This window comes from Serinus canaria, chromosome Z (genome assembly GCF_022539315.1).
Source record: "Serinus canaria isolate serCan28SL12 chromosome Z, serCan2020, whole genome shotgun sequence".
Classification (NCBI taxonomy): domain Eukaryota; kingdom Metazoa; phylum Chordata; class Aves; order Passeriformes; family Fringillidae; genus Serinus; species Serinus canaria.
Window position 1 is genome coordinate 33,164,295 of NC_066343.1, and position 288,358 is coordinate 33,452,652.

Genomic DNA, 288,358 nt, shown 5'->3' on the forward strand with positions numbered 1-288,358 from the left:
CTGCTGTCCTCAGCTCCTCTAAATGTAGGGGGATGTGTGGGCAGAGAGATCATGAAGTCACCTTGTCAAATTTCCTGATTTTGTTTCTGATATGAATTAGAAGATGTTTTATGGTTTTGTTTTGTTTTGTTTTGTTTTTAATACCAATGCTACAATTGAGATAATTTTCCTACAGGAAGCATTTCCACCATTTTTGGTAATGAAAATTTCTTTGCTCTTCTAAACTATTCCTACTGTTCAGAAGAGGAGTTAAATTTCATTATCTTTATTTTGGTGAAGGACTTACCTCCACTCCGAAAATTTGTGTCCATTAAGCCCTTTTAAAGGGTATTTTCCATAATTACTTTTTTTCAGTAGTTAATATTTCCATGTGCTCATATGCATTCGTAAATTATGCTACAGCTCTAAACTATTTTCCTTTTTTAGATGCATTCTAAAAGAGGATAATTTTATTATTTTAAAATGTAATTGTCAAGAAGAACCATACAATGTTAATCAGCAATATGAATTATTCTCCACAAGTAGTCTTGGTTATAGCATCTTTTCTATACTCTCTAAAGGCAAAGTTTTGATGATCTCAGAGGTCTTTTTAACCCAAATGAATCTGTGATTCTTAGAAATTAACAATATTTTTTCTTCAAGAGGTGACTTGCAGGTTTGTCCCTTTAAGATGTTCCAAAAAATGAGAACTATTTGTTGATCATTCTGAAGTAGCCTGTTTGCCATAATTGATCAAGTGACATATTTGCTTGTTAGATGATTCAGTTAGGAAATCTGAAGCAGCTCCACTTTGAGGGAAAACTTTAGCTTGTGAAGTTGTGTGGAATTCAGGTTCACACAGAGTGCCTTGCTGTCTTTATAGTGGTTTATCTTGAGAAGAGTACTTTACTACCTTCCATTGTACAGGCTGAGCTTTCTGTCAAAATGTAGACAATTGCCAAGCATCTTTTTTTTTTTTTTTTTTTTAAAGAAATCACTAAATTAAAGGATATAATAAAAGAGCTGTGAAAGTCTATTCTAATTAAGTGGTGACTTGGTGAAGCAAAATAGGGTAAATAGTGTGTTGTCAACATATTTTTAGTTAATACTATCCACAAATTGATCAATACGACTTTGAGAAGTAACTCACAAGGCAACAACTCGGGGCTAAATTTTGCTTCAGTTGAATTTACTAAGTTACACTGAATCACTTAACTTTGGGCTTAACTCTGCCCTTTCAAAGTCGATGCACTTTAAGCAAGTGGAGGTACTAAGCTCACAACAGCTTGACACATATCTTACTCAGCAGGTCATCTGATTGTACTACTGAGTTCAGATGTAACCGTAAGATTTGCTCTGCAGAAAGAGCTGCAAAGAAGTTTTTCGAAGTGTTCCTAAATGCATACCTTTTAAATAAACCTTCATGTTTGTAAATAAAAGTGTAGAATTACAGACTTAATATTCAGAGTTTGTGAGCTAGTGGACAGTGGAATTTGACTGTTTGGTTGAAGAGATAGTGAATACAACATTTTCTAAAAGGGAAAAAACTTCTTTACATTCATGCTTAGGTAGAGAAAATTTGCATCAGTGGTTCACATATATCTTTTGCATCGGAAGATATTTTGTTCAATCTTCTTTGAAACAAGTTTATTTAGACTGAGATAACATTTGCAAATCACCCCAGAAACAGGAAGATGTGAGTTTCTGTTTCTAATCTCAGTGGACATATGATACATGGCCTTACTGTAGTAAGCACCATTCAAAAGCAAACTGATTTCTTCCATCCAACCCGAATATTTTCTTAAGTTGTAAAAATCTGAAACAAATATGCTTAAGGATTTTTAAAAAATCAGTGGTATCATAGTACAATAGTTACATATATAGCTTATGCAAAAATAATTAATAATTATATCCTTGTGAAGAGGATTAAAGGTTTGTGGTTTTTTGGTAACAATTACTGGAGGAAATCTTGCATATAATACAAAGCTGAGGTAATCTTAAAGCCCTTTTTATGCATAAACTTGTATGATCTTTTACAGTTAAATGATTAAGTAAGGAGAAAAAGGGAACCAAGGAAAGTCTCTGACTGGTGGTCGTGTTTATATTGCTAGAAGCTGATATTTTGAATTCTATAGAATGATCTGTCCATACTTACCTTAATCCTCAGAAATAAATCACTCCTAACAAATAGTAAATGAAATAAGGGTCTGGGGGAAACAGGGATTCAGCCCTTGTTTTTGTAAGGTAAGACAGCAACTTCAGCACAGATTTAGATACACCCATGGGAGGAGGGGTGGGAAAGTTGAAGAATCACACTGATGTCTTCAAAGGATGGCTTGAGATGTCTATATTTTGTTATCAGTGATCATGAATGATCTTGACATACTGAAGAAATGGAAAGCCTGCGGTGGGGACTGGTAGAATCCTTGCCCTGACAGTCCTTAAGGCAGTGATGGCAGTTTAAATTTAAATTAACAGTTTTGTAAATTTAACATCAGAGAGGACTAAACAAAAAGAAATTGCCAAAATTATATTGATTTCAGCAAAATTGTGTTGATTTATCCCAGTCAGGAAGGACTGACAAGGACATATTCTTTACTTCCTTTTCTATGATTTTTGGTTTTTCTCATGTTAATGAGATGGTCTGAATAATTGTTGTATTTTACAAATTAACACATGCTTTACATTTGTGATTCTGCACAAATCTTGTGAAATGCCATTAGGCTTTGACCTTTCAAATGGGTGATGTAGTTTTAGGAATTTACTGGGGCAAACAATTTTTCTTTGTATTTTGCTTTGTACCAAGTCTGAAGATACTACTTCTTCCAATTTTACAAATGCATAGTTAATAATGCCTCCTCTACCTCATCTTTGGTAAACTAAAAACTATTTTGCAGAGTTGGAATGCCTTTGTGACTAAGAAAATAGTGTTTTGTAGAGTACACATGGATAGAATATTATTCTTTCTGCAAACTAACTGCATTATGAAATAATTTTTTTGTTCCTTCAATTGTAATTCTCTTAGAGATAGGCTTCCCTGCACTAGTCTCACAGTGACTACAGTTAGCATGTGGTGGGCTACAATATCATCTACCAGCATTAACCTATGACCAGACTCTCTGTTAAAACTAATGAACACCAGTAGGGGCTCATTTTATAGTGCACTTTCCCCAAACTTAAACATAGAGAACTTCCCCCTATATTTTTACTTTAACTATTGAAACAATAAAAACAAAACATAAAATGATCTAAAAAAATTTGTTGCAGCTCCATGTTGATTTTAGCTTGCCCTGTATTCATATGTGGACAATTATTGAAAATGTTATTTTTTCTTTGGCTGGTGATGAAGTCAAACATATTGAAGTCTTTCTCAACTGGCATTTTAAAAAATGTCTCTATCCTTTGCAGTTTGTGTTGAAGAGGCCAAACTCTCCTTACCTTATTGTCAAAACCAGTGTTTTGTGTCTTTTTAGTAAGATTATACATGTGAACGAGAGAAGTAGAATTTTGTCCAAAGGGACCAACAACTTCAGCAGATTGGAAACAGTCACAGCAATTCACAGTTTTAAAGTAAGCACATTCACATGCCACATCTTTTTTACCTTATTCCCCCTTGTTATCCATTTATGTATTTTGTGATGTAACTGTATGCAGTGTAGAGGTCCTCTCTGTGCATTTTTGCATCCTGCCTTTACATTCTTATTTGTTATAACAAAAATAAAACCAGAATTTGTATCTAGTATTTTCACAGGAGCTTATAAACCACATTCTGCAGCACTTCCTGATCAGTTGTAAGGATAGTTGTGGTCATGAAAAGGCTGCAGGATTTGGCCTATTAACTAATTCCACTGTAAATTAGTACATATGTTTTACTTACTTGGAAAACAAAGCTTCCCTTGAAATGCATTTTAAGGTCACCCGATTATCAGGCAAATACCAGTTTGCAGCCCTGAAAAACTCCCCTCTTCCTAATCAATTCATCTTGTTTTCACTGAGTCCCTCTGATTTTGCTCAGTGCTAGTTGGCTCAAATGCAAAAAAAAAAAAAAAAAACAAAAAAAACCAAAAAAAACAAAAAGGCCAGCGTATGATAATCTTTTTCCCCTATAAAATGAAACAACTAATAAAAATACACTATTTGGAGTCAGCTGAGAATACCTGTCCATGCAGCATACGTTTCAAGCAGAGCAGAGACCAAAAGCCAGCTGCATTTGGATTCTGTGGAGTCTAAACGTGGTTTTTATTTGGAGCTGTAACACGTGATTTTTGTTTGTTTGTATGTTTTGCTTTTCATTTTACACAACTAACTTTTAGAAAGAATTCTTGCAACTTCTTAGCTTCCCCTTAACGGCACAGATGGCTTTCCTCACCGCACTGGATTGCTCTGCCTGCCCCTAAGGCACAGCAATCACCTTTGACACCAACAACAGTAGGTAAAGCAGCAGAAGTTATGGCAAAATACGGCTTTTAGAGGGACGTGTTCATGCTGATGCTAGACGTGCAGCTAAAGTTTTTGCTCAGCTCCTTATTTACTCGTTCCTCTGCTGACAAGAGCCGGGGCGGAAAGTGATGGGTTTCCATGGAGAGCTGCGGGGTGGGGGCAAAAGGAGTTTAGAATCAAATTACACAAAACTAGGCAAAGACAGTGTCTGCTGCTCCCTGAATTTAGGCAAAGGCTCCGCTGAGCGCCTTGGTGGCGACAGGGATGAGGGGAACCCTTCCTGCAGCCGGGCGCACCGGTGCGCGCCCCTCACGGACGGGAGGGGCGGGCGGGCTGCGAAGCGCCGTCTCCCGGCACCGCGGCCGGGGCTCGGCGGCTCGTGGACCCGCTCGGGCGCCAGCCCGCGGCCAGGCGGCGGGGTTGTGTTGGGGCGAAGGAAGGGGGGCCGCGGCGGGTGCCCGCCCGGGCGGGGCGGGGCGGGGCCGGACGGGACGGGGCCCGGCGCGTCCCGCCCCGTGGGGGCGAGCGGCGGGCGGGGGCAGCGCGGTCGCTGCCGCCGGGGCGCAGCTGCCCGCCCGCCGCCGGGCGCTGTGTGCGCGCACGGGCCGCGCTCCTGCCTGCCCACGCACACACGGACACGCACACAACACGGACACGCACACACAGGCAGACAGAGACACGCACACACACACACGCCCGGCCGCCGTGCGCTGCGCATCCCGCGCCGCCGCTGCTGCCTGCCCGTCCCGCCGGGACGCGCTACTCGCGCTCTCCCGTGTTTCTCCGCGGGCGCCCAGGTGGCTGCGCCCCACGGCACTCCCGGCTCGGCCCGGCACGACTCGGCACGGCCCTGCGTGTATTCCCAGCCGGCGTCCCGCGGACGCGGAGCCGATGGCGCTGGGAGGAAGGATGCGCCTGAGCCGTGTCTGCTGCGTGTTCTACCAGCTGTGCGTGCTGTCAAGCGGGCTCGGCGCAGGTAAGTGCGCGCCTTTCGCGGGACGGGCCGAGCTCGGGGCGGCCTCCGCGCCCCGCCGGCTGACGGTGGCGGTACCTGGCCATTGTTAACCGCGCCCGCCCCCCGTAAGCGATGGGTGATCAGATAATGCGCGCCTTGGCTTGAGAGTGCACTGCTCAGCGCTGCTCTGTACGAGACCCGATTTCCACAAGCAGCCCTGTCATCTCTCCTGGCTGTGCTGTTCCTAGTGTGCAATGAATGTGTAAATAAAACTGTTTCCTGTCTCAGGCTAGTGGAGGTTGTGTGTACTCAGATCTTTGTAAACATAATGCTGGCATGCTGGACTTTGGTTGTATTGTGATGTAGCGTGTTTGGGATATGCAGACACCAGACGTTAGTGATTCTAATTCAGTTTCATTGTGAGAATGATCATCATACAGCATGTGCATGCAACTGCTACTTGTATGTGCAGCCATGGTGTGTGTGTGTGTATATTTGGCTGAACTTCAGGAGGCATAATGGGTCTTGTACATCATGCTGAGAAGAAGGTTGAAATTTTCAAATTTGTTCAGGTTTTTCCCAGCACTTTTTTTTTAGCTGTATGAAAATGTTGTTGCTTTGTCTAAATGATGAAGGGTTTATGCAACTTTCCTTGCATAGAGGTGGTGGTCAAAAGAAGAACATCCCTGATACTGGTACAAACACAACTTCTGCCCTGCTTGGGGTCCATTTCTCTCTGTGTTCTGCAAAATCTTGGTGTGTTCCAGATGCATCAAGAGAACAGACCCATCTAGCAGCTATTCCCATCTGCGTGTAAGGACAAGATGAAAGGAACAAATGAACCCCACTGTATTTTGTGTGGCATGCATGTTGGTCTAGGAGTCAGAAGGACTATCTTGTGGTGGGCAAAGGGGGAGCAGTTTTTAGCAGCCACTGGATGCTGTTCAGTGCTCCACTCATTTAAAGCATCTGCTGCATTTCCCACAGGTCTCCATGCTTCAGAAGAGACTGAGGAGTGGGAGATTGTCTTCCCTGCACTGTGGAGCCCAGGCCAGCAGGAGCCAACGGGTGGCAGTGGTGGTGGTGGGGGTTGCAACGTTGATCCCAGTAGTGGGAACCGAAGCAGCACTTTCAGTGCCCCAGTCACACCTAGCCCCGTGGCTGGCAGCTCCCGAGAGGTGCGTTCAGTCTCCTCCTCGGTGGATGGGCAGGCACAGGCTGTAGGGGAGGCAGCAGATGAAGAGGACACTGAGGATGAGTATGAGTCTCAAGAGTTTTACCACTGGTCCCCGCTGCCCCAGGGGTCTGGTGCTGCCTCTCAGTTGCCAACACCACCATCCCCCCCGCCACCACCTCCAGCAGAGGATGGAGAGGAAGTGCTGCTGAGGATCCCAGCTTTTGCTCGGGAACTATACCTGCTGCTCAAGAGGGACAGCCGCTTCCTGGCTCCGGGCTTTGCTGTGGAAGAGCGGCTTGGGGGTGAGGGCAAAAGTCCACCCAGTGCCACACAGTCACAGCCTGAGAGAGCTTGTTACTACAGTGGTGCTGTCCTCCGCTACCCGGGCTCCTTCGCCTCCTTCAGTACCTGTGGTGGACTGGTAAGATGACCTTGCATGCACCTGGCCTAGCACCCAGGTCTCCATCCAAGTCCCTGCTTCATCTATTGCTTTTCATTCCCATTCCTTTCGTAAGGTCTTCTTTCTTTTTTGGTAGCATCTTGGGTCCTACCTCTGTACTTAACCTGAAAAAATGTTCCTATCCATACTATTCTCCTAACATTTCTCAAATCCTGATTCTGCCTTTAGCCTGTACAATGGTGATATTATTTACCCTGTTTCCAGATACATACCTTTCTGGTTGTGGATCTCCACTTCTTACACCATCCTATCTTAAACTTTTCTCATCTCCATCCATAATTTTATCTTGCCTCCAATGTGTTCTGTAATTAGATACCTCCATGCTCTCTCTCCTTTATTTTTTCTGTCTCATCATCTCTCCTGCAGTCCATCTGTAATCTATTTGTTCTTCATTCTCATCCTGTATTCTGAAGTTATTTCCCTCATTTGAATTATCTTCCTTCTGCAGTTCAGTTTTCAAACTGTTCTGGTTTTTTTTTTTTATTTCTAGTACTATTTTACCAATGTCTCCTTTCTCCTTTTTGTTATTCCTTTGCTTTCACGTCTTTGGCCTTTTTTCTCTACCTCACAGCATCTCACATGTGATACCTGTATTGTACTTGTGGCAGGATCTTAAAAAAACAGTTATTGCTACTATTATTCTCATTTGGGGCCTTTATGTAGCATAATAAATGCACATTCCTGCAGCATTTAACAGAATTTAGAATAGAAAGAGTAATGATGCTGGAAAGGGTTAATATACTCCATAATCCTGGGGTTTGGGTGGAAATCACCATAACTGCATGATAGATTTTTCCTTGTATTTCTTTCTGAATTTGAACATCTAACTTGCTCCATTGCTGATTCATGAAGATGCACCTTTTTATTTGTATGGTCATGAAGGGAAACCAGGTAAAATGTGGAAATTTTGACTGCTTATTCATTTGCCTGTTTGAACTTATTGAAAAATCAACACAAACTGAAAATGGTGGATTGACACCAAATAAAATATTTGCCTGCACTCCTGCAGAGGGAAACCGCCAAGTATCACACAACTCTAAGTGGCTGGAATGTAATTATTGATATTTTGTCAGATTTTCTGAAGCAAGGTAGTAGAATTAATTGTGGAGAAAAATATTGAAAGTCAATTGATGGTGGTTTGAAAAGAATTGGGCACAAGAGTTTTGTGTTCATGAAAAGCATTTGATGTCTGTGCTCCTTCTTATTTTGAGAGTTTTACTTCCTTCTACGTTGTGTTAGGGTAAAATTAGGTGAGAAAATCTTTGTAAAGAAATTGGTGGAGATAATTATCACCTTTTTATTGTGTCTACTCAAAAGCCATGGACATCGTTGCATTTTGTAACACCTCTGATCTATTATATAAATTGATCCACTTTTTGGATAGATCCCAGATTTTAGAGAGCTCCATTAGTAATTTTTTGATTCTGTTAGACTTTACTATGAGTACCAGCTTATGCCAAAGCCTTTGGCCATCTAAGTGTGCATGTGCCCACATCATGTTTTCTATCGAGAAAATTACAGCTGAAACATAAAGTGTTCTGTGTATCTCAAATAAAATTGTCAACTGTTGTTGATGCTGACTAGTTTGTCATGATCCTCAACTGCACTGTTCTGTTCTTCCTGAGAGTGTTGCTGTGTCAGGCATAGTTAAAAAAAATTCACAGTGCTATTATGTCAAAGCTGTCATAACAAATCCTAAGCTATTTGTCATTCTTTATTCAGTCATTGCTTGGGCTCTATTACATAGTAAGTTGCTGAGTTTCCAAGAGTATTGAAAAAACATGCTAACATGAGTTGGATATTCCACCTTGTTTCATCTATGCCTGAATTTGAAAATAGAGCGAAGCCATATTTCAAACTACATTTTCTTTTTTTAACATGTAAAATAACATTGAAACTTGTCCCCAAAAATGTTTCATTGTAGTTACCAGAATTAGAATTTATTTTTTTCATTTTAAATATAAAGACATTTCAGAGAAAATATGAATGTCTTAGATACGCTCTCATTTCAAAGCCTTGCAGAGCTTGGGTTAGGTTTGGTAAGCTGTGTACACTTTGGAAAGTCAAATGTGGACTGATATGCAGCTTAGATTACACCATTCTGCTCTTCAGAAATAGCCTTTTAGTGAGTCTTTTTACTGACTGAAGAAATTAGCTGTAGTCTGACAGACAAGAGTGATTATGCCATTCAGGAGAAAGGGTGAAGGAGTTTGGCTGTCATATGCAGAGGAAGGTCATGCCTGGCAGTAGAGATGTATGGCTGTTGCTGTAGGACTAGTTTTGTCAAAAGATACTGCATCTTCAATAAATTAAAGAGAGGCCTTAGGTGAAATTGTTGTACCATCCACATAGGATGCTGGTATCAGTTCCAGTTCCTCAAGTCACAGAGACCTCATGTGCCAGTGATATTCAGGAAATAGGGGGAAAAAAGGTCTGTGTAGTAATCCACTTATGTACACAGAAAGAAGAACATTGCTGCAGATGTTAATGACCTTACCCTCTGAAGCTGAAATTTAGATGCTTTTTGAATATTTCACTGGTTGCATTTGTGTAAAGCATCAAATGCAACCAGTGAAATATTCAAAAAGCATACAGGACAACATTTAAGCTTCCCTATATTATTTCACAGTTCTTGAGAGCTTCAATAGTGTTTTTTTTCTAAAGCTGCTCATCAAGACCCAGTATGGAGGGGTAATAATAATAGTGCTCCTAATACATCATGAAAGTCATGCCAAAATACAAATGAGAAATGCAAGCTGTATTCACAGATAATTACTAACCAAATTCTGACTGCAAGCATTCAGCAGTGTCTCCATTCAGCCATTTAATCTTGACAATAACTCAGTGGTTATTTTCTAATGAATCTAAAGATTGGAGATACACATGGACTATCTAGAAACTTCATCATGATGACCGTGGTGCGATCTCAGAGCTCACATGATCAGTGGTGACAGTCCTCTCCAGCTCCTTGGTAAAACACTTCTGAATGCTTACATCTCTTTGAAGCTCACTGGGATTTACTCTGAGTACCTTTTGGGATTCTGCGCTGGTGCTCTGGGAAGATGACTAAGGAGAGGTTTCCAAGGATTCTCCCATCTGCATGCTGACTGCCTACTTCTTGTTCATGGCTAGCCAACTAACAGGATGTAAACAGTCCTGCTGATGCCACTGAGACTGTTCTTCTGAAAGCAATGAATTGAAGACCTGGCCCATTAATTATTTAAATGGTTGTTTCTTCTGTTTGCTTGTGTTCTGACATAATATTTGAAATAGGAAAAAATTGTGTCAAAGGTTATTGGACAGTTTTATTTGTGGCTCGAAATACATACATACATACATACACACACACACACATATATATATATATATATATGTTTATACATGGTGAATTTATACCATATAGCATGCAGTAGGAGAAATTTACTGTGGACTTAGAATTCAGAAATCAGACTGCTGGTTCTTTATCTACTGCTAGAATGAAAGTTGAAGTAGTCTCACTGCTTTTACCACAGAGTGCTGTAAATGTGGCAAATATATGCTTTATCCCCGATTAATTTCATTTCAAAAAGAGAGGTATGACTACAGTTTTTTTCTCAGTATTTAATTCCTTTGGTAGTTCTCTATGGCTGTATACTGACAGGCAGGGATTTCCCCGAAGTTTCTTCTTCTTTTCACTGAAGGAGTCTGCAATAAACAGAGAACAGCTATTTCTGTTTAGGCTGAGAAAGGATCTGAATGACTTTTTATTTCTAAAAGCAGTGGAGCCTGTTTAGACTTTCAGGAAGTGCAAATAGGACCAAATGTAGACACAGAGAAGGGACAGAACAATGCAGCTTCTTGCTGCTGTGCTGCTGCTGTTCATCTCAGCTTCTTGCAGGTTGTCTCTGGAGCTCAGCCTAATAAGGCAACATTGACATTTGGGTTAATTTACTGGAGAGAAGTTTTGAAGTTCATGTGATTTTCACTGGATCATAAGAAAGAGAATCAGGCAATAGCATATTTATAGTTCTGATGAATCTGTGTAAAATATAATTTGCAATTAAAAGTAATTTGCATTTTCACAGCGACTTGAGTTGGAACAAGTCTTAGCATATCTCCAGTCCAGGGAAGAGCTCTCCACAGAAGTGTGTGGTGCTGTTATTAGGTCTCATTTCCAGTGAGGTTTTTAAATGTTGGTTATTACAGGTTTTTAAATGTTAGATAGTTATAGTTCTATAGTAGACAAGTATTTCACTTAAACAGCCCTATCCAAAGCAATGCTGCCAGCATCATCAAAAGAATGGATGACAGTTGTTCTGTGCCATGCAGAAATGTGCCAAGTATCATTGGAGGACAGCATTTCAATGAATATTTCTAATTGTAATGTCCTACTTTTGCAACAAAACAAGTAAATAAAGATGTGAAAAATGTATGGGCCTTTGCTGGCCAAGGGAAGAGTTGTGTAGTGCTTCAGTAAGATTTGAAAAAAAACTGAAGCAGCTCTACAGGAAATGCATGGCTGTTTTTACTTCTGACACAAAGTTTGTGAAGATTAGTTTTGAAGATTAGTGTTAATAATTACTAGTAATTGAATGACACATGATGGATTAAAAATATTTAGACTTCTTAGGATATTCTAATTTCCCATGTCCCTTACATATAGGACACTAGAGCTCTAGAAAACTGGAATTATTATTTTTACCTCTTATTGTTATTATTACCTCTCCACTGAAGACAGTCTAACTTTGTAGCTTGTCTCAGAACAAGCAAAATGAAATTGGAATGAACAATAGTAATAAAATCCATTAAGAAGTTTACGTTTTCCTACAATTCTGCACACAATAATTTTTGGGGATAGGATTCAGCCGAAGAAAAAGCTGAATCTGTGTTTTGACATCTTTCTTCCTAGACAGGGATTTTAACCATAATGTTTCAACACTTTTATATGGGAAAAATCCTGGTGAATTTATTGTTACACTTCCTTGTGATTCCTGCAATGAGAGTAGTGCCTGATACGGCAAGTATACTTGAATTTTTGGACAGTTCTAACAGTTTTGGACAGCGGTACTGAGCTTCTTCCTTTTGGTTGCACAGCTTTCAGTGGCAGTGCAATACTTAACCTGCTGGAACTCCTTTCCTGGCATAGGATCTGGTGGGTTGAGGATGAATAGGCTGTTTGCATGTGGTGTGAGTAATGAGTCTGTTTGCTGTGTGGTGGACAGTCAAGCTAAAGTCTTGCTTTTGTGAGTATCCCTGCTTTTGTCCGCCTCTGGAAGCAGGTGGTCAGAACAACCCCTACATTTGGGCTTCATCCATTGCCCTGGGAAGCTGTGCTATTACAGGCTGTGAGCTCCCCCTGTAAGGCTCTGAGACTTAAATAGACTTCTTGCTTCGATCAGGCTGGAATGCAACTACCCCATTACACATCCTGAATCGTACAGTACCCACATGCAAGCTGAAATAGGTTAAATACCCAGTCTTTTGTCAACCAAATGTAGTGCCCCTTCCTCCCCACCTCAGTGACCCTTGCAGTTACACATCCGTATTGAGTAACTTCCACACCAGATGCTCTCCAAAAGAAATTTGAGACAATTACAGCTTCTTTTATGCTGGTGGTAAGCATTAGAAAACAGAGATCACCAACAATTTTTCATAAAAGGGTAAAAAAAAGAGAATGTTAGCAGTCTTTTTGGTCCATATGATACATACATGCTGAAGTTTGACATTGCAGAAGGAGGATTATAAAATTCAATAGGATTATCCTACAGGCTGCCAGGATGAAATTAAGTACAAACTCTCTCCTATTCACCCAGCTTCCTGGGATCCTTAAATGAAGGGAGAACAAATAGAAGCAGTCTGCCTACTGTTTCGTTATGAGTTTGTTAGAGAAAGTAAACTTTACTGAGAAGGACAGAAGTAAATATGTGAATGAGGGTACTCCATGAGTATCCCATACTGAGAATTCACAGATTCAACAAGATTTGCTTTGTTGACTCTAAAATGTGCCTTATTTGTGTTTTAAACATGCTTAAGTGGGTAATATAAAATTTGTGATCAGTGTAAATTGGTGAGCAAGGTGGGGCATGACTGGTAACATTAGAACTGAAAACAGCTTTGCTCTGTTACGAAAGTGTATTGAGTCTTTTTTTCTCTCAGAACAAAAAAAAAAACCAAAACAAACATCCCTGGGAAGATAAAGTGTTGGACAAAAAATTAGTGCTTTCTACCTCCCCATAAAGTTGGAGAACCAATGTGATGCCGTAGTCCTCCTGGATGAATGAAGTCTTTCAGTGTCTGTGTTGAAACTCATCTGGGTTTTTCCTACTGGATTTACATGACAGTGGAAGGTGTGAAAGCGGAGGGCAGCCAGCCCTGTAGGAAGTCTGGTTTCCAACAGGACAAAACAAGTTGTTTACATGAGGTTACTACAGCATGGTTAGGCAGATGCACATCTGCCTCATTTTTGCCTCCAGCTAAAGTTTAGCTGCTGTGTTTGTAATTTCTCTATTTAAATCTCTTTATTAAAATATGACCTTGAAAATCTGATGAAGCCGAGCTCAGCACACAGTAGAAAAGCCTAAGAAAAGTAAAATGGAATAAGTGATTGTGGCCAGTTGAAATAACTAGCATATATGCACAAGAAAAACACTATTAACACTATTAACAAACTTGCTGAACAGGAAGTTAATTGCAAACAGAACTATTAAATCTAGGTTGTGGGGGGGGGAGGGTTGTTTTGTTTTCTTTCTTTCTTTCTTACTTTCTTGCTTTCTTCTTTCTTTCTTCTGGAGATGGTATCCCTTTAAAATTTTATTACTGTCATTAAGTGCCATAAACCAACAAAGATCTGCTTAAAGATAAAGGAATAAGCCCTCTTTGTTTCTGTTTTTCCTCCTGGGTTCTGCTGCTGCAGTCTGTTGCTGTTCTTCTTCATCTTTCTGGATGAAACGTCTTTTGGTTAGATTTTTGTTCTGTGTATCTGAGACTTCATCCCAAATCCTAAGAAGGATAAGTCTTCTAAACATTGGAACAGTATTGTTAATGTAAAGCTGAAAGATTTAGAAAATCAGGTTTGACTTAGGTCAAGACTACCTTTGAACTGTAACAATCTCTGTTTCCTTTAATATTAAACACTGTCACATAGTATGTGAGATTTTGGGCCACCATGTCTCAGACCATGTGGTAATGACTCCTTTCTTCTAAAAGCTTTCCTACAATGATGCAGGTGCTCTATCCTTAGACAGGTTTGATTTGTGATTCCAGTCCTGCTTATAACAGCCTGCTTTCTTCCTAAAGTGCCTGGTTTCAGTACAAATGCTTCCTTTGCAGTATATTTCTGAGGGATAATTAGAAATTAGAAATATGCTATCTCGAGAGTGGCTTCATTTAAAGAAAAAAAAATAGATTGCTGTGCATCACCCAGATCTTTACCTATTGTAATGAACGTATAAAATTATCAAGGTTATTTTTCAAGATAGAGAAGTGAGATGGTAAATCAGAAAATCTGGGTGATTCCGTTAATTAAATTAGTAAATTAATGATATTTTGGCCTCCTAATTTGATGTTAACTGCTTTAAAAAGAAAAGGCAGACCACAGAGTGTCTTCCAGCTACAAATGGTAACGTTAGTGAAACCAACAGTTTTTTCAGAACATGTATCCCTGGCTTATATATCTCATGTATCTGCCAATTGTTTCTTCACTAGCAAATGAACCAGGATTTTTAAAAGAACCAAATGTTCTCCATGTTGCAACCCTTGTAATAGTGTGTTACAAGGACTGTTCTTTGTCTTTCTTTTCAAAATGTTTTCTTGCAGGAGTGGAGATTATTTTGATTGTTAATGTTGGATGTGACAGGGGAAAAAAGAGCAGCATCTATGATCTCCATGCTAAATAAGATAAAAATAGGGGGAGCTGGGAAACAGAGAAAAAAAACCAAGAGGAAGCATTAGGTGTTCAAGCTGTGGTATTGATGGAAGATGAGAATATTCAGGAGGAGTCTGTGAAAAGCAGTGGTCATGTAGAAGTAGTATTCAAATGGTGAACATACCTCTGCTATGTGATGAGGAGAACTCATCACATAGCAAAGAAAGGAGTGAGACAAAGCGATTTGGACTTGTGGCAGAATGAGGCATTTGCAGCTGCTTTTCTGTGGAGTGTGTGCCCCTCCTTGGTTTACTCAGATCTCTCAGCTGACTTCAGGGATATAGCAGGAGGGCTGGTTGGTTTCTCCTTGCAGACAAGTTGAGGAAATAGTGGGAAATACACCAAGCATGAGCATCTGTCTTATATTGCAGATCCAGACAGTAGTTGGTCAAATTTTTATAAACCAATAGCCCAAAACATCTTTATTAATTTTAAGATCAGATGTGCATCTGCAATGCATTAGCAGTTCAGTTAGCCTTTTGTTGTTAACATGTCATTGCCTGGACAATCTTGTCTTCTTCGGTTGTTTTTTCTTAATTGTTTTTAATATGCCATCATAAATGAGCAATAGGTATTATTTGGAAGTGAAAGAATGAAGAATATTTCTAGTGTTAATTTTAGAAGAATTGATTTAGAATGAGAAATCAATCTCCTAACATTAGCTGCTAATAATACATACATCTGCATGTAAGTGAAAAGAGGTGAAATTTTTTTGGAAGCCTGTGCTGTTGAATGTTTTTCTTGGGTCTACCAGCACTTCAGTCAGAATTATTTTCTGAATGAGTTTTGCATCCAAAAATGTAGAAATGTGCCCAAAAGTGACTTGTGAAGTGATTTAGTTTCTGTGTGATTATCTTCCAACAATTGCATATGCTTGTTTTATGATCTCAGCTGTGCTACCTTAAGTTCTCATTAGATGTCAGAAGTTTAACTGGGTCAAGTCAGGGCAAGCTTATTTAGATAGCAGCAAGTTAAGGAAAATACAGATATTTCTGCACATGATGTTAATTCATCTGGGGACAACTTTTCATGCTTCAGTGCAAAGTAGATGTCCTGCTCTGGCCCTCTGTGCTTCAGGGGATGCTGGGTGGAAGAAATGCCCAAGTGATAGCTACAGCCATTATAGTTATGCCATCTTTTATATAAAATGCTAAACTATGCTTCAGATGTGCTTACAATTTGGAGTGCTCTTTTTTTTTCTTTTTTGCTTGTTTGTTTTTGGTTTTGGGTTTGTTTGTTTGTTGTTGGTTGGGTGGGTTTTTTTTGTTTTTTTTTTTTTCCCGATTTGCCTGGCATTTGGATTACAACCCTGAAAACTCAAATGAAGCTCTGATTCAAGGCATGTGTGAAGTACTTTGGTTTTCTTCTGGAACTGGGACACAGGAGATAAAAGGGACATCATGAGGGACTCATATTGTCTTAATATTTAATTGTGGTCTTAATTTTCTTTTGAAAAATGCTCTTGAACATGAAGCTCTCTGTATGTGTTTCTGTTGTAAACTGCGTGTGAAACTCTTCTAATTTGCACAACTTTTGAAACCTGAGAATTGACAGTCTTGAAAGTTAGGAGACAGGAAGTTGCTTAGGTGATTTTGTGTCTAAATAAGAGATTGCCAATCTCTTTTGTCTCTTTGTGACCTCAATGGACCTCACCTCAAATATTTATTTAGAAATACATGAGGGTGGTGAATGAGTTTAAAGTAGAAGAGGATTTATAGTGTAAAATGGATGCAATTAGGCATATAAAAGCTTTGTTTTCCAGTTTCTGACTGATAGTCCTAGCATGTTTCCCTTTTTCTGCCTGGTTATTTGTTTCTTCTATAGTAACCTATCTAAGGAAGCATAATAATAATAACAGCACATTTCCTGGATGTCTCTTTAGGTTGGATTGTTTCATGGTTTGGTTTTTTTTTTTTTTTCCATCTAAATCATTTACATGGGAAATAATGGAAGGAAATAATTCCTTTCCTTTGTATTTCATATAGGGTAATAAATCCTTTGCTTATTTCATATAAGCAACTTTGTTTGGAAGTGACCAGTCAGCCTGATGGTACTTGGTTCAAGATGCTAATGTCAAAACTCCATTCTGATCACCATTTGTGTTCTTACACGCATAAAATCAAGCCCTTTAGCTTAAAAGAAAAACCTTAATCCAAATTTATATTTCTTCTTTCAGTTTAAATAATAATTCTTGAAGAATAATTACATACTGTACCTTCTGTCCTAAGGATAGCAGAGCTTTAGTTTCTTAGTGCAAGAAAAGGTAAATTGATTTTTTTTTCCCCTCAGAAAGGGAGTGTAGGGTCTAGGTTTAAAAGTTAAAAGCAAAAATCCTGCATAGATTCGGAAAAAAAAAAAAGAATTTCAATTAGGAGTCATAGAAGACTATCACTTCTATGTATTTTCAATTTTTTAAAACCATGATGTGGGAGTCTTGTTTATTTCTCTTAAAGCTGTCTGGTTTGGATTAATGTAATTCTAGGCAGAGATATAAAAACCCCATGCATAACTTTATTTTATAGAAGGACTAACTTTATTTGTTGAATTGTAGTTCTATACCTATAAATATATTTTATTTTCCTTTCTTGAATTACTGTTTTCCACAGTTAGTAATTTTGGCAAATTGCATATTTGAGTGAAACTGAGTTTCATGGAGTGTTGCCTTGAATTAAATAATGTTTAATAATAGGAATAATAGGAGCAGTTCAGCCTCTCTGTCAGAAAAAACCCAAGATAATGGAGTCGTGGATGGATATTTCAGTGAGGATTAACAGAGATTCAATTTCTCTATGGACAATCATGGGTGGGTTTTGGAACTGGGCCACATCCTTCTGTGGCTACCGTGAAAGCACATGGGTTTGAACAATGGTAGCTCATTGTTCTGCACTATTTAAGTGTTTTACACGGATGAATCAATTTAAACTTGAATCTTTTGTGCTGGTCATCTTGGTACTAGTCTAGGTGTTTTATCTAATGCAGATTAGAGTTGTTGGTATTTCCTGTTTAACCTCCTGCATGGGACTCGGTGTAGAATGCTTAGTGCTCATCCTTTGAGTATTATTATATTTTTCCTCCATAAAATACCATTTCAGATTCTGATGGGATAAAATCCAGGCTTGCTCTAAAGAAATGGATTTAATGCTGTTTCATTAGCTAAAGGTACAGCACTTTGATTCATACTCCATTGGCATGGTTTTTAGTCTTGCCACAAGAATTGCTGAAGTTACTCATATTACACCAAAATGTTCTAAAGGAACATCTTTATGAGCACTGAGTCTTTAATTGCAAGGATTTTTTCCTTAGGTGATATGTTTCCATCGGTGTTGCTTTTTTCATAACTAGTCATGACTGTTTAGCTGTGCAAACAGTCTTTCTTGGACAGTATTAAAAACTACTCAAATACGGTTGTGGAATAAGTGAGCTTAAATATCACTAAACCAGCTCATTGTACAGAGTTTTTAGTTTAAGTTTTATGGAATAAATTTTTTTAAATCCTGACTCACTTATAGAAGCTCTTGTATTTATTCTGGAAAGAAGTTATGGCTGGGTTTCTGAGTTTTATTTTTTTAACAGTAAGTGAGTGGTTGTGTTCCATTTTATACAGCATAAACTTGGTGAACAAAACCAAATGATTGTTAACATCATGCCTTAGTTAGGACAACATGATAGACAAAATTTACAGGTTAGGTGGCTGTTTTAAAAACGGATTTTTATGTTAGTTCTTCTTTGAATTCTGCAAGTAAAGAGCTATGTCAGGCTTGTTCAAATATAATGGTACTTTGCTTTTCATTTTGATTGTAGTTTATTTTATTGGCCTATATTAGTCATCTGTGGTTGGTTGAACATAATGCTCCAGCATACTTCCTGGAGCAAAATAAAGTAAGGCATTTCAGGCAACAGATCGGAAGCATTTTTATTCATTTGTCAGTTGGTGCATGCACCAACAATGGAGCTGAAGTCATGCAACCACATAAAATATAACACAGGATTGTATAGGGGACAAAATGAGTATCTTTGTCCATAGTATGCAAACATTTAATTTTTTTTTCCTTCAGGTTTAGCAGCCTTGGTAGCTGGTTAATGCTTCCTTTTGTGATGGTGGTTAGTTTTTTTTATTCATGTGGAAACTGTGCTTGAACCACAGTCAGCTCTGATCATTGTGTTTTTAATGAACCAAACTGAAGACATGGCCCTTTTATTACTTCCAGCTTCTTGGAACATATGCCTACATGAAAATGAGAACTGAGAAAAATGAAAAACTAATTCTTTAGCCCTCATAAGGACAGATCAAAATTTGAAACCTGAAAACCAAGATGCTGGGAGACCACTGAAAGAAATTTCTTAAAAAAAAATTATTTCTGTCCATAGATTGTCATTTAGAGCTGTGAGTATAGAAATTTTCTATGTTCTTTTAATAGAACTTTAATTATTTCCGAGTCAGTAATAGTGATTTTTTAATGCAAGTGAAGAGGAATAAGGTAGCCAATTTTTATTTTTGCATAGACGTTGCCTTCTAGTTGTTTTCTCTTTAGTAGCTCTAGCTCTATGCATGAAATATTATTTTAAAATGAATTAATTTTGTAGCATAAAGCTATGGGCAATGGATTTTGCTATGTAGCATAAATTCAGAATCTTAATTATGTAAAATAACTTTATATTATTATCAAACCGCTACCATTAATCTAAATCAGTATGAAATCAGATCTAGTGTTTAGATAGATAGGATAGAATACTGTATCTTGCTTTATTAAGCATATATTGCTCAGAGCTAATTGAGAGTTATCATCGTGGCCGGAACAACAGCTTCATTTGTCTTGCCTTTTAACATTCTATAATTGAGAAGGTCTCTTCTGATCTGATTGTAGGCCTAGAAAAGAGCTTGAAAGGGACTTTTTGCAAGGTCTTGGGGTGCTAGGATAAGGGAAATGCCTTAAAAACCAAATAAAAGTTTAGATTAGAAATTATGACTAAGTTCTTTCCTCGATGCTGAAACAGATTGCCCAGAGAAGTTGTGGATGCCCCATACCTGGCAATGTTCCTGGCTGTCCTAGGGTGACGTTAGGATGCTGTTATCCCCATTCATGTGTGTGTGTAATTTATGCTGGGTATTGTGTTCTGTGCCTTTAAGACTGGCAGAGTGAAAGTTTTGGTTTGGGCCTCTTATCAGCCGCTCAGTGAGACATACAGATAGCACCAGGACTTAGTGCTGCTTTTTTGCTTTTTGCCCTGCTTTTTGTTTTATCTCTTGCTTCTGCTTTGCTTGCTCTTGCTTTTTTCCCCCCCTTCTCATTAGTTAGTTTAGCTAAAGAGTCCAAATTCCTTTCTGGACTGTTCCCACCCCCCCACCCCCCCACCCACCCCATTTGGACCTGCCAAACCCGCTCCGGACTGGGATTTGGAACACCGAGAGTTTGCACCTTGTGGCTGCAGCTGCTGCCCCAGCGCCGGAGGGACTGATAACAGAGCAAACCCCCAGGAGAGACTTTCTGAATTTGTCATCTTTTTCAGAGCGGTGACAGAGTGGTGTCATCCATCCGGTATTGTTCATTGTGTGTGCTGTGGGGTGCTGTGCTTGTCAAATAAACAGGTTCTTTCCACCTCTCTCCGAGGAATTCTTCCCAAACCAGTTGGGGGGAGGGGCCGTGTGGGTTTGTTTTTTGGAGAAGCCCTTTTTGGGGATTCTCTCCCAAATTTGCCCTAAACCAGGACAATGGCCATCTGGGATGGGCTTGGAGCAACCTGGTCTAGTGCAAGGTTTCACTGCCCATGATGTGGGGGATGGAATGAGATGATCTTTAAGGTCCTTCCCAACCCAAACCATCCTATGATTTTAGTAATTCATCTTATGTTACTGAACTAACAGTTAGCCTTTGAAGCTTTCTATCCCTTCCTGTAGTTACTGTTTCTTCTGTAATAGGAAACAAAACTATGTGAGAGAGAGGAAGAATTCCAAGATCGTTCAACCTCCTAAGATAAAGGGTAGAAGCTACTGAGTGAAGGGAGAAATGATCAGAAAGAGATTTACATTAACTTATAACATGGTGGGTTGGTGCATTACATATTGTCTTTTGTGACAAAGCCATGGTTGCCATAAAATCTGCATTGTTTTAGGCATCTAAGGATGAAAGTATTGAATTTACTTTCTTAAGGATTACAGTGTTCCTTGTGTGCAAGTATGGGTATTCTGAACGTTAAATAGCTGCACTGTTGATGAAATCTGTCTTGCCAAAAGCTGTCTCCTTTCTTAATAGCATTAGTCAATCATTGTATGGTTGCCTGTAGCAAATGAATGAAATAGTTTTTCAATTTAAGTTAGTTTAAAAAATCAAGGGTATTTTCAGTATTTCATTAATCCTATGTGTCTTGAAATCAGTTTTTAAATTGACTGTCACATATACTCAATTTAATTTAAACGATACCTTGTAGCACTTGGATCAAAAAATGCTAATTTGGTTTTAAAATTGTTGCGTGCGCTGTTCTTTCTAATTAAGTTACCTGTGCTGGGAGTGGTAGGCTTTCATAAACTTACAGAATGCTGCATAAAAAAAAAAAAAGAAATAAGAACATTCTTGTGTTAAGTCTGCACTTCCTACTTTGTAGTTGGTAAATACAAATCTTCAGTTATTAATAATTTTGGATTTACGATTTTAAAGGTATAATTGTGGAATATTTTCTTGAGTGGACATGAAACTGTTTAGGTGAAGGAAAATGGAAGTTCATGTACTGCAAACTCAAATTTCCAGACCATGTCTATATTCTGTAGTCTCTCTCCCCTTTCCTTTTTCCTTCTCTTTGAAAAGCTGTAGAGCCTAAACACCTGATAGATGGATAGATGTAAAGCTATTCTATAGCTGAGTATCGAGAATCTTGATATCTGCAACTTAGTGAAAAAATATATTTATTTACACAGTAATATTAGCTGTGCAACGTGGTAAAAGGAAAAATGCATTTAGAGTGCTTCTGTCAAATGTTTTTCAAATATTTTTGCATATTACCATGTAACTGCAGTTCTTTGTTTTGTAGATGTTGCAATTGAAAAGTAGGCTTAAAATGGTGATTTCTGTAACATTTTTAAAATATAGCCACTAGTTCTGAATGTCTCAGATTTTCAGTATTCAGCATAAACATGTATAGTGACCAAACTGAATGCTAGTTAAGAATTCATAAGTATCTTGGCAAAATTTAGATTTCAAGTCAATGACAGAACAAGATGAGAATTCAAAACTTATAAAGACAGAATGAAACTAAATAATAGAATTGGACTAGAATTTAGAGATCAGAACAACTGGTAAACAATGGAGTAAAACCTCACAGACAAGTGTGATTCTATGTTGCATACCTACTGCCCTCAAGGACCACCAGGACCATTTTAGAAAACCTTCTGACCATCCATCCATCTATGTAATGTGAAGTCTGTACTAGTGCCAGGTGTGGATCTGTCCCAGGGACTGGAGCTCAGCTTGACATTCATCCTAGATGAATTTCATGATGTTCCTTCTGATAACTCTCCATAAATACATTCTTATACTTTTTTTTTTTTTTTGTGGTGACACTAAAATGAGGTTACATGAATTATTGGTATCTCCATGAGACCCACATTTCTGTCATTCTATGGCTTTAATGAAGATACTGGGATTCTTGCTGGCTTTTGCTGTTTTCTGTGCTTTTACCTGGCTCATAGATGACATTCTTTGTCTGGTCATACCTGTTCAAGCCCCAAAATTATAAATTTTCTGGAGGTTACTGTTACATATCATGTATGTGCCTATCATACATAACAGTATTATATTCCTGTGACACCTTGTGATAAAGTTATTTGCAGCTAGATGCACTTGGTTTGGTTGCCATTTGTTTTTTTAGAAAAGTAGGCTACAAAACACTAATGGTTCATTTAGCTTTAGGAGTTTGTGTTTCATATTTTCTATTTTAAGTATTTGAAAATAGAACTTGCCTTGGGGAAGTAGTTTTCAATGAAGTGTTTTTAAAGATATTTCAGTTACCTCAAACTGGAAAAGATTAGTCTTGTATCTAAGGAGAGAAAGAACAGCACACTCAAATACAATTCATGGGACATTCTGTGTAGGGTAGTAATTGTTTATAAGGTTTCTGTAGCTGTTCCAAAACGAGTCATCATAAGAACTATAGGGTTTCACTCAACATCAGTGTCTATTTATCTTCATTTAGTTTTGTGAAATTCTAGTTATGGTGCCTTAGTGATTTTGAAAATTTTTATGTATGCTTAAACTATTCTGTGCCTTCTCATTGCAAGATTCTAAAGAGTTTGAGATGAATTCTCTGTTTTAAAACATTGAGGACATTCCAGTGTTTTTACACAACTAATTTGACTGAAACAAACTACAGCTAAACTACACTTCAAGATAACTGCTGCCAAAATAATAGTGTACAGTGGAGTACATTTACAATGTGCTATTGAAGCAATAAATCTGTGAAAACAGCAACATATGTTTAGTTTCAGTAAACTTCTTAAAATTTGCCTTGTTTTTCTGTTACGGAAAACCTGTGAAAGCATACATGATATTGTAGTGAACTTGTGGGCACATTACTTAGGTGAAACAATTTTCACAAGCGTATCATTATTCTACTGGCTTTCAGTGGAAGATGTACCTTTGGTATAGCTTCCTATGATTGCTCTGAAGTGCAACTCTCACAAATTCAACTGGCAGAGTGAGAGAAAGAGTTCCAGTAAATTTTTCTTGGTTTTCAGTGTTACTTTTCTTCATATTAATGTGGAAAGATGTTTTCGATGATGAAGAATTTTCAAAGGAAGTAAACCCCTCTATGGCTGAAAGGGTTGGTCCCTTTGAGATGTAGTCATGAAAAACCTGGTTTGGATGCTTTTATATGATCTGGAGGTAAGGTCAGTAACAATCCCTGGGGACTTGGCTCTCCTTTAGTGGCACATTGAGGGCTGGGAGGAACAGGAGAATTAAACAGACCAAAGGCTGTAGCCTGACCAAAAGTAAGTTGCTTCTATTTGTGACTTACTAGCTTTATACATTTATAGATTTATAGATTTACTTTGTAGCCTAGTGAATTAGCTGACAGTGACAGGAGAAAAAAAGATGTATTTGCTGGTTACAGGATTGTTATGAGCCATCAAGCGTATGAAATTGGTGGAGGAGGTTAAGTGAAGATGTAGAAACTTTATTCTCATTTCACAAATTTGAAGTGTAATGATAGCTGAAATGTAGTTGCAGTTGAGTTGCAGTTGTGTTTGCTAATGTTCAGAGAGAAAAATTAATTTGTGGTTACAAGGATAATTACATAATCAGAATATTCCAAGTTGGAAAGGACCCACAAGGATCCAGTTCAACTCTTAATGGCCTATACAGGGATTGACCCCGCAATCCTTGATACTATTAGCACCTGGCTCTAACCAGCTGAGCTAATCTCGGAGTTATGGTAAGCCTCTTTCATCAAGCAATAGTCAAGGGCTGGTGTATTTGTCATCACACACTAGAAACTGCAATACACTATGATTACCTTTTATAAAAACTTCAGAGTGAGTATCAAGGGACCTTGGAAAGCCGGCCTGGAGAGCTGGCCCAGAAGGAAAGCAGTCGACCCTGGATCACATGGATCTGAAATAACAGTCATGAATCAATAAAGTTGTAATATTGGAAAGATTTCCAAATATTAAAAGATAAAAATATGAAACATTTAAAATAAGGATAGGGAAATCATAGAGCAGCAGTTGTATTGAAACTATTTCATTTAACAGTAGCAGTAAGGACATGTGAAAACAAATGTAGTCTGACAAAGAAATTGTGTTATAGGAATAAGTGTAAGATAATCTCTATTTTACGAAATCTCAAAAGCATAGGAGACTGGACTTGATGTGTGGACCTAAGACATTAAAATACAGAGGAAATTTGCATTGTGTCTTATTCATTATTTTCCCAGTACTACAGGACCTAAGCAGTGACAATTAAGGTTGTATAATGAAAAGAATTAAATAATGCATGAAGCATATGACATAAAAGGAAAATTTGTTTTGACTTAGCATGTTGAATTCAGCTGAGTTTGTTTCAATAGTCAAGTGAAATCTGTAAGCAAAGCTGCAACTCATGAGTGATGTATAAATTTGATTTTCCGGCTAGAATAAGATTGAATGGCTTTTTATGACTCTGAGGGAAAGATGAAATTCCATTGTGCTAGGTAAGTTGCTAGAGGAATTAGCCAATTGTTCTCTGAGCTGGTGCTTCCCTCAAGACAGTGTCCTTTGTTCTGAATAATTTGCATATGCTGTGATAATACTGAGTGCTACAATCAGTATTGTAGCACCCAGATGACTGGTAGCAAGTGATCTTTTCTGCTGGGTTTTTATTCTTTTCATAGGTCTTTCAGTCTTTTTCATGTGTTGGGGTGTGCCTTCCTTTGTTACAGATGTTTCTTAAGTTCAGGTGATTTTGATCTTTGAAGCCACAGATTAGTCAACCAGAAAGTGGGCAAGAGCTTCCTGGGCAGGGAATAAAAAAGGGGATGGAGCCCATAATTTCAGCATTTTATGATTGGTTGCCCATTCTACTAAATTCTTCTGATGGTCAAAAGGCAAGTATGCAGTAGTTCAGTAGACTGCGCTGACATTTCTGAAAATAGTGGTACAAGGGAATTTTGTGACAGTATAAGTTCCAGGAGTCTACAATCTCCAGGAGGCTGGCAGTTGTAACAAGTTGTAACAAGTTGTAACAAGTTGTAACAGAGAGAAGCTGGCTTGTAGAAGTAGTGATCGCTTGACCCTGATGACCAGCTTGTTGCATTGATTGCACAGATAGCTCTGGCGCTTGGAGGGACTCCTGTCTGGGTCATGAGTTTCACTCATGATAGCAGTGACTGAATATCTGACTTTAAAACACCACCATGCATTTAGGAAGCACATTTGTGCTTTTACTAAAAAAGACACTTTAAATAATTAGAGCATTTAGAATTGATAAATTTCATGTGTTTTGTTTGCAGTTACATTTTGTGTGTATCATAGAATCAATTAAGTTGGAAAAGACTTTTGAGATCAAGTCCAGTCTATGGCTTAGTGTTGTGAATACCTGTTTAATTGTTAGTAGCATAGGGAGAGCTGCGGAGTAACAACATAAATATTTTCCTGCACCTTTGTGCAACATCAGGTTGTTTTGAAAAAAGTAGCCATTGTCTTAAACATGAGAGCAGCATCCTCTTGTATAGAGAATAATTTTCTTAAGAATGCAGAGCAGTGTGTATCTTAAGCCAGCCTGTATAGGAGTATGGAGGATTTGGAAGGATTTAAGAGCCATGCAAATATTGTTTCAACAGACCTAAAATTCAGGGGCTAGTACCTGAATACATGCTTTGAACTCAGTGATCTCTGTGTAACAGTCTAAACGTTTTTTCCTCTATCAGGGCTGTAAGTTATAGCATGTGCATGTTTGTGTACTTCAGTAAGGCACAGCCCTATGATTAAAAAAGATCCCAGAAAGGATTGGATTGATCACTATGTCGGCAGCTGAAAGCCAGTCAACAGTGATAATACTGACTCTTCCCTCTGTGATGACCCCAGGCAGTAGAGTAGAGTGAGCAGACAGGTAGAGAAAACTTCCAGGAAAAGGGCAGTGTGTATGATGTGCATGGCTGTGAAACACAGTTAATTTAAGGCAGAAATTGCCACACTTTTGTTTCCTCAGCCTTCAGCAATGAAGGTTCCTATAGATGGAAAGTGGTAGTGTGTTTGAATAACAGCTTTTACAAAGTTCTTACGCTATTGTTTATACACGCTTTGAAAAGTTATTTGAGCTTGCTTCATTATTTGCATTAGTAAGAGCTGGAGACTTTTTGTTGTATTTAAGCTCATGTCAGGTTCTGGTAGAATTGTTAGAATCAAGACACTAAATTAAATCTGGATTGTTAAAATCATGGCGAAAAACCTTCAGAGTGGGATACTGATATACAAATAAAAGATTTTGCCTGTTTACTCAGAAATTAATGCTCATTTTTGGGACATTTAACAAATAGCACAAAACCTATCTTGAAATTATGTTTCAAAACAAGTAAATAATGAACTTATAAAGATGATTTGGTTTTTTGCATGGTACAGTGAAGGGAACCTTTCATTTTTATACTGCAAATGGGACATTAAAATTGTGGTGCTGATGTATGCAACATGTGCTAAGTAACATATACATTTTCTGCATCTGACAGGAGTGCATTTTTCCCAGTGATATTTGTCTTGGGCAGTATGTTGGGAGCAGGAAGAAGTAGAGTCTCATACAGCCCATCCTTACTTGCTGTGTGCATTTGCTTCACAAGATAGTGGAGAGTTGGCTGCAGCAGGGAGAGTCTGTAACATGCTGACCACCCCACTGTTCCCTGCCTGACCTGGGCCGCTCAAGGTGCTGGGGAAAGGTGCTGTTTTCATTTGTCTGGGCTTCCCACTATCCATATTTGGCAAAAAGTCAATTTTCTGTAAGTAAAGTTTTATTCACCCATCAGCTGAAGTTTGTCCTATACTTAATGTCTCTCTTTACTTCATAAATAAATAAAGTACAGAAAAAGTACTGAGTTCATCGATAGTTTCAAAATTTGAGGATTTTTTTGCCAAATGAGATTGGGCTGGGCTTGAAATCTACTGAGATATGTGTGCTACATTTAAGGGTTTTTTGGTGTGGTTTTTTTTTTTTTTTTTCTTTTTTTTATGTAAGAAACTTGATAAAGGGGGGGAAAGAATGACATGCTGTTTTACCTTTACATGAAATATGTCCAGCATCCTGGTAGGCTTTTCAATTGCAGCTGTGAGCAGTAGTATTTTTTTCACATGAAAGTGGTGGAAGATGTGTCAGTCAGAGCTCACAGTTCTATCCTAAATGGATATTAGGGTTTTGCTTTTCCATCTTTTTAATCTTTGTTTTGTTGTGCATTTTCATAACATGGAAGTTTTTCCATTTGAACTGTCTAAAGGCTGTAACTGGCCCTGGCATTCAATATCTGAAAATGTGTTGAAACTGAAATGCTTTAATGCATGCTATGACTTCTCTGCTTTCTGTGTTTACTTCATTGAAAGATCTTCTTAATTCCATTTGTAATGATTATGAAAATATAAGAAAATGGTTGACAAAGCTACAGTTTCACCTACCAGTTTCTACCTGTGAAATTATCCAGGAACTGGAGAAATAATATTTGTTTTTTGTTTTGTTTTGTTTTTTTTTCCAAAAGCAGTCAAAATGGCATCAAAGATTATTTGGTTATCCATATTTGTCTGAGAATCATCCATTTGCATATCTATAACTTTACACGACTGTTCAGTTCTTTAACTTCTGACTCAGGAAACAGGCAATAAATTTTGGAATTCTCTACCAATGAATTAAACTTCAGTTTCTGCAAGGAGCTGGAAGAAAACATTAAATGTCAGTCCTCGCACAACTTTTCAGAATGTCTGATGAATGGTGGCAGTCTGAAGAGCATCATCCTAAAGCCCTGGTTTCATTTTGCAACAAAGAGAATGGAGATGGAGGAAATGTGACAAATGTTCTATGATTGGCTCTGTTCAGGGGGGACTAAGGCCTTTCTTTTTTGTTGCTGTACAGGGGATACTTGCTGCACCAATAGTGGGCTGCTATTCCTGTTCTTTATTTAGTTTATCAACATCTTTCGTATACTAAATAATTCTTTAAAAAAGTAAAATAATCTATGACAAGTGAAATTCAGTATTTGACATAAAAATAAAATGAAAAGTGATTTATGCTTTTTGCTAGTATTTGAGAACAACACTTTTAAATAAATTCATTTCATGTAATTTGAAGTTTATATAAGACAAGTTAATTGTTATGGAAAAGTAGCATTTTTAAAGATACACTTTTCAAGAAGAGTTATCTTGTAGGTGTAAAGAAAGTTCTTAGCAATATGTAGCTAGCTATTCTTCTAGTATTTGACATTTAAAGCTCCTGCTGAACTGAACCTAAAAAGTAAGTGAAAAAAAGGAAAAGGAACAGCCAAATCCTCAGATACAGTTGTGTTTGTGTGCAATATTAATGATGACCTTTTGACATCTGTTCAGCATTCCTTAGCTATTGTAACTGAAAAATTAAATGTGTGTATTCACATTTATTTCATGTGATTGTGCAGAAAGATTATTGGATTTTTTCTTTCTGAGATGTTATGTTTGAAATTGTTTTTCCTATCACTCAAAATTTTTGATTTTGTTTTTTTCCTTGGGTCAGAATATTTTTGGGTGGTTTATTCATCTGTCAGACCGGATATCCAATGTGATGATGGCACCTACAGGATTCCAGGAGAAACAAATCTGCTTTCTATGTCTCCACATTGATGCTACATAAAAATATACAGAAGTGCTTTCTGCTTCTCATAGCCAGATATATCACATTGTTTTGTTTCTGTAGCGAAACAGTATAATACATTTTTTAAGTTTAGAGAATGAGGAAATTAACTGTCAGTCTTGCTGATGTGGGGGGAAAAAGCCCCACAAACCTTGCTGTCTCCAGCTTTACCCTTGATAGGAATTTTTGTGTATTGGCAGCTCAACAGTTTGTGCTGAGTTTTATTTGTGTAGTATTTATACAAGTATGTTTTATAGCATTTTTTTTTCACCTTTGGCTATGCCCTTGTAATATTAGATGTGCGTCTGGTGTGTTAACTTTCCATGTATGTTTGTGTGTATAAATATGTTGGGACAAGGGAAAGAGTTAACCAACTAAATGGCTGTATTAAAATATTTTTCTGGTGTAACTGCTGGAAAACAAGAAGGGATTTCTGCCTTTTAAAAACAGTTTTGGGTTCTTTTAGTTTGAAAAAGAGTAAAAACTGTGCCACAAGATTTCTTTTCCTTCCTCACAGTTGTTCAGGATGTATTCATATGCCTTACATTGTTCCTGTTATTTCATTAATTACAGTTATCTAAAAATGTGACGATAATAAATAATAAAACCAGTGTATAGACTATTCTGTACATACTGTACATATATAAATGACCTCCTGGGTCTCACAACGTAAACTTTTAACATTCTGTATTTTTTACAGTGCATATGCTACTGGCATGTAGCCACCACCCACCCAGATTTAGCTGAAATAAATTTATTCTAGTTCATTTAAGTAGAAAACTTGTAAAATACAAAGGTACTCACTTTGCTCATAAGGTTACTAAAACAAAGTGTTTCCTTAAATGGAGTGTTGTGGGGTTTTTTTCTCCTGCAGGACTGTGCGCAACTTAATAACTTCTTACCTTATATGTTCCTTTTATTTTCCTTTGCAGATGGGGTTTATACAGATTAATGAGGACTTCATATTTATTGAGCCACTCAATCGCACTTTGGCTGTGACAGGACATGCACACAGGGTGTACAGACGAAAAAGGTCCGTGGAAGAGAAAATTTCTGAAAAGCCACCTTCTCAGAATCATTACTGTGGTGTTGTTACAGGTAATGTAAAAATCGCGCTGCGAAGCTGAAATGTAGCAAATCTGTCTTCAAGAAAAGTAGATAGTAGTTGCAACAGAACCTTGACAGAAGCAGAACTGATTATTCTTGTAGCAGTACTCTACAGTGGACTTGGAGGTGGCATGTCACTTGTTGGGAGAGGGAGTTGTCCATTAGGAATAGACTCTGCTTCTTAATGTGCATTTGTATTTGAAAGAAGAAATCTTTACGGCATTTCTTAATTTCAACTTAATAATTAAAATCTATTTATTGTCACTCTCTGTCATCAGAGCTGCTTAATCACTCACCATGTGCAATGCTTGTACTTAATTTTCTGTTTTCTGGGATTTTTATAAGTGTTCTTGTTGTGTGAATGACACTTAGATGTGTATGCAACAATCCTAATGCACCTTCCTCAATGGCAGGTAGAACAAGTTGTTGAAGTAGAAGGGTTTCAACAGAAGTTTGGCACATAGTGATGACTTCATCGTTACCAGTGGGGAAGGGAAAAACGGCATTTGTGAAAGATGATGTTTTGTTTTTTCTGCTTCATCACAAGCTGTCATTCTTCAAAGGGTAGAGGACATCTCAGTCCTTTGACCTCAGCATGAGCTGAGGGTGTTTCTAGTGTTGTTGTGAGAAGTTATTTTTCTCCTAGGAAATAAACCAGAATGAGTGCACATTTTTAGGCTTATTTTTCATGGCAAAATGCAAAGAAAATGGCAGAAGTGCATTGAAATGTTTAGGAAGCTGGATTATATGACATTTGGGATGAGGCAGAAGAAACTAAGCTATTTTAAACAGGTAAGGAAAGATAAAGAAAGGATGCAGCTGCAGTTTTCTGGTGCCTAAGGGTCTGCAGAGAGAAGATGAAGCCAGACATTCCTTAGAGGTATGCTGTGACAGACAACAGTTGTAATTTGTGTTCAAGGAAATTTCTATTTCCATAAGGAAAAGAAAATATCTACAAGAATGCTTAGCACTGGAACAGGTTGCCTAGAGAGGCTGTCAAGTCCACATCCTCAGGTATTTATAAAGCATGTCTAGAAACGGCTCTAAGAGAGCTGATCATACTCTGACACTAGGCCTGACTTGAGCAGGAGGTTGGACTAGCTGCCCTCTGGAGATCATTTTCAGCCTAAACTTTTCCATGGCTGTCTGATCCTTTCTGAACATTTATACTGCTCTGTCTATTTTATATAGTTACAGAATAAATGTGAAAGGTTTTGTGGTGTTTTTTTTTTTTTCCATTTTGGAAGTATTGTTTTTATAGTTAGGCATCTGTCCAGAGTTTGAAATCAAAGATAAATTTGCAAAGCAAGGCTCTTTTTGCAGTGGGATGAAATAAATTACATGTAACTTCCTCCAGTTGCCTCTATATTACTGTTCTAGGCTTTGTATTACATTGACACTGCTTATCTAAAATTTAAACTTTCTGTAGTTTTTCACATTAAGTAAAGCTGTTTATTTCTCCCTATTAGAGAAAAGTGAGTTATAGTATGCATGCCTGCATGGGAATGGGAATGAGAAAGAAAAAATGAAAAGTATGCATGGTGTATGCACTGCAAAAAGAGGGGAGGAGTATCTGACAAAGTAGTAAACTGTGATGGGTATGAAAATGAGTAAAGATGCAAACTTGTCCATAAGGACATGATTCTTCTGTGATGTTCATGATCAAATATCCTTTCACTTTCTCTTACCCTCTAAAATGGAATTAATCTTTTGTAATAATCTTACACTGCAAGCTCTGATTTGTTATAAATCTGTCAACAGAGATTCAAATACCGGTTTGAAGGAGGCTTCATTATATCTACCACCAGGTTTAAAATTTCAAAATAGTGCAAGCTGTGCATAACTGAGTAGCATCTTCTGACACAATGTTATTGCCAGGGAGTCTAAATAGCTGCACTTTCCAACCAATGCTGTTCTCTAAGATCAGTCAGTCTCTCACTCTGCTGCTGCAGGTTATTTTACTAAGAGTGACTGCAGTAAGTTATATGCTTAAAAGGTCTGTCTATGCTGAGAGCAATTTGTTGGTGTGACATGAATTTAGTTAATATTACCAAAATACTCATTCTACAGATGGTTGCTACACACATGCATGTTTGCACACATGGTAGAGCCTTAAAGTGAATAAAAGCATCAAAAATAAGCCTTTACATAAATATTTCAGAGTTCTAAGTCAAATAATAAGCTAAGTAGATCAGCTACAACCTTGGTAACACAGCAACTTTTCAGCAATATGGTCCTGTCTTACAACCATATCTCTCACTTCTACAGTGCTTGTGTGTCACGATAGAAACAGGTATTTCTGTTGCTGGTTTTGATCCAAATTGATCTCAAAGGCTGGCTACCTATCAAGCAAATATGTATTGCAGTGATGAATTGTAATTATCAGAAGGAATGAATGTCTGTGCTGGAGGTGTTGAAGGATCACTATTGGGAATAATAGCTTTTCATGGAGAACTAGCAGAGGCAATCAAAGAAGGTATTGTTTGTTGTGCATTCCCATTGAGAGCTGGACTGAAAGTTGCTATGCAGCCAAACTTGTTTGGAGAGAACAAAGAACTTGTTTTTGTGAATGGGGTGGTTTTCTTATTAATTAGGAGAGGGAGAGAATACTACTGACAGAAGCAGTTGCATTCTTGATTGTGGATAGTGTGCACATATATCCTTTTGTTGAAAGTGTGTATGATTTATTTATGTATGTGAGCCAGTTGCACATACACAGCCCTTACACTCCACACCTTTCTTTAGCACTTGGCCCATGAAACCTTTAAAAGGAACCAGTACAGAACTGTGTTACAGAAAAAATGTGAGAGAAGCAGTTGTAATTAAAGAAAAGGGCCATGTTGGGAAGCTAAGGTTTTTTTTTCTTCTACCTGCTCTGAAGCACTTGTTCCAAACGGAAGTTGTTTGTATAGTAAACTGAACTCATGGTGAAGTCATGGGGCATACTGGGGAAAAAAGAAATCTCTTTCCCGGGATACAGTAAATGTGAATTTTGAATCCCTTCTGAATTTGGAGGACTCCTCTCCTACTTCTTAGTTCTGGCAATAAACAATAGTCTGTCCTGAGATACCAGTGTTCTTTTCCTCTTAAAATGATGGAATATTGCAGGAAAAGCCCACTAAGTTTCACTGAATCAAAAGTAGAAGTCTTATTTTATGGCATGTAGACTGGGCAGTCATCTGGGAGAGCTGTGTTGATTCCTGCTCTACAGCCTGTTTATATGTGATAAAATATGCAGTAAAATGTGCAAACAGTCTTGGTCATGAATCTATTAGATTGCATAAGATGGAGACTGGTGCTACTTGAGATATTACTCCCTACTCCTTGGGTCAGAAAAAGTTGTTGCTCTGTAGGAAAGAATTTAAATCCCTATTCAAATTATAGTGGAGGTATAGCTCATGGCTTATTAAGCTCTTGAATATTCCCTGTGCAGGCAGAATACTGCAATTTCCTTATGACTAGGTTACCCCCTGGGGAGTGATGGTGATTCCTCTGTAGTCTGGGCTGCATATGCATTTATGCAGGAAATGCTTTTATGCCTGGGGACTTGAAGTTGTCCAGGAGTCATGTAGTCACAGCCCCTTCTTAATGTTGGCTTAGATACTTTATGTAACCTGTGATAATAGTAGATGGCTCTAAATTTTTTTAAGGTGGGGTTATTGCTTTGTTAACATTTCTGCTTTTTTTTTCTTAATTGCCTCTTTTATGTCAAATTTATTTTCTGCAGTATTTTTAGCCTTCTTGCTGAGGTAATGCAGTATTCCTATGTTTCCTTTCAGTCAACTGATTTTAAGTAGTATAAGGATATGGAATCTTCTTATTCTAAATAGTTGCACAAACGGAAGTCTTATTGCACAGAACTCTCCTGTAGAATTTATTTTTTATTTTGGCAATGCAATTAAATTTTTAAGATGAATTTATGCATCTTTAGTCTGTCTTTTTTCTTGTTAGTACATGAATAATGATGTATCTGGGTTTTTTGCAGCAGTTATCTCTTACATACTTTGCCTTCAATAATGACCAGTTCTTTGTAATTTTTACTGATTTATGAGTATGTAAAGAAACAGGAGTTTTTTCCTAAAGTCTGCTTTGCTTGTTATCTGGCAGCAGTTGTGGCAGTTATTTGAATATCAGTAGTACCAAAATTACTAATTCCATTTATTTAAAGTTCTTAGGAAAGAGCCACAATTTTCAGATAAATTGAGATCTCGTGACAGAATTTCTGCCAGCAATTTGGAAAAGGTTGGCTGGCCAAGAACAGATTGTCCATTGGTTTGTTAATGGGAGAGATATCTGAGGCAGACAAATGATGGGCAGACAGCTTGTCTAGAGAGCTGTGTAGTCTTCTCATTCACTGCAATCCCAAAAGACAAAGGTTTCAACAGCTTATGGGACCACAGTGTTCTTAGTGTTTAGCACAATGATGTATTTTATCGTGGACTCTCAGTTCTGAACAGAAATGCACTACTAGCTATAACTTTTAGAGAGATGCGTTAAGAGAATTCTCTGTACATGCTAAGATTAAATTTGAAGTGTTCAATCACTAGCTGCTGTATTTTACAAATAAGTGAACAGTGATTAAACTGTTGCTGGAAACTGCACTGTGCCTAGGAGGAAGGCAGATTGAGCAGGTGGGTCATAAGAGATATTTTTTAACCCACATGAGTTTACTTTTTAAACTTGGACCTTTAGCTTACCCTTACATTAGATGTTTCTATGTTAAGCCATAGCTGTATGGCTTATAGGAGGTGGTTTTTTTGGCACAAATACTAACACTGAGATTTCATTAGGAATTATTCTCAAAAGAGCGATGAAAACACACATAATATTTTATATACTAAGCTGTAGATCCACAGTTAGAAAACATGAGTTAGGCTACAGTGTAGCAGAAGTTATAAGGCTAACCAAGTGTCTGAAGGATCAAAATAAGAGACTTTAATTTTAGATAGCTTGAATTTATAAGCTGTTTCTACTTCTAGGTCATCAACCACCAAACATTTATTTCTGGAGAATACATACTTATTTTTTTTAGTAAAAGTGTTAGTAAGTCTTACACTGCCACCAGTTGTAGGGGGATTGGTAAAACCTTCTCAGATGTAGTGGGATGGACTAAATCATTCAAATGTATAATCTTTTATGAATGATTCAGAAAGGATAGAAAACTTTTTTAAAGTGTGCATAATTTATACATGTTGCATTGAAAAATACATCTCTGCATTTATAAAATCTATATTACACATATATTTAAATCACAGACCCCTCTTCCACTGGTATTTTATATTTTAAATTAATTTGTGAGTTAATTGGCTTTGTGAGTTCATTTTTAGCACTATCCTGAAGACTAACTTATTTTTTCGAGAGTGGTTGTGTATTATAAAATATACTGCAGGAACTTTCTTGTTAGAGATGAGATTGGTTGAATTGCAAAACATTGTCTCAAAATTTTTCAATATTTGATTGTTTCCAGAACATAATTGTCATCTCAAACATCACTTTTTTCATCACAGAGAGCCTGATATTCCATTGTGCATGCTTCAAGAAACTTCACTTGGTTTCAATGAGATCAATCCCAGAAGATTTACATCCTCTCAAGAGGATCTAACAATATTTGGCTATTACAACAAGGAGTTTAATTTTTCATTTTGTTTTAAACTAGATTATTTAAAATGGCATTGCTAACTCCTGTTTGTAAATCTGACCACCTTCTGGCTTGAACTGTTTCTATGCAATTAGGTGGGGGGTGGGGGGGAGGTTCCTATCTACCATAGTAGTAAGGGGGATTTTGTTGGGTTTTTGGAGGGGAAACTGAAAATTAACACCATTAATAACCTCAACCTTACAATAAACATAACATTTTTTTAATTTTTAGCTTCCTGTAAATTTGGAGGCCTGTTTCTAGGGTTTGGTTTTATTACTTTTCTTCAGCTGCTTATAATGACCGGAGTACAGATTTTGAAGTCATGTCCGTAAAAATTCACTTTTTTATTTCTAACAAACTGATGTCATTCTCTGTCATTAATCTGAAATATTATTTCCTCTTCGTAAATCACAGAATTGTTGCCTGTATTTACTGAATACATGATTTTGTGGCGCAACTGTGTTTGTGGTCTTGTATGCTAAGATATCAAGACATCGAGATATTTTCTCTGTGGTTTATGAAGATGGACAGACAAAAGTTATGCAATGTCAGTGAGACTGTTTTTCCTTCAGACCCAACATGAGTTTTCTCCCACAAACCAAAGTAAGAGACATATATTCTTTTTATAAATATGTTAGTTGAAAGGCTGCAAATAATCTTTCTGACTTCATTTGAAAAGATGGATAAAATTTCTGTTTTCTTGGTATGAGCTAATATTTATTCATAGTAGAGACCTTCAGTATGAGCCTTAGCATTGGCAGTAGCAAATAAGCATAACATATTGAGGTCCATAGCTATTAGCTTCCACATAATGAGAGTTATAATATAACCAAAGGTACCAAATCCTGAAAAGTACTGCAGGGGTAGTTTGAAGGATGAGTTTCTCAAGCACTGTTTTGGTTCACAGATAAAAGAAAATCCAAGACTCAAAAAATGTCTGAAAGTGGAAGAGGAAAGCGATACTCATACAAGTTGCCTCAAGAGTACAACATAGAAACTGTTGTGGTGGCAGATCCAGCTATGGTTTCATATCATGGAACAGATGCTGCCAGAAGATTTATTCTAACCATCTTAAACATGGTAGGAAATTTAAAACTAATTTTGATGTTTTGCCAACAACGCATGTGCCGCAGGCTGATTTCCTTGCCCCTTCTAGTGATTCTGACTGGACACCTGTAAGGCACAGACCAAAACAGGGCCATCAGCAGGCTATACAGACTTAGTCCATATGTTGTGCAGCAGACAACCGTGGTGCTGCAGGCTTGTCTGTACTGTCTGGTCATACACCTCAGGGAATCCTGGAAGTGAGAGAACAAGATGCATTTTTGGTTAGAAGCCCATGCTGTTGTTGGAAAGGTTGGGATATTGGATAGTTTCTGGTGACCTGTGCTTGATATGAAGACATGACATTGTTATGGGAAAGCATTGTGGGGTCAGTGATGGTGGAAAAAAAAAGAAAGAATAATGGATTTGGACAATTACATTCCCTTCCAGTTCTATCTGGAGCTGTAGTGTATTCATTTGGTGCATAAAGCAGTGACAAATAGCTTCTGTAATATACAAGAAAAGATTGTTCTAAAGAATGAGCATAAGCTGAAGAATTAATATGAGCTTTAACTATTCTGAATGATAGGAAGAATTAGAGAGTTAGTTGTTGGCTGAGAGCAAGTGGTCCAAGATCATGGATTTAAATTAATAGAAATTTTCATGTGAACAGTATTAAATGTGTGTGTAAATATTTGGAGAAAAAGGCCACAGTTTATAAAGTGATTGTGGCCATTAAGAGGAAAAGGTCTTTTTTTATGTTCCCAGAATTAATGTTACCTAAGCTCTGTTTTCACTTCAGAAGACCGACACAGTACATTATCTTAATGTTCTGTTCAGATTATAGAAAATGAAAACAGTCACAGTAGAATATGAGAGCTTTTGAGGTTCTTTGGGGTTCTGTTATTTTTAGTGTTTGTGCAACGCAAATTCATATTCTTATTTGTTGGAATTTTCTTTTTTCTCTCTTAGGTTTTTAATCTTTTCCAACACAAGAGTCTAGGATTACAAGTAAATCTTCGGGTGACTAAACTTGTCCTTCTTCATGAGACTCCAGTAGGTATTTATGACATTTGTCTTAGCCTGTAGAGGGTAATGCTACTTAGCTTGTTGCTCCACAAAAGCTTGCAATATTTATGAACTTTAATGGCTAGAAAATTCCCTTGGTTAGCTTTCGTATAGTATGTAGTGATTTCCACTGACAAGCAGTCCCAGTGAAGATTAATCTTCTCCTAATTTATGTGCTGCATATATTGAGACTTATCTGTTCTTGCAATTAAAAGTCAATCAAAGTTTCCATGTGGAAATCAGGTAGACCTTAGCAAAATCTGATTCTGCTCTGCTTTTTGTGCATTCATATATCTCAATAGAAAAATAATCTCCTTGAAATCCATTGGATTGCAGAAGCAGGACTGGTGTTCTTTGTTGTCTAATCCCTAGACAAAAAAAAAGCTGATATAGCACTTAGTTTGTAAGGAAGTGGGATTCCCTTACCAGCAGTTCTAATCTAAAATATTATAATTTTCCAGTGAGTAAGTAATTTATTTCTCCAGTTCCTCTCAGCAGATGGAGTAATCTCATTTAATGTTCACATTCTGCATCTTAACATCATTATACTTTTCCTCACCATGGATAAAGACAAATCAGGAAATAAATAAGACTAGAGTTTGAGGGAACTCTAGTACACATGTACATTCTAAATGCACTGTCTTCATTTGTATCTTTAACATGTAAGGAAGGTGGTCTTGGCACCTGAAGTTTGAGTTGTTTTGCCATGGACATATTATGCCGTAAAAAGCAGAATATTTTTGCTAGCTCAGTCAAAAAAGGTTCCAAATTCTATGTATAGAATCGTAATTTTAATAACATTAATTGGTTTTCATTTCCAGGCAGATATGTATATTGGACATCATGGCGAAAAAATGCTGGAAAGCTTTTGTAAATGGCAACATGAAGAATTTGGCAAGAAGAATGATATACACTTAGAAATGTCGACAAGCTGGGGAGAAGACATGACTTCAGTTGATGCAGCTATATTGATAACAAGGTAAAGTAGTGAAAGATGAGCATTAAAAAGTAGGCAGAAGGCTAGTGTGAACAAAGTAGATGGCCAATATGGTAAGAATTTAGTTTGCAGTGAGGAAGGGAGCATTTTGGAGGCATCTGGATCTCGAAGTTGGTGGTAAAGTGTAACTAAAGGTGGTACAGAAAGCAGTATTTCCCAGATGGTAAATATTTGAAGTGCTGAACAGGTTACTCTTTTGTTTCTCCTTTGGCTATATAGCTAAGGCCTTATCTGTATAGCAAAGGTTGGAATCCTTCATCCGTGTGCCTTCATTTAAAAGAAGCAGCACCCCAGACCTGTAGATGCTTTTAGTCAAAACACAAAAGCATATTTGAACCATTGAGAGCTAGACCAGCATTAGGCGCATTACTGAGGAATTCTTCCTTCTTAACTGATCTGGAACTGGTATGATTCACTCTGTGCTGAAGGTACCTCACAAAATGTGATGTACATAGTGATGTACAGAGGACATCTTCAGTATGTGTCCTGCAGCCACAAGATTCCAGATCTGCAGTTCCTTGTAGCTCTTAAGTGTCAGGCATTTCACACACTGAAAAGGAAATAGGCCTCCAGTTCACCTCTTTCCTTCCAAGCAGGGACTGTCATGGTTTTGTCTGTAAGTGGTGCAAGCGGGGATGCTTGTTGGTGTTCAGCCAGTACACGGGCATGATCCAGAGGAAAGGACAGAATGATGATTCAAGCAGTCTAGGGGTGGACTTAATGCCGTTTTTGAGGTGGAGCTTGGATTGGATAACCTTCAGAGCTCCCTTCCAAAAAATATTCCTGGGGTTGGCTGTAGTGGAATACTGCTGTGTAGGCCTATCCTGGTCAGTGATATGGTATCCTAAAACCATGTGTAATCTTTACACCTACATGGAGTTTTTTGCCATTTATTCAGAACACACTCACTAGGAACCTATATAAAGTTAAAATAATGCATTCTTCTTGAAGTTAGTTTCATTCTGATTACTCTAATATCGATAGTGTATTTCAAGCTTTTGAAGCAGAAAAATGCTTCCCCAAATTTTTGTGTTTTGGAGAGCCAGTTTCTTATGGGAAGCAGGAAATTTAGAAATCCAGACTGCCTGTGGTGAGAGCTTTATTGCTAGTTTTGCTGTTCAATCCCTTTTCTTTTCTGAGAAAAGCCCACACTTCTTACTAGGTGTCATCCTCCTCTATTTGGTGTGTGTATTGGTTTTATGGATTGTTGGGGCTTTGAGGGGGCAGATTATTCTTTGTTGCACATTTATACATGAGCTAAGCTGTAGTTCTTCTCACAAGCTCCTTTCAAGTCTGGTGGAGGACACAAGAAATAATGTTCTCTGCAGTAACTTTTCATGACTTCATCAGGAAACATACTGGGAGTGACAGACTAGAAGTAAATTTTGTAGATTAAGAACCCAAACTGATTTTAATAGTAATGAGTACATTGTGGGGCTGGGGCAGGGTAGGGGGGAAGGTCTGGAAAGAAAGAAAGAAAGAAAGGGGAAGAAAAGAAGCAAGCAGTAGGAAAAAGTAAACTTGGGCCAAGGCATAAATGATGCCTGAGTATCATAGATGGCATTGGGTTAATCAGGTTGGCTCAAGGGGAATAGACTTCCTTACATCTAGCTATTCCTTGTGACTGCTCAAGGATGATGATCAACAGCATTCTGCTTGTTTGCTAGAAGCCTTGGGCTCTCTTATTTGAGAAGCTGAGGCAGCCTGCAGCATCCACAATAGCAGCAGCAGTTTAAGCAAGTATCAAATGCTTCAAGCCTGTATGGGTCAAGAGAGTGAACACAGGGTGTGAACACATTCTTTAGCTTATAAGGTGCATCTCATGAGTAATAAGATGCTATAAAATAAATAAAGCATGTGACACCTTTTTCCTGTCACCGTTTCATCTTCACCTTAATGAGTCTTTATGGGAAGAGGCAGAGGCATTCTGAGCTGATGCAAGTGAGGCATTAGTTAATGCAATGAGAGTCAGTGGTCTGGAAGTGTCTTCAACTGTCAGGGCTTTTGGTCACACAGCTTCTTGGATTTAATGCAGCATTTCTGGAAGTCTTGGTGGATGACAAATTGACCTTGTGGCCAGGAGGACCAAGGGGATTCTGGGGTGTATTGGGAAGAATATGGCCAACAGGTTGGAGAAAGTGATCCTTCCTCTCTCTTTGCCCATATCCGTGGTTGTGTGTTCAGTTCTGGGCTCCTCAGTATAAGAAAGACAAGGAACAACTGCAGAGGGTCCAGGAGAGGCCACGGAGATATTTGTGATCTGGAGCATCTCTCTTATGAGGACAGACTGCAGGAGCTGGGCCTGTTTGGTCCAGAGAATACTTAAAGGGTAACCCATTAGTGAGTATAAGTATCTCAGAGGCAGGTGCCAAGGGGATGGTGCCAGACTCTTTTTAGCGGTGACCAGTGACAGGACAAGGAGCAATGGCCAGAACCAAGACACAAGAATTCCACCTCAACATGAGGAAAAACTTCTTTACATCGAGGATGTCAGAGCACAGGAACAGGCTGCCCAGGGAGGTCATGGAATCTCCCTCTCTGGGGACATTTACGCCCCACTGGGACATTTTCCTGTGTCACCTGCTCCAGGTGGCCCTGGCTTGACAGGAGGATTGGACTGGATGTTCTCCAGAAGTCCCTTCCAACCCTAACAATTCTGGGATTCTGTGATTCTAATGGTAAAAAAGTTTTGCAAAGTTCTGATCATTCATTAAGATGCTTTTCTGCTTTGTAATAATGATATTTTGATTTCATAGAATCATAGAATTGTTTGGGTTGGAATGGACCTTAATGATCATCCAGTTCCAAACCCCTTACTACATGGGCAGGATATTTTGTATTAGAGCAGATTGGACAAAGCCCCATCCAACCTGGCCTCTAGAATTTCCAGGAATGGGGCATTCACAGCTTCTCTGGGTAACCTGGGCCAATGTCTCACACCTTTACAGTAAAGAATTTCTTCCCAATATCTAATATAAATCTTGCCAATTTCAGTTTAATGCCATTCCCCTTCATCCTGATACTACATGCCCCTGTACAAAGTTCCCCTCCAGTCTTCTTGTAGGTCTGCTTTAGGTGCTGGAAGGTTGTAAAAAGAGCTTCTCTCTTCTCCAGGTTTATCAAACCAAACTCTCTTAGCCTGTTTTCATAAGAGAGATGCTCCAGCCCTCTGATGTTTTCATGCCTCTTGTCTGGACTTGGTCCGGGGTTGTCTACAATTTTTTACTTGTCATTTTAAATACCATATTTTGGATTAAGTCTGTGATCAATTTTATGGATTTTGAAGTAGAGAGAAGGGAAGTGATTAGTTAGATGTCAGGTAGTAGGTTAGTGCTGGAGCCAGAAATTAAAGATCTGTTCTTCTGATGGTTTTATTTTTCAGTGGTATTATTGTCTAGACTCTACTGCCTCCCACATGAGAGCTGCTTTAGCTGCTAATTTATTAGCTGCTAATAAATAATACCAGAGAAATTTTCTGACTGGGAATGTTTTGCTAATCCAGGCTATCTCTACACATCATCAGGTTTATGGTATAGCTATCACCATATGTGGCTCTACATGTGTGTTTTGTTAATTTGAAGTCTCATTCTGTTTTGCAAGCAGGGAACAAACTCCTTTGTCACAACTTCCATTTGGACAGCAGGTTTGCTTATTGAGAGAAATGATTTTGTTTATACAGATGAACACCAACTGCTTGGTGTTTTTTGAGTAAATGTGTAGTTTTGGATATCCAACACATTCTGTGGCAGCCCTCCTAAAAGTTGCCACATCTCCTCTTTTGTCTTGCATGATAATAGAACAGCAAGAGTTCTTTGTAAAAGCTTTCCTGTGTGCTTTCACATGCCAGTTTGTGTAGTAACCAAAAGAGTTAGAAATGAAGTATTGAGTGCTCTGCAGAGCAAATTTTTAATGCCTAAGTGCAAAGAGTGTAATGTGGATGTTGTAGAGATTGGTATTCAGCAGCCAAAGGGCCATCATAGCCTTTTCAGTGAAAAGGTACTTTTCAAAACTTATTTTTGCATTTGTTCTCTAAGGAGGAAAGCGAAACCAACTTCTCCCCGCTTTCTCTGCTGCCCAGCTAGACTTTAATGATGCGTATCTGCCACCAATTCATTTCAATTTACTTTGTCCCTCTTTCATGTCAGTTTTCATTTAGTTTCCCTTTAAATTAGCTCATTTTGATGAAATGATATCCTGTTTAAAGTATGGTGCCATGAAGTAGAGGAAAGGCAGAAAGTAATCTATTTATATATTTAGAAAAGATTACTAGGGAGGTTGGATACTTGTGATAATCAAGAGAAAAGGTGTTTTGAAGACTGTCGTGATAAAACCACCTGTTTTATCAGGTAAGTTTTACTGTATTCACAGTTATAAATTAGCACAGTTACTTTATAGATAGACAGTATCAGGACTTTTCTCTGAGGTAAAAATGCAGCATGTTGCATCAACATCTTCCTTGCCTTTTAAGTTACAGGGTCTGAATGTGCAGGGACAAGCCCTGATTTTGGTGCCCCTTGAGATGACGTTACCAGTTCCTATCTGCACAGGTTCCTTGACCTGAATGGTGTAACTGAAAATAAGGCAGGAAAAGGCCTGTGGAATTCCCAGTTGTTCTGTGATGGTGCTTAAGTTTTTATATAGCCTCTATGACAAATTAGGTAATGAGACCTTTGAAGCGTATAAACCTTTGAAGCGTGTGGTTACAAGAATGAGGCAGAATTTACCTTCACTTAAAAATGATGAATTTTGCTGCTTTTCCAGTGCATCGGTCAATCTGTTGTGTCTCAGTGGTTTGTAGAAAAAGTGTGAGAAAAATAATACCGAAAAAGACTAAGTTTTTTATTCTCCTTCTCAGAACTGATATTTTCACGTGTCCTTATGACAGAAAGTAGATCTCTGATTCTCCTCATATTCATCAGGTAGTGTTATTCCATGTTGATAGTGTGCATCAGCCATTTTTTCCTCCTGATCTTCAGTACCTGAGAACTCCTTGCCCTGGATGACACATAATTGAAACAGTGCTGTTAGGCACTTTCACTGTTAGAAAGTGCCTTGTTCTATAAAGTACCTAGTGGCATAAGCAGCACTTTGATACAATAAATATTGTTTCACTTCCAATAGTTTGAACCATCCAGAACTTTCCCCAAAAGTTGGACAAGATTTTTTTAAGTGTTGCGATTACTTTCCAATAAACAGAAGAAATTCAGTTATTTTTCTGACTTTGATTTTTATTACCTTTCTGAACCAAAAATAAATCCTCAAGAAAGTCAGAGGAGGAAGACTGTGAAAGATCCTTGCATAAATGAAACTGATATTACAGGGTCACTCCAAAAGCCTGGACTGTTTGGCAGCCAAAATTGCTGAAACACACTGAGATAGAGATTGGGGATTGCCACTGCAGTCCTTAAACTCCTGGTGAATTTCAGCTTTGGAAAATTGAATTCTTTCAAATGCACGGTGAGAGATGAGATTATTCTTAATTTTGTCTTCATTGCTGTTACTTCAATACTGCCAACTCTCTTGATCATTTTGTACTCAATTTATCAATTCTCTTGATAATTTGGTTTATTTAACACTACCAGCAGGCATCAAGGAAGTTAATGAGAATCTCACATGATTTTTCTGCTAATTATTTAGTTAATTATTTAATTAATAAGATTGCAGATGCAGAAGAAAGGAGGGAAACCTGAAAAGAGCATATTTCCCTTTTTTTTTTGAAGCCAGAATCTCCTGTAACATTGAAGTCCTGTATTTTTACCTTGTGTATTTAAAAAATCCCACTAATTTTAAGTAATTTTATGCCCTTTTGGTTTTTTCATTTTTAAGATGTTTGAGTCTGTGAAGTGATAATGCTTGTAATAATGGGTGTGGGAAAAGTATGCATGAATTTACCTTTTGCTGTCAGCTTACTCTTTCAAGTTCTGATTAATTAGGCTATGTATGTTCCATTCATTAGTACAGGTCCGTTCCATAGGAATACATGGACTTGAGCTGAATTTAAAATCTCTCAGTATCTAGTGCAAGACCCAAACATAAAATTTAGACAGTTATTTTTACATTTTAATTTTCTGGTGATTAAGAAAGCTAGGCAAGTCTTAGACAAAAAATTGAAAGAAAGGAAGATTAACTGTTCAGCAGATGATTATTGGCACAGTTATTTACTTTCTGAATGGACAGTTGGACTTATTTCTATTTTTCTTACTTCAGCTTTCAACCATACCCTGTGTACCCTTTGTTGCTGAAATCTGTTGGAAAACTCCTCCCTGTGAAAATACTGGTAGGCTGTGCTCAAGTCACAACTCTTTGTCTCAGAGTAATTTACAGAGGTTACTCTATGTAATTGTTCTCTCACTTCTTTCCAGACATTTTCTGCTTTACAAAATTATTTTTTTCAAGCATAAACACCAAAACTGGCCACTATATTGTGTGAACAGAGGTAGTGGTGTCATTTTGATATTTTCCTGTATCTTTATCTAAGGATGCTTTTCGTTTCTACTGACTGTTTCCAAATACTCATTTTTTGCTATTGTTTCATCGAATCAAGTTTTGAGGCCACTTTTGGCTACACTAGAAAAAAATTTACTCAAATGAGTTATCTTTAAAATTTGATCTGTCTTGATTCCTATGTCTATCTGTCAGAATTTATTTAATTTTTAAACTTTTCCAGGAATGCTGTTGTATTTTCTTCTGCTTCATTGCTTAATGCTAATGCTAAGTCTGGGTTCTGTTAGACTGCACTCAAAAGCACCTTCCTTGGATTCCTAACTACACTGTATCTGTTTCAATATGTTAATGATACATCAAATTCAGCTGTGTGTTTACTTATGACACTTCCAAACTGTTGTTTTTCAGTGTGACTGAAATGTGAGCTTTATAATATAATAATAATAATATGATTATTTGTGTCACTCTTTTTAATCTCAGTTCAGCTTTACAGAGCCTAAGTGATGTGTTAACCATTTGAAATAATTAAATATATATATTATTTCCTGGTTTTCCTGAAATACACTGACCAGTGCGTACTGATGCCTTTGATATTTGCCCTCAAAATAATAAACAGTTTCTGAAAGACCATTTACACTAGTAGCATTTTCCATTTATTTAAATTCCCAAATAAATGGAAAATAAGTAATTTTTCTTGTGGTTCACTAACATAAAAATAATTTTAAATTTAATTACTGTCATAAAAAGTGCATTTGTTAATTAGTACATGTGTGCTTCGTTTATATGTGAGAGTTATTTCAGAATGTCCTGTTGTGTGAAGAGACAAGAACATCTTCAGTGTTGTAGTTATTCACTTTGCCCAGTGCAAGTGAAGAAATTTGCAATTTGATGATAGTGTCACTTGCCACAAGTACCGTTAATTGCAACAATTCCTTATGAAAATCTTATGATTTGATGAGACTTGCTACTTGAGCAGTAAGCCTCAAAAATGTTGTAAGCCTTGGAATCAGTAACAGCAGAGGGTAGACTGCAGTTTCAAGCAGTCTAACTTCTGCTGTTATTCAAGCTACCTACATTTTTCAAAATTGCAAACATTAGAGAAAGTGGAGTAGAGTGAAACCAGAATGAAGATCTGGTAGTCTGGTAAAATCTGTTACCTGTCCTTTTTCTTCTTTTCTCTGGTCTAGCATATAGAAAGAAATTATTCACTAGCCTGATTCAAAGTAGATCTTTTGAATATTTTGACTTGCCAAAAACAAGTATGAAATTTATTTAAAATGATAATTTACTGGAAATTATCCACAAAAAATAAGTCTGGATTTTAATTTAGTCTTCCTTTACTGTTTCTTTGGTCTTCTGTTGTACATACCACCTACACATCAGGATTTATTTTAACAAAGACAATGTACTGAGATACTTTGTATTTAGAAATTAAGAAGCCTTTGTGCTGTGAAGATCCTTCCTAATGCTATATGTAATGAACTAAAATCTACTAACTAAACATAATTTTCTGAAGCAATGCAGTAGTGGTTATCTGTCCTTGCTTAGAATCCTTTTCTGGGGTTAGCCAGTTCATTCAAGAGCAGAATCCAGGCGTAAATAGCGTGAAAGCTCCTCCTTTCCTTCACTTGAGTAAGGACCTGTTTTATATTCCATGTGTATGAAAGTAACCGTTTAGAATAATGAACATTATGTGCTGGGTACTGCTTGGCGTAGGTGGGCTTTAACCATTTCTTATTTCATTGGCAGACACTCAGTTACTAACTGGTAAAGCTTCTATATGCTATAACAGTAATTTTAATATCTTGGCTTCGCTTTGCTGAGAGAAAGGATGAGAGAGAAGGAGAAGGCAAATAATCTGTCTGAGGACTTAGGAGTGTGCTTTATTTTTGTGAGAATTGCTGGTAGGTTTAGCTAGAACTCTAAATCTTTCCTAAGGAGCCTATGTATGTAATGCATTCATATTCCTGGAAATTAAAGGAGGCATTACATTCCTTCAATGTAAGTCGGGAACCAAGAATGGTTTACTGCTATTTCCCTCTTGCCAAATCATAGCAGTACCATTTCCCTCAAGTCCCATAATGAAACCCTGAATGCACAACATAATCATAGTCAGATTCAGCCAAGAAGTGAAAACAAAAGAAAAACAGCTCAGTAAGTATATGAGAAGAAAGCTATTACATGAGCAGAAACCTCTTGGATATTGGCAGTTTTAAAATGTAACATAGCATTCTTTCACAGTTGAAGGTATGACCTATTTCTTTTCTCTTTTTCTTTTTTTTTTTTAATTTTATTATTACATCAATCAATTTTTATGGTGGTTGTGTGGGTGTGCATGGAAGACAATCAATGTCCTTAGATTGTCTTTACACATGTTCTCTTGCTTCACCTCAAGTCCCATATTTCTAATGATTCTGTCATGTTGCTTAACAAGACAATAAGTCCCTTGTGTCACATAGCACAAAACAAAGAATTGTGTTACAACCCAGTGCATTAATGCAATTTCTTGCAGGTTTGAAAAAATAAAATAACTTTCTTCTGTATCTGATTATAGTTTCTTGTTCACCATCTTTTGCTGAATTTCTAGTGCCCTTTTGAGTGTATTCCCAAACTGTCCTGATCACTTTACTCATAACTTTATCAATTTATAGCACTGCCATTCTTCTTCTCTTCCATGGAATTATCTGCTAGTGGTGACTGGTTAATTAAAAGCTATTTAACCCCTTGCATCTATCTGTGTGGCCCTTAAAAACTGTCAGAAATTTGCCAACCTCTAGAAATTGCTTTTGGTTCTAAATCCCTATGTAGAAATAGTCTGTGGGAAACAAAGAAACAGCTCTTGGAGTAGTTACACTTTGTAAAAAATAAGTGTCAGTATCTTTAATTTCAAGTACCAAACAATTCCTGCATTTTGTTCCTGGAAAATGGGTGTTTCTCTGTATGTATATCTTTATCATTATCAATCTATGTGTCTTATCTGTGTACCTTCACAGACAGAATATAAGAGCTAAATTTCTTTGATTCATACAGTCTCTTCCTAAAAACAGAGATCCTTACTCTGTAGCGCAGCAGAAAACCAGAACTTCTTTGTTTGTGGGGTTGCTGTATCTGAGGTTCTTTTGGGTTTTTTTTTCCACATTGGTTTCCTCCCAGCCTCCCCAATTCATGCATACCTCAGCAGCCCTTTTTTAAAAAAAGTAAAATAACAAATTAACATTACTTATAAATACTTCAGTAAAAAGCAGTTTTCCCTTTACTCTTTTAATAACTTGTTGCATGTCTCTGAGAAGAAATAAAATACATATGAAATCAAAATTAATCCCAAGCAGATGTTTAAGACACAGTTGAAATACTTATTCTCCTTTATGCAATAGAACAGTCTTATTTAGAGACCTACGACTGGACTAAAATATGTGTTGGAGATAGGGTAGTTAATTTTTATAAGTCTTCCATTACTATAAGGAGATGCCCTAGCAGAAATGCTTCTTGTAATATTCTTATAGGTGATTTTAACCATTGACTTGCTAGAATAAAAACTTTCTGACTGATCTGAATGCTGCTTTTGAATCTTATGCAAATCACTGGAAATATCTTCATTTTGAATAATAGTAATGCTAGCTTTAGACTTGTTACTTTACAAGATACTTACAGAAAAAGGAAAAAAAACCCCACAAAACCCAAATGAGCATAGAAATTGGGTGCAATGCAATTTGAATATACAGTACATGTTTTGTCACCTGACTATCCTTAAATGTGATCTGAGAATAAGCAGGAGTTTAAGTGCTCTGTGTAATTCTGGCCTTGGTTTCCCCCTGTTCTTTGTTGAGATAATGGGGTTCTGTATTTTTTCATTGAGCTGTAAAAAATGTTTCTAAATAGGTTACACAGTTGTTAATGACTAACAGCTTGACTTACTTAACATTTTTTTCTTTTACCCCCAATTCTAGGAAGGATTTCTGTGTACATAAGGATGAGCCATGTGATACTGTTGGTAAGTAAATAAACATAAGAGACTGTGTATAAGCTACATAATAAAACTAGTTTTATGAAAGTAGAAATGTGAACCTAAAAGATGACAGCAAAATCAGAAATGGAAATAAGTAACTAGCTAAAACACATCTTAAATGCTAATAATACTGTTAGATTTGTGTATGCTTCTAGCAAAATACTGTGTTTTAGTACAATATTTCTATCTCTTTCATAGATCAAACTTTAAAACTTTTTTCTTTTTAGTCTCACTGACTAATAGAAAATTGTTTTATTATTAAAAATTTTTAATTTTTAATCTGAAGCTAAGAAGTTGTGTTTGTGATTCTTTTTTATGGAATTGATTTATCTTTGGTGTGAATATATTTATTTTTTTTTTTGTGATTATGATTTTTTTTTTCCTATTTCATTTCAGTTGCAAAGGTTTGAGGAGAATTCTTATGTAAACTGTATTTCCTCACTATTTGCTGTTCTTTTTTCTTTTTCTGCTGTGTCCCAAGTGTATGTGAGTTTATCTGTGGGATGGCTACCAAGAAAAAAGCCTTATAAATAAGAATGTAATGTGTTTCACAGCAGTAAATGATTAAGAGTTCATAGTGTTCTTTCACTAATTGGTATATTGGTCTTAGGTGAATTCTGTAGGAGTATTTCTTGTTTGGAGGCATTAATTTTTGACTTACTTGTGCAAAAATGTTTACTTCCAGCTGGAAGAAGAAGCTATGTGACAAGAAGTCTTCATCATTTTATGTTGATTTAAACTGAAGTTTAAATCTGGAGTACTTCCAGGGTAACTAAATCAGGATAGGCTGCTTCCTGAATTTCAGAATTGAAGTGAACATATTCAAGGATTTTTCCTGAACATTGTTTTTTCTTTGGCTGAAGCTTGGAGATAGTAGAAGAGCTATTTGTCTCTGAATTTGTCCATAGAATTTTAAATTGAATGAGATTAAACTAACTGAAGTATCAGTAATTAACAGTTCTGTGGTGAACAAGCTGGGATGAAACTTGAAAATGTGGCAGTCTATTAAGAGCACAGGAAGTAAAGAATTTTAATTTAATATTGTCTTAATATTGATAAGCAAAAGGAAGTAGAGATCTTGACTGAATGATCTGGCATATTGTGGATTGGCTATTGTGGAATTTCCCATTCTCTGTGTTATTGTTTGGAGGTTTCTTCAGGAACTGAACTACAGTTTGTATTTATATTTCTTTCCATATAGGTACAGTTTTGCAGCAAAAGCAAAGATCATTGTTTTCCCTATGTTTCATAATTTATTTTTTTAAATTTCAATCATTATTTCCCCAGATGAATACAGCGCCTTACCCTAAATGTAGGGATTAATTTCTTCCATGAATAGTTATAGTACTCTGGGTCCATGCTCACTGTTTAGAAGGTCTTGTCCACCATCATTCTGGTGCTCCTCTAAGGAAGAGTGTTGAAAAACTTTGCAAATTCCTCTTGAAGAGAATTTTTAAAGTTATCTTACTGTCATGGATATATTATGTCAATTATTTTAGGGCTAGCAGGTCTATAATGCCAAATTGTTGAAAGTACTGTTTCCTTTTGATATGTACTCCCAACTTTTTTTTTAACTTAGGAAAACCAGAAGATTTTAGATTAGATCATGATTAAAAGTTTGTTGAAAGGAACTGAAGGGCAGTTTAATCTTCCTATATTCATGCACCAAGTTTGTACGCAAAAAGAGACAGTACATTCCAGGGATGTATCACATGCTGTAAAATACAGAATTTGCCAAAGATGGTAAACGAGAAATGCTAATTTCCCGATGTCCAGACCTTGACTTACCTTCTGCCCTCTCAAAACGTCCAGAAGAATGCACAGTACAGACTCTTCTCTATCATAAGAAGAGAAATAAAGCAATTTTCTCTGAAATATTAATATAAGTGTACAGAAATGTGAGACAGTCAAAGTGATGTTTGTTGCACATTAGGCAACCCAGAAATGAAAGTTATGAGAAAGGAGCATGTACAGGACAGACCTCATTATTGGAAAGGGTTGTCATGTTGGATAATCTTTGCAGTGATGGATACTAAGCAGACAAATACTGGATTTATTGTTTAGTCATTACATGCCAAGACTCACTCACAGTTTTCAGACTGGACATGAGTATCCTTTTAAGCCAGAGAGAGAAAGCATCAGTATTCTGTTATATAGACAAAGTTCTTATGTATTTAGGTGGCAAATAACACACTTTTCTGTACTTCCAGTCTTGTTCTACAGAAAGCAAAGAACTTATCCACTCTTCAAAAAGTACTTTTTCATTGTTTCCTAAAATAACAGTGATTTAGAGGAAGATTTAATGGTTTAAAGATATAATTAACAGAGAACTCTATTAACCAGAAAAAAATGTTTACTCAAATCCAAAACCATATAACAAACCTCCCTAGAAATACATTGAAATATATTTCATTAATGATTTTGAACAAAATGTGTGGTGATAATCTCCAAAATATTCCTTTATAGAAGCATTTTAGGTGGAAAAGTACAAAATTTTTTTTCTATAGTGATAAAAAACATTATTTGCATTGGTTGTCAAAATATTGCGTTCTCAGGGAAAAAAATCCATCTGTCTTGTAGACCAAGCATCATGGAGAAGAGAAGGCTTTGGGGAGACCTCATTGTGGCCCTCCAGTACCTGAAGGGGACTTACAAAAAGAAGGAAGAAGGGCTTTTTATGCAGGCAGATAGTGTCAGACAAGGGGAAATTGTTTTAAACTGAAAGAAGTCAGGTGTATATTTGGTATACGTAAGAAAATCTGCACTCAGAGGGTGGTGAAGCCCTGGAACAGGTTGTCCAGGGAAGTTGTGGGAGTTCAAGGCCAGGTTGGATGGGCCCCTGAACAACTTAATCTAGTGAAAAGCTTCCCTGATCACGGCAGGGGGTTGGAACTAGATTATGTTTAAGGTCCCGTCCAACCATTTTGTGATTCCAAAACTCATTAATACTTCGTATTTTATAGTTTTGCAAAACAGACAGAAAGAGAGGAATTATTTCAGGAATTTTATTTAATTTCCCCAAAGTGTCTTGAAATTTCTGAAGTAGAATGTATTTATTTTATGCCTTTCAGTATTAAGTATTTCCCTATTGCTAGAAATGTCTGGAAATCTCTGCTGTGGCCAGGAAGTTGAGGGTCTACTTTCTTACTTCGTAGTGTAAATCCAGAGTAACTCAGATAATTGCCTTCCATATCTAATCCCTTGTTTCTGTGTAACATTAAGCTAGACTGTCATGTGGTATCATTCAGCTCAGGTCAATTGATTTCTGCAAAGCTATTCTAATTTCAGCATTGCCAATTGTTGCAGCCACTGTCAAATTAATTCTGTGTGGAGAACCACAAAGCAATTGTTTTAGGCTGAAAATTGACCAGATCCAAGTGTTCTTGGGCTTCCTCTGACTGGTTGGTTGGTTGGTTGGTTGGTTGGTTGGTTGGTTGGTTGGTTGGTTGGTTGGTTGGCTGCAACATTCTTTATTCTTTTTGCCCCTCCTGTTCTGCTCATTTGTATGCTTTCTCTCCCTTATTTCTGCACAGAAGTACTCATATCATACTGCTGCCTTGATTCTCACAGTTTTTCTATTGTTTAAAGAGAGTTTTCAGACCTTATTTTCCATTATTATCATCAGGCACATCCTATGATTACCACAGAGGATTTCTCTGAGGGTGGAAAAATATCAAGATGTTTTTATAAAAATTAAATTAAATTTAGCTAATGAAAAGATTGTGTTAGATATGTAACTGTCCAAGGCTCTTTTCCCCCAGAAAACAACTGGGTTTTGGGAACATAGCATGTTTCTCCTACAAGCAAGTTTTGTTACCTTAGTCAGAGGAAGCTACCTTTTGAGTTTTTGGTGATTTGTAATGTTGTTCTTTTTCTTGGACTGATGACAGGAAAAATTATGAGTGTAGACACCCCAGTGAATTTCTAAAAAATTTAGGAAGCAATTCAGTTGTTGGTTTCCAGAGAAGTACAGTGCAATAGAATCAGCACAAAATGCAAACTGAAGATTGCACATGGTATACTGTTCTTGTGTGTGACTCTTCTGGTATTATCATATTGAAGTAACTGAGATGAGCAATGATTCACAGGGAAAATTGTCATTGGGATATTGCAAAAACTTTTAAGGGAGGAAAATGAACAGATATTTTCTCAACAAGTAGGCTTACAAGTAAACACAGAAAGACTATTTCTTGAAGCAAGTGTATGCACATTTTAATTTCCCTTCCTCTTGTCTACGTTTCCACTTTAACAGTCAAGATTGCGACTCTCTGAGGCGTATTTCTTTTGGATTAGATTTGTTGTTTGCTGCTAGCTAATGTCATCTGTGGAAACACGGTACCAGGGAGTTCTTAGAGTGCAGTGTTACAGGCATGGAAATATTCTAAAATGATGCTTGTCTTGTATTGGCATCAGTTTGGAGCCCTGTTAATCTGCTGAAACTCAGGCAGTGTCTTCTTCTGGTTTTGGTCATTTATTTTTAGATAATATTTTCAATTAAAACAACAGCTATAAAAATGTGATTCTATCTAAACTGTTTGCTAAAAAGCATTTTCCAAAAAAATGCAATCTCTAAACGGAATTCCTCTAAAAACTTGTCAGATTGCTTTTGGGCTTAAATACAGTATATTAAAAATTTCTAAATTTGGTAACACCTAGTGTTGCAGGTACAAAAAAAAAAAAAAAAAGGCAGAAAATTAATTAAGGTGCCATCAGGTTTTTGTACCGGTGCAGAGGAACTCAATGGTGTGGATACAAATCATAACTGATAAGGAATCAGACAAACATCTACACAGTAAAGACCAGAACCCACAATGAAGTGAAAGAAAATATTTTCCATCCAACTTAGAAAAATACCAAAGATAGATTTATTTACTTTTCTTTCCTAATATAAAAGCTATTGATCTTTAATATAAAGAGCTTGGAGTTTTCCTCTAAACTTTTACCCTAGGGAAAAAGGTTTTGACCAGCCCTATTCATTAAGAAATATGATAGAAATAGGGAATTGGGCAGACTATCCATGTCCAGTGAGGGTTAATGCTGGAAATACTGGAGATGAATGCTTAGGGCCAGTTACTAATGAACAAGCAGCCAAAGAATTGCACAGAACACAGGCAGCAGCCCAGCTGAAGTAAAGTGAAGAAGTCTGTTTCCCTGTGCTTCCTCATCTGAATCCATTTATCTGGCTTCCCTCCTCTTATCCAGGCTACTGCTCTGTTATAGTCTGGCACAGCTGCCCTCAGCCTAACTAGCTGGTAACGGTTTGTTGGGAATTGCAGTGAACCTCCTCATGCTGAGCTGTGTGCTGGACTGCCCTGGGCACTCAGTGCTGCTCATTCAAACCTAGTTCAAGTACCTGTGAGACATAAGCCATGCTGGCAGGGTTAGTCTTTGTTAGTCTTTGTTTTTTGCTTGTTACTTCTCTTTTGTTGAGTCAGTTATTGAAGAAACACTCTTGCAGCAGTTCCAAATCAATATTGCGGGTTATTCAGGTGTTGTCACTTTCACGGTATAGGAAGGTTTCTAATCAGTCAAGGCAAACAGGAATCCAAAAATCCCAGAGCCTGCCATTTATGTATGTCCTAAAGTTGATGTGCATTTTTGGAAAGAGGTGTTTCCACAAGACAGGTAAAGCTGAAACTGGGGTGTGGGCCAGGACTACTATGATGTAGGATGGGGATGTAGAGGACCTATGTATAGGTACAGCTCTGTCAATAGCAGAGTACAGTCAGTCTTGCGATAGAAGTGCAGGAAGAATGCTTAGAGGGTGAAATCAGTAAAGGATAGAAAAATGAGTCTTGCAATATTTTTGCAACATCTAGGTTTTTTAACATTTCAGCATTGCTCACAGTCTAGTTGGATATTGGTGAAAGGTGTTATGTTTTAAGTAACTGAATATTGTATGAGTATATATAATTTTAAAATTCTGTTGACTAAGGTTACCTGTACATAGAGAAGTACACCAGAAATTTTTTCAGATCTTCATCACTAGTGTAATTATTTTGCTTGGTTTTGTTATGAATGTTACTGTTCTTGGTGCCATGGGGAATTCAGAGTGGGAGGAGGGCAGTTGAATGAGATTGGATGATGAGAAACAATTACAGCAAGTTTCTCCCAGCAAAGGCATAAGTACAGTCTGTTAAATTTCCTAGGTCTTAAATGTTCTCTGACATATCTCCAAGCTTGATGCTAGACAAAATTTGCAAAAACAGCAAAAACATTTTAAGCTCTGAGTTTTGCTCTTTGAATTGATTTGTCCTACTGAACAATACTCTAAGAATGTATCCTATGTAAAGGAAAGATTTTTTTTTTTCAGTAAGATAGCTGACATTCAGAGAACTGGGCTCACAATTTAATCTGCAGAAGATTTCCTGTAGTGATTTCCAATGTCTAACCTAATCTTAAGTCATTCACATAACCTTTACAATGCATACAATTTTGCATTCATGCAACATTCTCTAAAATCATGATAATAATAGTTCACAGACTTACATAGAGAGGACTACTTCATACAGTGGGAGCAGGACCATCTTATAAGTGATTTTATAGAAAAGCTAGACAAAGAGATCTCACTCAATTTTAATTTCCGGACTTTTGTTTCTTCTAAAAGAAAAGCATGGTAGCTCAGATGTGTAGTCAGTACCTGCACATGCCTCAGTAGCTCCATTATTCACATGTGGCTCCTGAAAACTGGTTTTCTTCTGTAGAAATGCAAAAGTTCCTTAGGAAGCAATATCCCTATGATATTCAGTGTACAAGATTTTTAAAAACTATTTGGAAAAATTGACTAATTTGAAATTTTTTGACTTCTACAGCCTACAGAATAAAATTTGGTTTTGTCGGTGAGTTACATGTCTGTAACTACAGCAAAACAGATCCTCATTAATTCTGAATTCCAATAAATGGGAAAAATCAAAGCAAAATAAGTAAATAGAATTTACCTCATATGTCATAAAACATCAAATGAATTATGCATGCTTGGTGCAGTTTTTCAGGAGTACAGAATGCTGACTACAGTACATGTCCTCAGTCATTACATCCAGACATTGCTGTTACAATCCTCAACTTTATTCTTTTTATATTAAATTCAGTTCTAAAAATTATTAAATAATAAGTTTCCAGCAAAACTCCTAAGATGCAGTCCTGTCTTACCTTGTCTCTTGTCTTACTGAGTTGGAATATGACAAGACTCCAGTGAGACCATAGAGATAAGTTTTCTCATCAAATTTGTTTTCAAGCAATGCTGTAACTTCAGACACAAAATGACTGGGTTACAACACGTCAGTTTGTTTCATTTTCCAGTGCTTTATTTAAAATGTTTAAAGCTTAATTAATCTCAACAGCAGTAGAGTGACAGAGAATGAATCTGTCTGAATGGAGTCTTGATTGCAATTTCATAATCTCTGAGCTTTTAATTAGTGACCCTTACCGTAATTAAAAACCAAGAATTTTCTTCATTAAGCAATTGATCAAGGACTTGATGCAGGCAACTCCTTTGTTTTCTTTCTTTTGTTATTTTACTTTGAAGTAGTTAACCAATGTATTTAGAGAGCTGAAAGTAATGGAAAAAAGATATTTTCTGTTTTATTTTTCAGATTATCCTACAGAGGTCACTTACTGCTTCCTTGCTAAGTATGTGTCAACAGTCTGTGTTAGGAAGCAGTAGGGTCTTTGAGTGTGTTTAGGAGGTTGGGAAGTTAATTTTGATGTCTACATATAGTTTCAGATATTTACAATGAAGTCTATGTAAGTGTTAGAGCTGAGAAAATCTATGACATTCTGTATTAAACTTTCATTAGCCCTGGATGTTCTATTTCAAGGTATGTTTGAGGCTGAAACATGTTGCTTATTTGATGTGCAGGATAATTTTGTGTATTTGTAGATAGTTTTGGTGTGTTTGGTTGTCTTTGGTATTATTTAAAGTATATTAGCTGTTTATTTGTGTAATAGTTCTAAATAAAAAAGAAATGCACTGTTGTTAAGATAGTATTAAAGGTGCAATCATTCCTCAGTTACTAAAGAAATAAGCTTTTTCAGATAGTGCCTATCTTGAAGTATCTCTGAGGTCAGATGGTTTTTTCCTATATTGAAATAATAACTATTAGGTTAGACCTGTATGTAATTCCTGTTGCACATTGCAGTTCAGATTTAGTTGTGCTCTTTCTCATGTAGTTAACATGAGATCATTGTTCTTAACATACGTTTAAATCTGAGTGGATTCAGCTACAAGATGAAGCTCTGAATTTGGCTCATGACTTGAGTAAGAGGTGGTGTAATATGCCTCAGTACTATCCACAGGCCTTTGTAATTTCATATTCTTTCTATGAAAATGTGGTAAAACTTTTTTATTTTCTACAGATTATACTGGTTCATCTCTCGGTATGTCTTTATTTTTATTTTGTTTTCTGTTTAGTTACAAATTTCTGAGGTATTAAAAATCCTTTTTCAAAGAAATTTGAAATATAGAGAGATGTACTATATGTAAGAATTTTAACATTACACTGAAAAGCATGTGAAATATTAATGTCTCAACCTGGAACTTCAGTGCAGAATTTTGTCCATAGACAAAATACCCATGTCCATCAGAAAAAGGCACTCCAAATAAGGACATAGGACTCCAATGTATTATATGGTGTATATTTACTATGTGTTAAAGAAAAGAGAAGGAAATTGCAAGGTAATTATCACAGTGATTTGTGTCTGTCTTGTGAATAGTGTGTACTTTCTAACTTCATGTGGGGATCCTTCACTTAAGTGTGCCAGATGCAGAAGTGAAAAATGAGTGAAGCCTCTGAGCAATACTGCCATGGTACACAGGAGATGCTCATGCCAAGGGGCATGGGCTGTGAGACACAAAGCTGAGGGACAGAAGAGGGTATGGCTTCCTTAGGATTATGCAGAATTTTTTCACCAGGAAAAAATTTACCATTTTTGCTAATCAGATTGCAAAAGATAAAAACATAAGTGATTTAGAGACCTTCTCAATGCATTAAACAGTGAATTATGTTTTATGTCACTCTATTCATTGAAATTCTTGAAAAACTGAATCAGGTCCAAGCAGCTGTGAGCACTTAAAAATATTTTTCACTGCCTCCTGGATTTTACAACTTCACTACTCATCTTTTATGTTTTTTTTTTAAATATGAAAAATATAAAATCATGTGGGTTGGAGCTGATGCACAATCGTGCATCAATAATAAGTTACTCTGCATGCTATAATACCAGTATATACTCTGGATTAGTTTGTATAAAGAATAGTTCTTCACTTAATTTATCATGAATACAATTAAATTTAAAAAATAAAAAATCAAATGTTCTGTCACACGTTACAAATTAAAGGCATTTAAAATATAAGGCTGTAAAATACTTGTTTGCTAGCTAGCATCCATTTTGCTAATGTTAGTCTTGTGTTCGGCTTTTCACAGATATGCTTGTGTATAGTGCCTTTTTCCCCTTAAAAGAAGCATTTGCAAAGTTATGCATAAATAGACAGCTTTATATAGAGTAGTGCACTAGGGAATACCGGTGGTTTTTAGTGGAAATGTTTTCAGAACAATGTTTTCAGCGTGGCAGGTAGCTCCTTGCAACTAATGCATCAGTTTCTGCATCCTGTAACTATATAATGGTGAGGGAAAAAGCAATGTAATAGAATTACACACATCTCTTTGAAGAGTGGGATTGGATGTCAGTGGTACATGAGTCCTTTAACTGAGGAGACAAAAAGAGCTCCATATTTGTGGAGAGAACAGCAGATGATCTATTCAACTTCATCTAACTTGTCAAAACACGAGGAAAAGTGCTCTCTGCAAACGTCAGCAGAATAGAGCAGAGGGACAGGGCCAAGTCTCACTCTTCATTTGAATGTCTTTGGGAAGACTTTCAGTTAGAAACTGTTTCATAGCTTCCTTTTGTGGCATTTAAGTGGCAACAAGGGTTTTTTGGTTTTTTTTTTTGTAGTTTGTTTTGAGTCGATACTGAAATTTTTATGTTCTCAGGGTGGTAGTACCCTACTCTGAATAAAACATCAAGTAAGTCTTTCCTTTACTCTGATTGCTCATACAGGGGCTAATGCTGCATTCTCGTTCTCAATTACCTTGCATCATGCAGACTTTGCAAAGGTTATTTTGGGTTATAAAGAATACCCTGGAAGAAGAAAGACCTGATAGTCTGTTCAGCTTGCTTTAATTGAAATCAAACTTCCTGAGAATCATCCCAACAAACTCCAGGAATTTATGAACTGAAAACAGTTTGCAAGAGCACTGAGACATGTACTTGAAGAAACTCATCAGATTGTGCCATCAGTCAGTAAACACTGACTCTTACTGGGGCTTTCATCATGTGTGATAATACAGCATGAAACAACATAGCCTTACTGGTAGACAAAGTACTGGACGAATATCTGCAGATAACAATAGTAATTTTAAATTTTAAATAAATAATTTTAAATTAATTTAAAATCAATTTAAAATCAAATTATTGTAGCTAAAAAGGGGTATGGTGGAAGACCCTTCTCAAGGTAGCTTTTCTTTTGTTCTCACTTATCAAAAGATACTAACTAAGCTATGCATCCATATCTGGTCCTTGTTTTCTTTATAAAGCAACAATTGGCTATTCAATTCACATTTCCTAGAAAGTGTGCTAGTACTTTATGCTATAAACAGCCACAGCCCTAAGAGCAGTCACTTTCTTATGGTGCATCTCTCTCTTAGTGAAACAAAGTAGTTTCACACAGAATCTTAAATAGCACAAACTGCAAAAGCTTTGGCCATAGAATAGTACCTTATGCTAAAAGTAAAAGAAAAACCAGACTAATACCACTTTCAATCCCATTAGCTGCCCCTTGTCTCACATAAAAGAGAGCACCCCATTAAAAATGGGAACAGACATCCTGAATATTTTCTTTAAGTGTGATCTCAGCAGCAGTAAAATAATCACTTTCATTTTTAAGTTGAGTGTATCCTAAAAACATAAGAAGTGCTTTAGAGGAATCACTCTGGTTGCAGATAATGAGGAAATGTTTTACTGTGCTGAAGCCTGCTGTGTTAAGGAATAATTTTATATTTCTGTAACAAAGGTAATTTTCATAACATTGACATAATAAAATAAGTTGCGAAAGAAAGCAAGACAGTCTTGTTTTCCTCATAGTTTGTTGCAGGAACAAAAACAAGTCTAGTTTGTTGCAGGAACAAAAACAAGTCTAAATAATGTACTATGGAGTGAAAATTATGTGAGAAATTTCACACTAGTCTGTTGCATAAGAAGTGGCACCAGAAAGTAAGTTACAGGAGAATCAGTTAAATAGGGTATCAAGGCTGTAATCCTTTTAAGACCAGGAAAAACATCAGTGATATATTATGAGTAGATCAAGCTGGTATGGGGAATTGATGTTACACAAGCCTGGGGAAAAATTGAGGGAGAAAAAAATTATTTGATGGAATGAGACAGAAGGTGAATTGAAAGGTGTTGCATTATATGTAGATGTACAGAACATGAGGGCAGCTTTAACAGCTGCACACTTTATGAATGTCGAACTGAAATCCAGGAAGGCAAGAAGAGAGACAATCGCCTGGGTGAATATTTTCACTAGTTGGACAGAGTGACATAATTCTTAATTAACTCACTATTAAAATACACACTATTAATTATATTTCAAATAATTCTTATTAATTAAGAATTAATTAATTTAATTAATTATTAAATTTAATTAATTTTACTCTGAGATGCTGATATATTTTGAGCCAAGTGTATTGACTTGTAAACTCATAGTACTCTAAAATATGTTAAAGTGAACTCACACTGCACAGCAGTGGAAGAAGTTCTGAAAACTAATTGTGCTATCTGGTGTTCCAGGACGACATTTAGTCATCACATTTTTATGAGGAGAGTCAAATTTTATCTCAGACAGAATCAGAGACAAGAGAGAGTTGTAAACATGCAGCATTTTCATTAAAATAGGAGTGCAATAAGTATTTTCCCTTTTTTGATTTTTTCTATTTACAAATAACAGAGGACATTAAATTTTGAAATGACATATGCACTCAAGTTTTAAGGCCAGGACAAGTCTTTCAAGGTTACAGAAGTTATGTCAAATGTCAGTTTGGAAAATAAAGGTTGCCTCAGAATTGATCTTGGAAGCCAGGGTAACTTTTAAAGCCCCTGCATAATTCCCTGGAATTCTAAAACTTACATCACCATTTAATCAACATGCTGTTTCTGTGCACAGTGCTTCCTATTTCCTTAAGTGAGGGCCCATGACATCAAATGATAAGGCTTTAAAAAATATTTTAAAAGAAAATGTTGGGGTGTTTTCATGTATTCCAGAAACTTAATATTTTTTTTAATTGACCAAGCCTTTCTGTATGTTATTTTTATGAAAATATGTTTAAATAGTGATTAATTTTTTTAAAAAAGGTAACCTAAAAACTGGCAGCAGCAAAAAAGCATCTGAGAGAAAAGCTGTAACAAATTATTAGAAAGAGTTGTCTTTATCAGATGAAGTCAGTTTCTCTTTCTTAGTAGTAGAAGGTATTTATATTGTGATTTCTTATACTGTGGTATTCTAAGCATACTAAAATTTCACTTGCCTTTTTGGCAAAGGTGTTTTCCTTTGAATTCAGGCTAGAAACTTTTGTTCCTACTTCCGCTTTTACAGTCATACCCAGGGAGAAACTTCAGTTTACAAGCCTCCAAAATATTTTGTACAATTATACTGGGCTAGAAAATGAACTTGTTCTCTCTTTAAGTTAACTCTTTTTAAATACTTGTCCTAGTAAATCTGTACCTCCTATTTTTGAATGGACAAATGCCAGATATAAATTATCCAACATTATTCAGGATGTTTAAGCACGAATGATTTGTTCCCATGTATCAGGTGTTTTATTTCTAAAAATGTGTTCTAGAAGGAAAAATGCAGGTCTCATAATACTTTTTTCCCCTCATAATACTTTTTTCCCCTCATAATACTTTTTTCCTGTTATCTGTTTTTACAACGGGAAATTTATTTTTAAATGATCTGAGGAATAATTTGTCTCTTAAAAAAACTTGAGAGAGAATTTTCACTTTCAAGACCTACTCTATCAAGCTTTTGTGTGGCACTATTAAACACAGATAGCCACTTACATATTCCAGATGTTCACAGTGGTCCCATTTGCTTCCTGATAGTTTCAAGACCTACTACATGCTTTGATAATAAGATTAGTTTCCAGCAACTGCACAGAACTTGGCTCAGGCTGAAAACAGCAAGGAAGAGAATATGTTTTAGGAAAGGCTAGTTCTGTATGGATGCTGTATAGAACAGTATTAGTTATTCTTTTATCTTTGAAAGAATACCCTCTGTGGGTATTCTGAATTCATGAGGGTCCGAATTCTGTGACCAGGTTCTATTCCACACAAGGAGGGTTTAATGTTTAAAACAAAATGTACTTATTTGATGACATTTGATATTACGTGGGATTTTGATTTAGCAGAATTGTATGGCAATATACTGAAATCAGTGCAAGCCATTGTGTAGCCATTTTAATACACTTTGGGATCACAGTACAAATCTCATTCTCACTATTGGCCCTCATATGCTTACTGTCATGATGCTGAGCATCCCCCAGTGCTGGGAAGGAATATGTGTATTAAAGCCTGCTCCAGCCCTTTGCTCCATTCAAATTTCATTTTGTCAGTTATTCAGTTTTTATACTCTCTTTTGAGCTGAGCTACATATGCACTTTCCCCTTGCTGGGCTGGCTAACTCAAGAAGCCATTCACACTCTTTTGATTAACTCAGCCATAAACATTTCCACAAGCAATTAATCCACTGAACTGATATAGGCATTTATCTAAAACTAACTCTCCAGTCCCTCTTGGGTTCAATTTTCTTTGCAGCAGCTGTGATCAGTCATTCCCTACATTCTTTACTCAGCTTCATAAGTACAATGCCCTTGCCACCCCCCCTCTTTGAGGGGCTTCCTGACCAGAAATCAAAAGGTAAGGTTTTTTTTAATAAACAGGTTTATTCAAGAAAAGCAGATTTGAAAAAGAAAAATGAAAGATCAACTAAATAAAGACCAAAAGATAAGAAAAAGAAAAGTGAATATGTGTATGCACTCAGAAGTGTAGAGTCAGTCAAATGAATAAGATACAGCCTTCATAGCACGTGCATCTTGTAGCACGATACAAGTGTAGGTGTCAGTCTGGAGTAGTGGTGCATGCAGTCTAAAAGGTAAAGCAGTAAAAGGGAAGCCTATTCTTTGATTTATGTATTTCCCAGTCATTGTGACAATCCATTTATAGCAATTTTTCCTTAGGGTCTGTGTGGGAAAGCCTGAAAGACTGCCAAGCAACATTGTCACATTGCCCACCTTTAAAGAACATGTAATTGTAGAACAAGTTGTAAAACAGAAAGCAAGTTTGAATTGTTAAAATTACTTCCTGTGGTATACTGCAGTGTTCACTGTAATTTATCTCACCATTTTGTTGAGTAACAAAGGCTTTTGTTGGTGTACATAAACAGTTTTATGGTAGGAATCAGGCCCAAACTCATTATCTGGAGCATGTGATAATGATTCAAAGTAAGCTGTGTACCTGCCATGTCTATCTAATGCATCAGTGAAAAGCATCATATCATCAAGATTAATTTATTTATGCATGTATTTGGTGAGAGCTGTTCTCAAGCTAAGCTTGCAACCTGTTTCTGGCTCTTCAAGTAACAAACTTTCCCTTTATTAGGTGAGCCTCATTCAGTTTTGTTGCCAAATTAAGCAACAAAATCCTTCTAAATCACATCTTGTTTGATTGTATACAGCAGTTCCATGAAAGTTTCATAAGGCACTCATATCATTTACCCAGGTAATTTAGGAACTGAACGTCTTCATTGTGTAAGTCCTAAAAATAGACATTTCTACTTCTGTCCAAATGTTTCATTTATATATTTAGATCAAGATTCCTAATAATTTTCTATGCCATGTAAAACAAACATCTAGAAAAGTTTCTCATGAAAATTATGCCACGAGGAAGTTAAAGTAAACTGTTTCAATTTCTTAGAAGATTGAGTTACTTCTTAGAAAGGTTACATTTGGTTTTTCTTTCGTGTTCGTAGTATGACAAAATATGAAGCAAAGAAAATTTTTATTCCATAGAACTTCATATCCAGTTTTTCATATTTTCTTCTGAATAGAATCATTTAGAACCTCTGTAACACTGATTATATACAATCTATTCAAGTTGGGATTTTTTCTCTTTCTAGATTACAGAGAGAAGGTGAAATGAGGAGAAAAGGAAGTTGTGACTTTCTCAAATTTATGACTTTCCGCTTTTCTTTTAACACTATGCAGTTTTCTTTTCCATCTGTGTCTTTTCCTGTTCATGAATATTTTTATGGACAAGTTTTCCACTTGGTGATGTTGCCTTAAAAAAAAAGGGGGGGGGGGCAATTAAAAGATTTTAAAAGTATACTGACTGTACTCAGTGACCATGTTACAGTGTGTCATGGCGTTAAATATTTTCCTTTACATTTTAAGAAATTTTTATAGGTGGCTTATAAGTTAAAAAAGATTACATGGGAATCATTTGTCAGTTTTTACACTAGAAAAAAGTATCCTTGAGTTCAGAGCTGCCTTACTTCATAAACTATTTGGAATAGTGGTAGCTTGCATATGCTTTCATATGGTTTGGAGCATTCTGGATAGTTCAGTAAAAAACTGACAGAAAGAATTGTTCACAGACATCAATATACTGAAAAGGAATTGAAAAATAAGATGGAAGTATAGACAAGGTAATGCATATTAGGAAAATACTAGTCTTCAGCATATATGTGTGAAGTCATGGCCTTTGCTGTCACTGAGGAAAGAAATCAGAGAATGGTAAGGGCCGGTACTCCAAAAATCCCAGAATTGTTAGGGTTGGAAGTGGCTTCTGGAGTTCATCCATTCCAATCCTGCTGCAAAAGCAGGTTCACCTAGAGCTGGTGAAAAAAGAAACATCCAGGTGTGTTTGAATGTCTTTTGAGACAGAGGCTCCACGACCTCCCTGGGCAGGATACCATTGATCCTCGTGATCAGCTGAGTAAACTGAATGTTTGGACCAAGCAGGAAAGACTAGAAAAACACAGAAAAATCATTATGTTGGTCTTCTATTAACCTATGGTACAATAGTCATTTTGTCTCTAACCACTTTTGTCTGAAAGACTGAAGTAGTACAAGAGTAAGTAGGGTATACAGTGGGACGTAAGATGTCCAATACATGTAAATGGCCTCTGCCAGAGGAGTTCCTAAATTCACTGGCACTTCTCAGTTGATCATTGGAATTGCTGACAGAGGTCTAGGAGGGCATAAATGACTTTGAATAGATGAATAGAGCTTTGCATTTGAGTTAGAACACCCTCTGTGCAGTTTTCATGAAAAGAGAAATATGTACTGTTGTAGGCAACTACCCTCTGTAGTTATTTGCCATGACGTGTTATAGACCCAGGTAGATGCAGGTAAGAAGGAATACCCAAATTCAGAGAATAAGTACTTTGCTGGCTGTTAAAGTTGACTGTACCAATGCAGCCAGCCTTTAGCTCAGGACATCCCTACATCCCTTGTCAGCAAAGGCCAGGAATGGGCAGTGGGGAAAATTTACTTATTGTCTCCTCTGTGTATTCATCTTGGAAGAAATATTTTCCATGTGGGCAGCATTTTAGTGAAAATTGGTATCTTCCAGCACTTTTGCCATCTCATCCCTCTAACAGCATCTTAGAGGCCTGTGGACCCTTAGGATGTTGCAAGAACTAAAAACCTGAAACTGTGTAACACACATTAAAAATTTATTTTTGGCATGCATACGCACTCTCCATTTTTAGTCTTTCTCCCTGCTCTAAGAATTAAAGTGCAGCAGTTTGTTTCAAGGTGTAATAGTAGACTTAATAGTCTATTCTAAAACATAAAATCACACACTTATTAGTACATATAAATTAATAAGGTATTGATGTTCTGCTGAAAGCATGGATTTTCTTAGACATACATAAATCATAAAATAACAAAAGACACTAATAAAATTTAAGTTACATTTGGGAATAATGCAACAGAATTTGATTTTATGAAAAGAAAATGAAAAATCCCATGATTTTTTCTGACGTTTTGCAGTGATGAGTGTTTGTGAAGATACAACACACATTCATATAGTTATTATCCCTCACTGTTATATCTCTCACTTAAAAAGAGAAAAATAAATATTCCTGAGCTTTGCATTTTGTATTTGAGATTTCTGGTTGTTAACTGTCTTGTTTTGATTACTGCCATAGTTAAGAACTGCTGATTCACAGGCAACTGACAAAACTTGTTTTTCCTGGAAGTCATCTGTGACTCTCTTCAGAACAGCTTGTGCTAATTAGACTTTGAAGTGTCTGCTTGGTGGAAAACTTTTTTCTCCTCCTTTTTAAAAAAAGCATCTGGTCTGCTAAAAAAATAATTTATTAGATTAGTAATCAAGTGTAGGTAAATAATTTTTTTAAGCTGACAAGCCCATTGACTCGCCAGTTCATTTAAAATATATTTTTAAAGTACTTTTCACTGTATTTGTGAATTGAAAGCCAGATGTACTTGGGCTTTAAGTTATGCTTCTGTTGTAGTGGCTTGTGAATTTTGTGCACCACTGATAATTCAAATGTAGATCATGCTGTTGGAGGTTCTGAATAAACGCATGGCTAATACCATGATAAAAAATCTTTAATATCCTGTGAAACCAAGGAAGTTCAGAGGAAAAGAAATGTAAGTGGGATGAGTAAGTAATTTGAGTGGCTAAAGTTCCAGAATATTACCTCTATTTTTATAGTGCTCACTCTAAGAGGAAAAGAACCATTTTCTAGCCTTTATGACAGTATTACAGTCATACCTATGTGTTTTATGGGCACTGTAAGGAAGACCATTGTTTGTAAGCTTTGCTGCATGTCTCTTACTGTGATTCTGTTCGAGGTTTGCTTACTGGGGAGCTTTTGTTCCTGGGGACAATGCTGACAATTGCCTTTTTAATGTAGGTAGAGGATTTATGTTACAGGCCATGAATGAATAGGTAAAGCTAACAACTTGATCAGATGCTTTAGCTGGTGAGGTGTTAAGTGTAACATCCCTGTCAGATGAGCTAGCCCTTTTCAACAGAAATGGTGTAGATGTGCATCTAATTTGAAAGAATAAGTAGGTTGGCCATTTGATGAATATGTTCATTAACAAATGAGAAAATTTGTCATTGTCTGTAGAATGAAACACCCACATCTAAGGGTGCACTAATAGCAGGAGTAATAAACTACTGCTGTGACTTGGGGAAAGTTCCACTTTTTTGAAACAGCATTTATTTCATTTGGATATTTACATGTTTGATAAGAAAATGTAGTCCCTTATGCACTTCTTCTCAGGCACAATGCTACAGCTTTCCTCTTCTAATTGATGTGGCATGTATTTTCTTCTGAATTAACTTGAGAAAAAGTTATCCAGAGAGGGAAGTAATTTGAATATATTACATTTGACATGTATTCAATCAAGTTGTTTTTTTTTTTGTTTTAAACCATAGCTTTTTATAGATAAATAGTCAGATCCTTCCTTACATTGTCAGTGAGATAAAGTTACTGATTTCTAGCTAATACTTTTCAGATACTAGGTGTTTTAATTTAAAACAGTGTGTTGAGGCCATGGGTTTCACTAGGAATATCTTAATCATAACAAGGGAGCAATTGTTCTTTGATTTTTTTTGTTTGTTTTTGGTTTTTTTTTTGTTTTGGGGTTGCTTTTTTTTTTTATGTGGATTTAAAGTTGGAGCAGTTCCAGCTATGTTAATAAACCACAGGAAGCTTCACTGAACATAAATATATTTAAAGAAATTCAGTCTCTTACCTAATGCACAGACAACTGAGCAAGAGCAGCTGCTTGCTGAAGTCAGTTTCTTTTTCACTACATGTGAAATTCATAATCAAAAACAAGACATGGCACTAGTTCACAGCTGGTAGTTGGCTGATATACACTCAGTAGTTGCTGTTGAATGTGGGTTGCACATAGGAAGTTGAATTTGGCTAATAGGGGTGAAGTCATAAAGCATTAATTGCTTTTGATGCTTTCAGACATTTCTAGAATCAGCAATTTACTTTAATCTCCATGAAATTTGAATCTTATGTTTTGTCTACCAAACTTAAAAAATTCAAACATAATCAATTTTCTTCAAAGAATTCCAAGTATGAAAACTTTTTTGGTGCTATGTGGGGATATATATGAGCATTACTTTTGTATTATATGAGTATTATATGATCAGTGTATGAGTATTATTAAAAATTCCTAATAATGCTGACTGCTTCTTTTGCAGAATAGGTATTATATGGAAATATTCATAATTCTTTGGGTGTAAATGGGGAGAGGCAATCAGAATAGTGGACAGCAACTGGTAAGACTCATGTTGTTGTATGGAAAACTTGCAATTTTAGAAGTTAGAAGAAGGTTAGGGGACTCCTTTTCCCTTGAGAAAGGTAGAGATTATCATACAGTTTTCTGTTTGTACTGAGCATCATCAGGAAGAGGGAGGTTTGGGAATTCTCTTTCTGTAGATCCCAGCAAGTAAGTTTTATCCAACTGAGAACAGCCATCAGCACTGTCATGAGTGAGCTCCAGATGACAGCTAAACACCACACAGCTGCTTGCTCTCTCCCCACACAGTGAAATGGGAGGAGAGAATTGCAAGGGTAAGAGTGAAAAAAGCAATGGGTTTAGATAAAAATAGTTTCCTAATTGAAATAAACATAACAGTAATAATGATAGCAATAATGAGAAAGAAAATTACAGAGATAAGTAAATGCCAAGCAGGAGAAAATATGCTGCTGAAAACAGTTGCTTGCCACCAACCAACCAAAGGCTGGCCAGTCCCTGAGCATCAGCCCCTTGGCAGCCTCCTGCCTCCTCTTTTTGCTGAGCACAGCTCTACAGCGTGTGGGATATCCTGCTCAGCTCGGCTCATCTGTGCTGCCTGTGCCTCCTGCAGTGTCTTGCCCAGCCCCAGCTCTCTTGGTGGTGGGGTGGTGTGAGGAGGAGAGGCCTTGAATCTGTGGGACGACTGCTCAGCAGCAAGTAGCACCTCCCTGTGTTACCCTCACTCTTCTCACACAACCCCAAAACATAGTTCCTTACCAGCTTCTGTGTAATTAACTCTATCACAGCCAAACCAGCGCAGCAAGAAAAGTACTTCTGAATGTTTTGCATTGTAATAAAGGATCACTCCCAGCAAAATGCAGTAGTGGGTTTTGTCTATGGCAAGAGTGATTTTTCTATTGTGTTGGACCTATTTTTAAGCTCACTGATGATGGCTGAACTCAGGATCCTGACGTTCACTTCTTGTTGTATTGTTACCAGCTGTACTACTTCAAGCTCCAGCATTAAAAGTTTCTCTATCTTTTTCAGTTTGGACATCAAATCTTAAAAGAGGACGCATACAATTGTGGAACTGCAAGGCACAAAATTATTTTAGAAGTATTCTTGGTTATAGTTCAGTCATTGCAACATGACATTTTTGAAATAAAACATTACATTTCAGAGCATTTCTTCTCTGCTTTTTATTCAAGTTAGTATAAGTGATACCTACATTTAGCACAACGTCTCATTTGAAGGAATACTTCTTTTTTTTTTTTCCTTGACCAGATTTTGATTTTTCTTTCATATCCCGGATGGCTGTTCCCTATTTTGGAAACAAGTAGTAAAAGTTGAAATACTCTGCCTTATTCGAATTAAATTTCTCTTTTTTTTTTTTCGGTCCTGGACAGCATTTTTTGTCAAAAGTTCTGTGTCCAAAAGCTTTCAGCTAGTTCTTTTGAGGGCAATACTCAAAAGTTGGCAGAATAGTGATGGGCTTACTACTACTTGTGGGTGAAGTGTTGTGCTCACAGATTGACAGATATTTGGACTGTAAGAAAAATGGCTTATCTTATTAAATTGGAATGATAATTATGACTAAATTTCAAATACTGTCAAACATTTCAAACTTGACCTTTACATGCAAATAATCCAGCAAACATGCTGAACTGGAGGGCACCATTTCATTGAAAGGAAGTTCCTGGGAAGAAGGCCAAATGCTTGAAACAGTGTTTTGATTGCTTACTCCAGATTTTCAAATGAGGAACGACGACAATCGCCCCCATAAATGTGTTTGTGGTCTGAAAAATTTACCATTGACCAAATTAAGCTTCATGTTCCTCAAGTTACAGACACTCTACTGTTAAGAAGCTGAGCTTGAACTCAAAACCGTACCATTAAAGCTTCATTGGGTTTTTTGAAAACTAAGGTATCATGTAGTAAAGGCATTATAGCTTCTACACTAAATATGTTTGACAGGCTGCAGTCTCCTATGAACTCTTCTGGGACATCTGACTCTTCTAAACGTTTTTAAAACCACTAACATGCTTTATGAGTAATTAGTAGTAGGGGCACAACTCTGTGCTTTGCACTCTGTTCTTGTGTCAGAGGAAATACCTCTTCAAACTTGTGTCTTCTTGTTGTAGACACTTATTTTCCTTTACAGCAGTGCTGACATTCATGTGTTCTATCTTATCTCATTAAGGTGCCAAGCAATGCTTTAAAAGAATGCATTTTCTGTACATTGCAGTCCATGCATTCATTACTGTGAGGTAATATTACCTCACTGGTTGCAAGTTGAATAAGTAAACCTTTGCAGATATCTGTTTATATACTTGGATGGCTCTGACCACAGCAAGGTTTCTGTCTTGTTTGAGTCTAATTATGATGTAATATATAAAGTTAGTAATAATAAAAAATAATTGAATATGGTGGTTGTGTTTCCTAGGTATAGCATACCTGAGTGGAATGTGCAGTGAAAAACGAAAATGTATAATTGCAGAGGACAATGGTCTGAATCTGGCTTTTACAATTGCCCATGAAATGGGTCACAAGTAAGTATGTGGATGTTAAAGCCTTTTATTCATTAGCATGTAATACTACTGCTATTTGACTAACTTGATTGTGTACTTCAGTTTTTCGTTTCTTTCTATAAGGAGGGGACTTAAATTAAATGGAAAATCCACAAAATAGTGTTTCTGTTAATAATAATAATAATAATAATAATAATAATAATAATAATAATAATAATAATAATAATAATAATAATAGTTACCAATATATGGTATGTAGCTTAAGAAAATGTTTATGACTTGAAGTAATACAAAAATCTTTATAGCTACAAAATAAATAAATTAACCGGAAAGACTGCCATTGTCTGGGGAAAATCAGGTGCCCCAAGATGTTTGTTCTGTGCTGACTATGGTATTGTGTAACAGATCCAACTCTAACAATTGTTGCCAGCAAACATTTTAATGAGATCATAAGTTGGAAGAGCACTTATTTAATTTGGCTTTCTCAGGATAGAGCCCATTATAGTGTAGAATAGTCATTGGTCATTGCAACATTAATGTTTTTCATCTTAGAAGAAGGATGGCAAAATGAAGTTGAAGCTAACTGTCCTTCACAGTTGGGCTGAATGTTTTTACTCATTCAGTGCCAAAGATTTTAACCCAAAGTGAAAAATTAATATTTTGCAATAATAAAACCTGTTAGTAAGGTTTCAACTTCATTCTTGACATCACTACTTGTAAAAAAAAAAAAAAAAAAAAGAAAATGTCTTATTTTTAACTGAAATAAAAAGGAGGTATGCATTACTCTATCACTTTTTTCTGCAGTGTCTGTGTCAGGTATTTGTGTATTTGTATTATAATGTCAGCTTCAGAGTGACAACAGAGCCCGGATGTTTTGCTAAATGCGTGGTTAGGTATCTTAGGACAAATACTTTGAATTGAAAGTGGCCTGGTTTAAATTTGGTCATAGCTTCCTAAGAATGGAGATCCTAGCCTCTAAAATTGAAAAAAGAAGTTAACTATAAGAAAAAAATGGAAGTTGAAATATTTGCATTGATTTTTTTTCTGGATGCAAAATAATTGAATACAGAGCAATTATTTGAAGATTGGCACAAGTATAAGTTGCTGCATGATTTTATTTTTTTTTTTTTTCATAACTGCAGAAAAAAAACGCCTGGTTAATGTAATCCAGCCTGCTTGCATGATAGTTGCGATAAAGGAAAGACCTAAAAAGAAATACTTTTTTGTAATTTGTAGGTACACTTCATTCTATTTCTATTTTATGCTGTAGTGTTTGCTGGTATTGGAAGAGAGAATGGGTAGAAAATTATTTTCTGTAAACTTATTCCTTTGACAGTAAACCAAGAATGAGGGGAATGAAACAATCACTGATTATGATCTGCAGATAAGTTCGCTGGTAGAGTAAATTAGAAAATTGTTTGATGCAAGTATGATAATAACAGATATACTACTTTATGACCAACACTATAAAAGTGCTTTTAGAATACAGAAGCCTTTGCTGCAAAATTAATGTATTTGAAAAAAGAAACATCTCTATCAACAAGAAATACAACATCTTACGCTCACTGAAAAATGGTGATATGTAATGTTCTTGCGAAGTTATGTGTGGTGTGTTGGTTGTGCAATAGCAAATTTGTGAATGTGGGATACTGATCTTAAAAAGTTTATGTGGCTACATAGTCATAAGGTTTTTGTCTTGCAGAAGACAATCAAACCTATCTTTGACTTCCTAAGATCTTCTAGATGGTAAGCAATACATGAAACAAGGTAGACAGAGAAGCTCTCTGTTGCTGCTAGCAGTTCTTCCAAGACTGCAGCACAGATCAGGCTCTGTAACCTGTGTTACATTTGTTTGTGAACTTGGAATATCTCCATGGCTTTGCATTGCAGTTTGACTGCGAAAGAGAAGAAGTTTGCATGATCTTCCTACAGGAACATAGAACTTATATTGCTGATATAGAAATGCCAGGGGAAAAAAAAATGTTACAAGGCTACGTATGAAATTTCAGAGCTTTCAAATCCTTTAATACTAATTCAAGTGAATTTGGAAAAACAAATCATGATGGTATCCCAGCCATCATATTCTCACAGTAATGGTAGTAATGGCATTTGGATGTCGTTAGAGACATTCTCACAACTCTCTGTGGGTAATGTGATAGATATTTCTTTTAAAAGTTCAAAGAAAGAATAAATCAAATCTTGTGTCAATGTAAAAGACAGGATATTGATTTCACCAGACATTTCTTCAAGAAATCCAAACTAATGAAGGTTTGTAACAGACCAGACCACATACGGTATAGAAGGTAAAAAAAAAGAGCATCTCCCAGTGCCAAAGATGAAGAGGTATAGAGGCATAGATCCCTGTTTCATGATGGAGTCAGAGTCCTTCGCTGTCACAATTTGAAATACAGAGGTCTTCCACCTAGGAGTGTAGGGTGACATTTTAGAGATATTTGTTTTTTTCTGCATGAGTGTTTCTGTTTGCCAGCCAGGCTCTGGCAATTGCAAAGAAGATGCTAGAAGTAGTTGAACCTTTGTGAAGAGATAATATAAAAATGTTTGAAGACAAACATTTGAATGTAGATCCTATTGGAAAGGACTTGAGCAGATTCAAATATATCTAGAGTATCTCTTACAGAGATTGTCTTGCTCATTCTTAACTGTCTCAGAAGCAGAGATTAAATGTTCACCATACATACCAGTCATAAGTAGTTTTTTCAAAACATCATCTTTTCTAAAAAATTTTCACTAACCTTTTTTGAATCTTGTGATTTTACTTTAATGATGACCCTCTATGGGCTATGATTCCTTTTGAAGGATGGAGAAATAAAGAATGGATGTAAATTTCTGCATCTCAAAATACTTTAATTTACAATTCTTAAGTGCTCTAAATATAGTTTAGAAGTTGTATTAGCCACTTAAAAGAGAAACTGGGGTAATTCTTCAGAATTAATTTTATACAAGTCTATATTCATTTTCTGACAAGCATGTTTTGAAATATGAGAAGTAACTGTTACTAAAATTCAGGATATTCTGCCACATAATTTATAGTGATGAACAGGGAGTCTGTGGGATTTCTGAATTAGCTATTTAGTAGTAAATAAGCAAAAAGCATATATTCTTTGTGAATATATTAAAAAGTTGTATGAAATCCTCACTCAGTTGATAAAGGGCCCCACAGTGTCAGTGGAGGCTGTGCTTCTAAGCTGTCCCCAAATAATCTTGCTTCCTTCTCTCTCCCAAACAACCCCATGGGCTATTATGGCATTGGTTAGAAGGTGCAGGGGAAATTCTTGGCTTGGCTTGACTTTATTCCAGCTGCAAAGTCTCTCATTTCCTTCCAATGTTTCTCTCTTAATTTTTTTCTGTGCTTTTTTGGCTAATGATCTAAAGCTGAGTTTCTCAGACCAAGATACAGAGATATGGGTAATTATCTAGGTGTGGGTACTATCAGAGTAGTTGAACTCTGACTGTTTTGGCTGGTTTTCATCACCACTGAGTTTTCTGTTCCAATCAAAATCAACTGAAGTGTAGAGACAGGAGCCTAACTTTGAGTAAAATAGTTTGAAAAGTACAGCTACTGTTTGAATAATTGAGCTTTGTAGTGATTTTTAAAATACGTGCACAACAAATATAGGCAATCATCTTTCCCATGCACAGATTTGTGTCATTACAGATTTACACAGAAATGGTTATAATTCCCTGCTTTTTGTGCATAGCTGCATACAACGTGGACATGCCTGGAGAAGAGAAGGCTCTGGGGGAAGCCTATGGCACCTCTCAGACCTAAAGGAGACCTGCAGTAGGGCCTGGAGAGGGGCCTTTTACAAGGGCACATAGTGGCAGGACAAGGGGGAATGGCTTTAAACTGAATGAAGTTTAGATTAGATATTAGGATTTTTTACTGTGAGGGTAGCGAGGCATTGAACAGGTTGTCCATAGCGATTGTGCACTCCCCATGTTGAGCTGATCAAGACCTGGTCTAGAGGAAGTTTCCCTTTCTCTGGCAGTGGGTTTGGAACTAGATGACCTTAAATGTCCCTTCCAACCCAAACCATTCTATGATTCTATGGTTCTCTTATTTTTATAGTATTTTTGCATTGTCTTACTGTCTGTGACTTTTGTGTCCTCCATGTTTAAAAAATGGAAACTTTACAGGGATGTTTATCTATAAAGCATAGTACTTGTTTATTAAGAAACTATTTTTTCTAAATTCCTCTTAAAAAGAAAGGTAATGTGCTTTCCTTTTCCTTGACAATTTTTTACTTGATAAAAATTAATGGGAGGCTTTAGCTTTGTATTGCATTTCAGCATTTCATATTCTCTATTTCAAACATGATTTGTACAAAACACCCTAGTAGTTTCATCACTTTTTTCCTGATGGGTCAGGAAAAATCTCCATAAAGTAACTGTTCTAAACTCTTGCAGCTAAACCAACCGTGCACTGACTGGTCTTGAAAGGATTTTATTTTTTTTTTTTAACTACTTGAATGAAGTTAAAGTATAGATGCTCAACCATGCAAGTCCTTGAGATTATTTTACATTCATTTTCATGCTTTAGTGGATAAGTTCTTTAAAAATTGATAGTCTCTTTTTTGCCTGCATCCATATCAAATCAAAGTAGACGTCTTTGTTCCACAGTCATATATTTTTCTCACTTAAATCAGGTTAGGATCTTAATAAACACATTGGTACATGGGTGTATAATTCCCAACTTCATTGGCCTGAAAATTGTATGACAAAATACAGTTAAGATTACAGGTGACAGAAAATAATTAAGTCTCTTAACATACTTCACATTTATGTTTACTCATACTCAAAATGTTTCTGGTGTTAAAAACCATGAAAAAAAATTAGTTTTGTTGGTCCAGTTCTAATCACCTTGGTGTATCACCTCACTGTAATACCAGGCAGAAATAAAGCATCACCAAGCTTTTGCTAGTAGCAAGACAGCTGAGGAAACAGCTCAGGAAGAAATGAAGCACTGAGACAGGGAAGAAGCAGTGCATCAGCATTTTAGTAATGTAAAAAGATATGATTTTTTTTTTTTAACCTGAAATTTAGATTAGTCAACTCTTTCTCCGGCAAGGTATTAAGGATTGTGTTTCTGCCAGGCTATACTGTTCCAGGATGGATTTATCTTAAATTTTCTGTAGGATAACATTTGTAAAAGAAACAGTAAGTGAAAAACATTCTAGGGGATGCAAAATCTTAATTGATAGTGTGATACATTTAAAATGTTCTTTGAAAATTGGTAAAATATTATAAACAATGTCAATGTTTTTGTTAATGCAAGAACTGGTTTTTTATCGCGCTTCACTGAGTTTATGATAACTCAACGATGCAGCCTGGGTGTCATATTTGCCAGAAGCCAATACTTCCTCTGTATTATATAATTTCTGTAAAAAACCTTCAGGAAGAGGCAATGTATGCATTTATGTTATGATGCTAAATGTATCTGTCTCAGCAAACATTTAAATTCTTTGTATACTTCAGTCAAAGGACTGTGGCTCATCAGTTTGTCTAGATCCAGCAGCATGAAGCATGGTGGTAGAAGTATTGCTGTTACAGAGAAGAAAGCTGTTCTGCAAAAGCTGCCAAGTCAGCTGGACAGCAGCATCCAGTGTATGTTAATATCCCTATACTAATATGCTTGTTGTACTTTTACAACATGCATATTAGTATTAGGTCTGAAAATGTAATCTGTTGTTGTTTAGGTCTGAAAATGTAATCTGACTTTCCAGCATTGAGGAGAATGAGCAGTGGTTTACAAAAGGGAAATAACAGTTGCATAAAGTTATTTATTTTTACTTTTTCTGATCATATAATATTTAACAAGAAGATAGATATTTCCTTGTTCAGTAGATTTTCCTTTGAAGAGAAATTCTTTCCAAAAGAAATAATGTCTTACCTTTTACCATCATAATTTTTCTGTAGCTGGTCAATTGTCTTTCACTTTTAGCTAAATAATTAATTTACTGGTTGAAATGTGTCTTATCCCATTTATTCAATCATCTGTGAAGCCCTCATATGTTTAAAGGACATATAAAAATCATACAACACTTAATACTTCACTAACTGGGATTTTTAAAAAATCAACAAGCCAACATATAGCAGCTTATAAAATCCTTCTACTAGTCTGGTCTTTTTATATATTTTTTTCTATAAAGATAGCAGTGTGATAAGACATTTTGTTGAAAAAGTGCAATAAAAGTACTAAGAAGGTAGTGTAGCTTCTGTCTCTTTGTCCGTGATAATCACATAAGGGATTTTTATTTTCACTTATCAAATGCATCCTCATGGTACTGCAGAATTTCAGATCAGACACACTGATGTGAAAATCATTGTTATTACATAGAACTGCATATAAGCTTTTAAACCCTGTAATTTTTTGGTCCATAGTTTAAAAAGTTTCGATCATTCTAGTGTACTGTTGCACAAAATGATAAAAAAAAGAGGAAAGGAATGGAAATAATCAGGAAGATAACACTTCATTATTAATAATACTTTTTAAAGTTATTTTTAAGATAATAGAATTTATTATGTTAGTAATTTATTTCACAAAATGGAAAAAAAACCCTAGGATAATAGCTGCAGAGAATTTACAAATACTGTGTAGTAATCACTTATACCAATATGAATTTTTAACAAATCAAATGGAATGTGATCCCATCACACATCACAGGTATAAACTGGCAACTACATACAGAGGTTTAGTTTCTCCTTCATGAGGGGAGAGTTTTCTAGTAATTTTCAGTCTTTTCTGAGCTCATACTAGTAGTTTTGTACTTGATCTGCAGATCAAGTACAAAAAAAATAAACAGATCCTTTAGTGATTGGGAATCTATTTATTATATGAACACTCTGTTTATCATACTGAACACTGCTCGTTCCTTGACCCAGCACTTGTTCTTGCACTTTTCTTAATCTGCCTCTTATTCCTAATCTGTCTCAATGTCAGTGACTGTGAAAATCTGAGTTTTAGTTGTTCTCTTTAATTTTTTTATTCTCTCGGTTTTTGTTTGCAGATAAGCCTAAAGTAATTCTCCACATCTATCTGAATGAACCTATTTCATTGCTTGTATAATAAGTTTTGATACTATTTAATCTTTGTCCCTTCTTTGCCTGTTTCTGGTTTAACAACACCATTCTTGTTCAGGTGCACTGTTTGCATTTTAAGCATGATTGGATGGTGACAACCATCATCTACCATTTTCAAAGCACAGACAAAATAATGAATAAATAATAAAAAGCTTTTACCTGGAAGCATGTGGGGTCACTGAGCAAATGCATATTGTCATGAAAGTAGCACATGCCAATGAATTTTGATGTCCTATGGTGAGAAAAAATATAAGATAGCAATGCAGACCGAATTTTTTCAAGAAGGTGTGTGCATAACCTTATTTAGTTTATTTAAATATAGAATAATGACTGAGGATCCTCTTTTGAGGCTTAAAATAACTTTGTTTTTTTAATACTCCACTATAATTAGGTCAAGTTAGTAGTACTTGGTACTTGTTCAGTATGTTGATACTGGAATGCATTTTTCATGCAAGATTTTAAGATGGTCTCTAAAGTAACAGGAGAGATGCTATTGCCTTTTTTATTCCAGTTGTACACATTAATTGCAGCAGTAGTTAATTGTTGAAGAATTGCCTTTAACTGACTACTTTCAGTGGCCCGAGTTATAAATTCCAAATACAGAGAATTTAATGATGTTGCTTCTTTGTATTATATTAAAGATTTAGCAAAAATGATTCTAATTTTATACATGGTGTCATATTAAAAATCCTTTTAAAAAGTTTTAGAGGGTTTTTAGATAAAACATTTTTTTTCAGTGGACTTAATTTATACTGTTGGTGGAGTTTATTGGACCAAGTCTGTTTGACAAAATATTTTAAAACTGAGATTATTAGAATATAGTGTAATTGCATAGTGTGAATTTAAATGTTGCTAATATTTTATTTAGGGAAGGCATTCCATAGAATACTTCCTACTTGCATATTTTATCTGCTCTATATAGCCTTTAACCAGAATGTGTAGAGTGTTTTTATGCAGCACTGAAAAAATACCATTTTTATTCTTAAAAATATAATTTATTTCTATATATAGACATGAAGTAGTACTTGTTAAAGTACAGTACTGTCTTCTTTGTTAACTGTGTTTTTTCAGGCTATTGCAAAGTTATCTTATAATGCCAAACTCCTGTGTCATCCTCCCACATGCACATGGTGTTGCTTTACTCTTGCACGCTGTTGAATGATCACAGCTGAGGGAAAGAGGAGAGGCAGCACTGTGCTGAGTGCTATCATAATGCACTCATTCTGTAGGAAGAGACAGAGCAGCACCTTACACAGACACAGTGTCTGTGGTGCCTTTGTATCAGTGAAAGGATGTAGTTATGTCTTTGATGTGCAGCAAGGGGGGCTAGAAAATATCATGACCACTACTGCAAGCTCTGAGGAATATTATATCCTTGATTGTTAATGGAGAAGTAGGTATACATGCTTACATTAATTATTCTTGTGTTGAATAAGAAGGTAGCAATGACTGTTCAGCTTCTTTTTTTCACCACACACCATGTGATGTGAGGAATGAAATCAGAAGGCTCTTCTGCTGCACACTGACTTTTATGTGGTCTTGTAATTGATACTAGGTCAGATAAAAATATGCGGCCATGACCATGCTACAGAAGAAATCAAAAACAATCACTGAAGAAAACACTCCTGAGAGTGTTTAAGAGCAGGTTCTGTTGCTTCTTTAGCTTACTTCTCAGATATTGTACGGAAATTTAGTTAATTGATGCTAACTTACAATGTGTATTAGCCTTTTGAATAGGCATTTTTAAATGCCTGTTCATTCAGGTAGGCAAAGGATTCAATACTCACATTTACTGTTTTTTTGGACTTTTTACATGTACTTAATTTGGAGATGGGAGAGAATTGATGAATGAATTCCACTGGATTAGTACAGATATTTTGAACTACAGTTGAATGTCAAAGCAGGATAGGAGAAGTGTTACAAAAGTATGGACAGCTAAAGTACTGGAAGATTATTGGAATTAGGTTTTTTGTTAGTGTTAAATGTAGCTAATTTTCACAGCTGTTACAAGTACAACAGTTTTAACCACTTCATGCTTTAAAATACAATGTTTTCCTCAAAATTCTTGTGCTAATAAACTTTTTAAAATGCTTCTGTGGTAGTAGATTGGAAAAAGGGGGGTACACTGATACATATATGCAATGGTGGCTAGTGTCTTTTGGAATAGTCAAGATCATGGTTCACCTCAGCACAGATTTCTCTGGCTTTACAGAATATTTTGTGATGAAGTCTAGCTTCAAGAATTGTTTTTCAGAGTGAAGGGAATTAATAATTAGAAATTACAATTTTTTTTAACTTTCATCTTAAAAATATTAAAAATAACATATAAAGGTGTTAATTCCACTCTGCATAAATGGAAGCCATGAATTGTATAATACATTTTGTCAAGATTTTGTGTTGTAAATGTTTTAGTAAAAATCCTACAGTGTATGAGATACTAACAAATAAGTATTTTTTAATTACTACTTTTGCACTAAGGAAGCATATAACTCAAAGACCTATGAGGAAAATTTTTTCTTATGTAGTCCACTAGGTTAAATATCCACAGCTTTCCTGTGTCTACCTCCACAGTTCCTATGGGTGTAAAAAACTCTGGAGATAGAGACATCTTGAATTTTGCATGTGATGCATGCAAGAAGAACATAAGGCAAGTGCAGAGGCACTTCTGTGTAGTTGTTTCATGCCATTCAGGCAGGTCAGGAAAAGACAGAGGCTAAGATCAGAGTCAGAGACATTTGCTTGCCTCAGTTATATGGTTTACAGATAGCAAAATTATCCAATTTGTGCAGAAGGCACTGTTCAAGTGCTCCAGAGTGTGGGGGTCTACACATCAGATTAAGAGACAGAGCACTCCTGTAGGCAAAGTAAAGCCCTCCTTGATATTTCCATTGATTTCATTAGTAACCAAGAGGTAAAGCAAATTGCAAAATTTTGTATAATTTGAGTCACAAATGGATTTTGTGACAGAGTGGAGAACAAAAGTGTAGGGAGACAAGCCTTTTTCAGCCGTTTGTCACTGCGGGGTGGTGAAATAAGGAGAACCACCATGTACTCCAGTTTTTGTAGAGGCAGCAAACTTACTCTGTCTTTGCAGTCTGTAAGTGAAAGAATCAATACAAGGCATAGAGTTTTATTAAACCAGATGTTTAATAAATTGTTTAATAAGTTTAACATGTTGCAAAATTCCAGCACTATTTTAAATCCAGTACTCTTGAGAGTAGTCTCACACCCATTTGTAAATCTCCAAAAACAGTTGAGTGAATTTATTTCTTGTACTATCAGTCAAGCATGATCCACTGAGCTAATTCTGAAAATCTTAGTTTTATTTAGGTGCTTCTTCTTCCTCTGTTTGCTAATTCTGAATGAGAGTGACAGTGAGTCTTCCCTGAAAATAGGAGTTTCAAGCAGATATTCAGTAGAATTTTTCATTGCAGTGCATCGAATGTGAGAACTCACTGGAATGCATATGGATGCTAAGTTTTTATAATCAAAAAGTCAATTTAATTTCTTCATCAGTGTTATTTTACCAAGAGATTGAAAACATGTTTAGCTGTTTTTTTCTTTAGAGACAATATTTACACATTAAAGTAGTGATCATTTTAGCAGTCTATAAAATTTCAACCACTCAGGTCCATATAGAATGAAGATGGAATCACTGCCAAAACATTCACTAATCTTAAAAAAATTAGAGTATGTTGTCCATTTACAAGAGAAATAGTATTCATTAAACTTGCAATTGTGCAGTTCTGAAAATTCAAAAAGTTGTTCAAAATATGTATTGAACTGATTAGAATGCAATGTTTCTCATCAAATAAATGCCGTTCCACTTTGTTCTTTAATTATAAAATGTCCTCTACACATGGTTCCATGCACTTGTAGGAAAGATAGTATGGAAAAAAATAATCAAAAGAGGTTTCCTACATGTGACATATATGAACTATTTACAGCCCTTTTCAAGCGTTTTAACTTAGAAAAATTCTGAAAACAACCTGTTATTTTGTTTCACTTTGTTTTATTTTTAATAACTTCAAAATTCAGCATGGGGATAAACCATGACAATGACCACCCATCCTGTGCAGATGGTGTCCATATCATGTCTGGGGAATGGATTAAAGGTCAAAATCTTGGGGATGTTTCATGGTCCCAGTGCAGCAGAGAAGATCTGGAAAGATTTCTCAGGTATATTTTTCAAGAAAAGAACTCTTACTGTATGTCATTTAGAGATGGATGCAATTAATACAATGAAATAATAAGTTTTCAATTTTTTTTACTTCTGTGGGAGATTTGTTTTGCAAAGCCCATCAAAATATTTTAAATCATCACAATCTAATATTAGATTTATTAATATCGGGTTTTGGCAATTACATGGATTTTTATATTTTAATGAGTATATTATTACAATTTTATATACTTATACTAAAATTTTTATGTGTCACTATGTTTACTGTATATTAATATGCTGTGTACTGAAATGTTTGGTCACCAAAACCTTTACCCATTAAGTAAGTTTTATGCTAAAATGTTGTCCAGCACTTTTTTGAAATGCTGATCAATTATATTATCTTTCTGCAAATGTACAATAACAGAACACATTAACTTATAATAAGCAGGTCATATAATTTTAAACATGAGCAGTCCAATACTGATGAATAAGAAAATTATAATTGTCCATGTATTTTGAATATTGTATGCAAGTTTAAGTTAGCATGGCAACCAGACCCTCGGAGTTCTCAGCATGTGAATCTCTGCATATTACCAGGTCAAAGGCCAGTAACTGTCTGGTACAAACGAATCCTCAGAGCCTCAATTCTGTGATTATTCCCTCTAAGCTCCCAGGAATGACGTACACTGCAGATGAGCAGTGTCAGATTCTTTTTGGACCAACTGCTTCCTTTTGCCAAGAAATGCAGGTAAGGCTGTGTCTGTACTTCAGAAAATGCATCTACCATCTAATTTTTGTGTGAGAGTAACTTTTGTATGTGTGTTTGATAGAAAGAGAATATAGTGTCTTTGAAGTAAGAATTTTACACTTGCTTTCCAAAAATTAATATGCACGTATTCATTCGTTTATCTTGTTAGTCTTGAAGCATGTTTTATTGATAATTCCCTTGTACTTCAGAAACTTAAGATGTAATAGTGTTAAGATAGCCTGTTGCAGCCAGTGGAATATTTGCAATTTATTATTTAGGTTCTATTTTATTATGGCTTGGGTACTGAACATCCATTTCTGACACTCAGAAGATTATGCTGTGCCTGTACAAATTGGGAGGAGTAATAGTGATGTTAACTGGGCTCTCTGCATCTCCGAGCCCAGGCAGAGCTGTAGAGTGCCATGACAAGAGGAGTTCCAGTGCTTAAGTCAGCTTGCTGACCTTGCTTCATGCCAGTGTGAAGCAGTGTCACTATATTAGCCTTAAAAAGAGAGGATAGCAAAATTTAACAGGTCTTCATAATTTTATGAGCTAATATGAGTAGACATCTGATTGAAGAAGCATTTTAAGAATTATTTTTACAGAGAAAAAACAATCTTTTTTAGCATCAGCAGGAGAGACTAAACATATTTGATGCCCTTAGGACACTACCCAAGACAGGATGGGAAGACAATATACAAACACGTAAAGAGAATGGAGTATGGATTGATAGAGCAGGCACTAGAGGAACTGTGATATAAAATTTTCTTAGAATCCATGGGCAGATAGCCTGAAAAGGTTAGGAGTACTAAACAGGAAAACATAATTCCTTTCTCCTTTAGTTCTTCAGTTCTCTTCCTGTTTTCAGTTTGGAGGTAGTACTGTTTCTTCAGAAACTTTCACTTAAACTAATCTTTATCTAAAAGGTTCTCAAAGGAAACATTTCAGTACATGTACTACTAAGGCATGCTGAGAGTGGTATAATTGAAGAGAAAAGGAAAAAATAGCCATAGTTTAATGGATTTTTTTCTAGTGGTCTTTTTGAAAATATTTTCACTCTGGATATGAGGATATGAGCAGTAAATCTCAATGTCACAATTCCACAGATATTCTTCATTGCTTCCAAGTGCTTTTCTTATGAATTTCAACCTCTGTCTTCATTTTCAGTACATTGCTTTTGATGGAAGGATGTAATTTCTGTTTTTCTTTCTCTGGAAGCCTATTCTGAACAAGAAAATGCTAGAGTGTTTAGTATTTCTTTTGGATCTTCTTTAAAGGTTAAAGATTCTCAAAAGTAATTGAAGAGAGAGACAAATGTCAAGATTTTCTGTTGCATAATACCTTTATATACTTTTCGTTTGTCTGGATAAATTCCCTTCCAATTACCTATGTGTTTTGTTCTTATTCATATATTTAAATTCAGACAGTCAAGGTGTCCTGTGCCTGTTGTGCTTGTCATAGATTCAGTAAATATTCTTCCTTCAAGATCCTAACTCTGAGGCTTCTTTGCTTTACATTATAATTTTAGAAATATTAGGAAATTAAATTCAGTGGATATTACCAGGGTAGAGTTCAATTGTTTGCACAGAGATTACTTAGGTTCTAGGTGCTCATAGCTAATTGTCCATTTCTAGTCATCTTCAATCATATTCCCCTCTTCTGTCATTCTGCATGTAAGAAACCTTTCAGCTAAAAAAATATTTTCAGCTAAATAATATGTCTGCTTTTTCCTACCTATGGGATTATTGCTTTATATTTATATTAAATATTTATATTTACAGTAAAATCAAGAAAACTTTGACAATTTTACTGTAATATTAAATATTAGTATTCCTATACCATTTAATGTTATTAAATATTAGTATTTAATGAAGCATTGTAATTTAAATCCAAGTATAATCCAAGTTTACTGTGAAAAAAGAATACAGTAATGATGTAAGACAGTACAAAAGGCCTATGTTTTTTCAACTATCCTTTTCTCCTGATAAACTGCAATTTAATTTTAGCTCTCATCATAAAACCAAATGTGTTACCTGATGATGGTCTTAACAGTTAGAAAAAGAGGGCCCAGTAACAACTGTGGAGAAGACAGCAATGGGAAAAACCTGCAGTTTTCCCAAAACTGATAACCCTAAACTAAAAATTGTATAATCAAATGTTGAACCAAGAAATTACTGGAATGAATTTTTAAGAACCTTGGATCTATTAGGACAAAACCTTGGATGTAAACACTAAGGACAAAATTGAGAAAAACATGGTGAGAGTAGCAGAGAATTTTTTCAAAGCTTCATTCCCAACCTCAGTAAAGTCACTTTGTTTGTTTTCTTCTGTGTTCTTCTGTCTGGAAGCAAAACTTACACTCTTAACTTCCTCCCAACAAAAAAAAAGTCCAAGAAACTTGATCCTCAGTTTCTAGACATGAAGAGCTACTGCAGAAAGCTTAGGCACTATATCCAAATCTTCTTCTTTTGTTCCCTACTGTGGGTCTTAAATGTATCTCTTCTGTTAGGGAAGTTTCCTGCAACTCCAGTTAGATATAGAATTTCTAAATAATAGAGAAAACATTTCTATGGTGAAGGGGAAACTCAGAGCAATGGATAGAGTACAGCCCAGAGGATATGAAAGTTGTCCTTCTTCTACATGTTATTTTCATATGTATGAGGAGAAAGGAAAAAAAAAGTTACTGTTGGAATTCAGGTAGAAACAGACTATTTAAACTTTCCAGAAATCTTACATGAGTTCTAGCACATGGACTGTGCAACACCAACATCATCCATGGATGAGGCACAGTTACTTGGTACCTAATTTTGTCATCTTCATAAAAACATGTTAGATACATATTGAATCTAACCTTGCAAATAATTGCAATTTACCTAATATGAAGATGACTCAAATTTCCTGTGTTGATTGTACAAATTATTGTGGCTGCCATTGGAGAAATCAACATTTAGGATACCTTTCTAAGCTGAATGCAGTATTTCATAACATATTACATTGTAACTGCATTAATTTATTACAATAATTATTTAATTATGCATAGGTAATAACTGAATATTCCATGATATCCAGACTACTTCCTTAATCTCTGTATAGTCTGTCCTACTCTGCCAGTAACTGGAAGTTTATTATGGTTATAGTTGTTGTCCGCAAGCCAGGAAATGAGAGAAACACACTCCTCGAAGGTTCATTTAAATGTCAGTAAATCCAACAATTTATAGCCCAGGATTTTTTGGGCATGTTCTACTTGCTGAGCAGTTCGTGCACTTCAGTAAAGCTGTGTAAAAGATAAATTATGAACCATGTCACAATCTTATGTTTTTTGAGACTGGAAGATTATCTAATGAATAGAGGCCCATACAGTCTTCTACATTAAGCAACATACAACAGCTATTTAAATAAGAAAACAATTGAGTAATGATGAAGAATAATCTTTATTCTACAAATATCAGTGGTACAATCAATAGTGCATTTCTGCTGAGATACAATTTTTTACAATTGTTATTGCTAATGAGTACCATAGGGCTGCACTTCACAGTGCAGAGGTTGCATTGCATAGCAACCTCTGAGAAATGCTACTGATGAAAATGATGTTCCTTTGCTATCAAGAATTTCTCTTTATTATTTAATTTAATGAATGAATGAATGAAAAGAAGTGAAGAAGCTACTGTGGTCCTACTCCTGCATTTTCCTAAGCGAGGCCTTACTAATCCCCTCTCATAAATGGTGACTTTATTTTTTCCTTTTCCTCTTCATTTCAAAAACATTTTTTTTCATATCCTAGGTAAAACTTTTAGACCGTAGAAAAGAATGAGTGGATCTCCAGGTTCAAGATTTATACTGTGTCTCCATGCTTACCTTGTAAGGGAGCCAAATTTGCTTTTATGCCCATGATGTTTCATGCAAGAATCAATTAGATCCTAACATTGTTTCACATAACAGATAGTGAGATCATGGCCCAGAAGTAGTTCTTGATGATTACACAGGATTGTAAAACTTGACAATTTAATGCGATTGTTGAACTATTGAATACTGGCTTTTAAGATTAAAGTCCAGGATGTGAATGCTATCTGGTCAGTTCCACTAAAACAGTTCTTGTCATAACACAGCTGTGATCTTTGCAAAGAAGTAGGAGACTGGTTATATTTCATCGTGATTTTTAAGGCATTTCAGGGAAAGATCACAATTAAAGGAGAGAAGTAATGGAAATACTGTAGTCCTGGTGAAATATCTGTCCTCATCTCAACCACCACATTTTAAACAATCTTGACTTTGCACAAATACTGTTCTAAAATTCCCTTTTTGTCTCTGGTCATTCCTTTCAAATTAACTTTGTTTCTGTATGCTTTCATGATTGGAAATGTACTCTTCAGTTTTATATAGACCTGCCTCACTAATTTAATTAAATAGACAGGAACAGACACAAAACCCTCACCAAACTATGAAGCTGGAGTGACCTCTGTAATGCATTGTGACTTCCATGTTCTGTTTTACAAGCTTTTGCTGTTAAAAACTCATGACTAAAACAATCTTTAAAAATAAAAATCTTTGGTGTGTGCTTGGCAATATTTGTTTTCCAGTGTACACACAAAGAAGTATTTTATATATTGTGAATAGGCTAATGTCACAATTATAAGTTTTTAATCTCCAATGTCTGTTTCTTCCCTTGGCTCATCTAGAAAGCTGTGATGGCTATTAAACTATACTTATCATAGATAACTGGTAAACCTTTGTGAACATTAGCTTAGCTATCCCTATTTTGACTGAAGAAAGTTTCTTTTAAGAGGAGTAAAATCGTGGTGTAGAAGTCTGTGCCCTGATTTTGGAGTAACTGTAAAATTCAGTCTCCTCCAGATTTCTGTTTGCTTTCAAATCAGTCTGGATCTGCTTCCTTGCAGGTTGCTAATGAGAAATCCATATTGTGTGTTATGGTCTTTCCCTGGCCTTATACAGAAAATCTTAAATGTCAAAATATAGATGCTGACAGTTATCTGCCTATCTCATATCTCTGCAACAGAAATAGAGTCTGAACAGTAACTCAAGAGTCTATTTGTGATTTGACTGAAATGAAAAGCCCAGGAAAAAAAATCAAAACAAACTTACAAGTAAACTACCAATTTTAATAATTCCATACCTCCTTTTTCTTGTATTTGGGGAAAATTAAAGTCTAATATTGAGTGCTTATTTTAGCAGTTGGTGAAGTGAGTGTTTTTAGAATGCAGTTCACTTAAAGCCCAAAATAGTTTGGGGAAGTTAGATCATGGTTCAAAGGGAGGTGGTATACAAGTGTTTCTAAAAATATGGAGATGTAAAAATGTACATTGGCAAGCAAGGGGTGTTGATTTGATTATCTTGATTTAGTTTACGTGGTTCAAGTATATCTCTGTGTTTAGGTACCCAAAATACCCAAAGCCCTGTAAATCTGACTTAATGCCTCTGGGTTTAGAAGCATTGTTTCTAGATTTGTAAAGAACTGTTTGTTGTAAGCCATTCTGCAATCATATACAAGTGAAATTAGGCATACAATCAAAGTGTTTAGGGAAAAAAAAAAAAGATAATATACTTAAAAATGTGATGTCACAAGAGAAAATATGGCTGTATTTTTGGAAAACTTGGATAAATCTGCATGGATTTGCTACCATGTTATTTACTCATAATGAGGATTTAATGATATGAAAAATAGTTAATTAAGACAATTAAACTAACATATATTTTTGTGGAGTGCTATCAACAGTATGTCTTTCATTTCCTTCTTTGTTGTCGACATCTGATACTGTATCTCATCTACTATTGTCATCATCTGCATAGTTTAAAAACAATGAATAAGAACAGAAATGAGAGTTTGTAACTTGAAAAATGCTTGCTAAAATTACCCAGTAACAGGAGAGAACTTCTTTAGATGTTCTGAGGAGACATACATAGGCTGGTTGTTGTGTTGTTACCTCAGCTTCAGCAAAAAACTGTTGCAGGAAAAATCAGGAGTGAGTCTGACTGTCCTGTCACTTGTTTCCATGCAATGCTTCAGACCTCTTCAATCTTTGACTTTTTTCTTTTTTTTGATAACTGATGTTACAGATATTTTGCATGTAAGACTCCCAATGGAATTGCCCTGTTCCTTGGTTCAAACACAATCTTTTGTTGAATTGTGTTTTGTCTTCTTTTAGTCTTTTTTCAAGGTAGCATAAGATTTATGACAAGTTTTTCATGCATAGTGTAAAAAGGCACAGAGACTCTTACAGGGTGTACCAATATAACAAATCATTTCACTCAGAAAAAGCAGGTCTTCTGGCAGGCCTGGTTTAAAAAACCCAGCTGTTCTTTATCTTTTATCCTGCTTGCATTGCCTCCCCCTCTCCTGATCCTTCTTGTCCCTCTTGGGGCAATGTACATTGTGGAGGATCACTGTGCGTACAGTTCAGCCCCACGTGACCTCTCTTCACTTCTACATGGTTTATTGTTAAGGGGGAACAGACAGCAGGGAGAATGCAGTCCTGACTGAAAACCATGAGAGAAGGAGGACTTTTCAGGGAAAAAATAGGGAAAGCTGCCAGGGAAATTTGGGAAATGTAAGCCAGCATCCTGCAAGGCTTGGCTTTCTTTTGAGTAAAGTAAAAAGTCTTTTGTTCTGATACTTCAGATGGCTTTTCTTTCCATCTCTAAAATTCATTGCTGACTTGCATCCCTGTCATCTCCCTTTTCTTCTTTCCAGCAAAAATATTTCATTTGTCAGGTAACTTTGTGTCTTCTTTGTGGAGATCACGTTTGATGGCTTTTAGAATTTTTTTCTAGAGTAATAAGTGAATTCTAGAGGAACTATGAATTATTGAAGAGCATGACAGCAGCAGTCATTGGGGTAGCACAACCAAGAGGGATCTGGAAGTCCTAGAGAAGCACAATTAATGAGAGTCTAAGCAGACTCTGCCCACTTGGGATTTTATGTTTAATATGTCTTCAAATGTATTTCAGTACCATCAAACTAGTAAATTTAGACCACATTAGTGGACTGCATGCAGAAAGTAATTTTGCATAAGATAGATTTTCTGCTTACTCTTTGTTTGGTTTCCAGCATGTCATTTGCACTGGGTTGTGGTGTAAGGTGGAAAGTGAGAAGGAATGCAAAACTAAACTAGATCCACCAATGGACGGAACAGACTGTGACACTGGAAAGGTATGCATCTGGTGGAAGAGCAATATCAATTATACCAAGCATCTAACATTTAAGGAAACAAGCTGAATAAGTCTTTGCTGTTCTTTAAAGTTCCTACTTACCTCAATTATCATAAAAAGAAGCTATGTACAGTTAAATGTATTATACATGATTTGTTTTATAATATAGAGATGAAAAAATGCATTTCCATAAAACCAGTGAATTAAAAAAAGGTTAGCCATAGAGACAGATTTTTTTAAATATTTATGCTGCTTTATTTCAAATTCTTTTGCATTTTGTGTCATATTAATGAATAGAATGCAATTGTTGCTCTCCCAACTGTAAATAGAAACTTAAGCTTTCAAAGATACAGAGTTCTCAGCTATGATTTAAGATTTAGAAAAAGTCTCTTTGAAGGAATTGATACAGATTGCTGTTAATACACTTCAGGATAAGTTTTGTCAAGAAACATGGTGTAAAAGAGTGTAATCCCATGCAGGTAAAAAAGTGATAAATCCTATTAAAAGCAAGCCATCAGAGGCACATTAAATCAGACTTAGATAAATTGTTCTTCAAGTGCTTTCCAGTTAAAATTATTTGTAATCTTTGTATATATCTGTAAATGAATATAAATAACATCAAACAAAAATCAGTGAAAGAGCATACATATCTCTTGGGATTTTCAAGCTATTGTGCTGACAGCCATTTCCCACAGGAGTGATTTACTCTTTTAGTCATATTACATTCACCAGGACTCTCATCATTCTTCTAAAATCAAATAAATTAATTAATAAAAAATATTCAGATAACATGCTAAAGGAAAACCAGGTTGTAGTTCTGTTCATATCTTTAATATAATGACAATTGCTTCAATATTTTAATTCTGATAAAGTTTGTTGTTGATACTGTCTGAAGTCAATACCTGGAAAGTAAGAAACATGAGTTTTGTTTGATATCACAGTTTTTGCATTGAGACGGGCCTGCCCATGCTATGGAGTAAGAAAACAGAACCTCTTAGGATGATTACACACAATTACTGATTGTAATTAATATGGCTCGTAGAGCCAGGCTAGAGAGATAACTTATTTATGTATAGCAGTAGAACACGAAGCATACATCACCAAAACATCACAGGGGATAAGAAAGAATTATTCATCTTGTTTGCTTTATTATCTGTCAAGGATGAGGTTTAGGTTACATAAATCACTGCCTTTGGGGTTTTTTTATTGGTATTGTGGAGATAAGTATTGTTGTCTTGTGCTCCTCTTAGGATCTTATGAAGTGATAGAAATTTCCTTTACGTAGCTTGTCCTACTTGGTTGGGGTTTAAGTCAAGAATTTTAAAAAATCCCTTAGGCTGCAGAGAGAGCAGATGCTATCTCAATAGAAAAATCTGTCTTTTATCTGAAGCAATAACTTTAAATGTATATGAGCATTTCTGGTTTGAAACATCCAAGGGCATTACAAAATTTATATTTTCTGGTTGTAAATCTAATTTAAAGATGGAGACACTCTACATGAAGACTTTTTAAAAGTTGAATAACTATGCCTTTATTGTAATGTGATGATTAAAGGGAGAAAATTAACATCAGTTGGTCAGTAAAGACCAGTTTCAAACTGTACGTGAAGAGGTTACCAGATAAGGATTCAGCACAAACATTAAAACTTACAGAAGTGTGTTCTAAAAGAAACAGAACTCTCTATTGATTGCATTAGTGGCACCTTTTCTTTTGCTGTATATACCAGTCTTGTTTTTGATGTCTGTTATCCATTGGTAACAGTGATTCGCCAACAGTTAAGATGGTAAAAAGAGATGAGCTACATTTCTGATGTTAATGGCATTAAGTGATCGTTGTCTGCTTGTAATTGCTGAATCATTGAATCATGGAATTTCTAAGGCTGGAAAATACCTCTATTTCCTTATACATGAGACAGATATTAAGTTGGTATAATTTGATAAAGCACTAATTTCTGCAGAGTTTATGATGATTTGTATGAGACATGGACATAGGTTACAAAGCATAACAATAGTGATTAGATAATTTTTTTTAGTGAGAAATTGCAGTTTTCCTAGTAAATGATGTATGCATGCAAGATCATTGAATTTTTTATTACTATTTTAATAAATGCCAGAAATTCTCTGGACTTGTCAACACCAGCTTTTGAAGCTTCCATTTTATATTTGAATAATACAAGTGGTGAACAAAATCTCATTTTCTCTATTACTTGTAATATGTCTTTCTATTGAAATTGTTGCTGGATAATGAGGGACAATGAAGTTCCTGCTGGTGGGAGCTGTCAGGCTGAGCCAAGCAAGTCCTGAGAACAGCCCTGGACACTCTGCTGTGATCATCTGCACAGTTCAGCTGGACAATGACCCCTGTAGTAGGTCTGGGCTGGACCTTTCTTAGGCAGTGCCTGATCTAAAATGAAAGGAGACAGCATAGTATGGATACCTCCAATGAAGGAGGTATCCTTCATTGGAAATGAACTTACTTTTGTGGTTGTGGACAAGAAGTGAACCCGCTCCTTGGCCACTGAAACAGAGAAAAGTCTCTGGCTATTGCATCTACTAGGACAGATAAAAAAGCTTTGGAGAGTGCTAGGCAAAAATATATCTGACTGATATGAAAACAGTGTATTGAACCAAAAGTTTATGTTGTGCGTCCTGTGTGCCCATGGAAAAGTGAATTGTTTTGCATATGCCTTGATTTATTTACCCTAAGAGCTGAATTTTTACCTAGTGGTGTAAGGCTGGAGACTGTATCAATCGGACCTCTTTCACGGAGCACATGGAGGGGGAGTGGAGCGCCTGGAGCACTTGTAGCCGCACTTGCAACACTGGAATCAGCAGTCGACAACGCAAATGCCCTGGGTAAAAACGAGTTCAGGTTTCCATTGCTATTCATCAGAATTTCTGAACAAAATTTACATCAGAACAGGACCCTGTGAAGATACAGTTGGCCTTTATCTAAGCTATTAATACTTCATGAATACTGAAAAACACTTAGAAGAATAGGTATTTCAGATATTTTATTGCATGGCAACACTATTTTTCATCTTTTCTGCTTCTGTCAAGACCCTAGATAATATTAATAGAAGATTAAAACTTTCTTCTTAAGCTTCACCTGTGTGTGTGTAATTCTGGTCATTAAATTTTTCAACTAGAGAAGATTGACTTCTGCTTCTCATCTGGACAATCAAGGAGCTGAAAGTTTGACAAACTGAAAGTTTGAAGAGATCTTTCTACCAGTTTCTCAGGCATTTAGATAGACTATCTAGAAACAGAATTTAGATTCCCTATCTTGTGAAAATGAAAGCCTTCTGCTTTTGGGGATCAAGGCTTTTACTTTTCACTTGAATGAAATTTGTTTCACTAGATCTCAGTGACCAGCTAAAAGGTGTTTTCCTTTTATTTACTCAGTACCAATTTGATTTTTTTTTTGTGTCATTTACACACCGAGTGAAAAAGAAAAGAAAATATACGGATAGGAGTGGGAACAGAGCAGACTAATGAAGGCAAGTATAGGAAAAACTAATCCAGGGTGGATAAGTCAACGGTTTTATAAAAATAATAATGCAAGGGGGGAAATGATGAATTATGGAAGACTATATAGCAGATTTTGGTGTAAAATAGACAGGGGATTAGAAAAAGATACATTTGCATAAAGAATTTTTAGGAAAAATTGTATATGGCTATACAAAAGCATGGGGATTGAACAGAAATTTTGATATGCAGAATTCCTTCATAGTTCATGCCATCTAAATACCACTTTCAGCTGCATACCTTAAAGCTATTTCTAGAATTAATAGATGTCTTAATTTCATGCACATTAATCCTTTTTTTCAAGGCAAGGTTCAAATAATGAGCTCCAGTTTCTGCAGTTCTCTCTTCTTTTAGCATTTGTTCATTAGCACCTGCAAGCACAACTGGAGTGACCAAAGAGAAACAAAGCATTTGTCTGAAGCCTGTAACACCACACTTCTAGAAACAGGAGAGGCAGCAAATCTGCAGGTGTTGCTTCCTTTCAGTAAGCCCTTTGGCTCAGCCCAGATAGAGAAAAATCTCAATTATATAAAAACTGCACCTGAGGCTCTCCTGTCTGAACTCCTACTAGTCCTAGTGCTTTCTTGCAGCTAAGTATCAATTATGGCTTAGCATCCATCACTCCTTATATATAATGTAACCAGTTTGCCTTCTACAAAGAGAAGACAAACACGTTTTGTTCTGTGACTTCAGTTTTTCATGGGTGATTTCTGAGTGCTAAGTGTCAACAAAAAGCCCTGCTATTTTTGATTTGGGTCTAGCATAAGTAAACTATGCCATTAAGTTTGACAAAACATTGCCAACAGTAAAGGGTTGTATTTGTGCCATCTTTTCTAGTTCAGGCCTTGAAGGACAGTGTCACGGGCCCACAATGCAGTATAGGATATGTGAAAATCCTTCTTGTCCTCCTGGTGTGCCTGCCTTTAGGGACTGGCAGTGCCAAGCTTTCAGTGTCAGATCTTCATATCAGAAGCATGTGCACCAGTGGCAAGCTGTCATTGATGATGGTAAGTATAAACCATCTCCCTTGTTCTCATATCTGTTTATATGGCTTATAGCTTGTTGATACTGTTGTTCATCAAGAAAGATGTAGTTAAAGCTAAAGCAAACAAACCTTCAACCCAGTATTTTTGGTTAGTTATTTTAATTTCCTAGACAAGATCTAGCGGTACTTTTGTATGCTCAAGAATATTTTGTCTTTTATTCCTATTGAATTTGTCCTTCTTAATAGGTAATAACTACATTTAAATGAAAATCCAGTCAGCTTTTTCCTTTTTAATCAGAATTGTAGTATGAAGTGACTCAGAAATACAGGTTTCTGGAGTAATGCTCCATCATTAAACATGCCTATATCAGTTATATTTTTTCCCTACAAAGCCAAAGAGAGAATACAGATGTTGTGAGCCTTTGTTTTTGAGGAAATTAAAAATTGGGAGTATTTCACATATCAGTGTTTGATTTGGCAGTAATGTGTAGATAATGTATGCCGTAAACTTTGGTAAGATTTCTATAAATCCTAATACCTATTGCATATGAAGTCCTGGCATACTGTGTGCATGCTTCCGTGCAACAAACTTGCTTACATACTGTATCATTAGGAAAATGCTCAAATGGGAGTATAGTAAGATCAGACTTGCATTATCTGCAACAATAATGCTGGTGTAAAACATCAGTGACTAAGAAAACAAATTCCTCCTTGCTAGAAAAGTGAACAGTAATTTCCACCCCACCGAATTTTTTGTGAATTTTTGTGGTTTTATTTATTTAAATTAGAAGCAAAGAAAAAAAAAAGCATCACAAAAACACATCAGTTGTGAGAAAATTTGACTTGAGAACTTCACAAAATCATAGCAAGCTGTAATAAAGAAAACCTGAGAATGACACAGGAGTACTGTAAGCGTGTGTTACCAAATTTTAAGGAGTTCATTACTCCTTAATGAAGTAATGTTCATTACTCCTACAATTGTTCTTACTCTTGAAACAATTTATCAGAAAACCTTAGAAGGCATCATAGACTGTTTTTGCTATCAACATATTATAATATATGTTGATATAGCATCATTATTATCATTATTGTCTAACTTGAGCAGGTGTTTTTCTTTTCTTCTAAGCCGTTTCTCAAGGTGCCAAAGGAAAACTTTTGATACTATTTTCATTAGGCTGGTATGTTAGCTCATTTCATTGTAAAAAGAACTCTCCCCAACTATTACAAAGGTGCTTTTCAAGTCAGTTTGTTTTGGTTTGTTTTACTTAATTTCGTTTTAGCGCAGGAACATATGATTTATATCCTAAAGGACTGAAATGTTTGTCTGGCTTTGAAGAATATGATTTCATTCACATGAAAAAATCTTGACACTGTCCTGTGCCATGTTAATGAGTACAGATCTAATTGTTTTCTGAGTGATCCTGTTACCTTGAGGTGTCCCTCAGGAGAAACAAAATGGACCAGCCAAAGAATGCCTGTATCCCAGTGTACATTATTCTCAAATTCTCAATTGTTTGCTCTCTTAGTCAACACTAACTGTGCACCATGTCCAAAAGAGTTGCTGTATGTGATCTCCTGTAGTCTGTTGAAGTTGTCTGGTGTTGTTTAATTGCTGTCTCTTTGACTTCAGTGTCTTTAAAATAATGTTTAGGTCATCAATCTTGTGTTCTTTTCAAAAATGCTGATACCTGCTTGAAGCCCCCAGGGAACTTTGAGGTTACTGCTTAAGGAGGATAACTGGAATGCAGAGGGCACAAACTCAGGCTGGTTTTTAGCTGGAGATGGCTTGTGTCTGACTAGCTTCGCATGTTGGCAGAAGAGATCACATCTGTTTGTACCGGTCCTCTAGTGATACCCTGAGGCTCTGTCAATTTTAATAATTTAAATGTGCCCAGACCACTCTCTGTTGTGTAAGTCAGCTGGCACAAAACTCCTCTGTCTGTACTTTTCTGCTCCTTTGCATGCTAAAACTGCTTTTTTGAAAACAGTCCTTTGCAGATGGCAATTTCCAGTCTAGACTGAGCTGGTGCTAGTTAGCACATGCAAAAAAATGTGGCATAGACTGTTTTACAGTTCAGCTGTATAGACAGTAGAATTCCAGTGCCCCTGAATGTTTCCTGGAACTGTTTAATTTACTAATAAAAATGCACTCCAGGAATCTAGAAGTGAGTATGAAGTCAGAGTGGCATAGATTGTGTCCAAGTGAAATCAGTTTCAGGTTCAGGATTGACTTTTATCCTTTTAAAAATCTGCAACAGATTTAGGAAGAAGTTCTGAGTAAGTACATTTGCTAACAAAGATATGAAAAAAATCCTGTCATTTTGTACTCAGTTGACTACTGAGGAGAGATTTTGTTCCTTTTTTTTGCTGTTACTTTCACAGTGGTGAGACAAACTTAATTGTTTATGATGTGGCCATTAGGAATGTGTGTATATATAGGATATTACTACATTCTTTGCTCTTTCATAATTAGAAATTATTTACAGAATGTTTTAGACATTTATTAGAAAATTGCTTGAACTTTGTGAAAATGCTAGGAATTATGTTTCCAGGGCTTTTGTGGGGATTTTTTGGTTTTTTAATGTGAACTTTGTAAATTCATATATTTTTCTTCCTAGGGTGTGTCAGTTATTTCATTTTTTTCTCCTTGACCTGTGCAGTTAGGAAGTCTGGAAAGTGTTAACTTTCTTTTTTAACCAGTATTTATGATCTTCCAAAAATATAGGAGTATGAAAGTATAGATTACAACCAAAATATTCCAACAGCTGTAATGTGTATATTCTTAATTGCAACAATGAGCATGACATGAGTACTGTGTAGGCCAAGTTTATAGCAACAGCATGCTCTAGGAAGAAAAAACTTCAAGTTTTTCAAGCACCTAAGAAATGGATCAAAATCTTTTTTGTTTCACTGTGTCCAAGATAACTTCTTATGTTAATGTAGCTGCATGACACACATAAGCAAGTATCAGTTTTAACAAGAGTGTTGATGATAATTCTGTATTTCCAAAGTTCCCTTTTTGCAATAATGCTCATTTTCCCATCCACTGCTGCTACAGAAAAGCCATGTGCTTTATTCTGTTCACCCTCTGGAAAGGATCAACCTGTTCTTCTAACAGAAAAGGTGATGGATGGGACGTCCTGTGGCCAGCATGGGCTGGATGTCTGTGCAGATGGTAGATGCCAGGTATGAGTTACTTGTTTTGAACTTGGATATACAGGTACACGCCGAGCATACATATATGTTAAGACTTTAGAACATTTTTATTTCATATCAGGCCCACATTTATTAACTTTATTGCTGTTGTCAAGTTACCCTTGATATTAATTCATAGATATGTGTCTAACAGGAAAGTGGAGATGCTCGAGTAAATTTAATTTGTGTTAAACTGAATGTTTTTTACCAACACATGGGTATAATTTATATTTACATATTCTAGACCTGCTTATGCCGTATTCAGAATAAGTCCTTAGGCTGACAATAATGGCACTTTACCATTGTGGGCATAGCAGAGAACCATCCATATTTTGAGCAGAAAGCAGGAGAGGCACATTGCGTTCTCTTAGTGGGAAGGCCTGTGGGGTGTGTGTTAAACGGTGGGTCTGAGATGCCACAGGTCCCACCAGGAGATAAGACTGCAGTTGTTTCTGCAGGTTTCTCTTGGAGAGCAGCTGGTAGAGTTAGCCAACCACATAGGAAGAGTGAATTCAACACTCTAAATGAAGTCACAGGGGAATTTTCTATGGGGCAGATCTCTGTCATGAGACCCAGCAGGGCTGGGTCATGCTGGCTAGGCATCTTGAGGAAGGGTGTGGTACCTGGTACTAAAAGCAACTTTATGAAAAAACATGGCCTGTGTCTCAATAGCTTTTATTTTCTTCTCCCACAGAAATTTGGCTGTGACGGTATATTAGGATCTCTGGCTCGTGAAGATCATTGTGGTATATGCAATGGTAATGGAAAGTCATGCAAAGTTATTAAAGGTGATTTTAACCATACCAGAGGAGCAGGTAATGCCTGTTTGTTTATTTCAAGTTCTAAAGAAATAAGTGGCTTTTTGATCACTTGGAGCATTGGGAAATTAAAAGAGCAACATTTCTTAAAATTATGCAGATCCTCATAAGAACTTTAGGATCTAGCTTTTTAAAGATGATAATACATTGAGGATAAGAGTGCATAAATATTTTAAACTTTGCTGCAAATTTATTTCAAATTATTTCAATTGAAAAATGAAGGAAATACCTTGCATTAAGATACACTCTGTTTCATAGGAGAAACTGATTTTTAAGGGGTATGAGAAATTAGGTTTATATTTTTATCAAATAGAGTGTTGTAAATTCTTTTAGTGTTTAGCTTCATTTAGTGTTCTTCAAAATAAAAATCCAAATTATGATTTTTTTTATCTACAGCAATGTTACCAAACTAAGCCAGGCAGTGAAAAATCATAAAGCCAAATGCATAAAGAAGTCTTATACCTCTTCTTTACTCATTATTTATTCTGATAATATCATATCATAACAAGCCAATAGAGTTTCTAATGCAAAATGAACATCAGGTATAAAAATGCTGCTGTTATCTGTCCTGTGAATGGGAATAGCTTACTGACTCCAGCACAATAATATTGACAGAGTAGAGAATTGAAATCCTAATAATGTGCATCTTGCACCATGTATGCAAGTCTTTCTTTTTGAAATACCATTTGACCAGCTATCATCATTTGTTTGCCATTATACTTTCAGTTTCCTGAGTAGAAAATGTGTAGAATTTAGAGGTGGCAAGTAAATCACATCAAAAATATTGTAATTATAAGCAGACAGCATATCTTTGAAAAATAAAGGGGATTTTACACTGTGAATTTTGCACAGTGGATTTTACACTGAAGTATAGTACTTTAGGCAAGAGGGGAAAGTTAGGCATAGTCTTCAGATGTTTATGTCTGGCCCTCTAAAGCAGAATGTAACGTAAATCAAGGATCCCAAATTACAGGAGGACTACAAGATATAAAAAACAGCAAAGATGGTTCCTGTTAATAAAATCATATTAAATCAGCTCTCTTCAATGGCTAATGTGAACATCCACACACTTCCAAGTTTTTTTTTTGGGACTGTGTCAATCCTCAATATTGTGGTATTGCCATCTTAACACTTGTGTAACTTGTGTAAGTTATTTTGCTTCTCAGGAAGCTGTAAGCAATATTTAGAAAGTGTTATTAACTCTTACAGAAATGAAAGAGGCTGCTTTAATTTTCATGTTTCAGGATTATTGAAAAAATATTGAAAAATCCTAAGTATTTTGTTGTAGAATATCACATAGCTACACATAATAAATGATAAAATATTTTTTCCCTTTTTGAAGTTCACCTGGATAATCTAAAATATGGGATTTTTTATTAATTACATTACATTCCTGTCATGTCAATGGCATGTCAACCAATGTAGTGATTTCCACCTTCGTTGCCTTTTCACTGCGTTTTACTTCAAGCAAAATGTTCAACGTCCTCTCTTAGTCTCACACTAGCAAGAGACAATCTCAATTTGAAGCAAATAAATAGATTTCAAAACCAAAGCCTATCAAAACAGGGTTTGAATATGTTAAATCAAGAAGGAGAGGAGCAAAAGATATGTACAACAAGCTAAAAACCAAGGAGCGGGAGGAGGCTTAGATTTTAGTGTCATACCACTTGTCTTTACATGCTGAGTGAAGTTGGAGTTTTTTTGCAGTCATCTAGTGGTTATGATGACACTGAACTACTTAGCTAGAAATAACTTCACCTGTTCCATCCCCAATCTCCAAGCCTCACTCATTCTTGTTATGTTTTACTGTGCCATACTCTTTTAATTATGTGCCATATGTATATATTACATATAATACACAGTTCCATAGCTTTTCTTCAATTTTGCAAGAATCTTTAAAATATTGCCATATAAATTATAACTTGCTACACTTAAAAAGCAAAATAGGGGAGACAAAATGAGAAAGCATACAAGATGTACTTTTCTATGCTTTTCTGTTTTCCTACTTAACTTGGGACTTCTGGTCTCATGTTTAGGTTATGTGGAAGCTTTGGTGATACCTGCAGGAGCAAGAAGAATCAAAGTTGTGGAAGAAAAACCAGCTCACAGTTATTTAGGTAGATATTATGTATGTTTTAGAGTTAATGTCCTGTTTTGCTCAACACTGAAAAGTGCAAGCTAAACATGCCTTTGTCATTGAATAAAGCTCTGAGTATAAAATTATATCTGTGAAGGACTTATCTAAGGAACTGAACAAACTATTACAGAACCATTTTTCATACAGGTCTTCTTTTGGACTTTTGTCTCATCTTTTTTAGAGAATATTACAAACACTGTATTTAGATTATTTAAAAAATGTGTATACTTGCACAATTTTTCATATGGAAAGAACATTAAAACTACTGAAAATAATTTTGTGCTCAAACATAAAATAATTTGTACTCAGAAAACAAGAAGACACTGGGCATCATATAGCAGTTCACTAACAAAGTCAAAGAGAAGTTCTAAAATTAGACTGGAAAAGCAGAAAAATATTTCTTTCACTATTTTGAATTGTCTGAATCTTCTAATAGACAAAGTTAATCACAGTGATTTTTTTCTTTTACTTTTTCCATTTAAGTGAAATTGTCTTTCATTGATAAAAATGAGTTTATCTTTTAATGCGGTTTAAAGAAGTTGTATAAGAGAATGCACTTTGTTATCATTATTGTTACAGGGTTTAAGCAAAAATATGAAATTTCATAATTGGTATTGTTTTGTGCAATGCTTAAATTTAAACTGAGAGAGACATAGTATGAGAAATAGGACAATAATATGAAAAATTCACTGTTTTGGTCACTGTTCTTAGTTATGTTCATAAGTAATATTTGCATTTTAAGAAGTGTTTGAGTATTCTCAGTACTTCAGTTGAGAGAATGTTGAAGGTAGTGAATCTTAATTATGATAGTTTAGGTTATCAGTGGGTGACTGCTGGTTTTCCTTGAAGCCTGCACCTTCCCAGGAGGTTTAGATATCTGGAATATTTAGTTGTTCCCCAATGAACCACAGACGTGGATATATAAGAGTGTTAAAGAAATAACTGAATTTTGTCTTTCTATTGATGTATGTGGAGAATAGAAATACTATTATTTTCTATTTTTTGAATAATTTAAAAATAAATAAATAAATAAATGCTGGCATTGTGTTTAGGGAAATTTATTCCTTCTTCATGAGTAGCAAACTGATTTAACTCTTACCCCACAAAAGGCAAAAATAATGAAATTTTTTTTATGTCCATGAAATAATGTCAGTCATGATGCTGAATAGCATCTGTGAGTAAGGACCTCCTGGTAAAACTGAAGTGTAAGAAGGGAATACACAGGCAGTGAAACCGAGGACATATATCCTGGGAACTGTGTAGGGATGCTGCTCATATATGTGGGGATACATTCAGAAAAACTAGGGCACAGATAGTGCTGATTTTGGCAAGGAGTGCGGAGATGAATAAGGGTTTCTACAGGTTTTTAGTCAGAAGCGGCGTGGATAGTAAAGAAAATACACACATCCACAATGCACACTGAAAAATAAGACAGGAAAAACTAATGACAATAGGTGTGGAGGAGGCTGCAGTGCTTTGCAGCTTTTTGCTTCAGCTTCAGTGGTAAACACTTTTTTCACATCTTTCAAGTCCCTCACATCAGGGCACGGAATGGTGGAATGAAGTTCCTTCCATCATGGATCAGTTTTAAGACCACCCAAGGAACCGGAACATACACAAATATATGGACCTAATGAGATGCATCCCGTGGTCCTGAGGGAACTTGCTAATGTAGTTATCAAGCCACTCTCAAGTAAAATTTGAAAAATATGTTTGAAAAGTCATGGCAGCCTGCTGAAGTGCCCAGTGGCTGAAGAGCAAGGACTATTGCACCATTTTTGAAGAGGGATACTAAAGAGGACACCGGCAATTAGCAATCAGTCAGCCTTAGCCCTGCTGTTTCCAAAACTTACTTAAATTTAAAGTCTTAATGTTCTTAATATGGATTGACTGGACACCTGATGACCTGAATGGAAGTGAAGCAATTACTTCCTCAACAAAAAATATCAGTGAATGTACTTTCATTTAAAATTGAATTTCAGATATCTCTTACATTTTCTATAGAAAAGTAAGGGTCAGTCAAAATTACATTACTTTGATACTTTTCTGGAAATATGACTCTATTTTGGACAAAGCAGAAAACAAAATTCATTAAGTTAGTACAGTAAAGTGATTTGTCCATATTAAAAAAAAAAAAAAAAGATTAGTAGGAACTGATTTACCAAGCGGAGGTCCAGAACCAGGGCACTGCTGTTCCCCACTGAGAAATGGGAGATGCAATAGCTGAATTGTGATTTGTTGTATCTGTCTGGCTGTGTAGCCTCTCACACCTCATTAAAATTAGATGGGTGTATAGTCCTGGCACAGTAACTAAAAAATACATTGCACTCATCACCATCATTTAAATGCCATTGTTATGATGGCTGTTTTATGCCCTACAGAGATACAGTTGTATCTCTGTATAGAGTTGAAATTAGTCCCCCTTAGTTTAGCACTGAAATTGTGGTTGTGGCTGCAGTTGTAGTAGGCAACTGAGTCCAAGTTTTCTTTGTTTGTCTTTTCAGGTGTAGGTGTATTGCTTGAATTACCTGAGAGAGGATATATTGTGTTCTGAATGTTTTTCCTGTTTTGGGTTACCTTGTGCAGAGTAAACTCCTCTGTCAAAAGTTAAGAAGAATAGGAATACATGTGCAGTATGGAATAAAACTCAGTGAACTTGCTTCCAAAATGGGGTGTGACAGAGTCAGGAACAGAAGCTGCACTGCCTGAATCCAAGTCCACATTTAAGGCTTGAAGACACACTTTCTGACTCTGTCTAAGACCAGTGACTCATATGAGGAATCTGAAAGCAGAAAATGCAAGATCTGGCATATTTCTGTATTCTGAGCTGGGATTCCAGTTTCCTGCACATGTCTGCATGCCATGGCACTCACATTCATTTTAAAGACTAGACAGAAGGATTTCTGTTGCTCTCTGGGGAGAGGATGCTGCTCCATCTGAGCAGCATGACCCGGCTGGACCTTGGCATGTTCGAGTGTATTTTTTTAATTTCTCCACTGAGAAGAGGATTATCCCCAACAGTTTGAACACTAAATAGAACTTAATTACCATTAGCAGTTGAATGCTTAAACCTAAAATACCGTTTTTTAAATCTTGTAGAATCACTGGTTCTTTTTAGTACAAGACTGTTATACAGTGTTAATGGATTTTATAGTCTTAACATCTATTACATAGTGCTGCAGTTGTACAATCAGTGGTGTTTTATTCAATTGGATTCCTGCCAGTCCATAGGCCTGTTGCCATTGTTTCCCATAGAAACAAAACATAACAGTATAAATATGAATAGGAGAGGACATGATTACAGGAATGACTCACATTAACTTACAACTTTAAAAAGGGAAATTTTGGAACATGTGGAGGTTCTCTTACAACAATCTGATGCCAAACATGCAATTTCAATGAAGTCAAATGTGTAAAACTTCTTGTACAGAAGGTGTCTTCAAGTCTACTTCACATGATTATTAAAAACAAATTGGAAATTGGAACAAAATAAAATAAAATAAAACAAAATAAAATTACAAATAATTTACTAAAGAATTTATTCCATGTACTATAGAAAATGTAAATTTTACTAATACAGAATTCTTTGTTCTCAGTGTATGGAATATATCTTATCTGGCTTGATCATATTTTTAAGTATGAATTAGATCAGCATGAGAAATAATTCAGCCAAAATGAACAAGCTTTTCCTATTAATTAGAAGTTTGCAATTACTTGGTGAAAGTGTATAATGTCTTATCAAATTTTAAGGTGCAGAAAAGGCAAGTGTTGTTATTAGAGAAAGAATTTTGAACTAGAATTTTGTTTTTCAAAAAATGTTTTAGCTTAGCAAATCTTGAAGAGTCCCTTGTGAAAATTGTGTTTCACATGCTTTTATGGATTATAGGAATGACCACCCTGGGAACAGAGAATGCCTTAAAGTTAATTTAAGGCCCTCTGCCTTAAAGTAATTCAGTGTTCAAATTTTGAGTTATGCTAGAGCCTGTCAGTCTTCTGAGGCATTAAAATGCTGATATTAACTTCAAGTAATGTTAAATTCACACAGGCATTCCCTCCAGAAGGTGTTTCTGAAGCACATATCAGCTGAAGTTCATGTAAAGTAGGATCCATAAATATCTTTGCAATCAGCCTTAGGTGAATTTCACCTACTTTTTAAATTATCTGAACATAAAGTGAGAGGAGAAGAAAATCACTACTGAGAAGGCACCTTTTATACTGGGCTTTTTTCATGTATTTTGCAGCTCTTAGGGATGCTGGAAAGCAGTCAATCAATAGTGATTGGAAGATAGAACATTCTGGAACATTCAATATCGCCGGTACCACGGTCCATTATGTTCGGAGAGGACTCTGGGAGAAAATATCAGCCAAAGGTCCCACAACATCACCCTTACATTTACTGGTATGACAATTCCGTTTTTTCACTTGATTCCTATGATATAGCATAGTAACTAATATTTTTTCCAGACTCCTCAAGGGAATGAGATCTATGTAAGATATACCTGCTTTAGTGCTTACATATATATCTACAAAAATGGGAAGGAGGGGCTGAGGAGAGAGAGGTCTGTCAGCCTGCTTGTAAAAAAATGCCTTTAAATCCAAGAACAATCTTTATGCTGTTGGGGCAGGATTGAAGGTCTCAGCATTCCGACAAATGTCATAAAAAGCTGATGTGCCAAGTAAGGAGAGAAATTCAGGTTAATTTCAGGTGATTTTCTGAAATTTCTGGCTGACTATAGCGCAGCATCACCATTTCAGAATTGCAATCACCAAGTTCTCTGTGAAAAAGTCAAATTTGGATGCATTTCAGTGTAAGAGAGGAAAAGTTAATAGCCACCATAAAGAAAAAGGGAGAGAAGATGGCAAAGGACTTCACAACTAAAATCCTTTAAATTAAAGGAATTTTCTTAATACAGAAAAATATTTTCTTCCATTGGCTTGATTTGGATACTCTAATTAATTTCTTCTAGCAAATCCATTAGGAGGGCTGAAAGGCAATAGAGCACCAAATCATTCTGTTGTGCTTTTCAAGATCAGCAGTTTGGAGTCTTCCATAGTGTCTGTATATGTTGGAAGCTTTTCCTTCTTTGTATCTTGCAGGTGCTCCTCTTCCACGACCAGAGCTATGGTTTACACTATGAATACACAATCCCATTGGATCCTCTCCCTGAAAATCAGAGCTCCAAAGTACCAGAGCCCCTTTTCATGTGGACACATTCTACCTGGGAAGACTGTGATGCTGTATGTGGAGGAGGTAAAATAAAAGAAAAATGTACTCGCACACACACACACACACATATGGAAAATGAATGTGTGTATACAATATGCATGTATATACACAGTGCAAATGTGTGTATGCAATATGCACCTCTAGTATAAACATTTGTGTTTATATATAATTAGGATTCTGATGGTCGGTGTTGTATAGTTAATGCTTGTATCCTCCCTGTGGTTTGTATGTTTCCATACAATGTAGATGTATGTCAGTCTTATGCTTTCTGATTGCATTAAAATACTGTGATGGCTCTAGGAAAAGATTCAAACTTAATATAAAAAGTAGCAAAAGATGGTAATGAAGAAACAAAATCTAGACTAGCAAGCAAATTCAGGACACAGTTTCCAAGAAGAAATACAAGTGCAAGAGCTAGAACAAGAATAGAAAGTGCATTCCACTCTGTATTTGGAACTACTGAAGATAAATGATCTGTAAGAGAAATTTCAAACCACAGAAAAGCTGAATCCCAGTCTCAGATCAAATAAGTACAGTTAGTAACATGAGTTGAGGATGATCCAGAAACATATGGAACAAATATTGCAACAGCAGATATTAGTATGCTGATGTGATATTTTTCCTGAGTTTATTAAACATGAAAAAGTGATTTTGGAAGAATAAAATATGATTCTGAAAACAAATATTGGAATATGAACAGTACTGATGTAACAAAAGTCTTTCAAACTGTTTTCTAGAAGATGTTATTTAAAATTACACTTACACTTAAAAAATACTTCAGATAGGGTTTTTTAAAAAATAAATGCTGTGTACAGTGATTTGTTCATTCTTTGTGCAGTTAGTCAGTGTGTGAACACTGTATTGATTTTTGATACCTGCCTTCATGCTGACAACTTTGACAGTCGTGGTTGCTCTGATCAACGTTCTGAAAACTGCCGTGCACCTTGTGATTGAATAGGAAAGCCTGGAAATGCTTTTCCTTCTCATAACATCAGCATAAAGAACACAGTGTTCTAGCTCCTTTGACTGTGTGAATAATCCTGGTGTTATGAAAGATTGCTGTAGTTTCCATAAACATGCTTTTTGTGGTTTGGTAGGAAAGCTTCTTCCCTAGAAGGCATTTTGTTCATGATGCTAGTAGCATCCCCTGGTTCTTAATAGTGCATCCCAGTTTACTTGTGAACTCACACTTTTTACAGTTTCCTGATGTATTTTTAAAATAATTTTAATGCTACTACAATCTGTCATTATTGCACCAGATATTTCTAAATATTTCTATCTTCTGCAGAAATCTTAAAATGCAGTATGTCAGTAATTTATTCTATATTAATGCTTAAATAAATATTTAAATGTTTTACTTTAATGTTTATAATTTTTTTTTCTGTTGTAACTGGTCTTCGTTTTATGTTTTTGTCTAAAATAGCTGAGTTATTAACAAAGTTCTCTAGAAGGTAAATATTCTGAAATACTACTGAAAGATTTATCTTACTTTAGACAAAACTATTTTCACTTTTCTTTTACTTTCTGGCTTAAATATCAAGCAGTAATGAAATCAAAATTCTGCAGCTTTTACCCTAACTATTTGTGATTAAAATTTAACATCAATATTTTGATTAATCTGAATAAATAATAATACAATTATCAATAGTTTTGCTTAATTGCTCTAAACTTGTGTCAGGATAAAACTATTGATGAAGCCATATGGTTTTGTGTATGTTTGTGTATGTTACTGGTCTGTGACCTCCTGTGTTGCAGAAAAGCTTTCTTTGCGTGGGAGAGAATATGAATACATAGATGTATATATAAGTGCAGAAAGAATTGTCAAACATTTCCAGTGCTGTGATGTGATAGATTAGTTGCATGTGCTCTCACGTACACAAGCACTGTGTAAAAATGTCAGCAGTGGTCATGCACATAATATGCACTTATAACATAACTGCTCCATCCACAGGCTCATTTTTCACCTCTGGTGAATGTTCATGCTTAAGCCTGCCCTGCTCCTGCACACAGCCCCTTTGCCAGTAAACTTCCAGACAGAGTAAAAGCAACTATAAGAACAAATGGTTCTAGCTGAAATCCTGAATTCAATTGCTAGTTTTCTAAAATTAAGGCTCCAGTCTAATTGGGAGTCTTTCCTGTTTGTGGTCAATAATTGCATTAAATTCTAGTTCCTAATGCTTCCATGTTCAAGAGACATGAGGCTCCAGGCACCATCAGGGCAAGGACTCTGTACAGAGCATGCACTCGATCTCTGCAGCAGTACCCAGTTTCCTAAATGGTTTTCTGACCCTGCAGATCAGATCATCTGGCCTCTTTACTTCATGGGAAAGAGTGCAGGCTCCCTGCTGAAGGATGCATGTGCTGATTCCCTTTATCTGAGTGCCAGCCACATTTTGTCATTTCTTTCCTCATTTTATGTAGTAATTAACAACCATATTTGTAATTTCTGCAATCATTGCTCAGTGATGGAGTTGCAGTGGTTGAGAAAGAAAATTATTCCCTTAAGAGTGAGGGTTTGGCCTATAACTAGTTGCAGGAGTAAAGCAGAAAAACTCTTGATGGTGGTGTGCAAAGACTAGTTTGTTCCCTACAAACTGTAGGATTTCTTTCAGATTCCCTGCTAGCTTTGAATTTCTTACACTGGTTTTTCAGTTCTTTTAGCCAAACTGTATATGAAATAGCTGGATCTGTGTCCTTAACAATTTGCATATTCTTGGTTTCCTCACAAACCTGCTTCTTTTTTTTTCCTAGGTGAAAGAAAGACAACAGTCTCTTGCACAAAGATTATGAACAAGAATATCAGTCTTGTGGACAACAAGAAGTGCAAATATTTAACAAAACCTGAACCACAGATCCGCAAGTGCAATGAACAGCCCTGCCAGACAAGGTAATAGTGATTTGGTTAAATTAAACTATAATATCTAGATGTAAAAGCCATGTAATAGCAGTGAACTGCTTCTTGCAATGAGTGGGCAGTAGTAAATGCATTCATTCAAAACATTATAATGCAAAATGAAGGGAAAACAGAAACGCTGGAAATTGTTTCCCCTGAGTTTTAATGAAAGAGAGTCCGTAAGCACCATGCCTGAATAAATTCTTATCCAGTAAAGCAGTTAATTCCTTTCCTTAGGAAGTATTCTCACAGACTGATCTTTGCTACAAAACTGAAATTTAAATGCCGTTTATATAAAGACATATATGGGATTTAATCCCATATTCTTAATTAATGATATGTTTTAGTGGGTTTGTTTGTTTTTTTTTTTTTGAAGCAAGGCTTGGTGTCTTTAAAGCTCTTGATAAACTCTGGGAACCCTAAATAGTAAATAAGTAAATAAATAAATCCCTGCTAATCACTCTTTTTGCGTTAATGCAACTTGAAGTACAGCGAGTTTGCCCCTCACTCCTCTCTTTCCCCTCACCCCAGGAGAGGAAAGTCCTTGAATGTGGATCCACAAATAGGCTGAACTAGACTCTGGTGGTTGAACATTGCGGGAGGTAGCTCCATGTGCAGCCTGTGCCAAGCAAAGCCCACCCACTGGTGTTCCTGCAGCTGAACTGGCAGCCTGCTCCTAGCACTGGCTGCAGTCAAGCGCAGCGGCCCATTTCAGAGTCGTGCCACTTGGCAGCTAAAAATTCAGAGTTGAGGAGGTCCTCAAGAATTGCATGTACTTTCTTAAAGCAAGTTAGAGCAAGTCCACACCTTTCAAGGGCAGGGAAAGCAAAAAGTAAGAGCTGGCTAGAATCCCCAGGAATAAGCAGTAGGATCAGTCTGCTGCAGTCATCTGGAGGACAGGTAGATGGTATTTTTAAACAAAATTATGCAAAATAAATTAAATGCAAATACTGTTGAAGAAAGTATGTAAAGTGAACAAGAAGACATAGCTTTCTTGGAAAGGATGAATACTGAAATTGATAAAATGTGAAGTATGATACATTTTAAGTAAGACAAAACCACTGACATTTGGTCTTCCCCAAAACAGGGCAATACCTTTGGAGGGATTATTTAAACTTCATTATATGCATACTTTAGAAGACCTTTATTTTGTTTTATTAGCACCACTGTTCACTTAATGGATAGATATGGAATAATCAGATCTTTTTCTGAGGCATTGTCTACCCTAAATTTTCAGTGTTCTGTGTTTTTTTCAGCTTATTAAGTGAAAATTTTAAAACTTTGCTAATTGATACTCAGAGATGCTGTGCTGAGGAATGTAGGAAGATTTAATAATTCAATTTTTTAAACACTTTAAGTGTTGATTACAAAATATTATTAGCTTTCAACAGAAATGTTACCAAAGCATACACTTGCATAAGTACTTATTTGCTATTGGCCTATGAAGAAATATCTTGAAGTCTATTTCATCATCTTGATAGGTCATGATTTGTGAATTATATATATATCTGGACAGATAACAAAAAAAAAAAAAAACCTTAGTTAAGTATTTTATTTTTTTGCTACAAATGCATGACAGAAAGTTGAAAAAATTTTATTAAATCTCCATTTCCTAAATCTCTTCTTACAAACTAGGTCTTCTTGAAAACTCTTGTGTTTTCAGGAGACAGAACATCAGGGGCAGAACTGTTTGATTTTTAAAGGGCACATGGCCATAATCTGGATCTACAGAACATCTGGGGAAAGTTATGGTCTAGAACGATTGCTCTCTAGGTATGTGGTCTGTGCCAAACTGCATCAGCCTTCCTTGCTGCTGTGATTTAAGCCATGCACCTTCTTAGGCCTTACTCTGAAGAGCATGAAGAATTTTGTGGTTTTATCCTTTTTCCAGGGCAATGAGCCTTTCACACTTGAGTGATTCTGTCTTGCAACACAGTGTTTTCGTGGAATGCTGGAGTTTACATGCTTGGCATACACTTGACATAGATAAACATACAGAGAATAATAGGCAGGCTGATCAGGGATCTGTCATCTTTATATATGTATATTTGGAAATTTTCTAATTGGGATTATAATTAGAAGAAAGTAGTTTGAAAACATAGGGGTAGGAACTTATATGTGCATTAATACTATATTAAATGTAATATATGTTAGATTCATAAATACTCTATTAGCAAAATGACAATAAAAGGAGGCTGAAAATATGCAAGTGTGTCATGGGTGTATATACTTAGAATAAGTGAGTAAGATGTGATGGTATTTTTCCCCTCTTGATTTTGTGTTACTACATTGCCTGAGTTTCTTTGCAGATGGATGATGACAGAATGGACACCATGTTCAAGGACGTGTGGAAAAGGAACCCAGAACAGACAAGTAGCCTGCACACAGCAGCTCAGAAACGGGACCCTGATCAGAGCTAGGGAGAGGGATTGTCTGGGGCCAAAGCCTGCATCTGCACAGCGCTGTGAAGGCCAGGACTGCATGACAGTGTGGGAGGCAGGAGTCTGGTCTGAGGTGCTGCATTTATTTGTACTCCATATACTCCAAATACTCCATAGTCATTATTAGTGCTTTGGTATTTTTTGGAAATAAGGTTTTTTTCAGCATCAAGTGGCACAGCTGAGCCTAATGATTTTCACGGTCCTTGTGCAATGTTTTGGCAAAGGGTTCAGGGGCTAGGAGAACCAGCTGTGTAGAGCTACTGCATTTTACCTAGTTAATGTTGTGCAACAGTGTCTTCTGGCCGGTTCTCAAGCACATATAATCAAGTATGTTCTGTCTGTAGTAGTGGGAAACTCGGGGGAAACAGATTTAAGGCACCACTTCTCAGCTACAAGACCTTGGTTTCAGAGTGGAAACATCTGGGATGTACTTTTGTACCAAGGGATGTTGATCAGCAGATGGGTGATGCCATCCTGCTTCAGAGAGGCTTTGAGGGGAGCCTTTGGCAAAAAAAGACATCTTCTTTCCTTCCTCTTTCTTCTCTGCTCTTTTTCCAAAACAACAGCAATAGACAAATGGGCTTGTAAATAACACAATTTCACATATGTTGCATCCTGAAGTATTTCTGTAAAACATAATCATTGTTCCAAAAGCTTTATTAATTTCAGGTCTTTAAATGTGCTTGTCCATTTGGCTTTCTTCATCTTTGATTTCTTCTAAAATTAAGTGGCCATGGAGGAAGAAGAATATTGTTCTCACTGCCATCTGGACAAGATGAAAGGGTTATTTGGAACTTCTCTTTTCATTGAAAGAGTAAAGGCAATTCTGATTGCTCCCATACTAAAAGCTGTGCTATGGATCCCTCTGTGATCAAAATACAAATAGCAGCTTCTGAATGTGCAGTTCCTTCTTTGAATTGCTCTGCTCAGCAGAACTCCTTGATCCCCAAGCAAGAAAGAGCTAACAAATAGGGAATGTTTTCAAAGATGAAAAGCACATGCTAAGGTTGACATAGGAGATATAAATACCAGCAATTTCTGGTGTGGTACACAGTTTTATGATGCGAGAGCTGGTTGTGAGAGGAAAGATCCGTTTACAGAGATGAGTAAAAGAAATTAGAATCACAGATTGTTTAGTCAGTTTATTTTACTTGAGAGATGAGAAATGAGAGAGCATGTTTTTGTTGGCAGCAATAAATATTTTTTGAAGAGCGAGGTATTTCCCGTGCCCATTCCTACTATCACCATTATGTAGGAAGCTAGCCATTACTGCTTCCTGTGGTTATAATCAGCTTGGCAGAGGAGAGTTTTGAACTGCAAGCAGTGGGATGATCAAAAGCAGTGATAATGTTTTGAGAAGGAAATGGCATCATTTTTGGCTGTGTAAGTGGGAATTGTGGAAAAAACCCATAGATTAGGACCTTCTAAGCAACTTGAAAAGCGCTTTCACATGCTGACTATATAGTGACTTTGAATTTTCAAGTTCAGTCTGGATTCTTGCATCGTTTTGGAATATTTGCTTTTCCATTTTACATTTTTTCCTCCTCCCAAAAAAGGCTGTTGGACACAAACAGATCTTTACTTAAGTTCCTTCATATCTTATTCCTATGAACGTTACTTTGATTTTCTTTCATTGTATTTCGTTTCATTGGAAGAAGAAAGATTGCCTAATATTTTTAGTGTAACATTTTACATTCGTTTAATCATGACTTCTTGGATATTTTCTTATTCCAAAGGCTTTGTCCTTAAGCAAGTAATTTTTTATCTAATTTTAGGTAAAAATGAGTCAATAATCATTCAGTCCCCTAAGGAATTTTTGATCAGTTTTTCTCTTTTAACAAATCTAATAATTATGCTTTTGAATGCTGGAAGTTAGGAGATCACTGAAGCTGTGAAATATTTATGCTGACCAGGCAGAAGTCATATAGAAGGGGATGAAATGGGGTAAGTGAATTTTGTAGAAATCTGAAAAACCATTTTTTCCAACAGTGCTCTGTCAAGTGTGGTAAGGGAGTACGGCATCGAACTGTGAGGTGCACCAACCCACGCAAGAAATGTGTTTTGTCCACAAGGCCTAAAGAAGCAGAAGACTGTGAGGACTATTCCAAATGCTATGTCTGGAGAATGGGAGACTGGTCTAAGGTGAGTAATCCTTGATACTGGTGCCTCTCAGCATCACACACTTTGCAAGCTGAGTTCTTAGTAAGAATTGCTCTTATCAAAAGCGTACAGATGTCCCAGCTGAGGGAACAATAAGGCTATAAGCAAAAAAAAAACTAAACTGGTAGTCACAGTGAGCCTAGAGTATAAATAAAAATCAAGAATATAAAGTAAATGTGAGATAAATCTTGAACTTGTCAGTAGGCAGGCAAGCAGCTTCAGAAACTGCAGCCCAGCTCCAACCTTACCATTCACATATTTTTTTAATTTGTGTTTGCAGATTTTATTTGTGGTTCCAGTAACGTACACCCTCCAGTCTTATACAGTAGCACCTTTAGCATATTAAATTTCCACATAAACCATTTAGCATGTGGGAAGCATCTATTACTGGTTTTCTTTTATTTTTTTACTATTATGGACACTCAACATAACTGCTATTACATTATTTCCTTGGCATGTGTGTTCTGAGAGGTGGATAAGCATAGGCCAAACAGTAACAAACAATATTGGTTAGATCTGTGATTGGCCTTCAATATCTGAAACAGTTTTGTAAAACCCAAAACATGCTGAAATTCTGAAAATGAACTTAGTCAAGGTTTTCTCTTGCTGTATCACAGACCACACTTTAGCAGAAAGATTGTAATCTTTTTTTATTTCCTTTGTTTCTCTTCATAATTTTGCACACAACACTTTTACTTTCAGCACCTCACATTATTGCAGCATTTTTTAAACTTGCTTGTATGGAGAAGTATTTAATGTATTTTTAGTTGTCTTTCATGTGATGTAGGAGCTGGAAACAAGGACTAAAGCCAGCAGTGTATGGCTAGCCAGCCTTCCAAGAATTAGCAGCAAGTACTCTGTGAGTAACTAGCTACTTCAAAAGCACATAGTATAACCATTAATTTTTTTAAACAACAGAAGCAACTAAATCTCAGTAGCAGTATTACTTTTACAAGAAGATATGTTTGGCAATAATGTTTAGTATTTCCATTTCTCTACTACATAGCTATGGTTAAAACCTGCCTCATTTAGCTCTAGCACCAGTAGGAAGTAAACCATGGAGAAATCACCATCTGCTTTCTTAATTGAAGCAGTCATTCAAATTGGGGTTGCTGAGGCTGTGTGGGTATGCAGAGACAGTTACACTGTGTTCCCAGTGCCCTCTGGAACGAAAAACTTTATCCTCTCAGTGCCTTTCACAAACAACCTCTGTCACAGATGAGTGTTCAAAAACTTATATCTTCTTGTTTAATATTTACTGTAATTTTGTATTTCTTGCTCTCCTCCTAGAGTCAAAGCTGTAACACTCTCACCTAAACTCACTTTGAACTTCAAAACTAGGACACAAGGAATTATGAAATTGTCAAAATCTTTTGAACAGTTAACATACAGTCTGACTGTGACTTGTGCAGCAGAGATTTTCCAAGATTTATACTAAAAAATAGATACCTTGATTATAGCTTGATTATATAGACACACAAGTTCAATTTAAATATATTTGGATGTCAATTTCTCTGTTAGATGTCAATTTTCTCTGTTACTCTTCTGTTTCATTAAAGGAGTACATAGCAACATGAAGTCATGGCATACGTGTTAGTATGTCTGCCATAGTGAAAACAAATTAAAAAGCTGAGATAAATGTTAGTCTCTGCTCTGTTTACCCAGAGGTTCAATGCAGCCTTCTGTGTTCACAGTTTTTACTCTTTAGAATTGCTCTTGACATTGACAGAAGCCTGTTCCTTTCAGCAGAGCCAAGTTCTCTCTAGCTAATGCCAAGACTTGACTTGAAAACTTAAGATGACGCTTCTCACACATTGAAACAAGAGGCCTAATATCTTTACTCACTTTGCTGTTTCCTTTGAACCCCTAAGACATAATTTTAAATTAAGCTTAAATTGCACTATTACTGAAAAGATAACATGATTAATAATTATGGAGTGCTGCAACAAAGTTAATTTGTTTTATTGGTGTAGTCACATCAAGATCAAATAGTTTTTGAGCTCTGTGTTTTAACAATACCAAGATCAAAGAAAATTTGACCAAAATCTCCAACTCCAATAGATCAATTAAGGAGATAGTGACTCTAAAACAATCTAAAAGAAGTCTGTACAACCTGGCCTGTGTGCAACATTTAACCCTGTTATGATGTTTAAGTCAGTACAGTGGGTCAATATGCTAAAAATTGCTGTTTGTAACTTCCCTCAGGCTCTGTGCCCACCTTTGTGAGGAATATAGGTATGATGAGAAAGGGAAGAATAAAAGCTCAAATGAGCTTCTGGAGCCAGTACCTAGCAACATTACCAATGACATTGTATCTTCCCAGCATATGCCATCCATGACATATCCTGCCTAACAACGTGAGAGTTACCTTCAAATGAGAAATGCTTAGAGAGCATAGCTATTCTAGCGCCAGCTAGGGCAAGGTGTTGTTAGCAACAGTGTCCCTTGCTGAGCTGCCCACTGGCTACCCATTTCAAAGCCATACAAGGACAGGATCATGCTCAGAGGCATTCATCACCTAAGTATAAACAAATAGGCTGAGGAGAGATGAAATTAAATTCATGTGAACTGCATGTTTACACATCTGCGCAGCTTATGAAAGGACACATCATTGTAGAAGTCATTCTCCAAAAAACACCTAAATTTCAGCAGCACAGGGGGCTCAAAGGGCATGTCTATGGTACTTTATGTAGGAAAATGTGGGGGTTTTTTTCTGCTACTATCACACTTTTCAGACCATTGTCAGAATAAATGAAGCATGAGAAGCAGGATTAATTTTGGAACAGAGAATATTTGGAAAGTGGGTATTGAAAATGGTAATTTAAAACTTTGATACAATATTATGTCATTCAGCAAGGAAAAATAGGATCAAAAGTCCAGACAACAAACTAGAATTTAGGAGCAGCAGTTTGTAAGATGAAGAGATACACAGTATGTGTCTATAGGAGATCAGAGAGGATAATGTGTCGTAAGTTGTAATAAAGATTGGTAAAAGGATGCATTCTGCAGAAACTAAAGATGTAGCAGCAGCAGAATTTCTAAATAGTATCTATGTGTTAGACCAGAGATGCTGAGGAGTCAAATATGACATCTGGAGTAGTGGTCCCAACGGCTGGCATGCAGTTCACTTTTTCTATAGCCTAAAGAAGCAAAAACATGAAGCAAAGGTTAATCTCCTACTGTTTTTTTCCACTGAGTCTGGAAGGGCATCTGAGGCAACTGCTTAGTTTTTACACCAATGAATCCCAGAATTCACAGTCTTATTCAAATTATTTATTTCAGAGTACATGCAGTGCTCCCTAGAGAGAGAGAGAGAGAGAGAGAGAGAGAGAGAGAGTGTGTGTGTGTGTGTGTGTGTGTGTGTGTGTGTGTGTGTGTGTGTGTGTGTGTGTGTGTGTGTGTGTGTGTGTGTGTGTGTGTAGTCAGAGGAAGTCAAGTCTCCAGCTGTTACAGGAGACAGATTCACAGAGACATCTACTGAGGGGTACAGAATGCAGATGTCAGTGATAAGGATTGTTTGCCTTCTTCCCCAATCAAAGAACATGCGTAAATGCAGAGAAGTAAATGCCCACAAACTGTTTTACTAACTATTCAAGGGCATGGGAAGTTCAACCTTTATTTTGTGTGCTTAAACATTTAAACTCTAAATTTCCACAGTAAACAAACTCAACTGATCTCTTCCAATTAAAAAAAAAGGATTATATTAATGTTATGTTTCTGCTGAAACAAGGGAATTAGCCTTGTTTTTTTTCCTCGGATCCCCATCCAAAATTGTTAATCTCTTTTAGATTTTTGGAATAGAATAGTGCTGGACATAAGTCAAAATATAACACTAACAGTAGATGTATGGACAAAGCAATTATGCAATATGAAATAATAGAAGTCAAAATAATTATGTAATCAAATCATATTGACTTAAATATAATTAATTTGCACCAAATGATGCATGTCATTGTTTCAGAAATGAAGCATGACCAAATAATATGGAAGATGTCAAAAAAATGAAATTACATCGCAGATTTTATAAGTTTCTGACCAGTCCTGTAATATTAACAATATTAACATCTTTTGTTCCATATAAAGTGTTTTTTAATCAATATACTGCAGAATTTTGGCTGGAATAAATATAATGTCATGTTAGTTGCTTGAAAAACAGAATGAGACCTCCTTTCATAACAGAAGAAACCACTAATAAGACTGGAAAGGGTTTTAAAAGTAGATATCACCTATTTTGCACGCCCAGAAAATCACTCGTAAATGGGAAATTCTAGTATCTGTTTCACACTTAGATCTACTAAGATATCTTTGTTGTTTTTCTGCTTCAAGCATCTTTAGTGTAAGAAGTTTGGGGGAATAAAAATGTAATTGCAAGTTGTTGTTGTTCAAGTTGCATTATCTGTAAGTGTGGTTATATTAGAAAATAATTAAGTTGTCGTACATCTTAATAGTTCCCGTCAGGACTGAACCTTCCTAGGCTCAGAGGAAAACAAAGCACAAATGAACAATAACAAAAGAAGCAAGCACCTCCTGCTGAAAGATGCTTGCTGTCTTACTTGACAAGTGGCATAATAGTGGGACAGCTATATAATCAAATAAATAATGAAAAGAAAAAGAAAGAAAAAAATTTAAATCTGTTCTTCCCTATGTGTCCTAGGAGAGGGTCTGAAGCAGAAGTTACCACCATTATACATTACCTTTCATGTTTTCATCAAGGGTGGACAACTTTGTTCCCAAAATGACCTTAAGCTGGAGTACAGGAGATGGTGTAGTGCAGAAAGAAGGGTGCATGTACAGAAAACCAGCCTTCATAGCTAGAAGATGATGCCTGGAAGATGGCAGCATGTAGTGGAGGCAAGTGCAGCCCCTTGTTTAAATGCGTCCCTACAACCACAGTCTTGCCACACAATGTACAGTGTGCTGCACACTGCCACCTGAAGGAGCAGTGCAGGGAAGGAGGAGGTTCACTTACACAGCCACTGTTGGGAGACACTCTTGTGCCTGCCTGACAGAGGAAGAAAAGTATAACACTGATGCATTCAGCAATTGAACGAAATTGTTTCGGACTCTGATGGTTTTAAAAAGTGGTTTCCAGGGATGGTTTTAAAAAGTAGTTTCCAGGGAAGCAGGTTGAGATGTCTTCTGTAGAGACACAAATCTGTAGTTAAAAGATTGACTTCTAAGTCACCTTCATAAACCTGAACAGTTAGAGGAAGTCTAGGAAATTCCAAAAGAAATGAGATCTGAAATATCCTTGAACAAACTAGGGTTTTTTATTCCCTGGTAACAGAAGTAAAATGATAAAAGTGCTGCTAAAATAGGTCATTGAAAACATTATAAATAAGTTCTGGTTTTGTTTGCTTATGCCCAGCAATATTTCAGAATGAAATGCTGTTGCTATTAGTATGCAGCCATTGACTTTGAATCTCTAGGCAGCTCTATAAATTTTCTGCATCCTGGTTCCCGCTAAATATTCTGTGGTTCTACCAACAGACTGAAACCTCTGCTATAAGCGAAGCAGTGGAGCTGCCGTTTCTTGTGCCAGATGTTAGCACTCTTTGAAATTGATAAGTATGATTGACTGGGTGTAGTGATCCCTCGGAAGGCCAGCTGAAGGAGAAAAGCTGTGTCATGCACCACATGTCATATTCCACAAATGCAGAAGTTATGGAGAGTAGCATTCACAGCTTTCCATCACGTCCTTTACTACTCATGTCTTCCAAGTCATTGTAGTACAGCCTATACCCAAGCCGATACAAATTTCCAAACTTTTCTGCTTTTGAGTTTTACAGTGCTAGACAATGCATTACTGCTGCAGGGGATTTATATATGCACACATAAGTGAAGGAAGCCCTGCTTGGAAATTGCTGAAGAGAAGTAATGTCCTTTATATGCTATGCGCTTTCCCAGAAATGCCTGCCAGTTTTTGTTGAGGACACTGGGATCTTTGAACGGTAGATCTTCTGGAAGGCTGATGTGTAATTTTCAGCAGGTAGATAAATGGTCTGGTGCTCAGACTTGGTGAATCAGACATTCTTTTGCCTGGTGTATCTCCATATCTAAGGTCATCTCTCTCTTTCCAAATTTTTCCTCAGTATCTCTAATTCTGTCATCTGCCAATGCATAACTCTTACAGCTGATTCACTTGGGTTCTGTTAAAATTATGCAATCCAGTTTTCTTGTGGGATCTAACTTATTTTTGTTGGATTTTTTAATTATTTCATGTTTCTGTTATCCTGTATTTCATGCAGCTAAATAACATACTGCTTCATGTGTTTATTCTTGTGATAAACTTGATATTCTTTGAAATTCTTATTTTATCTCAAAATACTTTGTGTTTGATTTTCATTATTTTGGTTTAGTCTATGGGGTCACTTTTTGCTGTTTTCTGATTGTTTATAATAAAGCAAAAGATGAAATACTTTAAAAATGTAAGAGATAACTCAATCTTGAAAATTCTTTTGAAATACTTGTTTCAGAGGCTGTCTTGAGTGCAGCAACCATGAAACAATAGTTTTCAGTTTTCAGAGCAGTTAGGAGAGGGGGCAACAGAACTGCCACCTTGTACTTCCAGAGGGCAGACTTTGGCATGTTTAGAAGACTGATTGACTGAGTCCCTTGACTCAGATGCAATCCTAAATGACAAACGAATCCAGGAAGGCTAGTCACTCCTTAAGAAAGAAATCTTAAAGGTGCAAGAGTTGTCTGTCCCCTTGTGCGGAAAGATGAGCTGACTGTCTTGTTTAAACAGAAAGCTTTGGCTGTAACTTAGGTGGGAAAAAAGAGTTTATGGCCTTTGGAAAAAGGGGCAGAAAATTCAGGAGCTCTACAAGGATGTTGTGAGGTTTTGCAGGAAGAAAATTAGAAGGGTCAAGTCCCAGCTGGAGTTTAGTGCAGGATCAGGCCCAGTCAGCATGTAATAAAAACCAGCATATAGTTTATAAAAGACAGTTCTTGACTAACCTGATCTCCTTCAAAGACAGAGTTATCCTCCTAGTGGATGAAGAAAAAGTAGTGAATGTTGTTTGCCTGGGCCTAAGCATTTTACACTGTCTCCCACAGCATTCTCCTGGAAAAGCTGGCAGCCCATGGCTTGGACAGCTGCTCTCTTTGCTGAGTTAACAACTATTTGTATGGCTTGTACCACAGAGGAGTGGTGGATGGAGTTACAGCCACTTGGCAATTGGCCACTAAGAGGTGCTCCCTGGGGCTTAGTGTAGGGCCAGTTCTCTTTGACATCTTCATTGATGATCTTGACAGGGGGATCAAGTGCACCCTCAGTAAGTTCACAGACAGCACCAGTTTGCATGGGAATGTTGACTTGCTGAAGATAGAAAAGCTGTGCAAAGGGATAAGGACATGCTGAATTTTTGGGCTGAGGCTAGCAGTAAGAGCTTCCACAAGGCCAAGTGGTGGATCATGTACCTGGATGACAACAACTGCAGACAGTGCTCCAGGCTGGGGCAGAGTGTCTGGAAAGCTGTCTGGCTGAAAAGAACCTGGGGGTGCTGGTCAACAGTGACTGAACACAAGCCAGCTGTGCCCAGGTGGCCAAGAAGGCTGATGGCATCCTGTTCTGGCAGCAATAGTGTGGCCAGCAGGGCCAGGGCAGTGATCATCCTCCTGTGCTTGGCACTGGTGAAGCTGTTGAGGTTTGAGCCCTTCACTGGAAGAAAGATATTGAAGTGTTGGAGCATATCTAGAGAAGGGCAACAGAGGTGAAGGGTCTGGAGTACAAGTGAAGGGTGGCTGAGGGAGCTGGGGCTCTTTAGCCTGGAGGAAAGGAGGCACAGCTTTCCTCTCTCTACAACTCCCTCCGAGTTTGTAGTGAGGTAGGTTCAGTCTCCTCTCTCAGGTAACAAGTGAGGGAATGAGAAGAAATGGCCTCAAGAGGAGCCAGCAGAGGCTCAGATTGAATATTAGGGAAAAGTTCCTCAGCAAAAGGGCTATCAAGCATTAGAAGAGACTGCCCAGGCAAATAGTGGAGTTGCCATGTGGTTGTGTTACTTAGGGACATGGTTTAGTAATGGACTTGGCAGTGCTGAGTTAAGGGTCTGCCTCAATCGTCTTAAAGATCTTCTCCAGCCTAACTGATTCTATGATTTTTTCTTGTATTTCAGCTAAATAAAAGTCCTATGGGTTCAGTTTCCTTGTAAACTCATAGGTTTTTTATGTTTTGGTTTTTTAATATCTTTCGTAGCCATTTAGGTGAGTCACGTGCTATTTCAGATCTTCATTATTTAAATTTGATAGATAAAGTGATTGGAAGTCGTTATCAGAAAAGAACTCTCATTTATTCAACCTACTGGAAAAACTTTAAAGTGCCACATAGTGTGATGATATTTAAAGGACAGTGCTTATTTCTATGTTGAACAGAAGAGCTTTTTGACATATGTTTCTTTGATTTCTGAAAAGTAAATAGATAAAATAAAAATTTTTTAAAGAACGGATTTTCTTGGAGGTTTAATTTTCCCTCACTTGAAATTTCCATTGTGTCCTTAGTGTGTTTCTGAGCTGTGTTTTCATTAGAAATACTGTAATCCTTTAATTACTTTGTGGTGTTGAGCTGTGCTTTTCCATGCAAGGTTTTCTACTGGGCATCAGGCTAGCATTGTCATGTATGGTAATATAATCAGATATAGTCAAGGGCTAATATTTCAAATTAATTTTAAGAATTTGTGTGATAGTCCTAATGAACAGACAGTCATCTCCTGCCAAAATACCATGCAATGATATCTCAGAGATGAAAGTTTGAAATGTGGTAATGTCTTGTTCATTGCTAAGCACTAGTGGCAGTAATATATCCATGTGTGAGTCAGCACAGGCAGGCATCTGGGACAACCACAAATCCACAGCAAAAATTTATTTCTGTTTCCTCTTTAACAGGGGATCCCTGCAGCATCACCCAGGTAGAGGTGCACAAACAAGGCTAAAATTTGTTAAGTCTGCCAGTGTTATGATGTCAAATACTGTTTAGCAGTGTGTCTAAAGTCCTAAATAAGAATAGATAACTACTTCAGGTATACTTAAATTGCCTTAAAACTTGAATGTGTTTTTGTATTAAATATAGATTTATAGAAAGTATAAGTACAAAATTTAAAATGGTGTGTGCGTACATCTGGAGCACCTAGAGGAACTCGGCTTACGGTGTTACAGGATTTGTTACAGTGTTACAGGATTTGTCCACGCTTTGATGGAGGTCATTAGTGATGAGAGAAAAATGCTGATATCCTCCTGGATATCAGAGGGAAATGGCAGGCTGTAATAGAGTCTCAGGTTTTTTATGGATTTGGGCTCCAGGTTGTCTCTAACAGAACAAACTTTTGTCGTTGGAATAATCCCAGTTTTTAAACTGTTAAGTGGATGATGGTGTTTCATTAATTCACCCAAAAAAGAAATTGGGCTGTGGAACCTGGGTTTCACATGGAGACAAAGAATTTTCCACTTCCAAGCTGAGTCCAGAGAGCCCATTCAGATTCAAGCCTACCCAACCCCACTATTGATTCAGGGTAGATGGGCAATGAAGAATAGAAACATTTATACTGACCTGGAAAAAATAAATTTCCTTTTGTAATCAGCTCACAGACTTTCAGTTGCTTCTTGTCTTGATACCAAAGGCAGTTTTGCCTCCTCTGCCAAACAATCAAATTGTTCTGCATGGTGCATGGTGCCTTAAAAAGGGTTCAGGGGAGAAAAAAAAAAAAGAGAGAGAGAAAAGGAAGGTTCAAAATGTTGAGATGAGGTGATGAGGATTTCCTCCATGGGAACCCTGTCTCTAGTTTATCAAGGGAACTGGAGCTCTGTCTGTCTTAATTTAAAATCTTATCTATTTTTAAATCTTGTATCTTCTTACCCTAGGAAGAAGAGCTATAAATAAAAAAATAGAGGGGCAGTGGGAAGAAGAAGGTGAAAAAGAAGACTGTAAAATAAAATAAATAGGCACAACTCAAACTTGCTAAACTTAGAAGAGACCAACAGCAGATACTTTTTTAGCTAAACTTAGCACAAGTTCTGAATTTTAAATTTGGCATACTGAGGTGTTGGGTGTGTCAGAAATGAGAGAGGCAGAAAGACCTTCCTGGAAATGATGCATGTGAGAACTCAGACTCCATCTTATGCTTGTATCCGTCAGTCCCTCTTTTTGCTACACTATTCAGAAATGCCTTTATAACCAAAAAAAAAAAAAGGAAAAAAAAAAGTACTTAAATAAACTGCAGATTATTTTCTTGATTTAGGTAATCTTTAAGAATATTGCCAAACTCCGTACGAATCTTTTGCTGAAAAAAAATGCACCACATTATCTACTACTTGCCTTCAAACGCAGGCTTCATAAAAGACAAAACAGAAGAAGATTTTGCAAGCATGTTAGCAAATATGAATCCTGCTGCTAAAGTCTGATTGCTTGCTATTCTTGTTTCACACTCACTTCATGAAAAGGTTGAAGCTGCTTAAAAGCTGGAACTGATGAACCTATACATAAATGATTAGGAATGCTCTGCTAATAATTTCCAGTAAAACTCATCACTGAGTTTCCTTAGAGGCACATCAGCCTGCTTTGAATGCTACTTAGACTTGTAAAACCTTTTATTGAGCAGTCCACTTATTCTCAAAAATAAATTGTCCAAGTCAATTCTGTTAATACTGTCACCGATTGGCTTTTTCATTGTGGATTGTATCAGCCTCTTCAGTGATTGCCTGTTGTCTTGGCAGAAAGACACGTTTTGACCATTACTGTCTGCCAGTGACAATTTTTCCCTTAATTTAGGAATTCCTACTTCTCATGAAGGCCAGCTGGAAGCAGCTAACACATTACAGCAACTTCCTCAGCTGTTGGCTTTGGGAATATGTATTCTCTCCAGAATATATATCTTTGGCAGGGAGCAGAAAGAAGGAATCTTGGGTAGCGGGTGTGCATGCCAAGTGTAAGAATTGTTATATTTAACACCTAGGTTTCTGTCCTTGAAATTATATCTAAAAGAAGTTCAAAAGTTGGACAAGATGCAAACAGGGTGGTAAGATTTTTTTTTTTTTTTTGAGAAAAAAAGAATTTTTTTAAAATAGCTGAATTTTATCTTTATGCAGGAATTTTTTGTAATCTTTAACAAGAATGTTTTACATGTCTTGCTGCTTGAATGGTTTTACAGTACCTTTAGGACTGTGTCCAAGATGCACAGATTAACAGCCACATAAAAAAAACCCTCTGGCTGTGTACTAGAACATTTAGTCTAAACCTACAAATACGGTTGTCCTACAGGAATTTTTTGCTAATCAGCTACATGGCCTTAAAGTGTAGGTCATCTGAATAGTGAGAAGTAAAATGTAATTAACCCCCAGAAAAATAAAGTATTACATGGGCAAGACTGACATGTGGGGAGATAGAGTGGGTGGGAAGAACTATGGAAATGTATTCTTCATTCACTAATAACAAAAGCTGTGGGTTTAAATTAGCCTGAAATCTGCTGAATTAATGAAAATGCTATATACTGGTTGGGAGTGGGCATTTTCTATAAGATATATATATATATATAGATATAGATATAGATATAGATATATATACACCAAAAAATGCAAGCAGTTTTGACAGTTAAATTTATTTCTGGTTATATTCACTGATTAATCTGTAAAAGTGAAAATATTTTTTTATTTCTTTGAAATTAAAAGCTTTGTTAAAGTTTTAAACATGTAAAGTCCAGGAATATACAGAACCTATACAGCTTCAACTACATACCATAAGCACTACCTAAAATGTGACAGATGCATATCCAGTGAAACATAGTTACCTCAGATTAAATATTTGCAGTGAGAGAAATCCAAAGGTGAGGCAAGTTTGGGAGGCAGTTTTGGAAGAGTCTGCTTCAGCTTGAATGTACACATGCATACACAGTAAAATGAGTGTCAAAATGAGGGTCAGAGATGTTGCTCTGAAGTGCATCTAACTGATATGCAGAAGTTGAGGTGTCTCCTAGTGGAGTCAGAACAGGATAAAGAATAAAAATACAAGTTACTTTTATTCTCTAGTGTTCAGTGTCTACTCTCATTCAAACACACAAAAACCAACACAGCAGTTGGCTGATGTGTTTGCAAGACAAACTCGCATTTAAGACATGGACATCATGTGTAGCTAGCAAGTGCACTGCTAAATGCCTGATGCTTTCCCTATTTCATACTATTTTAAATATAAGCTAATATAGCTAATAGCTGATATGAGCTTTTATGGTAAAAAGATTTTTTTTTCTGGCTTCCAGTCAGTAGAATTCTTAATTTCAAAGTGAGATGCCGTCGCCGCTGCTGCTGCTGCTGCTGCTGCTGCTTTGTGAACTTAGAAGAGCACAGCCTGCATATCAGATGCCTCATTGATTTTAAAACCCTAGGTGTTTGGAAAAATCTTGCTTAACTTGCCTGTTGACTAGGTTAAGTTTAAAAGTTTTGTATTGCAAATCACTGGGGTAGCCCTGATTCTTCTCAATGTTCCGCAAGCATCTTACAAGACTTAGTAAGTTCCATTTTTTAATAAATAAGAATAAATGCACTGTTAAAATTTAGTACATTTCTGTGAAAATAAAAGAACATAGATCACAATTTTTTCTATATTCTGCTTTGCCACATATTTCCTATATGAACTGAGACATTTCATTTAATCATCCTTTGATGTCAGTTTCTAAAATTGTGATATTAATAAGTAGGTCAAGCAAGACTAATTGTTTGCAAGATCTCTACATCTTGGGATGGAAAACTACATTGTAATGCTTCATAACACTCTGGAATAACTCACCAGGGCCAGTGCAGGCTCAGTTATTTAAAGGATATTAATTCACTAGTTAGGATTTTAATGCCAAAATTGTGACAGATCCTGCATAGAAATTCAGATCTAAACACTGATTAGCTGAGAGATTTGTCTGTTTGTTGCTTGTTGTGTCAGTTGCAGTCCCAACAAACTTCCAAGCCAGAGCTCATTTGATGTAGAGATGATGTGGCTGCTGCCAGAGTGCTCTTCACAAAGGCACCTGCATACATTAATTTTTTGACATTACCAATTAGCAGATAAGCCATTGGAACTAGTCTTTTGTTAGCAAAAGACTAGTATTTTTCAAATCCCATTCTCCCCTCCAGTATTCCAGGTGGCTGAATTGCACCTACTCACTCTAGGATGACCTCAGGGCAGAGAAATTTTTTTTGGAGATCTTATGTACCAGGTTGACCTGCCCATATCCTCCTTCTCTGCAGCTGACTAAAGGAATACCACACATTTACACATACTCTAACTTTGGTTGATAAACATTCTAAATTTTTGAAGGAAAAAAAAATTAATGCCTCATGTAATATTACTGTAAATTAAGGTCACTGTGATAACATTTAAAGATTATCTTTCCTTATTAGAGATCTTCAACATGTTAGCTTCATCATATCACCTTCATTTTCCTTTTACTCTCACATTTGTTTTCTCTTTGTGCTGTAGTTTTAGTTTTGACCTTTTTTCACCTTTTTTAATTTTTCTTTTCTACTGTCTCAATTTTAACTTGATTAAAATATTCCAAAAATAAACATCTCTGAAACTATGATGAGAAGAATTTAATGAGTGGTCAGAATTTTGGCAAAATTAAAATCTATGTTCCATCTGCTACTGGGGATAAAATTCTTGTCAGTGTATGTGTGATTTTACATGTTGACCATATGCATAATATTAACTGTTATAGGAACTCAGATTATTTTTAGCTGCACAGAGAAAAGGCATATAATTCAAAAAGGGGAGTTCAGCTGGGAGACTTTTCTCATGCAATTTTACAGCAGTATACTAGATTTGATAGCATACTTTGAAAATAAATCAGTACTAACTGATTTCCCTCCTGTAAATCATAGGTTTGTTCATGTGTGATACTGTGGTTGTTACTGAATAGACAACAGTGTATTCATAATTTAATATCTTTACATGCCTTGCCTCACGGATGCTGTATCTGTTTAACTTAGGAAAATACAGCTCTGTATTGGCTCACAGAGAATGGGAGCAAAATCAAGTCCACTTGCTGCCTCTATGAAAAGCCAGTGTTTGATTTCATGTGGTTACAAGTTCAGTCCCTTGTGAAAACATCCAAGTGTATATCCTACTCTTTGGTAGCTCTGTTGGAGTCTTCTGAGTCCAAAAGACAGGAGTCTCCCTTCTCTTGATGCACTTTTTGTTGCATAAACCCTCTATTTCCCATTTAGCACATGTAAATCTTTCTTCTAGGTAAGTGTTTAGATTGTCACTTAAATGCACATAGATAACCAAACCAAATGGTAAAAACTTGTTTAGTGTTTCATATAGTCAAAATTTATTCATCCTTTGAAGAAAACTATACTTCTCCATCTCGAGACAAGATGGCTGGGAAGCATTTTTTGTTATGGCACCTTCTCCTTGTCTTTCTTATTTCTTTTTTTTTTTTTTTCAGCTGCTTCTTAAAGCCTCCCAAGGAAATATAATCTGAATATTTATGTAATAAAATTATTTAGAAAAACATTTTCAGGATTGCAGCCTGAGCTATTACATTATTCATTACAGGAAACTGACCTGTATTTGAAGATGTTCTAGATGGAAAATTTCTATAGAACTTACTTGGTGAAATTTCTGGGTACTTGAGTCAAAATCATTAGGCTAGGATAAAATTCCAATATGTAATTTTTAATAGCATGTGAGTCAAATGGACAGAAAAGTAATTCATGTCCTATGAAATTTTGTTCACAAAAAGTCAGAAAAGGCAAAAGCATATTTTTGTTTGGGTTTTTTGTTTGTTTGTTTGGAATAGGTTTTATAAGCATCTGTGTAGCACTGTCCAAGTTTCCTACTTGGAAACTCTATTATGTTACTGTGATAGAAGTAAAATGTTACCATTGTTACAGTGCTCAATTGTTTATTTTCTTACCTCATTCTCTGTGGCAACAAGATGTCAAGATTAATTAAAGGCCAGGCCTTTAATCATGTCTCACACTGAGTGTTTTATTTATGAGACATATGTGAAAACATGAAGATGTGATACAAAGACAGGAAGCATAAACTATGCTTAGCAGAAAGAGTACTTTTGCTGTTGTTAACTAATGGCTTTATTAAAAATTCTTCTCTCTGCTAGTATTGTGAATGGTTTTACCATCACTTTAACCTCTAATAAGAGTAAATTTGTATATAGATACAAGAGACTAATGTTTGCTTCCTCCAGGCACACTGCATTATTTGAATTTCATCACAGGCTCTACAAAATGGACTTGGACAGCAATAGGATGCTGGAGTGAGTTCTTCAATTAATACTGTTAATTAATTTGTTCTTTTGAAATTGATTTTCATTTAGCTAATGCAATAGAATTCAGAAATCTTGGGATGCTGACATCTGAAGAAGCAGCCACTCACTTCACGTGGACTGGCATTTCATGTTCATGATTACTGGCAAAAATACCTTTCCAATGAATGTGTCTCCTGTGTGTTCCAGTGCTCTGTCACCTGTGGCAAAGGAATGCAGTCTCGAGTCATTCAGTGCATGCACAAGATCACGGGAAGGCATGGCAATGAATGCTTTTCTTCAGAAAAGCCTGCAGCCTACAGACCCTGTCATCTCCATCCCTGCAATGAGAAAATTAATGTTAATACAATAACATCGCCCAGGTTAGGTAAGCAAAGATAATGAATCTCTTTTCAGATCTTTCTCTCCATACAGTAACCATGATCCCAGTTTAGAAACAGAAGTCAGGAGGTATTCAGGAGATTTAAATTCTATGCAGAGACTGATCTTCCTGCCTCAGGTTTTGAGTATGTACATCACAGACTGTAACTAAGAATGGTGAAGGGTTTTGTTATCTGAGGAAGGTCCTTATTATGAGACTGTATGATATTAAGGGAACAAAATGTCACATATGAAAATATATTTATATTAGAGACACTATAAAGTTATATGCTTTTATATATATTCACCCAATTTTATCAAATCTTTCTAAAGTAAGAAAATACCTTCTTTTCTGTTTAAAAATGTTGCAAACTATGTTCTCTTGATATTTGTGAGATCAAGGAGGCCCTTATTTGTTCTTTAAATACAAAGAGCTCTTTCTACTTGCCTTTAATTCAAATCTACATCTATGCCTGGTGTATCAGGATGTGTGAAGGAAAAATAATTTGAATGAAGAGATTTGCTGTACCTGGCAGAACTCAGGTCTCTTCTGTTCTTAATGAAATTAAGTTATTATATAACTACAAAACTGTTAGTTCTGGTGGGTTTTGTTTCCTAGTGCATTGTTGATGATGATTACCTTTAGTTCCCCTAATCATTCATCTGCATCTTGAGCATGACAGGAATATTCAAAGCCTTGCTCTAAAACAACACACCATCTCCAGCTGATTTTCCAGAGCCTTGTTAAGATAAATCCTCCTGTCCAACAGATTATTCCTGCATGGAAAACAAGACTGGCATTTCAGACTGTGTGTAATACTTTTTTTAAGAGAGTGAAGCGTATTTCTCCGAGAGGTTTTGCACCTTTGAACCTTTCTGCACAGTAGTCATTGTTGAAATTTGCTGTTGCTTATGGTCCTCTCCTTGCTATTTCACTGTTTGAAAGTTCCTCCCCTTGGTACTTTATCTTTCTTTGTTCAGTTGGTCTCTCAGAAGCTAGATGCCATCTCCCCATCATTGATTATTTTCCTCTGGTGAGGTTATATAAGCAGCTTTGTGTCACAGAGTCAAGAGAATCAGAGTCACACAAAAAATACAATGTCAGTGAAAATTTGACTTAATGTGAAGTGCAAAAAAAAAGATAGGGCTATGTTTTCTCACAGAATCACAGAATAACTAGGTTGGAAGAGATCTTCAAGATCATCAAGTCCAACCCATGCCCTAAACACCTAAGTAAGCCATGGCACCAAGTGCCATATCCAGTAATTTTTTTAACACAACCAGGGACTGTGACTCCACCACCTATCGGAATGGCAGGCCATTCCAATGTTTTATCACTCTTTCTCTGAAAAACTTCTTCCTAATATCCAATCTGTATTTTCCCTGTCGCAGCTTGAGGCTGTGTCCTCTCGTTCTGACATTTGTTGCCTGGAGAAAGACTGACCCCCACAGCCACCTTTCAGGAAGTTGTAGAGAGTGATAAAGTCACTCCCAAGTCTCATTTTCTCCAGGCTAAACACCCCCAGCTTTCTAAGCCATTCCTCACAGCGCTTGTGTTCCAAGCCGCTCACCAGCCTTGTTGCCCTCCTCTGGAAGCGCTCAGTGTCCTTCCCAAACTGAGGGGCCTAGAGCTGGACACAGCCCTCAAGGTGTGACCTCACCAGTGCTGAGTACAGGGGAAGAATGACCTCCCTGCTCCTGCTGGCACACTGTCCTCATGGCATGAATTATTTAGGACTGATATTAGCAATCTACAAGTGAGTGTCATCCAGCATGGAGTCAGAATCCAATCCAGCAGAAACCTTAACATCTCTGAAATACATAATACAATGCTTCTCTTCAATATACTGATAATTTTTACCTCCAGTTCCATTCATACAATGCAGTAGAGATTTTTTGAATTGAGGGTAGGGCTAGTGAAAGCTGATGGGGATTGTGCCACCAGCTCTTTTACAAATTTCTCTTTTTTTAGCACAGGAGATTAACTCAAATCTGAGATTACTTCTTTTTTTAGTGTTTGTGATGGGGTTTGGACAATATCTTGTTCTTGTGCCCTGTTTTTCACTGGGTTCCCATTTTCATTCCATGTATGTACTACATACTACGTATGCAAGTACTTAGTTATATTTGATATGTATAACTAAATGTGAAGAGTTCCAACTTCAGTAACATGGTGCTTCTATGATAAGCTCTGTAAAGAGGCTTTCATAAGTGAAACATAGCAGAAAGATGAGCTCCTCTTACCCATGAGAAGACAGTTGCATGACATTAAACTAATTAAGATGCACCTTAATCCAATTTGTAAATAAAGCTGGCCTTAAGAATTTTTGATGTTGAATATGCTGTCAACAGGAGGACAAGGGGAATTCCTTCTTTTGTTAAGTATCTACATCTATAACCCTTTCTCTTCCCCAGATACACTTCTTATGTCCTTGTCTCTTTTGGTACGTGATTCTTCACTAGTAAAGGCAACAGTAATGTATACTTGATTTTGCTGTTGATTAATGTATATGTAATGTATATGTTGATTTTGTTGTTTCACAGCTGCTTTGACATTCAAGTGCCTAGGAGACCAGTGGCCTGTGTACTGCAGAGTGATAAGAGAGAAGAACCTCTGTCAAGACATGAGGTGGTATCAGCGATGCTGTGAGACGTGCAGGGACTTTTATGCGCAAAAAATGCAGCAAAAGAGCTGACCTCTGTCAGGCTGGCTGGCTCTCAGTTTGTTGCAATCTTATTATTTATAAACACACACACACACACACACACAGGCTTTTTCAGACCAAATATTATCAGATGACATATAATTTAATCAAATTAATTTATTTTTGCCTGCCAGACATCCTTAATGGTTTTGGTTAACAGCCAACATGTTTTATCTTCTGACATTTTCATAATTAATTTTTATATGAACACTTTTGGATGCATTTATCAGAATTTTTAAAAAATAGTAACTAGTATTTTAAATGTTTATTTTCAGTAAGGTCATCTGTTGCAAAAAAAAAAGTCGTATTATCTTGAATTTATTTTAATTTAGCTGAATAGTTTTGTTGTATATGGAAATAAAGTTCTTTTTAATTTTATTATATTTTTGGCATTTGGAGTCAGAATGAGCTTGTGTTTTTTGCAACAGATGTCAAAGTGAACAAGCTAACATTATTAAACAGGTTATTACAGAATGTATTGTGAAATTAGTTCATTTGATTTAGAAACATACTGAAGGGGATATTCTACTGTAACTTATATTATAAACAAAGAAATTAAAATAGCTAAGTAGAGATTTTGATCATTCTCATGGACACATACTTGAACACAAGTATTAAATCAATGAAACACTGTAGAGATTTACACTGAATCACTGTTGCACTGTTTGAGGTAGTGTAGAAAAATGCAGTCCTAGAACTTGTACCATCCTATGAATCCACGTCTGTAGTGTTTTAACATGTCACTTAATTTTTTAAAGTTTTGAAACAAAAGACCCATGTCCCTCTATACCTTTGTGTGTCCTTTTGCAGATTTACAAATGGAAGGGTCCTTTCTCCTGCCACTTGTATGGATTAATCTGTTAAACATTCTCAGTTCTCTGTTGATAATTTAGAAAATAGCTTTGTAATACTACTTTAGTTTTATCTTTGACTAATGAAAAAGTCTTTATAAAAATTAAATGTTTTACGATTTTGTGAAACATTATGAAACGGCTAAGATTTTCCTTCTGAGAAAATACTGTACATGATTCACATGATTTTTACATTTTCAATAAAAAGTAAAGCTCCTTTTGCTATTTGAATTTTTCTTTTTTTTGTGTGTTTGGGTCTGGTAGATTAATCCATCAAGCCCCGCATTGCATCAGGTACAGCTACAGTATGAGAGCCTTGTGCCTCTTGACTTAGGCACCACTCTGCAGCTGCAGACAGGCATGTCACTCATGAGCCTCAAGATATATGTATGTGGAAAGTTGAGAATAGCAAGGTAACAATCTGTGGAGAGGCAGGTATTTATCTCAGGAGAGTCCTGTAACTGCTGAACTTGGCAAGTGGACAGCAGTAGGTCTTCTGCCCTCAGTTTGTGATGCAAGTGTTTACATATGTTCTTAAAATATGTAGGAGAGCAAATCCTGAAGGCAAGACAGATGGAGAAATAAATCAAAAATATTTTCTACTCAAAGCAAAAAGAGAATGCATCTTTATTTGATTTTTGCTTTTCTTCTCTGCGCAGTCTAGTGTCTAGATGCGATACACTATTTCCACAGATGGATAACCACAGATACCCACAGACAATAAACTGAGGCCCCCAATCAGGACTGTGATTCTGTCCAGGAAGAACACTTAGATGCTGACTTAACTACCATTGAAACCAACATCTGTGTTTCAAATAGCTGTACTATCAAAATCTTTAGTTTGGCGTCTTACTGCTCCACATTTGAAAACTTCAGCTCTAATGAGGTGCTAGTGTATGATTTTAAATAAAATACCTTCTGGTTTTGAAAAGTAAAAAAAGAAAGAAAAATAATGTTGACATCATGGAATGTTATATTTTGTGTAACAAAAAAGTTTCAATGCACAGAAAAATTCAGCTGCTTTGAGGCATAATTCCTTAAAGTCACAGAAGCACATTTGAAAGTCTAATAGAATTACTGTAGTTGGCAGGCAAAAGAAGCAATTATTATTTTAAATTTTCGTCATACTTAGCACCAGATCTTGGTAATACTCCTGCACTCACTTGAATCACAATTGAAAATCAAGCAAAAGAAAAGATGCCTCCAGAATAGGGGCTGGAGGAAAATTTTTATCAGCCAGTGATATCATCTTCACAGTTCTAAATGTTTATGCTTTGCTGATTTTGAATATTTCACTAACAAGAATTTCATCTTAATCACAAAATTTAAGAAGTGTGTTTCAACTCTGGCTGTATCTGTCAAAAACAAATCACTGACTGCTGTTGAAATCATCCTCCCATCACCTCTATAAGAAGATCATAAAAAGGAAGTACTTTTCATTGGGAGACAGAGATGGGAAGTTGTGGTCTAAAATTACTCTTTTTTTTAATGTAATGAGTGAAATTAGGATGTTATAGGATGTAATAGTCTGGTTCTGATTCCTTTAGCATCACAAAACTACTAGTTAAATGTGTGTGAAGCATTTTGAAGCACTTTTGTGTCTAAAGAGCAAATATACATCTGAATTTGAAAACAAGTTCATTTTACTGCTTCAGTATATCCTATCATCATTCAGAGGAGCAGAACAGACTGAAATACCCTTTTGGTCAGAAAATTATAAGAACATTTTGAAAAGGTGCCCAGGCTATGGCTTGAGCCACAGCATGCTGTGGGGAGGGCAGGCATGTCCCAGCCCTGAAAAGTTTTCAATAGACTTGAGTCTATTTGAAAGGGCAGGAGGCAGCCCTTTCCAGCTGTGTCAGGCAAGCCATAGCCTTATAGCCCTATGCAGGCTTAGACAGTCCAGAGTTTATTCTTTTTTTTTATTTTATTTTTTTTATTTATTTGTTCGTTCTTCCTCAAGGACAATCCCTCTGCATTAATATGTTTTCCTTTCAGCCTGATGAATATGTAGCATTTCAACAAATGAGTGTCAAATCAATCAAGTTCAGCTGGCATGTAAAGGTGAAATTCATTCTTGGCTTCTATGGGCTAGAGTAAACCTCTCTGCTAATTAAATACCACTTAGACCCTATTTTGTTGTATTAAGTGGGATTTAAGTGCTAGGCTGGTGCACAGCAGGTTTATTTCCTCCTCCCGCATATGTGCTGGCCAGCTAGAGTAGTGACCAAAGTTACAACAGCTACCACTTCTCATAACTAAGAAATACCTGAATTTAAATAGCACTGTCATTTATTCTGAAGGGAAATTGCTACTTTGTTCTGGAGGAGGTGGGTTACATTTTGGGTTGTTTCGGGCTTTTCCCATTCAGTTTCCATTATCTTTTATAGTGACAGAAAAACAACCATTTGCATATTCAAAAAATACACTAAAAATAGAAAGCTTGCCTGCATCATGAGACCGTAAAACTGAACAGATCAATTATGAAAAGAAAATTAAATGGAGGCCCTAAAACCTAACAGATCAATTATGAAAAGAAAATTAAAAGCACTCAGAAAGAATTAAAAGATGTCTTTAAAAAAGATGCGCAAACTAGAAAGGGGACTTGAAATATGTCCAAACCAGGAAGCCAAAAGGGGAGACGGTAGGACCATCTGATAACACAAGTGTGAAAGGGACACTCAGGAGTGATAAAGCGGTGAAGGAGAAGCTCAGTGAATTACTTGTCTTGGCTTTTCCAGATGAAATGTTGCAGGGTTCCTTAAAGCAGAGATATCAGAGAAGTTGGATCAAGGTAAAGGAAATGTACAGGAAGTAAGACCAAATAAATATGTTCAATGCAAACAGTATCTAGGGTTCCAGGCACCTGAGACTATTGGAAGAACACAACGGGGAAATTGGTATCAGAGCCATGGTGCCATGGTGCCACTTGCCATGGTGCGTGGTGTCGTTGCAAAGAGCCAGTCTGCCAGACTGGCAAACTGCAGTATAATTCCTGCCTGTGGAAAAGGCAACCCCTCCAGCTACAGATTGCCATAATAGCCAATGAAAAAAGTAAGATCCCTGAGCACATGGATAAGCTTGTGCTCTTGGGGGAGTGCCAGCATGGCTTCAGTTGTGAACAGAGCAAAGAGAATCTGTTGGACAAAGAAATCTCTGACAAAGTTCAGTATTACAGGATAGTCAAGGAACTGCTTTCACACAGGACTAAAAGAGCAATCTTTATGGCTTGAAAGGTGATTAAAAGATTGGAGGCAAAATGGTCATCTTTCAGGATGGAGAAAAGTCAGCAGTATGGTTCCCTAAGGAGCTGAGTTTTTTGGCATTTTCATCAGTGGCATGAGGAAGAGTTAAAACTGAGTTCTCCATCTACGCAGGTGCCATAAAGCTCTTGTTAACTCCCGCCTCAGTTGTCAAGAAATGCATAACTGAGTGGTTAGACAAGACATTACCTGAAAAACTTTGACGTAAGTATATGTCAAGTATTATAGCAATAAAAATAGCCTGAGCTGTTCCTATGAGACACTGAATTTGCAACTGGCAGTCACAGAAGTGAAGCTACTTGCCCTGTGAGAGTTACTACTGCTATGAGAATAATGGGAATAGCAGGAAAAAAAGCACCAAAAACTGATGGATGTTTTCAGAAGGCAAGATACAATTTTTCCCATTTTTGGAACTGGTGTAACCACAACATGAGCATTGTATTCATTTCTGGTTGCTGTATTCTTATGAACAGTGTAGTGGAATTACAGTGCAACACATTGAAAATGGAAAATAAATTAGCAAGGAGATAGACTAGGTGGCTTACAAGATGAGATTTAAAATGTTGATAATTCAGATTGAAAAGAAAGAGACTGAAATAACTATAGTTTAAAAAATCCTGGAGGTGATGGATAAGCTGTGTGGGGAGCTCTTCCTAAAACCCTGCAGTATTACAAAGAGGGCATCCTTGGTATGGTTAATATAGAAATTAATTTAAAAGACTTAAAAATAATCAATTTATGCAGATGGTCATGAGGTTCTGAATCTTGCTTCTGGAGGAGGTACTATAAGAAGAATTGAAAACCAGACAACTTTATTGACAATTTATAAACAGATAGAAAAAGGCCTGGAAAAGAGACACTTCGGCACAAAAAAAAATTGTGTGGCTTCTGAGGGAGTAAAAGAATGAACTGCAGAAAGCAGCAGGGCACAGTCTCCCTAAACAGCATTTTGTTCTTGTCCTTTTCAAACAAAGTGATAGATCCTGAGACTGGGAGAGGTCTGACTTAATAAGATACCTTTCATGTTCTTATGTCCAGTGGATTAGTGTTGCTATGTAAATTCACACAGGCATACACAACATCTTATGCTGCAGTAGCATAAGACAAGCCCTGTGTTTCTAGAGATGCTGGAAAGTCTATGTTTTAGAAGTCCTGGTTGCATATACCCATGTATTTTAGAACACAAATTATTACTCTCTTAGTTATAACTGCCCAGGGAAAATGTGAGAAATCCATGTCATGGTAAATCCGGAACAGCAGCTTCATGGTAATCCCTAGGGTACACTGGAAAGGTGTGTTAGTGTTTCAGGGCTTCATTAAACTGGGGAGACATAGTTGTACATGTAGCACCAGGTTTCCCAAAAGCATGCACATCCACTCAGAAATGCAGTCACTACTGTCTATTTTGTGGTTGCTCACAGATACTTATTTGACCATCTACTTCAAAGGTGCCATATTAATAATTTTAAGCAGATATGCTTTAAAATAGTCTCCAATAATTACATGCAAAGAAACATCATGAGCTTTTAAAATAAATAACAGGTTTAACTTATATGTATATCCAACTATTCATTTTTACTTTAGGATTTAAAAAATGTTTTCCTATTTTTATTTTGTTTCTATATTTCAGCTAGTTTCTGTGTGGTAAATAGATTATTTGATTGGGTGGTCTAAGTACAGAGCTAAATTTTTTGTGATTCCCTAATTCTCAGCAAAAATTTCATTCACTAAATGTTTCCCTGGATTTCAAGCAATGACCTTTCAAAAGCTTATCCTCTGTGACAATTTCATCAAAATGAAACATATCCTAGAAAAACATACATATTTTAAGAAAAGGTTAAAATAAGAATGAGGAGGCTACTTTTGCTAGTTATACATAGACGCCATGATGAGAAGGGGTATTTCATTAGCTGAAAGTCAAAAGGACTTAAGACTCATAAAATGATGATGAGAACATCAAATCTCAGAATAAAATAATAAAAGTGATGGGGCTGAGACCATACCATTCAAGTCAGTTACAGTGAATTTTTCCACAGATTTGAATGGGAACAGAATCAATTCCCTGAAAACTTCTGTTATCAATTACTTGAAACAATCTAATATTTCCCAGGGTCAAGAAGAATTTACTGTGAAAGAAATCCCTGACCCTAAAAAAAGTGCATGTCATAGCTGTTGTGGTAAATAGTACCAACCCACACAGCACAATGGAGCCTCTTGGTACTGCTGCAAAAAAGGAAGACTTGCTTTGACGGGAAGCTGCTTCTAATTTTCTCGGGGGAAAAAATGTTACTTTGAAGTATTGTAGGCTTGACATTTTTGGCAGATAACTTGAGGAAGTGCTGGTATGCATTTAAGTGTCTTATGCATCTACTCACTGGTACTCAGTTTTAATGAGCACATGTGTATCTATCAAAATAGACCTTGAACCTGAAAACTTAAGCCAGGCACTTAGAGAAACTTGTCCTGTCTGCTCTGCCACTTCTAAACAATCTTTTATCATTGGTGGATGATATAAGTGAGCCTGATACCAAACAGGGGTCAGATACAGTTTCAGGAAACTGTCGTATCCTTCTTCACATCATTAATAATAGAAAGAGCATGCACAGCCAGGAAGCAGAAGCTGGGGCTGTTTTCATTATTACTCTACAGCACAGAAACATGGACCTCTCCGTTTTGCCAAACAACAACCATCCTGATAAATTCCTCCAACTGGAGGTTAAATCTTTGGTGAAAAACTCTGCCTTTCTACCAGCCAACTGGGCAAAATTCCCAGAAGCCGCTTTACCTGGAGTGCAGCGGTGGCACAACAGGATCTATTTACAGGTAAGATCTAAAAGAGGCTGACATTTCCCTGATTTTTCTGCCTTGTTTTAAGGATCAGGAGAAAAACTACACAATAGTGACAGTTCAGCTGTAGTTTCAGCTTCCTGCATCTCTTAATTGGCATCATTAATATTCCTGTGTATTTTCCCATGGACATCAGCAAGGATAAGGCTCCATGAGAAGAATTACTCTTTTCAGGGGGGTCCACTGACTTTATTTCAGTATATTAGGATTTCTACTGCTCTTTGTAATGTTTTCATTGCATTTTCCAGAAAGTCTACTGAAGTGAAATACCACCTAATGGTACTAAAGGTGTGCGTGGAATATGCTCTCTGGTGAGAAAAGCCCCAGATTTCAAACTGAAAGTGAAGAAATATCCCTTAAACTTGATTAAAAGGCACATTAGAGGGGCATTAAAGATTCTCGCTACAAATGTATATATATCTACATAGCTCACCATAACTTCCTTTTTGTTTTCCTTATTTTTCTTCCCTCATTCAACTTTGGCCTTCCTGGTATACTGAAAGACAACTGTTGAAAGTGTGAAACATGCTGACTGCATTAATCCAGGGTTTTATATAGAGGTAGCAGGAGTTTCTTGGTAAAAATGTAAATGTGCACTGCCTAGCAGAGGCCCTGGAGCTGGCGGAGGAGAAGTTCATGTCTGGATCAGCAGCAGTACAGCTGCATCAGCTCACACCCCTCTGGGCCCCACTTGCTGCTCCACAGTGCTCCTTCTCTGCTGCCCGGGGAGCCCCTCGCCTTTCCCCACCCCTAGCATGAGCAAAAGCTCCAAGGTCTGGTTCTTGTCAAGGGATGGAGACATACATAAGTGGTTGGGGGTGAGGGGAGTGATGGAGAAGGGTCTACATTCTCAGGATCCTTAGTGTGGGGGTCTGATTCCCCAGGGAAATGAGGAGTAAGAGCAAAAAAAGCTTGAATCTGGGGGAAGGGAGGAGAACGATGCTGAAAGTCTCCCACAGCTTCTTCCTATTGCACTTCTCCCTTTTCGGGCATTTCTCCCCATCAACTCTCTAAACCCCTTTGCTCCCTCCTAGAGTCCATTCCAGTCTCTTCCAACTGCAAAAGTCCTCCCCCCGTGCCACCGCTCCCATGCTCCCCCCTTACTTTCCCTAGCTTCTTCCCTGCCCCAGACACCCTTCCCTCTGCCTTCTCCACTGCCTCCAGCCGCTCTGCCCGTGTTGTATAATCTTTGCTGGCGTCTCCCCAAGGAGAGCCGGGGCGGGGAGCACGCGGTCGCCCGAAGTGTCCCATTCAAACGCCCCTAACCAAGGGACGCAGCCTGAAGGATCCCAAACTGTAGGGTATGGTGCAATGCTGGCCTCACCCCCTCCCCCCATCCAAGCCCCTCTTTTATGCAGGAGGGAGGCAGCCACACACAGAGCCTCCTCCGCAGCAGGGATCCTTCTCCCCATTGTTGTCAATCAGGACGCACTGTCACCGAGCCAGGGCTGCAGAGCTGCGGGAGGATTAAAAATGTGTAGGGAGCCCTGTGCTTTTTGACTTGTGCTCTGCTGCTTTTGCCACCAGAGAGAAGGTTTTCCTGGAACTCCGTGTCCCAGCCCGGGATGGCTGTTACCAAGGAAATGTCTGTACTCACCATGACTCTAAAAATGGAGTTTTCGAAGTGGTATATTTTATAAGTGTTAAACCGAGGATACAATCTATACTTTTTAGTGTAGTCATTAGAGAATTCAAGCCGTTCAGATAAAATTCAATATGCCGTTCTCTCTCCCTTAGGAGCTTGCCTTCTTTTTCTCCTTTTGCTGACAATCAAATAAAGGGAAAAGTACTGATGAGTTCCAGACATTAGAAGAAACAAGATGGCACAGTGGAGAACTAATGGTGCAGGAATAACATATTTCACTTCAAGATGAGCGAGATAATGGGGTTAAGGGTTAGTTAATTCAAAAATGGAAAAAGGGGGGATGGGAGGAGGAGAGAGAGAATTAATTTCAGAACATGTGTGCATGATCTAAAGATTCCTAAAGTCATTAAACTTTGAGAGTAGCCTCCATTCCCTCTTTAGCAGTTAATATTCTCTGAAGAAACTAATACTACTCAGATCTCCCTATGCAAAGTGACTGCTCAGTGGTATGTTTGTGGTCTCTTCCAAACTTTTATTATGAGATCACCTAAATTCAAAAGCACTGAAGTGCTTATGTGTTTTCGCCACCTTTAAGTTTTAAAAGTTGTTTCCATTATAAAAAGCAGCTTCATGTAGTGACAAAAAACTGCTGGTCTTTCTCCTCACTTTCCTCTTTGGTATCAGACAAACCGAACAGCTTCTCTGCTAAGCACGTACTTTCATCGTCTACTTTGACTAAAACAAACCATAAAGCAGTCCAGGAATTTTGGCCCTTCCTTGTGAAAAGCAGCATAAAAAGCACAGACTTTCTCCTGCAAATGTATCACTGCTGACAGCATTCTGGTCACCCTGACAATTTCCAGTCCTGCTGGACTCTCTGCACCACAATATGTTTTAATGCCCAGCACACAGCAGATGATTAATCCTCCATATCTGTTTCTCATGCATGTCTCCCTTGTAGTCAACCTGGTAGTTTTCTGCTATTCTCAGACTTCTCTTTCTTGTTTATATTTCCCATTTCCCCCTCCTATTTTTGGAAGACAGCAGAGAGCATTCAGTCTTAGCAGCATGCTACCTCTTGGCATGGTGTTTTTTTGGCCTTACATATGAGTTAATGCCTGTGTCCTGTCCTTGCTTGTTTCTCAGTGTACCAGGACAAGAGGGTATTTTAAAATCTGTAAGTTAGGTGTCGGGTTAGAATCACTTCTTTGTCCCCTGGCTCAAATGTGCATTACATATTTCCACTCTCTCCCTTATTCTTCCCTAGACATCTGCAACTGGCCACGGTAAGACCCAGCTGCAAGGTTTGCAGGAGCTTTGGTCAGAGACTATACAAAAGTTTTTATATAATGCACTCACAGCCCTGTGGAGCTGCATTGCCAATGACAGATAAAGCACCATTTTAAACTAAAAAATTCATTGCAATAAGTAGTCTCAATAATGCGCAATTAAAATAGTACAAATGAATATTCACTTTTGTCTAAATATCCCTGTCATGTGGCTGAAGTGTTTGTAACCATCTACTGCTCTCTTTCCTGCCCATGTCAGGTGGCTTTTCAGTTTTGCTGTACCTGAGGCTGCCTTAATGTCTCTGACAAGGAATCCAGATCCCCTTCATTTCCTTCCTTAAGAAAATTTCATTTTTTAGAATCATAGAAAGGTTTGAGTTGGAAGGGACATTACAGATGATCTGGTGCCATCTCCCCTGCCATAGGCAGAGATGTGTTCTACTTGATCAGTTGTCTTCAAAGCCTTAGTCAGCCTGGCTTTGAACACTGTCAGGGATGGGGCATTCACAACTTCTCTGGGTGATGTGTTAAGGTGTCTCACCATCCTCACAGAGAAGAATGTCATCCTTATAGCTAATCTAAACCCATCCTCTTTCAGTTTTAAGCCATTTCCCTTGTCCCATTTCTGTAAAAATTCACTCTTCAGCTTTCTTGTCAGACATCTGTATGTACTAGAAGGGTGATACAGGGTCTCCCTGTAGCCTTCTCTTCCCCAGGCTGAACAACCCCAGCTCATACAAATAGGAGAGGTGCTTCAACCCTCTGATTGTCCTTGCAGCCTCATCTGGACCTTCTCAGACTTCTCAGGAGCCCTTTATGTGAGCTGTCTGCCTACTGCCTTTCTTATCTCCTTATGCACCTTTGGTTGATCCTTGTCTTCTGGACTGCTTTTCCATTGCATCTCCTATGAGATGTGATTTGTTGAATGAAGCTCTCAAGTGCTAATATTCCTCATAACAAAAGAGCTTTTAATTTTCCAAATGTTTAGCAATACCTATACTGTTGATACACCTACCACAGTTCTTAGCTACACCCTAGAAGTTTGCTTGCCTTCAAGATAGTTCTCTACATCAGATGAACGTCCTTACGAGTGCAGGGGGGTCCTCCACAATCTGTTACAAGGTTTTTGCACAACAGAGGGTTATAGTATTAAACAGATTACTGTCAAATATAATGACCACCATTCTAGTCACATTCATTAGGATTGAGAAGGCTGTTATGAAACAAATCCTGTAGTATTTGGTGGCTGTAAGATTCTGTGGCTGTAGGACTGCCTCAGCTAAAACTTCTAGTTGCAGCTGCCCATCAACAGCATTTCTTACTTTCCCTGAACATCATTGCCAACATCAAGTGGAAACTGGAGCTGGCCATGGAAACAGAGAAACTGGTTCAATCTGGGGGGAAAGGAAAGAAAAGCTTGAGTTCCAGGAAGTATATTTCCTTAATTTTGTATCTGTCTCTTTGTTCTCTTCTTTCAGAGAAAATGGGCTTGAAACCAAGATCTAGCCTTAACTGTTGGTGTCCTGGGTTTGATGGGTGATCAAAAAAAGGCTGAGGAAAATAATGGTTGGGCTCTTGGGTTGTTTCAGTGCTATCAACAACAGAAGCAGGAACAGAAGGATGAAGTCAAGAAAAAATGAGATAAAAATGTTTCCTAGTAATAAAGACTAAATTATAACTTTACTTATATGTATTGTAAGGTACACATAATTTGGATTATAAAATAATCAGCAAGAAAAAAATGGAGTAGGCCCATGTTGACTCAGTAATGGAACTAACATCAACCCTCTACAGATCTCTGGGCTTTTCACAGAATACGAGTACTTGTATGTGGCAGCTCTCTGAGTCTGTCAAAGAGGAACCTACTTTTCTCAATGATGAGTTATGAGTTATTAACCAGTTATAACAATGTTCTTGCTCATGAGCTATATGTAGATCGAACATAGTTATGTGTTTCCAGAGCTGAACACTTTCCATCTTGTTAAATAAGTATTTCACAAATGTGTTTAATCTACAATTTTCGCTGTTCTCCATAACTACTGCTTCTTTGAATATTTGCTGTTCACTCCTTCCATTCAGTGAATACTAACATAAATTGCCTTTGATTTGTTCTGTTCCAGCCTAATTCACACTGTCTTCTTATATGCAGTGCATATAGTATGAATTCTGTAATGGATATTGATACTTAAATTTACAATACTTTTCTCTTTCTTTGAACATTTTCTTCATGAGTCAGAGTCTGTGACAAAGATTGGGATGTGTTTTGAGTCTTAAAGGAAAATGTAAAAAAGTAGATGTTGTAAGAATTAATACTAGCAAGCATATTTTTGTTATCTAATCTTATGTTTCTCTGCTTCTAGAAATGCATATGTTTAATGCAATATTTTTCATATTTATTTGTATGATATCTTAGTCTTAAAATTTTGGGGTTTCATGTGATTTCAGATTCTGTCCTTACCTTTCCCTAACTAGTTTGTAGAACATATCTACCACAGAAATTTTAGACTCAAGCACCTGCTGTCATAAAGTACATTCTCCCAGTTACTTTATCACTTCAATGTCTGTTCTCTAAAATTTCTGCAAACTATATCCTACCCCAAATTCTGGTCCAGCTCTCATAATAAAACCTGGTTGCCCCTCCCAATCTATTCCCTCTCTATATCTGCTCCAAGCCACCACACTCTTCTCATGCCCATGAAAAGTAAGATACTTCAGACAGCAGGGGAAAAAAGTTTTGTTACAAAGCACTGTTTTTATGAACAAATTTATGCATCATGCCATCTATTCCAAGTTTTGGAGAATTTTATGGAAAACAGCTTTAAAAATTACTGTCAAGTCGCATTCTTTTCACAACATTTTAGCCTAGGGAGACCAATCAACCCCTGGTGAGACAGTTCGTGTTCTTCAACAGAATGTTCTCCAAGTTCAGCTATTTAGCAAGCCTGAGGCAAGAGTCATTAAGGTCAATGACAAATCTTAAATAAGAAATAAAGTAAATAAAATAAAATGCAGTCAGAAAGAAAAGGCAGTTAAAAACACCAGCTCAGCTGAAATGTGGCCAGTACAGCCCAGAGGGCTTCAGTGCCAGCTGTAACTGCAATGCAGAGAGTAATATTATCAGGGGATGTGTGGAGACTAAGGAAAGACATGTGGAAATTATGAACTAACAGAAGGATGGGAGGTCACTGAGGATCCACCCGCCTACTAATGGCAATTATTGATGGGAAACATGCTTAGTCACTTCTGCAGGATTTAATGATAGGAATGCCAGCATGATGCTTCCTCCTGGAGTTTCTTAGACAAAGTCTGTTGTTTTCTCTTCTCCACCTTCACTTTCTGAGGGAAATGAGTCCTTATGCTTCGTTCCACACCTGCTTTCCTCAGACTAATGTATACGAATCTATACATGCACACATGACACTGCAGTCATTAAGTAGGTAATGGCACACAGCAGCTGACTTCCACTGAAAATGGATTCACCAGCCCAAAAAGTGGCAGAAAATTACTCAAGCAGAAGAAGCCAACAGTTTGCTATCATCTTAGGGACTTTTATTGACTTGGTGAGGTGTCCAAGCAGTTCCCAAAGCCAGTGTGCAGGAGGTCAGATGCTCTGAGCTCCCACGAGAAAGGTGGAAGAAGAAGCAGGACATGCCCTTAGCCTTTTTGCAGCTGAAGTACAACCAGCCTGGGGCACCTTAACGTCTGGAGATCTCAGTAAAAGTGAAAAATTCAGGGAAAGTTATCCTTACATGGAAGTAAGTTTCTCAGAACCCATCTTCTTCATTGGCTGTTTACTATGTGCACTTTACCTTATGGGCATTGTGCAGCAGGTGCTGCCCACACCTTTGTGATTTCTGAGAGCAGGAGAGAGGTGGGGATTGCCCCCTTCCAGCACACCTGACACAGGACCACTGGGTCAGGCCGAGGCTCCCCTTGACTCAACATAAAGTTCCTAAGGATAAAAGTACTTGGGAGGAGGGATGAATATGCTCTGTGATGGTTCTAAAATCTTAGGAGATGGGAGAGATATCTCTGTCTCTAGGACAAAGGAGACATCTCTAAGACAAAAGCTCTGCAAAAAGCAAATCTCTTAGGTAGCTTAAACACTGTGGTACAACAGATCAGTACCAGGTTAATTGAAAGTCTTGGGGGCAGAAGGTTGGGACAAATCTTGAATAGCTTGGACTAGAGAGTCTGATTGCATTCCTCCAGGCAATTACAGATTGAAAAGTATCATAACTACTATTTTACAGAACCCTAAAGAGGCCCTTATTGCTGTTTTAAGAGGCAGCTTGTGATTTCTCAAAAAATATGATCCCACCGGGGCTATTATTTTTCTTCCTCCCTTGACACCCACATGTTCTAAAAGGTCTTATTTAACAGTTTTTGTTACTGGGAGAGTGCTAAGATATTTTATTACCTCAGTTGAATGAAGAGCCTCTTCATCCTGACACCCTTGATCTAGCATTCAAGAGTGTGAACAGAACTGTGTAGCTCTGTCACACCCCTGCCATTAGAGAAGCATTTCCAGTTGAGGTTTTCACTTATACACTATTGTCCCTGTGGTCATTCTGCTTGTCCTTACATCTTTGCTCCTGCATCACACATCCACGGCTTCCACCAGAATTATAATGTTCTACAGCAGCTCTCCATAGCACTGCTTTACTAGAGCAGAGGCCTTCTTCCAGAAGGCATTATAATGTCAGTTTACATTTGCAAAAGAACTTAATGTTCAGATTGTACCCACCTGCTTTCCCCAGAAGGAAGAAATCTGTCCAGAGTGAGCAGTCAGGCTCCCTTGCTGTAGAAGTTTGCCAGAAGGAGAAAAATGGTTGCATGTTCAGTTTTAAGGTGATTCCGTTACATTACAACTGATAATTCTGGAAGGGGGCTTGTATTGTAAGTACTGCAAATGAAAGCCAGGTTCTGATCTAACTTGTGTCTTACAGAGAGAAAAGAGAACTGTCACTGAGCTGCCAGGCTTAGACTTGAACAGGGTCAGTCAAGAAATAATAGACAAATCACTGGGGAAACACATTACTCCCATCACCCTGAAATCCACAATCAAGAGCAATCCACTGTACAGTGATATCCATGTGGATGATGACTGGGAGGAGAAGAAAAAGAACCCTTCCTGGACTGTGCAAGACTATGACAGACAGTCACTGCACTCCAACTTGGCCAGCCACATAAAGGTAATTGGCTGCTGTGCTGAGTTTAAGCAAGTGAATTGCTGTGAGGTGTGTGGTGTGTGCATAAACCGCTGCGCAGCACTCTTGGGTCTTTAGGTGGGATTACAGAAGTAAATATGGAGGTATTTTCTGGTACAGACATGACACTAAGATGAGTCTGATCAGGAAAGAAGTCTACATATCTTGTGAGATTCCAGGAATTTTAATTTTACAGCGCATGACGCCTGATGAGAGAAGCTCTTAAACCACAACCCTGTACAACTCAGCTTCCCTGTTTACATAGGGAAGAGCTACAAATGTGACACTTAAATACTATTCAGTCACTTTATAACTGTTTGTAGCAAAATTCTGTTATCAAATTACATCTGTTTTTCTCAGCCTCATCCACACTATACGGAATCCTGCCTCCCTGTGGGTTGGCACAAATCATTACTTTTGGTTTGGTTTTGGTTTTCGTTTGGTTTGGGTTTGTTTTCCTGTTCCATTTTTTTGAAAAGGGAGTCAGACCTGTGTTTATACAGCATGACATCTTTTCTTGAAAAGACAACATGGTTTGTTCTGGGTTTTTAAACACATTTCGATGGATGGTGTCCTACTTTTGGTTCCTGGATAAAAAGTGTGGTTTTAATTTTCCCAGTGGAACATTTGCAGCATCTGGAAAGTAGCACAACCTACATTCAAGTGAAAGTGTCTTGCATATGTGTTGTGATATCTCAAATTCATTAATCAGTGTCTGATGATAGCCAAAATACTTCTGGGTGTCTTCTAATGACTGTGTGTAAAAGAGAGAAACTGATTTCCTTTATGATCTTTCTTCTAGGAAAATCCTAATGATCTACAGTTCTGGATGGGGGATATTTATACTCCTGGGTATGATACCTTGTTAAAAAAGAAGGAGAGAGAAAAAAAACATTCAAAATATTGCCGAATCATTCTGCTCACGGTACTAGCCATTTGCATTCTAATTACTGTAATCACACTTAGTATTTTACTCACTTAGCTTAGCCAAATGATGATGAATTTTCTTTTCAATAAATATTTTTATTAAACAATTTCCTTCTCTGGTTTTATTTTAATTTCCTTTTTTTTGGTCACGAACACAATTCATTTGATGTCACTTCTTCAAAATATTCCTGTGTGGCACAAGGAATTGACCCTGAAAAGAGACAATATTCTGTGCATGGCTGAATGTCTCATTACAGGTATAATTTAGAAAGAAAACTATATTTTATCTTTTTTAGTGCCTTCTTTGGTCTAGTGATTTAAGTCAGTATGTGTGGTATGTTACATATAGTGTGTATAGAGAACCAGCTGACTATTTGTTCTAATAAAGACCTAACATCCTTTTTGTCTTTTTATGACAGCTATTTTTAGAATATAGAAAAGGATTAAAAAGTATCATTCAAGATATCCCAAAGAATTATAAAACAAAATTAACACTTTACTTAGTCACTGAGTGCATTGCTGCAATGATGCAGCACATAGTATATGCCAGCCTAAACATATAAATATTTTCTTGCCCTTCTTCAGAGAAGAAAAACAGAAAATAGATCACTGTGTTTCTATCCAAAAAATTCCATAACCTGTGACAAAGTTCTTCCATCACTAGGTCATATTCTTTCAACATATTTCTGTCATCCCAAAACATGGAGTGACAATATTATTTTTCAACAAAATCTGTGGAGCACAAGAGTATAAACTGGAATTAATACACCTTAAAAATATTAAAGCTATGCAACCAGGCTGTGAAAAAGAATCTCTGTAAATTAAAGAAACAAAATGAAATGTTTAGAGCACATAGACTGTTAAGTTAATATATCTCAGAAAAACTCAGGAGAATCAAAACAAGAGATATAATTACAAAATAAAAAGCAAGTGTATAGGGAGACAAGAACTTCCAGTAATTATTTCCTTTCTGAAAAGATACTCTGGGTGCTGCAAACCCTTTATACCTCTGTATTTGGTATTTAAGGAGCTATGAATACTATTGAGATGTTTCCCTTTTGAAAGAGAATCTCACAGATACACATGATCTGGAAAGTTGAGGTTATACCGGATCTGCTTATACATATCTGGTTATACCAGATTTTTTCTTATCCCACAAGAAATGCTTTGGATTAGTCATGAACAGAACTAAGGTAGAAGGCTGGTACTGTCCCTTCTGAATTCTAGAATATGTCCTACCTACAGCAGGTTTACAGTACTTTAACTCATGTCAAGATGAATTCATCTTCAGACAAGTGTACTCATTCCTTCCTTCTCATCTAGTCCATGACTGACTCTTTTGTGTGCTGTAACTTCTTGGGCCCTACTCTAGCTTGTATTACAACCAGTTTGAAGATTCAACCTAAAAAAATTCAAGATAAAAAAGCCTACTGCTTGAATCTGGTGCTCAGACAACAGTAAAAGAGTAGTAGCATTTAAATGCACGTGCATAAAATTAGCATCCCTGTTACAAAATTGAAGATTGCTGTAAATACACAAGGTAACACAGTCTCCTGCTTTGCTGCAGTTTCAGTGCAGATGGGGGCTCTTGTCTGAAAAATCAGGCCCGTTCAGTTTTCGACAGAAAGAACTAAAGAGTATTTTACAAGACTAATAGCTGACATTATGAAGTAACTACAAACATTAAACCAACAATACTTGACTTTTTTCCAGCCCAAGTACATTTGCTCTAAGTGCATTGCGTATAATGCAGAGACATACTTTTGTAAATTATTGAGGCCTGCAGGCTGGAAGCCGAAAAGCAAAGAGCTCCGTAATTTCCAGGAAAACCGCCAATAATGCGAATTTCTCAACTACATTACTCTGTGAGGGCTCAGCTGAAAGGATAAAGCCGGTTTTCCCCGCAAGCTGACTGCGGGCTGTTTTAGTCCGATTCCACTGCTGTCACCTAGCGGAGAGCCAGCAAAGAGGGAAAACGTGTCAGGCGCGAAGATGCCGCTTGGAGCTACTTTTTTTTTTTTTTTTTAATTTTTTTAATAATGTCATGTTTCTCTAGGATGTGGGGGAAGGGCTGCTCTATTTTTTGCGATCCTCGGGCATGGCAGTGGCGATGCGGGTTCCTTTGGTGACCCCTCGCGGCGGAGCGCGGCGGGCGGAGGGACCCCGCGGCTCCAGCGTGCTCCCGGAAAATGCGGAACGTGCCGGCTGGGAAGAGAAGGCCCCTTCCCGCTCCTGCGGGAGCGGCTGCCCCACCGTGAAGGACGGGGCTTGCTGCTGCGCTCTTCGGAGAGCACTCGCAGGGGAAGAGCCCATTGTCCGCTCAAACGAGAGCTGTGCTGCTGGTAGTGGAAAAATAAACAACACTCGAATACTTTGAGAGGAAACAACCAGCTCAACAAACTGAGAGACAAAGACTTTTCTTCAGGGGAGAGTGGCGGAGCCTCGGGATCCTTTATACCATGTGCTAAGCTCCAAAACCAGTAAATTAGACACCCCTCCTTTAACCACTTGGTGCAGTGTTACTTCACCTATCTTGTAGAAAAAAAAAAAAAGTAAAATTTTGGTTGATAGACATTGCGGTGTGTTGTTTCTTTTGTCGTGAGAGTTTTTGCTTTCGTTTGTTTGGTAGTTTGGGGTTCTTTTAGTTCATTAATGACAGAGAGAAAAAGACAAGTCATCACACAACGTTCATAATAAACTAGCATTGGTATAGGTGGTTAGAGAACAGAATGTTTAGTATATTCCAAAAGTGCTTAAAACACTATAAGAAAAGGAGGCTCAGGGTGACCTTGTTGCTGTCAACAACTCCATAACAAGAGGTTGTGGATATGTGGGTGTCAGCCTCTTTTCCCAGGTAGCAAGAGGAAATGACCTCAAGTTGTGCCAGGAAAGGTTGGGAATGGATATTATAAGAAAATTATTCATTGAAATGGTTGTCATGCGCTGGGACAGGTTGCCCAGAGAAATGATGGAGTCACCAACTATGGAAGTGTACAAGAAACGTATGGACATGGTTTGTATGCACGTGGTTTTGTGGTCATTACTGTGGTTATGGTTTAAGAGTTGGCACTGATTATCTTAGAGGTGTTGTCCAATCTTAATGATTATATGATTCCATGAATGAAACAACTCTACTATAAAGTTCCCAGTAAGTAATCTCTGTGATCTACATTAATTGGTCTCTTCCTATCCTGAGAGCATGCTCACATACATAATTTCATACTTTGACAGAATCATAGAATATGCTGAATTGGAAGGGGCCCATCAGGATCATCAAGTCCAACTCCTGGCCCTGCACAGGACACCCCAAGAATCTCACCATGCACTAAGAGGATTGTCCAAATGCTTCATGAACTCTGTCAGGCTTGGTGTGGTGACCAATTCCCTGGGGAGGAATTGGTGTAACTATTCTACATTTCCTGACTATTCCAGGGCACAATCACCCCCTGGGTGAAAAATCTTTTCCTGGCATCCAACCTAAGTTTCATTCAATTTCTTCAAGTCCTGTCAGTGCTCAAAGGAGTGAAGGGATTGGTGCCTTTTCCTCTGTTCAGACCTGTGTGGATGCTGAAGACCTCAGTGAGGTGCCCCCTCAGTCTCCTCCAGGCTGAACAAACCAAATGACCTCAGCCACTCCTCATACCACTTCCCCTCCAGACCCTTCACCATCCCCACAGCCTTCCTTCAGATGCTCTCCAATAGCTCAATATCTTTTTTGTATTGTGGCCTCCAGAATAGCCCCAGCACTCAAGGTGAGACCTCCCCAGTGCAGAGCAAAGTGAGACAATCCCCTTCCTTGCTCTGCTGTGCCTGATGCTCCAAGGACACAGTTGGCCCTCCTGGCTGACAGAGCACTGCTGGCTCATCACTGCTGATCAACTTGCCTTAACAAGGACACCAAGGTCCCTTTCCTGCAGCCCTCCAGAAAACTTGATTTCAATAAGACTTTAAATAGGTGCTTAAAGGTAGGAAAGAAGTCGAGTTTTCATCACAACATAAACAAACCTTGGCCTGATTTGTAATTTTTTATTCCAATAGTAATAACTGAAATAGCAGCAAAGACTCCTATGTAGTCAGTGAAACTTCTTAACATACAAGTTAATACATCAATATCTTACCAGCACCTCTAAAAAAGATGTAGGACAATGATATAATTGTGGTAGAATGCTACCTTTTGCTGGCAAAAGAGGCATTTGCAGTAACATGCAGTAACTGCAGGAACTTGCTCTTATAAACTGCAACGTGGAAGCAAATGAGAGTTCTGCAGAATATGCCCACTTATAATTGCACTGGCAATTACTATATTTCACCAGCGATTTTAGAGAAATTGCCTATTCTCCAGTAAATAAGGATTAGTTTTTTAAACTACCTAATTGAATGAAATTTTTATACTGGCTTTCAGTACAACTACTCTCCCAAATCACTAGAACATATTGGAAGACTGCTGAGGAAATTCTCAGCCTTTCTCTTCCTTTGTTTCATTTTTCTCATCCCAAAAGTGTCCAGAAATATGCAACTGTGTTCTCATTCTATTTGGTAATAGAATGAGAACACATTCTCATTCTATTTACTCTATTCTATTTCTATTTACTTTGCCTGTAAAGTTGCTGAAAACAGAGTCCTGCATGGTTCTGGCAGTTCAACAGGCACAATTTGGGAAAATTACAGCTACCACTCCCCTTCAGTAAAGCACTGACCTGGTCCATGAAAAGATCTCACAGGGCTTGTTGCTTTAGCAGGGTGCATGCTCTCATCTTCCAGCCTAACTTTTTTTTCCTTCCAATGCACCTATTACAGAAGGCAAGGTCTATAACAAAAAAAGGGCAGGGAAAGAGACATTTTTGAGTTTGCCATGAGTAAAATTAGCTGGTCACATCAGGATTTGAAAAAGAAAGAAACGATGTGAGTTGGGAGTTGCAATATTCTATAAATATCTCTGGGTAGGGCAGAAGCTACTCCTTTAACTATGCTAATTTGGACTGTGGATGGTAAATGAACAACAAAGAATCTGTTCAGGTGCTGTGCATCTCTTCTCTTTATCCCTGAAAGATCAGGAAGGTCTACCACAAACTTCCCTATCCAGATCCCAATGATTACTTCAGAGATATTTTGAAGCAGATCTGACTGCCGAAGACACTCCAAGGATCTATTCTGTGTTAGTATGCTTCTGCAAGTTGAGTCATTCGCTGAAATACAAATTTATGAGAGATCTAGTCAGCCATCAGGCTGGCATCCAGCACAACAAATGCAATACTTCTGTCAACTGTTTTCTCTTGTGGTTTTACTGGTTAGAATATTCATCTAGATTTGAAAAGTTAGAGTAGAGTTACCTTCTGTAACAAGCGACAGGTGTAAGATAAAGTGTACCATCTCTTTGTTGCACAAGATAAATTTCAAAAATTTTTAGCATCTAGTATTTTAGGTGGATTACACTTCTTGATTTAACAACAGCACTTCCTCCTCTATAGCTTCCTTCGTGAAAAGTGCCTTTAGAATTACCTACTTTTTAAAAAAAATTATTATTATTTTCCTAATTAGTCTTACTTTGTGGACAAAGAAGCATACAAATTTCTGTGGATTGATAGTTCTGCTTGGGCCATAACCTGCTTATTTGCAAACATGATTATTTGCATTCTGGAGAAGTGCATTACTGAATACAGGGAAGACTCTTCTGTCTGTGAGATCCTGCTTGTGTTGTAAGGCTTTCTCTGTTCCAACTCTTATTTCCCATGATATTGGTTTGGACTCAAGACACTGCTACATTCCTATTCAAGTGCATGGGTACCTACATACATTCATAGGAACATGACATGTGCTGTGGTTCAATTAATTTCTCAGCAACCTGGTGGCACTGCAGAGTTGTAAGTCACGTTTGCCAGGCCTGTGCCCACTTACAATTCATTATCTTAAAGGAGGACAACAGAACAATGGTAGAGAACCATAAATTTCTTCATGCAATATTCATCTCTAAGTCCATGAATCTAAATCTGTATAAGATTTAACTTGCAAGATTTGGGATTTGTGAGAGCATTGCCCCCTCCCCTCCTCTTCAAAATCACCCATATTCTTTGCAGATTTCTGCTGAAGAACAGATGTAGTTCAAGTTTGAGCTGAGGTGAAGTTTGAATGAACATGTGCTTTAGGTAAGCAGCTTTTGACCAGATCACTCTATCCCTCTTGATTTCTTCCTTTTGCAGCTGTTTTTTAGTGAGCTTCTCCCTGGGAGCAGCCAGTCTGGTCAGTGGTGGCAGCGCATCCCGACAGGCAATCCTCTTCCTGACAGACATACTTGGCAGGATTTTCTAATCGTGGAAGCTGACTTTGTGACTTTTTGCAACGGGAAACTTGTTGCAGTGATCCTGAGACATTGAATCCAAAAGTCAGAATATTCTGTTACTGATTACATATTGTTAAGAGTTCTTTTTCCTCAACAGAGCAATTGTAAGTCATCTGGTTGTGGAAAAAATGCTGGACCCTCTCTCCTCTGATATATTACATTCTATTCAGGCAACCCAGGAACAAAAATCCTGTACCCAATCATTTTTTCAATGCATTATTGTAACCAGTTGGCCAGCAATTTTAAAGCTAAGAGAGAAGAATGGTTAATTCATAGCAGCATGACTAGCTATGTCATTTAACGAAAACACGCAGATTCTGAGTTGGTGTGCATTATTTTTTCCATCCATGTATTCAGCTCCACAGACAACCCAGTACATGAACCAGCCTTCCTGAAGAGGGCTTGTTTCTCTCTGGGGTTTCGTCTGTGCTGATTGTGCTCTTTTTGGAATTTCTCCAATAAGCCACTCTCAGCTCAGAAATCAATTTGCTGCAGCTGCTGTAGTAAATTGACTCTTGTAGCTGTAAGTGGGTTCATCTGTGGGAATTCTTCTTGCCTGTGGTAAGGTCAGTCTTCTTGGAGGAAGCATTGTGGAGTTAAGGCAGAAGGCAGAAAATTTTATGGCAGCACAGTTATTGTTCAACCCACAGCACAAATCTACTGAGTGTTAGGCTTATTTGCTTCAAATTCAGCAGACTGCTGTTTTTAATACCTGAGGGTGTGTGTGCCTGTTCAGCCTTTAAAGCTGCTTTTCTCTAGGCACAACTCAATACTGAAAACACACACATAAGCATGCATTCTGAAGCGGGTTTTTTTTTGTTGTTATTGTTCAGCTGTTTGGGTCTCTTTTCTAAATATCTTGATCCTGTCTCAGAAAAGGAAGTGATAAAGATAATGGAAATAGCAGGGGATGGTTTTGTTGTGGGAGGTGCTTGCTTTTGTTCGAAGTCTGATTCCTTTTTCTACACCCACATAGGCATTTTTTATTTTCTGAACTGTAAGAATGATAATGTTTTGAAACTGCTTGGGATATAAAATAATCTGGGTGCAGAAGCCATTAGTAAATAATGCTCTGTATGTGACTAGCCCTGCTGGTGAATTGCTAAAGGAGAGACTGTGTGCCTCATAAAAATAGTTCTTAAGCTAAAATGAGCACAGGGAATTCAATCCTTAAATTTGCATTAGTTCTCTGGCTTTTTTAAGGAGCAATGCCATAAATATTGTGCCAGCTCATTGCGTTGTGAGCTGAACCAAGTGTTAGTACACTGCCATGTGGGTAATTTGCATAGTTGAGGGCCTAAATTTTTATTTTTACTTTCATTTTTTAAATGTCTGTTTCTTAATATTAACTATGCATCTAGTAATAACTAACTAATATTAATTAAGCATCAAGTTTCAGAATAATTTGTAGGGGAAAAATTAAAGTAAGGAATCTGAAAGCTCTGTTTTGTCTGAAATGGTTTGTATTGCTCTAAAGGTTTGACAAGTTATTGCGCCCATAAACACTTCTGAAATGCCTGCAATATTAAGTTACCATAGAGCACAGTTTATAGAGACTGTTTAAAAATAAAATAACGAGAAATGGAATGGAAAACCTCCTAATTTGTTGTGATTAAGCTGAGGATAAAGAGAAAGCTATGACATTAAATCAGGCTTTGTCCCTGATTGAAATGTGACATAGAATAAATCCTTAGGACAAGAATAAATCCTGGGCAAGGCATTTAGAATTGAATGAGCTGATACAACAATATCTCCGACTTTTTGCATTTGGGTTAAAATATTAAATACTAGAAGTAATTCAGTGGGAAGTATAAGTTTATGAAAGCTCAAAGCTAGAGAAAAATGGGTTCTCCCAGCAAATGGAATAGAGATATTGCTTGCAGCCTGGAAGGCACTGTGTTAAATTGGCAAGTTGTCAAGTCCTGAGGCAGTAGAAACAAGTGAGTAAAAAGTTTTTTAGCAGTAATGTTGTGTGGAAATGAATGTTGCAATACACTGCCAACTGCTGAGGAAGAGGAGAATTCACTTAGGGCCTAAATGCATGTCTGACCTTGAAGTGAGAAGTCAGCTTCTCTGGGTGTTTTTTGACAAAAATAAATGTGGGATCTGTATAGTGAAATCTATTGAATTTTACCTTAGTGACTGCATTTAAGAGTATATGTATTGGTCAGATACTTTCCCTAGTGCTGTGTCCATACCCCCATGACAAGACGAGAACAAGTGACCTTGTTTTCAGAAGGCAATTCTACCATCAGAAAATCTGCTTCCATTACAAGTGAGATCTCCTTCCATTATGGTAGATTATTCCCTGCACCCCTGAGTTTGGAGACAACAATTGTGATGATGGCTCAGTCAGATACTGACAAAGAACCTGGCCTTCCCTCTGCATCCTGGCAGCAGGCAGCTACCATTGACCTTTCCATTTGTTTGACACCTGTAACATTTCTTGGACCCTCAGTTGTACACCTCTTGCTCTAGGCATGCTCTTCTGTGTATTTTCAATCTGAATTATGCCTGCATTAATACCTGAATTACGCAGAGGTCTGTAAAGCTGCATTTCTCACACAGCTGTGAGCTGAGGCTGTCAAGGGCACACAGAGGTGTGAGCACCCACCCTGCCTGTCAAACAGGCAGTTCAGACAAGGAGCTGGACACTGAAGCAGCTCAGCGGGCTGCACTGGCTACCTGGGCAGTGGGGCAGCCCTGCAATTGGGGCAAATCAGGCAGGAAGAATTAGTCATCTCTGCTGGCTCCCACTGAAACTTTTTGTGGGATCAGTTCACTCCAGAAGAATTTTTTAGTGAAAAAATTCCTCCCCACTTTCTCCCCTGCAAATGTTTTAACATGTTATGTCTGGGGGCTGAAAGCTTGCTGAAAATAAAACTTCTTTTTGCTGTTATTTTCTTAATCCATTTTAACTTCATTATTCAGCATGGTGATGTGGACCATAAATGTGAGATACAGTGACAGGTCACCAAAACCAAAATTATATAAATTTATGTGAATTAGTGGGAGTTGCTTAGTGTCCAAAATCAGTTTCAAACCTCGTAAGTAAGTAAACTGCTGCTGCATGCTTATGAAGTGTTAAGGAAAAAGCTGTGACTGATGATTACAGCAGAATAAATTGGAGAACTTGTTGATCAATGAGATGATGAAAAAGACATTCATTATAAAGTTCTGCAAACTAAAGGCAACTAAATTCTGTCACTAGTAGCACAGTGGTATGCTTGATTGACAAGCACTAAAGTCCAGGAGACTTTCCCTGCCTGCTCTCTGTTGGAAGATGTGCTTCCAGCTATACCTTTAAAACTTGATAACTATAAGTGGCATGTCTTGACAATTCATTTTAAGGAGTCTGAATAATATCCTCCTCAAAAAAAATGTTCAGTAGCTTAAGATTTTGTAATTTTTTCTTTTCACACATGGCATTCAGCAAGGATGTCAGGATCCCTTGGAAATTGTTCTTTGTAACATCAGGAGTGTCATTAGACGAATCCTCCTTTTACAGTATAGTTATGAGATTCTTCTCAAGTTTCTTTTCTGACACAAAGTTAGCTCCTGCTTATCCATCCTGGTTATATCTTTATATTCCAACATCATATTTGGTTATCTGACACAGTTCAAGTTTATGGAGCCAGCTACACACGCTGCTTGCTTCTAGCCAGTTTCCATTCATGCTGCACATTGACAGTATGCAAGTTTGGCAAGCACATTTAAGCTTCAAAGTAAATCAGTATATATTTGCAGCTCCCTCTGACATACTCTTAAGTGCACCATATTTACACCACAGATGATGCAATATTCTCTGGAGACTGGCTTGTCACACTGAACTGTCTCAGCCATCTGCAGAAAAGCTGCTCCACCACCTATATCAAAGTAATGCTTTGCATTAGGGCCAGTGACCTCAAAAAGTGGCCATTATACATTTAAATAAGCAGACTTCAAAATGCATGGGTGAAGACTGTTGAAAACAGGTAGGTTCTGAAATACGATGCTCTCAGAGGGAGGACAGAGATGACCAGGTGCTGTTAACCAACAGTCCTGGGCTGCTTTAAGAAGTGGGAAGCTGAGAACTCCTGGGAGTTGGTGGCTGTCACTAAACCATCACCCAGTTCCTGGTCACACAGATCCTACTCCTAGGGAACATGGCAGGAGCTGAGAGCTGGCTGGCACAGAGACACTGCCTAAATTATCACCATGCTGCTTCTGACAAAATAGCACTAACTGGTTTCTATTAAAAAAAAAAAAAATTCCTTGCTCTCTGTAAAGAGGTGAATAATTGTGACTCATCTTGCACGTAATTTCTTGAATGTGGCAATATTAAGACACAAAATGAGTTACTATCTATTCCAGAACAAGAAGGTGAGGAAAGTTTTCAGTAAATGCTGCTCATAAACAAGGATTTTGTTCAATTTTAATTATGCTGGGAGAATTTGCCCAAAACCTAGATATTTCTCTTTTTTTTTTTTTTTTTTCCTCAGGAAGTAAAGCAGATGGCTTTGACTTTTAACCTGGTTCTGTCTTCTAAGTAGTCCTGTTTTGGAGTTTCAAATGAAATTAAAAGTAAGGAAAAAAAAACCCAAACAAGAAAAATGTATACAAGTTTGTTTTATAAGGTAAATGACCATAACTACTAAGCAATATAATTGCAGGGTTGGGGTCTAATTTATAAACACTTCTTTTATTCCAGAGAATATTAACACACAAAGCAGTCAATAAGCTCTATGAAAGTACATTTTTAATTATCTAATATATCTACTGCTAGAATGCTCAAATGACAATTTGCATTAAAAAAAAATTAGGTCTTCAGCAAACATCTATTCCCTTGATGAAAATATTGGCATTAAATGAGGGAACATAAGTGTGATTACTGTTGTATTGCCTCATAATGCCTTAAAAATTATTAAATTATGTTTAAAAACTTATGTTTTCCTTCAAAGTTTAATTTTGATGCTTTTTTGGAAGTAGAAATAATTGAAGAAACAAGAAGAAAAATGCATATCTTTAATTTTGGAGGTTGAGCTTTGATATTATCTTTCCTTTATTTTTATTTAAAAAGCACCAAAAAACCCTCAACAAAATCATTTAACTATGTTATTGTGAATTGAACTATGTTTTGGTACTAAATACAACCTGGCAAAACCTACTGCTAATACAAGCTACAGATATAAACCCAATGCTTTTCTCCTAAGACATCATAGCATTGCACACCTGATACGAAATTTTTAAAAATGCCAATTTTTTTGGTGGCTTTCCTTTGAGAGATTGCTGATTGTTAAAATGCATTATTGCAGTCATCATGCTTGTGACCTAGACAGACAATTGGCAGACAAGGAAAAATAACCTTTTGGAAAGAATTCATTGCTGTGAGCAAATGCTTGCTAAGAAACCCCAACTAGGACATTTTATTGCACAGGAGAGTGGAGAGTGGAGTGTACAGTACTGACATGGCAGGAAATCCCATGGTCTGTCAGGGTAACAGAGCCTCCATATGCAAACCTCAGCAAAAATATTTGGAAAAATTCGCCCAAGATCAGGAGAGTACAGAACAACTGTAGAGGTGTCCAGTGGAACTAGAAGGAGAAATTTAAGTCACTTGAACTTAAACAGGGAGCAGATGAGAGCTCCTGATCAGAACAATGGTAGAAGGCTTTTAAAATTCAGACATCAGTAGAGATTCCTAGTTTTCAATGTCAATCTCAGGAACGGACCTGAAAATCTGAAAAGGGCTGAAGAATTGGTACTAAGAATAATATATCCATTTTTCCTGTTCTAGTTTTGAGCTCCATGCTCAAAAATCTAGAATTTTTGTGTGACTAAGCCTGAGTCATCTTCAAGAAATGCTATTTGATTCTGTAAAGCACGTTGAAGCCTCAGGACATGTTTTTGTTCTCAAAAGTGGAGATTGGCCAAGCACAGCCTCCTGGGCTCAGGAAAGCCCCAACTTCATGAGAACTTTTTACTCTCAGCTCTTGTTAGGCTTCTACATAACAGGAGGTTGCTGGATTTGCTTCAAGTTATTCTCTCTGGAAGCCCTAGTTAAGCAAATTATGAGATTTTAAATACTGAAGTTTGAACTTTATACCAGTTTAACACTGATACTGTTTTGTTTGTGTAGAACCTTACCAAATTTGCTATTATGAGATGCAACTTCTGGTTTTACAGCAGCAGCCCAGTTCTCAAAGCATCTAAGACCTCACCTTTGCAATGTCTAATTTCTCTGAGGGTTCTCACTGGTGTCTTCCTGCCCTATCCTATTCTTTTGTCTTTGGTGCTGAGTGTGTTATCAACCAGGTCAAAAATAGCCTCCTCAGCTAAAATTAATGAAAAAATGTAAGTATGATGGCATTTTAAAGGAAAGAAAGATATAATGAGTGCTCACATATCTGCCTTCTGGCCAGCTCAGCATCACTGCTTTTTCCGTACCAACACAAGAAGTTCTTGTTACCTTTGATACCTACTGTTATCTTGCATAATTTTAGTCCCTGGATACTTTATTAAATGTTCAGACTTGTTTTCAGTACCTATTTTTCGTGTTCTGCATACTTCTTTCTTTCATTTAAGGCACTAATAAATGTAAAACTAAGTCAGGTGGGTTCAGTTGTTGCACCCGCTTACCAATGGGTGCACTTTAAATGCACACAATGGGAATTTCTCTTAGCGCTAGCACTGTTTCTTTGAGAAACCAACTTTTTGCTTCCTTTAAAACCCAAGGGATTTTTGCATTATTATTAATGCCTATTTTGTAATGTATCATTCTGCTGAAAGCTGGTGTCAGTGGTGAGCTCTCTTCTAAGAATAAGCCCCCATGCTACCCTCAGCTTCATTGAAAATGAGGCATTGAAAAGGAGACTCTTTTCTTGTGTAGGATCTGTCAGCTACTGTTTAAGCATAAAGCAGCATGCTGAGCACTCTTCAGTGTAAAAAGGCTTTCAAATACAACTCTGAAAACAGAAGAGATGAATCATTGAGTGTATTGAAGGTGAAGATAAAACTTTTTTCCCATGTGCCCGGTTTAAAAGAGTGAAGCTAAATAAGTGGAAGAGATTGGCAAATTTTCAATCTTCAATAAAATCTGTAATTTCCTGCCTGACACTGCAAGAGACAGATAAGGAATATTATGATTCCCCTCTGGTCAGGAAATCACACTTTGGGAAAACGCAAAGATATGAGAAGAGTTGAGGTCTGAGCCTTTCCATCAGAATAGGGAGGTCAATCTGTAGAAAATGTTCTCCAGAAAATAAATTCTGCAGCTTTATGCTCCTGGGGAAATGCTACTTTCAGGGTAGTAGTAGGGATCTTGATGTGTGCTTGACAGAAAAAAATACTTATAAGCAGTGTTTACCAAATAACACTGGTTTAGCATATTAATCACCTTTTGTACCATGGCAGAAGATTAACTCTGCAAATGACAGGGCATGGTTTTATTGGATATGCTCTTATATTGCACTAGCTGCTGAACAGCTGAAATCTGTTTAAAATATTATTGAGAGAAAAGAATTAGTTAGCTGAAAAATATAAGTTCTAGTGTTAAAATTCCTACTGGTGATTACTTGAATAAAAGGAGACAGAGACAAGGATTGGCCACATACACACAGCAAGAACTAAGAAATGGCAATTCCTTGCTTTTTCATTTACAACTACTGGTGAAATAAAGACAAATACAGCTAATAATAGACTTGATCCACCAATTTAATATAAAAATATCTTTAGGTAATGACATCAAATGTTGTTTACTGTCCATGTCACAGGAATAGGGACGAATGGGGTTGTCTTCCCTTCTCAAAAGTTTTTATATTGTGTCGCACAGCTATGCCTTCAAGTCTACCTCCAGCCTTTCAAAGTTTGGTTCAGTTGCTTGCTGACTTCTCCTTTCCTTCCTTCCTGCTTTAAAAGAGATTATAGTGAGAAAAATGACAGAGGGTAGGTTTTGATGGCCACAGCAGTCATTCTTACCAGTCCAGCTGAAAGGAGCAGTGCATGCCATCCTGCTTAGCTCTTTGTGGCCGTTTCCTTTGGGTGATATGATAATATTTCTCCATATCAGTCCTGCTTGTCCTAGCCATGTGGAAAGAACTACACATAATGCAAGTGGTGGAATATACTACCTGAGGAATTCCTAGGTCCTTTGCTTATTAATTAAGAAAAATTGGCAATTTATCCTCCTTGCTTCAGGGGAGCTTTCACATCTTTGTCCAGTGAGCACTCAGGAAATCTTAAGAGCCCCTTCTTCTATGGCTGCCACATATGCCATAGCAGCTGGGAGGCACCAGGCATATAAAATCGTTCCCTAAAATGAATGAAATGAATATTAGGGAACGATTCCCTAATATTACGATTCCCTAATATCCCTAATATTCCCTAATATGAATGAGAATTCATGGGGATCAGCCTGCTGTCATCAATCTTGTATCTCCCATCCTGGAAGGAGGATTCCCACATGGGACAGGAGCCTGACTAACTAGCCTACCTTTAAAATCCAAAGCCTTTTTTACCTTAGCTAGATTTTGCAAAGACACAGTTCTCGGAGACAGCCAAAGTCAGGATAATACGAAAGAGAGTAAGACATATATGCTTATTTTATCATCAGAGAAATTAATCCATATTTGTCTAATGATCATCTGAAATTTCAGAAGCTTACACATGAGAATATTTCTCTTAGAAACTTGTGGCATGAGACTGTAAAACTGCAAATTTTTTTCTTCTTCTTCATTCTTACCTCAAGGCCACAATCTAAATTGATAAGCAATCTTGAGTCCTGGATATTTTCTGCAATTTGTTACATGCTGATGCTCATAAGTATTGTAAGTGCCAGTTCCACAGCAAGCAAACTTTTCCATTGTAAACGTTGCATGAAATACAAGCATCTATGTAAGGGATTTTGCAAAGCAAATTTGCCAGACTTCATGCTTGATGCCATTGCCCTGAGAATGTTAAATTGCTAAATGCATTTGAGCCACAAATTGAATTTCATAGTTTCTCTCTTCACTATAGCAACTTCTAAGACTAAAAATACATTTAAAAAAAAAGTTAAAATGGACTTCATTTCAAGCATTCTATTTCTATAATCACAACAAGCTTAATTCCCACATTAGTGATTTGGGGACAGTGCATTTAAACGCAAACATGTACTTCTACTTTGTAGCATCTCTTAAAATAGAGCCATTCTAAAGCAAAATATTGTGGTGATGTCTTTATTTTATGCACAAAGTTAACCTTTTATAATTTTTGGTTTTGAAACTTCTAGTTTAACTGTCCTAGTTCCATTAGGATAGCTTCCATGCTAAAAAGAATATATTCTGCTGAATTTGGGCCACCATGTAGTAACTGAGTAGAGAAAATATGCCACAAACTGCTCATTTAATAGGTCTAATGACAGAATGGAAACCATGGATTATTCCTTCTTCAACTGTGGGGTTCTCTTCATCCAAGTGTAGGTTTACAACATTACTAATCAAATCTCCTATTTGTATTTTAAGTAAAAAATGCTAGTAAAAATTATGATGTATCTATTTTATATGATGTATTTTCAAAATAGAAAAACTGTGCTCTTGTAGAAATTGTTGAATGGATTTCGTGGTTGACATTTCAAGCACACATTTTTACTCACAGAAATATAATAAATTTTAAATCTAAAAAAAATTTCTTTCAATTGCTTTAATTTTAAAAACATTTTTGAATGCAATCATAGAAAGATTAAAAAAAAATCCAACTTCCTTGGGAAATCCATTATGCCTCTTAAAAGATTTGTTTGTTTGTTTGTAAGTGTTTCCCCCTCAAAATTCTAGATTCTTTGAAAATACTTTATACAATTAGTTATTACTTTTGACAAAGATAGAATTATTTTGGAAAAAATTCTGCTATTAAGAGATATCTACTCTTTGCACAAAGTATTGCAGCTACGTAGGGAAGAAATGAGCGGGTAAAAGATAATTTTCTCAAAACTGTGATAGCATTTTCAGCAAATAAATCAGAAAGCAAGGAGAAAAGTTGCTTCTTTCAAAATATTTTTCCAATAAAAGGTATAAAATAAAACGGTGTAATAACTCGGTACTGAAGACCTTGTGTGAGGGTTTGAATTGTAATGAAATGCTGCCAGAAACCATCTGACTGCAACCACGATGTTGTTTCACAAGGTGGTACAACTACTCTTCCTACTGTACATGTATATTTTCCTCATCCAACACCTAATTAGGCTCCCAGTGTCACTGTTAAAGAACCTACCCATCTGTATTCAAATCAAGAAAGCATAAGAAAAGTCTCAGGCATAAACAAGATTTCAGGCCTATTCCAAGGCTAGTTGAAATCAATAAGCAGCTTTCCAATGTCTTTGATAGGAATTTATTAGTTTATCCACAGTATGTTTAAACTCTCCTGCCAGGCTTTCTAATCCTATGTGTGATTAGCTACAACAGACAACATATTAAAACTTCTCAGGAAAAATAATCTTATAATGTTTAGCTCTCATCTGGCTTTTTAGAAATCTTAATATGAATACTAATACTTTAATCTAGTAATAAGAACAAGAAGCTGACACATTCATAATCCTATCAAATTCAATGGGACAGCTTCTATATATATTCAGAATACTGACAGACTGAAAGAGTGGATTCTAATCAAAATTATTTCTATTTTTCTCTCTTAATATTAAGTATAATTATTTATATCCTTAATTCAGACTTTGGAAATTTAACTCTAGGATCAAGTGGGAAAAGTGACATAATATACAAAAGAATTTTTTTTCTGGCTTTACATAACAACTTCAAAATAATGTTATTGCAATGTTTGAGGAAGACAGTGAGTCTTGTAAATATCAGTATTTGTCCTTCACCCAGGCATTTCAACTTGCAAACTAGAAGGATATTCCATTAGGTGACTTTCATGTCAAATCTGAGTAAAAATTATATTTGAGTAAAATTCCTAATAAACTTAGAAAAAGTGTTGTTTGTTATCAACTTGTTTTTAACCTCTTCAACAGTTCTTGAAAAAGGATTACATAAATGCATGAAGCCAATATGCCTAGAATCAGACTTCTGACCATACAGTTCTCTCCTCCTAGTTTTGCCTTTTTAGATGTCACATGGTTCACCAACACTGGATGTTGGAAGAAGGAATGTGTATGTGTTTATCACTTCTCTTTCGTTGGTTTATAATGAAAGGTAACTATTCAGTTCTTCCTCTGGGAGCTGTTCATGTCTGTAGACATCCTGCTATTATCTTTCTAAAGTTCTCTTCTGGGTGGATTTTTTGGTTTTTTTAATTCAGTTTTAATTCAATTACTTTGCCAGATTTTTCTTTTCAGGTTGCTTGAGCAGCCTTAAAGCAGTGACCTCTACCTTTCCCAAACCACACAACAAAGTATGTCACACAGTTTCCTGGCATGCATTACTGCAGTCCACAGATTAACCAGTAAGGTATTTGGGTATGTAGGATACTGCTATTGCTATTAGAAATTACTCCTCTATTTTATCTTTTCTTGTTTTCAAGGTGGAAAAAGAAAAAAGATTACTTTTGGTAGTAAAACAATTAGAAAAAGCTATTAGAACAAAAACATTTTCAGTCTTATGAACATATTTTACAATTTTGAAAGAAAACACTACACAGTTTATTTTCCTCATGCAGAAATTGCAGGGAAGTTACGTAAAGCAAGAAAGGTTTTTAGTTTCAGTCTTGATTTTCCTCCATACAGGCTGTTCTCAGATGGAGAATGGAGAATGTGTTTGCTGAGGTCTTTAAAAGATAAATTTTCTATAGTGCTCCTTACAGCTGTAGCCACCTCTTTACCAGGGTTGAAGGAGAGTGGATTTCTGTCTGTCCTAAGAATTTGGAAGCACAACATTGCTGACTTTCTTTCACATGGCAACTTGGCTGACTTTTAATTCTTTTGTCTCTTTCATTAATTCTGACTTTTAATTCTTTCATCTTTCACTAGAGTAGCAGGCAGTAATGTGTGATGAAAGTGTTAAGACAAATCTGTTTAAGCCACTTGAGACTATGTCTTCCATTCTAGTCCATGGCTATGGGGGTACCTGAGAAGGAAGAGAGTGAAAACAACTATAAAGTACAGATAAGACCAACAGTTTGAAACAAGAGTAAAATAAAACAGGTTAAACAAATCTGCATATAAATTGCCCATGTAAAGTTTGGTGTAATAATATTTTTCCATAAATAATGGAGAAAATGTTAAATCTAAATGGATTTTCAGAAGTACAGATTTCCCAGCATAGTCTATCATATAATTTAAATTTTGTTTTCATCTAAATTTGACTGTGAAGCCCCACATTTTAATTAAATTGCAGATCATGTAGTTTATTTGTTTTCCTGGAATAAAAGATGGGTTTATTAACAGCTGTTGTGATGTTGTGAAATCATCTTGAATCTAAAATTTTAAGTACTGATGGATTTTCAGAACTGCAAATAATTCTAGATGATACAAAGGTTTTGTTTTTAGTAATACCTGTTGCACTTCACTGATCTTGGTCTGGAACAGGACTGAATATATGAGCATCAGAATTGGCCCTGTGGACAGCAGTGAAGGAGCAAGATATTGCGGTTGGCCTCCTGCTGCACTATGTGTTATTTCTCTGCAAGGAAATTCTGGTAAAACTGTAAATTTGGGGATTAGGATTATTCCTTTTGTTTCTTTCTCTCATGGAATTTTGTCCCATCTGTTGCTAAGAAAAAATAACTACCGATACTTAAGACAAAAAGAGGTGTGGCTGGGAGGAGGAGGAGTGGGAAGGGTGCAGCTCGCTACCCTCTGTACCGGGGTCGGGATCCCTGACCCTCTCTCCCCTTACAGGGATGATTCCTGTAGCACTGGCAGGTGGGAATCACCCCCAGCGCTGCTTCACAAGCAGCAGGAAAAGGTGAGATGTTTAGCCTCAACTGCCCCCTACCAATTTCAGTTTGAAAACCCAGGAAGTTTGACATTCTTTAAAAAATTGCACTGCCTTAAATAAACAGAGGTAGTGAGCTACGCTGATCAAGGGTTTCCACAGATACACGGAGGGCAGGGAGCGGCATGCCAACTAGGATGTCACTTTCCCTGGTTCCACCAAAACCCACTTCCTACCGGGTAGACTGTCAAGAAGGGGGAAAAAGTCAACCAATTTCCTCAGAGGTGCTTTGTTCTTCTGGTTCTTTTTGTCGTCTCTGCCGTTTTTGTTGTTTGTTTGCCTTTTTGCATTTATATATACTAGCAAAGAACTGATATTCCTGTTCCCGTATCTGTCTGAAGACGTATTTATTTCAAAGTTATAGTAATTCAGAGGGAAGGGGGTAATTTTTTTTCCATTCAAAGGGAGGTTCCCGCCTTCCATGGCAGACAGCTGTTTTTCAAACCACGACAGACCGTAAGGACGTAAGCAGCTGATCTCTCTTGAAAGAAAGGGGTATATTCATCTAAGATCTGGCTGTATCCATTGCCCCGTAAAATCAATTGAAAAGGCTTTAACCACATCCAGTCAGATGTCTGTGAGGGTTAATAGATTGGATATATAATTACCTTACAAAATAAAACAGTGCATGGAAATGCAAATGGTTATAGAGCCAGATGTTGCAATAATGCAATCACAATGTAAAAATACCAAACTCAGCCATAAACCCTGAGGAGTTTTGGAACACTATAATAAAGACTAAAGACTATTTATTTGTTAAGATATGATTAATGCATATGGTTACCCAGGTGTATCAATGAATAAATATATGCCTACAAAAATGTTATAGGATGTTTGGCAATTACAACTACTGCTCTGTAAATTATGTCTGTATGCTTCCCTAATAAAACTAAATGCCCAAGGGGAATTTCAAGCTTAGACTTCCTAAGTTTGCTCTACAAAGAAAATTGATATTTCTTTATCTTTTGCAGGTGGCTGTGCTAGCTCTAATATGAGCTATTTTTGTGGGCTGGGCACATTATTTTCCATCACTTAGAAACAAATGCTCTAATTAATTTTAAATCTCACACACCTAAAAGGGAGTTATTTGCTGATTTGTGATGATACTTTAAAGAACAAAAGTGAAAAGGTAGTGAAAAAGGTTTTGTTTTGGATTTGAGTACCGCCACCTGATTGCAAATTTGTCAGATTTGTCTGATTAGTGATAGAAATAGCTCCAGTCCTTTCAATAATTAATATATGACAGTCTTAAATTTCCCCTTTCTTGAAACAAGTCTATCCATTTCTCACCACTTTTGGAGGGTTTTTTTTGTTGTTGTTGTTGTTTTGAAAATGTCATTCAGCCATTATTCTTTCTTAACTTTCTAGCAGAACACCTAAAGGATAGCCAGATTTAGTCAGTGCTTTCCACCTATGGCTGCTATGAATATATATGGCGTTTTAGATGCCCTTTACATGATTTTTAAAGGCATTCTGAACACAGGTACAGGACTGTTATCGTCAACCACTAGATGCCACCATTGCTCCTATAAAAGTAGTCCAGTCTATGTCAGTGTCCATTAATATTCCATAAACTTTCAACAGATTTCTCTGCAGTGTATCAAAACAGTGGAATAGTATTGAACTAAAAATACAAATGCAGGTAGACCCACACCTTATATTTAATGTATTTATAAATTATTTTGATAATACACAACACCTTGAGGTTCATTTTAAACTCAGAAGTGTGTACAGGACTTTATAATTACCTCTCATGGGTTTACCTGCTCTTTTTGTGACAAAAATAAGAGCTGCCAGATGTGAAGGGCTGGTGCACCTGACACTGATTGGAGTGATTTCAGTATTTGCATAAGCAAGGGAAGTGGCTGAGCATCATACATTGTACCTCTGCAACCCCAGAGCAGTAAGATGTCTGAAAATTTAGGACACCGTTCTGATGGGGCTGTGAAGATCTCAAGGAGGTTGGACTGCACATGACTCACCATGGCCCAGTAACTCCCAACTGTTTGCAAGATGGGATGATTGTACTTTAAAATGTAAGGCTCATACAGAAAGCTGAGACTCTCATAACACTGGTAATTCCCAATGCCATTGTAAAACCTTTCTGGAGGACATCCTTCCTCTTAGCTTGTCTGTTAATAGCTTGGGGAAGACAGACTACGGATCTGCTATCTTGTTGCTCACACATCTTAGGTGGTGATTCTAAGTCCAGACACAACACTTGGCTGGTGACAGCTGGACTGAATGCCTAGTGCCTTACTGACTGGTGCTACAAACGGCCAGCCTGTGTGCACATGGGGAGGAAATTAACCATGGTCTGTTTGGAAAGAACATTCAGTCCTGGGAAAGCCATAGGGTATGCTTCCTGAGCCTGATACTTCCATATCTCAAAAACACAAAGAGCACGCAGCCTGCTTACTGCATGTGGTAGTCACATGGAAAAACTGCAAATTACTTCAGTAAGTGACCTCTTCACAGCTAAAGACTATGCAGAGTGGACTTGCTTTGTAAAGCAAGTGGTGGGTAAAGCGGTAAAAGGCTTGAAATTTTTCTCTCACTATTTGCATACTTTTGCTAACATCACAGACCACCAGACTCCATACTCCTCCTCCCACCTTGACATATGTCTAATTGATAAAGTCACAAGAAGTGATAGACAACGCTGCAGATTAGCCACAAGATGGGTGGTTTTGCTGAAAACTATTACATATATGTCACTGGATCTGTTGTATTGATGTATTTCCATGAAAATATGTATGGATATTGGAGACAGACATCTTGCACAATTAAATAAAGGATACATACAAATCTGGAGGATGCACAGGCAACTTCAGAATTAAAACTGTCCCTGTAGCCACAGCGTCCTTAACGTTTTATTGCTGCTGTCAGTCATCCTGGACTGTGGACAGCGCCGTTACCCAGAGGTTACCCAGAGGTCAGGAGGATAAGAAAGCAATGCTTCAGATCCTGGAGCTCATGAGAACCAAAGCAATATTAACAATACCAATAATACTAACATTACTAACACTAATGTTACACTCAGGCCGTGGGAACCCACGCCACAGGAAAAGGCACTTTTAGCTGGGAGTTGTTAACCGTCGAGGGCAGAAGGCAGAGGCCAGAGCGGAGGTAGCGAAGAGGGCATCTCTCCCCCCGACACGACACTCCGAACCTGCCTTCCGCGATCTTCCCTTCACAATCTCTGGAGGACACGACCGGGCGGAACGGTCCCGTCCGGTGCCCCGTGGCCCCCGTCGGATGGTGCCGAGCCGCGGCCGCTGATGAGAACCCGGCCTCGCCTGCTGCTACAACGGGTCCGGGACGTATCGGGGGATGCAGAGCTCAGCCAGGTTGCCGGGGGCAGTCCCACTTCGCCCCACCCTTCCGCACCGCCTGGCGGGCTGCCCCCCCCCTGCCCCCGCCCCAGCGGGCAGGAGGGTCGCCAGCGGACAGCGGGGCTAGTTCGGGTGCCGAGGCCGCGGCGCGGGTGATCCGCGAGAGGCATCTAAAAAAATCGTTTCCTTCCGGAGCGGCGGCGGCGGCCGCCACTTCTCCGGCGCAGCTCGGGCGTCGGCGGCGCCCTCCGGGGTGAGGCGCTCGGCAGCCACGGAGGAAGGCGGCGGGCGCTGCGCGGGGGCCGGGGCGGAGGAGGCTGAGCGGTGGGAGGGGCAGGGAGGGACCAGCCGCGGCGGGGACAAGGTGCCAGCGGAGCGGAGGCGACGCCGCTCGCGCTCCGCCGCCCTCCCTCCCGCCCGCAGAAGTTTGACTCGGGAGCAGCGCAGCCGCCCGGGCCGCCGCGGCGGGGCAGGGACCCGCGGCGGGAGACGCCGCGCTTGAGGCCGCCGCGGGACGGGGGTCGCCTCCAGCGGGACGCCGGCGGCGGTAGCGCTGCTCCGGGAGCCGCCCCTCCCGCGACATGGCAGCGCGATCCCGGAGACCCTGGCTGAGCGTGGTTCTGGGGCTGGTGCTTGGTTTCACCGCCGCCTCCTGGCTCATCGCCCCTAGAGTGGCCGAGCTCAGCGAGAAGAAGCGGCGCGGCGCCAGCCTCTGCTCTTACTACGGCCGCGCGGCGGGGCCGGGGGCGGCCCGGGGCGCGGCGGCGGCCGGCGGGCAGCAGGCGCCGGCGGGGGCAGCGGCGGTGCTGGGCGGCACGAGTTTCAGGAGCAGCCCCTGGGAGCTGCCGCCGGCGGCGGCGGAAGGCACGGTCTCCAGCCCCGCTGCCGGCGGGGAAGGGGAGCCGGAGGAGGAGGACGAAGGCGGCGAGAAGCGGAGCGGCCGGCCTGGCGGCAGCCACAATGGGAGCGGGGACTGGGGAGGCGCCCAGGGCTGCAGCAAGCCCCGCAACTTTCTCTACGTGGGGGTGATGACGGCCCAGAAGTACCTGGGCAGTCGGGCGGTGGCGGCGCAGCGGACGTGGGCGCCCTCGGTGCCGGGCCGCGTGGAGTTCTTCTCCAGTCAGGGCTCCGCCGCGCCCCCCGGGATGCCCCCGCTGCCCGTCGTTGCCCTGCCTGGAGTGGACGACTCTTACCCGCCGCAAAAGAAGTCCTTCATGATGATCAAGTACATGCACGACCACTACCTGGACAAGTACGAGTGGTTCATGCGGGCGGACGACGACGTCTACATAAAAGGTAACTGGGGCGCATCCCACCGGCGGGAGGCGGGGAGGAAGGGGAGCGGTGTGTAGGAGTACATCGAAGTCCCCCCGTGGGTCAGGGGGGATTCAGTTCCCGCCTGGGGCCGGGAGAGTTATGGGGCGCCTCGACCCGCCACCGCCCCGCCGGCGTTTGCTTCCAGCCCCAGTGTGCGGGGTACGGGGAGCCGCCCCATCCCTGAGGGAACCCCGGCGTGCCCGGGCCGAGCTGTCTCTGAGGAGGCCGCGGCTCATTGGAGAGCCAAAACTGCGGGTTGGACCACGCCGGGCTCGGTGAGCGGTCCTTTGGATAGGCGTGTGGTCCCGTTTGTGCCGTCCCCGCGCTCGACTCCGTGGCGATCCTGCGGACGAGCCTACGCCGTGGTCCGGCGGAGAGGGTCTGGTCGGACCGGGCGCGGCGGGCTGCGGGGCACTGCAGGGCTCACTGCAGGGGTGTCTGGCCGTCGTGCCGCGCCCCGGCCCCCGGTGGAGTCGGTGCGGGACTCCTGGGGAGCGCTGCTGTCGCTGATACCAGCTCCCCCTCTGCCTCGACCCTGGGCTGGGCGAGCGCAGCCGCCGCGGTCTCCAAGTGAAGCTGCTGTTCAGTGCAGCGGGCGCCTCCGGGAATTGCCAGCCCTGCTCCCGTGCGAGTTTCGTAGCACCGTTAGAACTGATGTTCTGCAACCTTCTTCCTTTTGGTCTGCGCTTGAGGCTGGCATTGTTTGTGCCGTGTCCAGCGCTTAGGAAAGGGAAGCTGAATTTGAAAGCATAAGCCCAGGTCGTGAGTTACGTTGCTTACACTGTTGTAAGTTCATTGGTAGTCGCTGTGCCCTTCCCTGTTTGTCACTTAATTTTGAATCGTTTAATAGACTTTCTGCTCATCAGCTGTCATTCACCTGTCAAATATTTGCGGACGTACACATGTATATAGGTATATACATTCAGTTGCAGGCTAAAGTTTGTTTTCTTTGAGCCCATTTCGATGATGTACTGAATCTCTCTTTAATTGATTACATGGTACCAAAGCAAACCTATCCAGAAACTTTTACTTTCAAATAAATATTAAAGTTTCCTAAAATAACTAGCTAAGTGATGATAAACATTGTAGCACTGGAACTATTTGAAACTAACAAGAGTTTTACTTTCTTTCCAGGAATTAGTCTGTAATCAAACCTGTTTTTCCAAGTTAATTTAGATTTGCTCTGGTATTTTCAAAAATTAATCTATAAAATCTTACCTTGTGTTTCCCATCCACTCCCTTTCCTCCCCAGCCTGGAACTATATTGTCCAAATTGTCCAACTTTAGGGACGTTTATACTAGCAAGTGCCTTGCATCAGTATTGTTTGAACAGGAAAAGTTCACTGTCGAAAATTAAGTTCTGACCATATTCCAGCTTGGCTGGAAGGAAAATGTCATTGTAATGCTAATTTAAAAAACCTGTTAATTTGTCCAAGGATGTTTTCTGTGAGGTTTAGGATATTGCTTTGGAAGTAATTTCCTCTGACAGTCTCAAGTACCTGTTACACTTTTATAAAAGCTTGAAGTACAGGAAAAGAGATGGCTGGCAGAGTAGTCAGAGAAATAACAGTAATCTTGTCTTTTTTTTTTTTCAGGTGAAAAATTGGAGGAGTTTCTTCGCTCACTGAACAGCAGTAAACCTCTGTATTTGGGGCAGACTGGTCTGGGTAATATTGAAGAACTCGGAAAACTCGGGCTGGAGCCTGGAGAAAATTTCTGCATGGGAGGGCCAGGAATGATCTTCAGCCGGGAAGTTCTCCGGAGGATGGTGCCACATATAGGTGAATGCCTTCGAGAAATGTACACCACTCATGAGGATGTGGAAGTGGGCAGGTGTGTCCGGCGGTTTGGAGGAACTCAGTGCGTTTGGTCCTATGAGGTAAGTGACAGTATAAATTGCAGTGTACTGTTTGTTTACAGAGTTCTTCATTTTGCTAGGTAAGTAGCTGTAGCTGCAATCTCTTTCCACCTTAATTATCTTCCAGTGCTTGCATCAGGAAGTGAACTGCAGACTGTAAGGAAAAAAGAGAGGAAAACATTCACAGCATATTGCTGTAATCATATTTATTTCTACTTGTGTCTTACAGTTTGCATTGGTGACAATTTACTGCAGCCATATTGTAAGTGTTGCTATGCTGTAAGTTGCTAGAGCATTACCTAGAGGGTTTCAAAACAATCCTTGACAGGAAGCTGTTACATTTGATATACATACTGTTCAGGACAGATTTTTTTAAGCAGATCTTTTCAAGTTTAGATAAGCGCGAGGCATATCTACTCTGCATCTCAGTCTCTTAAAATACATTGTAGCATTTGAAGAATGGCCTGTATTTTCTTAGTTACTCAGATGTATCTTATTTGAGTTTGTTATTTTTCGAGTTTGTTATTTACAAAAGCAGAAATAGGTGTGGTTTGGCTGGGCTTGTCTTTTTTTTTTTTTTTTTTTGGTACAGAAGTGAAATTTGTTCTACTGCCTTTCTATGATACAACTTAGTGTTTTTCTTAGCACAGAGGTGTTAACATAGATTAAGAATATGTGCAGTGTAATAAATTTTCCTATGCCAAAGTAATTTTAGGAACAAATTGCTTCATTCAGTAGCAGCATTTTCTTCAGTAAGAAGGGTCTGTTGCAGTATCCAGAAAGTTTATCTGCAATGCCATAATTAAAATTCATGCTGGTTTTTCTGGAATTATTGTGCTTATTTGCAAGACTTTCTTCATAAACAAAAATAGGCTGAGCTTACAACTACAAGAAAGGGTAAAGGGTGAAACCTAATATGATTAATATTATTCCACTTATTTTGACCAGTTTTTTAATATTAATATGTGCTTAGTCTTGTGGCACTCCCTCATTAATCAGGAAAAATCCATTTAAATGGGCCACAGAAATGGGCTATGTGGTATTTACTGTCAAAAAGTCAGATAAAAAAAAAATTTGTGTAATAGCATATTTCTGAATGGCTCAGGGAACAGTAACTATTTGTAAATGTGTTTGCTAGGCTACAGTGTGTGTAAAGAGGTGAACAAAAGAAAGTGCTGCATGATTGGTACTAATTAGGTAGGAATCTTAGAGGGGCAATCTACTTCCCAATAGAAAGATGCTTTTCCAGCCTATTTCATTATGTTTTGTAAATTCTGCTGTGAAATAGTATACCTGTTGCTCTGGCAGAGAAGGGAAGGCATTTGTGGTGTTGATGCAAATCCATGTAGAGCTATATAGGACCGGTGGTTTCTGATCAGACATCCAGATTGTGTGGTGCATCTGCAGCCTAATCGTACACCCTGGTTTGGGCTGTGTCTGTACAAAGCTATTTTCCAGCCCTTATGAGCATGTGATGCTTGCTGATCTGTATCAGGGGGCAGCATTAAGATTCTGTCTTGACAGTTGTATCACAGAAGGGGTTTTGGTTTTGTTTTTATGGCTTGACTTGGGGAGAAATTTGTGGAAGAAAACTGATAATATTGTCACCATGGTTATAATTAATTTTGATGTTAAATGTCAGGAAATGTTGGCTCCAGGCACTGATCTTAAGGGGGATGGAACAGAAAAATATAGTTTTGGAGACTGGTTTATATGACTGTCCAGAAGCTCAGCTTTTCATGGTAGGATTGAGGCCTGAAAACAAACTTTTTGAAAAAAAAACTCATGCTTGTATGGGATCTGGAATAAAATGACACCAGTCTTGGTTGTCAGTTGCTCTTGAAGGACCTAGGTCTATTTAATAAAGAATAGAGGAAAAAATGTGTTGGGTATTGCAATAATCCCTACTAATTTCTGACCAGTATTTCTGTCTGTTCTGAAGAACATTTGACTCTGTTGCCAGTGCAGAAACTGCTTGGGAAAATGCGGATGATTAAGACAAAGCTGCTTAGGATGTTATCCCAGCATTAAACCTATTTAGATGGGAAGGAGTGAAATGAGGTGTCTGGCAAGAGAAGCTACTTTTTTTTTGTGCTTTGGCATAGTTTGTGCTGCAAGAGTATGATACTCCACCTGAGCAGATCTGTGTGTTGCAGATTGCTAGATTATTTGGTGAAAAGAGTGATATTTTTCCCTGGGGCACTGAAACTGTTTCTGTGTGCTTTTTCATTCCTGTGTTAGATCAGAAATACTCTCTATGTGCTAGAAGGGGAATACTCCTTCAGATACACGTGCACAAAATCTAAGATTGGGGCCAGGACTTCCTGTAAAGCCAGTTGCACTTTTGTCCCCTTATTCTATGTAAGTAATAAACTGAATCCTCTTGAACTGCAAGATTATTAAGAACTTAGTTCATTTTAGTAAGATAAATAATTTGTATATATTTATGAAGACCAATCTAAGCTGGAATCTAAGCGATTACATTAAAATTTATAGGAGCTTTTTAGCTCTGGAAGAGTTGAATCACTGATGCCTCATTTTTTACTAGATTTCTTTTCTAAGAACTGGATGAGAAAGTCAAAGAGTCACTGAGAAAACCTGAAATGCTTGATCTTTGCTGGGTGGCCTAGCTGGTGTAGTTGACTGTCTGTCTGTCAGAGTTTGTTCTGCTGCTACTTAGGGCTAGCCAGAAGCATATCATAGTTTATATGCATAATCTGCTTGCTGACAAAAAGAGGGTAACAACTTTGGTGTTTGGGTTTTTTTTAATTTAAATTTTTTGTTGTTGTTGTTGTAAGAATGAATAAGAAAAAAAGATATTTGTGGGCCTGCAGGCCACCCGTATGTTTACAGCTTTCTAGAGTTAAATTCTAGTTCTGCCTGATTTGAAGCTAGGTCTAAAGATTGGGATTCCCACGTACCAAGTGACTCACGACTGAGGTGATGAGCCTCTCTCTGTGTCTGCTGATGAAGCCCCTCCGCTCTAAATAAAGAATTAGTCATTAGATTGCTGAGAAAGGGAGTCTAATGACAGTGTTTTTAGGGTCCTTGTGAAAAATGGAGGACAGAAAGAGGAGGACACTTGAGTTAATGTCTGGTTATGGTTGCTGTCCTGTTCTGCTGGACTTGGGCAGCCCTGTAGTGAGCTGGAACAAGGGAGAATCCACTTTGCTGAGTGTGAGCATCAGGAGAAAAAGAGGTGGTTGTAGACAGGAATAAAGTACTAGCAAAGCATCAAATTCCTATCTTGACAGCAGCTTAGATTCAAATTGTCTGAAAGCAACAGCTGAACTGAAGCCTAAATCTAGTCCATTTCCTTGCTTCATGAGAAGGTATCTACTAGAAGTACATTTTGGATGGATCATTTTCTTTCTACAGAAGATCCACCCTTGTTCTGGTATATTTTTTTAATTATGTTTTAATTTACCCTTGGTTTTGATGATGCTGTAATGATTGAGGTATAATAAACCTGACAAAGTTGTCCAAAGAATCTCTGTAAAAAGTCTGTTCGTTTTTGTAAGGTCATAGCATCTTCTGCTTCCCCAAATCAGAAACTAAAGATTAAAAAGGCCTTTTGATTTGTTTTCAGAATATGTATTTCAAGCTATCACTCTCTTCCACTAGTTTTTAAGCTTTCAAATGTTTTTATTTTAAAGGAATGAAGAAATTAGCTTGATTTTAGTGAGTCATATATTTTCTATTCTTTTAAAACAAAAATATTGCTAAAAGCTGAGATGCTGTGTACTTCCTCGTTTTGCTGTTTAAGAGGGATTTGAGTATAGACGATGATTTGAAATAAAGGTCTGATTGCTTTGTCTTTCTTCCCTTCCCCTTTTCTTCCCCCCCGCCCCCCCCCAAAATATATATTTTGTGTTTCAGAAGACCATTTTGTAATTTAGAACCTGAGATTTGAACAGATCAAATTGTGTAGTTCCATAAAAACGCTGTGCATGAAATAAGTAGCTATAACAATTGAAGAAGACTTTGTCAGGGTGTAAGTACTATCAGAGAATGTGTTTTTTTAGAAAATTAAAAATGTCAAATGCAGCATAAAACATCTAAAGGCAATTCATGGATGTATTTGTAACATATATTAAATGCTTGCAAAGCTTTTCTTTTTGTAGCCTTTTTTCCCTTTCTATGGATGAAAATCATGTAGTATCTTAAGGTAGAAGAGACTCATAAGGATTATCAAATCCAGTTCTTGCTATGTTCACTTAGAGTTAAAAACTACATTCCTCCAAAGCATCCCATACAGTATTGTTCCTTTGGTATTGTGTAGGTTGATGTTGAAAGAAAATATGATACTTTGTACATACAAGTAGTCCACATAGATTATTGTTTTTTCCCCTATGTTTCCAAAGTTCAAGGACAACCATAGACTACAGTCTCATTTAGTAAAAATTCTCTATTACCCTATTTGTTGTTGTTTCCCAGTATTTACAGTAAATATTGCAGTAAATGTCATGGGAAAATGCCTCTTTGGATCAAGCTGTGTACTCAGAAACTTTTCCTTTACAGTGCATTGGTATTTTGACTGTCTGTGGTGGTACTAGAACTTTGTAAACCATTTTATGTCTCTTCTTCTAAACATACTTTATATTTTCTGTTTGAATTTAAGACTTCCTTCCTGTTTTATTTTAATCTGTCATTTGAGGCTTTATCTCTCTCTTTGGTGAAGATCGGTACTGAGCTTTAGTTCAACCCTGCACCGAACAGAAGCATTAGACGTGTGGGTTCCTTTGATGATAGGATGGTATTTTGCTCATTTTGGGTACTGAAATGGTCAGTCTTGAAGCAGCAGTGCCCCACCCCCACTTAAGTTGTTGAACTCGTACAGCGTCATTAGGTAGTTACATAAATGCAGCCAATACTTTAAAAAAACATCCACAATGCCAGAATAAAAATGCGTAGAAGAGTGGACCCTTGCAGTAGGGGTCTCTGACTGTATATGAAGAGAAATCAGATGATCCCAGAGGCCTTAGAACTTCTTGCATAAAGACACTTTCTGATACAGGATTGCTTGTGCGCTTTCTTAACTGTTTGTTACCAACATCTATCTGATTAGTGATGCTAACTGTACATATCAAATTTCTTTACTTTGTGTGATTCTCACCTGGTTAGAAATACCATACTATTGTAGTACAGTGTTTCTGTGTGTTCATGATACAAGTAACTGTGAATCCTTAAATGCATTTCCTTGCTTTAACCATGGTGCCAGCGTGGGTCATTACCCTTGCTCTGTGTGGCTCTGCCTGGTCCTCACTTGAGCTGCCAGCCGTGATTGTGCTGTGCAGATTTCCTGCTTTTTTTTTTTCCTATGGCTTTCTACATAACCTCCTGTCATTCATTTGCTCTTTTATGTGGGGAATTCGGGGAGGACCTGAGGGACCTGCCTACCTTGGGTTCATGAATCCTGGGGGTTCCTTGTCTACTAAGCTCTTCTTGATCCTGTCATGGTTAGCTTGGCTGGGAAGTTGAGGAACCTGGTGGTGAGAAAGCGGAGTCATTCCAGGGTCATAAGTGTTTCCTCAGCACTTACGCAAGAGTTGGAGATGCCTTTTCTGGCGTCCCTATTGTAATGGATAGCATTCCCATAGCTACCTTGGAGAGGTGCAGAAGAACACACAAACCTATGGCAGTGGTCCATTGTATGAGGGCATCTGATGAGTGGAGCCAAGAGCTAGGAGGGAAATTTCTCACCTGGTTGAGTGCTAAGGTCTCTTACATTCCTGTCTTGGTTTCAGGTTTAGTGTCCTGTCCTTCTGCCCTGCCCCAAATGGAAATATTACTTGTGCCATTTTGGAGTTTTACAGCTGTGTAATTGTGACACTCAGTGCTGAGTTACCAAGTTGCTGTAAGACTCTGGGGCATATTTTCATGTCCCTGGTGTGAAGAACGCATGGCTACACCTTTATTCCAATGTGTTTTTATCTAACAGCAGCCCTTTGTTTGGAGGACTGAGTGGCTGGCTAACAGCTTTTGAGTCAGTTTCAAATGTTTGAATATTCTTAAAGCAAGTATTTAAAAGTTTTCCCTCTAAGAATAAGTTCTTGTTTGACTTACCAAAGGATCCCACAGACAAGAAGAAAAAAAGTTCCTAAACTATTAGAAATGTGTCTTTAGTTCTGCATAGGGGTATCCTGACCCCCATGTGTCAGTGTCTCTGAATGTTTAAAGCTTAACCATGTTAGATTTTTCCCCTCAAATTTGCTGTAATTTTGTTGGAAGTATTTTCTCAAGACTTTTGTGCTGTTGTATATATCTAGGTGGCACTTCCACAGATGTCTAGTGCAGAAGTCTAGGTATTCAAGTGTTTAAAAGTGTCATGAGCTGATGCAATTGTGGCACAAGTGTTGTTAGACATATCTTGTTTAAACCCAGGCTTCACAGATCATCAGTCTTTACAGTGCCCTATTACTGTACAAGGAATAAGCTTGATTTTTAAAATGAGAATAACAGATGAATAACTGCATTACTGCCAACTTTAAGTGAATTTGTGAAGCAAAGCAAGATGAAACCCTGATGTTTACTTTTTTTTTCTGAAATAGTTTTCTACTTTACCTTAAAATCAAGTAAACCTAACCACACAGGACACATTCGTTTCTACAGATATTTCCAGAATTACCTATGCTTTCAAAGTTTTGTCTTTCCTGCAAGTTCTAAAATAACTGTGCTTCACATGTACAGATCTCATTGTGGTTATTGGTCATGCTTTGGCTAATTGTTTTGTTAAACTGTCCTACTTCAGCCTTTCTGAAAATAAATGGTTGGTTAAAATGGAATAGTGGAGAGTTACTGAAAGTGTGTTTAGTTTCCTGAGACACAGATAGTCCACAAGTTGCTCACTCCTGACCCCCAGTATTGTTGGATTTTGTTACTTGTTCTGGGCTATTCTTTGTATCTCTTCTCAACCCAACTTAGGAAAATCTCACAGAGATAACTTTTTCCTGACTTTGACTTTCCAGCTTCACATCTTTTGAGATCAAAAAGACATATTTCTACTGAAACAGAAAATACTCACAAAAGAGGGAGGTTGGAAGTTGTAAACAGAGGGAGTTACAAAAATTATTTTAAATAAAAACTTATTAAATGTACTCTTGAAACCTAGTGGAATACTACAGTAGGATATGTCTTTTTTTGGAAAAATATGCTTTCTGGCTGCACTTCCAGTTTATATTTTTCTTGCAAGTTTTCTTCAGGTAGACAGCTAGGCATAAAATGTAGCTGGATCATTTAAAGTCTTCTTGCTTTATTTTACGGTTCTTATTACTAAAGGGCTTGCCAGCTCTTTTCAGTTCTTATGTGAGAAGGCATTTATTAATTCATCATCAGCATATGCTGCTGCACCATATTCTCTGCAACGTGTTTTTATTTAGATACTTCATTTCATGGAATAACACAAAATACTTGAAGAATACCTCATGTATTAAAATTGTAGCAAGAATTGCCAGCTTTGAGGACTTTATTCCATCAGACCAGTGCTAGGTACTGATTTAAGCTCAAAATGAGTGCCAGGTTGGTCACTTTTTGGTACATATTTGGAACTGGGGAGCAAATAAATGTGTAGTTCCACCCCTGCTGCAGTATTTTTAGCTTCTGGGTATTACTCTAAGCAAAGATTTTTTGGCATGCCTGTAAGAAATCTTTTAAAGCAGTCATATACTTTCGAAAATAAAGAACATCTTGAGCTAGAGGTATAATTTTAGGAAATTCTGGAGGAGGATAAGCAGCCTAGTAGCTGATACAGGCTTCTTGAATGCTGTTTTATGTATAATTTAGTCTTAAAATGAACCTAGGAAAGGAGTTAGGTTTTTTTTTGAAATGTAGTAGTGTTGAGTTACATTTGCGTTATCTTTTACGTGGTACTCTTGAGATACAATTTTAACACATTGGTTGAAGTTTTACCTTTAATAAGATGAACACTTTAAAATATTTTTAAAAAGGCTTAAAATAAGTCTTCTGTAGTATGTTGGTTTAACCATACAGTTGAATACTGGAAGCTGAAACCTGAAGTTCTGACTGCACAGATTGTCTGTTTGGTTTTAATTTTTGGTTGGTGAAATTTTATTTAGAAACTTGAAACTGTTCATTTTAATAAGTTTAAAATAGGATAGTAGGCTTCTCGTTTGGTTGGTTTAGGGTTTTTTGTGTGTGTGTGTGTGCTTGTTACTTTGAAGGACTTCATGCTTTCAGGAGTGCTTTCAAGTGCTCTGCCATGCTTTTAAAACATTTCAGTCTCTACACTGTTTTGCTTTTGTTGGTTTTTTTTTTCTTTAATTATTATTATTTTTTACAAACATTTCAGGGGCAAGTTAATGTCTGAAGGACAAAAATCTGATCACCAGGGACACTGCTTCTTTTGGCTCTGCATTTGCTGGTACAAGAGAAGTGCTTGTTCATGGGGTCCTTTCTGAGCACAGCATCTGTGAAGGAGCTCCTCATGGTGTACGAACACATACATTGAAGAAATGCAGCATTTCTTTAGCAGCATATGTGGCTGCAATGCAGTGGAAATATATGTGGGCTTTGCTGCTACATGAGGCATATACACACTCTGCATGCACGGAAATGTGCCTGTGTGCATACACATTTGTTTAAAGCTTGTGCCTAGGGGATAACCAAGCTTCTGGGAGCATCAGTGAAAGTCCTTTGGAGAATAGGCTGTGCTTCTAAGTAGTTACTGCAATCTCTCTACTATAAAGCTAAAGAATTTAGCTTTCAGTTTGTTTTAAATTTATCTTTCCAGTTAGATCTGTGTCCTTCTGTTCTGTATATATATTTATTTTGCCTTCAATTTAACATAGCTTCTTTTAGCCTTCCTTGAAAGCTTTTTCTGTACTGCTGCAGAATGTAGTAGACCTATTATCATAATGACTTCATCATGAAAAGACCCATCCTATGGACAAGCTCTTATCCTGCTAGAATTGCACAAGTTCCTATTGTTGATCATGACAAAACACAATGATTTTTTATGCCATTTTTATCAGTTTGGGGAAGAATTTTCTGAAGTTCTGAAGTGCAATTTTCTGAAGTTCTGAAGTGCAATTGAGTTTCAGAAGTCAGGGAATCTAACTACAAAAAATGCAGCTGATGACTAAGCTTTTAGGAAAGTGCCTAACTCAGCAAACGAAACAGTTTTATGTACTTTTGATGTATTTATTGTTTTTAAATAATCTGTTAGGTATGAATCTGACTTGCAAGATGGAATGAAAGCAGATGCTAGTATTCTGCATCCTTTTCTTCTGTGCTATATTTTTGTGGTTTCCTTTTTCTTCATTTAGTAGGGATAAAAACTGCACCTAACTGAGTGTAGTTGACTGCCATAGAAAATATGGTTAAACAGTACAAATATAATTTGTACTGTTTGTTATATATTTGTAATATTTGTTATATATTTTCAAAATAATTTTGAAAAATATGGTACTGAGGGGTCCAAGAGGGATGTGTAAATGTATATGCATTTCTTTTGTGGGATTTAATGCCTGAGGCTTGCTTAGAGTTATGGAATGTGTCTGTTACATCCTTGCAAGAAATTATTATTTTTACTTTTAAGAAACAATTCTTAAAAGTAAAGTTGTGGAGAGCAATGAGGTCTCCCCTGAGCCTGCTCTTCTCGTGACTAAACAAACCCAGCTCCCTCAGCCATTCCTCATAAGAGATGTTTGCTAGACCTTCCTGAGCCTTGTTGGCTTTAGCTGTACAAGCTCCAGCACCTCAGGGTCCTGGAGGTGTCAGAGGTAGCCAAAACTGGACTCGAGGTGTGGCCTCAGCAATGCCAAGTACAGGAAGATGATCATGTCCCTTGTGCTGCTGGCCACACTGCTCTTGGTTCAGGCCAAGCAAGATGCCACTGGCCTTCTTGGCCACCTGGGCACACAGTGGCTCACACTGAGCGGGCTCTCAACCAGCACCCCCAGGTCCCTTTTTGCCAAGCAGCTCTTAAGCCAATTCTCCCCAGCCTGTAGTGCTACAGGGCTTTGCTGAGACTAAAGGGCAGCACTTGGCCTGACTGAGCCCCATGGAGTGGTCCTTGGCCCACTGACAGAGTCTGTTCAGGTCTCTGTAGAGCCTTCCTACCCACGAAAGGATCAGCACTCTCACCCAGCTTTGCACTGTCTACAAATTTACTGAGGGTGCCCTCAATCTCCATGCCCAGACCATCAATAAAGATGTTAAATAGGACTGGCATCAAAATCAGGCCCAGGCAAGCAGTTCTAGCAATCAGCCACCAAGTGGATTTACCTTCATTCACCACAATGGTCTGGGCCCAGCCATCCAGTGTTTTACCCATTAAACAGTCCACCCATCCAAGACATGGGCAGTCAGTTTTTCTAGGAAGAGTACAGCTAAAATAATAAAGCCACGGCTGTTCAAAACATTTTTCCAGCCATGAGTTAGGAAGTCAGGCTGGGCAAGTTGTTAAGCATACTGCAAAAAGAATCTTAGCTCACTCAATGCTCTCTGCCCCACAAAGACTGTATATCTTTTATATATCACTCCCATGGTAGAGCTGCCACCTTCAAGCATACATGACAGCACCACAGCATGGCTAGGAATTTAAGACCAAAAAGGTGTTTATTCTTGAACTTAGTAGACTAAAAAATTAAGGGTAACAGATTTGGAAGAGGAGACATGAGCACCAGCTTCCTATGGTAAGGATGGAGCAATGCCCAATGCATAGTTTAGGTATGATAAAGACCATTAAATACTTGTCAGTTTGTTACTAACTTTTTCTGGAGACTGTTTTTTACTATAGCAGTTGTTGTGCCTAGAACTGGCTGATAATGTAGGCCCTTCATGTAAGAATGTAAGAACACAGCATTAGAATTTTGTTATGTTAAATATGCCAGTGATTTTCTACAGTATTCCCTTACTGCCTGTGTTTTGCTAGTGTATTGACTGATGTGAAAGCATTTAATCATTCACATTGATCAGAATGGGATTTCCATTAGCTATGTATAGTGTTGATAAAATGCTGATGAAATTTCCTGAGTACAGAAGGCAAAAAGTCTAACTGAGGACCTCAGAACAGTCAGGTCAAATTATGTTCCGGATTGTAGGAGCAATTAAATTTGTCATAGTTCTGAATGCTGGTGGTACCGCCTCTTTTATATGAAAATATGCTTCAGAAGTAGCATTCCTGCAGGGTAAGTCCAGAACTGGAGAAACTTCCTGCTCATCTCAATTTAAAAGAACTTTGCTATTGCTTATTGGAATGTTTAGTTTAGTACTAAACTCATAACTTTAGTAAAAAACTTCGATGTTAATTTTTCATTGCTAAACATAATTTGGGGACCTAATGCTTTTCTTGGAAATGGCCTCCAAAAAGATTTTTTTGAGGTTCTGTCATAAATCCATGATGTGCCCAACAAAAACAAGCAAACTGATATTTTTACTAGTTTTAATAGCCATGTTACCTTTAGTGTAGGTACACTCTGTATTCTTTCTAACTTGAAATAAAGAAAAAAAGTGATGCCCTGCATTGAGGGGAGGAAGGGATTTGTTCTTTTCTTGTTGGGTTTTATTTAGTTATTTCTGTTTGACCTTGATTATATTAGTCAGTTTGGTCCAGCCTTCTCTGCAGAGTAGATATTAGCCTGTACAAATGAAGTAACTTTTTGTCCTTGTCATATCCATAATGACAATGTTGATAGTTAACAAAAATAGTTGCTGCATTAAGTATTTCAATTATATGGTAAAATAAGCTGTAGTGAGCAGTATAGAAATGGAGTTGTAAAGAGTTACTCTCTTTTTATAAACAGTTCAAAGAATTTTTTTATGTTTTGTGGTGTAATTAATACTTTTTGTGCACTGGGGAAAAATTAATAATAATGAGAGATGTTAAATAGAGTTTTTGGCATCTATTAATCAATAAAGATAATAAACCAACAATGCTCTTGTATTTAACAAGTTGAAATTCATTCACGTACTCTGAGGAGGTATACCTTCCACACATCCCACCGTTAATTTATTATAAACACATTGAGCTCTGTCTAAAATATGATTTTCCATTTTACTTGTCCTGTTTCACTAGAATTTGTTATAGAATATTGTATAAATGCTGTTTCCTCAATAAGTATCACTTTAAAATTATTTGAGGCAAATATGCAGCCTTTTTTCTTCTGTGAGCTGTCATTACTTTAAAAAGCTCTTGTTCTTCTCCCTTGTATCTATATTGATAATATAGTATTCAGCTTTTATTTGATGAGGTATAAGGATTCACAGTCCTCTTGTTCCCTTAATCACCCTTCATTTAATTTGCCTCAGTCTCTCTTTTTATTTATTTATTTTTAAATGTATGATCAGGATTATGTATGGTACTATGTGTGGGAAGTTGTGTGTAACTTCTGCTGTGGTGCTCAATGTTCAGCCTTGCTACTGCGGCTCTGGATTCCATTTATCATTTTTAAGGCTTTGTCACTCTGTAAATTCATCACCATTTTTCAGTTGGTAAGTACTGCCAGGTCAGTGTCATCTTTGGCTGTTTTCACCTACTGAACTTCTGACTGGCAGAACGTTCTACTTGTGCTAAAATTTGCTAGTATAGTAGTTGCATTGTTTAATCCTGTTGCTATTGGAAAACTGTGCTATTCTAAACATCATGTTGCAATATCAGCCAGAAAATGGCCTTTTCTTGTGTAAAGGGAATGTTCCTGGCTCCCACTGTGGCCTCCACAGCAAAGGCAGATGGTATGGTAGGATGAGAGGGAATGTGTATTATTGTGTGATCATGTCCCATGTAGAAAATGCAGCTGTTGCTGTGTGTACCTCCTTGGCAGGCAAATGGTCAGTGAATAAGAAGGGTTTCATTTCACAAAGACCAAAGTCACATTATGGTACTTGTTGAGGGCTTTAACTCCACCTAAAGGAAGCAATTCAGTGCATCTTAGAAGGAAGTCACCTTTTGGTTTTTCAACTTCATGCTCTATCATCTGCCATTTTCTTTTCTGATGTTCATGTTAGTTAAATGATTTCAAAAAAATCATGGAGATGATCAGAAACTCCCAGAGGTTTATCTTTGAATACTGGACCTGTTTTTCAAATCTGTTATGTGATCTAAAGCTGAACATCTATGGAAGACAAACATACAGTAGTTTCCCATTTTGCTCTGCACCCTTCACAGCAAGGACAAATAACAAATACTGGAGTCTGCTGGCAGAGCTGATGTTTCTGGTTAAAGCATGTTGACTGTGTAATACAGCTCCTTTTGTGCTACAAATTTGTACCTAATTTAGAAAAAAAAATTCCTCTGTGTACTGTTCATGAATGTTTTAATAAATGAAGAGTTGAAGTGGAAGATTCCAATTAATTGTTTAAGGAAATAAAGGTTGAAGAAGTGTGAATGTAAATATGTATATATATGTGACAAACACTAGAAGACCATGCCACTGCTTTTCAATGTGACAGCTTGAGGCAATTTCCTTGAAATACCTAAGATAATGTACAAAATTTTAAAAGAGGTTTTTGGCTAGGTTGGCAATCATGTTCTTGTGAAAAAATCCATTGCATAAATGTATGGATTTTTTCCAGTGTTGATGCTTCTTCAGAGATTTTAAACTTTAGTAATAAGTAGTAAATATATGTGTGTTAAATCTTATGTGTGCCTGTATTCCTTAGGCAGTTAGGTTCATGTCTGTGTGTTCAGGTTGGCACCAGTCCTGCAACTGATACCAAACAAATGGCTCAGTCATTGCAGTGTAGAAGCAGTCTGCTCCTGCCAGCTCTAGCAGCTTTCTTGGAAGAGAGATGTCAACTTTTGCAGAACTTAGCTTTTCCTAAGTGAATAAATTAATGCAAGTTGTAGACCTAAAACTGCCTTTGGAGTCTGCTTGCAGTGACATGCTGATAAATCCTTTGGTATGGAAAGATATACTTTCAGTGCCTTTCTGCATTCCAAGGATGAGAAGAGCCATAAAACTCTTAAAGAAGCTCTGAGGGCCCTTATTACTTGCAGGCGTTAAAGCTACCGCCCATGAAGGGTGTTCTGAGCCGAGATGAAATCAGTCCACCTTCTCTCTTTGCGCTGATAAAAATCAATATCTTTTTATGCCCTCCATTTACAGCTGTAGCAGGGAACCTGTGGCTAGTAGGAGAGATGTGGCCCTTGGATTTGTCATAGTCTGCAGCAGCTTTTTTGGCGTTCTGCTCTTGGGTGACACAAAACCATGTGGGAACAGGAAACTCACTAAAGTGTTTGGTTTAAGAGGAGTCATTTCTCCCCTAAGGAAAGTTTGTCTCCTTTCCTACCTTGCTGCACTTGCTCTCTGTATACATCTCCTTAGCTTACTTTGTGCAAAGTCTCTTCAATTTAAAGTTCAATTAAATGTATGTCACATACATTAGTGACTTATAGTGACTTATTTTTTGCCATAAAATTGCCTCCTTGTTCATTCCCTTCATCCTCTGTCTCTTTCTGCAGTTTTGCCCTTTGTATTCTGCTGCCACTTGGTCTCATTTACAATAAAATTTTTCTTCTGACTATTGCCTCTGCTTTTGAAGTGATGTGAAGCCTATAAAACCATTCAAAATTGTTCTGTGTTACTGTGGAAGTGAAACTGTTTCAATAAAAGCTGTGATCTGTCCATGAAAAGAAAAAAAAATCTTGCTAATGAAATAGATGTGCAAGGCAAACATATTAAAGGAATGATGTGGGCTGTTAATGTTTCCTTCAGTGGTTTGAACACTCATAGAAAGGGGAGATGTCATTTTCAGTGCATGAAACATTAATCACTTTTGAAGGTTATTAAGGAGGAAGTATGTTTTTTTCTGTAGTTTTTGAGCTTTTTTTCCTACCAAGGTCCCAAAAAAAGTAGCTTTTAAGTAAGCTGCTTGTTTCAATCAAGTAATATCTCCACAGACACTTCTCAGTTATATTCTCTTCCTCAGATCTTTGGATTTTTTAAATAATATATGTATTTTGTTAAGATTACTGCCTCTATAGTCTTATGCTTCCAGAGAAAGTCTTACGATTTTTTAAAAGGTTTTTTAGCTTTGTAGGAAGGCAACAACTGGAAGGTAATTTTAATTCTCTGAGGTTGGATGGAGTATAGGTTACTGCTCTGTCAACCCGTAGTGTGCTCTACCCTGAAATGAAGGGTGTGAGACAGCAGGTTGTTTTTCCTCACAGTGATGATGGCATGGAAGATGGTGCTCTACCGTCTTCCTTCTGTGTTACCCCATAGTGCTGAGCAGCTGAATGCCATTGCCTGAAGTGTTGCTTTGACACCAGATAGATTTTAAGATAAACTCAATTTTCCTGGGGCTTCCTGTACGCCTCTGTGTCTTGAGTATTTTTTATTGTTTTTAATATTATTTATTATTTATCTTCAGTACCTTTTTTTTTCCAGTAGCAAAAGGTCATATAACCTGCTGCAGAATTCATAAGACAACATTTTTTATATATACCCTCTTTGTTCACTCATAATCCATAGCTCTTCAGCTCTTAAATATTAATGACGTAGTATTCTTTATTACAAATTTTCAAAACCTGAACAATGTCATTTTCATGGGACACATCTACAAGGTTTTCCCTAATAAGAGGGTGGTAATAGCTTTTAGAAAGCATTTTTAATGTTTAATAATTTCATACACGTTAATACCATAATGTTCTCCAGATGGTGAAATCACAAAGCAATAAAAATGCTTTCACCCGGGTAATGTGTGTGTCTCCCTGAATGCCTGCAGCCATGTTCTCTGTTCTAAATCTTTCAGATGTAATCAGTTAAATGTGGTTAATTCTCAAAATCAGTTGGATGGGAGACTTAGGGAAGACATTAGCTAATTGAAAGAAATGATCTTGGCAGTACCTGGTGCATTTCTCACTTGCCTTAATCCACACTTGAGGAATGCTTGCAGACCAGCGAAGAGTGGAGCTCTTGGGGTACTGCTTACTCAGGTACTTCCTCTAGCAGAGATATCAATTTTGGTTCTGGCAACTAGTGACCAAAAGAAATCCCACAATCCTCATCTAACTTTTTTTTGTTTTATGATCAGCCTACATAAATCTCTGAAAATTGTTACAGTATTGCCAAGCATTATTAACCAGCTCAACAAAGTTAATTTTTTTAGCTAGACGGATTCTTGCCCTGTTTGAGAGCTGAACACTCAAACTTCTGAACAAGTGATTAGAAAATATTCCAAACGGTTTATGATTTTCATCAAAGTGACCTTTTACTATGTGTGTGCATTGTAAGTAATTGGTGGTATGCAAAGCTGAATTGGTTGTTTGGATTGTGAACTGCAAGTGCATGCTGTTGCCTTGGCTGCAGAGTTTCTGTACCAGGATTGTGAAGTGTTTCTGAAATGTAGGTACAGAAAAAAGTACATTCTTTAAGAGGGTGTATGCTCTCAAGGCCAGGTGCTAGCAAAGCCCTGAAGTGCTGAAGAGTTCGAGGGGCTGGGAGCATCACATGCATAGCTTGGACATCTGCACAATCATCACTGAAGATGGAAGGCAAGACTGAGAGACGTTTTTGTTAGGCAAAATGAGGATACCTGAACAGATCCTCAATTGAAAAGTTTTCTATAAGCTCTGAAGAGACAAAAAACTAGAACAATGCGCAACAGTCTCACCATTGTGTCCTGTGTAGGGGGAGATGGATGTGACTAAGTGAGAGTGAAATAGGAAAGTGGAGAGAAAGGACAAAATATGCTCATTTAGGAAGGGGAAAAACCAAATATCTCCAGTCTGGGGTAACATGTATAGCCTTGTAACAGGGCCTTGAAGCTGAGGACTTTGAATCAAGTGCTGTTAGAGCTGCGAACAGAGGGAAGCTTTCTGAGGTCATGAATGATTTATTTCCAGCTAAGGTGATTTGTTTGGGGCTCTTGTAGGTGAATGAAGAAAGGATAAACTGGAAGAACTACTAAATGCTAATAATGTCAAAATGTAGTGGTAGTGGTGATGGGATGTTCCAAGCAAAATTAAAGTTGTGCTAGTTAAGATGTGATATATATTTGATGGAAGAAGCTAGTGTGCTCTCAGTCCTTAAAAGAGCCAGTTCATTTAGGGTTCATACTTAACATAAAGGACACTTGAATCAATTGCAGTTTTAATAACAAAAAGTCCTCTCCTTGAGCAGCCTTAAAAAATGCCTTTTTTTTTTTCTTTTTTATGGCTCTCCTGGTTTGGTTTCCTTTATTAATTTTATAAATAATTTTTAATATAGCCTGTGTCATAGGCACCCAGATCAACAAAAAATTAATAAAGATTAAAAAAAAAAGCAATGATTAATACATGCAAGAGTGAGGGTAAATTTAAATGTATGATGCTATATTTTATAGGGATTTGCTACTATTGCTGTTTTTATTGTTGGTTTTGCTGGGGCTATTTTTCTTGTTTGTTTGAATTTTTGTTTCCTTTTATTGGGGTATTTTTGAGTTGTTTTTTCTTTCCCCAGTTTCATGGTTTAGTGACAGAGCTCAGGCATTCTTGGTCTGTTATTTCTTGGAACAATAAATCTGCAGCCTTTTGCTATTATCTACACTACCAACAAGAAGTCACATCAGAGTCTGTGCAGTAGGCTGATGATGTTGTTCATCACCTTCACCTTTCACAATGTGCACATGTATCTTGCTTCCTAGTTGAGTGCTGGACTGAAATACCCAATTCTAACACCTGGCTGCCTCACGAGCTAAGTCAGATAGCTAGGTCTGCTAGGTCTACACCTGGTTAGGTTAATTTTCTGTAAAAAGTTTTGGTATGGGTCCAGTCTAAGTGGACAGCAGGGGAAAAAACCATATAAAGTTTCAGGTTTTGTGACTCCCTAACAACTTGCAGTAATCATTTATAAGTGGAAATTAGCCCATGTTAAATATTTGTCAGGATTATGTTTTCCTTCAGGTGTTGCTTTTCAGGCACTGGATAAAACTGGATGTCTTCTTCCAATGTCTAAATGCATAGTCCAAGTCAAGGCCACCTCTGTGCAGAGGCTCTGGTACCTACCATTTCAAACAGGCTTTTCAGATCATGGGGAGCAATATGGTGTTTGAAAGCAGGATTTTTAAATTCATAGGATTTTTTTTTATTCTTTACTTATTGAATGCTTCCCATCTTACATGCAATATCTTTTGTTTTCAGTCAGTCTATTCTCTTCCTATGAAGAATATCAATAGAAAAAAATAAAAGGACTGGAAAATTTGTTTCTGTTTATTTTGTTAGATTTACTGTTTTGCCCCCTTGGCAGTCTCATCATCAAATTTCAGTCACCTTTTGATTCTACGTGGGGATTTTTTTGACAGATCTTATTTTTAAACCCATGTATAGTTATGCTGCATACTGTTGTTTCCTACAGGCTTTCACCTGAAAATTGTCCTTAATTTCTATCAATAGTTATCTTCAGTAAACTTACTGGAAAACAGCTCAGTTTTTAATATGCTACATTCTAGAGCAAGTTCTGCAAACGTAAGCTAAAGGTAAAATTCTGATGCTTGGCAGATGTGGTTTTTGCAGACTATGGTGTCTGAACAAAACAAAAGGAAAGCAAACCTGTTGCAGTGTGTGTTTGACCACCGGTGATCTCTCTGGCCCAGTCAGCAGCAGAGCGGCTGGAGACGGGCCGGCAGCAACACCGCGAGGGATCTGCGGAGCTCACGGGAAAGCCTCGGGTCTTGGGAGCTCAGCGATGGTGTGGTCACATGGCACAGCAACACGGAAACAACGGGTGCAACTGAAGTGCCAAAACTGTAGGTATTAAATAAATAAAAGGGCACAAACAAGGGTGCAAAACAAAACATAAAGAGGGTGCTTCAGAAGACCCCAAAGTGGGGCTGACTTACATATGTATAGTCTCTCACAGAATGTTCTAGAAGCCTTCTGGCCAATCACAGGCTCCTGATCTGCATGGCCATTCCCATTTGGTCCCAGACTCCTTTGCAAATCCCTTGCTCCTCACCATAAGCTGCCTGAGTGTCATTAGTTGTGGCTTTTAATTTCTTTAGGCGTGATGTTGGTTTTCTGTTGCGGTGGCTGTGTACCCAGTCTCCAGGCCGTCCTCTCCAGGACAAGCTCCTGCACAAGCTGACTTCAGAGCAGCTGCTGCTTTGAAGTTTGTAGTTTACAGACTTAGAGGGTTGTTAGTAGCTTACCTAAAGGTGGTAGAGCTTTAAATAATACAGCAATTGTGTGGTGATTTATTATAATCAATTTTAGTAATTTTTCTTTGCTTACAGTTAATAAATAATAAATGGTATATACAGTTAATAAATAATAAATGCTGGACAGATGATGTTCATTTGTCTGTTTTTCATCCCACAATTTCGAGAGCGTTATAATGGAGATAGCAATCCAACATGAAAGCAAATGATAATCTCATTTAAAAAAAAGCCTATAAAGCCAAGTGGAGACAAATGAATTGTGAATGTTCTGATTTTTCCTTACTGTCATAGTCCACAACTCTTCAATTATGCCTGTTATCTATTGTGAAAAGCTCTTTGGTAGGAAGCACTGCGAGGAAACTCTCCATCAGCACATCTTAGTTTTAGGAAGTGTTAGGATACATCAGCTGAGGAATGCAAAGGAAAAGGCAGGAGCCTTCCTTTTGGCAGCCCGAGAGGGACTGGAAGGTGTTTTGCCTTTCTAGGTGCAACCAGCCATGGACTGCTGTATGGTAGTTTTTCCTCCTTTCAGCCCACATGTTGGCATCTTCCAAGACTCTCTTTAGTCACAGGAGAGCCCTTACAATCTGAGCAGTCCTGCACTTGCTGTAACACAGGAGGAAAATCTTGTGTTTCTTTGTGAAGGAGCTGGGGAGGACCACAAAACAGAGGCTTTTCTGAATGCATTTTTCTTTACTCTCTGACATTGCAACTCCCAGGCTTTGTCCCATTAAAAAAAAAAAAAAAAGCAGGTATGATTTGCCATAAAAATTGTCAGCTCCATAAGTATTAGGTTTTTATTTTTTGACTCAAAATTATAATATCTGAATATTTTAAAGTATCTAGGGTACATATGACACAAAGTGGCATTTCTGTCCCTGACTGACTTTCAATAGAATATTTTTGCAGACATTCATCATGCCATTTTGTCACACAAAGTGTAGGAGAATCAGGATATTATTTAAGGGCACAGCATACATATTTCCTTTTCCTAGGGTTGATTTGTGTAAATCTGCCTGAGAGGCACAGGAAGAGAAAAGCTCCCACAATTATTTGGTCAATTGTAAATTGTGATTGCACACATAATACACTGAGAACTTTTTTGCTTCATGATTACTTTCTCAAAACTGATTAATTCAAGGTTTTATGTCCACCTTTTATTTATAGTCTGTACTAATGGTAACCCTGTGTTATCAGCATACTTCCTCTGACATGCAAGCCGATGTAATTTAAAAGATGCAAGATTTCTCTGTCATGTAGTAACAGCTATTTTGTTCTGTCCAGGTGCAAGAGGAACATATATGTGTATATAATGAACTTGCTATTTATAGAAAAGTACTTCTGTGACTGTGTGTAAATACCTGCTGTGTCATTTCTTCATCCAACTTTTTGTTCCAAAATTCTTTTCCATAGATTTTATATTTCTCATGACATTTTCTATAGATTTTATATTTCTCATGACTTTATAGACTAAGCTTTTATTATGTGGCTATGTGCCACTTTTTCAAAGAGGAACCCTTTTTTATTAAAAGCTAAACCATAATATGCTTTATTCAAAGACAAGGAGCGTGTGTAAATTTCCTAACTCAAACCTGTAGCATTCATGAGCTGTATTATTACTGTGGACAATTTAGCTTATGATTTGCATACTATCTTTTACTATTTCTTCTGATCCCTGGGATAAAGTATTGAAATTTTTCTCATCTTGCTGTGTTTCTTTTGGTTCTTAAATTATAAATGTTCTTCCACTGTGCCTAACACTTTTTGTAGTTCTCCAGTAGTTTCCCAGGACCTTTAAATATTTGATACAGAATCAGTTAATGTAACAAGAATTAAACAGGAATTAATTTATCAGGTTTCTCTCCATGATTTATCAGGTTTCCCTTTTTGCTAGGTGTATTCTGAGGCTTTATCAAGTTTTTTTTCAGGGGTTGGTTTGCTTTTTTTTTTAACTTGGTCAAAGGTTTTGTTAAGTGTATGATTAAAATGAAAATACAGATTGTTTGGCTAAAAGCAGTATTTAGGTATTACAGAGTTGAAGGATACATGGCTTCACTTTAGCTTTGTGGGAAAGAGCCTATATAGTTTTAAGTTTTCATATTGTCTCTTGATAAACCTTCTGTTTTGGCTGGTATGTAAGAGATAGAGAAATAGTAAACTCCATTGAACAGTTAGCAGAGATGGATAGACATTTTCTTTGATGATACATCTTCAGTGATGGTGTCTTCTAGTTTCTAATAGACTTCCATAAATGATCAGATTAATTCACTGGCAGTGATTTAGCTATTATAATTAGATTAGTTTGGTTTTGGTGGACTCAGTTCATAATTAGTAAGTATTGTGTACTTCTTTTCTTGTGCCATCTCTGAAAGAGTTGACATTATGATGTTATTCTCTAAGAAGGTTGCTAAAATGGCTATTCTTATACTACTTTGTCTTACAGAATCCAATGCAACTGAACTTAAAAAGACTAACTTTAAGAAACACTTTCTGTATCATTCTATCTTTTCTCAGCTTTTCACCTTCTGATACTTTGCTTACTTGCATTTTAAGTTTGCTTTCTGTGTCCATGCTTATGTTCTTATGTTGTAAGAGCTCTGCTGCTTCTTCTTAGTTTTGTTATGTTTCAGTGTGTAAAGAAACTTGCTTTTTAATGCTTTTTAAAGTAGAGGAGTATATAAATCTGATATATATTCTTGGTTTGTTACATTGTTGCTGGAGGAGATGGAAATACTTTATAGCAATTTCAAAAGTGTTTAAAAAATTGGAATTTTTTCCTGTAAAGACTGAAGGTGATCTTTATGTCAATATTCTTTGTGTTCAGAAAGTAATTACAAGTGCAAATAATTTGCTTTGTCTACATGGGAAAAAAGGGAAGATCCAAGATTGAGAGATGCCCTTTTTTCTTCCCAAAAAAACAGTTAATGTTTAAATTGGTTTCAAGGCATGTTATTTACAGTGTCTTCTTAGCTCTTGGCTATAATGGCTATGTTTTTGTTGCTTTAATTTGCATACACAAAGAGAGTTTTATTTCAGTCCATTAGTATGGCATAAGGGTAGGATATATTGGAAAAAACCGCACTTCAGATATTTGGTTTCAAGGGAGAGTTCTTGTTTATTGCAGGAAATACAGTAAAGCTACATGACAAAAACAATAGCAAGGATAATGTGTTTATTATATGTTTTCTCTCAGTGATTAAATAGTTTCAGGCAATCCTAATTGCAAAAGCTGCTTTTCAGTGTTGAGTTTTGAAAAAAGACATTTAAAAAAGTTTCTTCTATAATTTTAATAATTTTTCCATTTACAAATTTGTTTTTCTCAGTATTTTGTCAGTATTTATTTGTGCTAAGAAATATTTCTAATAAACCGCTTCTTAATTCTGCATTTCTCTCAATATTAAAATATTATTTGTTAATATCAGTTTGAAATTAAACTTCAGGCTCATAATAGATGTGGAAATATGACAACAGAATATAAACTGTTAATGATCATTTTTAGGTTCTAAGAAATTTCTAATTTTTATTTTGTTATTATTCAAGCTTACTTTAAAAATTACTCTTGTCAGTGCTTGACAAAATTTACATGTTTGATATTTTCTCCAAGGTCTCAACTGCCTAATTAATTGTATTTTTAGAATATGTTTTTGTGGTATTGTTATGCTGGATTTGTACTTCATTAGCTGTCATGCTACAGCCAATTATATAGTTCTCATGGAGTCATGATGGTAATTAATAGTTTATAGTCCTGGAATAAGAATTGTAATGTTTGTATTTGATAAAGATAATGCAGTGCCATTTGTTTTACATTTCCATGTAGCATATTTCTTCTGACATCTCTTTTAAAAATTGGCTTTATAGTGTAATGCAAATTTCCAGTTTCCAGCACATACCTAAAGGAAGATGGATTTATTTGTCCAGTGGGTTTCAGTTTAAATTTTTATACAGAAGGCAATTAGTCCAATGCACTCTCTGTTAATTTCCTTGACCACAAAATCACAGTAAAATACTGCTGTAGTTAGTCAGAGGACTGTGGCTTGTTGAGAGCTCTGCAGGTCTGGTTGGTTGACAGAGGTAAAATGTTGCAAAGGGAAAAATAAGTGTTATGCCTATCAGCTTGTATAAGTAGTGATATGGGTGTAGGGAGTAAATTAATCTGGTTAAAAGTGGTTTTACCTGTATCTGACAGCAGGCTTGCTTCATCTGCCTGTGGAATACTCAGGATTAAGGAACAGGTAGAAAAAGTGGATAAAAAATAGGTGCTTTTTTTCTCCTTACCAGAAAATACATAGTAATCAGTAGTAATTATTTTTTCAGTTACAAGTGCAGGCCTGTTATTTACTGTTTAACAAGAAAAGGAAATGAAAATATTTTATATTTTCAGTTGTAGCAATTTGACAGTGATCCTATTTAGTAGTGTAAATTCTTTAATAAGAAGTATTTCGCAAATTGCACACTGTAAAAATGTCATGTTGGTTTTCAGTTCTAAAATTAGTTGGGTTATGGTGACTGGACAGGAGTTAGTACGTAGGAAGTAATTTTGATTTGTGCACAAAAAACACTAAGATGTTGAACTGTCAGTGACTAATCAATAATGCTGCCTAAATCTAGGGAGATCTGTACAAATTATGCCTTGTTTGAGTGAAATATCATGACACAAGTTCTATATTTTCAAGTTTAGATGACTCTGCTGTAAAATGTACCATTGATATATTTTTATAATGTACAAATATTTGTATTATTTTTATAATGTACAAATATTTGTACATTAACAGGCTTTTCTTATTAAAGTACATTTACCCTTGCTAAAAATAGCTATGAAGCAACACAGGAATTAAAGAACAAAAAGTAGTCAAAAATGTGTTGTCTTCATAATTTCAAATATTCATAGCACTAAAGTGATGGCATTAGAATTTCCCAAGATATTTTATAAAATTGAAGTTTCAGCAGTCTTAAACCATAAGCAGAGAGAAAAATGTGACTTCAGCTTGAGAAAGGTGGAATGATAAAAATCAGTAGCTTAAATACCGTTTTTAATCAGAGTTGAGTCTTGTAAAAACACACGAAAATGTCTAATTTTCTGTAATGATTTTACATGACACACATTATTTAGTTGTATTGATTAGCTATTTCATTATAGTTTTCATAAATTTCATTCAAGTGTAAGACAGGATTATAGTATTTTTCCAGTGCTCTTATGCCTGACAGACTCACTGCTTCATATTTTTATCTCAAATTTTGCTAATGTTCTCTAATTAAAAAGTATCTGTTGTATAAGCTCTTTGATTTGGCACCTTTTAATGGTATCAAATTGCAGCAATATTTTGTCTTTAAGGAGTTGGTCAGACTGCTCTTTGTCAGACTGGACATAGATCATAGACTCAGGGCTACTTGTCTTTCCCTTTTGTAGGCTTTTATTTCCCACTGTTGAGGAAATACTTAATTCACAAGACTATTAGGATGTACAGCTAGCAAAAATCATTGTCACTATATGCAGCAAACTCAAGTGTTTTAAAACAGGCAATGCACAGTTGTCATCAGAATGAAAGACTTCCTATCAGATCCAAATGCTTCCTGTCAGTAACATATATTGACAATTAATGGTCTTACAGTATGGTTGAGCAACATTGATGATCAGAAATCAGATCTGTGACTGTTCTTCCTGTTTTGAAGGCATGCGAGCTTTTCTTGCCTGCTGGTTACCCTGCAGTTGTGGTTAGGCAAAGGAAGGGGCCCAGAGGACTGGGCTGCATTTGATACAAGAAAAAAAACCAAAACCAACCCTCAGTTTGATTATGTTAGGAAAACCAACAGAAATTCCTCCCTTCCTCCCTTCCTCCCTTCCTCCCTTCCTCCTTTCCTTCCTTCCTCCCTTCCTCCCTCCCTCCCTCCTTGAGTCCAAATGAAGCACATATGCCATGTGCCTCTGTCAAAACTTCACACCTTCTTACTCAGAAATTATAGTTGTTTATAGAAATGATAAAAAGATTTAATAAAGATGCCTGTGTATTTATAATCATATCTAGTGAGTACAATGAAAAAAAAATGTGTGAACTGGACAGTTCATAAAAACATTTTTCTTGTTACAGAAACATAATCTCCAAGCCTCAAATAATGTATGTACTTTGATTTATGATATATGCAGAAAAACCTCACTTGACTAGAGTGGTGCTCCAAAGGTAGTTCTTTTTCCTCTCTGAAGGAGAAGAAAAAAATCTGCTACACTACCAGGAAACAAATTTTCAGGCATAATTTACCAAGTGACGTAGTGCACAGGCTGAAATCTGTTACAGATTGATTTCAGAGGCTTACAAGCCTGGTGAAGAGGGAGTGAGCAAGAAAGCTGACTCCGTAGATGAGTCAGATTGCCTCTTTATGGAAATTTTTGTGTTACTTAAATTTATGTATGCGTTTTACAAATTAGTCTGAGGAAGTGAAGACTAAGAAGGGCTTTAAATACAGAAAACAGCAATTTTGCTCAAATTATGAGTTGTGTGCATTTAATATGTTTCTAGAAAGTATTAATTAGTTGAAATTGAGTTACACAAAAGCTTATGTTTGAAGCTCTTTCAGTGAGCACATCAAGTGAGGTTGAAGTGGGGGTTTAAGTGGGGTTTTAACCCCCCACATTTAAGTGGGGTTCAGCTCTTTTTCAGAGCTGAACCCCTCTTAAATTGTTCAAAAGGGCTTATCTGTTGTTGATATCAATATATGTCCCAGGTGGATATTGTAAATGCCAACTGTTGAATTTTTAAGTACAGATGGCTGATCCAACTGCATCATTTCTGAATGCTTTGAGTAAGAAATACTCTAGTTGTTTTTTTCCACGTTGTCCTCTGTTGTCTTTTGGTGGCTGGTTAGCTGTTAGAGACAGCAAATGTCTGGATATGTATTGATGTCTGGATATGTATTGATTATGAATTACTGTGTGTATGAAACTTACAGTAAGTAATCTTGCTTAATGGTATACATACACAGAAGCAGGAATGTGATTCTTGTACTAAGTGCTGCCATGTATTTCAGACTAACATTTTAAATCGCACAAATGTTGAACGCACGAATGTTATAAGAGCTGACTCTACTGAAGCTGACTCTACTTTACTTAATATGGTTTTTTTAAGCTTTTTGCAATTTGGAAGTTATTTGAACGTTACTAAAACGTGTTCTATCCAGTTTATCACTTTCTGATAAGAAAATAAAAAATATATTAAAATAATAGTATTTTAATTTGTTTTAAAAAGGATGGAGTGATCTGTTAAAAATCCTCTGATGATTAAATATAGCCTAGTTACTGACAATTACTTGGGTTAATTCCATTTTTGTTAGATCTGCTGTATAACAGGGATATAGGTCATCTCTTGAAACAAAGCTGAAGCTACAACAGCTGTATGAATTACTGTAGCTGGAGCAGCAGCCTCCCTCTAGAGTGTGTTGAGACAGAAGAGTGAATGGAGACACTGCTGTGCAACAATACAATTCTGAGATCAATAGTAAACTGAGGAGATTTATCTCCCTTTTTAAAGATTGCTTCTCCTTGTATATAACTCAGTTAAAATAATCCTGCAGCATTTAAAGATCATTTAATTAAATGTGGTCAGGTAATATGGCTTATAATAAATGTTTGATGTTAAAACATAAAGGAAATGTAAAATGTTTCAAAACTAAATGGAGCTGATTATTGCTTTTGCGTGTTATATAATAAAATCTGGAACCTTTTTAGGAAAGTTGTGTTCTCAAGTATGCTTTTTTAAAAAGCTGCCATTTGCTGTTAAGCAGCCTATGTACTTTTATAGGCCTGGAAAAGTAATAGAGTGATGTGACTGGAAAGGTCATTAAGAGACTGTGCAATATGTTATTATAGGAATTCATAATTAAATTTGTGATGCATCTTACTACCATATCCTGCTCAAGGCTAGATATTTACATCACCTGCTGCTCAGTCTAGAGATTGCTTCCAATATGGGGTGTTGCTCCCTAGTGGCAATCTTTGGTGTCTACCAAATTCTGGAACAAATTAGCTTGACAAGGCTCGTGTTGTGCTCTGGGCATTTTTAAGCCCTGAACTAGATTCAGTTATCATGGTGTGCTACTAAATTACTGTCAGTAGGGCAAGAGGAAGCAACTTAGTGTACTTAATTAGAAATCCTTCTCAAACTGCTCTTTGAAACTTGATTCTGGAAGCTGCTGAATTAGTTTGCTTTCTAAAATGATTCTTCATTTGGCAGTGGATTAAAAGCACATATACAAAGCAAATGAAACCTATCTATTAAAAACAATTATGGTTGCTTTGTCAAGCACTTAAAAATTGAAGCACCAGGATGTAATTTCAATGCATATTCCTTGTGCTGAAATAGAATTTCTAATTAAAGACTTGCATGTAGGTGTTATTTCAGTGAAAAAATGAAAAATTTGGCTTTAAAGGGTATTCATAAAATCATCACAAGCTGGTGGAGCATTCATTGCTGAACAGTAACAGTATATAGTGACCTTGGTAAGGCAGCAGATCATGATTTCTTTTGTCTCTGTAAGACATTTATCCGAAATGACAACAGTCTTGTAAATGGGGTAATATAATGAATAATCAATTCTTCTTTCTTAAGCATATTTCTATTCCTTAATAACGTGTTAGGTAAACTATAAAAAAAGCCTTTAGTAACATGCCTTCAAATAGGTTTAGGTAACTTAAAAATTAATTCACTAATTGTCTAGCATTTAATGATGTTTGAAATAAAGAAATTTAGACCTATCAGCTGTGGTTTGTGGACCATTGGTTGTGTTGTTGTCAGCTGCATCTTTGAATAAAACAGAGAATTTGTGTAGCATCATCTGAATTTGTTCTCTTAATTGCCTCTTCACGTATCATGTGATGAATCATTACATATTTCTTGGCTTTGAACTTTTGAACACAATTTAGCTTTGACAGCTCATAAATGTGAAATTACTTCTACAGAAGTATAACAGGCACTCTTTGTTGACAGTGTAAAACTGAAGTGCTGCAGGTCTCTGCATCTCAAAGATAATCTGCTTTGTCACTTCAGTTTGCTTTCAATTCTACTGAGTTGCCCTTCAGATAATGCTTTACAAGTTAGAGGAAATTGAGTATTGGTTATAACAGTAGAGTATTCCCAAATGGCTGGAAATATTCCTCCATAAAATAGTATCTTCAGACATGTATAAATTTATTTTGTTTCATTTCATGGCTTTGTCCAACCTGAAGTGGAAAACAATAAAATTTTGGGGTGTTGTTATAAGAGAAATGTTAAATGGGTTGAAAATACATTCTCCTGTTTCTTTGCATGGGAGGTAAATTTGAAAATAGTTGGCCAAATTAGGGGTTTACTTTTGCCCTGCTTTTAAGAAATAATCCCAGCAACCTTTAAAAACATACAGTCTAAAGGGAAAATTGTTCTTTTTCACACTGTTCTGTGGAGGACTGTGCAACAGCTTTTCCAGCTGGATGATGTGACATGCGTTGCACTGTTAGAACAAGTTTGAACTGAGAGCCAGTGAATAAGAAATTTTTGAGGAGTTAACAATTTCTGTGTTAATGGATTAAAGTTTAGGTATGGATGTTTCATTTAAGTAGGTGTCATGTTCAGTGTAGCTGAATTACTTGCTTTTGGCTTCATTAGTAAAAATGAGTTACGAAGGTATTACAGACTAACACTGCTGCTGAACAAGTGAAAAGGCATGTATATTTTTTACAGTTTTATAGTTTTCAATGTATAACTTATACCTTTAAAAAAATCTATATGCTGAACTGGAATCAATGCATTTTAAAGCTGTTTGTTTTAGCAGTATTTAAGACATTCATCTCCGTGTCTAGGCATCAAAATTTAGTATTACAGTCCCCTAATCTTTTGCTTGCTAAACCTGTAAGCAGTAATCACCTTGGGAATACTTCCATGTTCTTATGAGAAGGTTGTGTGTCCATTTTATTCACATAATCATTTTTTTTCATGATCTTACAGTGATGCCGCTTTTTAAAGGATTATTTTGGCTACAGTTAAGAATTTAATTTTTCTAAGACTTGCACAGATGCAAACTACTTTATTATAGAATCACAGAATACTTTGCTTTGAAAGGGATCTTTAGAGGCCATCTACTCCAACTTCCCTTCAATGACAAGGAACATCTTCAGCTAGGTGAGGAGGCTGATCCAGACTGACCTGGAATGTTTCCAAGGAGGGGGCATCTACCACCTCTGTAGACAACATCCTCCAGTATTTCACCACCCTTATTGTGGCAAACATCTTCCCTACATGTAGCCTAAGTTCACCTTCTTCTAGTTTAAAACCATAACTCTTTGTAGTGGTTTTAAACCACTCTCAACAAGCCCTGCTTAAAAAGTCTGTGCCCATCTTCCTTTTAAACCCCTTTTAGGTACTGGAAGGCCACAGTGAGGTCATCCCAGAGCCCTCTCTTCAGGTTGAGCATCCCCAACTTTCTCAGCCTTTAGTCATTGAAAAGATGTTCCCTCTGGTTGTTTCTTTGTCTCTCCTCCGGAGTCCAGCAGTTCCATGTCCTCCCTGTGCTGGGACCCCAGAGTTGGATGCAGGGTTCCAGGTGGGCTCTGACCAGAGCAGAGCAGAGGGGCAGAATCCCCTCCCTGGCCCTGCTGCCCACGCTGCTCTGGATGCAGCCCAGGACACGTTTGGCTTTCTGGGCTGGGAGTGCCCATGGCTGTGTCATATCCACCCACCAGTTGTTCAGGCAGGACTTGCCCTTGGTGAAGCCATGCTGGCTGTCTCAAATCACCTTCCTGTCCTCCATGTGCCTTAACATAGGTCCTAGAAGGATCATCCCAGACGCAGAGGAGGCTGACAGGTTGGTACTTCCCAGGATTGTCCTTGCTGCCTTTTCTAAAAACAGGTGCAGTTCTTTTCTGGTGTTGTTCACCAGAGTCTTCACCTGACTGCCATGGCTTTTCAGATATCATGGAGAGGGGCTTGGCAACTGTGAGGAATCATAGAGTTGTTTAGGTTGGAAAAGACCAGTGAGATCATGGAGTCCAACCATAAACCCGGCACTGCAGAGTTCACCATCCTTACGTAATTGGACACCTTCCCCATGCTCTTCCTTTAAAACCTGTTCCTGATTTCACCATGTCTGAATTTGCTTTGTGCCTTTTAGTTTGATGAGCTGGCCTGTGCTCATCCATGCTGGCCTCTGGTCTTGTTTGCCTGATTTCTTGCTCTTGGGGTTGTGCTCTTTAGAGATCTGCCAGGCCTGCTCTGCTTCCTGGTCCCTGAGGGCAGATTCCCTGGGGCCCTATTAACTAGCTCCTTTAGGCAATGGAAATATGCTTTCATGTGGTTCAAGGCTTTCTTTCCTCTTTACCTCACCCTCAGGTCTGCAAACTCCAGGCTTGTCTCCAATCTTGGTGTTTCCAAATGGCTCACTTGCCATTTACCACCTGGTGACCACCAGGTCCAGCATTCATGCCCTCTTAGAGGTAGGCATGTCTTATGAAGTTATCCTCCATGCGTTCCAGGAGCCTCCTGGGTTGCTCACCATGCATCCTCTACAGCAGATGTCAGGGTGGTCAAATCACCCCAGCAGGATGAGAGCCTGCATGCCTTTGACCTAGATTTATTTCCACACTAGTTATTGATTTTTTTAAAAAATTAGATTGCAATCTTCAAGTAATGTGTTGATTTATTACTAGCATAATATTACTAATAAAGACCACAAGCCTGGATTTTTTTGCCATTTGGAGTTACTGATTATGCCTTATGCTCAGCTCTACCTTTTCATTTTCTCTGTTACTTGATTTCTGTCTTGAGTATTCAAATGAAACAATTCTTTAATAAAAAAACCAAAAACTGTTAGGGAACTTGCAGATTTTAGTGATTTATCATCTGTTAAAAGCATGACTAAAATTTATTTAATTGTGCTGTCTTGACAAAACAATCCAGATATTTTTGTGGCAGTACATGTGTGGTTTTTTTGGGGAATCTGAATGTTGAAAACATGAGGCAACCATTCTTAAAGTATTTAGCACACGCTTACCACCATTTTGAAATGAAGGAATCAAGGAAACAGATTGTGTAATCTGGAGGATAAAGTAGATTTAAACCAAGCAGTTTTGACAGGAACATTCAAGAAAGTAAGTGCCTAATTCCTATGACCAAAGTATTTAACTGTCTTAGATACCTAATCTATCTAATCTATCTATCTATCTATCTATCTATCTATCTATCTATCTATCTATCTATCTATCTATCTATCTGTATGTATGTGCTGTGGCTCTTATCACAAATAAACGATTTTACACTAGAGGTCCTAAGAGCTTCTGCTATAAAGAAATATAGCAACAAAATATATTTTTAATACATTTTAATATATATAAAATATATTTTATATATATTACTATTTTAATATTTAAATATATATTTTAATATTTCTCCTAATCTGAAAATAGATACTCTAATATTGGTTCCTAATTTTTCTATAATTTTGTGGAGAAGAATATATTTTTAAATCGTGATTAGGAGTACTTTGGTATCTAAAGACAGGGATAATGTCTTCTGCATGTCTAATATCTGTTGATGCCTAATGCTACTATACATTTTCCCCTAGGTCAGTATTTCTTAGCTTCACTGAAATCAAGATAACCATAGTATTTTTCTCAATTTTTCTTAGGGAATTTCTTTGAAGTAAGTCACAAAAAAAATACCCCAACCTAAAAACCAAAAACAAATGCAAACAAAATATCCTCCCCAAAACACAACAACAAAAAACCAAATAAATCCACCAAACAAAACCCCCAGAAAGCTCCCAAAAAGCAACAACAACAACAAAAACCCTAAAAAATTAAATTCCAGCTTCTGTTCTGCAGAAAATAAGAGATTCTTTTTCTCTGAGGCAAATCTCCTCCAAGATTTCTTTGTGTCACCTTGTTGTTTCAGAAAGCTGACAACAATGCATTACAATGATTGGATTCTCCTGCTGGCACATTCTGACTCAGCTGCATTTTTGGCAAGACAAATATCATTATATAAATTGGAAGAATGATACCTGATATCCCATTTGCAAAACTTCTTGCATATCTGTCCTGTTTGAAAATGTTATGTCTTGGTATGAGCACTGTGGAATTCTTTCCATTCTTTCCACAAATTCTGCTTGCATTGAAATTTTCTGGGTGTCTCATTGTTTTACACAATATTTTTAGAAGAATTATGGAAGATGAATATTTGTGTCAAATTCAGTGCAAGTTAGTAACATGCTGGCATTTTATACTGTCTGTTGAAAAGTTTGTTCAGATACACTTTTATTAATAGAGTATTAATTATAGTATTATAGTATATATAGTATATAGTATAGAGTATTATAGTATTAATAGAGGGCAAAAACCTTCACATCTGGATATTCCTTGAGCAGAAATGAGTCCCAACCAGTTTATTTTGGATGATGGCTGAACAGTTCAGCAAATTTGGCAATTATTTCCTGGACTGTGGAGATAACTAAACTGTCTGTAGTATCTAGTTTAAGCAATCTCAGCAGTCTTAGGGCTTTTATGATGCACAAATCCTTTTTTGTGTGTGCATAATTGCCATCGGTGATTTTAAGAATTATGTGGCAACAATACAACAGTGTTCTCAGAACTGTAGTTCTGTTGGCTTCCATGCTGGGTATCCTGAAGTTATTCATCATCAGTAAAGATCATACTTCAGCTTTTTTTTTGTGTTCATCCAAGGCAAACATGGTGACAGTTTTGGTGAGACATCTACATTGAGAAGTAGACTTCCCGAGGAAGACAGACTATTTCCCAAACAGTGAAAATTGGTATTTATAACAACGGGCCTTTTTTCACTGTCTTCCTCCTTAATCAAATCAGGCTTCCATTTGTGTTGTGAGAAGTGTGAAACATATTGGTCTTTCAGTCAATACAAGTAACCCATCACTGCATTTGAAGATAGCTGTGTCAGGCGCAGAGGGCAAAACCTGGTCATACGTGGAAACACAGCCATCATTTTCCCCTTTCTCCTCACCTTTTAAGAACTGATTTCTATGGCAAGTTCTAAATAAGTCCCACTTGTGTATTTGTAATTAATTACAAACATGCCACAGGGGGAGCATGGGGGTGGATGTTCATCTCCAAGAAAAACTGGGAGAAGCCCCAAGATGTCTGGGGGCCCATCTCCCAGACAGAAGTGCTAGCAGAGGAGTGCAGTGTGGCCCTGATGTTAATGATGAGTGTCCTCTGTGCTAGCAGGGTGCAGTGTGGCCCTGATGATAGTGATGAGTGTCCTCTGTGCTAGCAGAGGAGTGCAGTGTGGCCCTGATGTTAGTGATGAGTGTCCAGGTCAGGCTCTTGAGGCACCAGCAAGTCTCTGTGAAAGGTGCAGGCTGAGGCCAGGCTCACCAGGGGCTGAGTCACAGGAGCCTGTGTGGTGCTGGACAGGCTGAAGAAGAAACAGAGGAAGGCTTTTGTAACCAGTCCCTGATGGTTGATGGTACTCTGAGTAACGTGCCACAGATCCTGGTGACCCACAAGAGCAGAACCCTGTGAAACTCTCCCCTCTCCTGCATAGAAACCAGGATGAGATGAGAGTAAAAGCAGCGTGGCTAGCCAGTCAAGGGAGGTGATTCTTTCTGGTAAGACCCCAGCTGGAGCCCTGCATCCAGCTCTGGCATCCCAGCACAGAAAGGACACAGACCTGTTGGAGTGAGTCCAGAGGAGGCCACCAAGATGATTAGAAGGACAGAGAACCTTTACTACACAGAAAAGCTGTAAGAATTGGGATTGTTCAGCCTGGAGAAGAGAAGGTTTCAGGGGATAGACTTTGAGTACATCAAGGGAGTCTACAAGAAAGATGGAAAGATTTGCAAGAGCAGGTAGTAGTAACAGGACAAAGGGGAACAGTTTTAGACTGAAAGAGAGGGCAGTTTAGACTGGATATTAAGAATTCTTTACTGTAGGGGTGGTGAGGCACTGGCCCAGGTTGCTCAGAGAAGTTGAAGTCCCATCCCTGGCAATACTCAAAGCTCGGCTGGATGGCGCTTTGAGCAGTCTGGTCTAGTGGAAGGTATTCCTGACTGTGACAGGGGGATTGGAATTTGATGGTCTTCAAGGTGCCTTCCAACCCAAAACATTCTCTGATTCTAGGATATCTTAACACTTAAAGACACCAATGAGCCAGCTCTGGAGGGAGAAACCATACCCACAGCACACATTAGAAACCACAAAAAGAAATGATGCATGCTCATTATGAGTATCTATCTGCAAAGGAGTACTGACCCATTTGTCAGCCTGACAGGGATTCACCTGAAGTTTGCTTCTTTCCAGGTGCTGTGGCCTGGGATGTCACAGATACCACAACCTAGGAGAAACAGGGATTGTTATTGTTCTCTCATGTAGGTATGAATGACACAGCAAACCAGGACTTGGGCAGAATCAAACAAGATGGCAAAGTTCTGGGTGTGCAATTGAAAGGGATTAATGCTCAGGTTACCTGATCCTCTCTTTACCAGTAACAGGAGTGTAGGCAGGAGATACTGGAGTAGCAGCCGGACCATCTGGGCACTTAACTGTGCTTGCTGTGGTTGGCTACCAGGAAGCACTTTTCCGGGCTTGATTTTGTCCCCCAAGACAGACTTTGTAGAGCAAGCCAAAGGTCCTCTTGGAGCCTGCATGTGATGGAACCACGAGCAAACTGCATTGGGCAGAGGCTTTGGCTGCTGGGACACCACTTGTTTCTTGTCTCCATTTCTATCTTGAGCCATTGACTACAGGAATTTCTCTTTGGCTGCTGCTGTCCAGTCAATTCCTTGTCCTTGGAATAGTTACTTCATACAGAAAATCCGTATCTCTCCAGTTTATTGGCAAGGATGTTGTGTGTAACTAAATCAAAGGTCTGCAGAAGTCTAGGGAGATACTGATGCTCTTGCCTCATCCAGCGTCACAAGTCACCCTCTTGCAGATGGCAACCAGATTAGTCTGGCACAGTTTTCCACTGGTGAAGCCAAGTTGGCTGACTCTTATCACCTCCCTGTCTACCATATGCCTTGGCACAGCTTCCAAGAGGATGTTTTCCATGATCTTACTGGGCTTAAGATGTTTTTGAGGACCTCCATTTTACCCCTTTTAAAAATGAGTGCAATGTTTCTCTCTTATTCAGTCACTGGGCTGCCAGGGCTGCTCAGATATGCTTGAGAATGGCTAGGCAACTACATCAGCTATTTCCTTCATGAACCTCAGGTGCATCCTGTTGGATTCTGTAGTCTTCTGTATGTTTGAGTTCCTCCAATCACCTTACAATGGCGTGAAAGGAATTAACTCTCCCAATCCCTGCCTTAAGTTTCAGGGACTTGAGAGTGTGGGAAGAGTACCTGTCTAAGAGAGCAGAGGCTCTTGCTCTGTATTTGCAGCATCCTGTTTTCTCTTTCCCCTTCTTCCTCCTCCCTACTCTACTTGGTTAGCATGTGGTAATCTGGATTGATTCAGGACACAAATCCTTTAAATTTTTTTTTTTCTGTTTCTCTCCATTCCACTACTTCCCTTGCTCCCTATTAAATTTTGTGAGCTAGCCTTATCCTTTAACTTTTTTTCAGATCGGCTTGGTTACAAACTGCTTTTAATCCTGGATTTGAGATAAGTAAATCCTGGATTTAACTAACATTACATCATGCTGCTGAACACCTCAGTGATGCACAGTCTTTGCAGTAGTGCTGCCAGCTTTTGAAGCCTGGTTTGGTGGAATGTTGCAAAAATGTTACAAAGATGTTAACCTTAACACATTTTTGATGTGATATTCAGTAACAGATTGGAGATAGAAGTTCTTAGTGCATTAGAATGTCAAAAATAAATTTTTCCTCCTCCCAGTTTTAGAGTCTTGTTCATTTCTGTGATTCATAGTGGAATATTTTCTGCAGTGTATCAGTACTGTTGCCATTACTACAGTCCTGTATATTTTCAGAAACAAATCTTCATGCTGTAAGTGTATCCATCATTTTTTCAATGCTGCTGATAATAACTAAATAAGATATTAACTCACTCTTGAAAGAGTTTGTCCTCAGTTTATAAACTGATGTCATTTTATGATGCTTGCTTTCTTCCACCTGATACCACTTTTCAGTTGATGTAAAATCGTTCTATTTATTAGGACAAGCCAGATGTGTCTGGAGTTCCTTAGCGAAAAGATGTGTGTTGGTTTTGCATCGTGGAAGTAATGTTCTAGGAGAGGTGTCCCAAAAAGTGTCAAAAAGACAGAATTACAGTAGAGAACTTTAAGCCTTTATCTGCATATCTTTAATGGGCTTGTGATTTTTGTGGAGTGGCTCTTAATCATACCCTAGACAGTGGGTGAATGTATAAAGGATAATACAAAGACACACTGTCCAGACAGCTGTTTTTATCCCTAAGCATTGCACCTTTTCACTGACAGGCCTTAATTAAGCAGAAAGTTTAGATTTTGCTATGATAAAGGCCTGAAGGGTCACAACCAAAATTATCATTTGTATTTGGAATCCTTTTGTCTGTAGTGAAGTAATTTATCTCAAAATATTTGTTATAGGCTTCTGATAGATGAAAAGCAGCAAATAAGAGTTCAAGGTGAATAAAACCTGACAAAAGGAGAGATGCCTCTTAATATGAAATCCTGCCCAAGCTGTAAGTGATGCTGAAAGGCTGTTAAAAATTGCCTCTGTGAGTTTTACTGTGTTTTAAAGGCATGCAGTTCAGGATATAATTGCACATTTTATAAAGATGTGTCAGTGAGTGTGCTGTGTCTGGTTAAGCACATCATTTGTGAGAAATTTTCTATTTGGTACTTGCCATAGCTATATATTTAAACTTGGTTATGCTGCATGCTTTTAGAAGGAAATGGGTATATTTTTAATGAATGGAAATAATTTTAATGATTTTTAATTTATCCTTTTTTAAAGGATAAATAATTTAAAAGCTAAATTAAGTAGTAATAATCTGAAATTTCAAGGAGCAATGTATTAAAGGTAGTGTTTTCTTTGCATGAGGGGGTACTGACTGATAGGATCATCTCACTCTGCAAATCTCTTGGAAGGCTCAAGACTTTAGGTGGCACAGCATGAGGAGGTTTGGTGGAAAGTTTAAAGCAGAGACAAAGATTGCTTGTTACTGCTTGGAAGCCCTAAAATATATACTTATTAAGATCTTATATGATCATTCTGTACCTCTTGATGTGTTTGAGTAGGCTCAATGTGGGAGTAACAGTTTACCTTTATGATATGAAATGTCTTTCCCAAGTGTCTTTTTCACTAAATTCTATGATTCTCTGAAATACTATAGATATGATATACAGTAGGCTGAGGAGTTATGAATGAATTACTTTAAATTTTAGGCAAACAAGTTATGTTGCAAAGACAAATGAAACAGCAGTGTGGTCTGCTGGAGGAATGCAATCCCTGTGAGTTGGATTGTATTATGTTATAACAGAAGTTTAGGAACTCACTAAAATGTGGGTGGTATCATGCCTTTGAGCTTGAAACAACATTTGCTGATGTTCTTTTTAAATCTGCTCATGCATTAGGGGAAAAAAAGGGAAAAGTAAATAAAAAAGGGGTCTTAAAAGATAGGACACTCCTTCCTCTCCTTCCTTTATTTGTTAAAATGAAATGTGGGGTGGATAGAAGAACCCTGGATCCATCTTCATTTCCACATTGTAAATCAGTAGTAATTGTAAACCAGTAATAATAACATAATAATTTATATTGCCTAAAAAAAGAAGAAATAGTGTGCTGGAAGAAAAGAAATACTGAAGATACCCTGAAGTAAAATTCTCTTTTAAAAAAATCTTCTTTTATTTTAATCTGTGGAGCATCATGGGTCTTTGTGTACGATCAGACATGTTTTTTCTCTTTGGCAGTTATCCTAAAGTTCTGCAGAACAAATATCACTCAAAACTTGTAGTTGTAAATATGAATACATAGTCACATATGTATTCTGCTGAATACTGTTGTGACCATGTTTTACTTTTGGTTTGCACATGACTCTGCTAGAATTACTGTTTTTCTTCTTTGAATCAGGACACAGAGGTGATGGGGTACAGCTTGGGGACTAGATTCACCAGCAGCAACACTCTCAGTAATGGAGAAGCTCTGTTTGCCTGAAAGGATGAAGAATGTGGCCTGGAAACCTAGTGGAAAACTCTGAAAGCAATGTCAGGTTTGAAAAATGGGAACCTGATTTTAAGGGCCTTTGCTGGAAGAAATAAATTTTTGACACAACAGATTTGAGAGAATTTAATAAATGCTGCTGAGTGAAGATCATTTTACTTTCCATGATAATTCCTGAGATGGATAGTGCCTATCTTGGCTCTCAGCCTAGACTAAATTTGCAATACTTCGAGCTAGGAAAGCTTTTGGTCTACCACCTGGGTAGCTTTTGCATGGAATCTGTGAGAAAAGATATAGTGAACATCCAAATGCTTTTTCTGAGTCACATCACTCAAGCACCAAATCAAAGCACCAAATGCTTTTGAGTCACACTTAATGGTAATTTCTTTCTGAGGCATGTGTCTCTAAAGGATTGTGAGTTAAAGTCATTTCTTCATATAATCATTATAATCCTGATCCCCATGGTCTTCAGTTGGAAAATTCAATAGCAGGTTTAAGGGATTACATCTGAAATACTGCAAAAATTGTTTCAGTGAGGTAAATTTTGTAATGTTTGAGGATTCAGTTCTTGTGTGTTGCTCATTCATACCCATGGATAGAAAGGAAAAAAAACATCAAGTGATCTCTTTACAACTGAGGAATGAATACCTACATGGGGAGTATAACTGGTGAAAACAATGAAACACAGCATTGAATCAGAGATGCAATCTGAAAACAGCTGTATAAACTCAGATTCAAAATAAGTTCTAATGTCATGCTTAGAATGAGGAAACCCAAAGCATTTTAACCACTTGCAGCTAAGATGTAGGCCACAGAGAGGCTTACAGTGCTCAAGTAGACATTGTCATTTTCCAGCTTTGGGCTCCTGCCAAGGTTTTTCCTCTCTTTTAGTTTTGGAAGTTCTGACTCTTGAATGGATGAAGTTTCTTAACAGAAAAAATTATGAGAAAAATCCCCCCCTGCCCGCTGGGAAGTAGAATATAGTGTTGGGAAGGCTTTTTTTTGTTTTCCAACAAGTACTGCAATTGTAATATTTTGAACCAGTATGTGTGTATTTTAAGCAAGTTTCAATTTGGTCTACTGGAAATGTGTGTGGGGAATTGAAAGTAGCATACTTCTGTCAGCTAGAGTCACGGTGACTGTTGGCTGACTAGACAGTGCTTTTTCCAGCAACTTTGATCAAGGGTATTTCCTTAGCACTTGGTGGGGAGAGTTTTCATATTTTATATTAAATCATAGTGATGGGACTTAAAGCAAAGTCTTGTTTTCAGTACAATAGTGGGTCTTTGGGAGGCTTGTGTTTTACACTCATGAAGAAAAATCGGACTGTAGGAACTGATCAACTTGGATCATTATGATCTAGAAACTTCAGTAGGTCTTTCCTGTCATGTTTAAAAGGAGTGCACAGCATACTCTGAAGAACTGAAAAGTACTTAAATATATTTAGTGGGCCAGAACAGGGCATGTGTTGTGTTTTTTTCCAGTCGAGTAGCTTAGCCACAGGTATTCAGACTCTGGTATATAGTGTGTGGATTTTCTCTTTTAGGTGAGTTCACATCATTTTCACTAAGTTAATTGAGCTAGTGGTAGAGGCATCTTCTGCTCCAAAATCAGAAAGCTGTGACATTTTTGTTTCTTGAGTTCCCAAATGAATTAGCATTTGGAAACTTAATTTCAGTTTTATGTAAAAATATGCCCTGTGCCAAAAAAAGCTTTCAGTCGAACAAGGTATATCATTCAGTCTGAAATTAAATACGGCCATGGTCTGCATTTGACTTTTTCCTGTGGGGAAAATGAAAAGAAAGCCCTCACCTCAGACCCTGGAAAGTTGATGGAATGGCTTTCACCATGGATGGCTCATCCTGCAGGCCATCTCTGAGCATGTGGAAGAAAAGAAGGTGATCAGGAGTGGTCAGCATGGAATTGTTAAAGCAACCTGATTGCCTTCTGTGGTAGGAAAACCGATAGATGGATGGGGGAGAGCAATGGTTGTTGCCTTCCTAGACTTCAGCAAGGCTTTTGGCACTGTCTTCCATGACGCCCTCATAAGCAAACTCAGGAAGTTGCAGCTGGACCAGTGAACAGTGGGTTGATAAATCACTGAATGGCAGAGCTCAGAAAGTAACAATCAGTGGCACAGAGTCTAGTTGGAGGCATGTCACTAGTGGCGTCCATCAAAGGTTGAAGCTCAGTCCAATATTGTGACATCTTTCAAGAGGATGTAGCAGTGTTGGATGACAGAGGATCTGGTTATTTTAATTGAGGTGGCAGGAAATTATTCTATTTTTGTGCATGAAAATAAGATAGATTAAAACAGTTACATTTGTAAGATTTTGAACAACTATTGTAATTTTATGTAGCCATTTATGTGTAAAATTTTGTAAATTGTCTTTAATCTCTAGGCTACTTGCTTTGATGAGGAGACATACATTATGGAAGCAATAATAATTGGATATTTAAAAATCCAGCTGCTGTAACATACTGTGAAACACTGCAAGTGTTTGTGATACTAGAATTCTGTTCTGACAGCCTTGAGGTGATAATAGTAATTTTTGGAAAACTGAGCAACTGCATGTGCAGTGCCTAACTTTACTCTTATTCAACAAAAAAAGTGTTTTGCTTCTTTAGAGAACTGAGTTTTATGGTTACTTCTATGAAGCAACTCCACGTTCTGATAACTGGCTCTGCTTTGGCAGGAAGAGAAAGAGCAATTGCCACAGACAGGATTAGTAAAATCTCAGGATTATACAAATAGAGATGGAAGCAGGTACGTTGTAGAATCTTTAGCTTGATTTTAGTACGATTAGGTTTCAAGCTTACTTTCAGCTCTCAAAACTTGTGGGCTTTCCCCAGTTAGCCACAGCCTCTCCTGCTCTTATCTGGAATGATCTGTGCTTGCTGGTCCCTAAATCAGTTGAAAATCCATTGTAATCTGGGAAGTAGAATTATCTTGTCACTTAAGCAATTTGGATATATTCAGAAAAGGCATCAAGGAAAGATCTTTAATTCTTCATGGATCTTTGAGCAGTGCAGTCTTAACTGTGTGAATCATCTATAGAGCACTTTTAAATGCAGACCTAGTATAAAAATTGGATACTGAAAGACAACTTTAAAAATTACTGCTTCACCATCAGTCTTTTGGGAACCATATCCTACTATTTTCTGTTCACTATTTTGTGAAGTTATTCTGTAGTTTCCTGACAATATGCACCTTAAAAACACAAGGTTGGTCAAATTATATGGAAAATTGGAAGTCACTCTAATGCAAAAGTTTGAGGTAGCATATGCTCTTCCCTCCTGTTCAAGCCATGTCACAGGTCACTGTGTACTGCAAAAAGAACATGGAGTATAGCAATCAGAACACAACTTGAATATATTAACTGCAGTATTTAGCTTTGACATTGTGACATGAGTTAATAATAGGGCAGTATTTTGAAACACTTCTGATGTGATTAAAGCAAATCTATGACCTAAAGTATGGGGGAAAAAATAGTGAGGAGATCATGTGATTGTTGGTGTCTTGTCAAACCACAACAGCTCTTCAAGTATAATTTCAGAATATTTGTATTTGTTTATTTATTTCATAGTTTTGAATTTTATGCTTTACTTGTTTATATGCAGCATAAAACTGCAGTATATTCTTCTTTGTTACAATACAGCTTTTTATAGAAACATCCAGAATCTCTACACATATTGTAGAGACTTTTTTTTGGCGATCTCTGCCCAGGAGAAAAAAACCCCAGTGTTTTTATTTTTAAATCTGGGGCCTCCTACAGTTACTCAAGGCTTGCCTGACAGCAGATACTTCACAGCTGTTGGTGTCTTTCTCAGACACCTCAATGCTAAACATCAACTCTCTGATGTTCAGCACATAAAAGCAAGGTCCATATCCTCTGTGGGATCAACTTAAATGCTGAAGGCTGAGATGTGAATTCTCACCCATGCTTCTAGGTCAGCAAAATACCCTAATCATCTGATGTCAAGTGCTTTCTTTATTACTGTTCATGTCTGAAGGCATTTACATTGGCAGATCTTAGGAGCTGTCATTAATTTTTGAGGCTGTTTAGATTTAATTGTGTGTTTTAATGCTGCAAATTTTTCATTATTTCTAATGCCAAACCTCTCACAGTATGATTTCATATCACTCTCTTAAGTTTTTTTTCTGGCTGACTTAGCATACTGAGGCAGGGAGAGAGCAGGAAAATTTAAATGGGATTCTGAAAGTGTTTCTCTGGAAACTTTGGGACTAAAGCCTGATGTGAAAACAATAACTTTTAGTACAGCCCTTGTCTTTCTTGAATATGCTATTAGCTGGCATGGACCTCTAAACAGTTATGGTGTCCAAGGGTAAGTAGTCACCAAGATCAAAGGTGACAGCTTTTGGCATTGGAATGCAAGTCCTAAAGTACCAAAAAGAGGAAGAAGGAAGGTAGGAAACAGAGTAACAGTCTTCTGCAAGGTATGAGGTATGAGAAAACTTTTGAGAAGTTTTTCCAGTAGGGTAAGGTATAGAAGAAAGTATTTGAAATAAGAGGATGACTGTGCGAGTTCAGCATGACATATGGATTTTTAAACCTGACCTTTGATACCTGTTATCAAGAGTTGCAAAAGTGACATTTTTTCATAATGTTCTTGTTTTTTTTGCAAAACTAAATTTTGTTGCTCTTCTAGCAGTGTGTTTCTCTGTTGCTTATTACCTAGGTTATATTTATTAATATTTTAAAAACTTTTTGAATCTGAAACTTCTCTGAAGAGTGTGAAACACACAACCTTAGGTTTTCTATATTTACAGCTACTCCTGTTGCTATTTAAGCAATTACTCCTGTGTTTTGTTGGGAAGACTTGTATTTCTCATTTGAATCTCTTCCATGGTGAATTTTATAAAGTTCTTAATAACTGGCTTTATCAAGCAGTTACAGCTTTATAGATAAGCAGATTATAAATCAATGACTTTTTCAGTGGCAGCCTTACAGCTGTGTCTTCTGACACATGTGTCTGTTAATTGCTGTGGTGATTCTAGAAAAGTGCTATGTGTATATCAGAAGTGCAGGAAGAACTGGTGAAAAAAAAAGAGAAAGAACACTGAATTTCATTCATTATGCATGAAAGCAATAATTGAATAACAGCGAGTGAAAAGTAGCAAATTTAAGTTGTTCTGAAATTGTTAGTGTAAAAACACTAACTCAGGGGAAAAGGAGATCAAATAAAAGCAGTTTTCTCTAGGTAAATAGCAATTTCCTGGATGTGATTTCTTGATGTTACTCTGAAATATTTAAAAAATATTTTATTAAATGAGAGAAAAACCCCTTTGTACTCAAATGAGTTTTGAAGTGCTGTGTGATTTTTTTGACCTTGAAACATCATGCTTGTGGAGGAGCAATCTCTTGTTAACACGGCTTGCACTTTCACTTACTGGGTGACATTGGATACCCCTAAATAGTCCAGAGCTTTTGCCAGGAAAAGACCATGAAGTTTGCATTTTTGCATAAAACCCAGGAAATTCACATAGGCCAAAATTATTCTGATCCTGAAAATGAAGGCAGATTTAATTGGAGGAGACACTTCAAATTGGAAAATAATATATTTTGCCTTTTGCTGAGTAACATTTGCCTTAATGTTAAAGTAAAAATATTTCCAATGTGATTCTATAGTCACAGTAAGTGCAACACAGTGCATAGCTACTACTAATAATTTAATTTGATCAGATTTTTCTGTTTCACCATGGAATGGAATTTAGAAATGTGGCTCTTTCTATCATTTTTAATTTTAGTACATGTCAGAGAGTGAGATATTAAAGCACACAAATTTTAAATCCAGCCAAGGACATTGGCAAATTGCTATATTGTAAAAGCAGATGGAAAATTATTCTTTCATGCAACTCAATAAAATAAAAAGTTAAACCTTAATTGTAATCTTTCCAGCTGCTGCTTTTGTATCAAAAATTATGCTACAGCTACGCCCATGGCATTTTTCATGGAGCACTCAGTCAGTGACTTCTATCCAATGACAAATTGTCCTTACTTCATTCTTATAGAGATACTACTCTAGAAATAAAGATGTTAATTTTTATTAGGCATTTTCTTGCTTGGAAGAATTTCCCTTTTATTGTAATTAGTCATTACATTCATTGAGGGATTGCTTTGAATTATAACAAGTTTAAGTATCATTTGTAACAAATTTTATTACTAAAAGTTTTGGGAATTACTTGGGAGTTATTTATTTATTATAAATGTGGAAAATTGCATCATTTTTATAAAGCATAAACCATGTTACTTATAGGCTCCATTATTTGATTTGATTTATTTATATGAAAAATATCTTTAGAGTGGTCAATTTTTTTAAACTAGATATAAGCTTATATAGAATTTCTGCCACTGAAAAGGAAAAATGGAAGTTGATGGGACTGGAGACTAATCAAAATTAATTCATTTCCAGAACCTTAATGTTGCCAGTTGGCCACTGAATTTTGATTTTCTGTTGTCCCATGGATTAAATGGTTCTGCAGAAAAGTAGTCTTTTCTTAAAGAGCCATAAGACTTTTTTTCCATTATTTTAATTAAATTTTCTTAAAATGTCTCTCATTTGTCAGCCTTTACTCCCTTTTTTTATCCCATGGATTGACCCAGCACCTGGTGTGCCTGATTTGACTCTCTGAAATTAGGTGAGATGTGTTCTGGGCCTGGGCCACGTGAATAGTATTCACGCTGACCTCATTAGATGCATACATGGTGTTTCTTTTGTGCCTCCATTGAGTCTATTTGGTACAGATCTTTGGGCTTTGCAAACTCTGACAGTTTCATTTTTGGGAATCTTACATACATCTGCTGTCATTCATCTGAGATGTGAGCATCTTTTGCTGCTGCAAGAATGGTATTTTCCTTTCCCTGTAATCCTTCTGTGTTTGTTAAGTGCAGTCCTTGTGTCTTCAAAGTTATTCCACTTTAAATGATTTCAAGGTAACCTGGTGTCTAAGATCACTACGGACATGGATGTTGTATAATTAGTATAGGAGCTATTATATGTTGTTTCTCAGTCGGGGTTTTCCTTTTTTTCTTTTTATTATGGTATGATTTTTTTATTTTGAATGCTCCCTGCCTACATTAAAGTATCTGATTATTTTAGCTGAATTAGAAAATAATTTAATCTTAATGATATTTCATAATTTTCAAATACTGCTTCTTGAATATTAGTGCCTTAATTCCTATTTGTCTAACTCCTCAGTAAGGAGAAGATTTTGCAGAAAAAGATGTGAAAACATTGTTTAGTATAACTCAGTAATCCTCTTATCTAATCTTGCTGCAGCTTAACTATGAGGTAGTGTTCCCTTCTGACACAGTTGTATAATTGCTCATTTTTGACCAATACTTTCTGAGGATTTCAGTCAGTGCAAAACTGTGTTTCTTGCAGAGCAATAAAATATATGTGTCAAAATTATAACGACATTCCAATTCCATTCAAATACCTTGGTATATGAGTTCCTCTGTAGTGCAAACTTCAGGATAGTAGAAAGCTCCATGAAGAAGCTAGGATAACAGAGCTGCAGGAAGTATGACAGTGTGGAGTTTGTGTGCAGTAATGTAGCCTGCATCACATGAGTTTTGGTAAGTTATTGGAAGGTATCACATAGAGCACTGAAATTGTTATGTTTGGGGCTGGTACAGTATAAAACCAGAATTGTAGTAGAGCAGTTGGGAAATATAGAACAACCATTTACATTCTATATTTCTGTAATGTGTACTAATTAACTAAAAGTTGTATTAACTTTTTAACAATAAAAGTTGTAATCTGTCATCTTCTTTCACAATCAATTTCAGCACAGGGAGAAGGATCTGAGATCCTGCTTCTTTCCCCTTTGTTGGCAGCACTAGTGAAAGCTGTAGGAGACATCTTTACAAGCAGTTGTGCCTATAATTATGCTGGTCCATCTGTAATGAAGGCGTAAAAATGTGTTTGCATCTGGCTTAATAGCAGTCCTGGTAAATCTTATGAACTATCAAGTGTTCCCCTCAAATCTTCTTTTTGCTTCAGGACATGCAGCTGCAGTTTCAGACACATCCACACCCATGTCTCTACAACTGTGTTAGATCCAGGGCAAGATTAGACTTCATTAGCTTACTACAAGGAGCTAGAAGTTTTAATCTTGGTAACTAGTTCCTGAGGTTTAATTTTATTGTTCAGAATACAAGCATAATGTTTAAGTTTGTCTTTAATCACTTAAGTCCTTTTGTCCTCTAGATGATGCTGATACTGGTGGCCTCTAAACTGTGCTAAACTTTTTTCTGAAAAGCATCATGTTGGAAGGGGGGTATTGCATCATTCAAACATTTTCTTTTCCTTTAAGACTGGCCAGAGTGAAGGATGTTTTAGTAGCACTTTATGTTTCCTTTTTTCTTGTATGATTTTAAAAAGGTTTTTACCTCAGTGAGCTTAGTAATTTCCTAAAGCCTCAGTTGAATGTCATGTTTTTAGAAGCTGAAGACTTCAGAGATACTTTACTGTTGTTAACTGACATTCTGATCTGTTTCTTCTTCCTCTTAAAAATGCATATCAGGGACTGGAGCTTCTGTGTGTGAAACTGATTATTAGATCCATCAGCTCTGTAATTGCTGAAAAGGTGAAGTTTAAAACTGCAGGCTGTGAGTGTCTTCTTCAGTGCATTTTACTGACTGCCTGGAATTTAGTCATTTTAAGTATGTACTCTCAGTACAGCCCAACAGTATCTTCTGTTTAGATTCTGTAACAATTGTCTCTTGGAGCGTTAGTCATGGTTGCATAAACAATATAATATTAAACATAACCAACTGGAAGTTTCAGATTGGTATCACAGAAGATCAGTTTTTCTATGTTACATTTCTCTGCTGATCATCTAAGATGTCTGTGTTTATTCCATGTGTTGCACTCGGAAGAGAAAAACATTTAGCATTACTCTGCCCACTTTCAGGTCTAAGTCCCAATATAAAGAAAATAAAGAATATCTTCCTTGAGGATAAATATAAACTTTCTGAAAACATCCTAACTTTTTATTGCTGTTACCTTTACAATTATTTTATGGTAGTCAGTCTCACTTTCCATCCAATCACCCATGTTGTGAAGTTTTCCCTGAGACCACACAGTCTGTTCACAGACCTGTTTAGAGTGGGAATCATGTGCCTTTTCAAGTAACAGTGTTTTTGGGCTGTGTTCTCATCACAAATATATCTTAATTAGCAATAGCAGTTCTGTGGTAGTAGAAGGAGATCTGCTGCTACAGGCACCCATCTGCTCTAATGACCAACAACTCACTGACACATTTGACTTATTCAGGGAGTTTCACTGTGCAGTCAAGAGCCAGTTACGAGTCCTGAAAACAACAAGTACAAAACCAGGCTCCTGAAGTGAACTGAGCTCCAGGTCTGAAGAGAAAAAAAAGAACAAATTTGTGGCTTTGAAGGTGTATTTGAGGAGAGAGGAATTGATGGGAAAAGAGATGGGAAAAGGCAGCTAGGTAGCATACCACATGAAAACCAAGACCAGAAAAGGCTTTTAGTGATGCATAAAACTGTGAACAATATTGTTTAGCCTTTTCAAGCAAGTTTTTTAATGTATTTCTACTTGGTCATATAAATTCATAGACTTTGGAGGTTGAATAGAAAGTAAATGAAATAGTTTCTTGTTTTGTTCTGTCTTTCTCTAATTCACTATGTGAAAAAATATATATGTGGATACATTCATGTACAAGGCAAATGTGAAGTATATGCTGGTGTTGTATTCTTCAATTAGATTTGATATCCTTTATATCCTTCATGAGATGAATTGTAGTCTATAAGATGCTAATTTACTATTTGAGAGCAGTGGTAGTGAAAGTCATAATTTTTCCCCTGAAGCCAAAGGGTTGGTTTTTTAATATGACAAATTTAGGGAATTTTGTTCTGTTTGGTGCATTACCTTGATGAAAATTTTATTGTTCAAATTACTTTAAAATTGTTTGCCTGTGTAGGTGCTTTTTTAGCAAACAGCTTTTGGAGCCAGTAAATTATCGTGTGTCTGCAGACTTACTATGAAATGCAGCTCATAACAGCTGTGTGAGTGCACTCTTTTTAGCAATCTCCTACAGACTATTTAGTGGTCAGGGGAAGGAAAACCAGTTTGCAGAAGCATTTGAAGGCGACTGTTTCACAGTTTTAAATGTGCAGTACTTCATAGTATTCTCATGTTTGACAGAGATGCTTGGCATTAGGGACATTTTTAGTATTTTTAGTGTACCCGTTCTGACACAAAATTTGTTTTGTGGAAAAGGATTGGAAAATAAATGTATTTTTATAGCGGCTCTTACTGAAAAGGCTAAAGAGCCATTAATTTTATAATTTCTTTATTAATGTGTATTACTAAAAAAGTTGTAATTTCATTCTAGAGAAACTGTTGGCAAAGTTAAGGATAAAATTCATCTGGACAAAATCTGGATAAAAAACATCCTCACAGTAAGGAATATCTTCCTAATATCTAATCTAAATGTCTCCCCTTTTAGTTTAAAACCATTCCCTCTTATCACTCCCTGTCTGCGTAAAAAGTTGCTCTCTCTTTTTCTTTATAAAGAAAGGGGAATACTTTAAGTACTGGAAGGACCTTGAAGTAAGGTCTCCCCTGAGCTTTCTCTTCACCACGCTGAACCACCACAGCTGTCTCAGCCTATGTTTGTAGGAGAGGTGCTCCAGCCCTGTGTCATATTCACAGCCTCCTCCGGACCCCCTCCAAGAGGTTCATGTCTTTCTTGTGCTGGAGGACCCTGTGCTAAACACAGCAGTCCAGCTGAGGTCCACAAGGGCAGAGCAGAGGGGAAGGATCACCTTGCTAGGCTGGAAGTTCATACTATTGGCTTATCTCCAGGTTTTCATCCAGAATAACCTCAAGTCCTTCTCCACAGGACTGCTCTCAGTTGTACTTCCAGTCCGTACTCATGTCTCTGATTGCCCTGAACCAGATGGAGAGCCTTGAACTTGGATTTGTTGAACTTCATGAGGTTGTCATGGGCCCGTTTCTCAATGCGCCAGATCCCTCTGGATGACGTTCCATCATTCTGTCAACAGCATGACTCATCTTCGTGTCATCTGCAAACCTGCTGAGTGTGCACTCCATCCTACTGTCTGTTTCATTGCTGAAGGTATTGAAGGGCACCCATCCCAACTGAGAGCCCGAGGAGCATCACTTCCACTGGCCTGCATCTGGACATAGAGCCTTATGCCACAGCTGTCTGGCTGTGTCCATCCAGCTAATTCCTTGTTCCCCAAATAGTCTACCCTTCAAATGTATGTCAAGAGATTTAAAGGAATCTAGGTAGATTATGTTAGTCAGTCTTCCCTTTGTTGGCTGTTGCAGTCCCTCAGTCACTGAAGGCCCCCACATCAGACGCTGGTCAGGCAAAATTTGGACTTAGTAAAACCTTTTTGGCTGTCTTGGATCACTTCCTTATGTTGTATGTACCTTAACAGGCTTCTGTGAGAATCTACCCCATGATCTTCCCAGGCTCAGAGATAAGGCTCACCAGTCTTTAGCCCCTGTGCCTCCCTTTATGTTTTTTTAAGTAGAAATGATGCTTTCCTTTTTCCTGCCACAGTGGACTTTGTCTGACTGCTATGACCTTTCAGATATGATTGAGAGTGTTGCAGGCTTGGCAACAACCTTAGCTAGGACCCTGGGATGCATCTCATCAGGCCTGATAGACTTGTGGCTGTTCAGTGTCATCACGTGGTCCCAAACCTCCTCTTTGTTTACAGTGGGAGGTTTCATTCCCCCAACACCCACTTAGAGGTTTGTGGACTGGAGAGAAGTGAGAAGCCCGATGTACTTTAAGTGAAGCCAGTGAAGGCTGAGGCAAACCCCAGCCTTCTCCACATCTATTGTCACCAGTTTTACCTTCATATTTACTGGGGTTGCATATTCTCCTCGGGCTTTCTTTTATGACCGATACACTTAGAGAATGAATCCCCACTTAGTGTTCTGCACATCTCTTGCTAAGTCCCTTTATACCTGTGCCTTAGCTTTTGTTGTCCCATCCCTACACATCTGAACCATATCCCTCTGCCTTTCCAGGCCATATGTACCTGCTTCTACTGGCTGTGTATTTCTTTCTTGTTCCTCAGTTTGAGGAGCAGACCTTGCTCTTCAAACCTTACAGGTCTACAGTTTACCTTGCATGATTTCCTAAATCAGGATGGAGGGTTCTTGTGCTATAAGAAAAGTGTCCTTAAAGAGTTGCCAGCTCTTATCAGCTGCTCTGTCCCTAAGGATAATTTGTCAGGGGATCTCGCCCACTAATTCTTTAAGTAGCTGGAATCTTACTCTTCCAAAATTTGGGGTCTTGACTTTGCTCTTTGATCTTTGCTGGGCCTGAGATCCTCAGGATCACAAGCTCAGCAAGGGTGTGGTAACTACAGCCCAAAATACTCCAGCCTTAAGCCCTCTAATGAGCTCATAATGTCTGAAGAATTGAAGAAAAGTGAAAATGAAAAGCTAGGATTTCTACTAGGTGCTCATATTTCAGGGTGCAATTTCTAAATTTAATATTAAATTCTTTGTAAAACTTAGAAAAATATTGCTGCATGACTGAGATAAATGAAAAAATCATAACTATAAATTCATGAAAATTATTTGAATGAAATAGTTCTCTGTAATTTTTTTAAAACCTAGGTTTGTGCATAAATTTAATTTGGTCAAAAAACGGAATATTTCTAGTGCCTCGGTATTGTCTAGACGTAGCATCTTCTATATAGTTGGTTGCTGTAAAAATGCATACTCTCATATCACAGATTCTGCCATTACAAATACCCAGTCATTTTTTAGTATTTTAGGCAAAAATGGGATTTTCTTGGTGTGAAAAGACCAGCCTGTCTTTCAACATTATGTCTTAACTACACAATCTATTTATCTGAACCAAAAATAACTGAAGTGCAAAGTCAACTAAATTCGAGTATGTTGGTTGTGACTACTGAATTTGAAATTGCTTTAGCATTAGCACAGTGATTTCTATATTTATTCATTTAATCATTTGTAAATTAAGTCCACATTTCTCAAACTAGGCATTCAGAGCTAGTGCATCCTTAGGATCTTAATCTGTTTTTATTCCTTCACTTGTTAAAGTGGAAACATTTATGGGTCTGCTGTGAGAGGCAGAAAGGTGTAAAGGTGTGTGAGATGTTCTTTTAGCTATAATAATTGCAGAAGAGCACAGGAAAATAATAATAATAATTGTTAGTTCAGAACATAAGTTATGGGGTACGCAGTAAAATGTATGGATGAAAAAATAGGTAGGGAGTATTTTTTCATCATATTTTTCCAGCCACCACAGTACATTTTATGCCTCCATTAAAGTGTCAGCCCTTTTTAGAGAAATGTATACCCAAGATTGTATTCTGTGAATACCTGTGACCCAAATTAAGGAACCTGTATACTGTTATTTCTGAGTAATCTTATGAAATGTTGGGCTTTGTAACTGCAGTCCTTAAAATGTTGTATGAAAGGTTTTGTCTTTCAAGAGGTCTGTTTTGCACAGTAATTTTTCCTAGAGGATAGTAGAAAGCAACATCCCTTTCACTAAGTTTTTGCCAGATTTAAAGTATCTGTTTTCTGCTTTCAGCTTTTCTAAAACAGTTCTCAAGCCTTTTGATATGATCAAGCAGTGGTTTGTTTAGTTGGCATGACCTTTCCATTGTCTGGCTTTCCTCCTTCTATAGAAAATGACATTTATTCTGAGGTAGATATTAACAATTTCCATGCTGAAACCCAAGGATTAAGAGTTTGCTAAAGTTATATTCAAAGGGAGGAAGGGGTGAGCTAAGGGTTCCTTATTAGTGTTTTATGATAATACACACCACTGTGCAAGTGGCATGACAGCAGCCAGGTGGCTGTATTGGCCTTTTATCCACAGCAAAACAGCATCAGTCCCAATGTGCAAATCACAGATATTTCTGAAGTATTGTGTGGCCTAAGCATGCAGACAACATCCACGGCACATATTTTTGTACACTTTTCTTTTCAGGCTTTTCTATCCAGTTAATAAGATGTTGGAAATGGAAGTGGTCAGTACACAAGATAAAATCAAGTTTATTTGTGTGATTCTTTACTTAGGATTAGGCACTCTTTTTATAAGCAAAGAGCAGAGGAAGATAGTATATCAGCATATAATATTTAAGATGATAAACATAATGTTATCTATAAAGTAGTTGGTTTATATTTTCTTCCTATCAGTAGAGCACGTAATAAGTGATATATTTAGTAGCTGCTACACTGAGATATCTTATTTTCACTTGGTTTCCTGAACATTGCTATTAATATGACATTTTTCTTTACATTCTATATTGAAGAAATAACAGTGAAATTCTAGCATTTTTAATTAATGGTTTTGCAGTGAATTATACTGTAAATATTTAAATGAGTATGCTTCCTTAAAATCTTAAAAATTTAAACATAATCTATAATCATCAGCTTTCCTGTCAGGGATTGATGTGTTTTCAAGCCGCTTCTTTTACCTCAGATCTTAGTTGGATTGCTTAAATGTGTAGGATCAAAGCAACCACCATATTAATGGTAAGTGATGTAGAAGTACTTAAGACATGTTGCAAAGCCTGTTGCAAGAAACCTGGCAATTCAGCCTCTCCTCCATCCGCCTCACTGTCTGCTTATGCAGCCCATCAGCTTTTTTCTGAGGATCTTTTATGAGACAGTGCCAAAAGCTTTTCTAAGGTCAAGACAGACAATATCAATGGCACTATCAGTGGTAGCTGATGTCTGGCACTATCAGTGGTAGCTGCTTCCTGGCTGAAGATGAAGTTTGTAATAGAAGTTCTGTCAGTATTTTTTTTAAATAATTCAAAGTAAGAAATGATAGAGTATGAGTCACTGTCATGGCGGGCTGTTTAGAGAACTGGTAGACTATAGCTACCAGATAGGCTTTTTTTCCTGGGAAATAAAAACTGTAATGTAAGAAGCTCAGTCTGGTAAAAAGGAACAGATCAGTGAAGACTGAATAAATAAATACTTAAAAGGAACTTTGAGAAAAATTGCCTCTAAGATTGTTAGTGTGCTTTATGAGTGACTTGTTTCTCAGCCAGGTGGCACAGAGGAGTGAGCTGGACTCAGAATCTCAGAAAGGCTGATGCATCTGATGCAACCATGCTGTTTAAATAGGAGATGTATTTTCCTGGGACCACAATGAGATTGTTTTGTAGATCTTCAAGGCTGAAGACTCTACCACCTCCTTGGGTACCTTGCTCAGGTGCTCAGTCACTCTCACAGCAGAGTGTTTTCCAAAGTTCATACAGCATCTTCAGTATATCAGTTTGGACCCACTTTGGTCCTGAGACTGGGCACCAGTGAAAAGACATGGTCATATTTTTTATTACCCCTTCATTTAGGGTTCATTTTATTACCCCTTTACCACCATCATCCCTTCAGGTATTTAGACTAAAAATGGCTTTATGCCATTTTGCAAATGTGCAACTACATACTGTAGTTGCACATTTGCATAGTTACTGTAGTAGGACAGCAGTCCCATCCTGTCCTGGTCCAGCTTATGTTCCTCTGATTCAGAATCTACATCTGCTCCCTGGAAGCATCAAGGTAATGGCATTGAAACATTAGTATTATGAAATGGCATAATGGAGCTCAGGTGGCTTACCTTCTGCTTGGAAAGACATCAGAATTAGGTGAAAGTAAGCAGTGGGTGCACAGTCAGAGGTGAGTGAGTTGTGGAGGGGAAAGGAGAGAAAGAGCCTTTGTGTTTGATGGTAGAAAAGTATTAATTCAGTTAAGCAGGACAGAAAAATTACTCTGTGATAAATGATTCTGAACAGTGACAGAATCAAAACTGTTAAATTTAGGAAGAAGAAGAGTATGTAACGATCAGAGAACAAAAGTTTTAAAATGAGGAAGCTAATTAGAGTGTCAGTTTATTGGATATCTTGTGATTCATGTTGTAATAAAATATAGGGCAATTATGTAGGTTTAAATGTTTCGGGTACATTACAGTTTTGCTGGTAAGTCTGTAATTTTAACAGTGTTTCAATATTAATGAGATATATTACAACAGCATAATTTGCTACTGAATGAAAATTAAATTAACTTTTTTTTGTTTACCTTAAGACATTTTTCAGGATTTCTGCTTTAAAAGCAGCTTGTTGTCCACTGTATACATAGTGCAATGTAAATTTTTGACACATTCTGGATGGGCAAATCTTCATGGCTGTTCCTAGATTTACATCAGAGTTAGATTTACATCAGAAGTAGCGGCTCTCTTGCAAGTATTCTGATTTTGTAATGAGGCCTTGGCTCATTTTGTTGTAATTCAGCTCTACAGAACCATACTTTGTTCATTCAGCAGTTTAGTCTCTTGCCTGCCAAGAAGATCCTGATGAGTTCCAGTTTTTCTTTTGAAGAACAGAAGCACTTGAATACTGCAAAACAAATGTGCTTTCAAATTGATTATCACTAACTGCTGCCAGGGTGCCTGTTTTCCTTTGTCTGCTTCATGGTAAAATAGAGTGTATTTGTGCAGAAGGTTTTCTCTGGTTACTTACTTAGATACAGGTAATGGTTAAGAAATGGCTTCTCCATTCCACCACACCTGTGAGACTCTGTTGTGAAGAGGAGTGATTATTTCTATCCAAGCATTGTCACTTCAGACAATATTTCAGGCAAGTTTTGGATCTCATGGAGCACCTCTAAAACCCCAAGAAACATGGGTTCTGTCAATCCAAAATCATTGTATTGGTTGGTAGTCATGCAGATTTCATACTTTTGTGTTTTGTAGTGTTGCTGGGGAGAACTTTGTAAATCAGTGAGTTTGGTAGCTAAATCTACTGTGAAACTTGAAGTTTGGCGATTTTTATGCAACATAGCATTTTAATCCTGCTTAATCACATAGTGAACTTATATATTAATGACTAGCAAAACCAGACCTTTGTATTAGTAAAGTAAATCCAAGCCTTGGGTGAATATATAGAAGTCAGTGTGAATGAACAATAATTTAAATGAACCTTTTCTTCCAGTCCTTTAGGTTATCTGAGCAAGTGCATTTACTTCCTAAGTCGTGCATTATTCAGTAATGTTTTATTTATAAATTATTTTAATGCTTCAGTTATACTAGATACACTTGGATTCTTTTGTGCATACTGTCAAAAGGAACTGGCAGTAGATAAGGAAGTAAGCAGAACAGCTAAAATTATTAAAACAATGGTGTGCTTTTTTCCCCTGTTTCTCTGAACCAAAACCGTTGGGAGTTTTTAACATCAGGCTATGGTGACTTGCTTGATCCATGCTTCCAGCTGTTCCATTAGAAAGGAATTGTGAACCACTTTAGTCTCAAGTACAGTAATCACTAACACAGGGAGCTCTTTCTCCATAATATCACAAAAAGGAATATGGCTTTATTTCCAGAAGCAGCATTTTGTTTTGAAAATAAGATACTATTCCTTCCCTTGGAGAAAAATGCATTTGTTTATTAAATAATTATGGCAATTATATTGATATTCATTTTCAGTATCAAGTTTCTTGGTAATGCTGTTTTTCATACCATTTCTAGAAGTATATATTATGCCTTAGATTTCATCACTATGTGATGACATTTCCACAAAGGAAAAAACTCCAAATCTTTTAATAAAAGTAATTTCTATTGCGGTTTTTTTTCTTACAAGTGGTGCTTAAGAATAACCATATTTTTAAGACTAGAATACAGAATCATATTTTTAAGAATAGAAATGTGATAGCTTTGCAGTTTCATAATTCTGAGATTATAGGTAGTATATGATCAGATGTATTTAAAATGGTAGGTGATCTGATTTAACTGATAATGCTTTCTCTTTTGAAGCCGTGCTAAGGCTCTGGCATTTTGCATGCTATTTATTTCTGTCTGGTAATTGATTACATTTCTGCTCAAGAGAGGGGCTCTTAACTCTTATTTCTATAGAATATGTGGTGTCTTTATCCATTCTCCTATAAATGCAGGGCATTTCTCATATCTAGTAACATTTTCAAATCCTTTCCTTTTTTGTCTCTGTTCATCTGCAGTATAATACTGCAGTATAATACTTCCTGTCTACACTGACTTCCAATACTGTTCTTTGCTTTAACATACTGGAAAGTCTTTAAGTCCTCCATGTATCCTCCTTTATGTTCTAATTTTGTGGAGTGCTTTGGGACTTCATACCCCTCCCTGTTTTTGCTCTCAGTCTGGTTAATCAAGTCATACTTCCTATCCAAGTCTAAAATATCCTTGTTGTTTACTTTATTGGTTTTTTGGGACTTGGTTGTTTTTATTTGTTCTCTGCTTTCCCCTATGTAAAATGAACAACTTTTTTTTTTTTAATCCTGGACCTTGTTCTTTTGAAGATGATTCTTTATTGCAGTGTGAAGTACTTCAAGTGCATTTGGTGTTGGAATTGTCACACTATATTTCTTTTATCAGAGACTGATGTCTGGGAAGTGCTTTATAAAGTATGTTTTCAACTTCCCTTTCTCCATTCATTTTCATGTTTAAACTGGGTATTCCTTCCCCTGTTACTTTGTGTTTATTCTGGTCTTTCACTATCATATTTTCTATGATTTTGTTTTACTTATTCTTGCATATTTCTGCCAGTCTTTAGGACCTTGTCAGTATTCAGTGTCTTCTGATTTCTCCTCTCCTCTTCCTCTTGTAGTTTGGCATATTTTCTTTTTAGCTTTTTTTTAAAAAATAGCCAGTTTATATTATGTTACTGTTTCTCCTGATCTGCATCAACTTACATTATTTTCATTTCAACTTACATTATTTTCAATCTGTCAGTCTTCTTTGATGCTGTTCATATGTACACTGGCAATTCTGAACAGCGTAACAAAAATTAAAAAAAGATCTTTCAGTCAACAATCTTCTTCCTATCTTTTTTTCCTCCCATTTCATATAGGAGGCGGAAGTTTCCTCTAGGTATTAAACAGTTTCTCATTCTCTATGCTGACTTCACCTATATTCTTAGGCTGGTTTTGGTTTAATATTTGCCTAAATTCCATGTACTTAACAATCTCCTTTCATTTAATTTCATATTATTTGTCAGGATCTATTCTAATTGTGGCTTTTTTTCCCTTTATCAAATTCTTTATTTCTACCTTCACTTATCATTGAAGAAAAGGAAGACATTAAAGGCTTTTCTGGAATCAGGAATATCTGATCTTCCCTCTGTAATGTCCTGAAAAGTATTAATTTCCTTTTGAGAACTGTTTTTTAGTAAGTGTACTCAAGTGTTTTTTGAGTTACTACCTTTAGGAAGACCGAAGATTTTTTTTTAATGTCTGTTTTGTTGTTGTTATTGTTTGGGGGATTTAGTTGGGTTTTTTGCAGTTGTTTCCTGGAAGAATAACATTTTAGCTAAATCTGCTTCTGTGGTTTTTCCACTCTACTAAAACTCCTCCAATCAGGAAGTGATTATAGATTTTCCACACATCTTTTGTGCATCTCTGACACTTTATGTGTTATGTCACACTGAGGTTTGATAATGTGTTGAACCTAAATTCTAGTTACTGGTTGTTTATTCATCTGCTTGTTTTGACAGGAACTGGAATTTCAGCAAGGGTCTAAAGTAGGTTGTTGCAGGGCTGCTTCTTTGGGGGGTTGATTTATTTTTTGTATTTATTTTTTGACCAATCACATACACAATAATACATTTGGAAAAAGTGTTAAATGTTTTCATTTGTGCTGCCTCCCTTGTAGTGATTATCATTGTAGGTTGCAAACACTGTATTATAATCTCTTAAATGTTTATTTGCTGTAAAGTGTAAATTACAGTGAAATGGTATTTCTACCATTTTGATGGTAGAAGTACTTCTACAATATATTTTGATTTTAAAAAAATCCTGCAGATCACACTAGTAGCTATTCAGGTGGTTTCAGTTAGTTAATTTTTTTTTTTAATCCTAGCTTTGACTCATCAAAAAATATTTTCTGGCTTGTTGTTTCTTTGAAAATGTAAGTATGAGAGTATTCACAGTGCAGGCCTATGTGGGAGACAGAGAGGGATTTGTTTTTTGGCTGCCTCATTAAGCATTTCATTCCACCCCTTCTTCTGAGTTGTCCCTTTAATCAGCTCTAGCACACTATTACTTATTAGAACAGAAGCACGAGAATATTGGTGTTTTTTCTTCCAATGGCTTAATCAGGAGCACGTTCTTCCAACTAGAAACAAGTAAAAAATAATAAATATCAGACTCAAAGCTGATTTTACAGATACTAACTGAAAAGGACCATTCCTGAGGATTTTAAAGGAGCACTGAAGAACTTTGTAATTGACTCTGCACGCAATGTCTCAACACAGTCTTCTGTCATACCTGATCTAGTTTATTATCATGTGCAAGATAACAAAGTCTGTGACTAAGCCAGAGAAAACTAAAAAGTATAGAAGTATGCAAACTGAATGCATTGCTAATGATATCTGGTTTATTGAGAACTGTAGCAAATCAGAAATGCTTAAAATTTTGTGGATGTAAGCAGAAAGCAAAAATCTCCTACTGTTTTGTCTCCTATTCTCTCTAGGACATTTGGATTGCTGAAATATTTTGATACTTAATGCACAATACAGTATTATATTGCTTAGATACTGTTTAGAAAAAAATTTTTGGAATTTGAAAAATGTACTTGAAATCTCTTTAATTAGAAATGAATGTATAAAAATGTGCATATTCCACTGTAGTTGATGTCCTGACTGGGCTGGGCACTGTTTTTCTGTCTCAGCTGCCTTGCAGAAAACTCAGGATATCAGCAACTCACCACTTTTTTCCTGGATTTTCTTGAAATATTAAAAGAATATAACTCCTTTTTTAGAAAGGAAAGTCCTGAGTAATTGATGTTAATGCTTATTCCCCAGCAAAATATTCATTCTTGCAGTGAGATAAGGAAAGAAATGGTCAGCAAATACGCTATAATAAAATAATTTGTACTCTTAGCTCTTTTGAAGTACACAGATTCGTTTATACAGTTGAGCCCCATACACAAAATAACATTGAGAAGGTAAGTTATTTGTCCCATAAGCCAAATGAGAAACAAAAAAGTTGCCTATATTAAATAATTCCAGGGTGCCCTTGTAGATGCACAGGAGCATTCAGGTACATTAGTTCACAGTTTTAGCAATGTGTGGAGTAAATGCTTTTTTAAGGGGTGAGCTGTTGGGTTTTAAGAATTTTGGTTTTTTAGCAGTTTTAATTAAAGGTGTTTCAATATTAATAGCTGTTATTTTTATTCAAACCTAACTTTATTTTTAAGAATGCATTTTTTCAACTTAATCGTGTCTGGTCACACTTTTCTCTCTCACAACTAGCTAAATGTGGGGTCTGAATGGAGTCTCCTTAAAAAATATTCACAGTTCTGTGGAAGTGAATTGAGGAGTCAAAGAAAATTTCAGAAAAACAAAAAGAAGCAAAACATTAAGATATGACAGAAAAATAAAAGGTAAAAGAAAAAGGCACACTCAAAGCCAATGTTCTGCTAAAGAGAATTGTAGTAACTTGAGTATCAACTACAAATACTAGCAACAGATTATTTTTTCATAGTTGCTTTGACGGAAACAAATATAGTTATTTTTTCTTAGTGTTAAGGCAAATAATACCTTTCATATTAGGATTTTTCATTTCAGTTTGATTGACTTCAATAACCCAGGTACCTCAGGATAACAGAAAATCTGCACTTCTTTTATTTGTCCAAGTACTGATGTTATTTTCCAGTCCCTATGTTGAGACCTCCTAGAAAAATTGAATTTAATCATAATTTATTCTACAGAACCTTTAAAAACTCAGTTATTATAAAATTCAAATTGAGGGTTTTTTATAAACACTATTTGTAATCATAGATTTTTAAAGACACTTGGCAGATATTTCTGGTTTAATGCTGAAATAAAGAATCTGATTCTGAGTTTTCTTATGGCCAATGACAACCAATCCAGCAATAAAGGTGTTATAATAATGATAAGAGTCACAGGAAGATCAAGTATAACAATACAGTAGAAGTGTCTCCACACTCAATAACTTTGTATTTTAATCTACCTCTCTTTACAATTTTGATTTGGAGATCAAGTAGCTTGTTGATCAAGTAGCTTGTTGTGAACTAGCAGCTTTGACAGAATCCTTCTTTTATTTTCAAGCTTAGAAATTTACTATCTTCTTGTTTTTGAGGAATCCTGTTGAATACTTGCCAATAGGGGTGTGTTTTTTAAAAAGACTTTACAATAGCTGTGAGAAAAAAATAAAGACTTCCAGTGTGTTTGGACAGTGCCCAGTTCTCTGCAGTCCCAAACTTGCAGATCTCTAGATGTTACCAAAATTATGCAGTCACAGGTCTAGTTTCAAAGGATATGGGGCTGCTTTGCAGAACTGCTGGCTGCCAGTGGCTGCAGAGCAGCATTTGTTAGCCTGCATACATTTTAAAAAGTGCAGCCCTTCAGTAGTGATAAGAAAATCCAAGGAACAGAGATTTTATAACCTTATTTTGGAAATTCTGGTTAGCTGCAAAATGAGCAAAACTCCTATGTCCTAACTGTCAACAGCCAGGCAGGGAAATAGAGCTTTCAATTGTATTCTTTGTTGTAGGATTGATCAAAGATGGAAAGAGTCTTGGTATGAGAATTATTAGGATCAGATGTTTAAGAAGCCAAGGGGCATCCTAAAGTTCAAGAAGAGCGGTCTGTCAGGCAAGGGCAGCATCCACATTTAGATGTGACACTAAGTCAGAATAATAAAGTTGCAGGATCTAACAGTCAAACCTGAAAGTTTTGGTTATGCCGTGTCGTGTTGTATTGTTAGTGTTCATTCAACAGACTAGCAATTTCAGCATAAAATATTTTCAGTCCTAACTTTTTTTTCATGACTGTCCATGTGCATTATATTGACCTCAGCCATTCATATTATCAGCAGGTAAAGATTTTACTATCCTTTCATCTCCCTGAAGTTAGTGTTTGTTTCCTCCTGCTTTTTAGGAATGGTATTGTTAATTAACATTTAAAATTCTTTAATTTTTTTATTTGTGGTAGAAGTTTTAGTTTTATTTTTATCAATAAGCTGATTCAGTAAACAACTGTAAGGTCTGTATGTATGTACTGTGCATGTATGTGTGTATAAATAAATGTACTAGTTTGCCAATTCCTAGGATAAAGTTGGTTATTGGTGTGCCACACAGCAGTTTAGTACAGAAAATGGAAAAAACCCCTTTACTCTTAAAAGGGAAAGGCTGTTTTATGCTACAGCATGTGTTGATTTGTCTTGGAGTTGGGACTGGGTACTGATTTTGCTAGATTTAAAAGGGAGAGGGCATAAAAGGAATGAATCTGCCTTTTAATTAAATCTGCTGTCTAGCTGGGTTAGATGCACTGTAAATGCACAGATACCAATGTGGAAATTGAATGTTGGAATGTTGGAATTCAATCTAAGCATAATCTCAAATGATGCTTACTGCTGGTACAGCTTAGCCAGGCTTTAGTGGCATACTTGATCCTTAATTCCTCACTTTGGTAACTGTTTCTAGAAGATATATGATTTTTCAGCATTTTCCTCCTGCAGCCAATTTTGTCACATGAACATTGCCTGAATGGTACCTGAGGATGAGAAGAAATTGTTACACTGTGGATACATCTATGTACTTATCATCTCACTAAAAATGCTTTGAAAAGAAGATTTTCAATATTCATTTTCAGGTTCACAACTAATAAGTAAGAGAAGAGTAGAAAAGTGGACTTCCCTAAAGAACTATTGCAAATACTGTATGTGTATCTCTATGTATATAGGTATACATATTATTAATTAAAATTAACTTTTTATACCATGTCTAAGACAATTATGCACCTCAAAACTGACTCTTTAATTTCTTGCTGAATACTTGCTTCAAAAAATCAAATATGCAGTTATTACCTTTTCTTATTGTTTCCACATGAAGATATGATGCTTAGGGATGATATATTTAGCACTGAAATGACAAGCATTTGCTGATCTGAAAAAAGCATAAGGAGCAATTCATTAGGGATGCAAGAGCCTGTGTTCAATGAAGCTAAATCTTAGGCTAAAGCTAAATCTCATAATTTCTGAAAGGAAAAACTGAAGTAGTTGCTTCTCTGTCAAACTTGTACCCAAGATGTATCAATGGTAAAGAACCATTAGAATAGAGAATTCAGCTGTGAGGTTATTGTTTCTAGGGTAGGTGGAGCATTCTTGCAGGCAGTCCTGTTACACTGTGAGAGGTGACTGTGAGACTGATATTGTAGGTCTGGTGAGCAGGATAGTGAGGAATTTCCATGAAGCTCAAAGGTTCAAGGAAGACAACAGCAGCATTCTTGTTCATAGTTTCTGTTGAGCCATTTTGTAGAAATTCAAAGTGTAGAAGCTTTCATTAAATACGATTTGTATTTTCAGAACTGTGTGGAAATCCTGCAGTTTCCTATTAAATTAAATATGAATATTCTGTAAGGAAAAGCAGTTTGCGTAAAATCTAAGGTGAAGTTGACTGTGCATCACAGAGAAAAACCTGCTAGATCTTTCCTTTGAGGGCCAGTGCACAGGGCTGTGAGTGTGTCAAATCGGCACTGCTTGGTTGTTATGTTAGCTTGTGATAAAAGTACCTGTGAATCTGCTGTAAAATACTGAAGTGGTTGCTGCTTTTATGGCCTTCTGAAGAGCTGTGATTGGTCTCTGCTGTTTTTCCAGAAAAATAAGCGCCTTTCTGTGTCCTTCACAGTGGTTAATGCCCTGTAAATTGCTCCCCATGAGATGCAGGTCTGGGTTGGGGCTGCTGGCTGATCAGCAGTTACAAGGGAGTTACAGAAACTCTGCCACGAGAGCTAAGGCAGGAGAATACTCTGCCTCTAGCTTCAAGTCATGGCGCCGAAGCAAGCTCAAAAGCACCTACTTCAGATAAGTGGTAGCATCTCTTCTGTCAGCTGAATCCCACATTTTTTTTATTAAATAGGACCCATTTCAGCAATCATGCTGCGTAAGCCCCTCTGATGCTTTGTTGTTTTGGGCGGAGTGCATTGCCCCAGAGATGACGGAAAAAACCTGTCTGCTGTCCTAGGCATCATGTTGCAATAGCTGTCCTGGGTGAGTTGCTGATTCTGCGGGTCACCCTTGAAATGCTGAAATGTGGAGTGTCTGGGGTCCTAACAGAGTTACTAAGGGATTTCAGTATAAAATATATTTCAAATAAAAAATTCCTGGGTATTTTCTGCATGGAGAGCTGTGAAATAATAGAGTGTGTCTGAGTTTTGAGACTGAAGAAACCAGTCTTTAAATCTAGTCAAATCTTGGTCACGGGTCAGTTCCAAAGTCAGTGTTAAGCCCACGTGTTGTGACTGAGCTAAACTGAAATGTTGATTTTAGTTCATTATTTTTTCTGAATCACTTTTTATGAGTGCACTTTATGAGGTTGCATAGCTCTGACTTCTGAGTTACATTTATTTTTATCTTCAAAATAGCCTGCATATTCTCAGCAGAGGTGAAGGTATTTGTTGATATATCAGGAGGATTAGAATTCATTTCATGGTGACCGTCAAGCCTTTGAAATTTGATTTTGTTCTGCAAATACAGGTAAAATACTCTAACATCAAAAGAATGTTTCTGTAAAAATTGTTTAGAGGTTTGACTGTATCTGTATTGCATCCAGTAAGTAGTGCCTATTTTACTGGCCAGTACCTGTAATTTTTTTTCTACTGTTACTGTGGATGTATGATTAAACTTTTTTGGAGGGTTTCCCTACCCATGACTATGTACACCAAAGAGTAGAAGAGAGGGAATGTAAGATCTTAGTTAAATGTGACTGGTAATTTGAGCTAGGCAACATAAGAATTTGTGGTATTAATTCTGCTTTTAGATTCTTTACATAGTCATTTTTCAATTGTATTATAGTATTATAGTGTTTTATATATATATATAGTATATAATGTATATTATATTCATGTATAATATAGATATATAATTGTATTATATTACCATTATGTTTTAAATTTATGTTTAAATATTAATACATACATAAAACTTTCTCCACTTACATCAAGTATATACATTCATCGCAGAGTAAGGGATGCCTCCGATGTTGAAGTGGCCAGAGGAGGAGTAACTTGCTCAGCTGCTGATGGAAGGGGAATTGGATACAGGTGGGCAAGCTAAAACATGCTGGACTCAAGTCAGCCTAAAAGGCAATGTCACTGCAACCTGCAGAGTGTTCCCAGTGGGTAATGCATTTACACAGACTCCTTGACTGTTTCACCGATTTTATCACTCTTGAGAGTTTTCACTTTTCAGTTTGTAGTTATCATATGGAGTTACCACTGTAGCTAAATTAGCTGTGAATTGGTCAAAATGCTTAGGGGAGCTTGTTGGTTTTGTTTGGTTTTGATGCAGATCATCCAGGATTTACTGTTCAGTTAGACCTAAGTAAAGATCATTTATTCAAGCCATGTCCTGTTGATTCAGCCAGGCTCTTATTCAGTGGGTGTTACATGCTCAGGCCGTTGAAATACAAATTTAAATTTCCACATGAAACAGGTTTGTCCTAAGCTATACTGATTAGCTGAATTTCTAACTTTCTTTAACAGAACTTCATGAACTGTCAGATGTTTGAATATTTTAAATGCAGTTTCCTATTCATGAAACAAGGATTATTTATAACCTTTTCATTTTACAGTAGGAAGGGACTGTAACTTTTGTCTGAACCTATGGTAAGTTAGGTACTGTAATGCCTATTCACATACTGAATCATAATATTATCACAGCACCTTTCTCAAACTACTGCATGTGTCTCTTACAAAAAACAAAGCACTGGCCTTTCATCTGAATTTAATCAAGAATCTTGTAGGACATCTTAAGAAGAATGAAAGTAAACCAATGGAAGTTCCAGGCAGAGTCAATTTAAAATGAAAGAATTAGAGTATCCAGGGGTTTGCTAAGTCTTCATGTTTCTCTAGTCATCTACAAAATCCTTCTCATAAAATGAAATTAGAAATACTGCCTTGCATGAAGTCTTGGCCAGTAATTGTAGAATTATAGAAGGTCAGGTTCATATTCTTTTCATTTATTCAAGCTTATACAATTCTGAAAGGCAGAGACTGAACTGAGAATAAATGAAAAGTATAAACTTCTTCCAATTTTATCTCTGCCTTTTAAGTCTGCATCTCAGTTAGATCAGGGGTTCCTGCCCCACTCAGTTAAAATGCTCCTCACTACAAAGAATTTTTATAATGTATAAGTAACAGCAGTTTTTTCATGGCAAGCTGAAAAGAGTTTTTCTCTAAATGTGGCTGAACTGCATAGAGGGTGTCTACTATGTTGCATCATAATTTCATTCTATAGTAAAATGATTGGTGAGCTCCATATTAACGTGCTGGCTGCATTAAAATTGTATTTTGGTATTTGCAATTGCAGAACTGTGTAAAACTCCTTAAATGCTCCTCAAATAGGAACAGTTTTCTGCATGCTGTTACAGAACAGTTTAAAAAAAAAATAGTGAATGTGTGTTTTCTCAAGCTAAACTGCATTTGTTGTCAGGTTATTGCAAGTCTTTGCAATAAATTTAGGAGATTTCAGGATAATTGCTTTTGCAGCTTTCCTGATTGGATAGATTTATGTATCCAATTTCCTGAATTGGATAGATTCTTGCTTTTTAAATTTATGTGCCAAAAAAGTAGTCTCACAGAATTGTGTTCAGTTTGACTTCAAGAATCAGTTATGAGAAGATGCTTTCCTGCTACAATTTCATAATTTTAGGAAAGTGTAACAGAAACTAAAAAGATACTTGCTACACTGTATATAATATTGTTAATGCTTTTAGTGACACTTGTGCCATATTTCAACTCCTATTCGATATTTATTTCTTTGGAGGGAATATTTGTCTCTTTCAGTAGTTTGCTTTAACAATAATCAGTGATAGATCAAAACTAATTAACTGATGTTCCTGTAAGTGTTTCTTTATACAGTGTCTAGATTTTTTGGGAGTTTTTTTTGTTTTTTTTTTTTTTTGTATATTGCATATCGTGCATGGAAATTCTAGATGAAAAATGAATGTTCACAGAAAAAGAAAATATGCAACATGGCAATGAATTTTTTGAATGTTTACAACTCTTGTAAAATCAGTTATACTATCTAAATACATACCTAAATAATAATTCTGTATACTACATGGAAAAAGAGAAAGGGAAAATGAGGCTGGATGCTTTAGGAAATATACAGACAAACAGTATTCTAGTTTAGAATATGTGCAGTTGGAAGCTTTTCTATTATAGATAACAAATAGAGTTCAACATCCTAGAGGCAAACACGTACTGGCAATCACAATTTGAATAATTATCTTCGTATCTTCACATCACACTTAACACTTCACACTTCATTGTTTTAATGTAGAATGTGGTTTGTTGGTTTGGTGGGGTTTTCTTGTTTTGTTTTTTGGCTTTTTTGGTTGTGGGTTGTTTTTTTGGGGTTTTTTTTGGTTTTGGTTTTTTTTTTTTTTTTTTAATTTAATCAGAGCCTAAAATTCTTATCTGAAATTGCAGGAATGGAATTCTGGTCAAGCTGTGGAGCTGGGAGCAAAATAGCTCCTTCCAATGCAGGCTTTAATTGTAAATGCCAAAGACATGCGCTCATCAGGCTTTTAAAACACTCTTGGGCATAACCATATGAACAGTGCTGGCAGGTCTGGACGCTTCAATTAGTTGAAGGCTTTGATTTTTTTAGAAAGAGAGAAAGGAGGTTATAGAGGCTTAACATTTTAGAAGTATTTTGGTGTCAACTGCTATTGTGTATTCAATAGTAATCATGAATATTAAGTACAGTACAGATTGCAATATTTCCTATTTTTTTGGTCCTTTTTTTTTCCTTTAGTTAGTCAGTGTATGTAAAATTTTTCTTCATCGAAACACACCAAATAATTTAATTATTTTCCCCTAAAACTTAACCACTGCCACATATTTGTGAAGTACCATTGCTGTGGTCAGACTAATAAAGAAGAGGAAACAGGCCCTTGGACAAAATTTACACCGTATTACTCCATTCCCCACCTCTTCTTAAGTGGGAACCAGTCTAAAATTCCAGTGAATTAAGCCAAAAGCTCTCATTATAATTAATCTTTGCTTCCTACCCAAAAAAAAAAAAAAAAAAGCTAAGAAATATCAGTGTGGAGGTGCAAAAGGCAGTGAAATAGAATCAGAGTAGTGTAGCCTACACTTGAATGTGATAGAAGCCATACAAAACTGTTCCATTTCATTTCTTCAGTTGTTGCTTTTCAGCCTAATTAATCAGTCTCTGGTTAATAGAGGACTTGTGAGAGTCAGTATTCCTCAGTATAATATCTCTTCATTAAGTGTATTTCTTGACATGTTAATCAGTTCATGAAAGGAACTTTGCCCATGTGGCTTGGCAGTTTTGCAGTCTTGAGTATTAACAGTTGAAATTATCCTGTTAAAAGTGCACTTTTTTTTTTTTTTTTTTTTTTTGAGGTTAAGACTGGAACATGAGATATTTTGAAATGAGGAGGCTATGGTATTAAGATAAGTGCCCGAGGGTAGCTGTTCCTTTATTCATGACCCATCAAAAGAGGTGAACTGCGTTATGTCTGGGCTGCAGCTGGATTGAAGTTACTTTGTTCTACTCTAAATCTAAAAGACCCAAATAGTAATTTAGTTCAGAGTTATCTTGCAATAGATCAAAAGTTTTCTTTTGAAAACTTTTTTTCAGGCTTTTCAAGACCTTACTGATCAATATCTTTGTGCCAAGATGTCTTGAAAATCATGGGCTTTTGTTTCATTTCTGAGCACATCCTATATTCACAGCAGTGAATACAGTTCATTGACCCAGAAAGCCTTTGATGACAGCTACTGGGTACTTGAAGCAAACTTCCACCAATCAAAGCTGTGCCCCATGAAAGATGAGGGAGAAAAAGATGACAGTATGTTGTTCATGCAAAGATAAAGGATAAAAGATGGTAGTGTGTTGCTTTCTGTGCCAAAAGCTTCTTTCCTGCCTCTTTTTCCACAGCTGTTTTTACTTATGTGTTCTTTTATTTAGCATAATAAAAACAAGAGCTTTTCTAAGGCACTACTTGATGAATGTGAATGTTTTGACAGTAGACATTGGTGCTTTTAAAGCCACACAGGCTGATAGGTATCTGCACTTAATAACTTTCTAAATCATTAAATAACCATGCAGCAACAAAATACACATCACAGAAAAGCGTATTTGTGATCTTTTTCCTTTTATGTGGAAATTACTTTTACTGTATTAGGACTAGAAGCCTGAGCTACCCTTTTGTGGAAACCTCATCTTTCAGGCACTTATATCATATCATTTATTGTACTGTATGCTAATTATTTACTATCCAGTGCTTGATTGAGCTATGTGCACTCTGTGGAAAAGCATTCTCTCCAATAAGTTGATCTGAACTGAGCACAAGTTTGTGGAATGCAGTTCCATTTTTTACTTTTATTTCAGCTTATTAATGTCTTCTTATCTTACTTACAATACTTATGTTTTTAATAAGGAATTAAGTACCCACAATTGTTTGAAATATAAAAAAAAATTATGACATCGCAGAGGCTTTACAGGGCTGTCCCACATTTTCACCCCATGTCTGCATGGTAGCACTTTTGTAGTTCTTATACATTTCCATGTTCATCTGGTGCAGCTCATTTGAGATTGAAATCTGCTGAAAAGTTGAGATTTTTATAAATGTGTAGGCTGAGGGTAACCACTTCCTATTGCTGCTGTCATTTCGGGTAAGGTTTCTTCTCTGTGTGGGACTGCTCTCACTGGAATTGTACCCTGTCCTGTTTAAATGGAAATTAACTGGCTACACTTAAATTTAAGTAGCACCACGACTGATAAATCAAGGGGCCAGAAGTCTCTGGCAGTGATGCACACGTTGAAGTGGTATTGCAATTGTGACAGCTGGATTAGCTAGCCCTAAAGGGAGGTCCAGCCCTAAGCTGGCTGTTAACTTTGTCAGTCCTGCTTGATATAGATAGCATGAGAAATTGATACATTTGATTATATTGCCTTACAGGATGAAGCTGCTCAGCCGACAGTGATTTTCCTTCTGCTAGAAACTTCCTAGAAACTAGTAATATTGTAGCTGCTAATTTCTTCAGGTTAGAGCGGCTCATTAGCCTGTAAACACCGACGGATACCCATGTAGGGAGACTTTACAGGGAACAAGACTTACATGTCTCATTTAGGAAACAGGTCTCTAGGAAAGCTGGGCCTTTGGGGCTGGTCATCTAGATAAAGATCTTCAATGCAGAAGCAACTGTACTGTTCTTCTCCAGCTAGGAGCTGTTAGGCAGCCTGAAAAATAATCATAGAAAGTTAAAAATAACAGGAGAACATTTGATAAGTTAGGTCCTTACATTCAATGAAGCACGTTTTGTGTGGGTACTAGGTACACACATGGGGTTTTTTTGCCTTAGGTATATATTAATATTTATTTGTTGATATTAAGAAGGCACTTAAGCATCTTATTTACTTTTCAAATAATTGATTTAAAATCTCTATGTAATTTATTAATTACCAACTCTTAGCTAAATTCAGCACATTACTTGTGATAAAAATATTGTTTGTAATTAGAAAATCTCTGCATTTGACAACTATTTTAAATGGTAATTTTGAATATGAATGTGTGGATTTTTATATATGAATGTTAAATATTCTTTAAGAGCTTATCTGTAAGAGGGAAATCTTTTTATTAACTCCTGCTGTTTGTGTGTGTCTATTTATTTTAAGCTAGTTCCAAACTATTTCCTTTAGAAGGAGCATATATTTGTGTGTGTGTGTGTGTGGTGTGTCTGTATGTATGTGTGCATATTTACACTTTGTACAAAAATAAATTAAATTAGAGCAGTGTTTTTTAAATACTAGTTTATTCAGTGGAATTTTATTGGCAGACTTCAATACACTGTCATAAATGGACAATTAATTCTTCGTTGAGGAGGATCTGGTCAATCTTAGCAGTATCCCATTTTTGTTAATTATTTGCCTTAACGTTGTGGCATTTATAACAAGTACAAAAATATTTTTGTGTTTCGTTTTATTCCTCTTCTGCTTTGTTGAATATAGGATATATTGCTTTTATCTCCAAAAAACAGCAACCCCGGAGCAAGTTTTGAATGTGATTTGTTAAACTGCAGTTATATAAAAGGTAGATCTCAAAAGATTGTACTTTCTGTTGACTTCCTCTGTGGTTTTATAAAGAATGGTGAGATCCTTCTCAAGGATATTCTATTTCTGCATTTTTAGTCTTCTCAATGGTCTAATTCATTAAAAATGCATGGCGACTTCAGCACAGAGGCTAAACTTACTCCAGCAGACAGTGCTCTGATGAGATGGTTCACTTTTAGGCAATGACTTTACAAACTGAGTTATTTTCATAAATGTTTTCATAGTTGCCATGAACTATAGAACAGATAAGTTGATATAATCTTAAGAAATGCAATTAGAAGGCTGTGTATATTTAACAGTGGTATTATAAAGACTTTAGTACATAAGTAATATAACAAAACATCAGAACAGATAAGTTGATATAATCTTAAGAAATGCAATTAGAAGAAGGCTGTGTATATTTAACAGTGGTATTATAAAGACTTTAGTACATAAGTAATATAACAAAACATCCTTTTAAATTTAAAAATGGGAAAGCATTTAAAGAAACAACAAAAATTAATTGCAACAAAAATCTTCACAAACTGCTTGGTTTTTACTCTCTGCATAATATGATATCCTTGCTATTCTTTTAAACCTGTTAGGTAACACAATTGACTAAAAGTCTGAAATAAATCAGTTTCTTACCCTCTCAACTCTAACAGTTGGTTTATCCTCTTGATGTGTAAACTGCACATTTAGAACATAAAGAGCAAAAGCTGAGTAGACTGACCTCTCTGGGTGAATGAAGAGGATGATTAATCTTAGAATATTTTTAGAACTTCCTAGCATAATTAATTTCTATTTTGGATACATAGTTCATCACTGTGGCCCTGGTAATCTTGTAGCATTAAATTAAGGTTGTATTTTTATAGTCTGTTGAGGAGAGTTGCTGAATCAAGTGCCTTTCCTCTGAGACCAGATAGGGATATTTGGGAAATTTTTTTACCTAGAGCTTCTTTCTCAAAGACTGTAAGCAAAAATAATAATAAACTACAGATAAAATAAAAATCTGGGTTTAATGGGTTTAATTTTTTTCTTCTTTTTTATTAGAAAGTATTAAGAAGTAGCAAGTTTTATGGACTAAAACCTGTCATGTTTTCCACTATCTTTATAGGAGTATTACTGATAATGATAAGATGTTGTAAAAGTTGAAGTACTTGTTCTTCAAGCATTATGGGTAGTTTTGAGCTGGTTTCACAGTAGAGAAAAAAAAAGGAGAGTGAAAAAGGTGAAGGTCAGACATATAGCAGCTTTGTTATTATTCTTTCTTCTGTACTGTTATGGTGAAAGAGGCAGTAGCAACAGCAGACCTGCAATTGTTGAAGTCTGTTTATTTATTTATTTATTTATTTATTTATTTATTTATTTATTTATTTATTTATTTATTTATCTATTTTTAAGACTCTTATGATTCAAATTCAAAATTGCCAGGTCAGCTCTAAGAAAAAATTGAGGAAGAAAAAGTCTTTCATGCATGCCTTTTTTCTTTTCTCTCATTGGTATATATGTAGTGAAAGTTAGTGGAAAAATACTTCATTTAATTCCAAAGTGGGATTAGTCTTCCACCTGTTTTCTGCGCTAGTATATGTAAGGAAGATTATTTATACTTGTCAGTTGCAGAGCCATTCATTCCAGTCATTGTTTCCTCAACCATTTTTTCTTTAGGCTTATAACAAGATGTACATTGCCTAAACTTTACATCCCAGCCATGCTACACCACCACACATGAGATAATACTGCTTCAGATGTCAAATTTAGGTATCTTTGCATCTAGCCTTCACATAGAATTCTTTCTTGCTTAGTTACTTGCCCTTTTTTGTTGCAGAATTCATTTGCGTAAGATATGATTGTTTCTAAAGAGATGAGTAAAGACTATCTCATTTGCATTGCTGCTTAATAAGGGATGCTAATATTATTGATGTTTTTATAATTTTCATTGTGTTGTTACTCCATGGAAGGACTGACTAAATTTTAAGTTCTGGAAGTGAATATTGTAAAATTTGGCTATTGAGTTCCTTAAAATTCTTTACCAGAATTGTTATGGTAATATTATATCTTCTTCATCTTCCTGCTTGCTGACCTAAGAGGCAGTAAAATCTTTGTTATAGCAGCAGATCTCACTAGTGAAGACCTGCAGAATACTTGTATCACTGTGACTTCTTAAATACATGAGTGTCACTATGAACAACTGTATCTTTTACCAAAATTCATGTAGGCTAAGGAGAGACCAAGGTATGGCTTAAAATTTCTAAAAGCAAAACAGTGACAGAAAGACACATCTGGAAAGAGTAAGGATAAGATTCTTCCAAAGCCAACAGCAGAGTAGAGCAGAAACTTCAGAGCCATAAAGGTTTCAATAGTCATGATGAAGCTTCTATCCTACATCCTTGTAAAGAGTCTTGGGTGGGTAGAAACTGTAAGAAGCATTGTGTCTGGAGTTTTAGAGGAGAAACTTTTAAGACACTCTTTTTTAGAGATTATGAAAGTTGTAGCAAAGTTAAAAGGCCATTTTTGCAATTAATTTATCGTTTCTATTCCTATGTATTAGCTGTTTCTACAGAAATAGAGTTTGGATAGAGTCTGCTCTCTGCTTTATACAGACTTATATAGGCAAATCACTCCAGCAGCTCTCACATTTTAGGCAGCAAATTTAGCCCTCCATGTCTGTCCTCTCTGCAGCTTTGAATGATGACTGTTTCTTGTAGGAAGGCACTGGGAGCTTCTTGTTCTTAAGACAGTGATAAAAGTAAGTTGCTACCAGACAGAGAATGCATCATATTTCACTGAACAGAAGTTTTTTAGGATTACTGGTAAATAGTATAGACCCATAGCACTTAATGCAGTACAAATTATCCTCAATATATTCCCATTTTAGAAGAACATACTCTCTAAAAATGTATTTTTTTCTTGTAGCTTTTTAAAATTAAAACTGTAAATCTTGTTTATAAGAATTCTTATTTAAATTCTTGCTTGGTAGTAGGGAGAAGTAATGAACAGTGATAACTATTACAGAAAATAAACTGCACTTTGGTTTTGGAAAGCAAGTGTGAAGGCTTATTGCAAGTCTGTTACAAAGTAGTGTCATTCAGTACAGGGACATGTTTTCCTCACTTTTAGGTTGTAGGCAGTCCAGTGCACCTCTATACTGAGAAGGTCTGGGTGTTAGGCTGAGTGTAGCACAGAGTATTTCCTGTTGCAGGCTCCTTCCACCAATTAAAGCCAGTTTATCCCAACCTACTGACAGTGTTAGTTTAGTGAAAGAACACAGACACTGAATTAGCCAGCTGGCTTGAAAGTAAGCAATTCGATCACTGTTAAAGCTTTGAAACAGATGGCATTTTGACTTATTAGGTTTTTAAGGGGAAATTGTAACTTTTGCAAATTAAAAAGAGATAATGTTGCCTACCTGGCTTAAAATTGGACATATGCTTTTATTATTAGCCCTCAAAGCTCACCCCATAAGCCCTTAAATTTAAGTGCATTTGTGTTGCTATAAATTAACTTGAAAGCATCACTTCATTCAAGTCAGCCTAGACATCAAATATCTTGCCAGCTTTCAGAATCTGCATTGTGGTAAAAAAAAATAAAAAATTAGAATCCTTTCTTAAAATCAGATGCAAGGTTGTACTTTATCATTTGTTACTTTAGGAATTTAGGGTAGCCTTTCAGACTTCATGGCAAAGAAATACATGGAATCCTGAGCATTTCCAGTCTTGCTGTAAAAATTTTGCCACTGCTTTTCTGTGCAAGTCTGTCAATATTTGATCTTAAAACATCTTGTAGAAGGGAAGCAGAGAAACATGATTCTTCCTATTATTTTGTGTTATGGATGTCAAATAAAAATTTATGTGTAGGATAAATTTTGTTCATTGTTTTGTCATGTTTTGTATATTTTTTTAACTGATTTTCTTTAAAGCTGTTGGAGTGAGATAGTTTCTTCAGTATACTGGCTGATCATAAAAAAACTTAGTGCCTAGAGTTTTCGACATTAGAAGTACCTTGTGGAAGAAGTACAGCAGTACTTTGTTTTTCAGTGTTAGTGCTGGGTAAGAAATCTGAAATATTAATTTAAAAACACTTCAGTTGTTTTCATGTCTCTGTAGAGAGAGAGATGACTGTAGTAGGGAGAGTTCATTTGTTTTTTCTTTATGAGAAATACCAGATGTGTCTTTATTTGCCACTACTTTCAGGAGTGTTCTGAAGGTGTTAAAATTTAATGTCAACGGGTTCTTAAACTTGCCAATGCAAGGCAGAAGAAAATCCTAGAATTAATTTTAGAAAGGGATTGTGTTGATCCTCTGTTTAAGCTCACTGCTTTTTAGTGTTGGCAATTGTCCTTGAGTGTACTCTAACATGAAGTATTTTGAATAGTAGAAATGTACCTGTTAATTTACTCAGTGTCAGGGAGTATATTTAGAGTACCCTTGGCAGCTGGGTTTCAGAGACCTTTGTTAAAGATTTTTATGAAAATAACTACATGAGGTGATCCTTACAGCTTTTATATTCCAGATCAATCTATGCAAATACACCTAACAGAAGAAAGTCCTTCAGCATATTTCAGAGCACTGTGACAAATCTCAGCTAGACCTTCTTCTCTGCTACATCTGTACAGAAAATGGGCAGCAGGAGATTGTGTTTCTTACTGTAGAATTGCATTGTCAGGATTTTTCATCTACAAGCAATGTAAATGTATAATATTTTAGAAAGTAGAATTGTTAAATGCAACTTGCTACAGTAATACTGTATTTGTGTGGATAGTACAGCCTGATTTTTTCTCAAAGTCATCCATTTGTATGCTTTCAGCATTACTGCAGAGGCCTCCATCATGCAGAGAATAATTGTGCCAGATTAAAAGACTGTAGGAATTGTGACAGTGAGAGTTGGAAGAATAAAAACAACAGAGTTGAGTAGAGGACTCTAATCAAAGTTCTCTGAAATGATGTAATGCACTTCAAAATATTACTGGAAATTTTCAAAATCTTTTAAAATTTTTGGTACTCCTGCTGCATCTTTCCTAAACTGTGGTTATATATATAGTATGCATCCCCCTTAAAGCTGTTTGAGGTGCAGAAGTCAATTTTAAGTAAATGAAGCAGAGAAAATACTGGTCTTTTATTTTGAGCAGAAGAGTTTTTCTGGCTTGCCTTTAAAGGGGCACTGAAATTTACAATGCAGTCTGTGCTTAAGACCACAGACAGGTGGTTTGGCAAATCTTATTTCTTGGGTGCTGGGCTCAATGTGCCATTCATAGGATTCCAGGCTTTTCCAAAGCCTCATCTAGAATGTACCTCTGTTGCATCTGATGTTCAAGGAACATTACTTACATCACAGGTCGTGCTTCTGGAATCAGCCTTGAAGGTATTTCCATGGGTAACCTCCAAGAGAACTCGCTTCAGCATTAAGAATAAATATAAATGTATTGATAATTTCCAGTGCTATTATCTAAAAACCTGGGATTGTTTACTACTAAATAGTACAGTGAAGATGAAAAACCATTTCGCTTGACAGTTCTATTTTTACATATACTGTGAATCTTTCCTATTTCTTCCAGTACTGTATGAAAATCACATGAAAAAGTGGATAGAAGTGCAGATAAAATACCTTTGTTTGTCACAACACTAAAGACATCAAATGTTTGATACTTAGTGTTAGTCACCTTTCATGAATTCAGCAGGAGACAATTGAACAGATTTTTTTTTTCAATGCAACCTGCTAAAATTCCTTGTATCATCTGTTAAAACGCATGATTGGTGAAACCTCATGTGAAACAGCTTATCTTCTTTTCCTCTTTCAGGGAGATTCTGTGGTTAAATTTGCTCAAAAAATTTCTTAATTTCAGCAGTTGGAACTATGAAATAACTTTATTTTAAGTATGCTGTGCAAAAAACCCATAAATTCTTGCTTTATAGAGTAACTATTTTTCTCTCTTCACAAGAAGACATAACTTAATTGCACAATTATTTGCTAGTTTTATTATGAATAATTTTATTTACATTTCAGATTGGATAAAGTAAATATGGACCTGTACAAAATATTCTGTGAGGTTGAATAATGCTTCCTGTTTTTCCTACTCTAAATATAGGCTTTTATCAATGTAGTGTTAAACTTGTCATCCACGGAGTGGATCATGTAGATGTGACAGTAAGGAAGCCGTAATATTAGTTCTTAAATTGATGATAACCTGATGATTAATTTTTTAAAGTATTTGTTTCTCTAGGATACTATATTCTTTTGAGTAAGTCTTCCCTCTAGCATTTTTTTTATTGTTAACAAATTGAAAAAAAAAAAATTATATATTTTAAAATTTATTGAAATGTATGCCTGTGAAAGCCTGCTGTTTTGCATGAATTCTAACCACCTTAAAATAAACAAACTCCCCAGAAAATCTATGTTAGCTGTCAGTTTCATATCCTCTGCACAGCCTAATCATATTTATTGCAAATATATCCTTAGCAAATGTGAAAGGAATCTCAGTTCCAATGTCCTCTCAATTGCCAGAATAGAATTTTAGATTTTCCACTTCCTTCCATTTCAAATTAGTTATTCACACCCTGCCAATATTATCACTTTGGGAGAAAGTGATCTTATGATGCTGATACAACAGCCTAAGAATTTACAGAAAAACATTTAGAAAGGTGTAGATGCTATTTCAAATTTTGGCTTAACTTATACCATTTGTCATTGAATATTCTTGTAACTCCTGTAATCTTTAAATTAATGCCTTACATTGAATATTCTTGTAACTCCTGTAATCTTTAAATTAATGCCTTATCCTGTGTCAAGAAAACAGCAAGAGGAACATTTTCAGTAGGCAAAGCAGCAGAAGATTTGTTCTGCTGGCTTCAACATTAATCAGTAGGAGTCAAGTGGAATGAATCAGTTAGTAGAAACTGTTTCCTTATCTATTTATTTTTCTTTTAAATATAAAAAAGCAAGAAGAGAAGGCATTCATCACTAATTATCATATAATGACATTCCAGTGTCATCTGAAATAATCATATTAACTTCAGATCATATTAACCAGTAGTACAGAGATACTGTACAAGTAGGCTTGTCTCTAGAAAGAGTGCACTTTTGTAAAAGAAAATGAGGACTCCTTTTCACTTTAAACCTAAATTTAATTGTGTTTCTCATTCTTATGAAGAGAATGCAGAACAAGCCAGGAAAATAACAAATGAAACTAGATTTTTCTGCCCTGAGCTGAATGCTCTATGGTTTTAAGTGGCATAGACACATATATTTGTGCGCATTTGTCATTATCTACCAATAATAAAGGAAATACGAAGCAGATAACAACTGTGAGCTCCAGTTAGTAAAGATCTAGTAGGACTTACTGAAAGAACTGTCTCCCTGTTTTTCTAAGTTGTTAAATATAAGTGAAGATTATTGTCTCCAAGACGTACTGCAAACCAGAGAGCTATTTTAAGTTTTTAATTGCTCAGTGGTTTGTTTTGTTGTTATTGTTTAAACAAGAAAAAACTGTGGTTTTAAAGGCAGGGCCAAATCTGATAATATTTGTTGGCAATACAGTGAAGTATACTCATGTTTTAACTTATGTCAGTGTGGAGATTGACCCTACCAATTTTAATTTGATTGCCTCAGCCTGTGCATGCAGTTTCCAGTTTATATCCAAGTTCTTTTTTTACCTGGATACATGAAATGTATAATACTTAGGAATGCTTTGATGGAAAAAAGGATAGCACATAAGAGTGACTGCTGTGGTTCAACCCCAGCCACTGAAACTGCCAGTGACCTAAGTGTTTGCAATGTGAAACTTAATGTTAATTTCTGTGCCATAGTTCTTTCCTTGTAAAAGAGTTATCAGCTTATAAGGGGTACTGAAAAATTGTGAATTTCTCTATTGTACTTGCTGGGAATAATGGGGTGTAGATTAATAAATATGATGTTTAAAAAGTAATTTTAAATCATTTACTCAATAGGATTGTAAATATCAGGAGTCCATTCCCATGCTGATAAACAATATTAATTTCTGTCCTCTGACTCTTATCACTCACAGGCTGAATCCCTTCAACAGTGGTGGTATCTTACAAAGGGGCTAGATTTCTCTGCTCCTAATATCTCTGTAGATAAAGATAGGTATCATACTTCTTCTTCCCCCAGTACATCCTCTCCCTTCCTTTTGTTTTACTAATAGTAGATTACTTGATAATTCAAGCCAGGCAACAAGCCTGTAGTTCTTCAGAGGAAACAGATGAGTGAATTTAGAGAAAAAAAAATTGGGAGCTGGAGCAGGTTGTGAAGGAAAATAAGAACCCTCCATGGAGGAGCTGCATGAGCTACACAGCACAGGAAATAGAGCTGTTGCTGCATATTCCCAGACAGCTATGAGAAGGGCAAAATATTTGTCACAGATTTGCTCACAGGATGAAATATAGCTTGACAATATCTCAGGCCTCTTGTATAACCTACGATGAGGACTTAACCCTCAACAGTTGGTTTTTGGTTTGTAGCTCTTTTAATCTGATTTTATTGTTTTTTCTTCAAAACCTCACTATTATTTGGCACATGTGAAATATTATTTGAGTTTCATTTGCAAGGTGTACAGTAGCATAAGTAGACCCTGAAGTAAATGTGAGTACTCAACTAGTATTCATCTTACAAAGGTAAGATGTCCCTCAGTACGTAAAATGTGTGAACATTACTGATAGATTTTAAAGCATTGCAACCCTAGTATCTAGGTTATAAATATTTGAGTGCAGTTGGCAGTCTTTTTGGAATTGATGTTTTACCAGAGGACAAACCATATGAGTTTTGAACATGAACAGGAGCATGTAAGATTAACAGTGGTGGGGGTTTGTTTTGTTTTGGTTGTTTGTTTGCTTGTGGGTCAGGTTTGGTGGAGGTGTGAGTTGGCTTTTGGGTGGTTCAGTCCAGAGGAGAGAAGACTCAGCAGGGATCTCATTAGTGAATATAAATATCTCAAAGGTGGTTGCCAAGAGGATGGTGCCAGGCTCTTTTCAGTGGCATCCAGTGACAGGATGAGGAGCAATGGCCATTAACCAAACCACAAGAAGTTCAGCCTCAACTTCATTGCACTGAGGGTGTCAGAGCACTGGAACAGCTGCCTGGGAAGGTCATGGAGTCTGCCTCTCTGGAGACATTCAAAAGCCATCTGGACATGTTCCTGTGTCACCTGTTCTAGGGGACCCTGCCCTGGCAGTTGTGTTGGACTGGATGATCTCCAGACTAGATGATCTCCGACTATACTGTTATGATTTTGTGAAATTGTTTACCTGTAAGCTTACTTTCCCAGCATTCTGGAAACTCAGATCAGTGTCACACTCTTGCTGCTTTCCGCTGATGTTGTGTAATTAATCAGTAGTTTTATATGGTATTTTGTGTTACCATAATCTGGAACCTCGTCAGTTACTTCCCTGTGGATTCTCTTCTTTGCTCTCCTATCTTCAGCTACTACGGTTAATCTCATATTTTAATACTTCTCTTGTTATGAGGATTATGTTATCAATTTTGCTGTAATCTATGAATTATGTTATCTTGAACATTTTTGTCAGTAAGAATCAACAGAAGACTGGGAATGATTACAGCTGGGGCTGAAAATACAGTATTTATTCAGTGTCTCATATCTTAGCCTACTTTCTTCACAGGTAAGAACTTCCCCATAAAGCTTTCAAGTTATATAGTAGTAAGGGTCTGCCTATATCTTAATATAACTAACTGTAGAACCTTATTACATATATAAACTAAATTAAATGTCTACAGACAAGGTTTGTTTTCTTGTAAGGGCAAGTAGATGGTGCTGTGCTGTGCAAAACATTGCTGCTAGATGTGAAAGAGAAACCACTTTCCAAGGTTAGTCAAGATCCAGTAGTTTTCAGGTTGACTTCACATGACTATCTAAGAAATAGATTTTATATAATTTATAGATTTTTATATTCCAATTTAGTACAAAAATTTCATTTCATGTTCTATTTCCCAAATTATTTAAATGCAGAAAATCTATAGGCATTTTTTAAAGTAGCTGTCTCCTATTAGTACTGTCTAGTTTTCTATACATAGTGAGAAAAAGATATTTCCCTGTGTCTACCTTATGTGTATTATCCTTGTTGTCAAACTCACTCAAATATGTGTTTAAATAAGACTTCTGCATTTAAAATTGCATTTTTGAATAAACAGTCTTAATGATTTTAGATAGTTTGTTTTCTGTGGTTATCTACCTGTTAAGTAGAACATACAGTGAAATAAAGCTTCCAAAATATATAGGATTTAAGTACAATCAGGCAAGTGGAATAACCCTCAAGGAATCCTTATTTACACTTCCATGTTATGTATATTACAATATAAATTATAAAAGGGTGTTTCTATTTATTATTTCTGCATGCCAGTCTAATGTGATTGTCTTCTGTGTTGAAAACACTTTATGAGAGAAAATGCACTGTAAATAAATGTAAAAAAGTTTCAAAAATCAGCCTCAGTCTGTGGGAATATTGGAACCATAAATTAAAAGTAATACGTTACAAATAAATCTTATATGGGACTTAAAAATATTTTCAGGCAGTAGAGCTATCAAGTTTGAAATCTGAACTAAGAAAAAAAAAATTTAGTTTGGGTACTTCTCATTACCTTGGAAAAATCTATGTTCATATATGAAAATTTATTTTCTGATTCTCCACCATGAATGAGGTTACTAAATTTTAGGGGATTTACAGCAGCTGTAGTGATGCTTGAAGCCACTGTGCTGGCCAAAATACACACTGGCTCGCCACACCATGAAAAGACTGGAGAACAAACAAAGAAGAAATAATTTTTTTGTTTTAGGAGCGACTGAAGACAGTGTTGCATGCAGTAGCTGCACTTGCAGATTTTCAGACTTGTGATGGGGATTGATGAGATGTGGCCCATCTAACATATAATTTGTTCATTATAACACTGATGCCAAACAATGTTCTCTCACAATTCCATTTGAGTGATTTGCCTGTGACTGGTGAGTGTTGGGCAGGGACATGACTGGTGTTTTCAGCAACACTATTCAATTCTCTCTTTCATTTCTTTAAATTTTTTTCACCCCTGATATTTCAGTTTTAATTATATCTGTACTATTAACAGAAAAAGAAAAAAGGAGTGTGCATATAAAGAATCAAAAATCTGAGTGGGTAGAAATAAATGGAAGAACTAAGGGTTTGTCAGGTATCTGTCTTAATAGAGGAAAATCTGGTGAAGTTAAATATCAGCAATAGAATCTGACCAGGTAGAAATAACAGTGAAAATAGTCAAGGGTGCAGAGAAAGGCAGAAATCTGAAGCAAAAATTTGGAACTGAGAGAGGCGCCTCAGGACAGGAAAAACAACTGGTGAACATAGAGAGAATCCAATTAAGTGAAAGCGCATTTAATAAATATAACAGGAACTAGTGCAAGATGAAACTACAGTTAATTGCTGAAGTTAATATCTTTAGATGGATTTAAATTGAATTAATTAGGGTGAAATACAGTTACATTCCTATATGTAAACATTTGTTGATGCAAAAATACACGTCTGCTGCTGACACCTACCTTGTCTGTTAACATAAATATGCCAGTCCAGTAAGTCTGTGCTCATTATCAAATAAGGAGATTCCTATTTATATAATTTGTCATTTCATTTTCCTGTAAAATGATTTTACAGCTACTGTAAACTGAATACTGTAATATTTTACTGTTGCTTTAGCTCAAACAGTAGTCAAGTTGCCCAGATTGCAGGTTTACATTTTGTGAAAAAAAACCTCTGGGTTTTTTAAAAAATCAATGTAATACATATTTTCTGAATGGAATTGAGTATTTTTCTTTTAAATGACATTACATCTTTAGGTTACGTTGCCCAGCAGGCTCTTAAAAACTCTTCAGTGTCTTCATATGGAATATTTGTTTGATGACCAATTTTGTTTTTAAACTAGCACTTTCATGCAGCATCAGCCCAAATGACCATCATAGAGCTGGATTATATCTGTGGATGATTTTAGGGAGGAGATAATTGGTTGGGATATTGTTAGGTTTTAAGTGACTACTTTGGCATTAAATTTGACTTGATTTGATAAAAAAATACCTGTTGGCATATGCTCACAGTGGCCTCACAAGGCACTGGAAGTGTGCTTTTGCTGTAGCAGTGCAAAGCTCTGACGTGTGGCAGGAAGCCCAGCCACAGCAGGACCCTGTATGATTGTTAAAATCATTAGTTTTTATTATGCCTTGATAGTGACATCAAGTGACAGCACAGTGCAGGGGAGGTTTGAGGGAGGGCTCTTGCACAAAACAGGAGTGATGTCCTTCATTCAGTGTCAAAAATCCACTAACCAGATGGAACTAGCTGTTACATGTTTTAGAAAAGAAAAATTGGTAGATTCTAATGGAGTCATCACTGACTTATATTACACCCCACACTGATAAGATTCCTTACGAAGCATGTTGTGGCTCTTCTCCACAGCTCTAAGGGTACAGCCTGACCTGACACAGCCCATCTCTGCAAGCCTGGGATTGACAAAGTTATTCGGAGAGCTGAGGTGGAGTGCTGTTTGCTGTGAAAAGATGGCCTAGCCTATGGAGGTGACCATTGTTACCTGGGTTTTAAAATTCCTTTGCCTGGGCACCCCCAGCACAGTCTTGATAACAACTAACCCGTGCTGCTCTTGGGCAGTATGCTCTCTTCTGCTGCCAGAGCATGCCTGTGCATGTGGGCGGGCATCTACCCTGCACTAGCCACAGAACTTTCAGCACCTCTCAAGCCACCAAGGGACCAAATCAGCTTTCTGTGCATGGAAGCAAAGGCCCTGTTTTCCCCTCGTTATGTTCTTCACTGTTTGTTGCAGCCCATAATTCAGGATATTCATGGGGCTGGGGTATTAGTGAGAGGCTCCTCCTGTCTCTGGATTACTGTTTTGGGGGCTTGGCAGTGAAGTACTTACTTAAGAAATAAATTAAAAACGTAAATGGTTATCAGGGAAGTTTATTGTCATTTCTACTGAAAACAATAGGCTTTTTAAAATGCAATATGTTACCCGGTTTTCCAGCTATTATTTCTATATAAGGCAGTAATACCAGCTCTGTAAAAAAATAAGCAAAAATAACTGATTTAAAAAAAAAAATTTCTTTTGCCCTTTGAGGGAATTGTCTTTATTGCATTTGGAGATTAAAAGTAATTTCTCCAAGCTTTCAAAAAGCATACACAACTTACTTTGATTGTCATAGCGTATTTTGTGTTTAGTGTGATGGAAATACTATTACATAATAATGAAGTTTTAGTTAAATAGATCTAGATGTATTTAATATCTGCAATAGTTATAAGGAGTCACCATGATTTTAATACATGTGTTCAGTCTGTGAAACCTGGATACCTGGAAGACCTACATCAAGCCTAAAACTGTGGGAAATGTTGAGGAATACACCTGGTGCAGGTAGCTGGCTCTGCAAGCTGCAGTTCAGGTTGCAGGTTGAGATGCAGGTTGAATTCTGGCTGAGAGCCCACAGAGGCCATGGACTGCTCACCCTTTGCACAGCAAAGTGCCCAGAGAGCAGTGGCACCAGCCAGGGACACTGGGAGGAGGGGACATTGGGAGACACAACAAGAGCTGAGGGAGGAAGGAGGAGGTTTGGGAGACTTGAGACTTGCATGAGCCTTCACCTGTGAGGGTTTAAAAGCCCAGGGGTTCCTTTGCTTGGGATTCTCCTTGGAGGCACCGGCTCAGGCTGTTTCTGTGTTACTGTGCTGTGAATAAATCCTTCTGTGGAATGAGACATCTCAGACTCTGCCCTGGGAAGTCTCCTCTCACTGAGAGTGGGGTGACTCAAATGGGGCTGCTGTGGACTCAGTGGTCCCAACAATGATAGTCCCTGACACGGGGACTGCAACAGCCAGAGTCTCTCTCTCAATGGTCAGACTGGACGTTTCCTTAAAAGGAAAACCCTTTCTGTGGTCAAAGTCTTGATTACATGTCTATAATTAACAACTAGCCACTGATATTAAGCATTTAAAAGCATATTCCCATTGCCCTCCAGTCAGCATTTTAACTGTGGAAAGAGTGTGCTTTTAAAGTGAGTCTTCCAGTCACAGCTACCTATTGCATCGTTACTTCCCTGTTTTAATGTATTATGACTACCATGCCAAATCATGGCATATTATTTTTAGGTCTGAAATGCTTTAAATCTAATAAAATATACTGGCCAGTATACACACACAGCAAATGCAGAGCTTTATGTTGAGTAGTTTTCAGCTGGGTAGCTCTGTGCCAGTGCCACAGGCTTTTCCTGAACAGGATTGAAAGCTTGAAAAAAAGGTTATAGGCTCCATAGTGTGAGTTTGCCTGCTAAGACACCTGTCTGGATTTTAGCTGGTGTAATGCTGTGGCCAGAAGCAAAGCACATCAGCAGCAGGCGGGTGTAGCTGTAGTGCAGAACCAGAGAGTTGTCAGCAAAATTGCTTCAGTGTCTTGAGCACGGCGCTGAGCCTCCCCCTTCAGCTGTGCAGAAGCTAGATAGGAGCAGGCCAGAGAAGTGTGTCTTTCTCTGTGCCTACCTCAGCATCTAGAGACATAAGAGTGCAGCTCTTTGAGTAACAAGACTGTGGATTGGAAATGAAAGTAGTTTTATTTTAATTGTCATTCTCACAAATAAGTCCTGTTGATCTGTGCTATAACAAGTGCAGCAATCTGTAGGTTTAGGTATTTAGAGTTAGTTTTTACTGGGGGGAAAAAATGAGTAACTAAAAGATCTAGTCAAAATTTCAGCACAAAACATTACTCCACATATTCCTGTCATTCTTCATCCACAAAAAAATATTTCTGATTTCACAAATATGCAGTTGTATTTTGGAAGGTGACTATACAAAAAATGTCTGGGCACTTTGTATTCTTGACATAGAAGCTTGCTCTTTTTGTCTTTAATCAGTTAATTTTTTGGATTGTGTAGAAGTTTTTTTCCCACACTCATATTTTGTGATACCACGTTCTGGAATTCTGGTGACGCATCAACGAAGTGGTATCATCTGCTCCATTTATTTCAAAGAAGTAAGCTACGTGTAAGGTAGATGTGACCTGCCTCTCAGGCAGGTTCATTTTTCACAGACCCTTTGGGGTGGATTAAAGGAAATTGATGCTAAATAACCAATAAAGCAACAAACTTTATTAGAATAAATTCTTTGAAAATGTAACTGGGAAAAAACCCTAATGATCTGGAAAAGGGCATATAGATGTTCTGCGGTGTATGATTGCCCTGTGAAAAGATAATTGCTGGGAGAAAAACAGAGAAAAAGAAAGGAGAAGATTCTGGAAGTCTGGTGGTGCTGAGAGGAGGGGATCAATGTATGTCTGTCTGTCTGGGTGTGCTTTGACAGACTTTTGGAGTAAACTCTGAATTTCGTGGATGTGCAGTGGTGGCTCACAGTGTGGGAAAGGGACCAGCATTAAAAGGAACACTGACCCTGCTTCTGCAGGATCTATTGCTTGATGGCAGCTTTTGCTTTAGCTCAAAAGCAGCTTGTTTAAGGTAAAATTTAGCTTCAAGGTCCCAGTGGTTCACTACAGATGTTCCTTCATAACAAAACAAAACATAAAAAAACCCTAAAAAACTCGTTGTCCTCCAGAAGAAAGATTTAAAAAGTTTTGAACTGGAGTAGCAAAGCCATGGAAGCAGTTCTCTGCAAGACACTCAGCAGGGAGAAAATGAACAAGCAAACAAAAAGCAAAAAACCCCCAAAGTTTATTAGCAGGAGAGTGTGACACAAGTTTGCCTCCACCTGCCTGTTTTCTGCCTAATCCAAAACTTCTCTGCTGTACAATACTCAGCATGGCAGAAAGCAGAAAACGGGTTATATTCTGTATGTTCACTGGCCAGGAGATTTCCTTTGGCAAGTTCTTGCATGAGACACTGTTGCAGATACCTTTCATGCTGGATTAGAGGGATTTGTATGCTGAACAGAATGAAAAAGAAGGAATATTACCCTGAGCCTTCACATGGAGGACTGATGTTCTCAGAGGAGCAATCAATTCTGTTGTAGGCAATAAAGATTTAGGAACAGGTTTCTAAGACCAAACAGCCTATCCGGAGTTTGACCAGTTCTCACTCTTACCTAAACTGAACACTTTTCCTAATAGCTTTTTCTAAGTTGCTCTTTTATTCATTGACCCTAACGGGAGCTGTTCATCCTTAAAACAAATTCTCACCTTGTGTGAAGTTAGTGATGATATCAGAGTGATATTGATTGATTTCTTGATTTCATTTTAGCTTTGATTCTAAATGTGGCTGTGGGAACTGCTATTTTTGCACTCAGGTCTATCAGCTTCACTCTTTGTGCAGCTCATAGTAACATCTGAAGAAAAACAGAGCTACCAAATGAAGTTCAAAGGATTTAAAAACTTTTTAAATTAATTAGTCTCAAAGTTCAGGAAGCAATTTCTTGCAAAATGATTGTAGGACAACACAGTACTTACAGCCTTACCTAAATTGCCCTAAGTAAAAGCTACATTTCAGGCTTAGTGAGTTTGTGTGGAACTCCTAAATATTAACTGCTATTTTATTGATAACATATTTAAGGGTTTTGCTATAATGCCAATGGGTCAGGGGGAGAAGGCTGGAAGAAAGCTTGAAAATATGTGCTGGGGGGAGTTTCAATTACTTTAAAAACTATAAATTCTTGTAATATGCAGTGCATAGTCTATTTCTTCTTTTCTTCACCAAAATGTCCTAGAGTCAGACTGGTTTATAGTAGCCCTTCCTTGAATAACATCTCTCATATTGAAATACTCAATTTTTAAAGAAACCATGATTCTTTTGTATTTTGCATGTTGAGATCCACAGAGAACAGTAATAATTCTATTAGTGATGCAAAATGGAATGCAGCAAATAAAACACTCTTTTAAAGTGATACTTATTTTATCCCAGTGGTTCTAAATTTTATCTGATTCATTGGTGTGTTTAATTTCCTGTTCTCTGTAAGCCAAACAAATGTTCCTCAGACACGCAAAATGTGGCATCTCAGCTGCTCTTCATAATATTTTTTCCTGCACCATTTTCCTAATCTCTTTCACTGTGGAAGTACCTCAGTCAGACAGTAGTCAGACCATGATATTTGCCTGTGAACAGTTCTAGAATAATTTTGTGTCTTCACATGTGACCTTGAGATTCTAATCTTTATTAATAGCTTACCCTTTCAACTAATTTTTGCATCAATATTTAATTGTTGAGTTCTTCGTGGTAGCTTTTTTCTTTCAAAGGATGACATTTAAATATGGTATCTTTACCTATTACATGCAAGCTACCTATTAGTATTCAAATATTTGTCTGCTTGTGTATCTTATCAGGAAAGTTTAAAAGTGAGGTAATACAGGAGGGCCAAATAAATCAGGATGATTAATAATGGTGTGTGCAAGTTTTTAAGTAGTGTGATCTTTTAGGTGAGCACTTTTGAACAATGGCTTTTAAACCTCTTTTTCTTACAACAGTGCAGAAGAATAGGCTTAATAATCCTTCAAAGGTGGAAAAGTACAGGTGGAAATTTTGAGGTCATATACTCATGAGTCTGCATATTGGCTTGCTGTGCATCAGCCTCACCAGCTCGTCTTCTTGGACTCATACAGCACTAAGTGGAAAAAGAGGCCTCCAAATTTTTGAAGTGATTCAGGGAAGAAGGCTAAATAAAGTTCTTGGCTTAGACAATTCAAATGTTTGTCTTTAAGAGATGCTTTTCTGCTTCCTTCTATTCCCATTCTATCCACTGTACAAGTTACAATCTGTCTTGAGATCTGTTTGATCAAGGATTACAAGGAATTAGATGTTGGTGGTGTGACAGGCACATATTTCTTCTTGTAATTGCCTCTGATTCTGCCCCCTCCCATTTCAGCCTGGGGATTGCTGGAGTGGAGCCTTCACAAAGACAGGCTTTGCTGTGCCAACATCCCACTCCCGTGGGACCTCTTAATGCTCTTGCATTACATTGTTCCATGGACAAGCTTGTAACAGATGATTGAAATGCCATCTAATTTAAAGGAGTCATGTTTTCTGAAAATATTTGGTGAATGCCTCTGTACAGGATTGTACCCATGAGTGGGGTCTATACAGACTTTTATAACTTGGTCTAAATTCATGGTACAGAGGTGGCAAAATGCCATTTAACTGCTGTTCAAAACATACTACGTTAGAAAAATATGACAATACTGCAAAATCTATTAATGCCGTTTCACAAAGGTTCTCTTAGACCTAAACAAAGACAAGGTCTTGTTCCTTTCTAGAATGTGGCCCTTTTCTATACCAGTGACTTCTACTTGAATAGTGCAGACCTGATTTGCTGTCAAAGTTCAGTGTTTGTATATACTCAGAACATGCTGAAATGATGAGAGGGTAAGAAATCTGATGCCTCTTGGTGTTCGCAGTTAAAGTAGTTTAAGTTGAGTTAAGCCTGTGGAAGTTTCTTCCTGAGTGTTTATTTTGGTTGTAGTGAAGTTCAGTTTCAATAGCCTCTGTTAATAAGGAATGTGTTTGGATAGGCTGAATTCCTGCTAGTATTTTTAGTACTTTCACCAAACTGTTAAAATTGACTTTTACAGAAAGCATTGCTTTTTCTAATAAAGTGGAATGTGTATAACGTGTCTGAATCCATTTTTGTGTCAGATGAATGAGCTAAGAAAGGTGCCCTCCAACAATAACCATGCCAGCAAAATAAACTTGTTAGATATAAATCCAGATTCTACCTACCTGAGCTGAATGTTTTAATAGAAAACCTGTTAAAATGTCTAGACCTAATCTGCAATTGTTGGCTATTGATTTGGAACACGCCAAAGTGCATGAAGGCGCTCTTTTCTGTATGATTTGAGTGCTCTGTGTTCTATGATGACAATCACATTGTGACATTTTTACATCACCCTGAAAATATGGATAAAATGGCTGAAACTTTTATTCACTGCCAGTCTGTTTATAAAAGAACTGAATGGAGGAAACTCAGAATAGCATGTCATTATGATCCCTGAGTGAGAGTGACATTAACACCTGAGAAGAGTGGAAAAATTGGTGAAATGGGGGGATTATACTGATGAGTTCATAAGTGTGATTTCCAATTATACCTGATGAAGTGGACGCTTCCCACTCCTGTATGCTCCCTTAAGCTGAATTTAATATTCCCTCTCTGAACGTGAGCAGCAGGAAGACCTCTGACAGGTGTTATCTCAACACCTAGAAGGCTGTTGCTTGCCCTTGATATAATATTGGCTCACTTTAGACCTCTCGTGTCTTGCTGGATGTGTTGGATGATATGGCTGCTGCCTACATGCTGGAGAGCTGGTGCTCTTGTAGGTGATGTAGTGTCACCGACCTTTTACCTTTTGGTTGTGAATGAGCAGCCACATGTTGTCTGTTCTTGGGATTGTTTTTAAGAGGAAACTCTGGATTTCTCCCCTTTACAAAAGAATCAGTGAGCAGGACCAAAAAAGCAATGGGAATTAGAAAACAAAGTTTCATGCCTCTGAGCAAGAGTTTTGTAGTGGTCTTCAGGAGGACACCTTTAAGAGAAGGAGAGACTTTGTTCTGGCTGATTTATAAAGCTTTGATTACTTCAAAAGTAGAACTTTTTAATGCATGAAAGGCATTCCTCTGGGTAACCATGAATTTTTTGACCTGTCTTTGTATTTTAGAGTCAAACAAATATAGCCTTTGAGTTAGAACCAGTTTTTTATTGCTGACTTTTGGGTTTGAGCAGTTTTAAAAAACTCCAAGGTTATTGGAAGTCCTCCAGAAGGAATATGGTTTTTTTCCAGATACTAACGGTTTTATACCACTTATTCACATGTTTGAGGGGATTTGGTTTGTTCATTGTTTTGTTTTGTATTGTTTGTTGTTGATACTACTTAAAGTTCAGGAGTTTTTATTAAACTGTATTTGTATTAAAGTAGACATTTCTATATATAACTTATTATATGATGAGCCCTCAGACATTTTTAAAAGGGTGATATTAACCTAGTTCACTGCTAAAATATACTTATTTTCTGTTTTTTTCCTTTTTATATGGCTATATAAATTTTAAATGGATGAATTTAAGACACAGAAATACAATTGCGTGAAGGTCATCTGATCTTAAGGGATTCAGTTCACTGAGGCCTTCTTAAGTCTACTTTGATCACCTCTTCTGTAAATTTAAGAACATGGAAGTATGTTCCCAAAAGTCTCCTGGTTAAAACAGTCTTAGTGTACCCTAATTAATGAGATCATATAATTTTTCCTCTGTATGTATAGTTGCAAGGCCTGTTTCTAATGTGTGAAAAAAATGGTCTTGCTGCAGATTAAATCCCATTCCTCACAGTCCTTTCCTGGAGGCCCAGTAAATACGAGGAAAAGCTCATAGCCACATTCCTCATGGTGGTTTTCTTGAGTGCTGGAAGGTTGCTTCTTATTTTTGACTCATTCTTCTCTTCATAGTTTCTGTTTTCTTCAGCTAAATTTTGTTTCCAGCATGAGCTGGGTTTCTGCTTTCCCCAACATCTCTAGGCAGTTGAAAAGATTACCTGAAGATAACATTCATGTTCACCAAATGGAGTGTGTTTCAGAATGTTTTTTTTAAATCCTTAGATCCCTTTACCTAAATCTAAACATGATGGTCAGCATATCACATATGGTCTGTCTTCTGAAAGCTGTGTGTGTAAAAACAACAGCAATTTAGGCAATGAATCAGCTATATTAAAAAACAAACAAACAACAAAACAACTTTTGTCTATTTCTTATATAAATAACAAGGATTCTATATATGTATTATCCATCCAAGAGGAAGATGATCACCTATATTGACTGCTATTGGCTTCATAGTGGAAGTGCTCAACAGTAACACTTGGAAAAATCAGGCCTGTACAAACCTGAAAAGATCACTTAGCTCATGCTTTCAGGATCAATTCCTATGTTATTCCAGATAAATTTTTGCTTAAGTTCTTTTTGGAAACCACCGGTGGGGGACATCCCATAACCTCATTAGGAAGTCTATTTCAGTATTAACCCAAGTGCCTTTTCCTTCCTTTTTTCTCCTTGCCTCTCTCATGATTCAGTTTAATATTAATACCCAATCCACTGTGGAGACAAGGAACAGCTCTTTGCATCCAACAGCATGTTTCTCCTCGGTCTTTTCTCAAGTAGTGAAAAGGATTAGATTTAACTTCTGCTTCTCAACTAGGATTTCTGATGGTGGTTTCTGTAGAAATTATTTTTTTATTTTAATTTTAATTTTTTAATTCTTCTCATTTAGACTTTTGAAAGATTTGTTGGAAAACAGTATGATCAGTATTATGCAAAGTAATTGATTACACCTTGCTCACCAAATTGCTTGTTGCTTTCTTCTTCCCTTACCTCTATGAAAAGATTAGACACTGAGTTTTAGTAGTGAGAAAGAATCATGATGTTGTACAGAGCCTATTTTATATATTGGCATTTCTTCTCCTTTTGATGCCATGTCTGCGTAGCCTGTCCTGTTTCTCCATCCTCTGCTCTGGTCCATGTCTACTATTCTTGCCATTTGCATTCTTGCTAGAGCTTTCAGTTTCCAACAGATACAAACGCTGTTTTCCTTCTGTTCCCACTGGCCTAAGTGACTGTTCATGCTTTCTGAGGTGCGTTAACGACAACATTTTGAGAATAAAGGTGAAACCTGATTTTTGGACATAGCTGTTCTCTGGTTTAGGCTCATAGTATTAAATCTGTGTACACCTCACTGCTCCCAAAATTTACATTTCTTCTTTGTATCCTCACATACTCTATAGTCATATTAGCTCCAGACAACATACAGCTACCCTGTGTAGGAAGGGAAAGAATAGGTCCTGTTTTAAGGGTGGTTTAGTTTTGGTTTTGTGAGTTTTTTTAAGAGTATTGGTTGCCATTATGCAACAGTTGCTTTACTGGGTCTAAAGCACTAAATGCAAATAGCTATTAAAGAATTTTTGCTTTCATCTGTTTTTGACGTGTTAAAATACCAATACTGCCAAAGCTGAGTGGCTGAGTGAAAATCTGTTTTTTTAAAGAATTAAGGGTCAACTGTTTGGTTTTTATCTATCCCTTTATTGTTGCTGAATTCTGTGTCTGAACGCTCTATAGCTTTGCATATTTTCGAGATGAGGAAGTCAGCCAGCACTCAAGGTATATTGAAAAAGGTACAGACTGCATATATCAGTTAATTTTTTTTACCAACTTAGATTAAATTTATTCTTGCATCTAAATGAGTGTCATCATAATTTGTTCACCAAGCCTATTGTTTCAACCAGGTACCAGATTGCACTTTGGTTTAATTACACCAGGAGAATTTCAAATCTTTGCTCAGATATAACTGTTGACTACAGTCTTTAGTAGCTTAGTAAACCGAGTATGTTCACAATGAGTATTATGCTTGTGCAATATGCAGTCAAGCATACCCTTAGCTAACTGTCCCAGTGTTCTTGGGGATACATATCCTGGCAGCTCTCTACAGACAAAATTAGAAAATTAGGTCATGAACAGGCTTTGTGATGAATTATGTTGTTGTGTCTGGAGCATAGAAGCTTTTCATGCCAAAAAAGTGTTTGGACACAATTGTTCTGGTAGTTGTTCTTGTAAAACCAGATCTATGTTTGTTAGCATTTAACAAAGTATAGTGGGTTAGCCTTGGCTGAGGACCAAAATCTTCAGCACCCAGCTGCTTGCTCATGCTGCTCCCGTGGTGAGTGGGGAGAATAAAGACCAAGAGTGTGAGATCACTTACCAGTTGTCATCATGAACAAAGTAAACTCAGCTTGGGTGAAATTAATTCCATTTACTGCCAATTAAAAAGGCACCTCCTTCTCTGACCTTCAGAGAAGGTCCCTGCTGCCTCTAACTCTCTTGGTTTACCTGTTTCCCTCCCTGTCCAGTGATTTTGCCTGTCCTTAAACGTGCTTTCCCCACCAGCTGTGGATCTGCTGGAGGTGGTTGGAGCTGCCAGTATGGGCCACCACCGGCACACGGCACAGCTCAGCCTTCTGCCACCAGCACTGAGACATAACACCAACACATCACATAACCCCAGAACACAGACTCTACTATGTTGTGTAAGAGCCCAGCTTTGGAGCCAACACACTATGATTTTATGGTGGAAAGAAGACTGTAAGCTGTGTGGAATTTCCTTTTTGGTGTTTTTTGGTTTTGTTGGGTTTTTTTGGTTTTTTACAGTGCAATGCAAGTTTGTGCAGCTTTTATGTGGGATAAAAGAAATCCTTTTCTGCTTATGAAGATATTTTTTATTCTGTTCTTAAAAACTGATCATATTGTTTTTCCACAACACACAGATTGTAAATTGACTTACAGTGGGCTTCATGCTTTCTTCAAGTAAATATGTTTGCAGTTAATCACCATACTACTGGCTTTGTGATGGGTATTTTTATGATTTTCTCCACCAATATCATTACTAATAATCCTGTCAGAGCTCATTACTATCTATAAGGCCCTCTGTAAGCCTATTTTTATGATTTGTAGACTGTTTTTAATATCTCAAGTTATTTGCTGATAAGTACAACCTGATTTATCGAGCTCTCTGCTCTTAAAAATTTGGACTTTTGCCTTGCACTGGAAGGTCTTTGTCTCTTCTAGAAGGCAGAGTGAGATTTCATTTCTCTAGTTTGTTATTTTAGCTCCATTAAATAATTGAAAATTACATTTTTGGGGTTTTTTTTTGCTTAGAATCCTGTAAAAAGCATACTGAACTAGGCAACACTCACATCTCCAGCATGTATTGTATATATTGTTTGAGCATGTTGTCATCTACTGTCAGTATCTGCAAGCAGCAGCTGCTGGTCATTCCTGCAGAGCTGCCTGCCAGGGTGAATAAAATGGTGAGTGGCCGATGCTTGAAAAAGTAGAGTAACAGTAGGATTACAGGAGTCTAACTGAGCAGGTCCTATCCCGAGACACACAGTTGGCAGATGTGTTTAATGTCATAGATGTACAGAGTGTGTAGGGTCAGAGGATGTTATATGCTCTTAAAATCACTTCAGTGATCCCTGTGAATTTCTGCTCCAAGCTCTGAAAACAACTACTTTGTACCTCAGAGTGGGGAAATGAAAAACACCTGGGACAAGCTGCTGGTTATCTGTTGCATAGGGAATTATCTAGGGGACTGAATACACCTCAGATGTTGAGTGCTTTCTGTTTTTATGAAACAGCGGTTTGCCTAGATCATCTACTTGTAAAGTAAGTGATTTTTGTACTTTGTTCTTTTTGTGTTCATCGTATGCATTTGATAGCAAAGCAGATGTGATTATCCAAGGATTTGACAAAGAGCATCAGAATAAATCTGGCTCCTCTTTCAGTGATGCTATATATAATATGTATGTATGTGTGTATACATATGTATATATACATGTATGTATACATGCACAAAATTGTAACTGTATTGTAATCTTATGGCTAAAGTACTGTAATTGCAAAAGGCCGTAATGTATGTTTATATATTTAGTATTCTGGAAGCTCTTGTTTCTGGAGAAGGAGTAATGTAAAAGAGTGGTATTGTGTATTTTTTTCCCTCCTTTGAGAATTGAAACTCTGGTGTCAATGATACTACCACAAAATCTGCAGCTCTTTCTCTGTGCCTTGCTATTACACTAGCTGTATTGTTATAGTCAAGCACTTTTAGTAGACTGAAACTGTGTGGTAAGGTCCAAAGGTTAGGAAGAGAAAATGCTAGAATATATCCTGGTCTTTTCGACTCTGAAATCTAACCAACACAGAGAAAGATTACACAAAGATTAGACTGCATTGAAGCAAATCTGGGTTAAAGAGTCATCAGTGGTGGTTTTTAATAGGACTGAAAAGTAATCATTGCACAAAAGTCAAGAAGGAATTGAGGAGGGGGAATGCAATATTTGTTTACTGATTGACACAGATTCTGAAAAAGAAGCAAAATACTTTGAAGCTTGTGCCAAAATACATTTACGCTTTGGTACTTTTGACACAACTGGAAGTTAGATATGGAAGAGGTCAATTATCTTAATTTTTAAACCTAAGGAGATTTATTTACAAACTGGGTCCAGAAAGAACATTTGGTGGTAAATTCAGGCAGATGTTGTCCTAAATACTCTTGTTCTGTTTATAAACAGTGTAACCAAGAATGACAGATTTGCCTTCAATCTTGCAAACTGCCTTAGAAATTGAAATAAGCTGAATAAATTGCTAGTGCTTTCACCTCTTTCCAGAATATGTCTTTAATAGGCCTGTTTATTTTGCTGTCCTTGGATTTTTTGTGGAGACTTTCTTGTATATGAACTTAAGCTTCTTTACTGTAGTATGTATGGGTTTATATTATTCAAAGATGTTTACACACCCTGCAATAAACATTAATCTGGCTAAGTAGTATCATGTGCTCTTACTACCTTTTCCTTAATGCTTTATTTCTTTGTCTTTGTCTCATCTTGTTTTGTCATCATTACTTGTTCAATTTTTCCAATCTTTTCTCATTTTAAGCTCTCAGAAGTTTTAGTGTTCTCCACCTCCATTTTTAAGTCAAGTCAAAAGCAAAAACTTATAAAATATACTTTTTAAATGAGTGAGTTGTATCTTCTTAAACATGTAGACACAAATAGCCCCATAATATGCTGTTTTCTGAATTCAGTCGGTTATGACCCCTGCTTTACAGCCACTGGTGAGCATTTAGGTTATGTTTAATTTCTGTGAATCCTGGTGAATACTGTATGTCGTGCACTTATGAGCAGAAATTAGTCTCCTGATATAACATGACTTGAACAAACACTTAACTAAAAAGTCCTCTTTTAAAGGGACCCTTTTAGCAGCTCCTGTGTTAGAGTTTGTTCTTGTGATCACTTCGTGTGGTAGTCTGCTTGTATAATGACTGAAGGTTATCATTTGATTCACACTTTCCTAGTGAGATGTTATCTGATGAATATATTCCACGCATTTCATTAGTAGAGTCCAATTTTGTTGTAATTATACTGCCATTTATTTTTTAAGAAGCAGGTTTCTTTCAGTCATCTCTCAACTAACATATGCAGCAAGCACTGTGTTTATGGTGGTTTATTTATTTTTATTTCCTAGGTAGCATATACCTGAGTCTAATACTTAACTTTTGGAGTAAAAATGAGCCTTTATATGACTATATTTACCATTTTATGGTGGCCTGTGCATTTTTGGATACATGGTAAAACACAGTGTAAGATTTCAGGACAGTTAGACTTCGGGGTAGCTAGCTAGACCTTTTGACAGTAAGCTCACAGAAGTAGATTTCAGCTAGTATTTTCAAGCATTAACTCAAAAATATGATGTCATCTGGTAATAGGATCTACAAAAGTGAAATTACGTAATTTACTGTAAAAGCATAGACTGTTTGCTTATTTTGGCTGCTGGCCTCAGTCAGTTATATCCAAACAGAAGAAACTTTGTTTGCCTTGGAGGTTTCACGGTTGCAGTTCGTCTGCATTTGATCTTCTCACAGGTTGTGGCCATTCCATATGTTCTTGTCTTTATAACCTAGATATTTTATGATGGGTCTGCAGCAAAAGTGAGAGATTACTGTGCTTGAGAGTAGCACAATGTTCTCAGCATTTCTGCTGATCAGCCTTGAAGGTTGATCCTGTACTTTAGGGGGCTACAGAGAGGGAGAAGCTTCTGCTCCAGCAATAAGAAAATATTTTCATTTGAATTTTTAAGGACTTCCATTAGTGGTTTGATAAGACCTTAATTATTTTAATTATTAATCTTATGAAGTATTTTCTGTATTAGATTCTATCATGTCTGTTGTAGACTCGGACAGCTGTTTTGCAGTTGTCAGGTATCTTTCTCATATATTGCTGGTCATTTCCTCTTGCATGCCCATGGAAAGATTGTCATGTTTTGTTCTTTTGTTTTGGGATGACAATTGGCAGTCGTGTTGCCTGCAACTTTCTCATTTCTAACTAATTTCAAAGTTTGATAATATCAGCAAAATGTCTTGAGCATAGTTTGTTTTGTGGACTGTTTCTGAGGGACTTTGCAAGTTCACACATTGGCAGCTCTCAGTCCCTGTTTGCTCCTTTGTCATGGCTCATGCTTCTTCAATAACTTGTTTCTGTAAATGTGTTCCATTGGGAATCACGTTAGCACCTTTCTGTTCAACAGTCCACTATTAGTTTTAATTTTTGGAAGAAAAACTCATTAGAGTTTAAAGTGAAGAATGTAGCTAAAATTAATCAGAACTATGACATGGAAAATAAAAACTGTCAGCCAGATTTGTTTGCATCCCTTGATAAGATTCAGATTTGATTAATAAAGGTAAACTGTGTAGAACTAAAGACTTTTATTAGCTGCTTAATACTGCTTGGTATAATTTTTCTTAATTGCATTGTATAGTATGAAGAGAGTATGTGTTAAAGCTATTAAGATACAACTAACCATGTGTCAAAATTTTAGGGGAGAAATGTATAGGAACTAACAAATTAAATGTACTGTTTTATATACAGAGATTTTGTTGCTCCTCTGTTTAGAATGTCTATATTGTCTACACACTGAGAAAATCTAAAAAATTTGCATTTCATATTTTAAAGGCAGATGCAAAGTTTAAAAGAAAGAGATATCAGGCCCAGCTATATTCTAAAAACAAAACATCTGTCACCTTATCTCACAAAACCAAGGAGAGTCTGCATTTCTTTATCTCTTACTTTGTTTTCTGGGAAGGAGTTAAGGAATTCTTCTGAATGCCTTGAAACATATTTCCAAGTTCACTGATTGTTGTTGTTACAAACCACTGTAGAGCTTTCTGCTATTTTAGACAAGTAAAATTAATTTCTGGTGATAACTCACAGATTTCTTGTGGATTTAAACAACCCTTTCCTTAATACACTGCAAATGTCTAATTATTTTTTCAAAGTGTCTTAATTTTGGCAAAACTAAATGAGCTCAGAAATTCAATTGTGTTAGTGTCAGCCTCTCGCTGAAAAGTGCTAGGCAGTCAGACAGGGTTTGGGTTTTCAGATACTTATATCTGTAAAATAATTACTTTCCATTACTTCATTAAAATAAAGAAATGAGGATAACTGCAAAAGTATTTGAAACAAAAAATTTTAAAGGAAGACTTGAAATTTTTACTGCCTTCTGTGTTTTTTTTCCTAACTCCAAGGAGCCCTTTTGTTTTTTTTTTAATGAGAAGGACTGCTCTCAGCATTCTTTTGGAAAATCTTGGACATGGAGGGAGGAACTTTGTTGACCTGAGCTGTGCTTTAGTCTTACTTCTGTGAATAACACTTTCCTGTCACTTCCAGACAAGGAGGAAGCAGGAAGAGACCCACTGCACAAGGGGAAGAGAGGAACAGGGAAAGACAGGGAAAGGAAACAAACCCAGTCATCTCACATTCTTGGAGGTAGTTTAAATTTAGGAGAAACCCTTGCATGAGCTTGAGCTTTTCAGATCTTTAGGAGCCAGTGCAGCGATGGCCAAACAATATCATGAGGCATCTAGAGGTGTATCTGTATTTGTACACAGTGCCTGTTGCTGCTGCTGTTATTTTTAAATACCTTGTTGCAGTTGGCAATGCTCTATGCAAACAAAACAAGGCTGGTACAAGTGCCTGCAAGTATTGCCTGATATGCAATCATTAGCATAAGATTTGAAACTAATTTCAGGGATACTTTGGAGACCTAAATCTCTTCTGAGTGCCTTCTTGCTTTGCCCTTCAGTTTTATCATCATAACAGAAAATGACCAGTGTTGAGTGTCACCAGTAGATTTGTGGTGACATAAGGAATTTTATAGGTGTTCCTCAAACTGCAGTGAATCACGGAACAGAGATTTCTTTCATTTCTGGTTATCTGCTCTTACTCTCTGCTTAATGAGTATTTCAGCTACGATGGAGAAGATCAGTATTTTTGCAAGCAATTTGTCAGTCCATTTCTGGCACAAATATATGCAGTTTTTAAAAGTGTGAAGGCACTTTTTTCTGTTCTAAAACAGACAAACGCACACTTATAACCCCATGCCCCCAAGACACCCATTAAACAACTTCTAACAACAGATTTTGCAGTAATACATTTCTGTGAAGCCAAAAAGGTTTTACCATCAGATCTCTGCCTTAAGCAAATTAGAGACATGACTGATCTCTATGAAAGAAGCAGGGAACCAGTAGGGAGCATGATGAAATGTGTTAGTATAGCAGTGAGGTTTCATATTTTGGTCAGCATTCTGTTCATGTGAGGTGCTCCCTAAGGAACCTTGAGGTTATTAATTCTTAACCGCGATTGTCACACAAGCCTGACATGCTGGAGAGTGACTGCAGAGAAAGTTAACTCAAAGTTGATGATTTGTGTTAGGAAGTTCAAAAGAAAACCTGTGTTCTGCTTCCACTGAAAAAACTGTAACTGCAATGTGATGATCTTTTTTTGGTTTGTCTTTTTCACTTGCAGAATCATTAAAGATGTTTTTCTTTCTATGTCTTTTGCATATTGGAGTTTTGCATATTCTACAAGTTGGTAGAAGTTTATTTAATTAATCAAATAAACATTAATAAATTAAATAATAATTAATTAAACACAATTTTTTTTCAGAATTTCCTATGTGACACTCAATGTAAGAGTCCTGTATGCTGAAAAAATAGGGGGTAGATGACTATAAACCTTTTGGGAGGTACAGATGGTTTATGTGTCTCTTCCTGCTGGAAATGTTGTTGGAAAAAAATAATGTTATTTACAGTACTGAAACAGTCAAACAGTGTGTGGCTGTATGTAATGGAAATAAATTTCCACATAAATTCCATAGATATTCTCATTTTCTGGGGAAAATACTTTTTATTGTACTCTGTGTGGAAAAAAACCCTTGTGACCTCTAATAGAATGTGACACCTAAAATAGATATGCTCATGATGGGTCCGGTTTTATGCATTCTGCATTTTTAGTTGTGCAAGAGCTATTTTTGTTACAGATGCTGTAGTGGAGAGCCATTAGTCCCTTACCTTGCCTAAGGATGGCAGGCCAGTAAGGGATACTTGCTGCTGGGGTGAGCTAGTATTTACAGAGTGGCTTTTTGTAACACATTTGGAGACATGAGTGATAATGGGAACTATTCCAAACAGTATTTCTGCACTGTGAACCCTGGAAAGGATTTTGGAATATACTGGAAAATATATTTGCCCATTGTTAGGTTACTTCTGTGACACATTTTGATGGCATGAGAGGGCCAAGTTAGTGCAGTAAACTAACCAGAAAAGCTGAACAATCTCCCTCTCCAGTATGAATATAACCATGAATTGTTAGTGGACATTAGGAGAAATACGTATGATTCTTCCCCTGATTCCCTTTTCCTTTTAATCTGATTGTCCTCTCACTACCCATGTTCTGTTTAAATTTTTTTTTTGTCGGAAAACTGGAGTTTGAGGCACAAGAAATGTTGTTGTAATCGGAAAAAGAACGAAAAGCACTGCTTCTCCTTTTCTTCTCTTTCACCACATATGTGGAGGAGACTAATTGGAGCACAGTAACTCTACTATTACAGTTTCATAATGAAAGCAAATTTTAAGATAGAAGGTAATGGGACACAGTTTTCTGTGTGCCTGTGGCTGCTCACACATACTTGTGACGCTTTTGCTGCGTAAATGGCACAGACTCTCTGCAAAATCATTTAGGTGGAGTGGGCTGTGGTTTCATCCCTAATGCTTCTGCTGCATAAATTCAGCTTATTTAACAGAGGAAAAAAGAGTGTCTGGCTGTGAAGACATAAGACCAGCATGGGAGTTTTCTTAGGTGGTTCTTGAGTGATTTTATGGTTTGAGAGAACCAAGCCCCCTCATGTTTCCTTATGAGATTTTGTGAATATCCACAACCCATTGTCCTTGGCTGGATTAAAACCAGATGTTTATTGTGCTGTATTTTGGCTTTGTTTTTTTTTTTTTCAAGACTTGGAGTATAATTTATGTTAAATGAAGTAACTCCATTAGGTATATCTCAATATTGAAACATAATATGATGTACTCTTCTGTATCAATCTGGAAATGTGACATATGATTTTCAAATCTGAAACCAGCAATTTCTTCCTAAATAATCCTTATCCTTTAGTGAAGATAGGAAACTCTGACACTTAACGTAGATATAACTAATATTAATTTTCAGCATAATTCCTCACATCAGTTTTTCAATATAGCACATGAATTCCAGTCTTGTGTCACCATTACAATTTTTTTTATTAACAATGCAAATAGTTGGAAATGTCATTAAAATGCAAATGCTTTTCAATTTTTACTAAAAAAAAAAAATAAAAAAAGGTTTTTGTGGGGGACAAGATTGCAGAACACAAGGAAAACAGTTTTGCAAAATATGTTGCATTATTTTGCTTGTAGATAATGATATTAAAGAACAATAGTGAATACAGTCAACAAGATTGCTCTATCTCAATTTACATTTGCAATACAATAATAATTATTGCTATATTGTTAGAGGACTGTTAGTTGCTCTGTGCCATCTTTTAGCTGAAAAGAAAATTCAGCTTGCACAAAAGAGTTTAGTGGTTTGGGGTTTTATTTCTTACAGTGTTTTGCATCTGAGAAGCAAAAGCTGGTGAAAGGAATAAGGAGGTGAAAAAATATGATGATAAAATCATGCTTTGATCAGATTAAACAGTTCCCACAAAGTTATTGCAAAATAGTTTCATAATAAACCTTGTTTATCAGTAACATTGTTGGTTGTATTTATAACAAGGCAACTAAGTGAAATACAACACTGTGTTTTAACCATAGCATTTAATAATCTAATAATATCTGAAGATGTCTGACTGAAATGGCTAATTTTGTTTTGCTTGAAATTTAGCTCTTTTTATCAGTCAGTCCTCTTGAGTTTTTGTGTGTGTGTGTGTGTGTGTGTGTGTGTGTGTGTAGCTGTGTTCAAGTTAGCGTGATCTATGCTCATGATAAGCATATTTCCTTTAAAGTGCTGGAGTGCTTAGTTTCATAAGCTTACCCATCAAACTTCATAATAAAAGTAATCAGTAGCTTGCACTTCCCATATTATTTATCTGAGATATTCTTTTGATGAATCAGTAGTTTGAGGAGAGATTTATAACCATGGACTGATGTGTGTGAGCATGGGCTTAACTGTATGTTACAGCATTGGCAGTTGCTTATATTGTTTGTTGAACAACCATTTCAGCAGATTGCCAGCTTTGGTCTCACTCCTTAAGGTTATCAGAGTCTGCAAAACAAATCAAAATAATTCTAGTCTTGCACACAAGAATAATCCCTCTTCAATTCAATAATGTCTTAAATTGCAATTTCCTTTCTAAATGTTTTTGACAGATGAAAAAAAGGAATGGGTGTCTAAAAGGCAGCTCAGTTACTGTATCCCCCCCCAAGAAAAGGCTAAGGAGGAAACAGCGGTCAAGAAAAGTGATGACCTATGATGAGATTCATAACTACTAGTATTTCCAGATGTGATGTTAAAGTTTTATCTTAATTATTTCTTGTCATATTTATCTTCTAGTCTGACTGGAACACTTTCAAATTTTTTGAATAGCTTTATTTCCTGGCACCAAAAAAAAAAAAAAATCTCACAGATTTATTTCCTCTTTTCTTGTTTAGTGTTTAATTTCATAGTTGTATGCATATTGAATGCTCCTCCTGGTTTCTAATTTTCTCTCTTGAAAGATTTATCTTTGATCTAGCTACAGTAGTTGCAGAATTCAAGAAATTATCTAAAGTTCTCACTTGAGCTATGTAGGGAAAGAATGAGAGAAGTCGCTGTTTCTATGTAATAGTCTGTGAAGGTGTCAGATTAGCTTCAGGCTGCTCGACATTATCTTAAAAAGTTAGTTCCTGATATAAAGTTAATCTGTGTCTTTGTAATATATTGCAGCTTCATCTGCATCATTTGAAAGTCCCACCTTTAGCTGAAAGTAAGTCCAGGTTACTCTCTGTGTGGGCAATGTAGGACATACTTGATTTTCTGATTTAGGGGTTGAAAAAGGTGTTGAATATTTGTTTTATCAGACTGTCATTATAGAACCAGTGTTAAGTTGTGACTAGGTACTGAAACAGTCTCAAATCTGTAACAGTGGTCAACTTGTGGAATTCCTGTTTTTCCAGAACTTGCTCTTGTATGTAGCTCACCACTGTACATTGTACTTTGCCCTGTCTGCAGTGAGACATTGCAACTCTGCAGCAATGGCCATAGGCAATGTTACTTATATCTGGATGTTTCTTAAATTGTATCATCTGAGACCCACGTGGTTGCCTAAATTAATTCAGTTTCTTATTTTGAGAAATTATTAAGTTAAAAATACTGGATTTCTAAATGCTCTCATTTGGTTTTTTTCATGCTGGAATTTACTATATTTCTGTTTGTATGTTTGTCAGTGAGACCTGTCTTGTTCAGTGTCTTTGTAAGTGCTTGTTTTCTGCAAAGTGCTGTACTTTTCAGTTATGTGTTTGTCTTTGCTTGGTTCCTTGCTTTCTATTTTTTTTTTTAACTTCAATATCAAGGTTTCTAATGAATCTCACAGAAGAGGATAATGTTTTACTGCTATTTAAGTAAGGAGAGCTATGATCTCTTGTTTAGGTCTAGAAGACCTATGGAAAGAAGAATTTGTCCAGGGAAAAAAGAACTTTAGTATCCTTTTACATTAGGTAACACAGGAAACCCAACCATATTGCTTTAAATAGCTAAAATGTCACAGAAAGAAACACAAAACACATGGCTTTAGCAACTAAAATAAGTGGAATAAGAACTTCTTGGAAAAAATAAGTCCTTTGGAAATCAGATTTGAAATGGTCAGTGCAATGAATGGTGATTTTGCAAGCAACAGGAGACACCACAATGATAGGTGGTGCAGGTTAGAGCTGGTTTAGAGTCTTCTCAGTACTCCAGCCCTTTGGCAGGGTTCTCATTTTATATAATCAAGACTGAATTACTCAGCTGCAAACTCAGTAGGGTACAGAGTAGGGCAGAGCTGATCCTCTGCCAAGCTGGCTCAGAGCAGGCAACATGTACTTGTTCCAGTGCCTTCACAGATACATCCCTGTGGCTTCCAGGTGGAGTGGAACAGCTGCTTCAAGGAAATATGGTGCTTGGGTCAGCTATCAGCACACATTTTATGCACACACATCCATTCCCACTGCTGTCTAATCCTGTGTGATCTGCTTTATCCTCTCGTTGCGGGAATCCTCTTTCATCCCATTACTCTAGGTAATGAGAGGACTCTCATTGGTCTTGCCTTTTACAGATTTTCTGTACAAAAATTCTTTATTTAAGTTAAATGATCAGTTAAACTAGTGTCAGCCAGCTCAGGTCAACGTGTGAGAGCGAGCCCTAAAAACCAAAGGATGCTGACAGCATAAGAGTAATTGAAGGGAGTTGTGGCACCAAGAACTACAGAAGTGCTTGAGGTCTCAATCAGTCATGCTTGCTACACTATTGATTCATAACTGCTTTCACTTGGGCTAAAGTAAGGAGAGTAGCTGAGGTATAATAACCTGAGCTAGCTGCTCCAGTAAAGTCTGCCATGACTTAACAGGGCCAAATTAGGTAAATTTGCTTGGTAAATATTTTTATTTTTGGAAGACTTTGTAATGCTATATGATAACTGGTATGAAAGTGTGTTCTTAATCTAAAATACAGATCAAGTGCAGGTGGTGGGTTGACCCTGGCTGCATGCCAGGTCCCCACCAAAGCCTCTCTATCCCTCCCCTCAGCTAGACACGGTAGAGAAAGCATGACTAAAGGTTCCTGGATCAGCAGAGGTGCAGGGAGGGATCACTGATGTGTTACAAAAGTGTCCTGGACAAAAGTATACATTCAGGGACATTAGTTTAATTTCTTACCAGTCAGATCTGGTCAGAATAATGAGAAATATAAATCCAAAATTTTAAAAATATCTTTCCCCCAACCCCTCCATTCTCTGCAGGCTCAACTTCCTCCCGAATTCCCTACATCTTGCCATGCTGTGATGATGCAGCGGGACAGGCAATGGGTGTTATGGTGAATTCATCACATGTTGACTCTGTCTCTCCTCCTTCCTCAGGGGAAGGACTCCTCACACTCTTCCCTGCTCCACTGTGGGGTCCCTCCCACAGGAGACAATTCTCCATAAATTTCTCCACCATAAGTCCTTCCCACAGATTGCAGTTCTTGGCTAACTGCTCCTGCATGTGCCCCTCCCAGGGGCTGCACTCCTTCAGACACAGGCTGCTCTGGTGTGGGTCCCCCATGCTCTGGTGTGGGTCCCCCATGGGGTCACAACTCTTGCCAGCAAGCCTACTCCTGTGTGGGTTCCTCTCTCCCTGGGCCCACTTGCCCTCGCTGGAGCCTGTTCCAGTGTGGGCTTCCCCTGGAGTCACAGTCTCTGCTGGGCATGTCCATGACTTGGGGTCCTCCATGGGCTGCAGGAGCACAGCCTGGCTCACCATGGTCTTCCCCTCAGCCTGCCGGGGAAGTGCTCAACTCCAGCATCTGGGTCCTCTTCTCCTCCTTCTTCACTCATCTTGGTGTCTGCAGGGCTGTTTCTCTCATGTGTTCTCATTCCTCTCCTCTGGGTGCAGTTGTGCAGTTCTTAGATATTATCCCAGAGGCATTGTGACCATTGTTGATGGGCTCAGCCTTGTCTTGCAGCTGGTTGGCACTGGCTCTGTCTGACAGGGTAGGGAGCTTCTGGCATCCTCCCACAAAAAGCCACCCATGTAGTCCCCCACTACCAAAATCATGTCAGGTAAAACAAGTGCAGCACAACAATCTATAGGCTTGCAGTTTTTCCTTGGTGATAATCACAGTAAAAAAGATAGTAATTTAATTACAATAATAATTTAACTACAATAAACCCTGCATTCTTGGTCAGTGATGCAGTTCAGCAAGTGAATCTGCCAGTTCCTCCAGAAGGATCTTCTCAGGTTGTTTCTCTATTGTCACTAAATGCTTCAGCTGAAAATAGGTGGCTTATGAGTTCTTATCGTTCACAATAGCTCTGATATTAATTAAATGCAGCTGCTGTTTACAAAGAATGGTAGCATAGTTTTTGCTTTCTTTTGGGTTTTGCGTAGTCAATTGTAAAAGTGCCCTTTTCTGAGTACAATTCAGTTCCTTTTGTATCAGCCAGTTAAAAAGGTACGCACATTCTTGAAAGCCTTTCAGAACTTGGATTGATACACATGTTAATTTGTGGTGATATTACTGCTTGGCTGCAGCTTTGTACATTGTTTTGCTTACACCAGGAATGTCAGTATTTAATTGTAGTTATTTCTCAACAACTGTTCTTGGAGAAGGATATGATTTGTGAGCATAGTAATAAGTGCTTATAACATTTATACTCCATTTAGTTGGAAACAGCTTACTTATGTAGAAAAGATAGGTTTAAAAAATAAAAAAAATTCATCTGTTAAAGCAGTTTTACTAATCTTAGTGAGCACTTAACTCCCTAAGGAGTTAACTATACCATTTTCCTAAATTTTATATATATCCACATAGGTAACTTTCCAACTGTGAACTGAATCCATTGTACCGTTTCTTTACTGTTGCTATGTTTATTTATGACTGTTAAAGCACCTGTGTAATTTAGACAGGATTGTGTTAAAATCTTGGAATGTTCCTAGCAGGACCCACTTTAGGATTTATGGCATTACTAAAAAAAATACACATTCTCAAGGGAAAGCACTGCCACTTTCTCTATATCTGCAGAATTACATAAAAATCAGGATGAGTCTGTCCATGTTGGAATTGGGAATTTTACTAATATTGTAGCGTTTCTATTAAAAAGTGACAAACTTTTTCAAAGACCCTGAGAGAGAGTTTGCAAATATGCAAAGACAATTGTAATGCATTTCCTGGCAAGTTTTATGCAAAGTGAGGTGGAATCAGATATTGACTTAATGTATAAATATTAATGTGTATATAGTATTTATATACTAGTATATATAGTATAAATAGTATATATACTATTTTATCTCATAAACAAAACTGAGTTTTACAATTAGCTGAAAAAATATAGAGGCTAGTAAAGAGAACTGCAGTTACAGTTCTCACTCTCTTCAGTTTGTTCAGTTAGTTGTGATATGTCCTAGCTGTGCTGTCTTTAAAAGATGCACCACCACTTTTTAAGGAAAATGAAGGTATTTGCATTCCGCAGTATAGATGGGAATTAAATATGTATGGATGGATATCTTACTAAAAAGGGAAATAAATCAGTAATTAAACTGCACAGATGGGATAGAGATAATTAAAATATATATAAAAATTGGCTTTAAAAGCCATAAAAAGAAACCCATCTGTTTTAAAAGAAAATACAACCAAGTATAAAATCAGCTTGACTCATAATTTATTTCATAGCTCTTGAACATCTGTGCAAAGCACTTTAGTAGTGTAAGTAATGATGGGTTTACTTTTATCAGCAGAGGTTTCATTTACAGGAGTAGAAGGCTATAAATGCAATACAAACACTGCTGAGCCTGCAAGCCTAACTTGGAATGCTTCCACTGAAAGTTTGTTACAGAGGTGCTGCCGTTCTATGGTCCAAGCCCCTGTCTCCATGTCACATCCTGCCTGAAGGTCATAGGAACAATCATCATCTATATAAGCATGCCTTCTGAAGAAAATAGTATGTAGGAATTAATTTTGTGAAAGTATTTTTTTATTGCATTTATTTTCCTTCAGAATTTTACATATATTTTGCATATAGTGTGCACAGCAACAACACTATATTGACCACTGCCTTCTCCCTTTCTTGGAATTTTTTTTTTTTTTTTTTTTTTGCCTTTCAGGACTTAAACTTATCCAGAGAGAGTAAGTCCATAATCCAGAGAAGCTGTTTTCCATTATGTTTTCCTCAATAGTCAGATTATAATTTTCTTCTACATTTTCATCATAGTTCAAATGTATGATAATACATTGCAAGAAAAATACATGAACTTTTGTATCTAGTGCTTGTAGTGCCTGAAGTACCCAATGCATTTTTGGATTCTAAGGAACACAGCTGGTACCCAGAAGGTTCCTCTCAGAATAAGTCTAGCCAAAACTGAGGACAAATAAATTTTCAAGTTAACTGTTATCTGCAGTAAAATGTCTTATTGACTTACTTTTCTAATAGAGGGAAATAAATTATGTGTTTTCCTATCTAAACCATGTAACTCTCTGATGTGAAATGAACATTAGATCCAAATTTTGGCTGATGCCAGGGAATATTTTTTCTCTTAATGGCATAAAAAAACCTCTTAAGACTGCAGTTTGAAGGTAATAGAAAATTAGGTAAAAAGAGAGAAGCACAGATAAGTAAAATGGTGAAAAAGGTATGAAAAATTTCAGTATTTTATATCTTCAGCATTTTTTTAAGGTAAGCAACATATTTAAAAATCTTTACACAGTCTAATTAGTACTAGAACAGCTGCTAAACTAGTGACAAACCCGAAGGAGTCTATAGTGACAAAATTGATGGGAAATTTTGGTAAACAGAATGCCTAAGAATCATTATGCTTAGATTTCTGATCAGACATTTATTTGTCTTTTCCTTTAGTGAGCAGAAATAAAACTTAATTCTGTATAAGAAGCCCAAGGTAGCTCTGCTGTTTCACAGGCATATGCAATTATTTAGTATAGCCTGCACTAATTGTGTTGCTGTTAATTATGGGTGCATAAATCTTCCTATGAAAAGGCTTTATTTTCTTTGCTTATATTTCTGCTAGATTTGAATCATTAGATTTAAAATTTTCTATTCCATGAATAAATTTGTTTAGATTTTGTAAAAAATATCATTGTCCTCCGAGGAACAAAATTAGGAGAACTATATTACTGATCTGAAAACAGAAATGCCTCCTAACAGACAAATTGTTTCACATTTATCCTTGGGGTAACTTTACTCATTACTTCAGCACCGTGACTTGAGGGTGTGAAGTGGAAGGGACTGGGGAGGAGAAAAAAATCACATGACAATGCAGATATATAGAGGATGACAAAGTGGGCACTGCAGAACATACAGTAGAAGAGATCACAAGGACCAATAAGAACTAGGATGGAAGATATACAGGGTTTAGAGCATTCACCTTCTGGAGCAGAAAGCTGGAGTTTTCATTCCTATATTCCTTTCTGTTCATCTGCAACTTGAACCAAACTGAAAGGGTTTTTTCTAAGTTGCCTTCATTAATTCAAACATAAAGCACATGCAGAGGATTAAGTATTTAATTTAATTAATAGTAGCAGCCAGGATTCAAAATGGCCCTACCTGACTATTTCTGATGCAGGCTTGGGGCCGCGTGCTTTGAACTTCTAATCTCCCAGCCCATGGTTGCCATGTCCCATACCTTTGATCCTAAACTTCATGGTAAAGTGCAAATTTGAATAAGAGCAATTATTTCTGTAAGATGGATGTAATAATGGACACTTGCTTTTAATTTTGGGGTTTTGGCAAGGAACAGAAGGTTACATGCAGAATTTAGTAAAGAATAGAAGCACTGAAATTTCCTACCCTTAGAAACTGGAAGTCAGGCTTAATTTTTTCACTGCATCAATGATTTTGAGTTTTTATAAGAGTAAAAGTGTGTATGAAGAGAGACATAATGCTTTTTTTCAACCTACTCAATATAGGTGAGATCATTTGGTCATAGAAGCCCCCTTCAAGTCTGCAGTATAGACATTAATTAATTAATCCATTAATTAATGAAAATTAACATTAATTTCCAATTAAATACAATCTCAAAAGAATTATTTGACACTTTCATTACATAAAATCACAGAGACTGTCTGAGGAAAAACTACAGTGAGTGAGAGGGCGTGTTGACAGAGTTGGAAATGTGATAGAGTTATTTTTTCCAAAGGGATGTTATGCTATGGCTGGTCATTTTGTTTATGAAGGATGAAAATTGAATTTTATTTTATACTTGTAAAATGCAATAATGTAGTATTTTTCTAAGGGATCCTGTGTTTCCTAACTTATGAATCTTAATTTTCAGACTTGCACATGACCTTTGCTAAACCTCATGAGGTCCCCATGGGCCCAAGTTTTGAGCTTGTCCTAGTCCCTCTGGATGACATCCTGTCCATCAGGTGTGTCAACTCAACTACACCACTCAGCCTGGTGTCACTTGCAGATTTGCTGAGGGTTCACTTGATCCTGATGTCTGTGCCATTAATGAAGACATTAAAAAACAGTGTTCCCATTGAGGGACACCACTTGTCACTGATCTCCATCACAACATGGAGCCATTGACCATCACCTTTTGACTGCCAACATTGATAGATGCTTTAAACATTAAAGAGTCCAGCTGACACTAAAGAGAAAAAGACCAAATTTAATTTCCAAATAAAAGATAAACTCAGGAAACAACTGATCAGATCAGCATATTCACAACAGTGGTAGGAACACTAATGATTATCTCTGTAATTTCTAGTTTTAATGCATTTTGGCTTTCTAGGAGGAAGTCCCAATACATTATTCTTTCTGCCTTTTTGATATGATTAATGAATCTTGTATATGAGTGAGGGCATTTGCACATTTTAGTATACAGCTCTCCAAAGGCAAAGGCTACCTAGTTTTGAGGCAGATACACTTGATACTTAACCCATCTTCCTAAAACTTGTGTCAATATCCTTTGTGACTTAACTACTGCTTACATTCCCTCATTCCACGTCTTCAGTCACTATAAGGGAAAAATAATTTTGTTGCCACCTATTTAAATGAACTTATTTCTGTTGTCATCCCACTGAAAGTTCTTTGTAGCTTTTCCCATTTTGTTCAGTATTCTGAAGAAGCGTTGTCAGCCTCAGCAGCAGGTTGAGGGAGGTGATTCTCCCCCTACTCTGTCATTGTGTGTCGCATTGGGTGCATTGAGCTGCAGCCAGCTCTGGAGTCTTCAGCAGTCCTCTGTCTTTCATGAAGAAACACATCAGCCTGCTAGAGGGAATCCAGAGAAGGACCACAAAACTGATCCAATGGCTGGAGCTCCTATTTTATGATGACAGGATAAAGGAGCTGGTGTTGTTCAGTCTGGGGAAGAGAAATCTCCAGGGAGACCTCATTTCTCTTTCCAGTACATAAAGGAGACTTACAAAAGGAGGGCCAACAACTTTTTACATGGGCACATAATGATATGATATGGGAGAATGGTTTTAAACTAAAAGAGGAGAGATTTAAATTAGATATTAGAAAGAAGTTCTTCACTCAGAGGTTGGTGAGGCACTAGAACAGGTTGTCCAGAGCAGCTGTGCATGCATCATCCCTGGAGGTGTTCAGGGCCAGATTGGATGAGACTTTGAGCAATGTAGCCTATTGAAAGGTGTCTCTACCCATGGCAGAAATTTAGGGTCCCTTCCAACCCAAACCATTGTATGATTCTATGATTGCCTAATTTTACTTTTTAGAGTACGGGAGAGAGAGGGTGAGGGGGAAAAGAGATAGAGGGATAGTGAGGAGCCTTGGAGTCAAAGACCAGTCCTCATGGAAGTAGTGATCAGTGATCGATTTTTTGCAAACCTGAGGTACATTTATATGGTAAAGCAGGGTTCAGTGATGTGAGAATACATATAGTTGGTTACAAAACATTATACATAAAGACAAAGACCTAACATATCTTTAGTCATGTAGCATAGCTTGGCAAAAGTGTCAGCAGAACATTCTGCCCCATATCCCCTCTTCACAATCTCAGAACATCCTGCTTCACATCCCTTTTCCTGGGGTAGATCTTGGCAAACTTATTTCAATTGTTTGCCTGAGGGCAGCGTGTCTCTGCTACCAGGTGCGTATGCAGGGCTATGCAGCTTGCTTCTATCCAGTGTCTGCTCAAAATGCTCTCTACATTGAAGGATTTGATATATATAGTTGTAACAGCAGTAACTCTTCTCTCTAGGCACACATCCAGGCAGATACATGTAATAAACATTGGGTGGGTTTCAAGCAGCTCTCTCTTCCAAGTTATTTCAACCTGATCATAAAGGAAAATTGTGTAAGAAAGAGTTTCTCTTAATATATGTTGTCACCATTGTTATGCAATAGAACTATTGGCCATCTTGACAGAGTAGTTATTTGCTTAATATTCATCATATTAAAAAAAATGTAATGTTATCCTACAGAAATAGCCTCAGCTATGTATAGTTCTGTTCTCATTCCTTCAGGGTATTGTTACCTTTTACAGTAAGAGACAAGAGAATAGTAAAATGCATTATTGCCCTTTGTTTCAATTTTTACTCTTCTTTGCCTGTTCTCTTATGTCTCATGTACTCTATTCAAAGCACAACTCAAGCCAAACAACAATTTAATAAAAACTAGAGAAATAATTTCTGAATCATTTAGGTCAATTGGATTGGTAAAATCTGAGGTCTTTAATATTTTTTCTGAATTGTTTTCACCAAGAATTCTCCAAATGTATAAATCCCATCTATTTTCTGTACTCCATTGTACCTCCCTATTTGTTATCTTTTTTTGTTTGATTTGAAAATCTGTAGTAAAGATAAAACTGCTTTCTATGTATTTTATTATTCTGTGACAGACTACTGTATGAAAACAGAGACATCATGTAAAAGAGGACATAGGGCATATAAATTATGAATTCCTTAATGAGTTAAATGTCCAAGATAGACATACTTTAGTGATTTGTAAGAAAATCATTATTACTGAAGAACCAGTCAGTGAACGTGCAGGTCTTTTACTGCCTGGAAAAAAATTAGTTTCAAATCTATGACTTAAATAGGAGGGTAATACCACTTTTTTCATAACATCAGCCTTCAAATCTCCATTAAAACCATTAATATTTTAAGCTATGAAAAGACATGAGGCAGTAAAAAATAAGTTTCAAATTATCACTGTCTCTCTGAAAGACTTTTTCTCTGTACTAATCAACTACACTTCCCAGTTCAGAAGTGCAACAGTGAAGGATCTTGTTAAGGATATTTTATGGTAATGGGAGGATGAAGAATCACTGTTCAGTCTTAGATCTCTTGTCACCATGGAGCATATACCTCAGTAGGCTTGGATTTTTAAATTTTAATGTAAGAACAACTCTCAGTGATGCTATAAGAACACAGTAATGTTAATTTATATTATATTTTCATTCCATCCAGTCAGAAAACACAGCTGTGCCTGTGGAAAAGTATAATGGTGATATCATTAGGATTTCTTCTAAGGAAAACATTGTAACAGACATCCTGCCATGCTTATGTTATTTTAATTGGATGTTTAGCTCAAGGGCATTCATAATTTATCATAAACTTGAATGGTAATACAATTAGCTGGAAGGAAGCCATACTTGTCTCCTTGATTACCCCATAAGAAATTAAATCCTAATTTGAACATCCTTGTTTTAATATTCTTTTACTGACATGGCAAGAAGTGAAGACTTGGTTGACAAGGAGGTCATGCTGTTCAGTGTCTCAGCTGCGTAATGACTCGATGTAGTACAAGTGTTAGAAAAAATAAATAAAAACCAGATTAAATCTGGCTATCATGCAGAAATCTGGCCAGTGTGCAGACTGATGAGAAACTTTTATGTCAAGGGGATGACAAAGTATTACAGGAAGTCTTACTGTACTGATTTTACCTTTTCTTTCTTTGGAAGAACTCGGATGTCTTGGATCCTCTAGTTCAGTCATTAGTTCCCCAGTGGTAACTTCTGAGAAACTACTTTTAAGTCTACCAGCCACCAGAACCAGTTTCCAGCCATTTCCTAATTTCGAAGTTGTTACAAATTTTATGGTTAACCTTCCTAAAAGAATGATGGCATTTTTAATTAGTAGATTAAATAGGCTTGGTCCATATTCACTTGATCTGCTGACACTTTTGCTTTCTTACTTAATATGAGAGCTTAAAATGTGACTTGGCAATGCATTTAAGAGTTCTCAAGATATGTTTACCAAAGAAGAGTATAGTTCCTTTTTCATCAGTCTATGTTTACTGTTTTGTTGTCCAAAGATGTTGAAATCCTGTGTTAAGAATGCTAATGTGATGCAATGCATTTTTTTTTACTAAATATGGAGAAGTTATTAACATTGCATTCTGTAGGCTTGGTCTTTGTGGTGACCTTGTGCTGACAACTTCCAAGGGGCTATTATGAGCTACCAAATTGCTTTTACCCTGAATCAGTAAGGATTCTCAATGCTCT

General features: G+C 37.1%; 3 protein-coding genes across 4 annotated transcripts in view; all 3 read left to right on the forward strand.

Moving 5' to 3' along the window:
* Nucleotides 1-5,202: 5,202 nt before the first annotated feature.
* Nucleotides 5,203-133,370, forward strand: ADAMTS19 (ADAM metallopeptidase with thrombospondin type 1 motif 19). 2 transcript variants are annotated; one of them, XM_030237556.2, is made up of 23 exons: nt 5,205-5,395; nt 6,362-6,972; nt 30,168-30,333; nt 36,888-37,060; nt 37,997-38,080; nt 38,914-39,071; nt 49,481-49,524; nt 71,332-71,437; nt 82,556-82,696; nt 83,277-83,427; nt 90,491-90,592; nt 93,316-93,446; nt 94,956-95,125; nt 98,162-98,289; nt 98,993-99,113; nt 101,153-101,233; nt 105,495-105,652; nt 106,351-106,504; nt 109,232-109,367; nt 111,683-111,887; nt 113,804-113,956; nt 129,427-129,604; nt 132,142-133,370. In XM_030237556.2, the coding sequence occupies exons 1-23, from the start codon at nt 5,311-5,313 to the stop codon at nt 132,291-132,293; spliced, it is 3,588 nt and encodes a 1,195-aa protein (XP_030093416.1). In that variant the 5' UTR covers nt 5,205-5,310; the 3' UTR covers nt 132,294-133,370. The 2 variants fall into 2 exon arrangements, with proteins under 2 accessions (XP_050843178.1, XP_030093416.1); XM_050987221.1 differs by lacking the exon at nt 82,556-82,696 and having other exon boundaries at nt 5,203-5,395.
* A 5,502-nt stretch (nt 133,371-138,872) lies between these two features.
* Nucleotides 138,873-150,620, forward strand: MINAR2 (membrane integral NOTCH2 associated receptor 2). The gene is made up of 4 exons (XM_009096127.4): nt 138,873-139,239; nt 147,087-147,332; nt 148,150-148,312; nt 150,331-150,620. The coding sequence occupies exons 1-4, from the start codon at nt 139,015-139,017 to the stop codon at nt 150,618-150,620; spliced, it is 924 nt and encodes a 307-aa protein (XP_009094375.2). The 5' UTR covers nt 138,873-139,014.
* Nucleotides 150,621-171,390: 20,770 nt separating this feature from the next.
* Nucleotides 171,391-288,358, forward strand: part of CHSY3 (chondroitin sulfate synthase 3) — a 139,304-nt gene continuing 22,336 nt past the window's right edge. The window contains exons 1-2 of the mRNA XM_009096128.4: nt 171,391-172,141; nt 173,758-174,041. Of these exons, the coding sequence (XP_009094376.3) occupies nt 171,427-172,141; nt 173,758-174,041 (999 nt within the window). The 5' untranslated portion in view covers nt 171,391-171,426. The remainder of the gene's footprint in view (nt 172,142-173,757; nt 174,042-288,358) is intronic.

Coding starts and splice junctions, on each gene's coding strand:
- ADAMTS19 (XM_030237556.2), top strand. CDS start 5,311: ATGGCGCTGGGAGGAAGGATGCGCCTGAGCCGTGTCTGCTGCGTGTTC. Junction 6,973..30,167: donor TCAGTACCTGTGGTGGACTG/GTAAGATGACCT, acceptor TTTCCTTTGCAG/ATGGGGTTTATACAGATTAA. Junction 38,081..38,913: donor TCCTTCTTCATGAGACTCCA/GTAGGTATTTAT, acceptor TTTCATTTCCAG/GCAGATATGTATATTGGACA.
- MINAR2 (XM_009096127.4), top strand. CDS start 139,015: ATGCACAGCCAGGAAGCAGAAGCTGGGGCTGTTTTCATTATTACTCTA. Junction 147,333..148,149: donor ACTTGGCCAGCCACATAAAG/GTAATTGGCTGC, acceptor TCTTTCTTCTAG/GAAAATCCTAATGATCTACA. Junction 148,313..150,330: donor AATTACTGTAATCACACTTA/GTATTTTACTCA, acceptor ATGTTTCTCTAG/GATGTGGGGGAAGGGCTGCT.